We start from the raw sequence: 288,358 nt of genomic DNA, 5'->3' as shown, positions 1-288,358 counted from the left end.
TATTCTCCAGACACAATATAATCATGCTAATAATTGATTGTAGTGAAGGTAGTCACTTGTATCCCACACAATTCTCAGCCATGAACTTTGTCCTCTGTAGTTTATTATGCACAGAGAAACATCTTGATGTTATAATCTATCTTCCTCACAAATTTACATCAAAGGGCAACAAGCTACATATTGCTCCTTCAAAACATACCACTTGTATGATGCTGTGAAAGCACCTGCTTTTTCTGAAAAGCATATTATTAGTAAATGTGAAATTAAAAAAAACACTGAGTGAAAGCCTTCCTCATAAAGACTGTGTGTGTATGGAGAGAGAAAGAATACATAGGATTTTTCTTTGGAAATAAAACCTGTTAAATTATAGTGGAAAGCCTTTTGTGTCACAAGCAAAAGCAATATATTGATAGCAGGTTGACTAAGAGAAGCTGCCCGTAGAAGAGAAAGCTACAATACTTACGTGATAGATACCTTGGGTAAAATGCCTGCTTTCCTTGTTGACTGGACCAATTTAAAATCATTTCACGTTCTTAAATCATTTATTAGTTGTACTGTTTTTATCTCTCCCTTCATAGACATGTCTAGTGCAATATATAGAAGGTGAGACTTTGAAGTTTTCAGGATGTTTATTTATAAAAGTTTTAAATCTGATTTTGCCACACAAATTCACTAATCCTAAATATAGTTCTTCAAAGGTGCAAATGGAAAAAGGACAAAAAGAAGTCACTGAAATATTTATAAAGATGAGGAGAAAAAAAAATAATCAGTGGTAAACAGCAACTAATTGTAACCCCGTTCCCATACTCTCCTGCCAGCCTTAAGCCCAAAACCAGCCTGATATTTCACCTCTGGAAGCTAATATGGGAATATTCTGTACATATTTGATATATTAGACTTATGTACAGAACTCTTATGACAACAGTGATTAGGCATGTTATTTATATATAATAAATCAATATCTTAAAAATCTGGGGAGCTTACTGTCATCTGTACTATGCAGGTACATTTTTCAAAAACTTTCAGTAAGAAAAGGGGCTGCCCTTTTTCTGAAACAATGCACAAAAGTAAAACGATACTTACCCAATCCTTTAAGGGTATAAGACACAACATATCAAACACTGAATTGTTTAGAATCATTTGTGTGTGCGTTTTTAATAAAAAGCCTCCAAAACCAAATACCATCCCAAAGAGCTTTTGGCAGTGTTTTGGGGCCCAAGTAGCATCATCTTACACAGGCAGTATAATATAGTCTTATGAATGGAAAACCTTGCAGTCGTGGTGACAGAAGGTGACTAGTTTTCACACACTCATCACAAATTAAATCCGGAGTGGAAGGTCTTCAAGTTGTGTGTTTGACTTTGTGTTTGGTTTTTTTTTGGTTTCTCTTTTTCTAGTTGTAGAATGATTTGAAGTGAGGCGGCCCCAGCTTATATGTCATTACTGTCTATACAGGACTTAAAATGGATAAACCAAGAAGTGAGGCTACAGAGCAGTGGATGTGCAGTCACTACCATTTTACAGTCACTACCACTTTACAGAAAATCACCTCATCCAGCCAGTTACCAATGATTCACATTCCATGATATCTAGTGGAGTCATAACTACATGTCTTTATCCAAATACCGTATCACTTGAGGATATGGACAAGTATAAGATTAAAATCCACATCTTGCATAAGATAAAGTGGAGGACCAACTATTAGTTGCTTAACCCAGTTAGCCACCAGTCTGTGAGTCTGCCAGCCCCTATGAATAGCTTAACATAAAAGTTAGACAACATAATTGACTGGATTGGAAAGATCTCAGAGAGAAGAACTAGATACTTGGAAATTAATCCAGTTCTTTCATTATCAGAAGAATGCATAAGCTCTATGAAACTCTTCTTCAGCAATCACTTGTGTCACATGATGACAAAAGCTACAGGTAGAACAAAGAGGAGCTAATCAGTCACTGTGGCCAGTTCCATCTAATTCTGATCCCAGGGACCCACTATAATGTGCTGGACATTGAAGTATGAAAGCTGGGATAGCCATGGTTGAGCCATGATCATGAGATGAACACCTTTCCTAAAAAATAAGGCTGAAGACAGGAAAATTGGTGAAGTTTTTTCTAACAGAATGGAAGAGAATGCAAAATACTGATATGATCAAAAGTATTCATTTACTATGTGTATCATATTGCATCCTTAACTGGTTATTCGAAGATCACTCCAGCTTTTGCACATGCACAAAGCCTTAACAAGTTTACAAGCTGTATAATTTCTGTCTTCTAAAGTAATCACTAAACACTCTTAATGCAGAAATGATTGTTTTCTCCTTTCTATTTTTTGAAGTTGTCATTCAAACCAGATGTCATTCAAATAAGTCTAATCAATGCTACTTATAATCTATTTTTCCAATAGTAGTGACTAGATTTCTTTTTACTTTCTTCTTGAGGAAGGAGAAATGTTTCTAATAGCTCAATATTACAGAGAGTAATATGTCTTTAAAAGAGAAGTGGGAAGTCTAGTGAACTCAGTGAGTTGTAACATTCTTTTTTACTGTAGTTTTTGTGGTTGAAGGAGAGCATATGTCTTCCTATTAGTAAAATATATACAAAGAAATGGTATGAAGTAGGTAAGTACTTTGCAGATAAAGTAACATTGTGCCTACTATGGGGTTAGTTTGTAGAATGGATCCTAAAACATCAGGGTTAATATTTTGTCTGAGGCGTTCTGAAGTTTTTTAGTATTTTTCTGCTCTAGTAAAATTTTTGGAAATGTGATCAACCAACATTGTGCAAGAGCCTGGTATGCATCTCTATTTTATTAGCTCTTACTCAGCTAGAAGGAACCTTTGACAGTTCTTTAGTCCTTGATCAAGACAGAGTCAATTTTCTAGACCTAACACTAGAACTAACTTCTAAATCTTCTTCGATGCCCTTAGTCTCTTCTCTCTTGTGGGAAAGTATGTTTCCAAATTGCATTTCAAGGAGCTGTTTCAGTTCTTTTTCAGTAAACTTGTCAGCTTCACCAATTCACTGATCTATGCTTCTCATGCAAACCTAGAAAATGCATGCAGCACATTATATGTTCCCATATGTGACAATGGTTGGGCTTTGTTAACTTCTAAGTCAGTTATAATTTAGATCTGATGAATGATTAAGCGTTTTGTAACAATATAAGAAATTTGGCCTGTGTGGTCCAGCTGCTAGCTGCATTCAATTGCTTCTACTTCAGCTTAGTACATGGAATATTTAGTAGTCTTCAGCACAAAAAACTTTGTTCAGCCACGAAATGTAAATATATCTTTATGAGAGGAAAACGTCAAATTTTCTAAATTGCCCATATCACATTTTTCAATTTTAGAAATTTATCAAAACCTCACATTTTTCTATAAAAGGAGTATTCATTTATCCACAATAAATATACTTAGTAAGTGACTGTCTAGCATAATAATCCTCTTGCTTTTTACTTTTGTCACAGTGTATACTGTTTCACAGTGTGAACAGCAATAATGATCGTGTGTTCATATGAGTAGATTCATTTTGGCAAGTCTTGTTAGTTGACAGGTATGTAATACACTTGCCTTGCGGCTTTGGGACCAGGTTTCAAATACAGCCTTCACTGAAGTGACTGAAAATCATTCAGATCTCATAACTGTATCAAGTGACAAGTAACATGAATTCAGTTAGTATGTGTATGGGACCTGATGTACACTAGCCAGTCAGAAATGCTTCCCTTTATGCAGTTGCACTGCTATCTCTGACCATCAGAAAGAAGACACTTAAGGCAAGGGATTAAGGCCAGCAACACAAATCTATCTTTCTAAATATATTCTTATCTTTCCAACAAGACATTTATGTGCCCAGCAGCTTGTTTCTTTGGCTTTTGTACTCTGTGTCCACTAAAGGAACTCAAGTCCTTCACATATACAATAAGGGCACTGTACTAATTGTCAACATTAACTGCCAAAAGCAGCAATTCTATCAAGTCAATGTTGACTCAGACATGAACTTGTCCTGATTGGGCTACTCTTTAACGCTGCTGGACACCTCTCACAGATAATGTTTTCACTGCTTACCAAAGAGTGCCAAATGTTGGCATCTCATTCATGCTTGTCATTGCCATGATATCACACATTATCCTACAAGAGGAATCAAGATTTCACCAATAGTCCTTATTATTTCACATACGAAGAACATGTCAGTCAGTCATGAAGTCATGGTCAGAGAAGGAAAATGGAAATTATGTCCAACAGCTAATGGTTCTGATGGCTCTAGGTAAGCTATTTAATTCCTTTTTTTGTCCCTGTTTTATCCAATATAAAATAACCTTAATAATAATAATATTTAAATGCTTGCTGGATACTTTGAGAGACATAGAATGCTTTTATCTATGGGCACAATGTACAGCATATGCAAGTATAAAATTATTAGCAATTATATTTATTTTATTATAAGTAGCTCAAAACCCACTGTAATAGGTCTGCCTGAGATGCAGCCCTCACCGTGCTGTGCAGTGGTAGCCAGATAACACACCAGTGTTTTGACTACGGCTGAGTAGGGCTCACACAGCATCAAGGCTGTTTCCCCAACATTTCCCCAGTAGGCTGGGGGTGGGTAAAAATTGGGAGGGGATATAGCCAGGACAGCTGACCCAAACTGACCAAAGGGATATTCCATACCGCATGACATCTGCTCAGCAATATAAGCTGGGGAAAACAGGAAGAAGTGGAGGACATTTGTTTCACGTTTATCATCCAGAGCAACCGCCACGCGTACTGGAGCCCTACCTCCCAGAAAGTGGCTGGACATCGCCTGCTGATGGGAAGTAGAGAATAAGATCTTTTGTTTTGCTTTTGCTTCCGCATGCGACTATTTACTTCATTAAACTGTCTTTATCTGACCCATGTGCCTGTTGTTATATTTTCTCTCCCCTGTCCAGTTGAGGGGGTGAGAGTGATAGAGTTTCTTTGGTGGACGCCTGGCACCTGGCCAGGGCCAAACCACCACATCCACTTTCTTCCCCAAAATGTTTTCATGTAAGTAAGAAAGTATCATATAGATGGAGGGTCTTAGAAAAGAAGTTAATTGAATTTTCACTTCCTAGCATAGTTAGGATGCATGGTTATTAGCATGGCTGGGGCATATTGCTCCTACTTGTAACATGGCTATGCCAAAAGTGTCAGAGGAGACTGAAATGCATGGAGCGAGAGCTCTCATTACACCAGCAAAGAAGAAGGAAGCTGTGGACAGGGAAGAAGGGAGCATTAGTCTGTTCCCAGACTTGTATTCTCCTCTCCTCCACTCCTTACTTTAAAGCTTCCTTACTCAAATGGTATAGCCCTTTTTTTTAACTCAGCTCTCACCTCTGAGGTTTTCAAGCCTTTCTCAGTCCTGCCATTTCTGTCCCCTTGCTATTTATCACACACATTGCTGCTTTTTTTTTTTTTTTCCACCCATGTATTAGTTTGCGTATTCATGAACTAAATCCTTCAAGGTGTTTTCTTCCGTTCCTCCACCCCAACTGTCTATGAGTTCACTGAATCCCAAGGAAACATGGCTGAAGGACCTCATGAGATCAGGCACTCTATCATTCCGCCCCAAGGCTTTCTACTTTATCTCATGTTATCTTGGTGTTCTCTGTGCTGTTTGCAGTTCCCCCCAGCTCATTTTTATATGCTAATGGGTGTTAGTTACACACTGGAAGTAGCCACAACATTTGAGGAGATGCTATTTTTATTCCCTCTTACCTTTTAGGCAGTCTCCTTGACATTCAAAATCACAATTCCATCTATTCCTTGGCACATGTAGCAAAGTTTCTTAATAAACTATATAATCTGTTTATATGGTATGTCATCTAGTGCGATTACACTTGAAGATTACTAAGTTGTTTAGCTTGGTATAATGGACGTCATTGTTAGGAATATGACTACCACATCCTTTGGAATAATTCTAGATAAACCAGATTTTCTTCAGAGCAAACTACACAGAAGAGGAAAAAACATTACTATTAAGCAAAAATACACTGTAGCACAGTCACTCACTTTCCATGCCATGTCGTCAAGCTGCAATTTTAGGAAACTGTAGGGTCTATTCCTCGTGTTGATAGCTTGCACGTAAGCACATGAGAATTGTGTGTTCATTGCTACCTGTAAAAATCTTTTTTAATCACTTCTAATAATCCTGTGCCTTTTTTTTTTTTTTTACTCTAAAATCACTGCAATAAGAACTACAGAATCATCCTATGCTTCCACAAGAGTCAGTAATGTTAATGCATGCCTGCAAAACACTTCAGTCCAGAACCTCAACCAGCATAAGTCAGGGGAGCTCACTGAAAGCCAGTGGCATTATTTAAAACAGCTGAAGATTTGGGGTTTTGCGCCAGCGTAATGATCTTGTTCTTTAAAGCCAACTATCATATGAACAAACACAATGAATATGATTTATATTCGTAGCAGTATGAAGGGGAACATGCCATAATTTTTAATGTTGATTTATAATTGAGTAGGCAGATAGATAGAAAATATTAGGTATTCATGTGTCTCAGGTAAGCTGTGTAGAGGTTTTGATCCACGTTTAAACTGTGAATACCAATCTCTAATTGGTATTATTTCTATTGTATGCAGAACTGAATTCATACTGTTGGTGGCATCTGCCTTGAAGCTTCTTTATCAGATTTGCTCTGTAGAGCAGCTTGCTTGTAAAAGATTGTCTACTTACAAGTTTGATCTCTACAACTCTAATTCATAATTTGAAAACTACTTTGTAAAGCAGTTAATTTGGCTAAATGTCTTGTAAGCTACCTTTAAAAGTTCAACATACATTCAAACGTTGTTCTATCTGCAACTTATAGTGGCACCTGCTTTAGTAAACAAGGTGTTCAAGAGGGGCCTTTGACTCTGGTGGTGGGTAGAATCTAGGAAAAGGTGCAAAGAATATGTAACTTGGGGCATTTTCTTTGTTCTTTATCTTTTGCAGATTTTACACCTCTGATACGATAAATCAATAGTTAGAATAATTGTACACCTCAAGTGTAGATTTATACATGAAAGTTTCCCAAAGATTTAATGTCCGTTTTTTTATTACCAGAAGTCCATTTCAATAACAGGCCACTTACTTAAAAAAAATGGCTGCCACTTAAATCAAGAATCAATAAGAAACATTAGTAAAAAAAAAGCCCTGTTAACTTCCATTAGACCCTAAATGAGTTTTTTAATCTCCATTAACCATTGAGTTGTTAATCATTGTTTTTATCAAGATTTCAAAAAACAGGGATGTTCATTTCTCTCAAATAAATTAAAATTTCCCTTTGTAACAAACTACAAGCAAAACTGACCTTCCAAATGAGGAAGGGAATGGAATTCACGTGTTCAATCACTTCTTGTTGATGAACTGAGGGAAACACTGGTGCAAACCACAGTAAGTTAATTAGTTATCAGTGTAACATCATCTTCTGTGATGAAGACTCAAATCACAAAGGTATTCAAAAAGTCCTGACTCAGGATTGGGGCCTAAAGAATGTAGACAATCACTCTACTGTTTTGTAGGAATATTTTTATTTTTCATAAGAGATAGTTAAAGCACTGGGAAGTGCATGGTGCCTTCCTGATTCTTCCCTGTACTCTCTTGAAATAATGGATCTGTAAACTCCTCAGAGGCAACTTGCACTGACTGTTGTACACTGATCACTGCCCACAGACCTCAAAAGTGGGGAGAAGGTTGTTGGATTTTTAGGCGGGTTAAGAAACCCTCCCAAAATCTTCCTCTTCTGGGACTGATATCACCTATCCTAATGCTATTTTCTTTTAAGAGTTCCTATTTATGGTTGGCATTATTTGCATAAAAAAAATAGAAAGCTGGGATGGGTATAGCAGGCAAGGAATTAAACCTTTTTAAACATTTCCTGTATTCCTTTTCTCTCTCTGTGATAGAAGATCTGTATCACCCACTGTGACACTGGCAGGCTGAGAAGTAAGTAGGTGGGAATGAAAAAACCTTGCAGAATTTGTGGGCTTCGGCAGCACAAAGGGTCATAGTGCTGCTCTGTGTTAAGATTCAAGGCAGAAAACAATTCAAATTTCATCTTAATGTCCAATTTTTTTACAATAGTTACCCAAGCCTGGTCTTTAAGACTCCCTCATCCCTAATTACTGCCTGCAGCAGGTTCACAATAAAATAACTATTTAACCCAGATGTTAAAATTTCCACTTTAAAAAGCAGAGGTGGAAAATGTGACCTTCCCTCTGGATCAAATGTTCATACCCTCATGAAAACATCAGGTGTTTTCTTCTTGCTTAGCTTACAAATATTCTCTCATACATGCACAAAAGAACGGGTACCTTGCACAAGTGCATTGTAGGGAGCCTGGGGGCAGCAGTGCCATGCAATCAAGAATTACCTAGGGGCTCTTCAAGACAGGCCACTGGAGGCGGAGGTGACACAATGAATTCAGAGAAAGTGGAGGAGTGCTGGCTGAATTGATTCTTATGCATTCTCTGTATTTAGTAATACCCACATATTGTCATTGACATGAGTTTCAGAGGCAGAAGGGTTGAGATGCAACATGACATTCATAACGAGGGCTGATAGAAGCAAAATGGGAATGATACTAAATGGGACATCACTAAATATTACTATGCAATAAAGTTAAACTTGCTTAAGAAGAAAAAGTCTCCTAAGACCTACATTTCAAAGACTGACTTTTCATTGCTTGGCACATTCCAGCAATGACTGAGAATTGAACGAAGACAGTGCAGTCAAAGAAGACCAGGTAGCAGAATATTACACTTCACTTTTTAAAGCGTGAATGAATTTAGTGTATGCTGAAGGTAGGTGCTGATAAAGCAAGCAGGTGCTATGCAAACTTCAGTCAAACACACTCTCGTTCTGAACCGTCAGAGCCCTTCTCAGATGCTTGCAGTCTTTTCGGCAAAGAAGGTGGATATTTGTAGCTGTGTGCAGGAAGGACCAGCTCATTTCTCTGTGGTGTTTACTCTAGACAAAACAGAGATCTTCACCTAAGAAATGAAAGCTAAACACCAATGACCTGAGCCATCTAGACTTTATTGTAATTTTTAATTTTTTTATGAGCTCATAAAAGACTTTCAGGCTTAATCTTTCAGGGATGGTGAAGACTGGGGGGCAAGGGAGGACATCGTGTTAAATATAACAAAACAAATAGAGTTTCACTCTCCTGGAGGGAAAAGGAAATGATGAAAATCCCTGCAATGTCTCCATATTCTCCACAGGGTATGCAACACAGCAGTTTTTAGAATGCAGACATGTTTGTAGAACTATTGCTACTGCTTTTTCATAGAAGAATTGCTTAGTAAGTACTAAGCCATTCAGTGACTAAACCCAAACCTGGAGCTAATTTGCCAAAAAACACCAGAGCTACCCACTGCTGATGCTTACTCAAATGCAGTCTATTTGAACTCCAAAGCCTTCCTTAACTTTCCTCCCATTTCTTACTTCTGCAAAGTCAATCACCATCTAATACCTGAATCCCTGTTATAACATTTAGTTAAGTTTTCCTGGGTGCAGGCAGTTTGTCTCTCAGCCTTCCTTGTTCACACAAGGTTTCAAATAGCTGCTTTGTCTCAAGGTAGAGAGTGTGTCTATGCACATGGTATTCTCAAAATATTGTTCAAGGCTTTGCTAAGATAGTAGTGGTCTTTCCTTAAGGTGTACTGTGCTTTAGTAATAGTAAGGCCCTCTTAACTTAATCCAGCTTGATGCAGCATTTTGTGGTTCAGGTTTAGCTCCTGCTAGGAAACAGCTAATAAGAAGCCCCCTTCAGTAACCTGAAGGATGGAAAAAGCACTTACATATTACCACTTCTTTTAAATATGCCTTGTTGGGGTTACTTGCCACACACTACTATGTTGCAATGTTCTGTTTTGATTGTTTGGCTTCTCCAAGCTGGGTGTTATCAAGTATGTTCAGTGTTCCCTGTCCTAACTGAGTTTATTGTGATCTAAACACTAATATAAAGAGTTCTGTATGAAACAGAGGTTGCCTGGTACCTGGGCAAACCTGCTTGAGCAAGGCACTAGGGTCTCTCCTTCCCTCGTATCTGCCTTTCATTAGCCTAAACAGAAGCAAGCTTTATGCTACTTGTTTTCAGTAGTAGGGCTACCTACTTAGTCTCCTACTGAGGAAAACTGAGAATTGTCAGCTGTTTGCTGACTGTCCATTAATATTCAGGAGATATCATCCTCTCTCTCAGAGACATTGGCAGTTTGGAATAGGACACTGTTCAGTCTAATTTGGTAGAAGTTTTCTGTGCTCTTTTCTTCAAAGCGGTTCAGTTCACTATTACCTTGCACTCAACTGCAGCTATTTCTACTTGTGCAAAAAATGGGTGGGGGCAAAATGTTGCCAGATTGGGATGATACAAATTCATATGAACTTTCTGCTGAGGTAAACAAACGTGCAAGCTAGGAGGCAAAAATAAATAGATCCTTTACACCTTTGTAGATAAAGACCCTGGGAAACTAAAACCGGAGGAGCTGCATAGAGAAAGGTATTGGCCCTGAGAAAGGCTGGTATTGAGTTTTTCAGCTCTGTCTCCAGAAATCCTTTGGAAACAATATCTGAAAATGAGGCTGTTCACATAAAATTTCAGAGAATCAGAGTTACAATGTTGTGGAAATAAAATAGTCTTTGCTGCAGACCTCTGTTCTTGATGCAATAGTGCCAAGAAAATAACTACTCATATAGGTCCAATTGAAATGTTTTCTTTTTACACTTTTGTTCTGTACCTTACGCAACTCAGTCTTCTATGACTTTCTACAATTCATCTGAAATACATCTTTTAGTTTTCCTGTTAGTTAGCTTATCTGTGTCTTTCAATATGTGCAGTATTTGCACTGACTGCAGTATGCATCCAGCTTGGGTGAACAGTCCTTTTGGAGATGCAAACTCCCTGCTGTCCAAATAGGCAACTGCATCCAAAAGCTGCATACCAAATAAAGCCTAACATAAAAAGGCAATCATTCCCAGTTTTTTAATACCCTGATTTTGTGGTGCCAAAAGTAATGCAGTGGTGCACCTCAGCTGGCTGGTTTTGGTGCTGAAGGTCTTGTAGTTGGAAAGTACCAACTTTTCAGAGTCTCCTTATGAATAGTGTTTCCCAGCTATTTACCTGCCATGACAGCTGCATGAAAAGTTAGATTCAATTTTTTCTTCAATGAAAGATAAACTCTTCCATAGATTTTTTCACTCCATATTTTCCTCTTTTTTTTAAGAAAAAAATCTCAAATCTAAGTAAATTATTTTCTTTTTTATTTAAAACAAAATACAAAAATATGTCCTTCCCTGCCCACTGTCTCTTCTCTCTGCCATTCCCTTGGGAGAAAACAAGAGAAAAGACAGAAGAAAATAGTGTCTAAAAAGGGAGACACAGTTGAAAAGCCACTTTAAGAAACAATCTTTACCTGTTTGCAAAGGATCATTATTGATAAACTGCATACTTTTTAGAAGGAGACTCTGGTGACCACTTATTTTTTCCCTATGAAACGAAAGAAAACAGATTTACCTCCAGTTCCAGCACTAGACTGCGCCAAAACTTTTTAGCCCACTAACAGCTTCAGTAATTCAACATGAGTTTTCTCTTTGCTGAGGGGAATTTTCTTTCTCATTCATCAATTATTGCCTATTTTCCTGCTGAAATAAAAAAAAAGTCAAATGTATTTTAAAACAAAAACGTCAGACATTCTTGCTTAGATTGACCTTTGACAAGCAATATGCTTGTTCTGTTTTTTGTGAGACAAAGTTAGAGAGAAGTGGGTACTTGACTAGGGTTTATGTAAATGTCTGGTGAAGTCAAACAGCAGTGTTCTAGCACACTTGCACTTAACCAAGCCTCTTCTGCTCTGCAAAATAAAAATACACATAGTGAAAACCAATCTTAATATACAAAAGGAAGAATTCACTTTCTATGCTCAAGATACATTGAAATGATGAGAAAGACACCTCCAGACACCTTCCTAACCTTTCATACCTGCCCTTCTGAAACAGCCTTTACTGAATCAATGGTCTCTACATGGCTGCTGCATGCTTTGAATGGCAGAAGTACAATGTCTTATAAAGTTATAATCAGGCTAGATCTCACTAATCTGGGTTATAGCTCAACTGTGAAGGCTCTTTTGAGTAAAATCATTTCTTTATTAATGAGATTCAGTCCAATCTCACTGATAAAAATTACTTTAAAAGATGTCCCTTTGCTGCTATTCAAATGAATGGGAGAAAACGGTGGGTGTTTTAAGAGCTGTCTTCCTGTCATATCAGGATGGATCTCATTAGTGAAGGGAATGATTTTACCAGGAAAAAGCTTCTACAATGAGAAAACATAACCTACCATAGATGAGCAAAATCCAAGTCAATTAGGCTAACCAAAAAAAAAAAATTAAAAAAATCATCTCACTGCTCTCATTCATTTTAATAACAGCAGAAAGGACATCTCCCTCTCAAAAATTTCTTTTTTTTTTTCAAGTTGAACTGGACTGGATCTCATTAATATAGGAACGATTTTACTTAAAAGAACTTCCAGTATTAATCTACTGTTCCACCTAGGTTAATAAAATCAAACATGACGGGGGGTGGGGGGAACTCAAGAGTATTTTATCTGTTTCTAAAGCATCACATTTGACTTAAGAAATAGACATGAGGGGATTATAATCCACAGATACTTTTAAAGTAGCTGGGATACATTTGTGCAGGTAAACTTATAAACCAACGCTCGGAACCTCAGCTAGAAGCAGTCAACCACAAGTGACTGACAAAAAGTCAGTTCAAACAGTTTACATGCACTAAGTGCCCCCAAAGGTTCTACAATAGCCTCATTGTAACTAGCCCTCATCGTTTTCCTCAGATGATTTGCAGGGAGGGCTACAAGAGCCACAGACTCTTTAGCCATTCTTTTTTCCTGCTACTATTAAAAGAAAGACAGTTTCAGCTGTGTCCTGGATCAGACTCAATGTGGAAGACTGTGCTTTTTCTCTTTCACTGTCACCCTTTATGGGTTGAGAGACTCTTAACAGCTAAAATCTTGTAATCAGATCTCATAATTAGTATTGCTTTGAATGCCAAAGACAGTGTTGGTAAGGCAAGTGTTGATATGGTGAAGGAGTGCACATGGTGATCTTCATCTGTAAAGCGCTCCCAGAAAACAGGAGGTTGAGAGGCTGTGACACAGGTGCACAGTTGAGAGACCTAGCTGGACAGAAGCAGGAGCCTGAAGAAAACCTCACACCCAGCCCATGGAATTACCCAAGCCTGGTAATATGTATTTGAACAGAAACTAAGCCTAAGAGTCTGTGTGTCTTTCAGGGACAGTGGTTGTTACTGCAATACTAAAAAAACCAACAACAGTGACTGTAATATCACAACTATAGACTTGTACAATGCCTCTGGTTTCCTACTACAGGGGTTTTCTAATATTTGGATGCCTTTATTCTTCTTTCACAGCACTCCTCCATGAAGTAATATAGCCAGCTGCAGATACTTACACAAGCTGCAAACACAAACCTAGACAGGAATCAGCTTTTGATTTAAATAAGCCTAAATTAATTTGAATCACTGTAAGACTACACACACTTGTGCCTATGGATGCCTTTTGCTGTGTTCTGGCCCTGGAACTTTTGCAGTAATTTCTCAATAATGCAGTATAGCAGCAGCTGCAAACAGAGATCTGGAAAGCTCAGTATGTGAGTGTGACCAAAATCCATCTTGGGAGAGAAGGTGGTTTAGGATTCATTTTCCCACTATCACCACATAGCAAAGATTAATGTAATAAACACTCCTGTTATTTTTAGCATGCTTAAAATAACTCTTGATCAGCAGATTACTGAACATACTTGGAATTTAGTACAAGATAATTGCAAGGAAAAAAAGAAAGTGGAAAAAACAGATTTTATGTAAGGCATGTTTTAATTTTTTCCATTCAAAAAGACTGCCAGATTCTTTGACATATCCAGAGGCTAGAATATCAGGACACTTTAGCGTATATACACTGCTCATGGATTTACAATTGCAAATGACCTCTGTAACGTATTTTGCAATAGTTAAGGTTATATTTATTACCTCTCTTTCACACAGAAACATACATGCAAGCACACACAAACACACCTGCTCACACACACAAAAACAGTGTTTTGGGTTTTTTTTTTTGTTAAAACACTTAAAGATGGGATGGCCTTCTGTCATTCACATTCTTATATTTTCTGAATATGTTAAAACAGATCTGTCCGTGTCAAAGAAGTGTATGCCATGGACTTTCTTTCCAGATGAGAAAGCTGCTCTGAGGACTGATTGCAGCTATCCAAAATAAAAACACTGTAGGTGTATCCCACATTAAATGTTCAGCTTGAAGCTAGCAGTTAAGCATGTCACATTATTACGTGCATAATAATATGAGCCGAAATGACAGAATGCCAGCTTCCCACCAAAATTAAAGCAACAACTAATTTCTTCCAAGGACAGCAACTATCACTTTCCACAGTGGCTTTGGGAAGTAAAGCATGTGGTACACTGGCAAAATGACATACCAATGAAAATATATGAGAACCCAGCTGGCTGGGGAATGGAGCTCTCCCTGGTCTTCCCAAGTGCTACCAGAACAAGTAAATATCTGAAATACCACATCATGGTTAAGTAATATACAAAGTTTTAAATAATGCAGCATGTATAAAGTGTAAGTAAGAATGTGAAAGTCTGTTTAAAAAAGTTAGTTTCAGCTCCATTCAGTGAAATAAAATTTGATGTATGCTTGACTGGGACTTGATATTTACTAAAGAACAGCCAGATATGTTTGATGCATTAGAAGATAAGCATTTTGGGAGTCTTAGCATCCATTTCTTTCATGAAAGATTTTGAACTTTTTTGCACTCACATGTAAGACCTCACAAGGTTCATCAAGATTAAAAAAGATGCACTTTAATTAGGTTAATATTTTATTTATGTTACAACTTCCCCCTGGTCATGTGTAACAGAGGTTCTATTTACAACCTTGCCAAATACCAAAGAACAAATCAACAGAACATCTTTTTTCAAAAAGATGTTACTTGGATAAAATTTACATTTGAAAGTCTAAATTCGCAATTCACTCTATCCTTCCAAACATCAGCTTATTAAAAAAAAAAGTAATTTCCAGATCTTTTGGAAGCAAAACTTTCCATTTTGTTTCATTTTCAGAGTGTTTTAAAAACTCTTGAATGTGTATATTTTGTATTATTTTGCTGCCACCATCCTAATTTTTGTTATTATAGGACTGCAAATGAATAAGTTTTTTTCTCCTGAAGTAGCAGCGGATCATTGTTTGTAAACAAGAAATCCCACAAAGGAAACACATTCTTACTAAAAGCATAAAACAGCCAGATCTCATAAAAAACATTAATCACGTATCAGGAGTCTTTCTACATCACGTACATGAGTGTTACTTGGATAAAATGGACAAAAAAATCATCATAAACCTGCTCTAGTAGACAGTTGCAGTATTAATTTCAGGGGTGAATTTCAGACATTATAGTCCTGTCACATACCTCTTTGGACTTCATCCTGTGGCTACTAGAGATAATACTTTCAGGAAAGGATCTGCTTTCCAGAAAAGGATAGAGAATACTCCAGGGCCATTGAAATCAAAGTAAAAGAGGGTAGCAAAATATTTTTTCTATTCCTAAGAAACTTCTGACACACATTTGCTTCTGAGGTGGTGTTCCACGTCTATGCAACTCCATCACTTGTGCAAGTAATTAGGTATCTATTGTTATAAAATAATGTATCATATAATGTTTTGGCACTTTATAGATCAAACAGAAATGAGAAAACACTCCTGTATTTTGCTTATTAGTGTTTTATTTTACTCAGAGAAAACTCGAAACACCCAAATTGCATTCTATGTCTTGTGTTTTTGCAACAACCAAAACACACCGTAACAAAAATTCAACCTGAAGATCAAGCAGACAGTCCACATGCTACTTTGTTGCTCTGAGAATAGTGCTCTTCCACATGCCAAACTGCTTTGCTCTCTGCTGCAGCCCCCTAGGTCACCAGGATCCCATTTCATCTCACGCATACCTGATTTAAAGCATCAAAAAACTGATATGTCTGGTTTCTGGCAAACCAGAGGGAAAAGAAAATTCCAAACTCAAGCATTTCCTTGGAAAATACGATGCCAAAAATCAGTCTCTGACAGGAGCAGCACTGCAGCTTTCACCATTTTTTCCCTGGCAGAGGAGCGTTGTCATGTAGCAGAATTCTGCACTATTTAGAAAGTTCTGCACAACAGTGCTCACCCTGGCTGTATTTATATTGCTGTTGGGTCATTCACAGATGTTGCCCAACTGAACGCACCCCAGCCTGGGGCGTTGTCTGTACACCTACTGCACAACTAAGATACTCTAGAGGTAAGCACAGTGCAAAGCAGTACACAATACCACTTTTTAAGTCCTGGCAATGTTCCTCTACCACTCCTTCTTGTGACACTATTGTGTTCTCCTCTTTCTCCTTTTCTTTCAGAAGACAGTCACGAACAGCCACAGTGACCATGGAGGCTTCTCTGCCAAGTCCGTTCTTGAACATTTGATGCCTTAGGACAGGAATTGCTTTCCTTCCCTAAGGGGAAGAGTTGTTGTGAACACTTTGGTAGTCTTGGTCCACGCTAGACAGGGTGTGTCAGAGCACAGTTTATCCAGAATGCACCTCACAGCAACACAGACACCAGTGCAAGGCTAGGAGCTTCTAGTATTCTCCTCCTCCCTGTTGTTGTTGGGGATACTCCAGAGGGATTGCCATGGGGAAAAGAGTTGGACTGTTTGGTAAGCTGGTCTCAAGGCTGCTGACAGAGGAACTGTAACGAGATAAATGGGCGGACCCATTTTGTCCTCACTGGCTCATACTTCGATTTGTGGCTTCACAAATGGGTTGGTATATTCTGCACTAGTTTTCAAGTTCTAGGAGCTGTCTTGATACAGCTTAATACACACCTCTTTGAGTAGCCTCATTTTTAATGTAATCAGAGCAAGGGTAACTGCAGGGAAGTTTACATATAACAAAGCCCGCACCTACACTAAATGCAAGTCAAAAAAATATTTTGACAGGAGCTGCGATCCAAACCAGCAATAGCTGCCCATGCTCAAGCAAGGCTTGCAAATCAGGAACATTTGCTCTCATTTCAGCCTTGTTGTATCTGAAAATATAAATTATTCTTTGTCTTTCTGCATCAGGCTCAGTCTGAGATTTCTGCCTGGACTGTTCTTTCTTGAAGTTCTGCAGGTGGTTTGTAAACCATGCTGACCTGCAGGGCTGAAGATAGGTAAAATCCAACCACATATGTCTTTCTCTGTATGTAAATAAGCCAGGACATACACTTTACCTTCTTCCTGCTATTCGTACTCCTTTGCAATGTCTGGTGCCTTCATTAAATATGTCATCATTTCCATACAGATGACATGACACAGAACTGAGTTCAGTACTGAAAAATTAAACTCTCACAGAGAAAAGACAAAATTGTGAGAGAAGATGAAAAAACCCCCAAACTTAGGTCTATAAATTGTGATGGTCTCTGGTCTCAAGCATAGCGATAAAAGGGTAACTTCTTTCCGCTTCCTCAGGATATGAGAACATTACTTCCATTCAAGTATTCAGCACATGTAGCAATCCAAACGATGGTGCTGGCCAGGTGATTCCTGCCCTCACTGACTCCAACATAAATCTGGATTTGCATCCTGGAAGGGACTGCTATGAGTTTGTGCTGGGAAAATTAAAAATAGAGTTTGAACCACTGCCATAAGAAGCAGAAAAGAACCAAACAGAACATTATTAAAATGTCAGAGTTTGTTTGCAGTCTCGATAGCTATGTACAACATCCCTGCTCCTTCACAAAAAGGAGCTGGAAGGTCACTGTCATTTCTGGTCTTGAAGACATGTGTCATTCATTTCCAGCCTCTTCTGATATTTGACAGTATGGACCTGCCTGGAGCACAGCAAGAATAAAGGATGACACAGCTCACTGAGCAAAATTTCATTAACAATTTTCCTCCTACTCAAATAAGAGCTCACCCCTGACCTTAAAATGTAGAGTTTTTTACAGAAGAGGCACTTGTGAGGGCTTCACTTAATGCAATCCAGCCTTTGACAAAGTCAGGTCTCTGTCTTGGAGGAATGCTTGAACTTATAACAATCTTTGAAAAAAATCTGGATAATCTGTAAGAGAGAAATAGGCCGCTTCAGCAGAGGAGGTCATGTTTTTCAGTCTAGTCCGATCTGAGTTTATTGCACCAAGTGAAACTAAAAACAAGGATTCTCAGTGAAAACCACTGCACATCTATCAGCTGTATTTAGGTGTTCGTACTTATGTGATAATTAATAGCTTACTCATAATTTGCAGATTAGATGCTATATTTCACTTTGGTAAAACAAGAAATTCCATTAACAGTTTAATTGCTAGCTTGCCCAGAATATTCTGTGTCGCAGTAAAACACCAATACCTTTATTTTTGATAATGGTGACCTCTTCAAATGTTACAGTTAGAATCTGAATTAACACAATACAGATTTTGCCTCATGACAAGCAAAGTTGTTCAGGTCAAGGGGCTTCTAGATTCACCAAAATGTTTTCTATTTTAATAATGACTATATAGGACTCTATGTATAGTCTGATGCATTATTATTGTAACACATAATATGATAATTAAGGTTTTACATTTTTATTAAAGACATAACATGAAGTTTCAATTGAAATCATGCCACTTGCCCAAAAACATTAAAATGAACTTACAAACAAATCTCCCAACCTTAATATTCCCATATTTAGGGGAATTTGGGAGTTGAACTTGGTGGATTAAACCAGCATCTGATATTGAATGCCACTAGTTGCAAAAGTAATGTCTTCTAATCCGCTTGCCCAGGCACAAATTAAGGTGATCTTAAAACAATGATGTGACAGAGTATTGTACCAGCAGACACTGCTCTTCTGTAAAGAATGTTCGGAAGAGAGTCCTGTCACAATAACTTTAGTTTCCACTCTGGTCTGTAAAAAAGATTTATCTTCTGTGTTGCTCTACCTTGTCCTATAGAAACACTTCTGGCAGGAAAGGGTGATATCAACCATTTGTAGAGACAAAAAGGAAGAGAAAGCTTAATATTACTTTAATATTTGGTCTAAATTTAAAATACAGTCTGAAGACAGTTGTGGTGTGTGTAGGAGTGTGGTCATTTCAAGCAAGCAGTGTCTTATGTTGTCTCATTTGTATTTTTCCTAGTAAATGAAAGAGTTGTGACTGATAAATAATCACTATCTACAAGACCATATAAATAAAGCAGAATAGAGATGAACTCAAAAATCAAAAGAGATTTTGAGACAATTCCCAAACTATTAGATATTTCTTTTGTTGACAGACTTTTTAAAAAATCTATCATCCTCTTTCTAAGCAATACTTACTTATTAAGAACTGCTCCAGTAGCAAGCAACTGAAAGAATCTGACAAAAGTTTTAGTTTTTCTTATTATTATTTCTGAATATTAGAGAGTAGAGATATTCATTTAATTTTAAATTTTTATCCTTCCAGTGAAGAATATATTAATGCAGACAGCTGCATCAGAGTCTTAAAGTATGAGATAAGGCTTTACGGGGGAGACCTGTTCAATGTGGGCGACCTGTCTCCCAAATTCAGTTTTCATACTTCATCTTTTAATTTATTCACAACGCCTTTGCAATTCACACCCTCTGATCTTCTCTTGTATAAATCATATTGGTCCTGCTTATTCCTCTGCTAGCTTCATACTGGTACCTGCTATGAGGTACCCAGAAGTGAGACAACTCTGCATCTTCACATTTTATCAACCTTGACACACCACGCAAGATTTGCACTTTGGTTAAAACAGCTTTATAAGTGCAAAAGGCAACAGATTAGGGCCTTACCCCCAGTAAATAAGGCTTAGGAAAGCTTTGAACTCCACAGAGACAGACAAAGAATGTAAAGGAACACTTCACATTATGTCGGTTCTCTTTTTTTTCCTTAAATGATATTTTATAGAGAATATAGAATTCTTGATTTTTAGCTAAAATGGTTACAGTGGTAAAAAAAAAAAAAAAAAAAAAAAAGTCAAATATTTCCAATATCAGGCTTACTTTTTTATTTAAAGATAGAAAGGGAGTATTTATAATTTCTTTAACTTAGTCTAAAAAGTTAAATCTGCACCTCTGAATGTGGCTAAAATTCTTGACAATTTCCAAGGTAATTGCAGTTGTGTTCCTCTGGCTGCTGGTCACTTACTCTTTGTTTCTGACCAGAAGGCTCATGATCAACTTCTCAGAGTTTGTCTACAGCTTCCAGTAGAGATTTACTGCTCCATTACATCCTGTAACTTCAATACCCATAGCATTGGGTGAGGTTGCTAAACATTAGAACCAGCCCCTAATTGTGTTAGCCAGCAAATGAGAGATCTTTGGAAGAGTGACTTAGAAAATGCACCAACTAAGAAAGAATTTAGATCCAGAACAATCTTATAGGACTCCATGACTCCCATATTGTCCTCTGTGTTTTTTCGTCTATTTACTGTGCTTTAAGCTTATTGTTTACCTGGGAAGAAAATTCAGTCAGAACCATGAAATACAAATAGTCATCAATGTTTGCCAATAACCAAAGGGTAGTAAATAAGGTATTAGCCACAGAACATCAGCTACTAAATGCCTGGACAGTAGCCAATCTGGCTGGAAATATGTATTCCTTTTTCCCCCTGCTGTCATTTATGTCAGTCTTGAATAGATTCTGTTTCACTATGCAGTGGATTACACCCAGAGCTTATGGATATGAATATGGGTTGCTTGCTTTGCTCTCTCTGATCATGCTCCAGTGGTATTAACACTTGGGGTCAATCTGGATTATCCCATGTTTAAAAGATGGCAATTAAACACTTCAGTTCTTAATTTCTGAGAATTTCTTCTTGCTTATAAGAAGAGCTAAAGCAATTGCTCACACAGACTTACTTTGCCAATTTCTTGCTGCTGGTGGTCTGGGTAGTGGTAAGGGAAAAAAGACATGACTGTTGCACAAGTATCCTCTCTTGGATGGGGCAACTGATCCGAACAAATTGCAAGGGACTTATAGATTGAATGGGCTATTTGACTCTTCAGAGACATTTTCTCCTTCTATGTTGAGACTCAGTAGTCAAAATTAGCTGAGAAGCATCCTTAAGGCAAAGTCTGGAGTTCAAATTTTACCAGTTGTGTGTTCAGGAAAGAGTCTGGTTTGTCATCGCGGGAGGTAAGGGTGGCTGCATGTGAGACCGTCTGGGATACGACCAAGTGAGAAGGAACTTGGGACCCATTTCCAAGCTGGAAGAAAACCACAAAGAAAAGCAGAAGGCTATCTTTAGCGTGCCAAGTACATTAGAGGGAAAGATGAGATCATCCTATAGGTAAAGGAGATTTTCCTCTAAAATATATGTCTCTGATGTCATGAAGTAGCTGGTGTGAAAACTTGCTCGATATGTAGTAGCTCAGATATTTTAACTCACTGTTTATTTTTATCCTCAGTATGTTAACTAGGAAGACAGTGTCAGAGCTACACGAAATGAATACACTTTGAGTAAGAAAAAAAGTTTTGAACAAGTTCAGAAATTATTAGGAGGAAGATCTTACTTAAAGTATTGCTAAATCTTTCTTTCAAACTGCTCTAATCAGGACTGAACAGGTAGTTTCAAGGGCCCTGAAATTGAGCAAAGGGCAAATGAAAGCAAGATGTTTGCCTAGACTCTCTGTGATATTTTCTGGGGCTGGGCTATGAATTCAATGCTTGACCATAGTTATCCGTCTGCTTTTGTGAAAGTAGGGATTTTTATTTATAGAAAGGACTTCACAATATAACTATGTGATATAGAGTACATATTATCTCTATATTAAGACCAGCATAAATCAATGATTTTGATTTTTAAGATAATGTTTTTCCTTTCTCTTGTGGAAAAATATTTGACTGCATGACCAGATAGCAGGTACATGTCAGTACCAATGTTAAATTTAGGTTTCCAAAATTTATTTCCCATGTTCTCTGACAGCATGCAAGGAACATGAACTACCCAAGGTTTAAAATAGCCCACATAATCATATGTTTCCAAGAGACCAGAGAACCTACAAGTACCCTTAGCCATGAAGGTGTTGATCAGTGTATATACTGTCTCATCTGCATCTAAGAAGCCCTGCAATTAAAATTAGAACTTTTATGCCTGGTGCCCAGCTTGCTGCTATTCTTCTGTCTGCGTACACCGGGGATGGAAAAGGCCTCTTGAAAGTAAATAATTGAAAAAAAAATTAGAGGGATTTTTGAAGATTGCAGAGCTTCCCTTTAGGACCAGTCCAGGAGACCTGTCCTTCTGTCAAAATACAAATTACTCCAGTATGGTGATGTCCGTTCTCTCAACTGCAATTTATTCATTATGCAGAGTGCCGAATACCAAATGGTGAAAGCACAGCAGCAGAACAATGAAACAGGCTTAGGAAGCTAATAAATGTCCAATCAATGAGAACCTAATGAACTATAACATGTAATACTTTATAAGGCATTCAAATTAAAAGGGAAAAAAACCAACAACAATGCAATATCAACTTACTTATTCCAAGTCTAATCAAATGAAATAAGCATCATCCTCCAAAAATACAGCCATAACTGACATTTGTGAAGGGGGGATGAGTGGAAGGTAGGATCAATGCAAAATTCTTTTAAGTACGTAATTACATACTAACCACCTGTCCTTAAGTTCTTTGTACCAAACTCCTTCAATGAGGTAGTGAAAGAGGAGTGTTTTTCCAGCATCAGTGCTTTGGAAGAGAGAGGTAGTATAAACCTGTAGTATATGTGAATATAATAAGGGTATCTGATATCTTTATCAAGAACTCATAGGTGTATTTCATCAAATACAGCACCTTTACCTTCCAAGTGAAGGCAAAAATTTATTTTTTATCTGCCCACAACCTTTTGTTCTCTATCCCAAGAAACTCCTGGATCTCATTCTGTAGAAATAATAATAATTAATAAATCTCAGGTAATCTCTGGGAGGTGTTCTGTCCTTTCTAAGCAGGAATATGCAGAATATCTTCTGGATAGAGCTGTTTTCAATGAAATGCTGGCAAGGAAATTATTAACTCCTTCCCCAAGATGAGGAAGTGACAGCAGAGATCCAGGTACCCTGCCTGACAGAGTACTCTGTTGGCTTTCTGGTCTGCTGGGCTGCACAGTCAAGAATTGCTGTCCTTTAGTCTTCGTCCACGGAGACACCCGTCTTTAAACGAGAAATTTCAATTAATGTGCCTCTGAGTTATTGTCTCTGCATAGTTTTTTTTTAAAAAAGCTTTTTTTGGATTTTTGTGAGGGGTTTTTGTGGTGGTTGTTAGTTGGGAGCTTATTTGTAATTTAAGTCCCCTTAATCCATTTTATATTGGCTTCTATTGCCTTCCCTGACAGAAAAGGTGCCAACAAGATGGTTCATTCTCGTCTCAGCCAGCTACACATATTAGCAATTCTCACAGCAGTTGCCAAGTATAGCTGTACATCCTCCTCTTCAAGAGTGGCTGTAGTTTTCTTTTTCCACAGCAGTTGACATTAAGTGTCTTCTGTGTTTCCTGCTGCTCCTGTTCGCCTGTGATAGTAGTTAGTGTCAGCTTCACTATCTCTCCATTTCTTCTTCTGTGTGTGTCTCTTTCATCTCAAAGCTTTCTCCATTAAAAGTAATAAAATAAATCTCTGTTTTCATTTTTAATTCTATGCTTAAATTTGATGAAAGGCATTTTGGACTCTGGTCTTCTGCTGCCAGCTCTGGCACTGACATTGTGGCCTTTTGCACCAGTCACATGAAGTCTTTGGGTTACACTTCAGAAGCCTTGTCTGTAGCATCATGCTGTTTATGAAAGCAGAAACCTGAATTATGTGTGCCTTCAGACACATGGTCATAAAAAGTTTTAATGCTATGACTCCCCAGATGGGCAAACAAGCACTATTCTTAATAGTCATGCATTTCTTAGAGCTTTCTCAGCCTGTGTTATTACAAAACCAATAGCAAAGGAACCCTACAAAGTAGTAAGAGTTGCAAAGTGTCTGTGTTGTTTCCTGCAGGGCGCTGGTGTACAGCCACTGGAGTAGATGACTTCTGGGAACTAGAAGGAACCCTATATAATGTAGGACAAATCTCACTTTTCCGTCAGTGATAGGAGGCAATAAATGGATATTGTGCGCATTTGTCTGGATAGCTGTTTCAATAGATGGGCCTTAAGAAAGGTGCTCAGCATTTTACGAACACTGGACACATGTGGGATGTTTGAATTACTTAAAAGTCTGGCTAAAGAGCCCACATCAGTGAGATTTCCACTAGACAAGAAAAATTCTTGAAAAATCTAATCAAGTCTTTCCCAGTCAGTCTCATATTCATACAGCAGTAAGACAAAAGGATGCAAATGCATCAAACTCTGCTTTGGAGTCCGACTGCAAGAAATGAGTTATTATTCTTCTGATTTTTATTCTTTTTTTTACAGTTCTGTGTTATTTGTTGGCTCACAGACCTTTCTTTTTCCTTCTCACACCTCACACTTTAGCATGACAGCCTCAAAGCAATTGCTACCAAGATTACATTAACAAAACTCACTCAGCAATGCAGGTGCAGTAAAACAAAAATGAAAATGAAACCTACAAAAACCAGGAGAAAAAAACATGACAGAACTGCTTTGTTTCCCAAATTATCATCATGCAGTCCAGACATGGAAAAGCAGTGAACAGCTATTGCACTGTGGATAATACAGAAAAGATCTTCTTAGAACAATGGAGGCAGCCTCCTGTATTCAGAACGTGAGCTGTCAATGGGAATTAATGTCCATCAGATCTTCCTCATTGCCTGGTGTTTCACTACTGGGCTGACCGAGAAGGTGTGTCCACAGGGTCAAGGGGGAAGGCAAAGCACAGAAAATAGTAATGCATTCAGTTTAAAGACAGTATTATGAAACTAAGTCGTCATTTTTAACCACCCTTCAGGGACTGTAGTGGAATCTCTGTCCATTTTTAACGAATGAAAGTTTCGCCTGCAACCCTAAAAGCAGAATAAATACTTTTAACAGATCAACTTCATGCATTTTTTTTTTTAAATTATTATTACTGTTTTAAAGCCAAACACAGCATATAGGGTTAAAGATGTAAAATCTCTGCATGGTGCAATAAAACTGATACTGAAATAGTGTCCCCCTACTGTAGGAGGAATCTGCAATCAGGACTTCCAAGCACATGCAAAAAATAACTCTTGGATCAATCTACTTGTCTTCCAGTAGATTTGGCAAGAAAGACAAGCCATATGTGAAACCAGCCATATATCAGTTATGTGGTCTTAGATATTTGCAATAAAACAAAGGACTTTGCTGTCAGCCCTCCTAATTTCATGAAGCCTTTACAGCTCATAGCAATGTCCCTTTATCAAAAGCCACAAAGTTATCCTTAGACATGTGCATTTCTTAGGGAAAATATTCTCTGAAATAGCTATTTATGATTAAATCCATCAGAGAAAGGGGAAGACTTGAAAGGACCTAATACAGTCAGTTTCAGCCATGATGAATGCATCTAGATATAGCAAATGGGTGTAAAAACAATTAAAAAGAAAAGTAATACTGGGGGGCTGGGGGAGGGTGGAAGAATTAAAATACAGATACACAAGACAGTAAGATGAAGAAGAAAATTTTTGTGACAGTGATGTGGATGCCCTGGTAAATTAAGTGGAACTAAGACTTCATCCCTGAATTTCTCCTGGCCATTTATTTAGACATTATTAGCTGGCAGTTTCGTGCAGGGATTGTGTTAGGAGTGGGTTCAGAGGAAGATTTTTATAACAGAGCTTTTCCCAGCTAATTCTGGGTGGACAGCCTGCACACAAGCAACCAAAAGGAAGGCTGGGGAATAGTTCAGGGTGAGCCACGGAGTGAGGTCAGGAGCTAATGAATAGCTGACACCCCAGGCTTGCAAAACCATGTGGATGTGAACGGCCCTGTGTGTATGATTACTCACATATGTGAAGTTCAATGTGAGCTCAAGCTCATGATAAGAACTAGTTGTTTTATTTGATGTAGTGGTAAAAGGAGTCAGGGAAGGGATTTAAAAAGTGATGTTATGTGATTATTGCAGGTTTTTTCCGAATTGGCCTTACAGAAAAAGCTTAAGAGAATGGAATTGTTAGAAAGCTAGTAGGGTTTATTATAGAACAGCAGTAATGACTTTGGCAAAGAGTTTGTGTGAATTTGAAGACAATAATGACAAATGCTGATTTTTTAACCAAGTATTATTAATTACTGCATTATAAAAACCAGTAAAACCCTGATGGACAAATTAGCATTCCTGTTCACTTTGAAACACTTTTTATAGTGTTCTTTTTGGACTGACCCTAAGTTTTTAAAGTGTTTGATCTTTCTAGGTCCAATTCAGTGAGGTGGTTCAGCTAACTTTAAATACGTGATTTGTCTCACTGGAATTAGTGGCTTACAAATTTATATGTGCTTAAGGACCTTGCAATGTCATCCAGGTTGTTGGTTGGTTTTTTTTTTTTTACTTTGTAAAAATTAAGAAGAAAAAACCCTAAAATTGACTCCCCTCCAACATTTTTTTTTAATCCCTCTATAGGAAATCTTTGCAAATAATCTTTTTTATCAGTTTATGGATTCAGATACCAATGAAATACTTGGTTTAGAGTGAGTATCTCTTACTAACGTCCTGCTCGATATCATGTTGTTTCTGAGGACTCGGTACATAAAGCCTAAGGGCTCTTATTCAGGGATACTGCTATAGCTAAGTTTATAATTTATAACTCTAGACAGGGCAACAAATTCTATTATACAAATATGTGAAGCTATCACAAGGACAGGAATACTATAAAATAATCCTTCACTCAGAAGTTGCACTTACAGCTCTTCTCAGTTACTTTTCATTATTTCACCACAGGGGAACAGTTTCAAGGAATTATTATACTAACCATTATATTAAAAATGAGCCCTAGAACTCCACCCCCACCCCAATAAATATCATTTAACATTCATTGTTGTGGAAATATATAAAAGACAAGTCAAGAGGTTTTTTCTCTTTTTCCTTCTCACAAAAGTATGAAAATATTAGCAAATACTCAGATCGCCACTACTCAAAATATTATGGGTCAGATCCAAGCAGAGTGGAGAGGTCAGTGCTCCATCATCACAGCTTTATATCATTATGGGCTTTAGGGCATAATAGCCTGTGAGGAAGCTTGGTTAAAAGATGGGAAGAAAACCTGAAAAAGGTTAATTATGGCACACACAGCACTTGACAGTTCCTTTTCAATCTGATTCAGCTCAGCTGTGAATGCAGTTGTGTCCTCGGCACAAAGATCCTGCTCGCTGCCATGCTACTTTCTGTCACCCCAAGGCTGTGGCATGGTTTGCCTGTGAGAATGGATCCCAAACTCAAATGCTGTGTTTTTTCCAAAGGGTGCACCTGCTTTGCTGTGGATCTGGTGCTTAGAGCTTGCTGTCTGAAACCTTAACACCCAGAAACTTGTTTTGACAGTTTGGGTTATGTTCGTTAGGGAGTTCAAGGATTGACTATTTCTTACGGGGTTGGGGAGGAGAGGGGAAGAAGCACAAACAAAACAAAAACTTAAGCCTGTGACTAATTGGCTGAAAGGATGTGAGCAATTCGGCTCCACTTAATTGAATGTGGGCTCAAATTAAAAAGAAAGAGTAATTGCCTTCAAAACTTTGCATTGCAGATTGCTGGCCTCTTCTATACATTAAGTGAAAGCCTTCGAGCACATGTGTCAGTGGTGCTGCTGACAGGAACCCAAATATCCTGTTATATGCATCTGCATTCAGAGGACTTCATTCTACAAGGGATTAGCCTGCATTATATTGATGGTTTTATTTACAAGAGGAATTTTCATGAAAAAGGTGTCCTGATTTTGGCTGGAAATTTCAAATCATGACTATGCCTTCTAACTGCTGGCTGCTTTCCAAAAAAGTCATGATCAGAAGATCTGCAAATAGTACTTTATTTTTCAACATAAAAATATACACTTTTTGCATTTTGAGCCAAGCCTGTATATTTTTACACAAATTTTCCATTGATTTTAAAAAGAACTTCAGTTGAGCAAAGCCATACCTGAGTTAAGCATGAATAACCAAGGAGTAGAGTCAAGGAATTCACCCACGAAAGTACAAAGCTCAGTTATGAGGCCTTTTTGAATAAAAATCATGAATTCAATTGTTTTGTCTGCACACTGACATTGCCATTTATTCTTTATATCAAAGCAGCATCCACAACTTCTAGCCCTATTGTGCTATGCACAAAAACACAGAACAAAAGAAATGTCCTACCTCTCAAAATACTTCGCTGCAAGAGCAACAAAGACCCTTTGTTTGCTATTTCAACAAGATTGGTGGACATCATCTCTAAGCAGAAGCTCTGAGAATCAGCCTTTTCCATCTCCTTCCAAGCATGCATGTGCACATTTTTCACACGAGTCTGCTACAGTAAAAGGATTCCTAAAGAAAAGAATTGAGCAGAGCAAAAGGAAAATATTACTTTATATTAATAACAAATGGAGTGCACAATGTATTCCCCATACAAAGGTTACCCATTTATGGAGCTGGAAGCCAAGGGCATTTTAAAACTTAAAGATCCCTTAAATAAACATATTGGTTTAAGTAGGAAGCAAATATTCTTAGCTCAGCAGGTAGTTGGTATCTAAATCACATTCAGACTTCACATAAATACACATGTCAAAGCATTTATCTAGTAATAAAAAAACAGCTCTTAAGGAATGCAGTTCAGATAGGGAAGTGTCAGTTATTTTGCACATTTCCTATTTCCAGCTCATTAGTTTCAGCTTTTGACAGGGGTGGAGCTGAAAAAGAGGGTCAGAAATCCTGTGGAGGTTTTTCTCTCCTCCCAATTTCACATGAATAAACAGAGGGAGGGAGTCCCCTGCCTGTCTGCCAGGCTCTTATCTATCATATTTAGATGGTAGATGCTGTCAGATATTAGATAGCGATGCCTGTAGGTATTGCCAGTTACTGGGAAATTAAACCTGGGATAGAAGATACTCCTTTCCTTTCCCAAACTGACTTTTCTTTAGTAGTATGTTTGGATGTCCTTCAAAACATGTGGATGTCCAGACAAAGGTGACAGGATTATATTTCTGTCATTCATTATTTGCACCTGATTTTTTTTTCTCACTCTGTCCACGGTCTCTTAGCAGCACCCCATCACTTTCGCCTACATTCTTACATCCCTCTTAAATCCAGATCTTCCCACTCCAGAAGTGATAGATTTAGACTTACACTGCTGATTTTTGCTTAAACTCTACTCATGTGAGAAACCTCCTTGAATATTAGAAATTATTAGAAATTCAGTGTTTTCAAAATTAGAGCAAATAAAAATAACCAATTTTCCTTGATTCCCCCCCCCCAAAAAAAAAATTCAGAAAATGAAGATGTTCCTCTAGAGAAAAGAGGTAGTGAACGTAAGAGGAGTTTCTCTTTAATTCTTGGAAAATGTCCCTATGATCGCTAACAATCAAGTTATCAATTACCACTGTTGTGCTGGAAGTTACACCCCTGTAAGCTGAAATAAGATAACCACATGGGCACATTTTTCTCTCCCAGAAGTAAAGCAAACCAAGCCATCTTAAATGAAAGCAAGTGTGCAGTCAGGTACTGTGTTTCAGCTGAAGGCTGGTAACTTCCAGCTGGTGGAAGGTAACTCCTTAAGACAGTCTGACTGCCATTACCCCAGCACACAGTCTAAACACTTTGGAGTAGTGCTTTAAGTGGTGTAGCTTGACGTCATTCCCACCTGGCTTAGTCCTTCTTTCATAATCTTACCTGCATTGGCACTGTCCTGGTTTGGTTTTAGTAGGATCCATTAAAAAACCCCTAAAACTAGAATAAAATGTAAGTGCGCATTTATGTGTGCATGTCTTCAAGTGGGTATGTACAGGTATGCAGCTGTGCATTTAGTTCACAGAGGGTAAAGACAAAAATATATCATGTCCCTTTGAATCAGAGAGATCTCGAATGATACTTTGCACATGTGGGATCGTCCACATCTTTGGAGCATCCTTTGAAAAATCTTGATGTGGATGGACCTTGAGGAGCTTTTACTGTACTATGCATGAAAAAATACAGTAAAATACCTGGCTTTGATTTGATGGTCAGGTAGAGTTTCAGTTTGGTTCCTATTGCCTTCCAGGCTTCCTCACATAATTCTGCTCCTAAAGTCTGTATGTTTTCAAAAAGAAGAATTATGACTTCTTTTAAAACCTTTGTCCACGTAGACATATAGGTGAAACATTTGTCCCATAACATCTATTGCTAGTTGGTAAGATTACAGTTTATTAGATTCTTCAGTCTACATTAACCTGTAAGCTAGCTGCAGTAACTGTACTTACTGGGTTTGTGTGGCAAGGTTTTGGTAGGGGGGGGGGGGGGTTGTCTACAGTGGCGGCTTCTTTGAGAAGCTGCTAGAAGCTTCCCCTATGTCCAATAGACCCAACACCAGCCAGACCCGCCTCTGGCCAAGGCCAAGCCAAACAGTGACAGTAGTAGCACCTTTGTGATAATGTATTTTAAAAGGTGAAAAAATTGCTGTGCAACAGCAATTGCAGCCAAAGAGAGGAGTGAGAATGTGTGAGAGAAACATTTCTGCAGACACCAAGGTCAGTGATGAAGGAGGGGAGGAAGTGCTCCAGGCGCTGGAGCAGCGATTCCCCTGCAGCCTGTGGTGAAGACTGTGGTGAGGCAGGCTGGCCCCCTGCAGCCCATGGAGGTCTGTGGTGGAGCAGATATCCACCTGCAGCTGATGGAGGACCCCATGCCAGAGCAGGTTGATGTTTGAAAGAGGCTGTGACCACACGGGAAGTCTGTGCCAGAGCAGGCTTCTGGCAGGACATCCAGATCTGTGGAGAAAGAAGCCCACACTGGAGCAGGTTTACTGGTAGGTCTTGTGGCTTCACGGGGGACCCACACTGGAGCAGTCTGTTCCTGAAGGACTGCACTCCATGGAAGGGACCCACGCTGGAGCAGTTAATGAAGAACTGCAGCCCATGGGAAATACTCATGTTGGAGAAGTTGATGGAGGACTGTCTTCTGTGGGAGGGACCCCACGCTGGAGCAGGGGAAGAGTTTGAGGAGTCCTCCCTGTGAGGAGGAAGGAGCAGCAGAAACAACGTGTGATGAAGTGACAATACCCTCATTTCCCATCCCTCTGCACCACTGGGAAGAAAGAGGTAGAGAAAACCAGGAGTAAAGTCAAGCCTGGGAAGAAAAGAGGGGTGGGGGGAAGGTGTTTTTAAGACTTGGTTTTATTTCTCATTATCCTGCTCTGATTAAACTATATTTCCCCTAGTCAAGTCTGTTTTTCCTGTGTGAGTAGTTGCTGAGTGATCTCCCCATCCTTATCTCAACCCTCAAGCTTTTCATTATATTTTCTCTCCCCTATTCAGCTGAGCAGGGGGGTGATAAAGTGGCTTTGGTGGGCATCTGGCATCCAGCTATGGCCAACCAACCACAGCAACAAAGGCCACAGCCTCTGTAATTCTTCTTTTGGGTTCAAATCTCAAATTTGTTGTGTGACACCACCATAAAGCTGGTGCAACTTCCCCCCTGGATTTTGAGCAATTACTAAATATGGCAGCACTGGAGATCTGGAGATGACATATGACTTTTCTCTTTCACATATCCAGGAGATCAGGAGTCTACCCGTTGTGGCTGGTGAGGTATTTATTGTCTATGAAAGCAGAAATAGACTGAAAAGCAGATTTATCCTTAAGGAAGAAAAGTTTTGGTGATGTAAATTTCTCTTTATTTGAGACCAAAGCATAGACAGCCACTTATCAGTCATACAAGGTTATAATTAGGAAAGAAACAAAAAAAGGCAAATAGGTACCCCACTTATTAAATTAAGAGAAAACACCAAAGCAAAGCTGGACACAAAAATTATTTTGTGGCTTGCTTGTTTTGAGTTTTCAACTGTCCTATTCAGGCTGGGAAGCTAACAGTAGCTAATAAGAGACCAAGTGAACCAACCATGAAAAACATTTAGTTTAGAGCCCATCAGATGACAAGATGAGCCAAGTCTCATAGGTGTTGTGGATACTGAGTTCAGTGGAGCTGATGCTGACCTAACAGTAACAGAAATATAATCTTGCCACTGTTGATCATTTTTCACAAATTCCCAGTTGGTTGTTTGGTATGCAACTCCAAAAAGTTATTGATTTTCCCCATATTTTTTTCTTCTATTAGCCAATAAAGTGAAACCATAATATCAGTGCTGTTTGAAAACATATTTATATTTGTTTTCCCTATAAAAAGAGATAATAATGTTATGTTCCAATAATATTAAGTTGCAATGTTATTTGCAAGATTGCAGAGCTTTTAATTTTCTGATTATTTCCACAGTGGGAGTTTCAGCTCAATTTCTACCAAGACACTTCTATCTGTTTCGGTTATTTTTTTATTACAGCTAGAAGCAACAATAATTGCCTTTAGTGATGAAAACATGACTGAGGATACAATTGTTGTCCCTAAAGACTAAAATCATCAGCATATATTTTTGATGTAAAATTTTTGTAAATTAATTGCAAGGTCCTATAAATATTATATTTACTAAAATTTTGTTGTCTGCTGTCTTCAAAGAAACAATCTTTTTTTTTTTTTTTTTTAAACTATGTTTCATACACAATACATTTCCCGAGGCAGAAAACAAAAACATGGAACAAAATATTAGCCTTCTACTTTTGTAATTTTACATTCTACTACTTTTCTTTCCCAGCACTGGGGTTTCTTTTTAATATAATTCTGGAAGGATACAGAAAAAAATCAGTGATAGTCTCTGTTAAAAAGTCCCATTTACAGTTTTTCATTATTCAGCTGATTAAAAAATTAAATTTCCTTCCCAAATGATAAGGCAGTGTTTTTACATTTGATTTGGTCACAAATCAAGAAAATAATACAAAATGTGTGATATTTTGTGGAACATTTCTTCCATAATTTCTATTCAGAAATGATAAAATGAAATCTTTCAGATATCTTCTAATGAAAACATTTCAACTTCAAGCGTTCCAATGAACAGTTACATTTTGGAAAAAATTACCTATCAAGACTTAAAGGATTTATCCTCTACAGCCCCCCATAGAGGAACCTGACAGACTGTCTAGGACCTGGAATTGCAGTTGCCAAAGGTCTCTGAAATAACTTAGGTAGATACCAAGATTAATAAGCCTAATTAAATTTACATTATTTTTTTTCCATTTTTCCTGGTAGAAAAATAAACCACAGTCAGATTTTTACTGTGAAAAAAACAAAAAACCAAAAATCAACCGACCAAAAACAACCCTGGAATTTGACTTTTAAAAAACTTTAACCGGAATCTATCTTCTATTCAGCTGTGTTAGCTCTCCGTCCAATGTGTCCTGTGTAACTTAGATGCACAGAAATTTCACATCATTTATGGATACATGGCAAAGCACTCAAGACACACAGATTATGTCCTTTCATTCCACTGCATTTGACCACAAGAGCTTGTCCTGGGTTACAGTGTAAAATGTGCCAAAAGGGAAAAAAAAATATTCTATTACCATCTTCAGGAGCTGTTGAGACCAGGTGGGGCGGTGCTCCCTGCCTCCCCCCTCTGGACTATCTCCTGTTACTGGGCACAACAATGCCTTATCGCCTGACCCATCGGTAACTCGCTCCTGGGCTATCTCCTGTTAATGGCCCATCAAGGAACTGCCTCACGACTCCCCATCCCATTGTGAGATGCTCCGCCCGGGGAGGGGGGGGAAGGAGCCAAGCAGTCCATGCCAAATAAAAACGGAGATTTTGAACACCCTAGCAGCCTTTCTTCCACTGGATTCCCAGAGGAGCTTTTCCCCCCCACTGGAGTTCCAGAGGACAAGAGCTACCTGCCGACCACTGGACCTTCGGAGGAAGACCAGACTCTTTTACCTGATTGCTGCTTCCACAGAACTACATCCATCGCTTCAGGAGGACTGCAGCCAGCATCTTATCGGACTGCTACTGCCACCCTAACAGGGTGTCAGGTTGTATTCCTGACTCTGTCAGTGTAAACCAGTGGGTTGTTTGTTTTTTCCCTGCCTTGTGTTATATATATATATATTAGTAAAGAACTGTTATTCCTATTCCCCATATCTTTGCCTGAAGGCCCGTTAATTTCAAAATTATAATAATTTGGAGGGAAGGGGGTTGCACTTTCCATTTCAAGGGAGGCTCCTGCCTTCCTCCACAGTCACCTGTCTTTTCAAACCAAGACAGAGCTACAAAATATTTTGGATATATAAGCTCACAGGCTTTTTTGAAGGAGATGGACAGCGTTACAGCCAAAATCAAGAACAGGGATTAGTTCCAACAGATATTTCAGTAGATTTACTCCAGTCAGGATAGGGGTCCTTGCTTTCAAGCAGGCAGCATGTTACGAATACGTCAACTACTGTTAGCCAATTTGCTTCTAGAAGAACAGTAGAAAACGTAGGAAAAATCATCACTCAGAAATCACACTTTAGTAAAAAGATTTGATCTCCAGAGAGCATCAGGGACTAGATTGTACAAACAATGAGAAATATCTGAGGACACAACTTGATACGTCATTGACAACTTCAGAAAGGGTCAGCCTGTGGTTATTTACTTATTTATTTGTTTTTGAAGTCACAGTACCAGAAGGTCAGTTTTCGAGGTAGTGATAGCAACATATTTTTTCACGTACCGGTGGGGACTGGTATGGTAGAAGAGCTGTAGCTCACCTGCCAGCACCATCAGGAAGGTGAGTGTCCTCTGGGGCATGGGAATGCATCTCCAGGTAATACAAATGAGTAATAGTTCTCTTCCCTGCCATAATACCATTGCGACCAAGCTCTCGATATGATTTACAAACTCTATCGGATTAACCAATGATATGCTGAGTAGTTAATAACTATTGAATTATCTTTCACTTCAGAAAAGGACCATTGTATCTGACTTGGAAAATATTGTACTGCTGGCTTCAAACCACTACCACTAAACAAAGCACTGCATTTCAGTGCCGATAAATGCTGTATGGTATTAGCCCAAGAAGAAGTTTATATCTGTATCTATGAAAATAACTAGGAACAGAAATAATAATTGAAACCTAAGTGATTGTGTGTCATCTCTCTGCGTTCATATTTCAGCATTTAAACATATTTCGCCGCCTAGGAATACAAAAGGGTTAATCTAGAGCAGATTTGCTCTGCTAGATAACTTAATGAAAAACATTCAGGGTGCTTTTTAAGAACAACAGATTCATATCATTGGATGGTAAACTTTGGTATATATGTTCTTCACAGGGAAAATGTAGGCAAGGCAGACTTGCTATAATTCTTCCCAATTGCTCTAATGCACTTCATTTTATTTTAGTGTTTTCAGTTTATAAAAAGTTAGCATCAGTTTGTTTCCAGTTTTAATGGAGATAAACTCCTTCTTTTCCCCCTGAAAAACTTCACAATATGGTTGGAAATGTCAGCAATAATTAGACAAAATGCTTGTGAAAACATAAAATAGAAACAATGCATCTTTTTATAATGGAATCAGTTTGTCTGATTATCTCAAACAATGTACATTTCCAACTGCCCAGGAGGGTCATTAGAGCTTATGAAAATCAAACTCTGTTTTTTCTGCTTCATACATCATGGACAACAATATTGTCTCCAGGATCATTATATATTGTCTGGCTCTATAAATACACGTTAGATTTTCCTGAGCTACAGTGAACCTAGAGCATGAAATACATTCAAAAATAAAAACAGAAAAAAAAAAAACCCAACACAAAAGAAAATCGTGTTATTAACTAAATAACTGTTACATAGAAATTATAGATGGAAAGACAACCTCACTGAATACAGTACTCAAGGGACCTTGGTTCAATTCTGTCTTCAGTCACAGATTTCCACTATAACCTCAAGAAAGTCATTTATATCCTATGCACAATGAGGGCTATTTGTCTCTTAAAGAGACGATTGTGACAGTGCTCCCTTCTGAGTTCCTGTCTAGGTGTGAAGTCTAATTCAGAAGTTTCTGTTATTCCTTTGAGATACACTCAGAGAATAAACAAGAGTATCACTTCTACATTTTTTCCCATTTGTAGAAATGGGGCTAATATTCCCCTGCCCTCACTGGAGAGCTTATGGATGCAATCCATTAGTGTGTGAGAGGCATTCAGATACCAGGATGACAAGGGCCATTTAGCGAGTAAATATCTGGATGGAGTAGGATGAATTCAGGTAACTGTAGCTGATTTTCTCCTATTCCCTCCAGTTACCACTTTATATCAAAAACATTTTAATGCAAAAAGACAAACAAGGGGAGTCTGATAGGTTTATCATATGATCAATTATTATCCTGCACTCTAGGAAGCCGGAAAGCTATTTCAAAGACGACTTTTCCACCTGTTTAGTTTGTTTTCCTATAAGTGCTGCAATACGTTTGCTCTGCTCTGTGGTTTAAGCACCTTGTTCTTTCTCAGTGATCATGGGTTTTCAGCCTTCACTTGTGTCTTTCAGATTTAGTGACAGTGTCACCCAGCAGGATGGAGTTCTAGGACTGCTGCTTCATTTTGAACAGGGTCCCGTTATATAAGCTGCCGAAGTACTCAAGGAAAAACTGAAACTTACAGAAAAAGTATAAAACAGGCAACAATTTCATTGAAAATGATATGTTCTAAACCTTTTACAAATGTAAAAATCAGTTGAACATCCTAAGCTGAGTCTGGAAAACGTGAATAAAAAAAAAACATTACAAAAGTAAGCTTCTATAACCAAAGCAGGTATTTCTCTTTTGTATTACTAGTGTACATACACTCTTATTAATACAAACAAATGCTTACCAATAGTGAATTCTCTCTATTGGTTGCAATGTTCTAGCCCAAAGTAGACATGATGCTAAAAACTATTTGTAAAACATATGAAGTAATTAATAAACAAAATCCTTCTGCTACTTGAAATTTGCAGTGAAGCAATTCCTTTCAGCCAAGCCTTCAATATACTGGAGCACACTTTCACAGCTGGTGAATGCAGCATATTTTCCCTGGCTCTCCATGTATTCTAACACTATTGAGGGTTAGACCTACACTACCAGAACAGATTTATTTGAAGGAGGAGGAGGAGGGTTAAGGGACCAAGTCCTTTCCACCCTGCTCACACTGCCTAATGTTTAAGCCTCCCATGGCATGAGGAGGGAGAAGTTGCCCAGCTTCCCAGTCGCAATATGGTTAGATATGTTCCACAATTAAATGCTAAAAGCTCCACTATCAATCTCAGACAAGGGCTTTGCTCTTAATTAGCAGAAACCAATACAATGAAACATTACCAACATATTTTGGGTTGTTTTGTTTTGTTTCTTTTGTATGTTGTTCTGTTTCTCCAGAAGTTGCCAAGCATTTCTGTTTAGTCCGGTAATTCCTCAGCTAGTGACACAGGGCAGTCAGGGTCACAGACCCAAACTTTATTCCACCTCTGTGCTCATATATTTATTGACCAGTGAAATGTGGATTCATCATCAGAATAAGCACAGATTTTGCAGATTGGAACAGCAGAGGAGTCACACTTCTCTCTCTTGTGTCTCCTATAACACAACGTAGAACAGAAAGGAAAGCCTAGGGGGAAAAAAAAAAAAAAAAAAAAAAAGACAACAGACTGAGACCTCAAGATTCTGTAGACAGTTTTCAGACTTCATGATTGCAATAAAGATTTGAGAAATCACCAATCAACAGCTCAAATCCACGAGAAGCAAAAGGCCAAATTTGGGCCAAAACGCAGATTCACATATGAGGTTTCTGCATGGCAAACAGCCAACGTTTGCAAAGGCACATAAGAGAAATTGTTGGAAGAAACACCAGCTGGGAAGGCAGGCCAGTTGTCTTTGCTCTCCAGGGCAGACCGAGACAATAACAAATGACACAGAGGAATGGGAGATGAGTTTTTACCTTGTGTACCAGTAGTGCAATGAAAGGATATAATACGATCTCCTGACAAGCCAATTGTCCTCATGCCACCATCTGAAGTCTGTGACTATGTCAGGACTCGATTGCAGGCTCATATTCTCTGACATAAACACCAGCATGATGCGGTTCACCAGCCCAACTCGGTTCACCAGCCCACCGCTCTGCAAGCTTTATTGTTTGAGAGAGGGAACCTCAAGAAGCTCAGTTGTAGTTTTTTCCCTTCACCCTCATTTTTCCATGTCATATACTCATTTCTGATATTTTCCCACTTGTGTTATTTGCTTGCCGAAGCTGCTCTATTCATGGAGTTCAATAAATGGTGTTTGCCATCAGAACAATTTGATTCTAGTTCTAATTATAACAACAAGCTGCTTTCTTGAAACATATTATGGGTGTTTCATTATTTTAAATTGTTATCTTCCATATTAAATACAGAAACAGTTGATCTTTTCTGAGAAGCCAGCAGCTGCAAATTCCCCCTTTTTTAAATGTCTCATTTTAATAGGTGAAACATCAGGTAAAAATCAAATCGAGTTGTAATATAATTCTCCAGAAGAAGATATGTAAGTTACAACACATTGTCTCCAGATTCCATAGGGTTACACTATTCAGTTGTACTCAACCCTATCCCTTAGTATAGATCATAGCAAGCTGCATGCTGCACAACTCAATTGCAAACACAAAGCCCCTAAATAAATCACACAGCAATGGCAACATTGCTAATAGGACTATCAGAATCAAAGGAAGCAGGGTGATGTATCTGAGAAGAGCCTACATCATTATTCTGCATGATTTGTTTATGGTATTGTTGGAGAGATTGTTTCTCCCCCCTCCTTTCCCTAGTCCCTCTAGGTTAAGAATGGGAGCCAAAACAGGAACAAAACTCCAGGAACAGCCTGTACAATGTGGTCCTACAATCACAAGGACCAGTGGTCTGGTATTTATTGCAAGGCACTTTACTAAAATAACTCCACCACAATTCAACAGTTGGACTTCTGTCGGTTTTCTGCTGTCACATATTTCTAGTCACTGTTCACAGTGATCCCTGAATGGAGCAAAGCACAGCACACTGAGCAGTTACTAAGGCTGCTGACACTAGCATCAGACTTTTGGCCGTATTTACTCAAAGACCTCTGCCTTTTTTAAGCAGGGATAGAAAATTTGTAAAATACACAGTAGTGAGAATTTCCAATGGGAGGGCTGGACTTTTCCTCCCCACTAGAACAGTTGTTAAGACTCAGAGAGGAAAGATTTATGCTGGAGGTGAAAAATATGGTACCAACAACGGTAAGTTCCTTAGTATTTCTATCATATTTAAAATATTTTTATATCATTTGGAGAAAACATTAGGCTTTAATTTATCTATTTATCTATTTTTTTTCTTTATTTGGAAACAGTTCTCCAAGGATAGGAGACAAGTTGTATGACCTTGTGGATCTTTTCTGGCCTAAATCACTGATATTGTGTCAGATCCATTCCACCATAAGGTAGCTGGGACGCATTTACATTGTTTAAGCATGGAGTTACTTTGCAGTGGTTAGGATTTGGCCAAATACAAATATGCTTTGGAAGATAGAGACTCAGCTTCTGAAATAAAGTATTGACTGCTTTTATCAAGCATTTTTTTTTCTTTAAATGGCACAAATAAAAGCTAGATAACATTGAAATACTTTTGAATAGGAGCTTTCAAAACCGCTTCATTGATCACATCAGACAAACAAGACAGGGGAAAAAAGAAAAATATAACAAAAAAGAAGAAAGAAAAAGAAAAGAAAGAGCTAAAAATAAGAGTGAGAGGAAAAAAAACCAAACAAACAAACAAAAAAAAAAACCCAACAACCAAAAACCTAGAACTCAACCAATCAATTCAACATTCTCCCTCAGGAACCAATGAACCAAGAGTAGTATAAATCAAGAGTTTATAATAAAAAACTAATGATCCTTTTCCCAAAAAATCAATAGCACTCCCAAACATGTTTCAACCAATGAAGTAAGATTTTGCAATGATGAGTAGTCCAAAATAATACTCAGTTCAACCAGACAGTTACAACTGCGGTTTTCTGTACTCCCTTTTCATTTTCCCTTTCTTACATGTCCCTCCCGCTTTGCATCAGACCAATTAATATCTTTCCTTCCCTAACAGCTCTCTAGATAATTCACAGAAGCATTTGTCTGTGTGGCCTAGCATTAAACAGAAACTATTAAACAGTCAACTTGTATCTCTTCTATAGAATTAATGTCATGTTAACTCCTACCATGCCTTGCTGTTATGTGTTATGCAAATGACGTATTTTAAAGAAGTGTTTCTCTCACACCCTCAGCTCAGTCTCCTGATTTAATCCAGGATGCAGTAAGTCTGTTTTAGTTACAATATGGGAGCTCTTAATTGGTGATTTTAGCCTTACTACTCTAAGTAGAAATCCAATCCTTTTTATAATACAGAAACTGAGTTGAATTTTTGTTGGGTTTGATACATGCACATCAGTTCATGATGTTATTAAAACATATGTGAAAGTGACCTGAGGAAAAGTTGACTGGGGGAAGGAGAAGAAGGGGATCAAGCTGTGTGACTGAGGCTTATGAACACACTTCAGAGTAATTTCATACTCCATCCCATCACTTTTACTAGAACAATGTGCTCTTATTCTTGGAGGCCTAAGCACATGAGCACTTACTCATCTGTATAAGTAACAGTATTCAGGATCCCATTGTATTCCATTATGATGATTAACAGCCTCCAGTGAATTTGTACTAAAATGGTATGATGCATTGGGAACCCTCTGATCATCACCAACATATGGCTCTTCTTCTGTGGTCTCATTAATGACATGACTCCAGCCACCATGCAAAACTGCAGTGCTTGGTAAGTGCAGGTGTGGTCAGATCCTCTTTCGTCTCAGGGGCTCCACTTTTTTCCTAAAACACAGAGGAGACATCAGAAATATGTCTTTTGATGTTGCTTTATCAGCCAGAGTGAATCTGCTAAAAGGGCCAGGTATGTTGCACCTCCTGGAGTAGCCAGCAAGCAGCGACCCATGTAAATGTCTGCTGCAACTACATCCATACTCAGAAACAAGATGTCTTGGCACCTCGACAGCGCAAAATATGGGACAATGTTTAATTTGATTCTGTTCTAACCAAATTTCAAAGAACCATGAGATGTTAGTACTAAATCCATAGGCTCAGGAGCTGGGTGCCACATCACTTGTACAAGTATCTATGCCTTAACCCTAATATGGCTTCTCTTTTCCATCCCGAGATACTAGGCTTTGCACAGCTCCCTTCTGTAAGTGCTTATGAGTTCCTGCTCACTTGCAGGCAATCAAACGAATAAATGTGTTGTGTGCACAAGAGTATGCTTTCCTCTTTATGGACTACACTGCTTTTCCAGAGCTTACTTCATTCAGCTTGCTAAAGCATTTTTCACCTCACTTCCCAAGACAGACATCATCTGTGCGGCCTGTGGTGACCACATAGGAGGGTGCAGTGCAGGCAGGACAGAGGAGTGTGGGGTTGCCAAGGAGGAAGATTCCCTCTAACTCACTTAGTCATATCCGACTAACACTGTGGGTATGATACAAGGTCATTAGGGCATTTATGATCCTCCTGCTTTATGAGGAGAAAGTCTGAGGTCCTTGTGCATGAGTAATCTTTATAAAAAAAGAAGTCAGGAGATAACTATCCAAAGAACTTGCTGATCCAGAGGATACTAACCTTCAGCTGACAACTAACTTGGAGAACTGTACAGCTTTCACATTAACTAATTCATTATCAAAGTCTTCCTTGTAACAGAATCCAAAATTAGCATCGCTGTTCCACAGATAGTAAATCAGGACAGGAAAATAAAGCAAGTTGACTGAGACCAACAAGGGCATCACTTTCAGAGTCCAGATGAGAATGAGTCACTTTTTTGGTTCATAGTTTATTCCAACCCTTAATGCACTCATTATGTACACCCTGGAATAATTGAGCTGCAGGCAGTCAGACCAATAGAAAGCAGTAGCAGCAACCATGCATTTAGTTCTATGGAAACAAGTTTCTGCCTTTTAAAGGCCAGACTTTGGTACATGTAGACAGTAACATGTACTGTTGCAGAGAGCACAGAGAGCCAACAGCAGCCATAGCGCCTTTTACTCTTGGTAATAAATGAGCAAAACCAGCCATGTAGAATTTATCTGTTAGCACTGACAGTTGTTAAAGACCATGTAACAGTCTGTAATGTATATAAAATTATTGACATCATATGTGTTTATATTTAGGTTAAACAACTATATTGTTTTTATAAGAGATAACTGTTTCTGGAAACAATAGGCCAAATTGCTTTTTCTTGCTGAGAACAATGATGCAATGCTGCCAGTACCAACAATTTTTATTACAGAATCAGCTAACTGAAAACACAAGGCTTTTTAATGACATGTATCTTGCAAAGCTCTCCAATGTATGCTGATGCCGTTTTGCTTTGTTTCCTAGTCAAGATGGATAAAAGCAATATGTATTTTGCACTTTGCTCATTATTGCACTTTTCCTGTGTGTACTTCCTCCTGCTTTCCTTTCTCTTTCATGAGAGGAAGTATACAAAGCACCAGTTTTGAATTTTTCACAATCAGAACTAGTTGATGAAATCAGAGTCAGATGAAGGGAGGAAGGCAAGTCCTTCTGGGATGTGCAAGAGGCCAGAAGGAAAAGAGTAGGGAACTGAGATGGAAAATACACTCTTGTCAACAGAAATAAGCAAGGCTTCCCGAAATTTGGAGATTAAGCAGTCATGGTCACCACAGTAAACATATTCCGAACAATGTCTTGGACCATCCCATTAAAAATTTTTTTAAATATACAACTGTAGCACAGTTTGCAACAGGGCTGCATATTTGAGATGTGTTTCAATAGCTAACATTATGACGAGCACAATCAATTCAGATACGCTGAAACTGGGATTGTAAAATAGAACAAGAGCAAGGAGCCTTACCATTTGCCATTTAGAGGCAGTTTAACACAAACAAAGTCTTTGGCTTTTCACCATAGCTGACAGGTTAGAAATTCATCAGATGTGGAGAAGATGCAGCATACTGAAGATGCGGCGTACTGAAAGCATAACTTGATTTTATATTTAGGTTTAAAATGGTTCTCATTGCTGCTGAACTGTTAATCACTCAACAGGAAAAACACTGAATTTTACAAATGCAAAAATTAGGCTCTCGTGCTTGCCACAATAATGAAATATACAACATTCCTTGTTGTCCTTACCTTTGAACTGCAGGTAACTGTACAGCAATGTTACAGGACAGAGATACACTTGTGAAATATTCACGAGTTGATGTCTTTGCAGCCCCATGGGACCTGTGAAGAGCTCTTTTTTTTCCCCCCACATCTCTCTCTCAGACTTTAAATAATGAGGAGCAGAAAAGGTATGAGACAACATGTCTGTGTGTCTCCTTTGAAATCTTTTCTTACATTACCTTGTTATCTGTGCTCAAGAGCAGCAGGTATTCCAGCAGTTCAGAGTGTATCCACAGCAAAAACACCCAGCAAAGCAGAGTGCCAGTAGACACAGCTTTCAGTTCCAGATCTAGTCAGCAAAACACAAAACCAGTACGTGGAGGGAGTGGTGGCACAGCTGAGTGTTTGGGGGGATGTGTGTGTGAAGGGGTGCGAAATCAGAATTTTTGCTAGAGCAGTTAGTTAGGAAAATAGGTATTTATTATCCACCCTGGAAAATTGCCACTGTTTCCTAATCTGTGCTCACAAAATGCCTTTGTACAGAAAGTTATCAGACTTCCCTAGTATTACAGCCTGGATCAAAGCCTGACCACCCCAGACAGATGAGAGGGCTGGTCCCTCCACTAGTGACAAGGATTTGGATCATTCTTTTCAGTTTAGCCCTTAGTAATAATGGCTGAGAAACACCGATCCAGATCCAAATTTGGAGGTTTTTCTATGGTGCTATACTGTGTATCAGGAATGACCGATCCGAACCTCGTATGAGATGTGAGTTGAGTGGGATTCCACTTGTTTCCACACATCTGAGTGTCGAGTATGGACAAAGCTAAAGTCAGACAAGATTAATCAAATTAATCCACCCTGGCATTCATCAAAGCAGATATAGTCCTTTTTCAGAGGAGGCATCACATATTTAATTTCCCGTGCTCCAAGTCTTCTAACCATTTTTTTATTCAGTCTGCATTTTAAAGATGCTTGTATAATAGGTACTTTCCCACACTGGCCTTAAAAGCCCTTATTCCCTTTCTTTCATTATTTCAACAGACTAATAGTCATTGCAACACAGGTGACAGTAAATCAAATCAAGTTGAAATGTGGGCCTGACTCATTCTCAGACCATATATGATTTGTTTGCATTACACTATCTTGGAAACCCATAAGCAATGTGCACTAGCTACATGTCCGCACATGGCAAGAAGATAAACGCTCTTAGTCAGTAATATAAAATCTAAATAAAATTACAATTGGGTTTGGATATTAGGATAGCTTTGCAACACCCTTGGGGCATTACTCTTATCGCTAGAATTATTTGCATTAGAGTAGTGTCCAGAGATCCTGACTATGATCAGGTTCAAATTGTGCTAGGCTCTGAAAAATGTGGGAAGAGACAAAAGTTTTGAGTGCTACACAGATAATTACAGGCAAAGGGTAAGAGAAATAAAGGATTCTTATAATCATTTTGTAGAGAACTGAGGTGTGGAAACTACATTTTTGTCATATTCTAGGCACAGGCACAAAGCAATGCTGGAGTACAAATTCACACTGCATCCAAAGAGTTTGCACACAAGCCTGTGTTTAGGCTCCCACTGGCTTCACAAGAGTGCTGATAACAGTGGGAGAGATAGCTTGTGTGCCTTTGCCCAGCTACGTACCTAGCTGCAGCATGGGCAGCTGGGAACAAGGGTGACTTGTCTTACTCGACCTGAGGCAACCACCACATATACTGTCATGCTGTCCTGTGACACCATCTTCTCAGTGCGATAAGATAGATTTGCCTGAGTCCTTGCTGTAAAGGCTTATAGTCCTGCAAGGTAGGATGGATGGGCAGGTGAGTTACAGGAATAGCAGGCTCAGTGTCAGACACCTGAAAGAGTGCTCAGACAACACGGGTGGTTTTTTTGGTGGGTTGTTCTGTTTGTTTTTTTTTTCCTCTCTGGGGAAGACTGTATGTCTCCCTTAAGGTAGCCAGAAAATGGAGCTAAAAACCAGACACCCAACTCCGGTTCAGCATCCGAAGTTCGTCATTCATCTCTAAAGTGACAGTTACTGGAATTACAGTAGTAACATGTTAGAAAAATAGGACAAGTGATCTTTCAATGAGTTGGAAGGACTCTATTGAACTCAAAGGAAGTTTCTTTTCAACTAACATTTCAAGGTGTTCGCGATACATGCCTACAAAATTTTTACAACAATGACACAAAAAAACATCACAATGCTAGGCTGATGAAAGAGGAGGTGGATGTTTATATGCTGCTGTTTCACCCCATGTTGGCATGGGTAAGAAAATTACAAAGTGATAAGGAGAGATGCAAGAGGGAGGAGCAGGCATGAGTGCTTGATTATGTGCTTAACTAAACAATGCTGGCCACATCAAATTGTAATGGGGTGTGTGTACATTTGTAGCACATTTTTAGTCCCAGGCAAAACATTGGCTACCTGTCTCTGAATGGACAGTGAGAGGGAGACATTTTTCAAAGGCAGAAATGTTGCCCATCCAAGAGAGCTGGATGGTGACCTATATTTTTATCTTTGAAGACTGTGTATTATCAGTTTAAATCATGATCTCACCAAGTGATCCAGTCACTCACAGAAGTAATTGTACTTATGTAAATGAGACAACATGCAGGAGCAAGGCTTGCAAACTTATACCTAAAACAAAAACTCTAGCACTCCAGGATAGGAAGTTATTTCTTCCTGTTTAAGTTCCTTTAATAAGAATGCATTTTTTTTTCGTAAATGTAGTCATTATTTTTCAATACTAATATTATTTTTTTCCTATAACTTCTGTTGTTCAGTAATTCTAGGAGCCCATGTCTAATCCCATATGTAACTTGTTTATTAGATGTAATATTTTATCTCTTGGATTCGGTGTCTCAAACTATCATTCTATTCTTATTTCAATAAAAGTGTTTTCCCTCCTCCTCACCTTGTCAGAATCTAATGGTTTTCTTTATCACAATAGAATGTTAGAAAGGTTCCCCCCTAGAAGACACAAATGTTCTGCAAGTATGGGCACCTTAATTCAATTTGTATCATAAAATCCAGACCAAATAAAGTAACTTTATAATATTAGATACTGCCAGAATTGAGCTGGGATTTTTTTGTTTGTTGCTTGTTTTTAATATATGGGCATCTTGTCTCAGTAAATCTGTAGCTCATTGGCTTCATTACCTGTATCCTTGTGAACACAGAATGAAACAGTATCAAATGCTCATGTGATTTCTGGTTTTCTTTGGGAATTCACTATCTGTGTGCTTTAATCAAATGATAATACATAGGAACCTTTCCAGCTTTCAGCTGACAAAAGCACAATATTAGTTGTTTGATGAGAACTCCTCTATGGATACAAATTCCATGTGGATTTTCCCAGGCTTTGTAAATTTATTAAAAAATAATATATTCTATACACAATTAGACCATGAATGTTAAAAGAATTAGTAAAGTAATTTATTGGGACTGTGAAACCGTCTCGAAAATAAAGACATTTTCATGTAATTTTAACTATCGTATAATAATTTGTAAGCACAGAAGGCATCTGAAACCTTTGGTATCCAGACCCAGAAAAGGTTCCCATTAGAAAAGTGTTCCTTGCAGACCATCCTCTGGAATAAAAAACCTCTTTATCTCCTTTATCATATCTATGTAGTTTTTGCTAAACAGACAGTCAGAGGCCATTACTGAATATAGAGGTTGGAAAACACTCATCTGCTTTCATATTCATTTTCCATACCTTGTCAACATCTGCATAGCTCACCAGTGAAGCTGCTTTTCATGCAATGCACCCAAAGGTTACAACTTATAGGTCAGGGATGGGAATTTTTACTTTGAAATCACTGGGCAGCTGAGACTACATACATTACTGAGGTGACAGTTATACTACACAATGATGAACTTTCTGTCAGTCAGAGAGAGGTCACATTGGTATCAGTTGCCAACATGTCTCTCTCCCAGCTTTGAAAAAAAAAAAAGAGAATTTTTAAAAGTCTACATTTTTTTTCTTCTTGTGGAAAATGGAAACTGAGTTGATGGTGTTCACTAATGTCAAGTGGCAGAAGATTTAGGGCCCCAGAGCTCAGGAGGTCTCCTTTAACTGTGTTGGCTGTACTCTCAGCACCAACATAAATTGCTGCCTGAACTGAGCCCCTCAGAAGCTATTCCAGAAGCAACGATGACAGCCACATTAACGTGTACTGTATTGGAAACAATCAGCTCCAGCTCAGTGTCAGGGAAGCCAAAATAAGAGCACAGCATTCTCCTGTTTCATAGCTATTTTTTTTTTCCATAATTAGCATCATTTCACAAAACCTGTAAAATAGGGTTAGTTTAAAAATGATCACATAAACAGACTGAAAGATTTGTAGTTTTGATAAAGAGATGGCTGACTTTCACATCCAGGAGCAAGTTGTAACATGAATAAAAGGAAGTGAATAACTGTAGTTTGCTAAAGGTTCTACAGTCCTATAACTTTAGCACTATCATGAGCAGATCAGAATACCAAATCTATGATCGGTACTCATATCTCATTGTACTGTCTTTGTCTACTGTGTTAAAGAATTGCCAGAGTACATCAAATAACAAAAGAATATTAATATTGCAAAGATTAAAGGATCATGCTGTCTGTAGCTAGCTTAAAACATTTTGGCCAGTTGCTGTAAAATATTGTTTCAAGGTCCCCAGAGGTTAATATGATCACTGATCTTCACAGTCTTTTTATGACACCCCAGAAGAATCTTCCTGTGTTCTTGCATTTTCCTAATCTACTGAGATGCTTGAATGTCCTGTGTATTTGCTCTGCACAGACAAATGCTGGCATTTCTAAACAAAGTGGTTTGGATGACACATTTTTTGTCAAAATGAAATCCTTCTCCTGAAAAAAAAAAAAAAAAAAAACCAACAACCAAAAAAAACCCGCTAGCATAAAGCAGTGTTAATACACATGAAATAAATTGATTTTGCCAAGGTTAAATTTGTCTACTGAAGCCTATACTGGAGCCTATACTTGAGATCATTCAAGTGCTCTCTTGAGTTATCTCATTGTATCAGTGTTTGCAGGACAGGGCCTTGAATTTGTTTCTGCCACACAAAGTTGATATATAAAAAGACAAGATTTAATTGAAACATCTCTGAGGAGTCTTCAATAAGTCCTGTATTTCTTTATCACAATAAACTTTTTATAAAAGAAGAATCAAAGAGTATAAGGAGCCTTTAGTAGAGATCTTTGTATGAAATGCAACTAAAACCTGTAATAAATGTGACCATAGTCTATAATAAATACTTTTCTATTTTTATATGGGAAGCTTTTTGAAGGGGAAGGTTTTACTCATTAAAAATATTTTTTATTTTACATTCCGTATTGGATTTTAGAAATCCATTCATACCATGAATTTGATGCAGACAAGCCATAAGTTTATGCAAAGTCTTTAGCTTCAGAAGACCCTGACCTTACAGAGGATCAACTTTTCCAGAGTGCTATCACCAAGCAAATTAATACTTTTGCATAAATAACATAGTGCATAGGAACGCAAACAATGGAGATCTGTCTAAGGTTGTTAACCTTTTCTGTATGTCCCCATCTCTCCTCCCAACAAATATGCAGCTGTCCCAGTATTTTAGCACAACAGGGATTAACCCAAAGCTTCCATATAGCAGAGACTGATGCTTAGGTTCTTCCCACCTAAGCTGTTTATAAACAGGGCTATTCATGCTTTTGTAGAGAGAGACCTATTTTTTTCAAGAAGGGAGGATTTCGGAAATTCTAAGTGGCTGAGACTGGCTTGGGGGGGGGGGTTGGTGGCATTGGCTTTGAATACCATCATTCTTTTACTTCTGCAAGGTTTGGTTTTCTTGCCCTGTAATGATTTACCAGGAATATCATTTTACAGAGGCGAAGAATCATTTCCCATACTCATTCACAGACACCAATATGAGTGCATGATATGAATGCTCTGTTGTCCTTTCCGGCCCCAAGCACCATGTTAGCGTAAAAGTTGTCTTTTAGCTTCCTATAGTGGGAAGTACTAATAGCCAAGGTACTTGGGGATTTCACTGATGGGGAATCATTGGGTAAGGGTGCGAGAAATTCATCCCAAAAGGCTAGTGAAAGTAACAACAAATAGGTCATCCAGGTCCCCATTTCAGTGGTCTTTTTCTGTATCTTAACGTTTTCTTTTACTGTGGGAAGGTTACTTTATCACCCTTGTCATACACAAGGGTGATAGACGAGGGTGTACACAAGGGTGTAACTGTCAATACCAGTTATAGTGATTTACATCAAGAGCAACTCCAGTAAAGTCAAAGGGATACAGATGTATAAAACAGAGAACAAGCCTGTAGTTTGGTCTCGATAGGTAAGATTGCAGGAATAAATAATGTTTTCAGATAGCAAATTCATCTATCATGTGACAGTAAAAAATAAATTTAGAAAATATGAAACGTTTCCTTTGTTCCTTTTTCAGGAAATGTAACTCAAGAGGCAAAAGCTTTACTTTTTTTTTTTTTTTTTTTAAGCTTAGTGTCCAGTCCTATCTTGCAGATTTAGCCATGATTACATGTGAATAAAGTCCACCACATCGTTAGAATTTAGCTTTATTAGACTGACTTTCTCCCCATCTCTGCATCCATTAAATTATTGCTCTTCTCCTCCTCCTCAGTTCCCCCAAAGATACTATTCATTAAAATGTAGAGAATAAAATCTCTGTATGTGCATTTTTGCTTATTAGCTGCTCTCGGTGCCTCATCATTTGCCAAATTCATATTCCTTGAACAAGGAGGGCAGAAACAATGTGAAATCAATCTTTTTTGCTTGGCCAGATAAACATAAGACACAATGAGAGAAAGGAAGGCACAGAGAGAGTGAGATAGGGAGAAAGAAAATACAGCAGGAAAACAGCAAAACCATCCCAATGGTGATGGATAACTGAAGTGAATGTGTCAGGATGGTATTATGTAAATTACCAAAGCAGCTGAGCAGTGCACTGATGATTACAGAGGATGTGAACAATGTTGTGGTCCCCAGGTGCCACCATGTCTTGTTATTTTTCTTCCCTCCAACTACCCTTGGGGTAGATTCTTCCCGACCTGAGTCCTTGAAAAAAATCATCCAAGAAATACATTCTTAAAAAAAAAAGGTTAGAGGACATCTATGACATTTCTCTAAAGCAATAACTGTACCCTGTGTGTTGCCAGTTTAACATTCTAAAAAGTACTCTTTACCTACACCTTTGAAGGATTTGACTTATCAAATATCTTGATTATAGAACAGGCTCAAGGTCAACATGGTTTTAAACAGAAAAGGAAAACTGAAGGATGAGGGTAGAATTCGACATGATTAAACTGTATTTTAAAGTTACTCTACATTATTAGGAAGAAACTTTTCTCCCTCTCATTAGGTATTCTGTGTATCTGTGTTTGAATTTCTGTTTGTGTTTGTGTCTATGTTCACTGGTGTCTATGCATTTTGTTTCTGCTTTTGGGGAGGGTTCTTGTTAATAACTGTTGAGAAAGATTGCGAAGTGATAATTTGCTAATTAGCCCTCATTTGAACTGAGTCTTTATTTGAGCTGACTGTGGACCCAAAACCCAAAGTCCCATAGTCAATGGATATCCTCCTAAATTATCAAGACAAGCATCCAGACCCTCTGGAAGATTCTCAGGATTGGATCTTAGAAAATAACAATCTTTCATCAGCTTAGGTTGTGCAAAACAACTCTTGAACATGTCAAGGATTTCACCCAAACACTTGCTGGCAAACAACATTAGAAATCGTACAAAGCCTAAGAAAAATGGAGAGGTATTTTCGACAAGATTCTTAGGGGGTTTGAATTAAATTATTTTGACCAGGCTTCTATTAATTTGCATTCTCTTTTCACAAATGGATGGAATTATATTATTTTATTAACAAGGTGCTTAAAACATTATTCTACTTGGTCTAGTTTGATCTATATTGATTTCATAAAGTGCTGATTACAATAATCAAAATTTCATGGAGTTCAGGAAAACCTAAACTAGCTCTTCCTGTAGGTCCTACCCATAGAAGAATGATACAGCAGAGTGGGATTTGTTGCTTTGCAGGCCAGTCTAGATGACAAAAGTTGTTCCATCTTTTGTTAAAATTTGGCAGAGACATGAAGCCCTTGAAGTCCTTTATTTTGGCACAGCATCTATTAATTCAGGCCAAATCTCATGTCTCAGTTCACCGGACTCTGCAATGTCAATAACAAATAACAATCATTAGTGTTTATTCTTTTAATAGGAGTTTCTTGGAGTAAGTAATGTAATGTCTGCACAGTAGTGCACTTTCCAGCAGTGCTGTGGGCAGCCTTATGGGACTAACAGGGGAGCTTAATAACTGACACTTGTACAGGTTTAAATTTGAAATTGCATTTAATTTGTATGTCATTATGTAATTGAGGACATGAACCTTTAAGGCAAATATAGCAGGAAATGGGCATTCTGCTAAAAAATATTTTCAATACAATAATTTAATGGGTTTCAGATCTCTGGAGATTATCACAAGGGCTTTTTGTGGTGGATTGCATTTGCCCTGTTTGTGTGTGTAAGGGGGGAGAACTTAGTGGGTGAGGGTACACTTGAGCTGGTGGAAGTCCGGAAACATTCACTTCAGGAGTGACAATTCCTTTTCATGGAACAGGGGCAGCATGAGCAAGTGAAGTGTTCCTCTTGCGTTCAGTGCTGCTTGTAGCTCTTTCCCAGGTGGAATTTATCGGCAGGGTCAGTATGACTTCTTTGAGATCCTTTCTTGACCACTTTTGCTGAAGTCTCTGTAATTGGCACTGAACATGTCTCTTTGTTTAAATTCATTACAAGATTAAAAAAAAAAAAAAACAAAACTTGGAGAAAAACCAAACTGAACTGGTCATGTAGAGAAATTTTATCGTGCCAACCTTACCTCTGCTTTTGATGTTAACATACAGTGGTTTGCTATCCCAACACATCTTAAAAACACTGGGACATAGGAATATATTTTTAACAGAAAAAATTGCTTGTGAAGTTTCTATCAGTTTGGATTTGGTCAGATTGCCCAGCCTGCTGTCTGGCTAGGCTTTTTCTACATTCCTGAACTCAATGATGAATAGCAATATAAGCTATGATGTAACAACTGTTTCTTTCTTGGTTCTCTATTATATTTAATTCAGGATTTTTTTCATATGACTTTAGAAATAGCTCCTATAGAAAGGGTATGGAAACTGAAATCTTCCTGTGACTTTCTCAGTGCTGCATGGTGTAAGATCTCCAAAACCCTTAAGAGCACAAGTTCTGCTAATTGTTATTTGGGACATTCAATGAGACTTGAGCACCCACTTCACTTAATTGCTTTTGAGCAGCCAACACAGCTCTAGGAAGTGGCAGACATTTCTGACCAGATTTACTTCTATATCCTGGGTCCAATTTGTCAAGAGCAAAAGCATCGCTCACAAAATGCCACTGACCTTCCATTGTTCAGATATTTTGCAGAACTTGGACTACCTATTGCTGGAGGTTTTTTTTTGTTCTACTTGACTTTTCTTTACAGAAATAGATATAGTATTTTTATAGATTAATGTTCTATTTCTTTCACTTTAAAGTATTTATTTTAATATAATTTTTCACTGACAAAAAATGGTACTTCTGGCAGTGTAAAAATAACTTGCATTTGTGTTGTACTTTTCGTCTCAAGTGATCCCAAAGCACTTTACCAACTTAACAAGCTGAAACACACTATATTAAATACTACACATAGGGATCACTTCACCCACCACTAAAACAATCACTTACGTGGTGAAATGAGCCAACTGTTTAAGGGCTCAGTTCTGCAAGGTGTTGAGCTCTATTAGCCTGATACAATGCCCACTGAAGTCAATATAATGACTCCTAAAGATTTCATCGGGCTCTGGATTAGGATTTATTACAATCTTCCATCAAAGCATTTAGGAACATGCTTAACTTAAGCACTTGAGCAGTTCCATTGACATTAATAGAGCTTGAAGTTGCTTAAAGTTGAGCTTGTGAGCTTTTGAAGTAGGGGCAGGTGTCTTAGTGCTCTGCAGTACAGATCATAGCAAGTGCATTGACACACCATAGAGAAGCAGAAACCAAGAACTGAAGAACACCGTAACTCATCAAATCCACTGCCAAAATTAGGTAACACAATTTAAACACCCTTACCAAGGATGATCAAGACAATATGACAGAAAAATTGTTAGTCCACTCCTTGAACCATTTATGTATTCACTACATGCCAGTAAGTTTATGTTATTACCTCTGTTTTATTACCAGTGATTTATTATTTGAAGACTATAAAATTATGAATCTTTTTGTGTTTGCAAATCATAGATTCCTCTTAATGTAATCCAGTAATTCATTACTTTTCTTCCTGCACTGGTAGTTGGATTAATAAGCATCTCCTACATTAATTTATTAATTAAAAAATGGTAGGAAAGAATCGGCCTATAAGCTGGAGCAAAGCGACTAGAAAGAACTGTAGCAAAGCAACTGGAAGAAAAAAATTGTGGCTGCTCTGTTTAGTATTAGGCAGTTTCAAGGATGCCACTTCTCAGTCCCAAAGACAGTAAGGTTTTGTGATACTAGAAAAGATAGTAAGTCCAGGTCAGAGCTGGGACAGTAATAACCCTTCTTCATAACCTGACTACACCCTTCCATGTTAACATACTGTGAACTGAGCACAAGTGACAAAACCAATCCATCACTGCGCCGCCAACACAAAGAAGAATAGAGAGGTTAACAGAAATTGATGACATCCCCGCTTGAATTTTACACTGATTCGGCCAGCTTTACGATTGAAACAGACAAAGATTTATAGTCCGAGCTAGGACGCTGGCTTTCCTTGATTGCCTTGATTTTTTTTTTTATGCGCTTCTGCATATTTATTTCCAAGCTCATCACAAGCTTGTATCATTAGAATGCTGATTTGATTTTACATTCCAAGAGGAGTAGACATTATGCAGCCATTTGCATGATGTGAGAGAAATCACCATAACGGTTTGTGATATCGGCGACTAAAATGATCGCTAATGTTCACCTGCATAAGCAGGATTTTGTAATATTTTTTTGAAATTCAGATTTTTTCCTTTTGCTTCTCTCTCTCTGTGAAAAAAAAAAATAAAAAGAGGGAATTATGCTATATCCTGTGGATGAGAAATTGTGTTTTGTCATGCCTCCGAGGGCTACAGTGGTATTGAGCTTTTATGAATTCGTTTGATATCAGGGCTGAGCGTTACGAGTTCCAACACAAATTTTTTTCCCCATGACATTATTACTGAAAGCTTTTATCAGTTCATTGTGACAAAAAATTGATTATTATCCTTGACATTTGATGGATAGCTTTCATAAAAGTACATTTTTGTTTTGTTTTTTTTTTTTTTGTGTGTGTAAGTCTGTAAAGTTTTCTTAGAGAGGTTCTATTTTCTGGAGAGGAAAAAAAAATCAAGTAACAATCATATACTCCATGGAGTATTCTTGTATCATTGCTACCTGTGAAAAGGCTGGAAGTGAAGTGACAATCCTGCTTCCTTACAGCGTCTTCCACTTAAACACTAGGAAAAGGTACATTCACACAGCTTAGAGGTAAATTTGGATTAGTAATAAAACTGTTCCATAGATACCTGAAAAGGGGATTTTGAAGTGATTGATACAGAGACATTGATAGCCACTCTGTATTTAAGGTTAATTAGACCTTTGTCTTTGCCAGATTCTAATACCTCTTTGGAGTTGTTATATTTTAAACAAATATTCAGCAGGTGTCTGACAGAAGAACAAAGCTGCCTTTAAATAGTTTAACTCTTGTTTATTGCATTCTAGCAACAAGAAGCAATAGGACTTGACTCATTCTGAACAACGCCAGGAGCTGAAGCTAATGGTGATTCAATTACAGTCCCTCACAAATGGGAATATTCACCTCTGTGTGTGCATTAGTGTTGATGGGAGCTCTGTGCTTGCCTTGGGAGGAGAATATACTTTAAGAGAATGTGGCAGAACTGTTTTCTTCTGGAGGAGCAGGAAATGGCTGCTTTCCCTGGTTGCCATTCTCAATGATGTATTCATAGAGGTCTTCTCAGGGACCCTCGCTGAAATGAAAGGTGGGAAGATAGTGAATTTTAGACAAATTTGTGAAGACAAAAAGTCAGCCAGTGGCCAGACCAGACATTCACAAGAGAAAAGGGACTTTAGAGAAGATAAGATTAGTTATAGCAACAGATTTTAACCTTTTGAAGCAAATGCTGTTAAGCGTCAAATCAATTAAGGAAAATAAAAGTAAAAGAGTTTTATGAACTGTGTGCCAGTTTCAGACGTTTGGATCTTGAGATCAGGGAAGTCAGCAGTGAACAGAAAAAAGATAATTTATCCTTGCTGTTACTATTGTATAGATGCCAAAGTGACTCCTGATGATGGACTGATGCAGGGGCAGTTGCAATATGAGTCTGAAAGAGAGGAGGGAGGATGTGACAAACAAACCTTGGTCCATCGTATAACCTGCCATATGTGTCCTGTGATAAGAGAAGTGATTAAATGGTTGCAGTCTTCTTAATTCCCTTCCCAGGACTTTCCACCTCTCTCCACTCTCAACAAGTTTGTCCTGGGGGCAGTTTCTGGGGCAAGATTACCAAATAGGGACAACAGAAATGTCAGTAATGCTGTAGGAAAGGAAGAATTCTCCAGTGTATACTTTGCATCTGTTCGTAGAAAGAAGGCTGATGTTTACAACAACGATGAAAGGAGTTTTGTTCCAGCAGTCTGAGAGGAAAGGAAGAAAATAACAGTTTTAAGAAAAAAAAAACTTAACTATGATGAAATACTTCATACGTGATAAGTTGCAGAAATGTTCAAAGGAATGTCAGGTTAATGGATAAATCTTGGAAGAGTGAAAAAACTCTGGGGATCTAGAAAAAACTGGTTGTTGGGCCACTGTTTAAGAAGGACAAACACTTCAGTAAACTGTCGGCCACTTAAATAGATATAGAGCAAATAAGTCAAGGGAATGTGAGATGAAATCAATGAAGAATTAAAATAACGACAATATACATGCTGTCAATCAACACAGCTTGATGAAAAAAATTGTGAAATAAACTTGCTCTTTTTGATTGAGTTTATGATTTTATTGGCAAAGGTTTCTGTAAGGCATTTGATTCCATTATGATTTAAAAATACTACAGATGATAGTGAATTCATTAAAACCTTTCTAACTGATAGCTTTTAAAAAGGAATTCTAGTGAAAAAATAATCCATCTGCTTTTCTCTGTTGATTTCCTTCTGACTTGATTCAAGTCACGACCTGACCAGTGATGTGCAAAATGACATAAAATCAGCCTTGTTAAGATGTACACGCACAAAACCAATAGTATGGTAAATATTGAGCAGATAGATCTTATGAACAGCACTTGCCTGAGTAAAGATTATTTTAACTTTTCCAAGAGCAATATTACATATCTAGAAATATGGACTGCAAGTCACAATTTCTTTCTGAAGGAGAAACTCATTTTGAAAAGGAGTATCATAAGAAGTTGGAAATTTCAAGAGAGTCATATGATGTGGCAAAACATGATCAGGAAGCTACAATCTGTGGCCGGAAAGAGTAAGGAGTTGATGATTAGCCAGTGTAATAGTTTATTTAAGGATCTCATGGCTTCTTCAGCTCTTGGTGTTTAACTCGAAATTAAAAGCTTTGAAGAGATATGTACTGCCTTATCAGCAGGCCTGATGCAAGAAACAGATAGGGTCATAACTGTTGCCTCCACTGTTGAGTTTAAATTATCTCTAAACTGTCAGCTTCATCAAAAGAAAATTAAAAATATGTAACTGCCTGTGAGTTTCATAAACAAAAAGGGTTGCATAAATTGAGATGCTCAAATTAGGCACTGAAGGCACACAAAAGGTATTATTAGAGTATTTAAATGCCACTTTCAGGGCCAAAGGCGAATGTCTTTGCAAGGTCTTCTGAGCATCCTTGTGTGAAATGTTGTCACTCACCTGTTGTATTTTAAAGATTTTTTGGTTGTTTTCTTCTTTCTCCTGGTAGCCTTGGCTCCATTTGTATATGCACTTGCTACAGATGACTTTTTTCAGTGACTGAATCGTATATAACTGGTGGGTTAGCCTTGGCAAACAGCCAGGCTCCCACCCAGCCACTCCCTTCCTCCCTCTGCTTAGCAGGACAGGGGGAAAAAATAGGATAAGAAACTTTGTGGGTTGAGATTACGGCAGTGAGAATTCTTATCAGTTACTGACACTGGCAAAACAGACTCAACGTCAGGAAAATTAATTTACTTTTTTTGCCAATTATAATAGAGTCGGTTAGTAAGAAACAAAAGACGACATTAAACCAGCATCATTCCTCTCCCACCTCCACCCACTGAAGCCACCCCTGTAGTGCCCCTACATCCAAAGCCATGACACAGACACCCAATACAAAATAATATAAAAAATACTAGTCTTACAAGTGGTTTGAAATAGTAAAAGGACAACATTTAAATTGCATGTTGCTGTTGCTTTTAGATTTTCTGTTAATTTGTAGGAATTACCCTGGCTAATTTTCTGCAGAAGAATGCTCTTTTAACCAAACTTGACGGGCATGATTCTCCCTCTTCTATATATATATATATATAATTGAAACCTTAATTTAAAAAGGCTGATTTTAGTTTTAAAAAATCCAAAATTTGTTTGGATTGTTCTTTTGGTTTATTTTAACCCTCTCGCAATACAATGAAAGATCTGGGGTTTATTTAATTTCTATCAGAATGACTGCATTTGCAGTGAAACTGATAAAACCAAAAAAAAGAAACAAACCTGTTTTGGTTCTAGATAAAGTTTTATTTAAACTGCTAAATCTTTGCTATGTATATTCAGGTGAATATTGTAGAGCATAATATTAGATTCTTGGCTGGATCTTCCTCTCAGCAACCCATTAGTTGTAATGGATCTAGTAAGAAACTAATGTACTGTCCATATTAGAAAAGTGCAGAGGCTGGAATATCTGTGTTTTAAAGGCTTTTTGGGAATTTTAATATTTGTCTGCCAGCAGGAGGGAATTCACAGAAAAGAAAATGTTGGTAGAGCAAAGAGGGGATCTTTGGGTCATTCAGATACCTTGCTTCAGAAAATTAGAAGGATTTGTTTTGATTTCAATGTTTGAGTCTTTGTTATATTAGAGCACTTGTCATTCTGTTGTGATTATAATTTGACAAATCATTCCTAATTAAAAAGTCAATTTCCATGAAAAAATTAAATGTCTAAAATAGTGTAAAAAACAGTCATTTCAAAACTGTCAGAAATTTTCCTTACTTTTTGCAAATGAAATCCTAGAAGTATCAATCCCATTTCACAAAGCATTTCTGTTTTGATAGCAATATTTTCCAGTAAATTGTAAATCCATCCACATTTCTCTAAGTGCCTCTAGTCTTACTCTCACAAATTTCCGTATTCTTCATTGTCAGTTGCCAGTTTGGTTCATTTTGCACACAAGCTTAATAAGTAGGTTTTAGAATTAGGCCTAAACGTAGAAGGAAACAGAATACTTTAATTATTTCTAAATTAAATCTGATTCTTAAGTTGGAAGACAGTTTGACAAGGATTTCAGGGTAAATTAGCTAGTACGATGAATTTAAGAAAGACATGCATTGATAAAATGTCATTACTTTAGACTTAGCTTGATTTCTGTGCAGATCAAAAAGAGGCATAGGTGGGAAGATACCAACAGCCTGAAATATTTTTAGTACTTTCTGTGAGATGAATAACGAATTTATTCTCACAAATAAAAGTAAATCAAGTTTAAACTGTGAAGTTGTAGGCTATCCTGAGACAATGAATAATAAACTAAAAATAAATTGTTCTCCATTGTTGTGAGTGAATTATGCACATTACTCCAAACAGATTTTGTTGACGTGATTTAGCCATAATCCACTTGTTTTGTGCTTGTATGCCTAAATTTTATGTATCATATGGACAAAGACAGATAAAAGACTACTTCTGAGATATAAATATGCATATGCAAAGCCAAGTACAGTAAGATTGAACCATCTCCATATATTCTGTAACAGGAAAATAAAAAGATGACAGGCTACATCAAATTAACTTATTTTACTATCTGTTCCCTCAAACACATTCTAAAAAGCACAAAGCAATGTAATTTGTTGTGGCATGCTGCTCCCTGTGTTGCTATTAAGCTATCCAGGTGACGCTCTCTTGGGAATCCACTCTGAACAGAGGCCTAATTCAAGACTGGATCACAACATCTGCACCAGATAGAATTTGTCATCCTCTGTCTTCAAGACCATTGGCTGTTGCTTAGCAACTGGTCAATCTCACAGAGTATTTGCCATGACAAATTAGTAGCGTTGTTACCATGACAACCAGCTTTGTTACTTAATTAAATTGATTTGAATCAGAATTGGCTTTCGGGGAAACAAGTGTGTTGTGTGAAGTAGTAAACACAAGCTTGCAGCTAACCATTCATACTTTGATGTAGTAGTCCCTAAAATCTACACCATCAGAATGAAATCCACAATCAAGTCCTGAAATCACTGTGGAAGATTTTCTCAAGATTTTAATTTATTTTTCCAGATTTTTAGAGCACTCTGCATACATTTAGCAATGGTCCAAAAAGAAAAAAAGATAGACATCACTCAGGAAAAAAACAAGACAAAACAAAACAAAACAATCCCAAAACCCAGGCTGCTCCAATTTCTTGATTAATGGTTTGATAGTACAAGTAGGGAATGTACTGCTCTTAAGCAACCGATTGTGGAACCGTGTTGCAGTGTCACTGGAAATTGCACAGCTTCACACAAAAAAAATGAAAAGAAAAAAGATTATGTGGGGTAAAGAGCTAGGAATGGAATTTCTTGACATTTTTTCTATTTCTACTCGAGTTACTTTTTGACTGCTACCTTGGGAGTCTTGGTGTTCGCTATAATATACGTCTCTGCCTGGCTTGCAGAAGTGAGGGAAATCCCTTCTTTTGATACTTAGAGCCCAGGCACCACCAAATTAAAATAAGGCAAGCTAGAAATTCAGATTTCACACTACTGGCAAATTTCTTTTAACAGAAACACCTACACACTTTTTAATTATGTTTTCCACCCTTCTTATCCTCTTCACAGACTGACAGAGACACAAGATTAACATATTTATATCTTACATATATTTAATGAATGAAACCTACACATTAAGTATGAGTACAGCTGTTGCAGACTTCAGATATGCAATCTCACAGTTCTTCAGTTTATCTCTATTTTATCACTGGTAATATATGTGTGGCTGCTCTTGCTGTCCTGCCTGATCTTCTTGTAAATTTAACTGCACAATTCAAGTTGTATTTTCCTTATAAAATATTAAATGAATTGCTTGGAATGATTTGAGATTTCTCATTATGTGTGACTGATTTAAAGCTCGAATGTGCTGTTTTGCATGGATGTTCCAAAGCTTAAGCCTATGTAAACAATAAATGGGAAACATAAACCAAGTGGTGACTCACATGGGAAACTGCAAAATGTTGACAAATTCTAAATTGCAAGGTGCAGTGTGGCCTTGCTACATTGCTTGTGTGCTGTCTGTAATTCACACTGCTGTCATTAGAATACGCAGACAGCCTACTGAATCTCTCTGAAGTAGATTTTTATTTCTTTAGACTTTATTAGTAGACTTTCACTTTTTTAATGCACTTGTTTTGAAAGTTTGTCCTTGTTCAGAAGCTTCTGGAAAAATTTAAAAAAGAGAAGAAACATTTACTTATGTACCACCAGCAAAAACAGCTAAGACTGTCTTTCATGCCTCTGAATGAATTAATATAAAACGTTTTTCTCTTTAAATCATTTTCACAGAACTTAGTAATTGTGAAACCTCTTTTACAGCACTGCACATAAAAGTTCCAAATACTTCGATGTCTTCTCCTGGTTAACACTATGCATTATATGTATTACCCTGATACACTGATTTCATCTTCAAAAATCCTGTAGAAATGTCATATTGTCCTTCTCATTGCTAGAGCAGAATTAATAATAGAAACTGACATCTTTATTATACAGAGAGGGAAACTGCGGAGAAAAAATAAGTCATTGTCAAAAGTTCAGAACTCAAAATGACTGCTCACACGTCTACTACACATGTGGCAGGCTTCAATTCTTTGTCCCACAATGTGAGACTTCAAATTTGACCAACAAAAAATGCCATACAAGAAAATATTTCTAAAAGCTGTTTTTCAATTATTTTTTCACTAAAAACTCCTTTGTATTTTTTGTGGGGACGTAACTGGATGAAAAAGTAGACCATTGGGAGAAAAAGAAATTCTGATGAATGTTTGTCTCTTGATATATTTCTCTTGTATTTTTCTAAGTCTGACATTAAAACAATACACTGTCAGAAATAAGTTGTTTTCTGAAAAAATATCTATCATTATTAATAATAGGAAAGTCTAAAGAATTAAAATGGAGAGAAAGTGTGGAGTAAAAGTATATTCAAGGGATACATGTAAGTTTGAAACAAGGTGATGTTTCAGATTATCCAGAAGTTGGACACGTAATTGTGAGAAGCTGAAAAACCGTGCATAAGAAGTGAGAAACAGAATGGTTTGGGAAAAAAAATAAAAGTATTATCTGTTTTCATACATCAGTGAAGTGAGCAGAGGGGCAATACCTCACCTGCTGCATGGCTTACTACTTATTTCAGTCACCAACAGCAATCAGCATCATCCAGTTAAGGTATAGTTTTGAGAAAAGGTAGTAATTTCTCTCCAAATGAGAAGAACAGACACATCAGCAGATTTTAGCCATTTAAAAGGAAAAGCTAGCAATACTGTAGATACTTGGATTCCTTACTAAGAGTATTTGGCCTTCAGAGATTGTGAACTAGACCAAATATTAAAGGATTAACAAAGACACAAATTCAGTAGTTGAGGAACCTTACAGATATCATTCACCACTCTGTGGGGATTCTGGGTGCAGGTATAGAGTGGAGAATGACTTTGGGTTTAAACATACAGTTTCATTACTGTGTCATCTCCTACAATAAAAACAGGAGTATTTGCACCATGGTCCTGTTGAATTCAGTAACAGAGTCCGTAGCTTCTGTGGCCACTTCAAAACACGAGCAGTTAGGTCAGTCCAAGGGTGACTCAGGCAGACAAACCATCTGACCACCCAGCCTGATTAATTATGCTACTTGCCCTTGGGCAAAGCGGGCAGATAGTTACTAGACACTGTCTGTTCCTATTTTAGTAAGTTTGTTAAACAGTCAGTAAAAATACTCTAACTTGGCTTAGCCACAGCTAATGGATGTCAGGGATTTATAATATTCTACTCTCTGTTGAAGTGTTTCAGTGCTAAATTAAAGCAGGAATTTATAAGTATGGCACACTGTTTTCAGTAGATTATTATTGCTTATTACCCTTCTTAGTCCCTCCAAAGGAATAAAAGGATGGGGGCATATTTTTCTCTTCAAGGTTAGTGAGTGTTATTACATTGAAGATGAATGTTTCAATGTTCATTCTGTAACGATTAATCTTGTATTCCAATCAAGAAACTTTTCTCTTTTGGAAATATGTTGGTATTCTTCTGTAGCTGACTATCCTTTTCTGATTCACAGTAGGAAATGATGGGTTACTGATATTTTACCTACCCACGCCTTAAGATTAAAGGTACAATTGAGCAATCGAAAGTATGTCCCTTCTCCATGAACAGTGACAGATCTGAACCACAGGAATATAAACAAATGCAGCAGGACTAATTGTGATCTTTCTTAAAGCCAGGTGGCTCTGGTATATTTTCAGGGAATTAGCACAATGAAGTGTCAAGATTCTTATCGTGAACACAAACTGCTATTGTACTGGGTATTGTACAAACACAGAGTGAAATATTGTACAGAATTACAAGTCAAAGATAAGGATATTGGTCACATAAGTAAGGGAAAAACAAGAAAACAATGAGACATTAGTAGTCAATGTGCTATGCTTGAGTCATTGCACATCACAAGACTAATGTTTGAAAAGTAGCAATCATAAAGGCTGGTAAATGTCATCAACTGTAAATGAGAGATAAGAAATAGTAGGAATAAGTTTGCAGGTACAGACATCATGGTTTAAGTTATGGGCTATAAAAATGCACATTTAACAAATTGTAGAATCCCAGTTGTAGAAATTAGGGTTAGATGTAATGAAAGCTGACAATAGTTTTAACTGTGGATAGATAAGAAAGGTTGTCTCAGAGAAATTATGTAGAGAGAATTTGGATGTGAGGGCTAAGGATCTGTTAAAGATGAGTCAGGTTACAAGCCTGAATGACCTGCAAGCTGATGATGAATTTGATCAGATAGAAGAAAGAATAAAAAATTTCTTTCTTTTAGGATTATGAAGACAAGCAAACACGAGGTGATAGTTGCACCAGTCTAACTGAATGAGGTGATCTGTGATTTAGATGAAAACAAGAATATCAAAGAGCAAAACAAGTGGTACCACCATAATAAGCTGATAGCGAGCCTGAAACAATGGATTAGAGAAGAAATGAAAGGGATGATTAGAGGAAACAGTAAGAAAAAAGTCATGGAAGGCCGGGGAAGACAAGATTTCAAGCGTGGAACTGTTTATGCTGATGAGATGAGCATGATTTTAAATTCTGATCTTTAACTAAGAATCCTTAAAATCTTTGGTGACAATTGTTTCAGCTGAGAGGAAGGTTTTCCAGTGACGGCAGAGGTAGGAATAAGTATAGAGAAATCCCAGACACCTGCTGTGGTAGGTTCCTTAAAAATCTGAGAAGAAAAAAAAAGAAATTAACACCCACAGCATTACTGGGAAAGAAAAAGGCATCACTGACGGATTTTGTAAGTTGAGAAAAACAAAGTAATGTTTATATACTAAGAGAAAAAACATAAAGAGGAGTGACAGAAAGTCAGGGAGAATCTGATGAAGAAGATGAGGAGATTCTCTAGGGAAAAATAATCAGTAGAAACTCATGGGAGAAGGAAGAAAAAGATCAATATGGGAAAATCATAGAGTCATTCCAGTATTAAATCAGAACATAATGGAAATATTATTGCCTGATAAAGACCTTGGATGGGATTTTTAATTGCCTTTCCGTTTTCTAGATTGTACATGGAAGATGATGCCAGCTTCATAAATACCTGGGTGCCTAGGAAGAGCTTGCTAGAAATTTTTAGTTGTATAAGTCAGATGATAATTGACCAGGTATTTATTAGAACAAGTTTATGAAGATATAACAGTGTAAAAGAAAGCTCAGCCTAGCACAGAACCACAGACTCACAGAATCACAGAATGGTAGGGGTCAGAAGGGACCTCTGGAGATCATCTAGTCCAACCCGTCTGCTAAAGCAAGTTCACCTAGAGCAGGTTACACAGTACTGCATCCAGGCGGGTTTTGAATATCTCCAGGGAAGGAGACTCCACAACCTCCCTGGGCAGCCTGTTCCAGTGCTCTGCCACCCTCAGAGTCAAGAAGTTTTTCCTCATGTTCAGGCAGAACTTTCTGTGCTCCAGTTTGTGCCCGTTGCCCCTTGTCCTGTCATTGGGCACCACTGAAAAGAGCTTGGCCCCATCCTCTTGACACCCGCCCTTTAGATATTTATAAGCATTGATAAGATCCCCTCTCAGCCTCCTCTTGTCCAGGCTTAAAAGCCCCAGGCCTCTCAGCCTTTCCCCATAGGAGAGATATTTCAGTCCCCTAATCACCTTCATAGCCCTCCGCTGTACTCTCTCCAGTAGTTCCCTGTCACTCTTGAACTGGAGGGCCCAGAACTGGACACAGTACTTAAGATGTGGCCTCACCAGGGCAGAGTAGTAGAGGGGGAGAATAACCTCCCTCAGCCTTCTGGCCACACTCTTCTTAATGGACCCCAGGAGACCATTGGCCTTCTAGGCCACAAGGGCACATTGCCGTCCACCCGAACTCCCAGGTCCTTCTTTGCAGAGCTGCTCTCCAGCAGATCAACCGCTAACCTGTACTGGTGCATGGGGTTATTCCTCCCTAGGAGCAGGACGGGTGTTGAGCATATAGATTTCACTCTCGAGGGGTGGCAGGCCTTTTTCTTCTCAGAAATACTAGTAGGCTGCCTCACAAGTACTAAGCTACTACCCCCAGGTGCCTCTCTGGCAGGCCCAGATACATCCCCATCTGCCTTCAAATCTAGTCTAAAGCTTTGTCAATGAGCCCTGCTAACTATTATCCTAGGACTCTCTTCCCCCTATAAGATAAGCTTTTCCCATCTGTTGACAGCAGGCCTGATGTCTTGAAGATCAGTCCATGATCAAAGAATCCAAAGTCCTGCCCATGGCACCAGGTCTAGTCTTAACTGGAGAATCAGCAAGAACCTGAAAAAGTGACTATCCTTCTTGTAAACCTTCAGCAATTAAGGATTTTATTTAATTTTACTGATCCTCCTACTATCCTCTAACATTAAAAAAAAATTGTGCCCATATCAAAATGACACGTTGCTAGGTTACAAATTCCATTTCCTGCTCCCATTTCTTATTTGTCATATAACCTCACAGTGATACACAGACACACATATATATGTAAATACATATGCATGTATATGTACACACATGACACTATAAAGATACCTTGCAAGATCTACAAATAGATATCATATTTACTAAGGAAGTAAATATAACTGAGAAGACCTATCACCCCATTTTTATTTATTAATTTTAGCTTTTCTCTCCATCATGCAATACGACTGTAGGGAAGTTAGTAATTTCTTAATGAACCTTAAAACCGTATGTCTTTTTCTCATTCTTTACAAAGCGCTTAATAAATATTACATTACACCAAGACAATACATCTGAGGGTGTACTTTCTTAATAGAGCAAAACAAAGGACAAAGTTAAGGTTGAATGCATGACACTGAAAGGAAATGGTGTTGAGTGATGACAGATTATATTGCAGTTAGGAGAGGATGCATGTTTTCATTCACAGAATCACAAGGCTGAAAATGACCTCGAGAGGTCAGCTAGTCTGTCCCTCTGCCCTAAGGCAAAACCAACTATACCTATGTCATTCCTGACAGTTGCTTGTCTAATCTGTTCTTAAAGATGCCTAATGATGGAGATTCCACAGCTCCCAGACATTTTTTTCCCAGTGCTTCCCTAGGCTTTCTGTTACAAGCAATTTTGTAATGTCTGACCGGTTTTTTTGCACCAATTAAGCCTGTTGCATCTTTGTCTACTCAGAGAGTGATTTACTCATTTCCACAGGTTTTTAAAATTTTTCTGCTTTAGGAATATTTTTTTAAGAATAAATTTGATATGAGGTATTAATTTTTTGCCAGGGATGGACAGAAGAGATCTGTTAAAACATTTTGTGTCTTTACAGTTATTTTAAGAATTTATTTGGAGGTGGGAGCCTAAAGGTGAAGGAAGGATGATAGACTGATTTACAGCACAATATTTTTCTTCCCTTATGTTCAATGAAGTAAACTTCTGATGAGTTATAGGAACGTAATTAGTGCACATTCAGAAGAGAAACAGTGAAGAGAGTACACTTTTATATGAAATGTAACAGAGGACTTCATTTTACGCTAAGATCTGTATCCATGTATCAGATGATAAAGATCACTGCCCACTAGCAACCACAGAGAGCAAAGAGTAAAGAGCATCCTGAGGAAGCATTACACTTCACTGTCGTGGTCAACCAAAAGTCTAGCAGTGGTGACCTCACACTTGACTTTTTAGGTTCCTGTGACTATAATTAACATCACAGAGCCTTTCAGGTTGCACAGTGCTTCTAAGCAGTGGCTTGGGAAACACTGATATAAAGCATAATGACTTTGTAAATAGCTACTCTAAATATGGAGGCAGTGAGACGGCCTAAATATATTTAATTTCCTTTAGTTTTTGTTTTTTTTTTGTCTTGAGTCCAGCATCAATCTAAGTCTTCATCTGATTCTTGACAACTCATTGATGATATGAAAAATGAGGTCAAGGAGCTTCAGAAGTCACATCATTAATAAGAAATTACAGAACATGTGACTGGACAAGCAATAGCAACTAACAATAATAAAAATGTAAAAAGCAAAACTATTTCTAGCAAACCCTTCCCTCCGCCATTAAGACAAGAAAAAGCAAATCATTCTCCAAAGAAAAAGACTTTTGGCAACTTCTAATTAAAATATTGGGAGGAAGTTCTTATTGTACCCATTCTCTTTTGAACTGGCTGACCTGAGCCTGGCCGAAGATTTTCAGTAGGTTTCTGTAAAATTCTTGTATGTTTATTTGCTTTGATCCTTTTTCTGTTCAGCCTTGCCTAGATGCAAACGTCTGTCTATTCTATGCACTTACAGGTTTGCCCCATTTATCAAGAAGGTTGCAAAAGCTGATTATTTTCCAGATGAACACTGCTTTTGGGGCATTTTCTCTGGTTACTTTGTACCCTAAATTCTTCTCATCTATATGAAAATAATGTAAATACAGTGAATCCTTACAAAAATTTTTCATTTAATGAAAATTAGGGTACAGCTTCAATTTGATGATCTCTCATTTACAAAGAATCAGACTGTAGAACCCCTGTGTTAGTAGGAGATGAAGGGAAAGGAGCAATCTGAGAAAATTGGAACGTGTCTGGGGAGTGGGATACTTTAGCTAGTGCCACTAACATTCATTCTCCAAACAAGCTGGGGCATTACTGAGCCTAGACAGAGCATTGAAGGCAGTTTTCTCATAGCCCAAAGGGTCCACAAACTAGCCTGATTCTTTTCTTCCCTGCACAATCTATATACCAAAATCTAGTCTAGTATAGCCAACAAGATTTACTGTCATGTTTAGAATGTGTTTTAAATAGTGATTTACCATCTCTTAAAATAAATGTAATTTGTAGAAGACAGTCTCTGGTTTAGTTTTGTTTTCCCTATCTGCCATGAGGATCTCATTTTCCCTTTAGTATTCTGACAACACTACTTCGTTAAGGCTGGTTGGTTCCATTTGCATTGGACATCTCTTCTGCATATAGATTGATGAGTTTAATCAGCGAATCAGGAGAAAGACTTGGACATCAATCAGTGTCAGTTTTCTTTCTTTCTAATTTCTGATTCGCTACTTCTAGTTATCAATGCAATAAAATGATGCCAATTTAAGATAAAATCTTTGAAATAATGCAAAGTTAGTGTAAATTGTCAACAGGCCCAGGAGATCTACTGCGTTATGATCGCTGATATGTTGAAAAAGATATACTATATTTAAAAACCAGGACCAGTGATGAATCCATTGCGCAGAGTTCAGTAAAGAAAACATTTAGTAGTGTATTGATTAAAACCATATCATGGTCTCCGTCTTATTAGTAAAACAAAAATGTTCTTATGCATTTCCATGGACTCCTAATGAACAGAAAGGACAATTTGTGCTTCAAAAAACAGCCTCTTCTATCTTTATAGGTAATATACTCAGTTTCATATTGCCAGTGTACCTGGGACATCCCAAAGTATTGTCTCATGTATCTATTTTCACAACAAACTCAGGGAGCAAAAATTCTTTTTCTTCATTTCATGGACAAAGTGGTCAAGTAAGGCATAGTGAGACTGAAGTCTAGACCCTCAAGATCTGCATGCTCATATCATACTTTTGGAAGCTTGTCAAGTTAAATAGGAATAAGGTTCCCAAATTCCCCTAAGTATCTGGATCTAACTGACTTGCTCAAGATCCTGTGAAGGCAATGAATCAAACTAGACCCCCAGGCTAATTCCAAGCATTGCACTATTCTTCCTCATGGAAAATATCATCCAGTTTATAGACCTTTGCCAGTAACAGATTATTTTCCTGACTCTGGAGGGAACAGAGCTAGTATTTCCTTATTGCTAGACCACCTTTATTGTCACACTCTGGGATAAGGAGAAATGTATAGAGTACTCCTCCCATACCTACAGCTCAAAGATGGAAGGATAAGGGAACTGGGAGAGAGATCACTCCTCCTCATGCCCTAGCATGGCCATGTAGTTTTGGTCCACAATGTGGGCCTAATTAAGGAATTAGACTAGCATCCTTTTTTTTTACAGGGCTGTATACTGAAAAACACTGCAGCTAGACCAATTAAGCCTATACCTCTTAATATGGTAAAAAAAAATCAGCCTAAAAGCCAGCCACCCAAGAAAATAAAATGTCTCTCATAATTACACCTCTTTAAGTAAGTTTCTGCTTTTATAAATGCTACTACATGTTAATGGAGATTCTTCTTTAGTTTACGTGCTAGAAATCTGTGGTTTTGAAGCAGTAAGTCCTGAGATTCCTCCTTCAGCACTGAATGTTTCTGATTTAGTTATTTACAACATTTTCATTATAAGTGGCAATTGCACACATATTTGTAACGTCAAGTCTATTTTATGTTTGCTTTTGAATCTATGGCCAAACAATGTTGCCAGAAATAGCTGAGGAAATATCCATTTGATTTAATATATATGCAGACAATCACAGAATCACAGAATAAAATCACAGAATCCTGTGGTCAGATACACTTAAAATGGAAACTATTTGCCTCACATTTTAATTCATACTGCAGTGTGCAATGTGGCACGGACTGAACATGTACCATGGCTTTTTTCCTCACACTTTGTAGAATAATTTTTCGAAATTTACATTCTTTTTTTTAAAAAAAAATTCTGACTGTTACATCCATTGAGAACAGCAAAGACAATGATTATGGAATAATGATGTTCATGAAATGATATGAGTATCTGCACAAATCCAGATGTACTAATTTGTAGATTTCTTATATATACATATACATTTATGTATATATACATACATACAACTATGAATAGGTAGATGTATGTATATGTATTCATATGTGCATATAAAAAATGCATATATGTATAAGTATGTACATAAGTCTATACAAAACAGTCTTAGTACTACATGTGTTTCAACATGCGCATTTTGTAGAAGGAGTGGGAGAAGATCCAACTGAGTCTTATTTAAGAGTTACGTGATCATCCTAGTCTGGAAAGAAAATTGTATGATTTTATAAACCAAAGAAGCAATAACGGAAGAACAAAGCAACCCATCTCAACTGACAGAAAGTAAGCTGTTTACCCACAGTGATAATGGTGAGTGGAGGAATCCCTACCTATCCAAATGGCAGTAGCTAGATTTTGTTATAACAATGCCTGGTATATATAGATGGCCTGTAATCAGGATTCAGAGCCTTCCATACTCTTTCTTCTCTTTTGAGAAGAGGCTCAAAAATATGCTAAGATGCAGGTCTATAGGACTGATGCTGTCTAGACTGGAAGATTTCCAAGAGTATCCACTGCATTCCATTTATTTACCACCTCTGTAGCCACAGAGGAGTAAAATTGGATGTCATGAATGCAAAATGATTTGACAGTGATTGCAAGATATATTCAATGGGACAGTACCACACCACATAACAGAGCAATAGGTCTCCAGGTGCTCTGAATTCTACCTCCCAGCAGCCATCAAGGTTGCTTGATGGATTTCAAGCCACAAATTTTATCTCATATATTCAGGCTGTGCTTTGCTATCTTCTCCTCCTCCTTTTCTCTTAGAAACAAAGCAAGATAGATGCTTAGGGCTCACTTCTACAGGCACTGAGCATCACAAAGGCACTTAGTGTCATTTGAGATGCCCTAGAACATTCCTGTCCAGGCTCAGCTGCCACTTCAGAAAGACATAGGTCTCCCGTAGGTGCAGCATCATATCTGACAGCCGTATGTGGATGCCTTAGGGTGTGTCAAGGAATACTTGATGCCGATGCATATAAAACGGAATCAAACCCTCCCAGAGATAGGCTGCAATAACAAGTCCTGCCACCCCAGGCAGGTACCTCATCAGCTGAATCCAAAAAGTTGCCCCTAGAGAGGTGGGACAGGCACTGCTGGCTCCTGCAGAGGTTGTGCTGCTGAGGCTTTTATCACCACGCAGGGGGCTGGTGGGTGGGAAGTAGATGAAGGCAGGCTGCCTGGATCTGCCATTACTGTATTGAGCCCTCAGACTGCCACTACAAGCCTTGTGTTGCAGTAGCCTTTTCTGAATGTCTTTGCAGTCAATCCACTACTCAAGGGAAAGATTTTCCTTTTTCCCTTATAGCCTGCTGTGGAGACACTTATCACCCAGGCTATTCAAATTGGCTCAGGGGTCCTGTTTAAAAACATTCAGCTGCATAACATATGGGGCAGGTTGCACTTGTACCAATATCTAACTTTAAAATGGAAAGAGGCAGAGATTTCAGAGGAGGCTACTCTTTTATTTTAGGGCGAGCTCATATTGAGCAAGCAGGATCCAAACTCCTTGGCTTGCATGGTCTTATTTACAATTAGCTGTAATAACTGAGAAGAGACAGTTGTCCTGGAACTGACTATGCAGGAACACCTGATCATGAGAACACAGAAGCTGAAGAAACCTCTAGGGACCCACACATGGTTTTCACACCTCCCCGATCAGTGACTGGAGCCAGGCTCTTTTGCTTGTGATAGATTAATCAAACCTTCTCCCAGCCTCTAATTGGATGACAATCAGGATCTCAGGGTATGCTGAATGGGGGAAAAGATTCTCCTTCCCTTATATTTTATTTACTTCATTTCTGGCCTAGCTGCCTTTTTTTTCTTTTTTCTTTTTTTTTTTTTTTAACCTTTTTTATGTGATTCATTTACTTTGTTACAGTTTCTCCTCCTTTAAATGAGCTGCATATTTTCACCCAGGATTACTAACTTCCATCAGTTTTCCACCGAAGACACAACCTTTTCTTCTTATAACAGCACAGCTTGCAAAGCGATAGCTAGGAATCAGTTTGTGTCAGCACTCCCATTACAACCCCCATTTTCAGGGAGTCATTTTTAGTGTGGCCACAGAAATATACTCAGGACTTACCACTGCTATCTAGGTCTTTGTCAAAGAGTGAATTTCCTTTTCCTCCACACAGCTGAAAAAGAAAATATTTGACTACTTTAAACTCCAGGAATATAAACAAACCAGCAGAGAGGAGAATGTGACAGATTTATGAAGCTAAAGTTATGTCAGTGCTTGTCTGGCCAACCCCTTTTCTGCCCCAGTACTTGCTAATATTAGGGACCTTATCCTCCTCGTAGTGAACATGTGTCTAGTCAAGGAACTGCATAACATTCTGTATGAATGAAAGTGCAAGGAACCTCTGAAATCAATTTCCTCGACAGAAGAATTTAAGCTTTTGAATATTTATCCAAACTTTCTAGAGATCTCCATTTAGCTTTTCCTCCTAGTTCACTAATGTCAGCTGAAGATGAATGGATCCTTAAATTCTATTTCCTGAACTTTGTTCATTGATTTAACTTTAATGTTGGGGTTGAGTTTTTCTTGTTCGGTTGGTTGGTTTGGGGTTGTTTTGTTTTTTTTTTTTCCCATTGACTGTTGATGAATTGGATCTGACTTGATATTATTACCTGAATTCAAGGAAAATAATTTTTTTAGTTACCTTCAATAATTTTTTATAAACCCTCAAAGGATACACCTCCCTCATTAACTGATTTTTTACAAATATCAGCACTCTTGATTCAAGAGGAAACAAGGTGAAGGTATTCCCAGAACTATTTTTACTGTTTTAGAATCAGTAGTAACTACACTGAACAAATTTGCTGACTGAATTCTGATTTCACAGTCATGCAAGATCACTTCTACCCACTTTCACATTCTATTACAGCTGAGCAAACAGTATGAAGAGAAAGTGCCTCTAATTGCATACGTGTTACTTATTTTGTCCTAATCTATCCTAGGAGAACTGAGGCATGTAAACCATGGTACCCCTGACCATTGAGGTCTGTCTGTACAGAATCTATCTGTAATATACTGTTCCAGGTCACATGCTAAGCTCTAGGAATTTTCTCTGTCCAATGAGCTAACACTTCATTCAGTGGAAGCCCCTTATACCAACTCCTGACTCCCCCACATGTGAAGCCCTAATACCATGCTCACACTGTCACTCTGATCTAGAGGTCTACCTAGTTCAACTCCATCCTGTAAAACAAATTCTATTTTCTCTACAACACCACTTTAAATACAAACATCAAGTCCTTGTCTTTAAGGCTTCACCTAACCATGCTGCTCTATTTTTTTGACCAGCCTTTTTAGGTTATTTTTATACTGATGATTTAATTATACATGGTTCTGCGCAATTACAAAGGAAAATCAAGCACCTTTTTTCCCACTTTGAACTCTTGTTCAGTTACATAACTCTGAACAGATTCTTGCTAGAATGTCCCAGCTAACACATAGACTACAGCAACCAGTTGACTCCTGATTACCTCCCACAATTCCCCCCATAAACATATGAACCTTCCCATAAGCTGTCTGTCAAAGAACCCTGGTGTGCCATTATGAATGTTATAAGGAAGACCAAATTCTTCACCCTATTTTTCTGTTCCACTTACACATTTCACCAATGAATTAAATTATTTTTTTGACTTGATCTGTAACACAGTTTCGACTGTGTGTATTCAAATCCATGTGAGAACCCATTTCTTTTTTGCTACCTACAAGCACTAGCTAACAGTTACTTGTGTGGAGATCCTCCTGCACGAAAACAGATTAACAAACTGATTGTATTATTAAAACTTATAACTTAACAGGTACAATAATTATCTTGACCACTATGGTTGTCTGTTGCACTCATCCAGATCTGTTTAATTGAGACTGTTGCTTCTATGAGATAAGGATCTTTCTTTTGGATGTGGTGAGAATATACCCAGAAGGCTGTAACCCATGGTTTACAAAACCTTAATTATGATAGCTCTTCTTGGTAATAAAAGGGAAATTGTCCTAAACTATGTCCAAATGTCACGGTAAGCCTCTTTCTTGGCTTCATGTCTGGTACTTGTCACTTTAGAAATCTCGTCTAAAACAAACCAATACAAATTAATTTGTATTTTCCAATTTTTAATTTTCCAGTTAAGCTTAGCTTTTAAATGTCTTAAATATAACATGGTTTGCTGTTTTCAGCCTAATACCTAAATACATCTGGAATTATTACTGTCATTCTTTATAGTATTTTTGAAGTGCCTTTAGCAATTGTTGTTGTTTTGTTGTCTGTGGATAAGGCTCTTCATTTTAAACCAAAATTTAAAGTCTGCTGTCAGACCTACTTTTTGAGATTGTTCAACTGCAGAGAGATGGAAAAGTTGAGTGACAGAAAGATAAATGCACAAATGTAAATTTAGGCTTCTTTGGGTCGCAAATATTTCACAGAGAATCCAGTGTGTTTCTACAGCTTTACTGCAGAATGCATGAGAACAGATTTAAGAGGTCATGCTGATGAATTTTTTGACCATGATATAAAATCTGAGACTACCAAGCAAATAAGCATGTAACTGAATTTTTAAAGTCTTGGTTCTTCTGTGATAGGGGCTATTGGAGAGAAAAGTGGCAGTTTCCAGAAAGGAAAAGATGACCACTGAGAAGCTGTTCATTGAGATGATCCATATTAGAGTGGTCAGAGAAACCTTTTACATATGGATGGTTAACTGAAGAATAAATGACCAGTTTCTGGCTTCCTGAGATGCCACAGGTCATCTTCCTCTGCTGTTATATTTGCATAATACCATCTTTGACTTAGAATTATCTAAAGGCAAAATTTGACTTCATACACCCACATTCCCAGGTGTAGCCTTCATGGTATTTGCCATAGGTTATCCTCATTTTATATTCCTTTGCTTCTGAATTTGACCTTTTAGTCAATTTTTACTCCATCTTCCTTAGCAGCTTTGCACATCTGTAACACCTTTCCTCCAAAGGTCTCAAAGTGCATTATAGCCATCAATAAAATAAAGGCGAGATTTTCAAGGGCGTGAAGGGCACATACAATCACTCCTCCACCTGGTTTTCAATGAGACCTGAACATTTATCTTTCACTTTTAGATCTTTGAATATTTCTCTTTAACACTCCTCACAAGGATGTGAAGAGGTTAAGTGTTGTTATTCCCGTTTTACAAAAGGGAAACTGAGGTGCAATTGCAGATAACAGGCTAGGTGAAGTTCACAGCTGCACTTTCCTGGAATGGCTTCTAAGGGAGTCAAGTCCCAGGTCACTATCTTAATTATTAGAGTATCGTTCCAGAAAAACATTCCCATTCATTTCTGTTACCTCAGTTAAGATTATGTCCATGACCTGAAAAGGAAGGACCCTTCGTTAAAACTGTTCCACCTTCTTCAAGTCCATTCTAGGCTTTTAGATCTATTTTAAAAGCAAACACCATGGAATGTAGCCCCGGAGCCTGGAGCAAGTTTTTTTCAGCTGTTCTGGTCTATTGGGTTCATATGTATTCAGGGCTTCAGGCATTTTATGTAGCCAGTTGATTAAATATATATTTAGAATTTTTTAATATGCATATTAATTACCCAATAGACTAGAATGACTCTTTAGGAGCAATTTCAGCCTATTGTGTAAAAGCATTATAAAAATCCTTATGAAAAATTGTGACTGCACATGCTTAAATGATTCTCTTCTCCCCATGCTGGCCCCCTCCCCTGCTCCCTAACATATCAAAAACAAGTTGTATCATATCCTGGATTAATTGCTGGATGAATTTCTATTATTGTATTACATGGATGCAAAATCTCATCTTAAATTGGAATTTTTTCCCCTTAGACCACAAACCAGCAAACCTCCTCAAATGAAGATTGCTACAGGATCAGGACCCTTACAAAGCAGCAGACAGCAAATCCCTCATTATCGTTGTTGTTGTGTTAATATTTAATAAAATAAAGAAAAATGGTGGGGATGGAGGGTGCTGAGCACATTTTCCTACAGTGTATTTCAGTTCAATTATATTTTGTCCTCCCTTATTCACAGATGGAGGTGACAGGGAATAGGGAGTTACAGAACTGGACTAGAGGTACTGATAAGACCCTGGGTATATTCAGATGAGAATAGCCAGGCAGCGTGGGGGCGGGCGGGGTGGTATCCTGTCTGGGGAGCTGGAGAAGAGACTAAGAAAAATTTTGTGCTGTCTTCTTTCCCCAGCCCTCTCACTTTCCTGAAAGCTCTGGACTCCATGGTCCATGTTCCCACATCACCTGCATGTATATGACTGTATGTGAAGCCCTTTCTGTCTAACTCCAGGAATACTCTTCTTCTGCATCCTTCCTTCCTTACTTATTATACCTTCTGAAATCCTCTTTCTCACACTCTGGGCAGCCCTCTAAGTATGTGTTTGAAGATGGTGCTGATGTTTTGGAGACAGTGTTTTACAGACTGAGAACCACAAAATGAAGAAAGGAAGCTGCTTGCAGAAAAGCAACATAGAATTTCCTAGACCCTTGCAGACACCCTTCTGTTCTGTAAAATTGCTGAAAACCCAAGAATGAACAAGATCACCTCATCCAAGTCTCCCTCTGCCCACTTAAATACCACCACATGGGGACCGTAATGCAGCATGGACGATTCAAGACTTATCCCATTTGCTGTTAGGTTACATAGGAAGATCCCAGCACTTTATAATAGTTCTTTTGGTTTAGGTTCCTAATCTCACTTCTCCAACTATATTTATGCGTACAAAAAGGAATTACTTGGATGAGATGTGAATGACACTGAGCCACTTGAAGCTATAAAATGAGGTGCAGCATAGCTCCTTTTGGAAATCTAGTGAAGCATGCTGGGTTTTGGTCTCAAACCAGGCTCTTGACATTCAATAGTTAAGTCCTGCCTGCTGGTTTACACAAGGTTACAGCAATTCTTCAACTGACAGATCTGTTGGAAAAGCTTCAAAATGAATCCTGTGTTGTTTTAAAGCCGCCCTGTCTCTTTCCTGAGGGCAGTGGGCAGAGCAGCACACCGTTCCCTAATACTGGCTGTAAAAGCTGCACGCCAGCAAGTCAAGTATCAAGGAAGATAAATGCTCTGTTAACCTGCTCTGCTGTTATTAAAGGAACGCAGCTGAAGTGTGCACTGATGGACCATGAAACCTGAGGAGAGCCACAAGCCACTCAAGGTGAGAAATATGTGCTGGGAGGTCACATAGTATCTTTGATGTTCCTGTGAAATTATCACACCATAAACTGACAGACTAAAATATTAGATTTTGACCTTTTAAGTCAATCATATCACTTTTTATCTTGAAGATCTTTCATTTGCAACTTGGTCACATATCAGAAAGTTTAACGTCCTTTTCGTGGTAAAAAACAGGTGCAAGCAAACTCTCTGGGAAAGGGTGAGTTATGAAAGCCATTCGTAATCTTGTACTCTTGCCACACTATCTCTCTTCAAATGTGGTATATATGTGTTAAGTCAAAGCATAAATAATACCACTTGCACATCTGCCTGAAAAACTCAGAGAAGATAGTATGCACTGTGTTTTTCACAAGCATGTTCATGTTTGAAGTGCAAACTGAAGCCCACAATGAAAGAGGCTGAATCCTCAATAAACAATTGCCAACACAAACTCTTAAGTAAATATGAAATCCAGTAAGCCCCTAATAAGAGTAGGCAAGCACCCTGTCTTTTATTTGCCTGGACTCCAGTTATTTATTACCATTTATTTTCCTGGACACTCACTGGTCTGAAAATACTGGAAATTCTGATTAACTCTTCAATTTTTCCTTGACTAAACGAAAGATTGTTAAGCATCTCTTCCTATGTACTTAAAGGAGAATATGTAAAAAGTGTCTTCAGCATGAAAAATTCAGATCTGTAGTACTAGTATCATTGTCAACACAATGGTCTAAGATGATAAAAAAAATTAAAAATATCTGTACTGTAAAATCACATCTTTCACAGGAGAAAGGAATTAGCTCATTGTATAGGTTAGATAAAGATACTAGACTTACTGAAAATAAGGGTTGTTGAATAGAAATTCCTTTAGGGAAAATGAGTGTTCACCGTTATTTCGGTGTCTTACAAGAAGTGGCCAGTTTCTGTTCCCATGCATACCCAGGAGAATGAAGATGATCAGCAGGTGGTGAAAAGCATATGAGAATGATACCCCTGTATGATCATCACCTCAGCCACTGATCTGCTCCATAACTCTTACCAGCTTTTTTCCCTGCTCCTTGACAGAGTAAAGTTGTAAGGCTTCAATTGCTGTAAGATGGAAATTCTTTGATCTTGAAAGCAGCCAGAGCTCAGTGGCTTAGAATTCACTTATTCTATGATGAGTCAGTGACTCCACAGACAAGGAACATTTATCTCCGAACAAACTCCATATTCAGAATCTGTGTCATAATGCTATGATATGATGTCCAGGTAAGAAGAATGATGCTACATATGTTGTCATTTTTCTCAGATACTGTAGCATTTTAAGGACCCTATAGCCTCTGAATTACATGTGAAATTACACAATTTCAGACTTGGAATAAAATCTTGAGTTTGGAGTGAGATAAAAGAAAATTATTTTGTGTTGATTGTTTTGAATAACTAAAAATGAAAAATTTATAATACAATTTTCATTTATAGCATGGATTTGACAGTTAAGGTATAATTAAAAATACTAAAAGGTCAAGAGAAGACTGGAGTGAGTAGAAGCAAAGTAAAGCAAAGAGAAGAGACTTTATGAAATCTAACATAGCCCTGAAAAATTTTTCTAGCTGGTGTTTTTCTGATGAATACTATGACTAAGGGAAAACTTCTGGTCAGCTCTACTGAAGATGATGAAAATATTTTTTTTTACTTTTGTTTTTAAAAAAGAAGAGCCATTCTAGATGTTACCTTTTATTCAAGTGTGGGAAGAAATGATCAATGTGTCAAAACTTCCATCAGTCTCTGTGTCAGGTAGGGTGGCATATGGGAACCACAGAAAGTAATATTCAGTGGACACCAACTTTCACTGCGTTGTGCCCTCCTGTAGGAGTTAGAAGTGTGTATTACTGTTGGGAATTCTACAGCACAACCCAAAACTACTAATAAGCCCAGGATCCATAATGAGGTACTTTGGTTTGGTTTGATGTTATCATCAATGTATATACTGTTTAAGCCTGTGAGCTAATTAGTTGTGCCCATGTTATTTTAAAATGGTTTGAACTGCCATTCTTTTATCAGCTACTCAATAGCCACTGTTCATTCTTTATTCCTTTCTCCAGTTTGTCTTCTCCACTTTCTGTGGCTTGTGGGCTGAAAAAAACCCACCATGTTATTTAGACAAATATCTGCTTTTCATAAGTTGCACAATAAGGTCACTTCCCATCCTCATTTGAATTTACCTTCATGTCTAACAGTATTAAATGCCTTCTCACACATACATGAGTCATAGCTGCCCATAGGATAGTCCTGAGCTTTCATAACTTCCACTGAATGATTGCCAGTGTCCTGGGATTGTGTGACAACATGAAGTGGTAGATTGTCCTTTCCCAACAGGTCTGCAGCTCCCCCTCAGCAGCAGCACTTCTCTTGGTCACAGCGGGGACAAGTGAAAGTTAGCTGCTGCTGAGAAAAAGGCAGCTGGACTGCAGGGAAGTGCGCTGTCGGGATGAGTACACTGGCAGGCAAAGTGTTTACATGGCTTATGGAAAATGCAGAGAATCAAGTGGGGGCAGCACCAAAAAATGGAGAATTCATGGAAGGAGATGTTGAGGGACCAAGTTAGACACAGGAAAAAAAATAACCAGCCAGGAAAGGAAATAACTAGAATGCAGGAAGGTGGAAGAGAAGAGATGAAGGAGGGAAGGGGGATTGCAGCCCTCAGATATCTTAGGCCATTTAAAGAAACTGACAGATAGATGACCAAAATGTTTGTTGGCTTACGTTTTTAGGCCAAATAAAACTTGGGGTACACTTGCTGTCTTGTAAGTTCAGAACACGTTCATTATGGAATAGTTCCCCTTTAAGGCAAATGAAGTTGGCTATGCAAATATTAAATAAGGCGCTCACAAGCATCAGGTACTTTTGAGAACTGTGACCTGTCAAGTCACTAGTGTGTCCTATCAGGCTTGACATTGAGGCAAGGCCCATAGGAAGGTAGGCAGCTATGCTGCCCTATGCGTAGAGCATGCACGGACTTGTCAGTCTGACTCAGAACAGGATGAGTGTTGTCACAAGTGAATAGTGTTGGATCTTCTTCTCACATGCACAAGTCCCAGTGTGAAATGAATAATACCTCTTTCTCACTTTGAAGCAGCAGGTTTAGGCCTCTAATGTGGCCCAGCTATGTTGGCCACAAAAATGTTTATACAGACCTTGCTTTTAAAAAAAAAAAAGTAAACTCAGAGAATTAAAAAGCCTTCACTAACAATTTCCTTCCAATAGTGGACAAGAAAATTCATTTTCCCTCCCAACCGACAGGCATTGTGTGGCTGGAAGTAAAGACTTTAATGGTTGCGTTGTCCACCTGATGTGAGCTCAGGGACAGGAAAAGCAAGTGTGAGGCCTTTTTATTTTGAGTTTGCTTTTACATCTCGAGAATATGATCTGAGGTGCTGCAGTCATAGATCTTGGGAAATAAAGCAGTGATGAAGAAACCTGAAAGCCCATCTGTTACATACAGATGTCACATATTGTACAGAGATGAGAGGCTTTGCAGGGTGTACGTTTTTTCCTTTAAACTAGCGGGAGGAGTTTCTTATAATTGAGAACAGATGGGAAAAAGAAGGGAAAAGCACCCAAATCATCCTCCTTACTGTCATTCTTCAAGAAACATGGTTTGTTGTTTGTATGTTATTCGTGTACCTGGGTCTCTACCTGACAGTATGTTGTCCACTGTTTAATAACATTAGATTTTTACATAAACTCCCTATTTTAAGAGACATGAGAAACTACAAATACACTCTCTAAGGTGCGTAAGTGTGGTTGCACAGGAAGTGAACTCTAGCACAAACTAGGAAGTAACTGATCCACCTGAAGCAGACAAAACTTACAAATTATTCTTGTGTTTCCTTAAGCAAAACTATATGGGCTAACCTTAGCCCCTCGAAAGTGACCTTAGCTTGGTGCAGAGGACAATAGAATCAAGTTTAATAGAGAATATCTTGGGTTTTCAATCTGTTTCCTGGTGGACTTCTGTCCCCATTGTAAAACCGCAAAAGCCACAATCTCATTTAACAATACCGTGCAAATAATTGTCATTGCACCTGTGTCTGGTTTCTCAGAGATTATTGCAGAGACAGAAAAGCAGCTTCTGACTGTAATCTCAGACATTCCTTCTGTTCAAACATTTGCGTTTCAGCAAAACTACCCCAACTTGTCTTGTGCTACATCAGGCCCAAGAGCTGTCATTTTGGACTGCTGGAACAGATATCTATGTTAACAGAAAATTGCATCAAGCTGAAAGGCTGGGTTAATAGATGAGTGAGGTAGTAGGTGTGCAGTAATTCAGGAACGTGCAAACTTGAAACAATTCTTGCTCCCTCTTTATCTCTCTCTGTCTCAGCATAGTTTCTTGCCCTTTTTAGTGTAAAATAGTCACAGAAAATCTATGCTGTTCAAGTAAAATCCACATGTGAAAACCAGACAGTTAAGTAGCTTTCTAACAGATCAACTGGGTGTCCACACACAAAAAAATATTACAGGCTCATGACTATATCGTGCAGTTAGCTGATGGAAGGTGGGACATGGGAATGAGCTATTGTTATCTCCTCTGCCATCAGTTCCATCTTCTCTAGCTGCACTGGGGGCTAAAATACACACGGGTCCTCATGTTTCGAGACATCCTGGCATGCATTAGTAAGCATAGAAAGCACCCCATCGCAGCCATACCACAAGGAGCCGTGCTAGACTTGCTGCTGGATGTTCCCCTTTGCACCACTTGCATCAGCTGAAAATAATCGTACTTAATCCAAACAGGAAATGGTTTGCTCACACCACCACAGCCAGTATGCAGGGCAGGGCGTTCCTGTTAGAACGGAGCTCAACAACAAGGTTCAAAATACAGATAGAGGAAAAGATACGGTGCATCACCTCAGGTGCAAATATATGTGTCAAAAGAAAGCAAATGATGAGACTAGTTAATAAGAAAGTCTGTTACTTGTGCAAATGTGGCTGTACCTACTTCATGCTATTTTTGTTCACCTGTTTTAAACTAGGTTTGCAGCTTTCCAGCCAGTGTCCTCTGCTTCTGCAGTAGTGGCCAGTCTATTGCAATATGAATTGGGAGGCAAATACCATGGCGTAAGATCAGTAAGTGACCATTTGCAAGGCAATCAAGTCCTGATTCCTATCAAATGACCCTTAAACAGTGTATCTGGGAGCGGAGATGGATCCAGAAATTTCCAATGCTTACCTGAGTTTCCCAAATAGCCTTCAAGAGTCACCAACTGCGGCCATTTTGCAGGATGCCTACTGCACACTCTACTAAACCTGCCTTATACAGATATGTCCCTGTCATGACTGGGCTGGGCTATCTGGGAAGATGACGGTCCTAACTCTCAGTTCATTCTCATTCAGAGTGATTAGGTGCTCTGTTATTCCAGGGCTATATGTAATGGTTTAAACACTCTAGTAATAAGCAGAATAAAGTAATACTTTTTTTGAGAAACTGAGACACTTAAGCGTCTGTGCAGGTACATGCCTATGGAAATTGCTGGTATGAGCTTTAGGATCTTTAACTACTTTTCTACTTTGCAAATCCTACTGAACACCCTCTGCGTCTTTTAACACAGAATATTTAAACATCTCTAAGCTACTTCAGAATGTAGAATATCATAACCCCCTGAATGTACAAACTCACAAACTCTTAGCTGTTCATGAAATTGTACCCCCTCTCAAAACTATGGCTGTTCTGATACTCTAAAGGACAAACATCTCTGCTTTCCACTGGGCAAAACCAAAATAGTTAAGGTTCCTGCCTAAGAAATTCTTCTTCCATAAAGAACTGACTCAAAGCTTCTCTATGTCATGCTGTCTGACCACATTGTCAGCTATATTCCTGGAAGAAAGTGATCTTCAACTTCACATTTAATGTGGAGAGCACAACTGCAGTAACTCACTGCATCACCAGAAGACTTCAGCAAGCTTTAAAGACAAACTAGGCTATAGATCTTTGTTTTCGTACAGTAAATTAGAGATACCCGTTTTTGTCATCTTCACTAATTCAGTATTAAACATGTCAAAGCATTTCCTAATTTTATAGGAAATGTTAGTGTCCATATGTTATTGGGTTCTAACTTATTTTGTCAATTTTTATTGTAGAATTTGAGTCTTCTTTATCTCAGGAAAGATTGATAAAAATGGTCTGGAGCTAAATTTTGATAGCAAATGGATCTAGATTTTCCCTTCCAGACCTAATGTTTATATTCATAGAGGATGAGAGGGAAAACTCTCCTTACATGGCAATTCTGGCATTCATGTCTTCTTTTTTCCCTATAAGATTTTGTTTTGTCAAAGTTGCTCAAAAATATTTCTTCTCTAACTAGGAAGAATTTGCAGATTTTTGTGATCTTTGAGAAAGAGAATAAAGTAAAAATACTGAGAGGTTACTGAATAAAACTCAAATTATGCAGAGAACAACTAATTGCTTGATTTCCAGCATTCACATGAAATAATTTTTATTTCAGTTTTACAGTCTGGCTTGAAATTCTGCGGTCTTTGGAAGTAATATATTTGTATGTTTCTCTTGTCTATGCTTCAAGGGAATTCTATTTCTCAAAATTTTAATCCTCCACTAATAATTCACCGTTTTCTATACCCCAGATAAAGTGCCCCCTGAAACCATTGAATGCCTGGATGAGTAATGGCGAACATGAACCAAGTTGCAAAATACAATTTCTATTTGCAGTGGTAACTTTTAGATAGTTGGACTTTTTTTTTTTTTTTTTTTTACTTTATAGGCTTCCTCACTGAATAGTTTGATCTAATTGAATTGCTGATTTGTTTAATTATCAGTTGTATGGGGTTTGGTTCTAATGGGAAATTTAATACTAGTTTACTCATGTTTTATGATGAAATGTGGATATCTGGATGGCAATGTTGACGGAAGTACGTTTGTTAAATGTCAGTGGGGCCTAATTATGACTATTATAACTGAATGATTTGGCAATATGAAAATGATTTTTCCTTAATTCTGTTTTAAAGGTAGAAACAACAATTTTTAATGTTTGCTGGTTTTTTTAACATACGTATCTCTTGTGAATACTATAGAAATATTAAGCTTAAATTATTTTTGTATTTTAAATGGAATTTTAGATATACAAAAGCAGTAACACAGTTGCAGAGGTGGCTGAAAATAGCAAATTTTTTTTAATTTTTACAAAAATTCATCTCATACTTTCCATCTGCGTTGACATTCCAATAACACTTTCAGAATATTTTCAAATTTCAGAAAACTTCAATGAGCTTTTGTATTAGGTGACATTTAAAAATGTGAGTTAAATTTTGCTAGTTTTTGATTCCATGCCACTACATTGTACATATATATGTAAAAGATATACATATTTTAAATAGAACTTAGAGTAACCACCTTTTTAATCCAGTATTTAGAAACTTCTACCTATTCTGTCTAGTAACAGTGCATGTCTCAGAAGGCGTGATTTTTTGAGGTATATCCAGAACCATAAGGTCCCTATTTGAGAAATCCAAAACTATGAGACATTTGGGCAAATCTTAGCCGAGCCACTAACCTCTTTCAAGTCAAGAAAGAAACATTCTGTAGCTACATCACTTGTCATATTTTTTCTGAACTCAGTGAATAACATTTTACACATCTTGCTGCAGACTATTCACCCAGTAAATATCTTTGTCAGAATATCCTCTTCTGTGTAGGCACACAGATTTTCTCAGAGCTGACTATTGTTTAAGTGTGCAACACCAAATGCAGCATAATTTAGAGCCCAGAAAGATGTTGAACAGAATAAGACTGGGCATTTTATAACGCATTAAGCAGAGGCATCAAAACAATATATTACGTGTAAGCTTTAGACATTGGCAAAACTGTTGCTTTTTCACTTCGCATACAGGAAGAGCCTGAGGTTGCCTCTGCTGGAGCACCATTGCACCATCCCTACGGCTCTCTGCTCAGAGGCTGCTGGATGGTGGAGACCAGGGGGCAGGCAGAGTGGTGTTTCTGGTTGGAAGAGGTGCAAATAAATGACAAGTAAGGAGGAGATTGATGTTGGAGGGAATGCTTGCAGAGCAGCAGAGGTACATAGCTGTGACGGGTGAATAGGGGAAGGGAAAACAAAGGAAGCAGGATCACATGCTCTGAAAGGTGGGTGGGCTGCTAGGAGAGGTAAACCTGAAGGAGGTGAAAAGAGAGAAGGAGATAGACCCTTGCTGGCACAGACACACCTCCAGAACTTCAATAGCTCTCTACAATCTGTTGACCCGTTTTAACCATTGCTAAAACTACACTCAGGTACCACAACAGAATTAATTTTGCAGTCTAAACAGGAAGAAAACACGTGCTCTTTTGTCTCAGCCTTGGGTACAATAGATCACAATGTACCCTGCATTGCGAGAACCCTGGGAATGGCTCACTGCAGTTCAATACTTCTTTTCTCAGCCTATTCTTGGAGCACTCATGGAAGCAAAACATTACATACTGAGCAAGGAAAAGTTCAGGAAGAAAAATCACTAGTAGATGACTTTGAGAGTGAATAATCTGCAGTCCTCCGGCAGTTGGATTTGTTGTTTGATTTTTAGGCTGGGAACACAGTTTCGCCTAAATTGCCTATATTCCCATCCTACTTCCCAAGATCTGACCTATGGATTTTAAGACATAGGTGTTTACACACCAAGCTGACCAAAAAGGAATTTTCTCTGACGCAACGATAGATCCAATAGTAGTTTCAGAGCCCTGTTTTATAACACTGCATTCACTGATAGATGAGACAATGAAGTATTGAAAAAGACAATCAAATAATTAAAGAAGTCCACATGGATTGAGACTAAGTAAAAACAGAGGATAGTAATTTGAGATTCCTGTTTTCCATCTGCTCATACCAGAAGGATAAAAAGAATAAGGTAGGGATTATGTGAACTAAACGGCCAAGCAAAGGCTCAGCTTACTCATATTAAAGCATCTGTGATTTAAAAAAAAAAGGGGGGGCAGGGGGAAAGCCTATTTACTAGTAAATTGCATTGTAATTACTTTAATTTCTGTATGGTTATCTTTCTTTGTTTTCATAATCAAAAAGGTATGCCTATTTGGATAAATTATGCAAGTAAAATTCTGCTATGTTTTTGTTTATTGAATCAAATGTTTTTTTGCAAAAACATATCCAATAACAATTTAAAAAGAAGGCTTTTAGCCTAAAATTAATATTTTTACCCAGAACTTTCAATGTAGTTTATCAAAGCATCTTACAAGTGTGAGAACAGTTTCTTGGTCAGGGACCTTAACTATTTTGGTTTTGCTTAGTGGAAAGCAGAGATATTTGTCCTTTAGAGTACCAGAACAGCCATAGTTTTGAAAGGGAGTACAATTTTATGAATAGCTAAGAGTTTGGGCGTTTGTACTTTCAGGGGGTTATGATATTCTAAATTCTGAAGTAGCTTAGAGGGTTTTTTTTTTTAATAGAGCATATGTGAATGGAAAATAAAAGTAATATGGAGATTAGGGATATAGACATGGCTTTAAAACAAATCAATTGTTCACCTTGATTGATTTTTTTACATTAAGTCTGAACAATGAAAACAATGAGCATCCATTCTGGTAAAAACTACATGAAGCTGAAGTCAAAACTGAGGCTCTTTCTCATATGCACTGAATTTAGCTGGGATAAGCAGTGTGTTGTCACCAGTATGGCTAACATGATTTAAAAGAGGAAAATGTGAAAGGACCTAATTTTGCCACTCCTTAACTTAACAGTGATGCACAGCTTAGCTCTGTCAGCTGAAGAAGATATTCCAATAAAACAGGATTAGTGAAAAGAAATTAGCATTTTCTTTTTCTAATAACAGATTGCATTTTGGGTTAGACCCAAATAAACAACAGACCTCTTTCCTAGTTGTACACGTTTGATGTTCATGGTTTTGAAATCAGACATAGCAATTTTAAAATTCCACATACAATCTCACTGTATCAAGTATATCCATAAACTGAACAGATCTGTGAGAAAGAAAGGCCAACCTAAATAGCATAAAACTTTTCCAGCAGCCTGAGGTCAAGAAGACAACGGACAAAGTAAGTCGATAAAGTAGCTTGATTTCTCTCTTTTAGATGACTGTTATCAGATATGGGTCTGATAATAATGATAAGATTTATCAAAGAGCAGATTGACATCCTAACAGTCATTATTTTCATTTCATGTCCAGCTGGAAGCCTCTGGAATACATATTGTTAATGTTTTTTCCCATTATTTCTCTCAAGTCCATCCTCAAATTATTCAGACCCTATGTATGCTTTTGTGGGAAAATCTTAACTTCATCTGTATGACAGATGACACAGACAATTCTTTTGTGCTCTTTTTTTTTAACTGCTTTTAATCCAAACAAATCCCAATATTATTACCTATCATCAGCAGTTGGGTTAGTAGCTCAGAAAACAGAGGTATACTGTAGTTTCTGTTACTTTGCAGAAGTTGGGCAATGATGTAAAGTTCACCTGCTCATGGTAAAAATTAATGTATTCTTTCTCTTCTGCGTAACAGTAAACACTGCCTCTTCCTGAAATACTGCAAAACATAACACCGAGTGTGGGCTTGACAGAAACTCTACAACTTTTCTCATGAGCCTCAGGTGGTTGAAATGAGTTTGGATTGCTCACAGAATATAGTATTTTTATAGTTACAGGAACATCTCCGTTCTCAAGTACATCACTGGTGTTGGTTGGAAGGCAGTCTGGATTGTCTCTCCCTCTGCTATATTTTTCATTAGTACTAGGTTTTACAGATGGTCCTACATGGTCCATAGTAAAAAATATTTATTGATATAAGCCTCAGGTACCTACTACAAGCTAACAGGTCCTTATTTTCTCAAAAATGACCATTATTTTCTCTATCATACTGATTTTACCTTAAGACTGGGTTAAAAAAAAAACAACGTGATACTATTTGCAACAGGGCAGGAGTTTTTGCATTTAGAACAAAAGAGTGTTTTAGGCTTAAAATCTTCCTGCCTAAAAGGCTTGGGGTCTTTCTGCTTCTGTAAAATAAATTTTATATCAGATAAAAAGTGTGGGTTAAGTTGATTGCTTTAGAATTTAAATTAGGAGTTGTTGTGAAGCCTGGGACTTGGTTTTATGAGTGTTCACTGAGGTTTACAAACCCATTCAGCAAAAGTCATGGCTGGTGAGTGAAACTGTGCCCCTCAGAGCTTCAACCCACTGCTGAGACATGAAAATCTCTGTGAGGCACACAGAAGCATTTAGTAGAAATGTTGCTGGTATTAATTACTACAAGAAAACCAACTTGCATTTTTTAGGTTAGATCGTAAACCCTCCAGCTGCTGAACACATCTATAGGTATCTTCCTGCTGCATTTATTTGCCTCCTAAAGTAGCACAATGCTGAGAAAACGGCAAGAATTAAAATGAACTGAAGTAATTTCTTGCATCTGGATGGCAACGGAGAGTCCAGATAAATAAAGTCGTGAGGAGTTTTTTAAAGATTTAGCTTCTGCGGTTGTTTATTCAGCAGCAGTTTAGGCACCAGGCAAACTAATTGTTTCTCTCTAATGCCTTAAATTAAACTACAGACATCACTGACCTCAGGGTAAGGAAGAGACTTTTACCAAACTCACAGGCTCCAGAAGTGAAAAGAATTCCTTACTGCTGCTGTGAAGGAAGTTTTATGCCAGAGTGACACGCTCAACAGGAGTTTCATGAGCAAACGAAAAAGAAAAAAAACTAGAACCGCATTGCTTCTAATTAGGGATTAATTCTGGTTTATTAGAAGTAGGTTCAAGCCAAAAAGAAAAGGAGGGGGGGAAAAGAAGATTAAAAAGGTAAAAAGAGAATGAGCTGTTCAAGGACCCCAAGCTCATAAGAGAACCAGATCTGTACTTTGACCCTCCCTGCACTGTTTCAGCTTTTTCCATCCAACCTTTAAAGCAATACAAATGAAAAATCTCTATATTTCCACAAAGCAAAGCTGTCTTCTAGTATCCCCCAGTTACAGCTGATATATGTACTAAATGACACCAGAAATCCTGCTACTCAGTGAGAGGGTAGAGTTTCTTGGACTCCCCAGTGTGTCCCCATCCTCCTCCGATGAAAATCCAAGAGCGGCTGAGTGGGATCTGCTGCCTTTGTGTGAGTGAAGCCGAACATCTGCTTCGACCAGGCAGTTTCCTGTGCAGTCCTGCAAGAGGTCTGTAAAACAAGCCCCTAGAAAGGGAAACGGGCCAGAACTTTTAATTTCTGTAGATGCAAGAAAAGGTGCTTAGATAAGAGCATAACCTCCTCATTTCTGCTGCCCACTTGGTGATCTTACATAAGGCTGGTCTTCTCACTTAAAAGTGATGAAAATTTCATCAACAAAATTTGCTTTTGCTCTGCCAAGTCATGACAACCTCAATTAGAGCTGAGCTGGAGAGGCATTTGGGTGATTACATCAGTCCAACTGGATGTCCTGTTCTCCCTGTGATGGCTCTTTCTATGCCATTCTCTGGATACTTGATCTTCCTATCCGGATTTAGGCAGCTGAGAAGTGAGATGAAATAAAGAGTAACTAAAACATTTTGGAAGAATCTGCCCACAATCATGATTTTCATTCTTCATTCATTTTTTAAAGCCGTAAGTAAAACATGCTCTAAACCACATGGCAGTCAGATCCAATTTTGCTAGGTCTTTGCTGAAGGCTTAATAATTCTGATGGATGCAACAAAGAAAATACATCATATAAAACCTACCTTCCTCAGAAAGGTCTGCATTGATAGTCAAGTGATCTTATTTTTCTTTTCTCAAATATACTATCAACAACACTTTCTTAATCTTTTTTAGTGCTTAGAGGTTATGTCTTGGTAGTTCATTTTGGAACTTCCATTCAACCAAGCATTTAACAATACAGAATATTTAGCTTTTAATGAACGGTGTATACTACTGTCTAGTGAAATACTGACACCTGGAACAGAAAGTAACAGAAGGATTTGACCCATTTAGATTTCTTTCTTATAAACAAGCCAGAGAAATAATGTGCTTTGTGATGAAAGTTGTATGAAGTGCTAGTCACCAGTTAACATATACAAAAATTGCAATTTCACGTTCATCTTAAAAATTATAATTATATTAAAACTGAGTGAACCTCAAACTCAAGGAAAGGTGTAAGTCGTAAATAAGAGAAAGTAAAAGAGAGAAACTGAAGGGATTTGCTTCAGGTTTCCTTGCATTATTCTTTCTTTATTTCTCCTTTTAGGCCTGCTTTCTAAAGGAAATGTGACCAGTATGACCAGCCTGCCTGTCAGCTCCTGCACAATAACTTATGTTTAATCCATAGAGAATTCCAAACAAATTTGAAAAAGGAGGTAAAACTTGAAGGGTAATTAAGTTTCTACAACTTTTGTGAGAGTTGGTGAAAAGCTAGGGGAAACACACAAAGAGAAATGCCTCCACTGAGAAAAAGATGGGCAGAACTCAGCTATTACACCTTGTGTCAACAATAGTCAGACAGCCAAGGAAGAAGTAAAAACCAGCTAGTCCACCAGGGCATGAAAAGTTCATACTGTTGTATATATTTCATTGTTACAACAATACACAGCTGCATTTATTGCAGCTAGGACTAGAGAAATTTTTAGAGGGCAGAGGACATGAATTTATAGGAAAACAGGTTTCACTAGCTCAGATGCTCGCAAAGTTAGTTTTCTGTATTCCCAGCAGTGCATCTGAATATTCTTCTATGTTGACAGAAATTGGGTTTTTCTTTTACCCTAGTACTTAGGTTTTCATTTGAGCGTCTGTGAGGACAAGACCCATTTGCAAACTTGCATCCCCAAATCTGGGTTTCTATCCCTTTTGGGACTTGTCTTTCTCCTGGGTTTGACTGTGATGTTTGAGTAGCTCTTATAAGGAAATTAAAAAGCCAAATTAATAAGTGCTGTGTCTTACAAATCATTTGTCATTGTGGACATCAGGATGGGGAAAAGAAAATCTAATTCTATAACCACATTTTCAGAAAATATTTTCCTCAGGCAACTCTTTTTGGATCTGGAGCTCAGATCTGTAAAAATCACATGAAGTACAGTAGAAACTTGTAACCACTCTTGTTCTGAAGCTTGATGGGCTTATATCTAGTTATCTTGCATAGTTTCTTGAAATAGCCTTTGACTGGGCTAGATGACTAATTAGGTTCATTTTAAATAAGCTGGAGAGTCTCAGTGTAAAGCTGAAGTGATGGTTAAAGTGTTCAAGAATAGGTCTCTCAGTGAAAGGTTCGAGAAGCTCAGTCTGTTCCATTTAGAAAAGGTTAAAGGGCCTTTTGTTCACCATCAGTCATTCCCTCACACGGGAAAAAATAATAACAAATTTATCTAAAAAAAAACCCAAAAGATAGAAAATTATATAAAGGTTGGTGTAGTTAGGTTATTAAGGCCAGAAATAAAACACGTTTTTGAAACTCTGAGATAGTCACTTCATCAAAGATTACCACTGAGGCACCAAATTCTGACCTGTACACAAACTAACAGAACTGCCTGTTAGTCAGCTCGGCTAAACTCATGCAATAAAACACTAAAGGTTTAACATCACTTTATCAACAAGCACAGGAATATTGTAAGGCCTGAATTTAACATTGCCACTCTCTTCACAAGCTGTCCACAGGAATCTTCTTCTTATGTTCACTTCACATCCACTCCTTACAAAAAATAGTCACTAATTTATTTCCCCCACTAATTTTCCAGGCTTTTGTCCTAGCAGTAGTAGAAGATCATTGCAGTAGACTAGGAACTTCATGCTTATGTGCATCCTTTGTAGGTGATCTGTTGCTATTGAAATTTAGTTTCCCGTCTTCATGAACAAAAGGTGTAACAGTCTTAAGGACACTAGTTGGCTGAGACATAAAACCCCAAAAGTGTGTCCACCTTATAATGCGTTCAATGCTTTTTTCAGGCAGTGAGGACCCTGGATCAGACAATGAAAAAAACCAAAAAGCAATCTGCTATTGCCTCTGCAAATTCACCTCTATGAGGCAAAATAAAAATTGGAATTAATGTTTTTGTTGCCTACACACCTGGTCTCCTCTGAAAAGGCCTTTGGGTTGATTAGTCATCCTTTCCAGACAAAATGTTTTCCTCTCATCCTAACCCCTGAGATAGTCCATTCTTTAGGAATAAACGCTGCTTGGTGAAGCATAGGTCCTGCATAGAAACAAAGCAAAAAAAGGACAGAAGCACCTCCCTATCTTCCTGAAGGCAAAAGAAGTCTAAACAGCAGACTTCAAGGGCGAAGAACAGGCCATAGCTAATGTTGCTAGTGGCTTCTCCTAGTCAAAACAAGTTTGTTAGGCGAGTGAGATCCTAGTTATAGGAAGCGGTCCCTAAATTTTTAGACAGCATATATTTATTTTGCCATCATTAAGTATCCTTTTCATACCCACTTCTGCCCATACCTGCAAGAGACGTGTATCTGCAAGAACAATTCTGCTTCAGGTATAAACATTTTGGCCTGCAATCCCTTAAGCTTTTAGCACATACTACCATTCCCTGAGATAATGCAGAACAGCATTGCAGTTTTCCTCCTGACACAAGCAAGATTAGGAGCAGGACACAATTTTTCCCTAAAGGTTAATAATCATCCTATAGCATGGTTTATTTTTTCCTTCTCTGAAGCTGCCATCACTAGATAAGCAGAAGAAGCAGCTTCTGCTTTTCCATAGTTTTACTGTAGCAAAAGGAATTGAAAGGTTGTGCAAGGACTGGTGTAAGTGTGGCCATCTTCCTTCACCTCTCTTCAAACATAATCTTCCCTTTTTCCTCATTGAGGGAAACCTGTGTCCTGGAGACAACATAAGCTACAAAGCAGCTTACTTTCAGATTTGAAATCCAGAAGGTAAAACCATGACCAGTTCTCATTTTCAGTGTCTCTGACAAGCAGAAACATTATACTAAACTGGAGAGTTGCACCATTTTGTTGAGTCATTGTGAGTGCCATTATTACTGCCATAGTATTGGGGCATCCTAATGTTGTTACAAGAGCTCCTGCAGAAAAAGCAGCAGATCTCTGGCTATCCTCTACTTGTTAAGCCATCTACTTCCTCTGATGAAAACTAATCCACTTCATAATGCCTAATCAGTTCTGACCCCAGATTTGATTGGGGTCTGCAGATTAAAGGTCCTATACCTCTAAAATGTGCTAACCACCACCCTTCCTGATAAGAGTCCCCAACCAGATGTTTGCCAGATGTCAGGCTCTCTGTACAATAAAAAGAACCCTGACTTACTCTGCTTTCATTCTTTTTCATGAGCAAGCAGCCACAAAGAAATTTTTTTTTATAGGTATGGAAGTCCAGCTGCGAGGAAGCGACTCTCAGACTCCCACAATACTGTTCAAGTGGAAAGACCAGCTTTCCCATACTACCAGTATAAGGAGAACTGGCTAAGTGGAGAAATATTTCTAGACAGTAGTGCTGGAGAATGTGATGAGACAGCACAGAAGGAGAATGGCACTCCCAGACACCCAGAAAGGATACAGGTGCTCATTAACACACAGGAGCTGTCTCTACAAATTTTAGTCTTGCAATTAGAAATTAGTCCCTATGGAAATATTTCAAAATAGAACTGAAACTGGTTTTAGAACTATAAATAACATGCGTCTTGGCAGGCCCCTGAAGAAAGATTTCTCCATTTGTTTTTCTTCTTCTTAACCTAAAGCTACAAGCATAGATATATTCTTTCCTGTTTTATGCTCCCTGAAGATGTCAAGAGACCTAATTTAAACCCTAGACTGTGTTATAGATCCCTCTATGGCCTAGGACTTGGGAGGGTTTGACCCCAAAATGTTCCAAAGCATTCTTTTTGCTCCCTCATGAAGTCTCACTAAAGCTGCTCTGGTTGCACAAGTAATGTCACACTCGAATTTTAAGGACGTTTGATACTTTTTCCCAATGGTAAGTAAGTATGCATGTTGTACTATGGATCCTAGCAGTAAGCTATATGTTGTGTCATCTTGTTTAATCAACAGCTCTTTAAGGTCAGATTTTTCTTTTGTTATAGGTATCTCAAAGGCTATAACAAGAAAGTCTGCATCTCATTTGAGACAAACCTGCCTTCCCATATCATGAGCAGATCATGGAATCATAGAATCATGGAATCATGGAATCATAGAATCATACAATGGTTTCAGTTGGAAGGAGCCTTAAAGATCATCTAGTTCCAGACTCCTTGCCAGATGAGGATAAATTTCTTACTAAACAAAATGTCATTGTGTTCACGTTTTCAACACTAATACTGATGACATTCTTCAGACCATCATATTAATTGTAAAAGACAGCAGATATTGAAACTCCCCTTTTATAATCTGTCTGTTAGCTTCAGAAAATCACATTGTATAAAAAAGAATAGGTTCATTTCTTATCAGTTGTGCACCTATTTAGAAAAGACTGACATCTGAGTTTCTGGATGATTAGAAGAATGATTGTTAAATGAATTAATAAAGTAATTTCAAAAGCATAGGCTTGATAAAGTGTCTTCCATTTAAAATACATCTGTACCCCATGGTAAACACAGAACAGGGAAGGATTCTTTATTTGTCGTTTTCTCACAAACACAACTAAGACTAATGTACCACTATAAAGCTTAGAAAAGACTTAATGGTGTTATGGATTTACTGCTCTTCTTAAGGTCTGGCTTCAGCCACATATCCTTCTTCAAGGTCTTCTTCCACAAGCATTAGTACAAAGAGCAGACAGGCTCTGTTCAATTCAAGCAGGGCTTCTGCAGAGATAAAACTACCATTAGACATCCTAATGCACATAGTTTAAATCACACAACCAAAAAACACAGTTCAGCACAATTGTGTAAACTGATGGCCTTTATTAAAATACAGACATGGGAGGACTCTCGAATGGGTGAAGACTGAATTATTCTTCTCACCAGATGAGCGATCCTTTCAAGTCTAGGTTTAAGTTCACTGGTGCAGCAATGGGAGAGAGCCATGCCTGTACAGTACCTCATCTAAAGACAGATAAATCTTCAGAGCTCTGCAGGGAGCCCAGGTGCCGTGGTATATTTTATCATCACTCTATAAACCATGCTCTGCATCCATGCCTTTATAATGAGCACAAGGACATGAAGATGAAGAGCCTTGCTGCATATGCATCATGTAAATCTATCAGTTTCGTTGCTAAATTTAAGTAATTCTGTTAAGGTCAGTCTGTGTAGCAGCGTCTCTCTCTTTCTTGCTGTTTACAGACATCAAAAATTAGCTTCTTGTTGTCTTTTACGGAACAGAGTATATTCAAATAAGTTTTTATTGTCTACTATACTCTGTTATAGAGAAGCATTCTACACAAGAAGTGGAAGGGAGTTTTCTTTCTTTTCTTTCTTCCTTCTTTTCTCTCTTTCTTTCTTTCTGTCTTTCTGTCTTTCTTTCTCTTCCTTCCTTCCCTCCTTCCTGTCTTCCTTTCCCTCTCTCCCTCTCTCTCTTTCTTTTTTCTCTTTGTCTCTTCCTTCCTTCCTTCCTTCCTTCCTTCCTTCCTTCTGAACATAAAATATCTAAATATCTCCTGAGCCTGAATATCTCCTCAGCCTTGTCTCTCCTTTATATGTCCCATTCCCAAAGGTGATCCAGACCGATCAGAGAGTGAGAAATAGCTTACAAAGCAGAGGCATTAACAGAAAGATACCAGGGAGGATGAGTTAACAAGTCAGCCTAATCTGAGACAGAAAAGTTGTAACGAAAAGATACTGTGCCTCTCTGAAAAGATGTGTCACACAGCCTCTCGCACTGGGGCAGACAGCCTGACGAACTCCGCACCGGGTGCTCTGACACCACCTCCAACTGCCACCGACATCCCTAATGTCAAAACTTTTTTAGACTGCATGTGGAAAGCAGTTGATAACTGGAGTTTCTATGAAACTAAAGCTAAAATAAAAACCACAAAATGTGAAAAACTGCAAGCAATGTTGTCAGGATTTTTGATATCACTTTGTTTTTAAATGATTAATATTCGTGCTATAATTTGCATGAGACACATTACCACAGCTCCCAAAAAGCGTAATTTCATTTCATGGGAGACTAACAGTGAGAGAGAGAGACAGAGTCTCTCTCCCAATTTCTTTTCATTACACATTTGGCAAAAAGTGATGTTTTTCAAAATCTGCCATGAAAATCTGCTCCTGGCTGGAGACCTGCTCCAGGGTTTGCAGTGGCTTTATACACAGCACCATGTGCATGAAGCAGGCTGGGTGCTGAGGCAGGGGCAGAGAGTCGTGGATGTGGCCATGACCCCAACAGCCCAGGCTGGTGCCTTTGCAGCACTTTCATGAGCACCATCAGGTTGGGGTCATCACACAAAGAGCTGTGACATCTCTGCACACAGAATTTAGACATCAGCCCTAGAATCCTAAATCTAACTGAAAATCTCCAATCTAGATACTTTTGAAAATGTATGCTTATTTTTTTAAGGTGAGTGGGGATGTTTCTATCACAGGTTTCATTTAATGAGATAGATGAACACCAGAGGCCTCAGTAGAAACAGCCTCCTTAGGGCAGCAAGAAATCTTACACTGAAGCTACATTGTATTTTATTATCAGACACAGGATTTTAATTTATTTTACTGTTGCTTAAGTGCACAGGGTCCCATTCTCAAGGGATTTACTTATTTATTCTAGTCAAGGATAACTGAATTCTTTGGCGATACCTTTGCCCTGTGACCCCTCAGTTAAATCAAGGTGTTTGCTTTTCCTTGTTTGCTTGTGTATCAGCTGAATACTTTTTAATCTCCATCATCTTAGGTCTTTTTGTCCAAATCTTCCTGAAGTATGACTGTCTTCCTGCTACCTCTGTTAGGAAATAATGGCTACAAGGCCATATGGGGTAGCCATGTTGAGAGACTCAGTAAGTGCCGTGCACTGATACAAGCATAAACTTGGCTGCAGAAAAATCTGAGAACAGGAAAGAAGCAGCTCCTCACCCTGGGTTTAAAGGGCTGAGCCACTCCTGAAGCCCCAGTGGGCAGGGAGCTCATTGCCCTGGCCCCAGCAGTCCAGCTCCTCAGGCAGAGACGGAGCTGGGAAGACAGGATGAAGGAGTCACAGAGATTTTGTGGGTGGAAAAAACAGTGTTTGGATGCCATATGAGAGCTAAGTTGTACCAAAGCACATGACTGGACCCCCTTTGCTTTATCTGAAGTGGCACAATGAGACACAGCCTTGAAAATAAGGAATAGTTTTGAGTAGGTGACAGCCTGAGTTAAGATCCGTTTGTTGATTATAATGAGCCTGTGAAGCACACCTAAAAGAGCCTTGAGTGTACTCCTTAGTTATATTGGCTCTCCGCAGTGATTATCTGTTTGTCATCTGTGTCTATTTTGGAAAATTATATTTTAGTTACTGTGAGTTAGTCAGCAGCTTGCACAATAAACAGCTAGTCACAATGAGAGTGTCAGACTCCTACTGGGTCCAGTTACAGAAACATTTCCACCAACAGGATTTATAAACGAAGTGCACAAAAGCCAGCCTCTTAAACACGGGGCTGTGGTAAGGCTGTTCAGCGCAGTAAGAGTAGGAGCAATTGTTTGGAAAAGGCTAGGCAGAGAGTTGAACCAAACTGGACTTTTCTCAAGACAGTTTGAATTCTTTAAGTTTGGGGTGAGTGGTATCACTGGTTCAGGAACAACAAGGATTAGTTTTACATCACACAGCTTAAGGGAAAGAGCATAGCAAAATATCAGGGAGGTGGCAATTCGACACAGCAGTGTTTCCAGGGAAGGCAAGGTCTGTATTTCTGCTCCATGTGTTCCCAGTACTTAACACCAACTCAGTTTTGATGCATGAATCAGTCTTTTTGGAACTGCTGCAACAAAAGCGAATCATCATAATTCATTCAGGAAAAAGATATCAATAAAATAGCTGTAATATTACAGTTATCTCTTTATTTGGACCAGTCACATATTACATTGACTGATTTGGAAGTGATACATATGCTCCAGAAGCCAGTGCCGCTAGTTTGAGAGAGAAGCTGTTTTCCAAGGGCTGTGGGTTGAAAGGGGAAGGAAGGCTGTGCATGTATAAGGTTGTATCTTCTGGACAGGGGAGAGGAACGCTCCTAAAAATGAGTGATCTGAAGTAATTTTCAGGCAGTCATTTTGTTATTTAACATCCCTCAAAAGTGCAAGGTCTTTCTTATAGATTTCTACTGTGCCACATCCTGTTAATAACACCATCTCATTACCACAATGGTAACAGTCGCTTGATGCTCATTTAACAGAAATCTTTCAAAACAACAGTATTAGATTTTCACGGTTGGCTCCATATGATACAGGTTAGCAGCTTCTTAACTCTGCTTTCTTAGCATAATTATGTAATTTAGAATTAGTCACTCCTGTTGACCTTTAAATAGAATCAAACATTCAATTTAGATGGGTTTTTTGTCATTGGCAAACTGAGCAACATTTCTGCCATTGGCTGACAATGTTGCTTTGAACATGTGCAAGTCCAGGTAAAGTGCAGCATCTGTAATAGTTATGCTTGTCCTTCAAAAAATCTGGAATCTCATCAGTCATCACAATGGTTAAGGTCCAGTCTCACCCTCCTGAAAGAAGTAGCTTTCATCCTTTCATCACAGGCAGACCTAGCATGTTTACAAAAATAATAACTCTGACATACAGCAGATGAAGGGATAAATTCTGCCCTGGAACACTTCTCATCAGTTCTTTCAGCTACAGATTGTACATATGGAGTACAGTAAATCTGAGCTCTGCGTATGAAAGTTCTTTTATCTCAAATGTTTTCCACAGGCAGAAATTACTCTGACCACCAAGAAAGTTGCTCCACATCTGGGATGGTATTCAGCAGCTGTTTGCATTTTTGTGTTTACCTGGCTGCACCCTCTTGGAAATCAAAAAGGTTGTTCTGGGGTAACAGAAAGCAGAATGTTGCCTGTAGCTTTTAGCTGCTCCAATCCTCGTCGCACTATCCCACACACAGCGGTTTGATAAAAACAGGAAGAAGCAAGATAAGCCAGAGCCCCGGTGACTAGAATATATACCTCAGTAAGTCCCTAACTGATATTACCTCTTATCAGATAAACTACCTTAGTATTAATTCCTTTTAATTAAATTAATATTTGATTCTCCAGCGATCTTTGGTGCATAATTATAGGCATTCTTCACTGCAGTATGGTGCTCTCTGAGTTACAGAACTGTCGAGAACATTTAAGTGGGTATTGAAGTATGTGTTACAAAAACAGGAATAAGGGTGTATACTTCTGTTTACAAATACACACACACACACATTTTTGCACATACAAACACATCAGCATCATATGCGGCACATGACTAGACCCTGAGTAGATTTTCTGACCGCTAATTTTACCCTCTCAGGACACTTTCTTCCTCCAGTGTTTAACGTGCTCTTTCAATGGGCGAGGTCAAATTGTATAACAGTCTGCTGATAAATTGTAAGGTGCCCGTGAGGCAGACCATCTTTACTAATGATCTTCAACTTTTGACACACAGCAAACACTAATAAAAGATCACGAGGCTAAGGAATGACATGACAGTGCTGAAAGAGCCATAGGAGACACTAAGACACATACAAATGGTTGAATGCTTTTTCAAAATTTAAGATTTTGTGCAATGAGCTTTTTTAAAGAATTACATGTTTCTTTTTCTTTTCCAGTAAAAATACAACTTTTTACACTGTTCTAAAAGAAAAAAAACGATGGGAAGATACAGGAAAACTGCTGTCCGATATCTGTCTCCAATGGTTCAAAATGTGTTTAATATCTTTCTGTGAATACACTATATATATTTCACACTGTGAAGGAATAACGAATAATTAAAAAGAAAAAAAAGATGCATCCTATCCAAAATAAAACTGTGTAACAGTGCAATAAATGTTTTTGTTTGGTTGCTTTAGAAGATGAGTTACAAAACTGCCATTTTATTCACTCTTGTTTTAGAAAGGTACGGGCTGTTGACTAGATAGACTAACAGTCCTGGCAAACTCCCAGAGAACTATCACTTCTAGCCTTTCTCATTATACCATCTCCTACTACAAGTACAAAAGTCCTGTTTTGTATTATTATAAATAATAGAAAAGTAAAAAATATGTATTCCTGAGCAGCAATACGATAAACTGAGAAATTACAGTTCTAATACCCTCGTCACTGAGTCAGTGTTATGTAGAAAGGTTAATCATGGTTAAGGACTATTATTCTGTGGCCAGAAGACCGTACTTATCCCCATCATTTGTGGCTGGTTTTAAAAGGGACTCTATGATAGGCCTGGCTAAAGCCTTATCATTGTGGTTTGTGGTCAGATGATCCAGCTGAAGCACCAACCAGAATGTATTTACACCAATTTCTGGTGAGATTTCCGCAAAAACAACAGTCAAACCAGCTATTAAAGAAGCAAATGATTCCTAAGATTAAAAACAATATTTGTGAAAATAACACTGTCCTTGTTTGGGGATAGAACAATCTGGATGAAATATGAAAAATATGAAAATATGATCCAACTCCATTATCCCTTAGCACACTGTCAATTCTCTGCAGCAAATGGATAAATTAGAAATAGAAAATTAGAAATATGCAGCCAACCTACAGCCTGTCCTTTAGATTTTTTTTGGACAAAATACTTTTTACTGGTAAATATCAATTTACAAAGCTCTGAAGTTTTCTCAGTAGTTGATTGAGTTCAGTCGATCTTTCACCAAAAAAAAAGGCTTTGCAGGACCAAAAACGAAACTGTAAAATCTGTCCTACAAAAATGTAGGAATTAGATCTTTCACCCTGTGTACTGGAGACATGGTTTTGAACTCCAAATCACACAACACACAAACTTTTCTGATGAGTCTGTCTTGTCTTGAGTGTGTGCCCCATGTGGGGATTCTTCGATAGTACAGCTGGAGACAGAAGGTGAAAATATTGTTTCTGAAAAATCCTATAAATGCTTTAATTTTTCATTCTGATGAATTACAAAATGAAAATAAGTTTTCACAACTTGGGATTCCAGTTTTCTAGTCATCTTTAAGATGTACCTCCCAGTAGAGATTTATCTTAATGTCAAACTAGGGCTTTTGAGGACCCTGCCCACATCCTGAAGAGGAGCTTGCTTTCTCACTTTGCAGGCAGTCAAGTCTGCACCTCAGCACCTGCAATTCAGCTTTCTCCACAAATTTGTCATCTGTGGTAGCTCTTATCAAGCTGGGTGTTTTAATTTAGATGTGAGCTCTTAAATTTGGCTGACTCATATTTTGGTGAATACACATTGCAAAATAAATAAATAAATACATAAATAAATCCTGTCAGCCTGGCTTAGTGTTGTTTAATTTATCAGATGAACTTTCTCTATTGTGTGAATGTCCTAGAGGCCCAGATTTTGGAGAAATCAAGGCAATTTCTACCCATGAGAAAATTAGCTCATCCATTTTAGATACCACTGAGGCTCATTCTGGGGAATTTCTGACATAAATCAAGGATCTTCGTAAGTCCATCAAAACAAACGGAAGCAATAAGCACTGAAGCAGGTCTTTTTGAACACCTATGCTCAACGCTGAGGGCAGTCAAAGTGGTTTCAAGCAGCAGCATATTCCCAGGGGCCGGAGTAGTTAAAAGAAACCAAGCCTTGCTGCCAGCATGCCCCAGTTGGCTGATTAGCAACCACATAGTCTGCTTTTGTGCTTCTATCATTTCATCTTGCAGCATGCTTTCTGAGGGTGCTGGTCAGTGTTTACCTGTACACTGTGACACTTGGAAAGCATTTCTTTTGTGGGGACATAATTGTCTATAAATCCCAACTAAATAGTAGACAAAGAGATTTCTGATAAGCACCTAACAAATTATTTAAGGGATTCCTACAACCACGTTTAAAAATTCAAAGAGTAGTGTCACTATATGTGTTTCACATGGTCAGACACGGTTTGGCATAATAATGCAACTCTGAGAATTTCTTAATCTTTACCTGACAGAATTCAACATGACTCTAAGTATTATGACTATTATTTACAGAACACCATGGGCATTTGTGCTATATTCATATACATCTGTGAACGAGTGCAGCGTGTACATGTCTCATGGAAATTTCGTTCTGTGAAGGAAAGAGAGAGAGAGAGAGAAAGAGAGAGAGGGAGCGCCTTTTGTTTCAGCCTTGTGTAAGGGCTGGCAAGTATCAGCAGTGCTCTAGGAGAAGCCCCGGAGGAATGGTGATGGGACGGTGAGTCAGAGAATTCCCATCTCCTCTCTTGTCTCCTAAGGGAGTCATTTGTTTTAGTTCTTTACTGATTGCAATTAATTTGCCTCCTCCACCCACTTCCCTCCAACCTGCCTGCCCAGTGCACAGATATCAGAGGATTGGGCTCCCAGTCCGTTCCCACTGCCTGCTGCTCACCTGTGGATGTTCTCACATACATACCTGGCATTCCCTATGGGAAATTGTAGCCAAAGATGGTGAAGAGGCTACCAGTGGAACCAGATGAGAAAATGGGAGATACTAATGGCAAGAAAGAACGTATTTTGCATTTAAATAATCAGCAGTCCAAATGCTCATGTCAGCTCAAATAAAATCTCTCACAGGGGTCGTACTTTCATGAAAGGAAAGGAATGTACCTAAATGAGATGTTGTTATACACATTTTGCAGATCATAGAATCATAGAATATCAGGTTGGAAGGGACTTCAAGGATCATCTAGTCCAACCTTTCAAGGTAAAAATATAGTTTAAACGATATGGCCCAGCACCCTGTCAAGCTGAGTCTTAAAACTGTCCAATGTAGGGGAATCCACCACTTCTCTTGGGAGATTATTCCAATGTCTAATTGTCCTCATGGTGAAATGCAGTTCAGTTGCCTGAACTTTCAGGAAGCCTGAGGTTTTATGCAAAAATGCACAGGTAACAGCTTTTCTCATCTTTTCCTTGGTTGGAAATTCAGATACAATGGAGGTGTTGTTGTTCACGTGCTGTCTCATTGTTCTTAATAGGTTCCATCTTGAAAAGCTGCCCAAGGACATAAAAACAAAGTCAAAGATACAGGTAATATTAGGTCCAGGAGTTCCTTGATCAAAATCCCCTTAATATTAACTATTATCTAATACTCCTTCTTGTGTTCATTTGTATGTTGCCTACATGGGTGGGGTGTTCATCCAGAATACCTTTTAAACTTTTGTGTTTTAATAACATCACAGGAGGTCAGTCACTTATTAGATGGAATAAAATGACCCATCCACAAACCCTTTGGTTATCTTTAGAATCATGGGAAATCAGGGCTAGTTCCCTACTCCTGGGCATGGCTAAGAAGACATGCCATACACAATAATGACTCTGAGGTCAATATAGGGATGGTGTCCAAAAAACTGAAAATACAGGAACGATAGCAGAGGAAGAGGATACTGTTTGCAAGACTAAATTTTATTCTCTAAATTAGCATAGTAAAGGCTATAGAAAAGAAAGAGAATCCAGTATTTTAGGAAATTATTTATGAAATGTAGATGGGCCTTCAATTGGGAATAGGGCTGGGCAAAATGTTAGTGGTTCTTTGTTCTTGCAGCTGGCCTGTCGAATTACACAGAGCCAGCACAGTAAATAATACTACTATTGTCTGCCTGTGTCAGAGACAGACAGAAGGTACATTTGGACTTGGTCCAAACACCACAAGGGCCACTCATAGCCACAGTGTCCAATTACTGCTTGCTTGACTATAAAATGCACTTTTTTTGCTGAACTAATTTAAGAATGGCAGCTTTTAATGGGTTTTGTATTAAAAGAAGATTGCTGCTCCAGCTTTTGCCTGGAAAAAAAGTTATACACTGTACAGGAAGCAACAAACACATACACAGTGAAAATAATCAGAGTATGATAACAGCACAGCAATAACAACAGTGATAGCAAAGTCAGTGCTTTGCAAAGGAAAAGAAAAAAAAAAAAAAAAAAGATCAAGCCATTCTTTAAATAGCCCTGTGCAAAACATGCAAAAAACCAACTAGACTACCTTGAACAATGAAACAAGTGCATCTACTTGATCACTACAGGTGTGCACGTATTACATAACTCCTTTCAGTCTTTCAAAGAATCATTGACCGCAGTTTTCCCACTCTTTACACACATATTTTTCTTCAAATTTCAGTTGCACTCATTTTCACTCTCAGTGCCAAATTCTTTGAAGACCAGTAGATTCTACAATCCATTTTGCAAATGGCCAAAATTCATTTGTATTAGAAATAACTTTTTAAAAAATGTATTTATAGAAGATTTTTCATACAGAAAGAAGATCCCATGGGATTAGGGATGCAGAATCCCTCCCCTCTACAGTAAGTGTATATCAGGGCTTTGATTTTCTTTGCCTCTCTATTAGCTAGAGATAAATTTAGGTCTCCTGTTTAGAGCAATCTGCCTACAGTGCACAAGAGATCAGTAGTTGTCAATGATCTATGAAGACTTACTGTGTTTCTCTCCTCTGCCATGCTGACAAGGTGTTAATTTCTTTCTTGGAATAGCAAGCAAAAAAACCCCAGCAAACTGATAAATTTAGGCGAAACTCATGCAAGGACCACATCGTTTTTTAAGGCTTTCTGTTTCCACCATTCCATCATAGAAGTCTTACAAGTCTTGCATAACAACAATCAATTACAGAATGTGCCTATTCTCTAACTTAAAAATCTTGTTCTGTTCTGCAGTTTTTATACGCAGACATGCACATACTATGAGTGTTCGCAAAAGTATTTTCACTCACAGCTGTCAAAAGGTTTTAAAATATGTGCCACAGGTACAGAAACATTATCAATCAAAATGTTAAAGCCTTCATAAGCTCTATGTAGGTGAGTTCATTCTCCTTCTCTTTTATCTTTGGGTGTCTTGCAGAGTGCTTCATTTGGAGAAAGACCTAAAAGCCACATTGGGTAACAAGGAGGGATAAAAGGGTAAACCTGTCTGTTCGTATTTGCCAGTCTTCAACATGGAGAACACAGCAAGCATTCTGTCAAGGAAAATGAGGATATTCTTTTTTGCTTCTTTGAATCCTCAAAAGATGCATCTTTTTTGTAATAGAAAAGAAGTATCTCAATACTTAAGTCAAAATAGCAAACTTTTCAAAGGCAAGAAACTTGGAGCTGGTCATGCGACTTGTGAATTGCATGCTGTAGGATTGTTTGATATAGCATAAAACATAGAGAACCTGAAAAATTTCATCTTCAAAATGATGGATATGGACAGTCCTTTCTCCACAAAGCAACCTTCAATTATTAACAGCAGGACTTGTGCTCACCAGACTAAAAAAATCTTCCCACTATCTAGAGTGAAGCTCACTCCAACAGCCATGGTTGATTCTCTTATCTTATACAGAGACATTAATTCTTCTCCAGCACACATAAAACTATTCACATAGAGGGAACTCTTCACCTACAGAGAAATATTCACATACACACTGTTAAGTCAGGTTAAGGATGTCACTTACCCAGACACACACAAAAAAAGAGAGACATATTCAGTGTTAAAGCACCTGCTTGTTCCTTAATTCATACTTTTGCAGGAAAACATATTGGTCTGTAGGTTACATAAGCTAACATATAACACCAAGACATTTGTGATGCTGTGAATGAGTACAAAGGCTAAGGATAGTATCCTCATAAATGAGGTTAAAGGAATTACTCTCACACAACTAAATGAGAATCCAGCCTTCAGGTTCACATGGGAAGTTAGTTTGTCCTCATATTTCATGTCCTTATGGTCTTAAGAAACAGCAGAGTGCTGTTTGTGCTAATTTTCTTATTTATAACTCAGGTGAAGATCATTTTCTTTTTAGGATATAATATTCCACAATTCCTGTGTATGGACAGTCTGGTAATGTAAATATCACTCAGAATGTACCAAGTCCATGTTCTGTAATGTCAAGGACTATGGTACCACAGGGGGTCCTTAGTATGCAAATTATTGACACAATAGAACACAGCAACTCTTTTGAAATCGTTATGTTTTATTGTTTCAGGGCCTCGTTGAGGACTCTTTAATCTAAGGATTCTTGAGAAGATAAAATCTAATAGTTCCTCTGGAGCTATAAAGGTCTCTGATGTCATAGCCTATTTGGACACTCCTTATTACAGTATGAGGATTATTAATACACTGACTATAATGACTTTGTGACTCCTTTGTGGTCTGTTTTGACTATCTGGAATTTTATAAGGCTAGTCATCACCATGGTATGTGAGTCTCTACCACAAATATAAACTGAAAAATTATCTTCCTTTTTCTTTCTCTCTGTCATCCTCTCTGCAAGGATACACCAAGTTTTTGCTGGTCTTCAGAGAAAAAAAAAAAGACTTAGTGAAGTGTAGAAAGTAGTGTTTTGAAATACTTTGCAAGAATCTGAGTCAGACAGCCTCACTTCGCATTTAGTTTTGAGAGATTGTGGTGGCCGAACATATTTCATATGGTGGTGTCAGTGGAAATTTGCCCAGTATAACACTCTTCACAGGCAAAGCAACTTCACTCCCTAATTCTTTTTATGGAAATTACTTGCAGTATTGTCCGGGTGTCCGTGTCTGTGCATGTCAACATGAATGTTTTACTACTATTAGCTGCAAGTTTCCCTCCAGATCTGACACTGAGAAGAGTAATAACTAAAAAAGGAAAACCAAATACAGCAATTTGCATTTCAGACTGATGATCTGCCTCGAAACCAGAAGCTCTGAACTCTGTTCCATCTCATAAGCTCTAGGAGTCCTTGCTGTGTTTCCCCAGTGAATCTGGAATTTGCATAGCTATGGACTCACAACCCTTGGCTTACCCTATCCTAAATCTCTTTGGGACTGATACTCAGCTGAGAGCCAGGATTACTAGGATTTAAATACATATCAAATGCAAAAGTGGGGAGGTGCAGGAATTTCTACAGCAGCTACACAGGGTGAGCCTTCATGGTGTGTGACAACAGAGCTTCTGCCATTTCTCAGCTGGAGAGATATAGGGCAGGATTTTTTCATTAGTCCATAAGTGGACCCGTATGTTTGTAAAGCTCTTTTTTTTTCTTTTTCATTAGTGTTGTCCCTTACTCAGCATATGCTCTGAATTTATACATTTTTAAAATTTAATTTCTAGAAAATACATTTAAATTTTGTGCTGATTTATTTACTGTTTTACCCAGGACACCACCTGAAACACACAGACATGACTAGATATTATTTACATACTACCAGGCAAGCCCATTGTTCTTTATGCAACATGAGCAGACAATCAAAAAGATAGCCTGAGAGATCAACAAGAACAGGACAAACAGGAGGCAGTACTGGCCAGCAAGACAAGAGATGACCAGAACACATCAGCAGTTTCCTCAGCTGCATGTTTTTGGTAAGCATTATAGAAAATGCCTTTCAAGAAAGAACTTGAAATAAGACAATGTGAACACCTGAAACATATTAACCAGGCAGGAATGGCACCAGGAAGGATTTGTTTTCAAGCTAAAATAGTGACTGATGGATGTGACATTCCAGGCCAGAGATAACATCCCAAAAGGGAAAGTCAGGAGGTAAAGGGAGCTGGGAAGAGCTTTGAAACTTGTGAGAAACACTGAATAGAGAGTAAGCGATTGGCAGGATCCAAAGAAAGAGGGGAGATGGTTGGTACATTAGTCTCAAAAATAATCTCCGAGAGGCATTTTAGCTGGATAGTATCCTTGGCAAGATTTAATCTGTCAAAGACAGAGATATGTATGCTGCATTAAACCAGAATGCAAAACAATAGGAACATGAATGGAAGTTGTACAAAGTGAACAGCAAGGAGAGGTTATAATCTGAGGACATTACGCAACAAATTTTTGCAAGATTTGAAACATGGCAGCTAGAGGAGGTTGTGTTCACTGTTTTCTGTATTAGCCCTTCATGCACTGCAGAAAGATGGGAGAGGGTGCTAAACTGAGCCCTTTTTGCAAAGCCAGCTGTTAAAAACTGCTTAATCCCTTTTGTGTAGTACTGAGAATCCAAGGGCAGAGTTACAGCTTCTTCTCAGGAACTACTCAGCACTGTTGCTTTGGAAAGCTAGGATGCCCATGGTGATTTCAAACTCAAGCCACTTTTCAGCTGATAGCTGAAGTACATCAGCAAACTTCTGTCTCATCAATGCATGGTAGGAACTGTCAATATTTTCTGTAAACATTCCGCAGCATAGCCTCTAAACCACCTCCACTTACATCATATCCACTTAAATGTGCATAGTGCATGCTGAAAAGCATTAGGAATTTAGCATTCAGTCATATAGCAGGTTAAAAAAAGTAATATTTTGAAGAAAATGAGTAAAACCCTTTTAAATATTTTTCAAGCTATTTAGCAGCACTCAAGGTAATATGTATTTGGAAAACTTCCAGAGCAACAGCATGTGGTTTAATGTCCATATAATCCTTATTTCATTTGCAAAGGCCAACAGATAGCTTTATGCTTTTAAGACTCAACATATACTAAATGCATATATATTTATGTTCTTTACATGTCCTGTATGCTTGCTTCAAAGTTGTCTAGTTTTTAGATATTGCCAAATAGATGTTGCATCACTGAAATAAACCGCAGAATCACAGAAACACAGAATGTTAGCAGCTGGAAGGGATCTCAAAAGATCATCTAGTCCAACCCCCCTGCCAGAGCAGGACCACCTGGAGTAGATCACACAGGAACGCATCCAGGCAGGTATTGAATGTCTCCAGAGAAGGAGACTCCATAACCTCTCTGGGCAGCCTGTTCCAGTTGCTCTGTCACCCTCACAGTGAAAAAATGTTTCCTTATGTTAATGTGGAAACTCCTACGCCCCAGCTTGCACTCATTGGCCCCTGTCCTGTCATTGGACATCACTGAGAAGAGCCTGGCTCCATCCTCCTGACATTCACCCTTTAGGTATTTATAAACAGTAATGAGGTCACCCCTCCAGTTTTACCGGTTTTACCTATCCTTTCTTTATCAGAGAACCAACTGTCCTTGTGAGCAGTTCTTTATAAGCTCAAATTCTACCTGTTTGTTTGTAAGGTGCAAGAGCAAATTTCAGAACCAAGACACTTAAAAAAAGTATCCTGCTTTCATGACCAGCTCTGGATAAGAAGATTCATCATGTTCTCAAACTACTTCATTTTAGATTGTGCTGACACTTCGTTAATTTACTTTTTCTTGTTGGAATATGCAAGTTTTTTCAAGATCCGCAGATTCAATGATGATAACCCTACTTTTTCTTACTGTAGCTGAGATTTTTCTTATCCTGTAGTTAAGTGATCAACACCTGCTTCCTCTCAACCTGTGCTTATTTTGATTACAACTATGTTTCAATGGCAGATCAAGAACTAAAACTAAATCTGTGTAACCGTAGAACTCAAGTGGTGCAGAGAAGTGAAACTTGCAGCTTTTTGCCACTGAAATAAGGAAGATTGTCTTTTAGAAGTTTTGGGTTGGGTTGTTTCATTTTCCACTCCAATATTTAATTTCTTTTGTTTAGTCTGTGCATCAGTATAATACATAATCATAGAGCTACCAATCCAGGTAATAACTAAAATGAAGAATGGATGAACCAATCACACCCAAGATAAACCATTCCAGTGCCTGACTTCTTTCTTCCATGCTTATCCTCCTCAGTTTACATGTAAGAAAACAGGACTGGATGAGACTTTCTACATCTTCAGATATGACCCTCTAGAACAATTCTTTCCATTTGTAGTCATATTTTCTTGTTCCTCCAGCAGGAAAAAAAAAAAAAAAAAAAAAAAAAAAAAAAAAAAAACCCATGAAACCAAGGCAAGGTCCAAAGTGTTTCCATGTCAAACAGACAAAAAGAGGACAAAACTAATCTAGACAGTAAAAGAGATTTTTTTTTTCTCCACCACGTCCTTCATTGTAAGTTCCTGTAAGTTCAAGGGTTTTGTGACATTATATCAGATGATGGGTCTGAATCAAGAAAAAGTCTTTGAATTTGGGGATGTATTTGGAAGCCATGGCAAAGAAACATCTTCAGTCAATTCAGCAGTCAGGGAACTTATCTGATTCATCATATATAATATGAATTCCTACAGTGTAATCATTTCTGTCAAGACAGGTGTGTAGACATCCTTCATATTCGACAGAGAAAAATAATTCCTAGGGCACGATTATTTACTTTCTCTTAAAATAATCACTTCAAACAGACCTGAGAAGTGGTCCTCTAAAGATTTGCCTTTCTCTGATACATGTAAAGGACCCTGGAGCAACTAGATCAGATTTGGATACGTACTTTTTAAAGGACTGAAGCAGGTGAAAAACACTGCAGACTTGGTAGGCAAGGTAGATTAAACTCAAACCAAGACATTTCCTTGTGTTTTGCTCCTTCAGTATCTTAATGATGATAGACTGATGGGCCATTTAACTTCAGAACAGTTATGTCTGCTGTTTGCTAACAAATCAGAAAGCAATTTTCTACCCTGACTTATTCCTAGTGACAAATTTTTCTTCCAACGAATTCAGTGGTCTATTCAACAAAACATTTAAAATCAACTTGAAGTGAACCATACCATCTTTTCCTGTTCACACTTGGCATAGAATCATAGAATTACAGAATCATAGAATCATTTAGGTTGGAAAAGACCCTTGATATCATCGAGTTCAACCATAAACCTAACACTGCCAAGTCCACCACTAAACCGTGTCCATAAGCATCACATCTACAGGTCTTTTAAATACCTCCAGGGACAGTGGCTCAACCACTTCCCTGGGCAGCCTGGTCCAACGCTTGATAACCATTTTAGTGAAAAATATTTTTCTAATGTCCAATCTAAACCTCCCCTGGTGCAACTTGAGGACATTTTCCTCTTGTCCTATCACTTGTTACTTGGGAAATGAGACTAACCCTCACCTCGCTACAACCACCTTTCATAGTTGTAGAGAGCAATAACGTCTCCCCTCAGCCTTCTCTTCTCCAGGTTAAACGACCCCAGTTCCCTCAGCTGCTCCTCATAAGACTTGTTCTCTAGACCCTTCTCCAGCTTCATTGCTTGTCTTTGGACATGCTCCAGCACCAAAGTCATGTAGGTGACATTAGGCATGTACTGAGTTCCTCACTGAGTTAGAGTGCAGGCTGCTGGCGTAATAAAAGTCTATTGCAATGTATGTATTTACTGACTTGAAGTTTTCACAAGGTGAACAAGAGATGTCCCTGGTGAAAATCAACCAAGTTATCCACTGTACTTTTGAAATCTCCATGTGGAGTTCCTCTTCCATATAAATGTTCTAATGAGACTCAGCTCAGTCATCGTTAAAAGATTCTTATTAATTTTCATGGAATTGAGATCAGGTCCTTGACTACCAACATCATAAATCAGTTCAAATAATCTTGCAGAAGTTTAATGGCCGGGCCTAGTTGAGAAGAGAGGAGAGGAGAGGAGAGGAGAGGAGAGGAGAGGAGAGGAGAGGAGAGGAGAGGAGAGGAGAGGAGAGGAGAGGAGAGGAGAGGAGAGGAGAGGAGAGGAGAGGAGAGGAGAGGAGAGGAGAGGAGAGGAGAGGAGAGGAGAGGAGAGGAGACATGTCATCATCCAACAGAATGTGCACCCTCTACTACCCCACATATTCGTACACTGCAGGAGATGTGTCATAAACAAAAATGAATCATCAAGAAGCCTTTCTTTTCTGATGATAACACCAAGTGTCCCAGAGCATAGAGAAGACCAACCAGTTAAAAGGCAGCTGAAGAATGTTTAATTGCACGCATTCACCCACATCGTAAAATCAAACTTTTGAAATTAATACACTGATCTATTAATAAAACCCCCAGAATATTCCTTTTTATAATATAAGTTGATTAAATTAATGTTGAATAATGAAATCAGAAGAAAATAATAATCAAAAACATTCAGTGTTAATACATGACAGCACGCTGCCTTTGCACGAACAAAGTCCACTAACAGATACCCTATAAAGTACCTCATAAACATAACACAGCTCTCCTTAACTCACATTTCTTCAAGTCTTTGTTTTGGATGGTAACATAGGTTGCTGAGTCATGACATGACTTTTTTTCCCAAATCTATGAAGTCTGACAACTGCCAACATCAGCTGCCAACTTCCTTTATTCATGTTTAATTTTTCCAAACAATGTGTTGTCTAAAACAGACCGGTTTTCTTCTCTTAAAAATTACTTTTTGCTCTTATAGCATCGCATCTTTAAAACACAGCATATCAGAAACAAACAGAAAAAATACCTCCAAATTTTGACTGAAAATACCACCTGTTGTGGGCTTTTTAGTCAATGAATATAGTTTTACCAGGTAACCCATGAAAACAACAAAAATGTTAACAATTTTCGACTAAATCTGCTTTATTGTTGCAAAGTAAGCCTGTGACAATAACACAATACCAGGTCAATCACATATGTCCTATTTCAGAGATGAAAAATATAAACTTCTGAATCCTTAAAAATCCTCTAAAATATCCCTGAGATTCAGTTCTGCATGTGTTGTGGACTTTGGTTAATCATGTGGCAACACAATAAGCACTCTGTCCCTTCTTCACTGGGTAAGGGAAAGGATATATAAAGATATGATTAAGAGAAAAAAGGCCTTCTGATGTCCTGGGGAAAAAAAAAGCTACAGAAGTGATACAGCAACTTATTCAGTCTCTGAAAGTAAAGAAATATTCTTTCCTTTGCCAACTTTGAATGCAATTATTCCTATTATTTTTACTTCAGCGATGCCTTGAGGCCCCAAATGAGATCAGATCCCTTTTGCAAACACAGTGGGAAAGTTCTTGCCTCAAAGATTTTTCAGTCTATATAAGCTATGCAGACAAAGGATGAAGATGGGAACAGAAGCACTGTGGTGTGCTCAGAGATATACAATAGGCTGCAGCAGATCTGCCAACAGATTTAAGGTTTCTGCCCCTTGTTCGCAACCTTGACCAGGTTGGCTCAAGAATAATGTTCTCTCACAATGAACTGCAAAAATACATCGCGGTGTAATACTGAGATTTAATGTGAACCATGCCTCTGGTGAGAGCCCGTATTCATACATATGAGCAATGTAAGTTTCACATAGTCATTGTGGTTTCAATTTAGGGAAAAAAAAAAGGTACTCTGACTTTATCCTTTTAGCATTCAGCCCTTATAGCTTATTTATAAATGGCTGCTGAACCTCAAAACGACACTTGGAGCTCAGGGTACCAGTAGAAAGCACAGATTTTCTTGCAAATAAAGCAAATCAATTCCTAGGGCACTGTATTCTCTTTGACCGTTGTATAAGTCAGTCTTGTTATGTGGAAAAAACGTTTGCATATGTACTTACAAATGGTTAACTTTGTAAGTCCACACTTGATCAGAGTGCAGTTCCAAGAGATCATAATTTTTTCTGCCCAATATGCAAGTCCTCTTATAAAGACACAACTATATCAGGGGATTTTTTTTGTTCTTCATAAAACATGTGACAATAAGGTATAAGGATGACAGATTTTTCAAATTTTATACTACAATTGCTTTATACAGTATTAAGAACCAAATTGTGATACTTCTCTCACCCTGGGGCCCACTGCCTTACTGCTCAAATCCTCAAGTTAAATTCAGTAGGCTCTTTTTTGAATACAACTTTATATGAAGCAAATGTATTACAACTTAGTCTTAAATTTGCAGTTGTGCTTTACAATTAGTAAAATTCCATTTTAGGAAGACTGGCAAGATGCACTTCTGCAAAGCATTTGTGGTACAAGGAGCCTTAAGAATGAAGCCTATAAATTTCTAAAAAAGAACCAAGGAAAGTATTTGCAGGCTGAGAAAATAACCTTGATTTCACTTGTAGCAAATACTGAGTTGAAGGCTGAAAATGCAAATTAAATAAGGTGACAAACCTCACAAGCAAAGTTTTTTCATTTGTTTCCTTAGATTATTTGGTGTAACAAGGTGCCTTTGTTAGCTAGAAAAATTTAGTAAGAGTTCATTACGGAAGTCCCAAAATAATTCCAAATCCTGAAACAGGGAAAGGCACATTTATCTGCCTGAGCCGTGCACTGTCAGCTCCCACTGGTTCCAGGAGGTGCTCAGAATCAGGAAAATAATCATCACCTTGCACAAATGGGACCTTTTTCACTGGAATGCTGAGGCTGGTTTTCAAGGAGTCAAACTCTCCACCCAGGTTACTCCCTGAATTCAGCCTACAGCTTCACCTAGAACTGGTTATTCCAAACTCAGCACTGGAGGATAAAGCCTCCCTTTTTCTTATTTCCCCTGTTAAGTACTCCTGTGTACTTTTCCCAGACTAAACAAGCAACCTTGACCTGCAGCCATTTACTCTCACACAAACAATTAACTTAAAGCATGTGTCCTAACACGAATTCTGGCTCCACAACAGCCTAGCATTCCTATGGGAAACAGCCCAAATTAATAACAGCCTTCTTTCTACAATACCTGAAGTGCCCTCTCTTAAAAGAGAGAGATAAGAACACTTTTTTTTTTTTTTTTTCCCCTTTGGACTAAACCAATTGATTTTTGGCCTAGAATTGTCTCCCACAGAACACTTATGATACTCACTGTAATGAATACAGTCAACATCTATATTCCTTTATCACATCACTGTTTTCCCTAAGAAAACATGAGAGTTAAAACATTAATCTGATTTCCAATACAATAACCCACTTTCACATGCTCTCACTAGACAGCACTTTCTTTGGACTTTGTCCAAAAGAGATCTAAATATGTTGTGTTTGTTTCCCCCAACTCCTTGAAAGTTCGAATCAAATCCTTTTGCCATTTCAAATCATCAAAATAGAGGGGAAAAAACATGCACTTGTTCCCATAATTTTGAAAAAAAATTCAAAATTATTTTGTTCCTCTAAATAAGTCTTCTGGTCTAATCAGATCAGTGGCCTCTCTCATGACATAAGCAAAAAGCGAGTATCTGCATATCTCTAAACTGCCAGTCTTACTGAGACAAGTCTTCTCTTTCTGAAGCTTTCCTTGGTTGAACTTGAACTCACAGTTCAATTTGAGTCTCAAGAACTTCACAGGGGCATTGGTGTCAGAGAAAGCACATGCTCTCCACCTCCCCACTCTAAGCTATCAACCCTTTTTCTTCTTCATTAAAACACATTAAAAGATATACAGATATGACGGAGTCCTCTGACTTCAGCTGTCTTCAAGTACCTTTGTGCAGCATCAGCACTTTCTTCTTCCATGTTTCCTCCGAAAAACAGAATGTCCTTTGCACTTACCACAGACAAATTTGGATTTGCAACATTCTATCACCTCTCTTAATAAAGCCTAGAAATGGCCCCAGGATAGGGCAATAGGAATGATTAATTTCCCATTTCCTAGTAGAACATGTTCTTCTTGCTCTTTTTGTTCAGCTACCACCAATGAAACTCTTGGGTTTGGTCTGTTGGGGTGAGGAGCACTTAAAAGCTCAGGACACGATTCTCTGAATGTTAGGCTGGATTATTCTTTCTCCTGCTCTAAATCCTGCTGATTTCAGACCCCACAATACGCACATAACATGCATTGCAGTGATCCCCCGTGAATGATGTTCATTCTTATTTGTAAGACAGGTGAAAAGAGATGAAAAATCACCTGGAGTTCCCTGTTAGGTGCTGTGGCACACGCACACGTCTCCTTTCCTGCACAAGGCACCATTTGCCATTCTACCGTGACTCATCCATGGTGTGAAATGATGTCATAAAGAACAATTCTCCCTCATTAGGTAGAGGAGGTCAAGAGCTAGGTGTTGGGGAGGGTATTTGGCAGGACCTCTCACTGCTTGTAGCTGGAACTTTCTCCCAAGTCCACAATCTAACAGGGAAGAGAGTTTGCTTGTGAACCAAGACTTCATTGTTTAGGGGATGCAACACAAGTAACAGAGACTTTAACGGTGTGCATCAAGGTGGTTTAAAATGAGATGGGTTGTGTAACTCAATCACAAAATAAATGGAAAAATTACACTTAATCTTCAGTTCCTTGTTCAGAACTATTCCGGTAAACTCCAGTAAGCATCAGAGGAGCTCTGGGAGGTAAAAATTTCCAATTTGGCCTTTTGTTTTAGATGCTACTGCTACAAAGTTACAACAAAGATGTAAAAACTATGCCTCATTTGGTGATGTTAATTCAGCTGCCTCAACTTCCAGAATATTTTTCCCTCAGTTTCAAACATTCCATTATAAATACTCCACAAAATACAGTGCATTTCTATATGCCAACTAAATACTACTTTGCCAGCCGTTGCTTTTGTGTCTCCTAATGCCTTTAATTTACCTATACAACCTTAAGTTCACATTCCCATATATATTTTTTTTTTTTTTTAATTCAACATATTAAAATCATGCTCCAGGCTTCTCCTGTGATCATCCTCTTCCCATTTATCTTTCAGACGGCAATAAAAATATGTAAATATTAAGCCACAAAAACTGTATTACTGTAATGTTAAGGATGTGACTAACACCCACAAAACGCCAGAGGTTTTAAAGTCAAGGCTGCATGTTGAGCCTGACTCTTTCAACACTCATGTTAAGTAAAATTCAATTAAAAAAGCTCTGATGAGTTGCAGATAAGTTTATTTTACTACCACTACTACTTGTAATAGTTGAATTATGGGAGTGCTTGCAACGTTAGCAGTGTCCATGTACCATGGGCCGGAACTGCAGTTTCAGCTGAAATTAATACGGCTTAGGTTTGGGGGAAATTGAAAATTGAATAAATAGCCATCCATCCCATTGTCTATGATTCCAAGACTGCTGGGCACAAGGTCAGCCACTTGGCATAGCAGAAAACAGCTTAAGGCCACTCAGATTTACACCAGTGGTTAAAAGAACTGGGAAAACAGAAAGATCAGTGGTGGGCAGGTGAAAGATAGCAACATCATTTTACAAATTGAAGCTCTGAACCACTAGGAGCTATTCACAGGACTTGCTAACAGCAACCATTAAATAGACAGGATAGGTTAAAGCCAAACTTCCCCAATATCTGTACTGGAAGAGCTTTAGGTACAGGGAATGAGAAGAGATTAGAAAAGCCTGGACTATTCTGTATGGAAAAGACTTAGAACTTTCACATCTGAGCATTCATTTACATCTATCCAAATTAAGCCGAAATAAAAAGATCACAATGCTAGTAAGTGTGTGATAAAGTGCAATACTCTCTACACAGCTATCTCAAGTGCTTTACAGTATTAACCAATCAAGCCTCCCACAGAACATTTGTAAGTATGTATCACTATCTGTAGTTTACATGTATAGTTTTATAGACTGGTGAAATCAAACGCCCTGTCCCAGGCAGTACACAGCAGTCCCTTGCTGCTTAGAGTAGTTGCAACAGGAAGACAAATTCTGCCATTTGCCTTTGTCCTTTGAAGCCATCTCCAAATATCTGTGTCGAAAACAATAGGATTGCATAAGGAATGATATATAAGGAACTTTCTAGAAGCAAACTAAAGGAGAATCCTGCCAGCATTTGAGGCTAGGTTGATAATTAAAGCCTGACTGTTCAAAAAGTCTTATTGATCTAGTAGCCCTATTGAACTATATTCAGGTTCAAGCAGGTGAGCAACCTTCTTCTCAACAAACATAAGTTTTAATTTTCCTAAGTTTCTTATAGGTAGATTGAAAAACACACTTTCTTCTTCCCTGGAAAGCAACTGTAGTCACCACAGAAAAACTGTTAAAAATATCTGTAGATAATTTAAAACGTACAGCTAGTGAAAATACATTGTTTCATTTATTCTTAAAAGAACTACCAATATAGAGGTTAGCACTTATCTATTGCTTGCAATTTACTACAAACTGCCCTCTTCATTGGAGGGAAAGCGTTGAAGAGTCAAGCTGAAGATAATAATTTATTGCTTTTTATCAGCCATCTTTGAAAATCAGCCCCCAAAGTCTTAATTAACTAACATTAGTGGTTTAGTACCTCTTGAAGCAAACAGTATCAGATCTGAATTACAAATGGGTATATCTCTACTCCCAACCTGTGTTCGATCTCTGATAAAAAGTGCAGTTGTAAAGACAATATTAATTAAAGTAAGGTGCTTGCTTTATATAGTTCTCCTGTTCTACGCATGCTTAGTGAGAAACAGACGTTTTTCTCCAAAGGTCAAAGTAAAGAAATTAGCAAAAAGCACAGAAAAGTGCATTTCAAGTAGGAATACTTATCCTTCTATATTTTCTATGTTACTTTTGTTATTTAGGATATGGAAGAACTTTTAACATAAAGGAAAGCTGAACAATGATATGGGAACGAAATAACCTTCACGTGCAGGTCTGTGTCTAGTGCTTAGCAAATTGTAGGTACTACTTGCTTCTGCTGTCAGATACAGAAAGTTGTGACATGCTCTTGAAAACTGCTTTACCTACAGGAGGAAAAGAGACATCAACACAGGTGGGTCCCCAGATAATGAGTGCTCCTCCATTCGCTGCTACTCCTTTGTTGCCTAAGAAACCCACCATTAGCTGGGCCCAATGGCCTTGCAGGGAAGGGTAGAGAAATTACATACAGGCTCTATTTATCTATTTATAATTTGCTTATTTATTTTTACACTGTCTCATTTTCAGCAGGCAAACTGGCATTCACATTCTCATTTTATAGCAAATTAGCATTTAAATGTGGAGACATAAACGTAGTGGCAACCAGATATGGACCAGTAGCTCTGTAATCACTCATCTCAGCAAAGAAAATTACGAGAGAAGAGCTTCTGCTATCAACACTTAAGATGCTACAGATACAGGCCTGTAAGCTATATCAAACAGACTTACCTCATGAGTTATAAAACAGAGCGCGTTCATTTGCCTTGAAATATAAACAAAATACATGAGAGGGAGGAGTCAGTTTGCAATGACTTTTTTTAAATTCCTTCCCCAACAATCCCACACAATGTACAATTATTGGCATTGTAGTGGTTTAATCTTGTCTGTTCTCAAACCACAATAAATATCTTGGTCACGACCTTAATGAAGTACATAGTTCTGATTTTGATCTTATATTAACTTTTCACAAGTCAGGAGTTCCTCTTGATTTAAGTTAGTATGTAGAGAGATCAGAGTCAGGCGTATATCTAGAAATCTACTATAGATCTCTCTGGGCATAATTCAGCATTGCACAAAGACACACTGGTTGTCTTTTGGTTTGGTTTTGTTTTGTTTTTTTTTCTTCTGGCAACCATTGTGGTCTCCTTCATAAAAGGTTGTGAGAGGACATACATTCAGACATGCTGGAATGTAGTCTAATCTCCTCATTTTGATCTTTAGAAAATAAAGATGTCTTTATTTACTTTTCTTTTTTATACACTTTGTCTTTCAAAATATAAATACTTTAAAAGAAGGAGAGAGAGGTTGGAAATCGACAAAAAAAAGAAGACATTGTTTTAATTGTCTAATCAGCCCAACCTTTGGGAGAACAACCCTAACCTTTGGACAGATGCCAACAACTGCCATTTAGGTATTTACATCTGTTTATCCTTTCAGTCAAATGTCTTTTGTCTTAGGTTTGACATGGGAGTACAAATGTTCTGACCCTTACAAGCGGTTCTCAAACATTGGATAAAAGATTTCTTTTCCCCTTTTCTAAAAGGATGAACACATACTTTTACCCTCCCTTATTCCTCTTTACCAGTTATACGCTTCTGAGGCAGTTGTTGACAAGCCCTGCATAATTCAGTTTATGTGTGTGACTAGAATTTCTCAAAGGCTCTGATGGACTTTGCAGCTAGCCTAAGTTAACCCTCTACAACTCTATTTCAAGTCTTCAGTATTTGATTTACTTTGCAAATCGTACCATCATGGTAACATAGCCACTTATAACATGCAAAACTTTTAGAATTTGGGGGAGGATAGACCGAGAAGTCTATCTGCAGGAAAACTCTATTTAAGTATTCATGCACAGGCTTTATTCTTTAAAAAAACACCACTTTTTTTCATTGTGCATGGTTTTTCACGTCCACATGTAATTCAACAGATAGTAAAGGCCATAAAAAATAATTATCGGAAATGGCAACTTTGCACTCCCTCTCTTCCCTGGCATCAAAACTGTATTCTTCTCAGTAGGTACACCACCTTGCCACTGAAAAAGCCATCATTTAAGTACGTAAATAATAATAGCTCTATTGTGGTTTTAAAGAACTTTGTGAATATCGTGTTTCAGCAATCATTGAATGTTTTCTTCAGGTTTGGTATGAAACACAGCAATAAAGTTGTATCTCAGCTTTATAGAACCCAAACTATTTGATGGTGTCTTTCTAAGATCAAATGGAAATTAAAGTCTGCGGAGGAAGTTCAAATGAAGCTTCCAGCTAGAACTGCAACATAAAAAGCTCCAAGTTAATTGATAAACTCCAGGCAGAGAATGAAGCCTCTAGGCTTGGCTTGGCTGTTCTCTCAATCTACAGCAGACCCAAATATTGCTTGACTTTAATCATGCATGTAGTTGGAAGTAGAACCAGGAGGACTCCCTGAGCTCTGTACCTTTCCTGGCTGCCTGCAGAGCCTGATAAACAGGAGCTTTGGTAAGGTTTTGGGGCTACCCTCCATGGCCAGTAAGCCTCACTTTTCTGTCTAAGGAGGAAAGAAACAAACTTCTCTCACTGGTAAAACCAATCAACTTTTTACAAAGTTTGTCAAACTTTACACCAAAAAAACCCAAAAAACCTGCCTTTATTTGCCACATCATTTTCATAAAGAATCATACTCAGAGCTATGACAATCACAGAAATTTATTCTTGGAGAAGGATTTTTTTAAAATCAGGGGATACTGGAGGATATGGTCCACAGCACAGTAAACCTCCTTTCTCAGAGAACAGGAGCTGCATAAGAATTCATAGTATGAATCTTAGTTGTCAGGCTTCGCTTTTTTCCTGTTCAAATGCTGAAATTGTAGATTTATTACATTTAATTCCAACATTTTCATTCTCTCCTAGGTGCAATATTGATATTTCCCATTATGCTGAAGAAGTTAGGGTCAAGCATTGGCTGACCAAAACTTGGAAAGTTGGTGTTATTGTGGAAACATCATTTCTGAATACAAGATCTTTAGGATAGGACGTGTATTTTTCTGTGTGTCTGAGACAGCACTAGTGTATAAAGCAGTACTGTCACATGTATAAATAACATGGTTGCCATCAGTCTCACTGGTAATATTTTCACTTAGAGAAAATAGAAGGGGCAGTTAGCAGGGTGTTCACCCTAAATGACCCAGTGCCCTAGAATGGTCCAAATTAACACAAAATTTTCATTTTCCTTTTTGAGAGTCATTCTCCTCACCAGGCATTATGAAAAACTAGAGCTCTCAGAAGTCTAGGGCAATGTGCTGGAGGTTTGTTTGTTTTTTCATTTGAAGTTGTTGCCAGGAAAGGCAAGCTAATTGAAATGTGGAGTTGCTTCTGTCATTTAATAATTAGCAAGCACTCAGAAAATATATTATTCATTTTTTAAACATAAATAATTAAGATGTAATAATGACACTTTTATAAATAATATTTCATTCTCTGTGAATACTCTCCAGGATTTCCTTACATCCTAAACCTACATCTTGCTCCCAGCTAGTAAATGCCTATTCTGCAGCATTCACTGAAAGCACACAGGGTAAAAGGATCTCAACTTCCTCCCCATTTAGATATCTGTGGGAACATCTTTAAGAGCTTTCCCCCCCGCCATACCTAGAAAATTAGTCCTTTTTAAGCAGCCAGACTCTTAGGCATTCATATTATGCAACCAGAACGAGTTGCAAACAGAATTCATCTGAAAGTGGGGTGTTTTTTAACATGTAAAAGCGTGTAAACATCAAACACCTATAATTTTGCGAACCCAAATTTTACAGACTAAGGAAATGGGTGAGTACTAAAAGTGACGGGTCTATGTTTCAGTTGAAGATTTTGTAGCTTGTTTGGCTTATTTAGACGTGAATATTATACAAAGATACAGCTAGGCAGAATTCCAGTAAAGCATGTTCTCTTATTTTACGATCAAAGATCCCAGTCCTGCAGACAATAAATGCTGGATATAGTCCCAGCATGCTTCAGTCTCCTCTCTCTTGCACCTATGTAAGGCCATTAGACCTGAAACTATGGCCCGCTTCGCGCTGAACTGGTAGCATAAATATACAGCGTGTCAGAGCAGTATAATAAAGATACAGCACAAACGAAAATAATCCTAACCTCTTTAATGAATTTATTCCTGATTTATACAAGTGTAAATATAAGGAAATCAGGACTAGTTACTTTCTGGGAGTATTTGTGGTTGTAAACCCTTTGGAATTTATTCTCCTCTTTTCTGATAGTATAAAGCTGACTTAAAGCCAATGCAAATGTAATTTACATTAAGAAACTTTCCTCTGTCAGTCTTGTGTAAGCGTGTATTAGCATAGATGGGAAGCACAAAAACTGCAAGTGCAAGCTTTGCCATACTATGTCATGAATCAACGGTATAATTTTGTTACATCCTCTCATTCTTATATTAAAATAACTTTTCAATACCAAAACTGAAACAAGTAAAAGCAGTGGGTAGAATAGAGACTTGCCCACTTACCAAAACCACTTACTCTCCAGGAATTGCTGAAGAACCACACTGGAGATCCATGAAAAAAAACCCATAAAAATGGAAAGATAACAGATTCTGAGTACAGGGGACATTACAGGTCTCCTGCTGCGAGACATAAAGGGGACAGGAAAATTGATAAGAACATGCTCAGGTGGAACCAAGAGCTTTAAGGTTAGCAAGAACCAAAACCAGCAGATCAGATCATCGTGGCTCCCAACCACATTAATGCCTTGCAGAAAACAACAGAGGGAGGCAGTGGAAAAGTTTGCCAATAATCTGGCATATTAACTGAATGATGATTGCAGTCTTGGTGCAGCTCTGTCTAGCCCGACCAAATGGTTTCCTTCATTGATGCCAGCTACATTATCAGATATATCAGTAACCATGTCAGTTGTAACATGAACAGAATTGCTGAGATCAACAGAAAGCCAGAGCTTGGAAAGAGTTAAAACGCATGATTAGACACAGGGCCAAAATCAAAGGGCCTTCACCCATCCTACGGGTGGTGCTATCTCAAAGTATAATCACACCCTGGGGTGGTATAATGCTATTTATCAACTTACTTGCCTATATTTGAGATGGGCAAGACAGAGACTTTTGTTTAGCATGCATTTAAATGCTGCCAAGCAAGAACTGCAGCCGTGACAAACGTCCTGTAAAGCTCTCAAGTGGGAAAAAAAGAAAGGAGTGAATCAATGAATAAAAGGTGCGTGAAAACGTGGATACACAGGATCATAGGCCCTCTCATCATAAAGAAGCACATAACACTGAAGAAAGGTAGAAATAGAGGACAGAAGGAACAAGAAGTGTTGTAGGACTTGTCAACCAAAAACTTTTAGCCACTTTTTTACGTCTGTGTTACTGCCCCAGCAGAAGTCTAAAGACAATCTGAATTAATTGGTCTGCTAGTTAGCAATACAGAAAAATGCCAGCCACCACCAAGGTACAGAAAAGAACATAATTTACTCTCCTTTTATTCTGGTCTGATCTGCAGTGACAAAAGGGAAAGAAAACTGTAAGAACTCCTGTGTCTTTACGTGTTACCACGAGATGTGCCTCTCGCTAGAACATATTGATTTTACAGTCAGGTCCAGCACAGAGCTCTCAGAACATCCCTATTAAGGATGTGCATTGAGAAATATCTAGCAAGACCCCAAAACCCTTAATGACTCCTTCAGAATTTTGCCTGAAAAACAGAATAATTAGAACAGGCAAGGTTGAAAAATTAAGATGTGTGAAGGATATTAGTGAAAACTAGGCCTTCTCTTTCTTTTGCCTCACTCAAAAAAAAAAAAAAAAAGAGGGAGAGAGAAGGAAAAGCTAAGACATATAAAGCTCCTTCCTTTGAAATGAAGGTAATATGCACAGAACCAAAAAAGGACTTGAATTTTCACAGTGCATTGGCATACTGTGCAATTTAATGCCAGAATAGGTCAGTAAGTCAAATACTATAACTGGATTTTTTAAAGGGCTGTATGTTTCATGACAACTAGCAATGTTTGAAGCTATCTGAACTAAGATAATGAGGATAATCAAATCTCATGCTTCACTCTACAAAATGATTACCTATAGGAGTTGAGCAAGGATTTTTCCTCCATGCGCTAAGTGCGTGTTGGTAGGTTGGTTTATTTCCTTGCAAAGAGGAATGTTTCCCTTGCCTCTGCTGCATTGGATATTTCCCTTGCTGAGAAGGGGATACCAGCTCACTGTGCCAGGTATGCCAAAAACTATTTAGAGATCTGGCTTGGAAGGGAAATCCACTGTATGTGAATTTAAGCTAATGCATTTTATCTCACAAATGGGGCAGACGAAGAAAACATACACAGTTGGTTACAGCAAGTCAGCTGACAGGCACTAACTTGTTAAACTGCTGTAATGCAATCATATCCCATACTGTGCCTGTATCCTGAGGAGGACGAATAGCTGAGCACGCTAAGATGCCATGAGGTAAAGTCAGTGTGGGTTTTTTTCCACAGCTTTTTAGATTTTCACAGGCTGCCTACACTGTGCAAGCAAGCATTTGTTTTTTTTTTCAGTACTTTTTAAAAGCAGGCTGCTGTGTAACTTTGGAGTCTTCCTGTTCTTCATCTCTGCTTCTCTCTTCTTATAAACACAAACACACTTTTACAGATATAAATCCTAAATAACCATATTTGTTTCTCAAGGCTGTCTAATGCAGTGAATATTAAAACTCAGATGGAAATTCTCCCTTGAGTGAATGCTCTGAAAGCATTGGAAATTCTTCACACACATGTCCACAACATCCACAGCTCCACAGACAGACACAGGTAGGCTGAAAGAGCAATCAGCATACCATCTGTGTTTGGCAGAAGATTTCTAACCACTTTGCTGCTTTCTCTCTCTCTTCTCTCTTAGTGTGAAGAGACAGAGGAACCCATGGAGATTCGGTGAGAATTTAAACAGAACATATTGAAGGCTGCACTGACAACTGTGGATTCAAAGTAGATGAAAAATGAGTGTTGGAGCAGCAATGGTTCTATGGATTCAGAAGGGATCTCTGAAGTGGCTAGCACAGGCACCAGCTATAAGGGCTCAGCCTGCTCCTCCCTTGTTCCTCCATCCCCAGCTCTGCTTTTGTATGAAAGGTTTTACTGTTCACAGCAGCTGGTTGCTGTTGATACTAACTTGAGCAACTCTCTAAAGTACATGACAAAGCAAATCTTATGTACCTTGAATGAAGACTGTTGAATTCCTCCACTTTCTGAAAATGCACAAATTCTTTATGCGTATTTACCTTTAAAATGGTGCCAGCAAAATTTAGATTTGGGATGATTATTCTTTTTGTTGATGTCTGTCATGTTAGTATCATACCATGTAATCTCCACTTTTCCTGTAGTCCCACAGGATTGATTTTCTTTGCATAACTAGAAAGTGGGCCATGCATTTTTGAGCCTAACATTTTCTTCTGGCCAGACTGAGGGCCTTGGGCTAGGTGGTCACGAATCCACTGTTGTCACTGGAATGACAATCTCTATTACTCCAGATGTGAATGTGATGCTCTGCTATCTATCTACAGATTTATAGGAAAGAGAAGAAGGACAATAAGAGGAAGAACCTTATTTTCTTTGTGACTTTCTACAGATGAACACGTCTGGCAGTCAGGATATAAAAGTGTTAAATTCAAAATAATATTATCCAGCACAAAAGAGGTAAAAGGTGAAACACTCTTATTTTCTTAATAGTAAATTTCTCTTCCAAGTTTCCGCCAGCAGCAGAGTATCACATCATATACAAGTTAACATTATTGCATTATTTAACAAATGTGTGCAAGTAACTGGTCTGCATGGTCTTTTGCCCAGGCTTTTAGGCCTCAAGACCAGAAATTTAAACAAAATGTCCTGCAACCCAAGTGGGTCATGGTTACAGAGAGAGTCTTGAGTTTTTGGATATGATTCAATTTGCCATTTTGTTGAGAAATGCATAGGGTTTGTGTGATTATGGATAGAAATGTCATTCAGCAAAAGGAGCCAGAAAACAGTAAGATCAAGCCAGATCTTGTTTTGCCTCCTCAGCAAAAATGTCAAACAAATTCTGATTGCAAAATTTTTTAATGGGCAATGTTTTCTTATTTATTTATTAAAATATATAAGACAAGTTGAGATGGGCTCTAAAAAAGTAGTAAATCACAAAACTGACAATAAAAAATTCATGAAATGTACAAGAGATGTGGCCTTTACAGCCCAGAGTAATACTTTTCTTTCCAAATAATTACTTTAATAACCTGTAATATCAAAACACTTTCCTACCCTTAAGGGAGGAGGAGAAGGAAGAAGACAGACAAGAACAGCTTTATTTTTGAGATACTGACTGACTGCAGAATGGATGATTTGAGAATTTATCAGTTTTCTCACACTCCATAAGTAATCCGGCTGTCTTAGCACTCAGGGTACTGTTAAGTATTTTACAGAGAGCCAAAGAGACACAACCCTGACCCAAAGACCACCATCTCTCCGAAACGAGCCACTTTAATCTGAAAATTATTGAAAGAAATAAGGACCTCCCAAACCTAACATTCAGTGATCTTTTTTTTTTCCTTTTGAGATCAATGAAAACACTAGAGACTGCATCTCTCAAACACATATTAAGCGCAAAATTCCAAGGATGTACCATCCACAAAGTATAACAGGCTTTAAACACCATTACATTTTATTTTATTAGTAGATAGATGGAGGGTTGCTAAAACACGCTATGCTTATTTGAAAAACTGACCCATAATGCTATCATCAGAAACTACAGAGAAGTACCTTTGAAAATCTCCTCTTTGTTTAAGGGCCTACATGGAAGTTGAGCTTGTTAAAAAACATTTTTGTTGCTTAGCAAATGCAAAGGCCAAAACCTTCACTGAGATTTTACAAGATATTCCCTATCAAAATGGTCTGAATCAGTGCCTTTGTGTTTATTTGTTTTAGGAAACCCCTATAAATCTTCCAAAAGAAACGAAAACTGCACTGGGAATTTAAGTTCACATACCACAAGTTGATTTTCCTTAGACTCCTCAGTAGTCCAGAAACCACCAAAAGTATTTGGACATTATATTGAAACAGGTATGAAGAAGAAGTTAGGAGTAAAAGGTCTGTTCTTGTAATGGATGAAGATCACCTGTGAAATTCTGAAAAAAGCAGCGTTGCTCAACACATTCATAGATGACATGGAGTAATGCTGGGGTTATAAAACGTGATATATGTAGATATATATAAAGGGAAGCACATTGGGGAAAACCATCTTACATTCACACCATTACTCAGGTCCATGAAAAATATCAGCTCAGTAGTCATCACAAAAGTAAATTAAGTGTTCAGAATCCTTAAGAAAAGTGTGGAGAAAAAAAAAAACCACTGCATCATACCGCAGTAGAAATCCACGATTAGCCCATTCTATGACTACACAGGGCTCAGATCCCATCTCATAAAAATAGTAGGTTAGAATGGGAAATGACTCAGACACAGGTCAGAAGGATCTCAGCATGGAATACCTTCTCTACAGGAATGACTGAGCAGGCGAGGACTATTTTCCCTGGAAAAGAGACAATGTAGGGAGAATGTGGTAGAGGTATACAAGGTCCCAGGTGGCCTGGAGAGACTAGGTAAGACCCAGCTTTTCTTTATTTTCTTCCAGTTCAAGTACTAAGGGCCTTTAAAGAAACCAGACTCTTAATAAACAAAAGGAGGTGTCTCTTTATGTAGCAGATAGTAGTTCAATGAGAGATTCTTGCCAAAGGAGAAGGATAAGGATCACTTACATGGGCTCCAGAGAACAAAGAAAGATCTGCAGGTTACTAAACAGACAAACAACATCAGGCTGAGAAAGTCCTTTAAGCTGAACATATAATAATGCTTGAAGAGAATGACAGGGAAGTATAATATACATTTACCATGTCTTCTTGTATGTTCTTGCACTTACTCTTGGAGTTACTGTTGAGAAAGGATATTGTGTTGGATGAACCCCTAGACTGACCCAATATTAATGTTTTTTTAGGATCACACCACTACATGACCAGAAATGGCATGTATTCTCAACATAGTTCATTAATTTAGCAATTCTGCACTTAAGACACTCTCGGTGACAAATGACCTGGTTGATTATTTGGTGTATACATGATATCCAGAAGAGTGTTGTAAAACTCCAACTTTTGTTGAAAGTATTGTGACATGACTGCTGTCAGATATCCAAAAGGAAAGCATTGTGATATCAAGCTTTCGTTCAAGTATAATTTCTTTTAACAATAAAATGATGGAAGAGTACAGAAAAGAATGAGGTGTCTATTGTTAATATAAAGTGTGCTTTATTGGAACTCTCGTGGTTAGATATCATAGCAGTACCTTTCATCTCAGAGACTATGATGGAAGGAGCTAATGTGCTATACAGAACAATTAGTGAACCAATCATAAAGTGGTGTATTTAACAATGATTTTGTGCAAAACTTGGAATTTTGCACTTCACGGGGAGAAGAAGAATTTGTCTTTGTATTTCTTGGGTGCATTAAAAAAAACTAAAACATTGAAGTTTTTGTGTCACCAGTACAGTAGGCAATCAGATGGAATACAACAAAAATGTTTCTAAATAATATATTTGTTTCTGAATAATTTCTCCAATTTACCCACTTTTCATGAATTTCAGAATAACTACTAAAGTTGAATAGCTACGGGTTTCATGTCATCCTTGTATTCATGCAATGGCAGCTGCATAATACTGCCTGGTACTGCAACATGTAATTGAAATTAGTTCTTAAGGATTTACTAATACAAGCCTTTGTTTAAGTTCATGGGACAGCTTCACCCCTGATGGAAGCCCAATGAAGGCAGTGAATTTGAATAATATTAACATCATGTGTTGATTTAAAAATGTTGACAGGATAGCATTTCAGACATCAAAATGTCACAGAAGTTGGAGAAAGCTCTGGAAATGTCAAAAATGGAGAACTGCCAGTGTTCATTGGATTAGCAGCATTTGCAAGCCACAATCCGGCCAACAAGAGGCAATATGAAAGAAAACTATGATTAGAAGAAATGTCCTGGCTTAATCAGCTAAAATCCTGTATGGCTAATGACAGAAGTTCTTTTTCATTCACTCAAAAATGCTTGATAGGTCTGTGACTGAAAATAAGTTTAAAGATTATTTGATTTCATTCAGACTGTGACTTGAACAATTTTAAGTTGCAAGCAGGTTCAGGAAAAAATGACAGAGAGAGGCAAGTTTGAATAAGCTTAAACTTGGACATACAAAGAAATAATTGTCTGAGCTAAGGCACCTAAGAAGAGTATGGGAATGTCTTCTGCCTATCCCCTTGCCATCTCAAAAACATGAAGTTCCAGTTTTACAAAGGAACTTGTAGAGTCTGAGATTAAGATTTCAGCTGGCTCTGATGTTGTTTGAGTTCTAAACTGCTGACACTAGTCCCTTGACCTCATCATCCCTCACTGATCTAGATAGCAGGAAAGGTTACATTACCAGACTTGAACATACTGGAAAGGGAATGTGTATTTAAAAATCAAATTTTCTTTGAAAAACAATGGCATAAAGTTAGGGAGTATTTATCTCAAAAAACACAAAATTATAAACGTTACCAAGGTTGCATCGACCTCCAAATACCACGTCATTTTCCCATAAATCATTGAATCTTACTGCATTTCATCATGCTGCTAAAACATGATGAGGTTGGAATTAGTAGTAATATTCCAGTGCCTTGTTTTCTCTGCATTGGTTGCTGGGGAAAAAAAAAAAAAAAAAAAAAAAAAAAAAAATAGTGCTGCAAAGTTGTGTTTTAGCAAAAGAAACAGTAAGAAAGTCATAAAATATATACATATATCTGTTTGAATTGCCTCAGTGAGAAAGCATAACATGGTGTGCAAGGGAAGAGGAAGTGACAAACATGGTGGTTAAACCACACAGTAAGAACACTCTGAGTGTTCTGGTTAATTACAGAGAAGCCAATTGTTTCATGTGAAAGATGGCTCATTATTCAAGTATACTCAGAAAATGGTTAATTAGTTTACTTAACCAACTGTACTTTTACTTCATCTTATTCTTTGTGCTTTGAATGACATTAAATGTATTTTACTCAATCCATGCAATTTGATTCATTTTCCTTTAATTTTTTTACAAAGTATCAATGTGAATTGTTGAATCATCTAACTATATTTCTCTCTTTGGGGTGAAAAATAAGCCAAGGAAAGAAAAGTAATTTCATTTAGCGTTAATAAGCTGCAGACTGATGTTTACAATAAATCAGCCACTATTACCATCCTTAATAGTTGTGAATGAGACAGAGCAGATGTGAATACATCTCTTCTTTTCTTTTCTTTACTCTCTTACGCTCTTCTAAAATGAGCACATGGGTTGTTCGAGTGGATGTATAACGGGACCATTTTATACAATAAGAACCAAGGCCAAGTGTCTTCTAATTCCTCAGGTTTGTTTACTTAAAAAAAATAAAAAAAGGTAGATGTTCAGTTTCCCTGCAACTTTTAAACAGATGTGACAGTCTATAAACAGAGCAAAAAGTGAAGAAAAAGTCCTTACAAATTAAGCGTTTTCATTCAAATTCTTTTTTGTATAGTGTCCTTATGCATTATTCCAGTCCCCTGGAAAAAGAACTGTAGCTATACAAACCCTACAGCTTTCAGTTTACAAATGTATTTTGTGTTCTTGATTTTCCACAGACATTATTAGAGATTAAAACATTGATTTTCTGAAAAATCTTTCCAAGTATGACCATAACAGTTAATGTTCTGGACATATAGCAAATGCTATCTGCATTAGCCACTGTGTCTCTGCTTCAGGCGTCAGTCATGAAAAATACAAGAACCAAGTGAGAAAGAAGACCTTTCTAAAAATTCCTTACTATCACCAGACTCTGAATGTCCAGAATTCACCTTATGTTTCTACAAGATTGCTTCCTAAGTAGCTTCATCTCTGGAATTATACCCAGGATGAGTTACACTCCCAGCATATTTTTAGAAAGTTTATGAGAGCTAAGAAAGGCAGAGAGGAGGAGGAGTACACAGGAAAACCAAAAATATTTTATGCTTTCGCAAGCAATTAATTCCACTGTATAAATGTCTGAAAAGAGAATGGGTGTGAAAGGCAAACCTGCACACCAGTGCATGCCAATATTTAAAAACTACACAGCATTTTTTATCCGAGGATCTTTGAAAAAATGGGTATTTGTTATTCTCCTTTACAGATACTGTGTTTCGTTAAAGGTCACTCAGCAAGCTGAAACATGAGCAGAAGCAAGGTGTTCTGTCTCCTGTGTCTATATCCTATCCACCACAAGACACCATGGTCCTGTTAAGATGAACAGCTATGAAGAGAGGCTTTTGTCTGATTAATCTTTTGTCCTGTCAGGTTCACAACACCCTTTGCAAAATTATAGTTCAAGGTCCTCTGATGTTTACCTTACATATCACCACCTATTTTTCTGAGGTTTTTATAACTCAGGCACAAAAAATTTGCTCCAGGGTGAAAGCTGGCATGAAAGTGTCTCCAGCCAGGAGCACAGCTTTTTTTCTTTATAAAAAAAATAACTTTGGGGAAAGCAAAAAGAAAAAGAAAAAGGAAAAAAAAAAAAGGCTAAAATATTTCCAAGAGCTTGCAAAGCTGGGAACAGCAGCAAGATCATTTACTTGAACCAGTTCACCCAGATCTAACTATAACAAGAATCATACCATGCCTTAACTAAAAGTATCCCAAAGCATTGTTACCCACTTAGTCCTCTTCTCCACCAGAGTTCAGTGGGATTTGAAGGGGTCTTGGGGTTTTGGGGGTTTTTTTTTGAAGTAGTCTACTGTGGTAAAACACTAATAGGAGGAATGTTGTGAGGGCTTAAAGTCACTGGAATTTCCAGCTCATGATGATTTGGCTGAACTACAGATAAGGGGACGCTCATTTCACATTTCTGAAATTAACACTCAAGGTCACCTGTAAGTGGTGGGCACCCTCAATAGCATCAGAGAGCGTACTAAAATTTGCCCTTGCTCCACGTGTTTATACAACTGCTCCAGGCATCCTGGAGCATACAAACTATATGTCTTGGGAAAGCTACTCAGCTCAGCCATGGGCAGTGTGCTTTGCCCAAGGCTGGGACGGAAATAAGTTTTACTTTGATTTAATTTTCTTGTGTGTTTGACTGGGCTGCTGCCCAGACTGCCTCAAATTCACCACCATCATTACAGGTTTCAGATGGTCATTCCATACCCGATATCCCACCTCTGTTGCAGACATGGTGTGAATGATAAGAGACAGGCTTCAGTAATTCCACAGAGGGAAAGGGTCCTTTACTAAAGCTGCTAATATGGAAAATATCCTACACGCTGATGCATCAGATCACAGATTAAAAACGCCCTATGTGATTACTTACCTCACCATGAAAAGTGAAATAGGCACTACCAGATGAAACACATGGTCCCTGTACAGAGAGATGAAACGCTGACCTAACTTAACGTGGAGCGCTGGCAGCACATAACTATCTTTCAGTCCAGATCTCAACAATGCAAGCACGTACTCCCACACCTTTTTAAACACAAAAAGGAGAGTTTTCAATGTAAAAAATGTGTCTTTAATAAGCATCCAGTGGACTTCCAAAACTCAGGACTTCATAAGAGGAAAGCCTGGCTTCAATAATAATAATTTTGGAAGGAATTTTGGGTAATGTAAGGGAATATGGATATTTAGGACTTTGGAAAAAATGGGCTATGTTTCCTCATTTCTAAGATGTTTGTTTACTTTTTCATGTGTTGTCCTGTCTTACTGTTGTACTACTTAAGGTAAATATCAAGTATCAAGGTATTAAGACCCTAAGAAAGTGAATTTATTTTACAAAAACCTCTTAGCCTAAAATGTGGTACAAGATTTGTCACCATTGAACACCATGTGTTGTCAAAGTTAAGAGCTGTCTTTCCTCATAAAAATATCTTTCTGCTCTCACCAAGATATAGGGCAATAATCTCTCTTAATTTCTGTGTTCCCAAATAAGAGCCTAAAGATTTCCCATTCTTTGTCTTTAAGCTACTTTTTGAAAGATCTTGTGGTGACAGGCCACACCAAAGTGCCTACAGGGAAAGCCATATCTTCTTTTTCTTTGCCTGAAGATTGTTTTTCCTCATCTCATCTTTCTTCTTTCAAATGCCGTAGGACATATCCACCCTTACCTTGTCACAATAGCTCTTGCAAGTGTTTCTCAGGACCAGCTATTGCCAAGTTAAAGACTATTTACTTAGTTCTGGAGGAGGTACAGAGAAAAAATTTGGGGTAACTTGATATTTACAGGGCTGGAGCCCCTTCCAGCGACAATTGTTTAAACGTACAGTTACATGGCAGTCTGAAAGAGGAGGAAAATAGTTGATTACAGATAAAACAGCAGAAGTTACATAGTTATAACTTTATAAACGGTTTTAGAGTTACAACACAGTTTCCAACTGTGAAAATTTACCAGGCAGGGAGAATATGGAGACCTACAAGAGAGGAGAAACATGAATTTGTAGGGAGATAGTAAAAGCTTGTGAAGTTATTACATTGCTAATCAGGGACAGATTTAGGGTAGCCAATGGATGTTTTGACACCAGCTTCAGTGAAACAAGGATTCACTTAGGGCCTTACTCATTTCAGCAGGAAGATCTGTAGCTATTCCTGCTTTTACAGATTATGAAAACAAAGCTTTTAATATGTATATTTATAGTCCTCGACATCAAGAACCAACAAGAAAAAAATCTTTGAGATGCTGATGGCTTTGCGGTGTAAGAGCTTACAGGCTTCTTTGTATTTTTCCTGCCTAATAACTTTGGATTACTTCCTGTTTACTGTCAGTGCATCTAATGCGTGTGTCAGCCTGGTGCAGCACTGACATGATATATGCATTAGACCACACATTGATAGCGAAGAGAAAGTTACTTGATTCTGACAGGACAAGAAAATTACCCACAAGCAGTAAAATACAGGGTTGCCACGTGACTATGTTCCGCTTCAAAACCATGTATCACATGTTGATAACACAAGAATTAGGGGAGTGTGAGAGACGCTGGAACTGCAAAGCGAGTTATCTAGTCCCTTTGCCTGTATGTGCCCTGCATTAATATGTGCACCCGCTTTAATCTCCCTTGTGTCCTGATGGGCTGCTGAGCTTTGCTTGGTGTTACTGTGCATTGTTTTCCACCACAGTCAGCCCAATTGCTACACACCTTGTGCATTGCCTTGTTTCCCTTGTGGCACTAAATGACTGCACCTTAGACACAATTCCTTCTGTTTGTAATGATTTTGCTGTTTACCAACCCCACAAACACCCCTTCAGGTCACACTACCTGCACTGCTCTTGATATACATGCCAGACTGGGAGAGTTAAGACAGTCTGGGGGAAAAAGAAAGGGGGCAACAGGCAACTTACTGTCAATATTAATAGTTCAGTGTCCTCTACAGAAAATGCAGGCTTGCAATGAATTAAGGCTCCAATTCCTTTCAATCTTGTTAATATTTTAATTTCAAATCTGGAGAATCCAATTCACCAACTCAGTGAAATCAAGGAAAAAAATGTATTACCTATAGATAAAACAATAAAGTCAAGGTAGCTGAGATCATGTCCATGTGTTTCTTAAGAAAATTCTGGGATTTTATTAAGTTAATGTGAGTTGCTGAAAGGTAAGTCATTGGTTAAAAGTCGTATATGTGTATTTTCACCTTTACTGTGATTTGCATAAATGCCGACTGTGCTACCTGAAAGCGTTCCTGTCCTGATTTATGGGTGTGTTTGTATTGCTCATAACATAAATCTTCTCCTCTAGGACACTTCTGTTCTGGTATTTATTGACCAAAGACAATTTGTGTTAAGAATGTTTTGAGATCTTGCCAGATATGCACTAGGGGATATTTGAGAAAACATTCAGTACTCAAGTGAATGAATCTAAGCAAGTGTATGATCTCACTACTCAGATAAACATTTTGCCATAATATTTTAGTACCCTATTTTATTAAGAGAAACCTATGTCTCCATATGCATCTATTTACCATAGAGTCAATTCATTTAAGCCAAATCAAAATAAGTGCAGTAAGAAGATAATTTAGGCTAGCAGTCTCAGGCTGGTGATTACAGCTCAGTGAACAAATCTTCGGAGTCAGATCTTCTTTTGCTAAATCTAGCTCTAGCTTGAGTACTACCCTGTATTGAAATAAAATGCCCAAACTTGCCTTCTGTACCCTATTTCTAAATTTCCAAGACTTTTGCTTCAAGAAGATTCTTTTTTACTAAATATTGTTATCAAGCCTGAAAATACCTAGAAAGCTTTGATTGAAATAAGCACCTTGCACTGCTGGGAGCTGTGCATCTTCACCATAAAAGAGGTGTCACCAAAATAACAGACTGTACGACCATTGGGAGAAATACATTCAGGAGAAACTGAGGAACAAGTAGATGAAGGGGGGACTGTGCAAGGAAAAATCAGCTCTGCAGCATCTGTTGGCATAAGGGTACACATATTGGTGCTTGTCCTATGACATAGGCTTCATAAGATGTCCCCACCTGTGACTGTAACACTAGGAGTGCAGATCCACCCTCTGTGGGGCTTTCCGTGCCTTGACTGTGGCCAAAGTCAACCTTTCCCCTGGATTAGACAACTCTCCTTTACTGGGCAGAGGGAGAGGGTAGGGATTCCCCACAGTGTTTTCTTTCCCCGCTTGCCCATCCCTGCACAAGGCAGGGTTACAGCACCCATTCTGAGTCTTTGGAGGAGCTCTGCCCACCAGTCAATCCCAGCTGGGAAGCCGTTGCAGGAGCTCTCAGTCTCTCCTGCCAAATCTGTTTCACTTTGCAAGAAACATTTAGAGATGCTTTTGGCCAAAGAGAGAAAGCAAGACCAAGCATGAATCTCTATCCTAGTGGTTAGGGCACTCACCTGGAAGGGAGGAGACCTGTGCTCCAGTCTCTTGTTTCAATGAGTGTTTATGTGGTTTATATTAAACAGCCATTGGATAAAATATTTAAGTAGTCATTAAAGCAGGGACAGCAGCCTGGGTCTGCCCCCTCGCCTTCCAGGTGAGGGCCCCAAACCACCAGAGTCATGCTGGGTCTTGCTGTCTCCCTATCTCCTTATCTCTCTCTAATGAATCTGTAATTATTTGATGCAAAGTGGAATAGCTTCCACAGCAAAGATGGGGAGAGCAAACCTCCCTCACTGCCTTTCCCCTGTTTTTGGAGAGGTGGGTTCAAAGGCTCTTGGGCAGAGCAGGAAACTCAGCCAAGGTCTCCCTGTGTTCGCAGCAGCAGTAGTGGCACTGCTCCTCCAGTGGCTGTGCTCTGAGATCACCTGGCAGACTGAGCCCCTAAGGGGACCACACACAAAATAGTACCTCATCTGTAGATTCCCATCCAGCCAGGCACGAATTAGGTGCTGAGCTACCTGGGGCAAAGAGACACATACTTGGTGGTGTGCCCAGCAGCAGATCTGGAGGCACTGGGGGATCTCCCCGTCCGGATGTGAGGAACATTGGGAAAGTGGCAGGGGAGCAGGGGCTGGAAGGGGGCTCTGACAGGACTCAAGGGCCCCTGTCTTTGCCTGAATCTAGCCCTAGGTCACCTGCCAAAGACCACACAGGGAGCCTGGGGAGGAGCAAGACCTGAATAGTATCTCCTGAGGCACAGCCCCTGACGTGACAGCCAGGCACATTTTTGCTCTTAAGCAGTCCTATATAATTTCTCAAGGAAGAAAAAAATCTGTAGCACGGGTGGACAAGGCAGACTGTTCATCACCCAGAAAGATCACAGCTAACAGCCACTGCCATTTCCAGTGGATATGTGCAATTAGCAAACCATTCAGTAGACAGTCATGAATGAAAAGCACAAACAAAGCTGGTGAGCTCCTGGTGGAACGATTTAGTTATCTTTCCAGAGGAAAGCAGTGTGTCTGTGTGTAACCTTTTAACTCTTTTTCTCTTTCCTCCTCTCACTCTTATACTGGATAATTATTTATTTTGTAGCTTAATTAGCTAATTATGCATGTGTTATGGTGCTTTTAAGCAGGAAGTCACTTTGTTTAGTTGTTGGTGGCATGTGGCTTTTGTTCAGCTTCTGTTATGGTGGTTTATAATATAATCATCTTTACTTGCAGTGGTCTGAGGTGATGAAGTCTGTTCCCGATGCTAATGTTTTAATTATCAGAATAAAGTTTGCAAAAAGGCAGTGACTGACAGGGAACAGCTTCACGTGGGTAGAGGGTAACCAATGACTTTGCACAAGCCCCCACCTGCCTATCTGTGAGGCATGTTCGTGCTCTTTCCCTTTAGAAGATGTTTTGAGGCTTTTCAGTGAGTGTACTAAAAGGCACTAATAAGTATTCACCAAATCCACCCAGGAGTTTCCTTTCTGTCTATCACTGTATTTTCAGAAACATAAAGGGACTTGAACTGGATTCCCTTCCCATCAACTCAACAACAAAGGGATCTAGGTAGAACTGGTGTTTAGAAAGAAAATGCAAACGGGATATATTTCAGCTAACCAAGGTAGGTTATCTTGCTGCCTGATACAGCTTCACATGACAGCACAAGTTCCACCTGCCTGCATAGAAGCGCCAGCTCCCTGTACGTGCAGGCCAAGTGCGCAAGGTCATTGCAAGTTAGCAGCTCCACTTCTTATCAAATGCCCAGCCATGAAAGTAACTACAGCAAGTATCAGTAGTTCTGCCCCACAGCTGTCCAATTCTCTAGTTTGTCTGATTCAGAGATATCCAGCGTGGTGCCCTGTGCCAGCTCCAACTCCTGACAAATATCTCTCATTTGCATTCGGTTGTCAGGCATAATGTATGCAGCCACGGACCTGCCGTAACTTTTATTCCTCCTTCTACTGAAAAGATGACTAAGGCTCTTAGGCTTATTTTCCCAGTGGTAAACTCTAGCTATCTCAGTTAGGAAACTGGTCTCCCTCAATTCCTTATCTAGTCAGCTGAGCTGCTCAAGAGGACTATTCAGAGCATGTGAATTAGTTTCTCCCGAGAATTACCCTTTAAAGAGTCTGTCTCGTGCATGAACACTACAGCTACTAGCTTACAATATCCATAGAAGTGCTTTAAACCCATTTTTATACTCACAGATTAATACTCTACACATTCTTATATGTTCATATATTAAGAAATAAACTTTCCTATGAATCTATTAATTTGTCCACCAGAAACTATGCCTGGAACCTGATGAATGCAGAAGGAAAAAAGTATAGTCTTTGAATAAGTCCCTTAGAAACCATAACATGTACAACAGTTCCTACATGATCAGCTTTGAGACTGAAATGTCGCTCTATGTTTTTAAGCTCACTGACAGTTTTATGATTTAAAGGTATTTTTTCTGCCTCTTTCCCACCTTCCCTTTGACGTATTCTTCACGGTGGTGCCTGTGCAACAACACTCAGTAATAACCCCTTTCCCTAAGGGATCAAGGAAGGAAATTCGACAAGTCACTGCCTCTCCCCCTCCATTTTTTTTTTTTTTTTTGTTTGTTTGGTTTGGATGATCTCTGAAACGGGCTGGAATGCAAATGGAAGATATTTGGCAGGTTGACATTTGTCTGCAAACCTAGGCACTGAGCCAGAAGCATGGAGCAAGCTGGAGTGGGTTTACATAAAGTGGGAGCAATGGTGCCAGAGCACTCCAATACATTTTCCCCTGAGACTCATAGGCAGCCCACTCAATACTTCATTAAGGGTGAAATCCAACACTATTTGAAGAGCCTTAGGAAAGGGCTTGTTCACCAATTAAGTTCTCAAGGCCTCTGGACTGGTCTGAATTCCACCCAAAATAAGAATTGTTAGCTGAGGAAAAGATGTCATTACCCAGATTACAGTCTGCTCATGTGAGGAAAAGAGACTGTTGGCATATGGTTGGGAGCAGTACAGTCCTTCTACACAATCCTTCATAGCTGCATCCTTGCAGCAAGTTCAGTGCAAACAGCCTCTTACAGTGAAAAAGAGTCCAGGCAAGCAAGAGAGCAGGGTCTCTTCAGGAAACACCCCAGAATCTGACCTTTCTCAAAACAGGAATACAGGAGTCACTTCAACACCGCTGGCATGTAACAGGCAGAGTACCCCAGGCTGACTGTGGTGAGGTGGCTCCGAACAACATCTCAGCATCTATTTTTCAGCCATAGGTATTAACTCTGCTGAATCTCTTTCTGTACAAATACAGGATGCACACTGGGATGATGGGCTTGATACAGCATTTACTAGAGACAAGAACTGTCTGCTATCCCTTCAGTAGGCTGGAATATAGTTTTTGCTAGAGAAGTTCTCCTAAATTATTGTCTTATTTATAACTATAAGGAAGGCAGGCGTTTAGTAGCTCTTTAGTGCAGTAGGAAGTTAGTCTTAGAGGATATCTTCCTATTAACAAGGTCAACACCATCATTTTGTATGGGTTGCATGAACACTCATTTGTTTGCATGCAGTGCAGGGAACGCTGCATATTTTAATTTCTAAACAATGGGGTGGCACAATGTCAAACAGACACAGAGGGACAGGGGGAGCATGGGGAATGCTTGTAGTACCCCAGGGCCTTTTCACATCAAACCAATGATAATACCAGCTAATGGTTTCTGTAATATGAACCAGGATAAGGTCAGTTTAAGACTGTTTTTTAACTTCCATCAGAGGGCATCTGCTCCATAAATAAATCTCTTTACATTGTGCATTAGACTGAAATGTAGAGTTAAGTACTGAATGGTGGCAATATGTTTTTCAATTAAAATCCTCTTCACATTACATAGACACCAGAGAAGTTCAGTGTAGGGATAGGGACTTACCAAACAATCTGTGAGATCAAACCACCAATTGAATATTAGTCCCTTGATGCACATGCTTAACTCCCATTAGTGGCACTGGGAGCAACAACGCTGCGCCAATGGAGAGAATCGACCTCATAATCTTTACACAAATGCAGGCGCTTTCCATTGAAATTAAGGTGCTTTTAAGAATGTGGGGTTAACAGAAATACAGTCTACACAATGAAAGTGAATCAAATGTTTACATTATATAATTGCTTTTGCTTGCTTTGACAAGGAAAATTAGCTCTGTAAAGTGCCAGTTCTAAAATGCATACTTGAATACACTTGATGAGCATAAGATCCCTGCACACCTAAGGCTAGATTGATAAAAAAACTCACATACGCAATTCAGTTAATTTTTTTTCCTCTTGCAGTTGCTGTCAGGAGGCTCTGAGTTGAGGCAGTAACTCCGTAATTTACAAAAGTGTCAAATGAAAGCAAATATGCTCTAGCATGTGGGCAGGGTACATCCAGCAAGAGATTGATTGGAGAAGACAACAGAGGAGGTCTTGCTCCAGGTCAGCAGTTGTATGGTCCTCAATCAGGACTCTGGATTTCAAGGTCAGAAAGGACTATTGTGATCATCTAAGATACATTGCAGGACATTGGTCTTTCTCAAATTAAATACTTGAAAAAAAATAAAAAAGGCTTCTTAGATGTAGAATTCACTGCAACACATCGTAATTACTGTTCCTACTCAAATAACAAACAAACAAATATCCCCTCAAAATGTGTCCGTTAAAAGTTTTCATCTGAATTTGTATGGTTTTAAGCATTGTATTTTATTATAACTTGGTCTGCAAAACTGGAGAACTCTCTCATTATGAGAACTGAATGGGAATTTTTTTCACTAATCTCTAGTCAACAGCAGAGGGAGAAAGAGGATACTCATTTGGAAGGTGGGACAACCAAGGTCACATCCCAATTTTCCTGAACTGGAGTGAAGGGATTTGGGCTACATTCCCACCACAATCTGGTGGGTCACACTGGGGGCTGGAGTATCATTCGGCCTGCAATCCAGTGTAACTGTGTCAGCTGATAAAGTCATTTCCCAGCCCAGGGTGGAAGATTTTTGACATGGATGGTCAGGGAAGCTTGCATAAAACTCTGGAGAAAGCATAGGTTAAGTGGACAGTGGTAGAATTGCACTCTCCATCACACAGGGTTTTATAAGCAAGTAAAGATGAGAGGAAGTGGAGTCACGAGCTCTTTAATAGTTTCAGTCCCAAGGCTATGTTTCACAGTGAGGCAGTGGCTTGTATTCTAGGGCTGCCTACAAACACTGACACAAATGGCGCAAATTGCAAACAATGAGTGGGAGAAGTGTATGTACAACCTACTGTATTTTCTTCACAGGTTTTGTGTGCGCCTATTTCCTCTGTGATATTTTGTGAAAGCTCTCTCCAAGGTGCCACAACCTGAATATTATTTGTAGCTTTATTTGTAATGTATTTCCTCAGAAAGTAACAAAATGGGGAGAAAATGACAACAAAATCTAACAGTTCCTAAAACATCAGGAAACTCTATTATTGTTATGAAACAGGCCAGGAGAGAAACCATTCAAATTTGAGGGGCTCACAGAGCCAAATGCTGATCTGTGGCACCTATGAAAACCCATTGCCCTCAGTGGGATCACACAAATATGTGTAGAGAGACACAATCCATAGAGGGCTTATAGAAGCAGATGGCTTAATTTTGGGGGTGTACTGTTTGCCTAGCACATTATAACTCCAGAAAAAGATTCGTGTCACTTTTCTTATCAAGTTATGACCTGTATTTTCAAATGTGGGTGCTTACGGTTAGCAGTTAAATAAGTGCCCTGATTTCCAAAGCCACAGAATATGTAAGGATGCCTCTGTCTAGTTTTGGTTTTGTTTTCATTTTTTGTTCTTTTTGGGTTTTTTTAGAATGCTTAAAATTTCACTTGGTTCTGCAGACATTAGTGAATCATCAGGGATCTCAAAGATCAGTTTCTTGACCAAAACAATCATTGAAGTTCCATGTTCAGAGCTATTATTAGGAGCAGGTGAATGGGCTAACGTCCCCACACAACAGTTAGGTTCATGGGACAATAATGAGCTAATATGCTGGTGGAAAGAGGACTCTCTACACCTTTACAATTGCCTTTGCAGAGTCCCCACTGTATTAACTTCACTTTGATTACATCTCCTGACTTTATTAAAAGGCTTATGGTTCTTACGGTCATAAAGTATAGGACAAAATCCTGAACAGAATCTAATATCAAAGTTATCTCAGCTTTGACAAGAACTTTGAACCAGATAAATTCCAGATGTCCATTCTAATCCACATTATTCTGTGATTCTAGTTAAACCTTATGTAGTAAGGTTATGAAGATGAGCCACCAAGAATCTTAGCAAACCCCAAGCAGACATTTAATTTTAAGGCCAAGAGAGACATTAAAAGCATACTGAAGGCCTCCAGAGAACTCTTATAATAGTTACATAAAAATAATAACTATTTATACAACTATTATAATAGTTATATAACAAATAATAATAAAAAAATGAGACAGAGCAAAACATTCATAGAGGGTGGTGAGTTGGAAAAGAAAACAGGAATAACCTTCCAAGGCATTGCAGTAACAGCAAAAGCTCCTATCAAAGATGACATAATAAATTCATTAGGGCAAAATGTACCAAGGGACAATGAACTGAACTTCAAAAATATCAATTGTAAATATCAAGTTAAATATCAATACCAATACCAAGGTGAAACCTAACTATTGAGATCATTACATTGGTCAGAAATCAAATTGAAAAAACCCCTGAAACAAGACAAGCAGTAAGGAGTGGTGAGCACCAACTCTCCATGTAGAATTTCAAGAAAGTAAAGGTCACTATGCTTCTCCACAAAAGTCTTCAGCGGTACATGAGTTGAGAAGCACCAGCTCTGAAACACAAACCTCCATGTAGGAGAACCAAGGTTGCTAGGTCTGGATGAAGGTCAGTGAAGTATGAGACTGATACAAGTGATCAGAGAGGGTCTTTCTTCTCTTATCCAGAAGTGATGCAGCAATTCAGATTACAAAAGTTACAGAATCAGCATCAAAGCAGGAACCTGTGAAGAGGTATTTGCAATATGTTCATTGCTCCATATGATCCCATGAATTTCAAGCTCCCTGCCACATATTTTACATCACTTAATGTGACATCTTTCATTAATGGAAGGCCAAGTCTCACTCATTTTGCTCATGTGAGTTAGCAGGAACTGTTTTATTTATTGATGCATGAAAAGTTTGGCTTGTAAGTTGGCAGAGAAGAAATCAACAGGTCTGCTTTTTGCCTTCTGCATCTTGTTCTAGAACAACTCCAGCTCCAGGACTGATGGTCATTAGTGATGCAGAAGGTGAATCTCAGTTACATTCCTTCAGAAAGAAAATACAAATGTTTTCTTTTGAAAAAAAAAAAAAAAAAAGTGAATTAGTGACAGAATGCTAGGATTTCTACAATTTTCTATCATGTATTTTACCATTACGATCATGAGCTACGTTAGCTGTATCTAAGTACGGCACATTTTACCTTTTTCATATATTTTTTTTCCATGAAACACCAACATTAATAGAGGTGAAGAGTCTCTCAGATAATCATATGACCGTTAAAACATTACAGATCATTTTTGCACTGTTGAAAGATAGGAACTCAACCTTACATTAACCTAGAGCTTTTACCAAGTCCTAGAAGTCATGGCAGGAATTAGACAGATGTAACCTGACTCCTCTTTACTTAGATTTCCATGGAAACCACTTTTCATTTCTAGACCAGGTGCCAGACTCACTTTCTTTTCCTAAGATACCAAGCTCAAAACACAGTTACTGTTTAATCATCAGCATTGTTTTTATTTTCTAAATAAAACCACAATATTCCCTCTAGTTAAAAGAAGAGAGTGATATGTTGACTAACATATATCTATGAGCATTTAATACCTTCAGATCTAACAAAATAATAATTTCTTTTAAGCAATGTTATGCATGCTAAGTAACATTACTGATCCAGTCCATGTTGAGACAGCTGACATGTCACAATTATTTCTATATCTAAGCATATTTGAAATTTAAACTCAGAAGAATTGGAAATACTAAGCATGCATAATCAAGGTTTAAATGTACCAGGCATAAGTGATGGAGGCATATTTTTCCTCTCCTAGCACTCCTGTAATATTCTTAAATAAATCTTTTACTAGGTATATCTATTCAGTGACATAAAATTGATGAATAAAGTAAAGTCCTGGACACATTTGATTCACAGATACATTTCACCACCTTTCCCCTACAAGTGAGTACTCTTTGCATCCCTCTTTTCAAAAAATACTGGTACAATAAGCATCATTAAGTTCAACATCCCTTTTTTTGTCCTGATTCAAAACCTACTGAGATATGTCTTCAAAAAGAAGTAACTCTGACAAATCTAAATAAATTTTGTCTGTTCTTTTCTGAAGAATCACTTAGAAGTTCAATTAAACATACTGCAATCAGAGAGAGATGTCAGATCTCTTCAAGGACTTGAAGTGGGGATTTTTTGTTTGCTTGTTTTTCTTTTTACTAAGATTCTAATTTTCAGAGGCATCTGATTTTTAAAACAAGACTTTTTCTTTGCCAAATTAAAAAAAAAAAAATATCAGGGAAGGGCAGGATTCTTAATGGGTGCAATTAGCAAAGTTGATTTCAGGTTGATGGAGGAATGTTCGTTTATATCAACTGTGAATCTGACCCAAGCTGTATACCCTTTAGCTGGGAAAGATCATGATTTTACAAATTATTCAGTCTTATATCTAATGTTTTTCATGATTAACAGAGTTGTCTTGTATAGTAGATGCTGCTGTTTCTCTTGTTGAAGAATATGTTCGTTAAAGTCATCACAAAGAAGAAAAAACAATATCTTGATATAAAGGAGTTCACTTTATTTCCTTCATGGCTATTAAAGAATCCAACAGCGATAAGGTGTGGGAAACCACACAGTCCAAATATTATTAATATGCAGAGGTGGGGAATGAACATCAAGTTACTCAAAATCAACACTGTCCAGGCAGAAACTTGCATCTCACAAAATAAATTACTTGTAAAACTGAATGTTATATGAAATATTAAAGTTTAAAACCATTCTGTATTACCCATTTTAAATACAGTCACCCAACTTATGCTGCTTCTTCTCCAACCATATCTGAAAGTGAGCAGGCACACTGCATCAATCAAAAGAAGACTGCAGTGAGAAAAATAATCCCCCATCAAAGCAAAATACATAAATACATAAATAAGGCTACTGTTACATAAAATATCAGCAGTACTGAAAAGTATTTAAATGAATGTTTAAAAACTTAGGGGTATTTTTCTCTCCCTCCTTCTGCCTCCCCCCACCCCCCCAGCCTGGGCTTGTTTTATTTGGCACTTAAAGAGTCTGGTTTATTAGGCAAATATTTATGAACTTGTCTTTAACCAAAATCCTGTTCACAGCTGCACCTGAGAGTTACTCCAGCCTTGGATTGGAGCAACTCTCAGGGATCAGCAAATTGTTTGCACAGCCACGGAGGGGGAATTAAAAATCTTGTTGAATCAGGATTAGCAGTCCACACGAGGAGGAGGAGGAGAGCTCATTTCCATAAGCTCTTCATCTCCCAGGCTGCTTCTCAAGTCTCTGTGGCCTGCAGACATGTGTGACCCAAAAAGGAAAAAAAAAAAAAAAAAAAAAAAAGGGAAAAAAAAAAAAAGAATGTATGTCTAAGAGAGAGGGGAAAAAGAAAATAAAGAAAGAAGGGGCTTTTGCAATGACTGCATCTTTGCTTTTTTTCTGCTGGGCAGGGTCCAAGACAGCCTTTCTGCCCATTCAGATGGACTGGTACAACCTCCCACCCTTGGAAGTGCATAACAGCATCAGGAAAGGTCCCAACAGTATGGCTAAACCTTTGTTCTTGCCTCAAGCAGTATTGCCAAGCAGATTAAACTTCATAGGGCCGTGTTTATTTCTGCTTTCTGATTAATGGTAGATGTGCTGCATATGCCATGTGAAGTCCCACATCTATCACATCTGCTGAGCTGCCTACCTACCTATGCCTCCCAAAGTCTGGGCAAGAGCACATGCTCTGATCATTTGTGATCCGTTAGCTGCTTACTATTTGCATGCTTATCAACAGTGTTAAATCCAAAACAAAACAGTAGCGTGTATGGGTGTCTTCCATGCTAGATGAATGGATAAAGCTGGCTGAGGTTAACAGCAAGGAAATCTTTAAATAACATTAGACTTACTCCAAAACTATGCAGTAACTTACAGCTGCCCTAAATTTGTTGGCTTGTGAACTGTTCTGCATGCCATGAAGAGAGGTTACAAAGCAGCTGCAGCTGAAAGAGATCTACCAGTATAGGGATGTGAACTTCATTTCCTCACTAAGAAAAATGCACATGCTCTCTTACTGAATAGAGAGAAAAATGCACGTGCCCCCAACTCTCAAACAGAGTATTCAGTAAAAACCTGAGGCTGGGATGGTTATGGAGTTTCCATCATCTACTCAAATTCCTTCATGCCCGCAGTCATCACTGGCACAACCTCCTTTACTGAGTGCAACCAGGATAGTGGAAGCATACCAAGTTTATTTTTAAACAAATCAAATCACAGCCAAATGAAAATATACATATTTAACTTCTATTGATTATGAGAAAAAGAGGTACTATGTAGCAAAGATAAGCATAGCAGAATCAGACTCAAAATGACTGTATGTGAGTGAAGCCAGACAAAAGCAAGCCCTGCTTTGTACATTGAGATTTTTCTTCTGTTTATACTTACTGTCCCAGGAGACCCAAGTGAACAACTCTTTCAGCATTAATTGGGGGTTATATAGCTAAACCTCTACTATACTGTATGCCCCAGACCATATCCTTCTCTGTGATAGTTCTTCCAGCAGCAGGTCTTCTAACAGCTGCAATTAAGTAGAATCAAGAGTAGAAATCAATGCGTGAAGTGCTCGAAAGAAGAGAAAAATCACACATGCCCCAGCTACGTGGTCACTTCAATCAACCATCCTTTTGAGAAGCTGCATTAGAGTCTTAAACTAAAGTTTGAACTGCTCAGGTTTGTTGACTTTGGAGTCTTGTTTTTATTCATTAGAGTAGCTTGAAATTTTTGAATGAAAAATGTGTGTGCAAATTTGGCCCTTTTTCAAAACTTTATTGTTTTTAATACCACTAAAGCACATTAATGTACTTACGATTTGAGAGACAACTTTTTTTTTCTTTTTTTTTTTTTTTTTTGTGTATGAAAGCTTTTCTTTCCTCTCTCCTGCCCCAGAGAAGATGCTTTTTCATGTTCCCAAATTGCTCATTTGAGGTGATCTTTTCCATCACACAGCCCCTGCTACCGCCAACACTTCCACATTCAAAGACCGTCAGAAGGTCTTGGGTATGACTCTGTGCCATTTTAAGCACTTCTGCAATCTTCCTGCTCCTACACTGCTTCAGAGGCTGAAGAGACCCTTAAAATCACTTAGGCAACCTTCAGCACCTTCTAAATTGCAACTGTATGTCCTGGCTGCCACACAGGTCACTGTGGGTCTGTTACATTTACCTAAGATACAATCCTCCTAGGAACACATTGAATCTAGGTACTCCTGCATTTGCTATCCCAAATCTGATGGCTCCTACTGGCTGAAGACATTGATATCCTTCCAGAAGGTCTCCAGGCCATTTTTTCCTGCCCAGCACTGATTGCTTTGAGGGTGTTGAACCAGGCATGAAGCTTATGGCCCTTTGTCTACAAAAGAGTGCTAACATGAAGGACACATCCCAGATATCAACACCCAGGATGCTGCTGCCCGTCTTCCCATGTTACACATTGCAGCCCTACTTCTCTTTTCCACCGTTGCAGCATCTGCTATAGCCAAATCCAAAAACGAGTCTTTAAGATTGAGTTCTGGCATTTCTCCAGTAGGAAATTCTGAGGTTTAGTTCTGTTTTACGGCGTTCTGACCTTTTTGTTGATGTTTCCTGAGCAGCATGAGGCAAAGCGGAGCTGGAAACTGAGGTTTCTCAGCAGTGAGTGAGGGGAAAGAGGCAATTTCCATTTCTCTTCTTACTGTGAAGGCCAGATAAAGGACTGAAGGGGTGATGTGGTGGAGGTGGTGCTGGGGAATGTTGCCCACTGTTGGTTAGTAGGTTTGAAAAGGTGAAACTTCTGTAGGAAATTAGAGATTTGGGATGTGAAGGACAGTACAAAAGAGAGGAGAAAATAATCTCTTCTGCAGTCCAGGTATTTTCTGTCAAGAGAAAGGACATAATGAACATCAACAAATGTGGCTTATCCCTTCTCCCAACAGATGTGGCTCATCCCTTCTCCCAACAGATGTGGCTCATCCCATCTCCAGCCTGCACTGTTGCTGTTCTTCTGGCCTCAGCAGACACATAGCAAAGTGACCAAGACTTGCTGTCTATCAGTGACTACACTGAACCCTAAAAGCCAGTGAACCCAAAAGTTTTTCAGACAGTCTGTTTCCTTTTCTTGTCAGTAGCATCAAGGTGACAGGGTAGTTACTCTCACAGTCATACCTAAAATAGATAAATTGATAGACAATGCAGAGTGGGCAACATGCACTTCCCAGAGATGTCTTCAGTACATTTTTGCAGATTTTTTTGCTTTTGTTGTCTTTAGGACTGGTGCAGTGGCACATTACATTAGTGCAAACTGGTGCTGATGCTCAGAGGCTGTGCCCACTCTGTCAGGATTCAAAATATTACCACAATCTGCAAGTAAGCAATAAGATATGACAAGGAGTGTGATACTGTAACATAACAGTGTACCTCGAGGGACACCTGTGAGGGAGGAGGTGAAACTAAGTGTATTCAACTGCCCAAGGTGTGATTTTTATCTCAAACCATAATGTAATAAGATGTGATAATAAAAAGGCACAGGAATGAAACAGACCATGTCTTTTTTAGAATGTCAGCCTGGGTATATGCTATGCTGTAAAAAATGTTATCCAGTTTCCTGCCTTCTAAATAGAATGCTTATAGAATTATCTGGCATAATTTACATCAACACGTTTCTTTTAAATAAAAATCCATTAGCTGTGGTAGCCCTAGATTATAATTTCCTCATGAGGATTCTGCTTCAAGAAACCCTCATGCATACAATACCAGTTTGCCAATATAAAAAAAAAAGGTAGTAGGAACAGACTCAATCTTTTGTCCTATTTTAAATATCCTGGGTTTAGAAGCATCACAAGAGAAGTATTAATACACAACCAGTTCTCTCCATTCGTAACAAGTCCCATCCTTTCCTGATGATATTTCACAAGTGTGTTCCTAACAGATACTACACAAAACTCAAACCCTCTCATACTATAAAAAATTTAAACTCACTTAAGCAAAACTCAGACACAGTAGCTTACAAACTCCTTGGGGATAATTTCAAGGGAAAGCATGCTCTAGAATTTTAAGTTTTTGTGCATCTACAACACAAAAAATAGGTATAAAATAGTTTTCAAATATGGCATACTCAAAATATGCTCTCAGAGGACTTAAAAGTTGGAAAGATCATTCTGACCTGTTGTCAAGTAACCTCAATTCTCAGTGACTTCAACCTCAGAAGAGATATGTTATTACATGGTCAGGTCACTAAAGATGAAATACCTTGAATAGCAGATGATACCTCCTGATATCAGAGCTCTTCCAGCAAATCTCAGACCTCTGTTTATTTTCAAATTCAATTCAAGAGTCCTCCATATAATCCAGTAGTATTTTAGAAAAAAAGTTTTAATCAAATGAATAAACAAGGTATGGACACTGTTGCAAATGTCTCTAGAGAACAAGTGAGCTTTTATGGACATTTTTGTCTAACCTTACAGCCCTTTCTTTCTGTTTGTCCTGATTTGATCTAAAACAGAACTAATTCTTTTTTAGTGATTTTACTTTTCAGTTAAGTCTCTTCTAAGTAACTGCTCTTTCTGAAATCAGCAGCATGATTTTCCAGACAGTGAGTGCTTCTAGTAGTGATAGCACTGGATGTTTATAGTTAATACCAAGGAATGGGATGCAGAGAGGCTCTTGCTTATAATGCTCCTATGGCAACCCATGTGACTGCTAAATCGTGTACTCCATGTTGGGGTGCTGGAAGTGAAAAGGATCACAAACAAGTAAAAAGGTCACACTTGCAGGGAGGAATGAAGAAGACAGGTGACCCAAAACTGACCAACTAAGTATTCCATCCCATATATGTCATATTCAGTATAAAGCTGGGGGATCACAGGGGATTAAGCCCTCTTCTTCCATGGCTGACATCCAAGGAGGATTCAGTCTGTTTTTCTGTCTTCAGTCTCAATCCGTATATTGCTGAATCTTGTTCCCGAATCCAGCTCCTGTATCCAGTTTCCATCTGCTGCTGAGTCCAGCCTGGGACTGCCACAGTGCCAGCCCCGCAGCATCAGTGGTGACCTGTCATCATCAGGGGGATTGGTTTCAGTATTGGTTGGTATATTTGTATATACTTTTATATATTCTATTGTTTTCTTATTTTTATTATTATCTTTTCTTTTATTGTTATTGTTTCATTAAAGCTGTTTCCGTTTTCTTTTCCAACCCATAAGTCCCTCTCCCTTGTTCTCTTTCCCTTCACCTTTTAGGAGAGAAGAGGGGTTAATAGAGAGCGTCTGTCATTTGTAAGTGGCTGGCCGAGCCTCAACCCTTGACAATGTTTTAGCAATACAGCAAGCCTCAGTCTTTGTCTTCTCCAAAACACGCCATTGATTGCATTTCATGAAAAGAGGAGAAAACTCAGTGATTTAGACAAATACAATCCAGTCACCACCAAATGGGGGAAAAAAAGAAAGAAATTAAAAAAGCAAGCAGTCTAATTGTTGTAAAGAAAATGATTACTGTAGGCCTAGTTATGATTATATTCAGTACTTATTTAAGCACTGAGATCCTATTGAGATGAAACATCTCAGCTCCACAAGTATTCTGCTTCTGTTACTGGCCATGCCTGAAGCCATTTATTAAGCATATGCCCATGAACAGCTAAGTCCCATTGACTTCAGTAGGAGTACTCACAATCATAAAGCTCGTGACGGAGTCTTGCCTTGGGGCTGCTGTGATTTCTGCTTGCCAGTATTTTATGATGCTGGCCTGTCTATTTTAGCTTGTGATTGACTCTTCAGCTCAGTGGGAGAGGATCTACTGTCCTTATTTGTGCCCTTCACAAATTTTCCACATGCATTACTCTCCTTGCTTTCTAGCCCAGGTAAGTCTCAGTGTAGCAGTGCAAAGCAAACCTTTATTTCTCTGTTTGTCTTCCCCTTGCAAAGAGTCAGTTACCACGAGTTCAGTGAAGTAGGAGAATATCAGTCCTCAGATGGGAGAGCCACTTAGGGAAAAGCAGCCAGTTTGTGCCTTAGTGAATGGTACTATTACTTCAAGTCAGTAACAAAGCTGTATTTCTGCCAGACATTTGGAGTTGACTGTGTTATAGGAAATATCAAAAGGAAAAATAAAACTAAGTTTTTGGCTATTTGCCTCCATTAAAGACCACGTAGTAATTTTCACAACAGCATCCCCAGTGTTATGTGTGATTTCAAATTGGGATAATTGCATTCTGCCTACCTGAATTTCTGTTCTGGAGTTCAGTTGGATAGACTTACCCGTTTTTGCTGCCAGAATTTAAATGCTGTTTAGGGACACAAGCCGCTTTTAAACAAGTGTTGTTCTGCTCTCCAGAGAGATTCATGGCAATTCAGATACTGCAACGGTTAATATTAGAACAATACATATAAATAAATAAAGGAATTTCAGGAGTGGTTGAAGTGATTCCTATACACATGCACACACAGAAGCACATGACCCTTCAAGATGAGAGACAGTATATGAGACACTACGTTGTTAAGACATTGCAATGTTATTATGCTTTGTCTGAAGGATGCTATATAAAATATTAATGTATTTCATTAAAATGACTCTTAATGTCAATATGTAGTGTGACTGCGCCATGATTTCTTATGTTAGTAGGTGCTTTACTAGAAGTTATAACTTTACATTATTCAACCACAATAGTCTCTGTAGTAAATGTATTGCCTCTGTTATCAACTTACTTATGCCCCATGAAAAACCATTGCTATGGTGATGAGTATTTTATGGTACAGTATTTGCCTAATTATAAAACTGTTCTCTAACAGAGGCGCTAACATTATTTTCAACAGTAAAATCCATTTTCAGAATTAAAATAAATGCAAATAATTGAGCCATAACCCTCAACAGACAGTATTTTTGATTGATAATTGTTTCTGTGTATTAAAAATGTTAGGAGTAAATGTAAAAGTTGTTGCAATGAGTGTTTAAGAGGGCTTCTTTTTATAACGCTGAGGCAATATATACCTTTGTTATTTGCTGATGGACTGTATGCTGTTAAAGTGGAAAAGTTACAATGGAAATAGAATTATTCTATTTGTATATGAAGCATAATATCATGCAAAAGAAAAATGCAAGATGTGGGTTTATTAAGCATTTATTTGTAAATAGCATCATCCCTCGAAAAATGACATATTTAGTTCTCTGACTTTATTGCCACTTCCATGGAGCTCAATGTTTTTCTTCAAATCATTGTGATTATTATACTCAGTCTGAGAATTTGACACCTGCTGTTTCAAAACTTGATCACAAATGTTTCAGGATAGATGTCACATAATACAGAAGAGAGGAAAAAGACTCAGACTACAATAATGTAGGAATATTAACCAAACAGAAAAAAGGTAAAAAAAATGTTCTTCCCAGTACGCAAAATCAGTCGAAACGGTTATCTAGAATCTGGAGAGAACATTAGGTGCATTTAAATTAGTATCTTGAAATTTATACTGGAGTACTAAACAGAAAGAAAAAAAAAAAAAACCTCTACTAGCAGATGAAATAATATTGGTTGAAACCCGTAACAAACTGTCTCTAGGAAAACAACAAGCCTAACAGTGATGCGACCGATAGTGAGATGGTTAAACACACAATACCAGAAATGCTTGAATGAAAAAGAATGGAAGATCATTAGTTGATAATGGGTAAGAACAATGTGTGTAATGTTGTACTTTAATTTTTATTTATTATTTAAGTGGGGAAAAGACAAGGCATTTGCTATAATTTAATATTTACTGTGTTACAATGAACATGATAGTGGTGTTTAGAGTTATATGAAAGTCTATGTTTTGTTCCTCTTCCTCTTCATTTCTTCTTCTTTTTCTGTTTTTTATAAGCGAATGACTTTATATTTGTACCATTAACTTTGTACAGTATTTTTGAGCTGCTTTTTTATAGTGGAGGCTTTAATACATAAATCGAAATAATGGAAAGTATTGTGTTGATGATTAATCAAATAGCATCACCCATTAATAACCTGTACTTCCTGTAGGTTAAGCAGAGTTTCAATTTGATAAAGCATTTAGATGTAATCTTAACTTTAAGCATGCACTGAACTCTGTCTGCAGTCATCTAAATATTTAGGCATATGGTTCGATTGGAATGAAGTGTGTACATAGGGTTAAACAGATGCTTTGCTGAGCCACAGATCTTAAAACTGTGAGCCTGATCCTTGATCTGTCAAAGACTTTCAACTCTGTTGGATGTTAGTTCTTTCATTATGTGTAAACCTGTCTAGGGAGGATGAGATACTGACCCTAAAATGAATAACAGTACATTCAGTCAATGGTTTTGCTCATGTCTGCTTTGAATAGAGATGGAATAAAATTAATGTCTGAAATCTACCACATTTGGGAAAAGAAATAAAGAACGTCAAAACTGGGGGGCCTGCATTTGGATATAGTGCCAGTTTCTGTCTTTTGTCTGAAAGATATTGATGTCAGTTTACTACAGGTAAGAGCTGATTCCAGATTACTTTGTTTTCTATTTACTCAGGGTTTTTTTTTTAAATGTGTTGTATTTCTGCAGCACAAATACTGGTGCTTGCATCATTACTTCGGAAAAACAGAAATAGAAGGAACTCCTGTGTAATCAGGTCCAGTCTACGGCTAATGGAAACATCCAGGTCATACAGTTTTGTTAATAAATTTATCAAACTCTTTGTTTAAACCCATTAGATGTTTTTTCCTTCATCGCTCCTATTTGAAAATTGTTCCAGAACTTCAATCCTCTGCTTATAAATCTTCTCATTTCTGTCCTGGATGTGTTTACAACCAGTTTATATCCATTTGATCTTATGCCAACATTGTCTTGGATTTTAACCCCTCTCTCATTGAAGAAACACAGTAAAAAAAAAAATTTAAAGGAGAAAAGGGGATTACAATGTTGAAAATCTGTTATAATGACACTTAAAGTTTAGAAAATATTCCCACATGTCATTTTTGGGCACATCTAGTTGCTTTCAGTAGGACCCATCAACATCTAAAGTAAACACAGTTTTACTTTTCTCTTAAGAAACAGATTTTTAAGTCTGGATCCTCCTGAATAAGAAAACAATGAAGAATCTACCCCTAGAATTAACCACACCTAAACCAAGAGATAACTTGGTAATCTTCTTTTTAGCCCCGCTTAACAACTATTTTGAAAAGCCCCTGGTCAAATCACCCCTCTCTGGGGGTACACTTTGTTTCTCACAGTCAGAAGTCTCAGGAAACTGGCTTCCAAAATCTTCAAGGTTTCTGGATTGTACTAGTTTAAGGCTATTTACACAAAAGCCATTGTTCTATGAGGGCAAACACTGTTTTCCTCCTATCATTGAACTGGTAATGTAACAGGGTTTTCCCCAGAAAAAGTGAGGTTTGAGGTTTTTTTCAGTTTTTTGGGTATTTTTGTTTTTAAGGAAAGTAGTACAAACATATTCCTCTCCTTGTTATATGTTATATACCATCCATTGGTCCTACCCAAGCCTGTAGAGCTCTTCTGCCATTTACAGACTTGGCAGAAGATTCACAGAAACAAGTACAGCCCCCTGTAGAAGAGGAAATTTTTTCCGAACGGTGTCTGCTTCTTCATTTCAAAGAGATGAAACAGGCTACCACAGTATGATCATCTCTCTTTCGGTTACAGAAACACACCTATATGCTTACAGATACAGATAATTTTCAATGTGTTATATATGTAGTAATCTCAGATTTTTGTTTAAGATGATGAACACACCTAATGAATTTTCAAGGTGTTCAAAGCAATAAAGTGTTGTAGACATCTCCTTTGATTGTAATTCACATTTATATGTTTTGATTTAAAATATATAAATCTTGCAGAAAAAAATTAATTTTGAAAAAATAAATAAATAGAAAGCCTTAAAGAACATGAACATTGAAGGCAAAGAATGATATTAAAACTAGAATATCTGCACTTCACAAGTCCTTTTCTAAAATAAATAAGGTAATGGAAAAAAATAATGTCACAAGGCAGCTTGAGACACACACTAAGAACTTAACTTTCTTGGACCACCAATGCCATTGTTTCCTGTAAGTGAAGATTTCGTTTTGGAAACACTTGTATCCAACTTTGTTGGAGCAAAGACAGTAGGAAAACATAAATATTACAAATGTTTAAAGCCCCTGATAGGACACTGTTAATCTATAAGCATATCTTCAATACAAATAAGCTTGCCACCTTGAACTTTTACCTTTCTTTACAGGCTGGTAAAAAATCCTGTAAAGTTAGTTTTAATTTCAAAGCATAGGGAAGAGAATAAAAATATCCCACAAATAAGAAGAATTAAAAATGCTAGTGCCCAATCCTATTGATTTCACTCAGAGTTGAGGGCACTCAGCACCTTGCAGGAGGCTCTTGCAACATCAGACGATCAGGCCCTTATGCAGAAGAAAATCTTTCATTGATTGCTCTTAACTATAAATGGTGTCATTTCAGAGGAAATAGCACAGAATGTCAAATGTGTTACACTTTAGGCCCACTCTTGCAAACGTTTATGCACAGGAAAGCATTTACACAGGTGAATCGATTTGGTCAGGTCTGCCGGGCACAGGGAGGCAGGAGTCACTCTCCCCTGCCTGCCTATGCAGAACTGTACTACTGACAGGCAGATTTTCTCCACTCCCTTGTTTTCCACCTTGAGCCATTTTGAAGGCACGTGAACTGGGTGCACAGATTTACTCCTTTACTAGCGCTCTCAGAAATGTATCCTCTCCCTCACTTTCTAAGCCATTTCATGCACTTTATTTCCTTTTAGTAGCATGAACTTTCCAGTACGCCCAGCACCTGTCCCTTTAATATAGCACACAGGGTTCTTTCCCTCCATACTGTACATTATCCTCATTAACACATATCAGTCAAAAGCACTGTTAATTAAACTGGCAAGATGATTACACACGCCTCCATGTGCCCCCTCAGAGCATCCGCTTGCCAAGATTTTTTCCTCCCTCTTCTAAAGTGGGTGGAGAAGGCCCTGAGTAAACCAGAATTTAATGCTTAAAAAAATATCCCAGTGCATTGTTCTCTTGAAGTAAAATGGCTCACACATCATCACCACTGTCCCAAATAAATAAATGCAACACTGACACCAGTCTGTAAAACTAACACATGCATATTTGATCTGTACAGACACTGCGTATAATGAAATTCCTTTCAAAGCTCCTCTCCAGATAGAAGACTCACTACACTGACCTTGAAGTCCAGACTAACGAGGACATCATAAAGAATTGATTAAAACTGGGCAAAACCCAACAGGTTAGGGGGACTGGGGTGTTTAATTTTCCTTTTTTTTTTTTTTTTTTGTCTTTGTAAAAATCTGAATGATTTCCCAGATTTTATATTCTCTTCCACTTGTTTGTGACATTTTTCAAGGAAATTCATTAGCTTCCAGCAAACATTTCCACAGCATTTCAAAAGTTATAACCATTTTTGCCACATTGCCACAAAACTCTTAAGAGAGTTTGCAATTCTGTAATGTGCTTTGGATCAAGCTCTCTTCAAGAATACTATTGGAATGACAGGGCTGGAGGGTACAGTAGTGGAGTATAAATAAAGGCAGGCAGTGGTGATCCCTGAAGCAAAGATAATGTACTTTTCTAGTACACATACGCAGGCCTGATAGCTGCTGCATAAGCCATCCAACCATCTTGCTAGCAGAATATGGTTCTAAGAAGCTGTTAGAAAATACTCTCTTGCAAGGAAGGAGATGAATTTGAAGACATCCATCATTGAGACTAAAAATGTTTACTCCATAGCAGAACATGAACATCTAAGCTCCTGGGAAGTGGGACTGGTACTCAGCTGACTGTTAATACCCTATTCTCCAGCACAAGAGATGTCCTTGAATGCAGAAAAGACAAATTAGGTGTAGATCAAGACAGTAAAGCATTTCTCTTATCTCATGGGAATTATTCACCTTTCTTTTTCCCCTTCTGTACCAGAACAAGTCAAAATTTTGAAAATGTTTATGAACTGGTGAAAAATTACAGGAAAGGGAAGCATGAGTGAGAAACCTGGGATTTGCTGAAATTATTTTGCATTGCTTTGTTCCAAACTACCTCTTGGAAGCTGAAAGGTGATTTCAAATGTAAATAAATGCAGTCAGTCAGGAAAAAAAAAAAAAAACAAAAAAACCCCACAACTTTCTTTTTAATTAGGAAATTCACAAAAATTACTAACTTCAATAAATATTTTGTACGAATAGTCCATACTTTCCAGTAGAAATAGTCATAAAAATTCTTGACCTGTTGACGGGAATATTGGTACTTGTTTCAAGATTAGGCCTGCTTTGACAGAAAGGAAAATAGACGCTCCCTATAAAAGCTTTTCATGCTGCCCGTATATAGGTCAGTAAATGCTCACATCTTCTCTTCTAACCTCAGCCATGTTTGGCTGAAGAGAACAAAACTCTCCATGTGTGACTTAAACCAGTTTTCCCATCACTAGTCCAAACATACACAGTGCAGAGGGGTAGAATCCTACATTTGTTGTCTCAAATGTTAATAGAAATACCTTTGTATCTGTTGTATGATGATAGAAGTTCAGCTACTGCAAACAGCTTATTATCAATTAAAAATGGAGAATAGTTATTAAATTGTGAACTTTAATGTCTACATTAACGCATTATTAAAATCTAGTTGTTAATTTATTTTATAAAAAATTGAATTCTGATCATTTAATTTTGGATTTGGTTGCCAACATTATTTGCTAGCTATGTTCCAAGCTCTGGAATTCAGCTACATTTGAGTAAGCCAGTCTAGGAAGGAGAAGAGAGGAACATTATGTGCCTACAAAAACATACACATGCACTCACACACAGGTATTGAAAGGTCTCAACATATGCAAAGAAGATAATATAAAACTTCTCACAAGATAGATTACAGCTTTGCTTCAGTACAAAATTTACAGCTTGATTTTTCTACTGTTTTAAATCTAGATGCCTGACTCAAAGGCTCGGTTGTACTGGGCACACCTTCTCAAAGTGACCTTGGGCTGTTTTTGGAGTGCAGGCGAGTTTGCTAACCATCCCTTCCGGTATTGTCCTTGAAGTCCCGGTCTTGACATTTTCAGACTATTTGCAAGCAGCAAGTACACACTGCAAGCACTGCTGTAACAAATTCTATTCCCTGTGAAATCAACAGTAATTTTGACAATGAGTTCAATGGACACCTATGTCAGAAGGTGGTCTGATATTGCATTTTATTTACTGCTGCCACTTGTTACAGAATCTGGGCTAAAATTCACCAGCTAAACTTCCCTGTTCTCCTGTATGATCCCTCCACATAGTTCTAAAATATTTCAATGTTACGTTTATTACTCTGTGGACCATTGTGGATCTGTACAATTGGCAGGAAAGCATATACATGTCACTAACATCATTTTCTATGACCTACTAGCCATGAAGAAGATAACTTTTTCCTTGGCAAATAGAGAAAGCGATGTGTTAAAAATTTAAAGGCCTATTTTGATGAAGTATCTTTGTGTATCATCAGGCTTGTACAACAGTGACCAATTGTGGCCCTGTATGACAAGTAGAAAATTCATCTCACTGAGGAGAACCTAAAACTTGAAGGAACACGGATAGAAGTGACCCAGCAAATAATGAGAGTAGAGAGGAGCTAATTTCTGCTTCATAAATCCTCCCCAGACTTAATGTCTATGTTATACAAAAAACAGCAGCATAAGAGAGATGTGACAGAGTACTTACAGCATTGGGAGATCCAAGTTCATGCAAACAGATGCACCTCTCATTTCTATGACTTTTTTTTACATTGCATGTGCCAAACATCCCAGCATTAAGTTTCGACCCAAGCATGTAAAAGAAACACCTCTGATTATCACCAGTAGATATTGCTAATGTTTGTAGTGATTACAGTGGTCAGTGGTCTAGTTTGATGTTAATGTGTCACAGTTTCAAAACACATAACATAAGTAGGAAAAACAAGCTAATCTATGATGATAGCCCATGTGAAGTAATGGAAACAGTAGTTTTAATATAAACCTGGATCCCCCTGACAGTGATCTATAGTTCACTGAAGTATGCTGCAGGAGATACGAGTCTTAGCCTGACCAATTATTCTCCCCTCAAAATCTACTAGAAGTATATATTTACATGGTGACAAAAGGCTCTTAATTTTTCTGAATTACAGCTGGAAAAAGTAGGAAAGGGAAATGTAATAATCCAACCCAACAGGAATATTCCAATGACTTCCAAGGGAAAGCACATTGGAAAGTAGTTTTGGAAACACAACTAAGTGATATGAAGGGACTTCAGGCGTATAGGCCATATCTACCATCTGTTAGATTTTCCAATTTTACAGGGCTTGAAAAAGGCACTCGCCCACTTGCAGTAATGAGTGAGAAACAGTCTCTGAGGAGTACAGGCAGCAGCAGGGTGAACTTTATAATACTCTGTCTACTTCCTTGTAATGCTCAGAGGCTACTGCTGCAGAAACAGATCAAGTCTGGGTTGGTGGAAGAGACTTCCCACCACTCTAAGTATGAATACCATGTTACTAGTAGAAAATGACTGTGCAAACAAGCCAACAGATGGAGGTTAACTAAGAATACTCTTTCTTCTTTTTTCTGAAGCGTCTGGTCCCAGGCAACGTTAAAGACAGGACATTAGGCTTGCTCGGTCACTACTCTGAATTATTATGGCAGTCATTTTAGTTGAAATTATTTGAAGACTTGATAATATGACAGTCACTGCAATAACAACTATTTTCAGCTCCTGAGAGAGCCAGCAGCAAACAATTTTTTTCTAGAAACCTAGGGACACAAGGTAAGCTGAATTCCTTCGTAGTCAAAAAGTAATGGGATAGAAGTGCTTTTCTCCCATTGTTAAGCACATGACAAACTCCTGCAATGTTGGTCATTGACGCTAGGCTAGAATTTAGTGACAAAATCATATCACTCAAAGAAAGAAAAATATGTCCACCGTTTGCTTCCTCACCTAATTTTTGTTCGGGCACTGACTAAACAGTGCCAAATTGTTTGATACCTCCCCTACAATAATAGTATAGACAGGGAAGGAAAGTGGAGATGTCAAAAGAACTGGAAACCTGCAACATAGAGTACTAATTTTCTTTGAACTTTATGTTAAGGATCAGCTGATGGTCAGTTGGCTGAATTTAAAATATGAAAGCTGTACACTTCAGGTGTTTATGATCTTTTCAGCCACAGCCAGGCACATGGTTTGAACAGTGAATGTAACTAACCATTGGAAACTGGGAGATGGAGCAGATTTTCCATCACATGAACTTCTTCCATCAGTATAGTCAGTGTTTCCCCTGCCTCCTACTCAGTCAAAAAATAAGGGTTTGATGCAGAATAATCCTTCCAATGAAATTTTCTGGCTTATGTAAGGTCTTAGTGGTTATTCTTGTCTTGCAATCCATTCCTTGTCTTGCATACTGAACTGCTTGCTAGAGGGTACATTGAGGTTTACCAGGCTCTGTATGTAGTACGACTCACACCTTTATCTCCTTTCTTATGGACAATTATTTGCTTCAAAGTACTAGCACGGAAAAGGACCTGTACACAGTCACTCCAGGAGGAATAAGTGAAAACAGAATGGCTGAAAATTCATCAAAAAAGGCTAGTTTTATAAACCACCCCAAATTTTCATTAAAAAAAAAAAAGATTCACAACAACATGTGAGTTTTGACTTCTGCAAGATTTGAAATTGTCACTATTGTTGGTTCTTCTAATGTACATCCTCCATACTGAAGAGACATGGGAAATTATGCAAAACCACCAGGTGGTTCTATAATAAGAAATATTGTCATTTTATGTCAGTCTTCAAGTGAAATGTTTTATTCCCAGTTCTCCTGACTGTCCTTACCATTATTAAAAATAATCAGCATGTGATAAATTTAAATGGCTGAACCATATCTGGTGAATCGGTTAAGCCAAGTCACTCCTTACTGAACCTTACAACTGTTCAATCTTACAACTCTTCTATCTTGTTATGAAGATAGAGGCACCTACAGACACAGGTTTTTTTTTTCCAATATACGCACACAGCCAATTTTACTGTAGAGTGACTAATATCTCTGGATCATTAAAATATTTTTCAGTCAGTATATTCATAACTGTAACAAAATTTGTGCATTAAATTACATTGGGTTGTTACAGAAAGCAGCCTAGCAGTTTTCATGACAGACAGAAATAAAAGGCAATGAAATTATGCTGATTTTTAAACATAATTTTCCAGTAGTTTAAGAAGAATAAGTTTTTCATTTTAAAAAGCCAGCAGGATCAGCAGGCAACTAAGTTCTGTTTTAGTTGAAAATCAGTGGGAGGGAATATAAAGCCTTTTTTTTTTCCTAAACGGAACTGGAGCAGCAGCAAAACTAACAAGTTGTGATCAGCCAAGATTTTTTTTAACATATCGCAAAAAAGGTACTTTTTAAAAATCCATAGCACCCCAGTGCAATATTACAAAGCACATTTTCTTCAAGTAGTTATTCTTGCAGTAGAAAGTACATAGAAAGAAATATCTCAGGGCAGGTAGGAGAGGGGAATGTTGTAGCCATTTATAACTATAATTTAGGTTATTCACTTGTATTTACAAAACTTTCAATAACTAACTGTCTTATGTTGCATTCCTCCCCAAATTTAAGTTAAAAAAAAAGTCCCTCTGATGATAGGTAAAAGACTCATCAGCCTAAAGTCAAGAAATCAGATGAAACGTCCTTCCAGCTCTAAGCTCAGCCTTTCTCAGTAGAGTGGAAACAGTGAAGTGGGTTTTTCAGCTTGCTACAACGGTTAAAAAATCAGATCCATGGTAAACCAACTGTAAGAGAGAGCTCTGGATAAATCATTACTAAAGATTATACTGATAATCTCCCTTCCACAAATGTCTCCATTGACTTTATGGGCTTTGGATCACACCCAGAGTCATTTGTTGCCCACCTTTCTGTCGGCTGAAGAGAGAAAATCTCTCAAATGGGCAAACCCCAGGCCACTAGGGCTTTGAAGACTAATGCAATAAAGTGAACTAGCCAGAAATTTACTGTCTGCCAGGACACAACCACTGAAAAGCCATGTTTAGGTAGATAACAAAAGTTTTTAATGGTCTCTAAGGCCTATATCACTTTCTTTCTTAGAGAAATTAAGAGCTACGATAGCTGGAACAAACATCAGAAAGCAGGAAAGGGTGGTTGGCTCAGAATAAGGGTTCAGGTATTGCAGTTTGTTAAGCTGCACTGCCTTACTAAGGAGGAGAGTTTGGATATGCTGATGGAAAGGTGAAGAATCCTGCAATCACACAAATGAAAACCTCTTCTCAAAATATTTTTTTGCCCCCTCCTATCATAAAGATTTTTAAAGTTTAAAAAAAAAAAAAAAAGAAATGTCAATATAAGAGGAGAGTTATCTGAGAGTTACATAAAATCACAAATCAAATGGCCAGATATTTCTCTGAAAAGATATTGGACTGCAACAAATTGTAGGCTGAAGCCACTTCCTGTGAGCTCTAGGAAGAGGTGGAGCAAGAAAAATGAGACTTATTTAACATTTTAGCAGAAAATTAAAGGGCTACAAATCTCAAATATTAGTAGGAAATTAAGTTACAAGGTAATGAATAGTTGTTTAAGCTCTTGAAAAATTTCTTGGAAAACCAATTTATAAGGTTAACTTCGGATTGTATCACATACTGGTCAGAGCACTCTCTGTGGTAAAAAACGTGGATGATTCCTAAAAGATACTGAATTTATACACAGTGGTACTTTTCATCCATGGTACCAACACACTAAATGGTTGATACACTAACCTTCATTCTACCATCAGCATCTCCAAGCCATCACTGGTCATATTCTGATCAAGACCAAGACTAAAATTTTACTTTTTTTTCAAAAGACTGGGCCATTTGCTTTAAAAAACATCACATGTCAAAACTGAGAATCTCTCTTACTCAGATTAAGAATTTCTGCTCAAATCCATTTTACGTTTAAATTGGTCTCCAACTGTCGGGGATAGCCTGACTGAGGAAGATGAAATTGGCCTCGACAGCATCCCAGTATACCCTTGAGAAGATGAAAGAAGTGGATGAAGAATGTTGTAAACAGGTCTGAGGAAGTGATAAGAGACTGAGCAAGAAGAGACTAAACAAGTGAATACCACAGAGCAGAAATTTGGCAAGAGAACAGTAGATGAAGTGGGAAATACAGTAGGAGCTCCAACAAATCAGTATGTGAATAGAGGCGAATGGACAGAGCTGTTGAGCGAATCATTTTAGCAGCCTTAGTGCATGAACCGGTGGACGGATAAGAAAGGTTATAAAAGGGTATGTTTTTTCTGCTGCGCCATCTCGGCCATCTTGGCTTTTGTAACTTAATAAAGACTGCCTTCTTACATATACTCTTGTCGTGTCCCGTCCCAACCGTGACATGCAACAATGTGACTATGCTTTTTGCTGATCCCAAATTTGTCACTAGCAAAAAAACCACCTGGCTTTTTGAGACACCACCTATAAATGTTAGCACACAGTTTCTTTCACAGGAAAGGCAAGATTATCAAAGATTTCTATTGTTATGTTTCAGTCACAGAGAGGTCAAGAAAAAGACAGTTCACCTCCAGATTCGATATTTAATTGACTGCAGCTGTTCTATAGTCTGGGGAATAATTGGCATGTAAAAGAGCATTAAACTATGGGCACTCTGATTCCCTCAACCTGACAATAGCATTTCACATCATTAAGGTGGAAGACTGACCTGCGTGCCTGACCAAACCAAGCCTCAGGTCGCTTCAATAATTAAAAAGATAGGTAAGATCAATAATAGCAAACAGTAGCACTTTACAGCACAATAACTGGTTACATGTAGTATAACTGGCAGTAACAACCTCGTATTTATTAAGGCTGGGTGAAATTAGAGAGACAAAGAGAAAAAACAAGTGCAATTGTATACATTTGTTTTCTGGTCATCAATATTTAGCTTGTTATGGAATTTCAGTGACTCATTGATTGAATGTGGAGATGTGTAATCAACACATAGATTTTATTTAAGCATTGATCTTTCAGTCAAAAGCCCCATAGACAATCTCGTCAAGAATTTCTGACTTGTCAAGGCCAGGCAGGAAATACCACAACAACTGATACAGACTGTGCTCTGTTCTACACATATATAGAGACATCAAGACATCTTTTCAGGGAAAGCCTCCAAAAGCAAGATGGGGTTCTAGTATTCAAGTAGCAACAGTATGCAAGCCTCTGACTTTGGGGGGAGGAAAATTAAATAAGATCTAAATCATGACAACATTTTTAGACTATTAAAACATTGCACCTCTATTTGTTGTGATCTGTTTCTCCACCAGTAGCATCATGCAGTAACCTGGTCACTGACACAGTGCTGTATTGATGTAAAACTTATCCAAAATGAGCTGATTCTTCTTGATTATGCAAAAATGCAGTCATCCTAATTGGATGGAGGCCACCTCTCATCACATAATTTGGTTTAAAAATAAATCCACATTTAAAATACCTTGGGGAATATTTTTTAATCTTAAAACCAGGTTTCTTAAAAATAAAAAACAAAAGGACTATTTTGATAATGTTTAGAATGTACATGGTTTAAAAAAGCGAATGCTAATTTTACGTACCCAAGAGTCAGCTTTCCTAGGCATGCATCCACTGGCTATGTGCATCATTTCATCTACACCATTTGGCATAGATTCCAATACCGTGACTACCCTGATTTTTACCAGCTGAATCTCTTCTTCCGTGTTTGTAGAATGTATTTTAGTGCACAGTGCCAGGAAACCAGATTCAGTGGAAGACCCAGCAACCTGTTTGTGCTGGGGGAAGAGTTCTAACTTTTACCCTGTTTTCAGAGCCTGTGTTTAACCTGTTGGGGTTGTCATGACAATAACCTTTTGCCATCAATTTAAACTGGGTTTTAAGTTACTTGTTGTTGAGCAAAAAAATCACTGTAGGCCTGTAAATGATACCACTCAGTCTTTAGCCTTTGTTGGCTGACAGACCTCTTGAAACATAGTGCACAGCAGAACTGTATCAAGATTAGAAAGCGTAACTGGTGATAACTTTCAGTGTTATTATCTTAATAAACTTTCTGTACTTGATTAGCCTGGATAAAGAAGATACAGATCAGTCATGATAGCTGGAAAACTACAGATAAGCTGGTCATCCTTTCAAGATAAAAATGCCCATCTGTTCTAAGATAGTAATCAAGAACGCTGTGCTGATATTTAGTCTATTCCTACATGGCCTCTAGCTAATTGAATGCTAAGATGAAAGCCATTGTTAATGCTTTCTCTTTTCGTTTAACTCACTTCATTGTATCTGCTCTGTGCTTTTTCAAAGATCACAGCATACTAGAAAACCTTGTAGAAGGTTACAAAAGACATTTACACCTCATCGTCTCATACAGTTGAAGGGTTCAGGAGCAGTAGGGTTTATAATTCACTGCTCTTCGGTGAGAGCAAGAAATGTGGTTGTACTGCAAATCCAGATTCAGGTAACTCCCTATTTCAAGGGGCTGTAGCTAACATACTTTTTTTTTTTTTTTTTTTTTTTCTTTTGCCAATATTGCTCTTCATATTCCCACTGTGGGTTCTTTTCTGTTTGACTTTGTGGGGTTTTTGGTTTAGAAATTTAGGGGTTGTAGGATTTGTTCATTTATTTGCAAAGTTGAGAAAGAGAGATTACCAACATGTTACTCATCCAGGAGTGTGAATGAATAAGAATTAGGACTGAAAAGGATTATGTGTGAAGGCGATTCTCTGCCAACCTTCTCTACTTTGCAGAAATATATTTGAATGGATTATGGAAAACCAGTAACCTTTCCTAATTAAAGTTGCTGGTAGTACCACTATAGTATTACTTCTCCTCAGTTCTTCTGTCATGGAGATACTTCTGACTGTGTCTGGATATATAATTTTTTACCTGATAATTTTTTTAGAATACAAACCGTCTTCTTGAATATCTTAAGTGACTTCTTAATTTGCAGCACACAAAATTGTTTGCAGCCTATATGCCTCTATCTGATTAACTAGAATCTGTCGTGCTTTGAACTCAGAAATACTGTGAGGTATATCTTTATTATATCAACTGTTATGAAAGTATCCTCTTACAGTCTGTATTCATAAAAGTGCTCTATGTTGACTGTTTAACCATACATTAATAGACCACCTCCAGCCTACTTCTTTAACCTTAAAATGTTTGTTCCACAAGTCATTTCCATGTTCGAATAAACAGATTAAATCCTCATTTTTCTGCAGGAGAAAACTAAAATAAAATGTTGTATTTTATATATCACTTGCACTGTTTAATTGCATTACCACTACTATCTCTGCTATTAATACAGCTCCCTTCCACTGGAATTTGATTATTCTGCATTGTGTTCTACCTCACATTTCTAGGTTATCAGATGACTTTGCTGTGCGATGGTTTTGACAAAGCTGTCCTGAGTGATCAAGGACCCCTGGCATTGCAATGTTCTGCTACTTCTAACCTCTCTGTGTTGACCAAAAGACTCCTTCCCTAAAGATATAATTCCATTAATCTATTTCCTTGAAATTACACTAGGAACTCCAGTGTTTGCTGCACTACGTTTATTCCAACCACTAATGTCATCACAAACTAATTTCATATCCATTTTAGTACCCCTCATTACAGTTGTTTATCAGGTCACACTTTCAAACAGCTGTCTCTACCACGTGTTCCAATGTAACTTCTAACTGTTTTACTACACTATTTCTCTGTTTCTCTCTTTTCAAGTTCCTGTGGCCCTTCTTTATCTTAGCCCCTGCTATGCCAGGTATCCTCTCCACATTAGTTCCAGACCTTCTAGGCATACATGTTTCTGTGTCCCCATCTTCCCTTGGGGAGGAGGAAAAAAAAAAAAAAAAAAGGGAAAAAAACCCAGCAATTTTCATGCAAGCCTTTGTACCCTATTTTATCTTAGCCCTACAGGCAAGCAGACTTCTAACATAGCTTTAGGAGCTTCTTGTATGCACCTTCTTTCTAGAACTTCTCCCGCTTCCTCAGTGGTGAACCTAAGTCTAAGATAAGCATGCCTTCTTTGTTCCTATCCTGATTTCCCCAACTGCACTATTTTCTTTCATGCCTCTTTTCTTCTAGTACCAATTTTCCTTCTAATTTTAATTCACTGTCTCAAACCCACCAACAAATTTCACACAATACTTCAGATTAATTCAATAGCATCTGTGCAAGCATACTAACATAAATTAATCTTAAAACATCAGAACTTTTTATATTATAGAAATATCAGTAATTTCTGAGCTCTAATACAATATTTATTATCAGATTATTCATAAAGTTTATCCTGACAGAAAAAAACTAATGAAGCAATGACCATATATCATTGTAAAGTGCTCTGGTTTGGTAGAGCTAGATTTTATAAGTGTCAAGAAATATACATGGAAACAGAAAATCCAGGCAGAACATAGCAGTGTTTCAAGTACCTAAAGATGATGAGCAAATTGTACTACCAGATGTGTTCACTTGCTACTGAGCAGCTTATTTTATTTCAAGCAATGGGTGTTAGGTCAGATACCAGAGCACTGAAGTCAAATGGGACTTTCTATTGCTATTCTTCTGTATACTCAGCCACTCACGTTTTTCTCCTGGAATCGGTGTAGAAATATCCCTCAACAGACTTTTTTTCTGCAAGGATCAAAAGACATCCCTCCTTTTTAAACATGCTTACATGCAGCTCTCTTCCACTGCCTGACAAAAGCCATCACTGGCACCAGTGTCAAGCATTTGTGAATAATCCTGCCTGCAGATACCCAATGTACAAATTCATACGTCTGCTTTTTATAAACACTGCTTCAGTTACACCATCTGAGCATAAGAAACTAGTTCAATATAACAGTGGGTGTTGTTCAGCTGGACATACATTCACCAAGTCTTTTCAAGATTAGATTTAGCTTCATCTCTACTTTTCTAATGATTTTCTTCAGGAGGGAGGTGGATGGAGGGAATACAGAGCAAGGACAAATTATTCTTACCCTACAATTAGGATCACAGGAAAAAAATAAGCTGTCCTATGTAACTTGATATTTGTTTCCCACAAACAAATTCAAATGCATTGGAAAGATGCAGATGACATGCCACTCGCATTGATCTTAGGGCGTTAGGCCAGCCAACTCCATTCCTGCTGATGAAATTTTTCTCTCATCAACAGCCTCTCTGTCATTCCTTGAATGTCTTGGTCTGATTTAGTTTTGAATGCAGATTCTTGTTGGGTGTTTTTTGTTTGTTTGTGGGCTTTTTTATGACAGCCTACCCTCAGTGTGAGGGTAGCTTCTAGAGAATAACTTCTTCTTGCAGTCTCCATAACTACCTTTTATTTGTAAAGAAAGTCTGAGTGCTTTAAAGTACAGATAAGAAGAAGGACTACAGAAAATGAATCTATATTCCGATACTGTGATTTCTCTCACCTAAGTTTAATTCTCCAATGCTACAGTTTAGTATAGTCTGGCTGTTCAGGCTTCTCTGTAGCTGGAGAGAGAGAGGGACAATTTGTCCTATTGTGAGGTGGTATGTGCAGAGTTTGGTTAAATGAATCATGTTTTGGAGCTGACACAGGCTCTCCACTGACATGGGAGAGAGTCCAGCAGATATCTAACTTTTCACTGCTAAAGTAACACTTTAAGTATATCTTACTTTATGCATGCACATCTGTTCTAGAACTTGCAGAAATCACACAGTTGTCCTGAAACCTCATTCTGTCTATCCACAGTTTCCTAGAATCTTTTTCTGCAAATAGCTTCTAGTTAGAAATAATAGGGAAAAGAACAAACACTCTGACTGCTAGCAACAGCATCTCTCTCAAAAGCTATTTGCATATATAAATTAACAGTGCAAATATTTCTTTCAAGACTTGCACACTAAGAAAAATAACATTATTATTCTTGTTGAAACATGGTGCTGCAGGTTAATATTTTTCATAACCACACATGTTACTTTTTGTTCATGGGGTGCTAAATTGTCATGCCTAGTAATGGGTTGAGTAAGGGGCATTGCAAACCTGTGCTGCTCCTTAGAGAGGTCAGTGAGTTTCCAAGGCAGAAGCAGGACACACCATCTAAATGACCTGATGTCGTGAAGGTCCATCTCCTGCCTGGGTCCTGTGGGCTCTGAGTGAGTGTCTGAGAGTATTCCCACCTACCGCAAACGGGACAGGATCGTGCGCAGGGTATGCAAAGTGGAAGGAACCTCACACCAGAAAGTATGCAAAGTGACCTTTTTAGGGTTTAGAAAAGAAACAGCTTAGCTTTAAAAGATGGAAGAGTAAAATCTTGGTTAACGAGAAAAAAACAGTAATGTTGTGGGAATGGGAATTATAAGGTACAGAGACAATTGGAGAGAATACAAGTGAATGAGGTGTCAGGCCTGGTGTTACTGGGAGAGTACAGAGGGCAGAGAGGTGTGACAATTGACAAGTCTGAGCCATAGGGGTGTTTTCCATATACTAGAATACAGAAGCTAATCAAAGGTTTTTTCATACCAGAGTAGCCTTCAGCCCTGCCTAGTCTATTGTGCTACAGCTGTCAGTGCCCAACTTTAAGATGATTAAGTTCTTTTAAAATATAATTTTTGTGCACTTTTTTTTCTGTGACAAAAGGTAAAATTCCTTCCTGACCATTGCTGGTACTATAATCAGCTTATGTCCTGAAATGTATGATTTGATTATCCTTATTATCTTGGTTTTCATAGCTATAAAAATGTTATTAGTGATCATAAAAGTATCTGCCCCTTTTTACTCAAGTCAAATTGTTTCACTTGGCTACCTCCTGTGGCAATGTACTCAGCAGGTCAAATATATATTGCATATCTGAGCTTGTACAGAACTTTATGGTCCACAAATGAGGTTTAAAATTTTACAAATCTTATGAGAGCAAGGCTTCCCGGTGATTCAATAAGTACTTCCTGCTCACTTGAGGATGATAAGGGTAGTGCAAGGATACTTCATGATGCTATATTTATTTCACTGTGAGTTTTAGGTGAATCCTTGAGATTCTGAGGTCATATATTTATTAAAGCTATTGGAGAGTAAGACCAAAAAAATTAAGTTATCTTCAAGGAACTTCGATATTGCTCTTCATTTTTCAAGTCTGTAGCTATAAAGGCATGTTATACTTGTAGGCAAACATCACTCCTGACACCCTGTAGGGTGAGGTCACCCATTTTCTATGTCAGACTAGACACCCCAAACTTGATTTTCACAAGCATTTGCAGCCCCTCCTGACTTCAGAAATTTCTGCCAAGCCACAAGAACTGCCTCCCATTTTCTCTTGACTGAGAAAAAGCTAAAATCTGGCAGAGTAACAGTAATGTCAAAACAGGACTTCTGTAGGGGTCAATTCAGGAGGAGACGTCCTTCACCAGTGTGCCCAGGCCCCAGCTGAGGCTGTGCAGAGGCTGGCAGGGAAGGGTTAAATTTGGCAACAGAGGAGAATTAATGGTCAGTGTCAGAAACAGCAAAACAGCATCTGAGAGGCCAATACCCCGCTGGGCATAAACTTGACCTCGAACCGACCCTCAGCTGCCAGGCAGCCTGAAAAGCCACGGCCAGGTCAGAGGCGAAGCTGCGGGACCCGGGGGCGCCGAGCTGCCGTGGCAGTGACCTCTGGCTATGATTTATTGACTGGCATCTCTGCATGCTTGACTAGGGCTCTGGTCGCCAGTGAAAGATGTATTGATTACACATTAGTCTGCGAGGATGGGCTGGCATTGCCGGCTCTGGAGAAACGCGGACCAAGTCTCACACGTTATTAGGTTTGGCATAATTCTAAGAGGACACATAGGATGGTTTTATTTTACCTGGCAGCCATGACATTCACTGATATAAAGGATATAATCACAGAAACTGAGTAAGATATTAATGTGGAATTTTGTACAATAACTCTGGGAGCTCCAGGCTGGAAATATATACACTGCCTTCTAACATGTCACCATTTAATTTAGCATCTGAAACACTCTATCCATGCATATTTTCTCAGTTTCTGTCAGCTGAAACTCTGAAACAAGGGCTTTATAAATTCTGGATACAGTGACCAAAAACACCAGAAGGAAGTATGATTCTCTAACTGCTTAGTTAACTTTTCTTTCTGTTTATAAAATTGAAGGGTTTATAAAATAAGACACATGGATGAATGTAGTTTAATTATCCTTAATCTGTAATGTTTATTGTGACTCTAATTTATTTACATATTTCCTTTCAATTGTAAAGTCATTAGTTAAAAAAGACTTGTTAAACATCTACAAAATTGAATGTGGGTGAATGTTAACAATGATAATCTTCTGCAAAGTCGCTGCATTCCAGAAAAAAATGTGGGTTTAGAAATAAAATGTGTGATCTCTGTTCCAAATCACAACTCCGCTGGCATCAATTTAGGTCTTAATATCAGCCTGAACTCCTACATGATTTTAAAGAAAAACCATTTAGGTGAAAAATCATTTAAAAAATTGCTATCATTATTTGAGAATAGCAATAAACATCACTCACGCTGTTTATCACTCAGTTCTCAACACGGTTTTTCAGTGCTGGCCAAGGCAACAAAAACATTTAGTTAAAGAAAGAAGAAAGTCAATTTTTGAAGATTTGTTAACACAAGGAAACAGCACAGATGCTTTTTCAGCTTCCGATCGGGGCTGGCCAAACCATGGCTTTTGCTCTGCACCCATTCCTGAGCTATTCGGATGTGTGCCCCATGCTGGGGCAGAGGTACATGCCTTAGTAACACCTTGCTTGGCAGCCCAACTCTCCAGCTGGGGCAGGGAAAGCACCCACAGGGACCACCAAAGCAAACATGTCTGGAAATTGGCTGTGTGCTCTGCCCTGCCTTACCCTAAAATACCTCTCCATATTTCACAGCTAGTCTCCAAGCTTCCTGAGTCAGGAGGCACAGGCATGACTTCCAGCCATACGAGGACTGCACCCAGTAGGCTCAGATTAGGCCCCCCAAGTAAAGATCCTTATAGAAAACAGACTGAGAAGAGGTATCTTTTATTTTTTTTTTCTTTTTTCTCCTATTTCTCAAGATATAGGATAAGCAGAAACCATTTGGAGGATGGTAAAAAATTACCAGTAAGATTTAAGTAGCCTGATCTAATCTGCCCGACCTAGTAGGAGCTTTCTAGTGATCTAGTGCAAACAGTGGATAAAAAACAAGCTTTGCAGAAAGTTTGAATTATAGCTAATTGTGTTAAGTTGATTTTGGTCTTATTGAGCCCATAACACAATTTATTGATTCTAAACAGATTCAATTTAAAAGCCAAACCATAAAAGCCTCAAGTCCACAGAAAGAAACAGGATATGTATGCTTACTAGCAGCATATCACTCATTCTAATTAAAACAAAAACACTGTGCTAATGGCACAGGGGTCTGAAAAGGTGTTGTTCAGAGACGGTGAGATGTTTGCATTTGACTGAATAACACATCTGAACCACATCATCAGAGAAACCTGGATTTGCTGGAAGCAGCATCCAGTTGTGGCTCGTAAGTATCTGAGCCGTGATAATAATAGCATGAGAAACCACGGTTCTTCTCAGTACAGCAGTTAATACTGCACTACAGTCTGCTTTTCAATGAGAAATCCTGTGACTGACTCAAATTTTCCTACATGTTTCAAGGCAAAAATCCACTCAAAGTTTAATATTTATGCAAAAACCAGTTTTGTTTTGTGCTTAAGACAGAACACTTTAATACAAAAAGGAGACAACTCTTCTCATCATCATTACAATAGTTATTGTAGAGCCTAATTTTGCAGGTACATGTCATTTTCAGTGTGTAACCCAAGCAGCACTGAATCTGATTGTATGGAGTACTCAGAAATGACAATCATATGACTGAGGATGAGCAAATCAGATTCAGACTGCAGCAAATAAACTGGTCTAATGCGCAGCAAAACTGTTCAAGATCTGTTGATAAAATTGCATATGTTACACTGTGTAAAACTACTAAAATGAAAGCAGGAATCACTTTCCCCAGTTCCCACAAAAACTTTTGTTCTTCTAAAACAGACACATAAAAGTGTTATCAACCACTGTCATGTTAGGGCGTTACACAGCATATAAGTGGAATATACATCTAAATTTCAAAAATAATATCAGTGTCTGGAGACACTCTTTTTCAACTAAAAAAAAAGAACTACGGCATACAAGAAAAGGGATTTATGAAAAGATGGAAACTGGCAATGTGTTTTGTATAACATCCGGAATGCACTGAACTTCTGTCTCGTTCCTGTGTTGCAGTGTACCACCTTGCTTCAGACAAATCTCTAAAAATCTCATCTACCAAGGGAAAAGTTCTGTTTCTGAAACAGGAGAAAAGTTCCTCCTCTGAGGTAGAAGACTGTTGTACCATACACACAGCAATGATCTACCCAGGCCATTTTTCTTGCTGGTGGGAAAATGGAACATATTTGTGAAAGCTTTCACTGAAGTAAAACATATTGAAATGATACCGTAATGATCAAGCTAACAGCACAAATTTCAATGAAAGTTTCCCCTTGTAAAGATAGGAAACACATATGAAAGTCATAATATAAATGAGCACCTCCCCCCAGCCTCTAAAAATTAAATAGACTGCAACAACCAATGAGAAACCAAGCTGATGTCTACCCCTGACTTCTACTGGAGCTCTAAAATAGGAAAAAAAATCATAAAATTTCTTCACACAAATCAAAATCATGCTAGAAGTTATTAATGTACACAAAGCAGCAGGCAAGCACTGGCTCCAGTGTTCAGACTGTCCAATGAGAAGGACACAGCTTAAACCTGCACAACAGGGAAATACCCTGGGTAGCATCGGCTGTTATCCCACTCATGAACAGACACATGTAGGGCACCCACCAGAACATAAAAAAAAAGACTATGTCCACAACTTGACCAACGCCTTCAAGCCAGTCTGAGCTCAATGAAAGTGAGGAGAAGACATCTAGGGGGATTTGTATGTCCAACAACCAGATGCACTGATCCAAAAATGAAATTCCCAGTGGAATTCTGCAGAGGGAAGCAAAGTGTGACCCAGCTGCCTCCAGTCAGCAAGCACATCTTTGAACTAAATTGCAGCTGAGTTTGGGTCCTTCTGCTGTCCATATTTTTAAAAAGGCAAACTCTGTGAGGCCCTAGATATCAACAAACTTAGTCCACACATTTAACATGGTTCTTCTAAAATGTCTCTCACACTAGGTTACAACATATGGCATTTAGTCAAAAACGGCTGTAATTAAAATATTTATAAGTATGTACTATATAATAATATATACATAATTTTTATGATGAAAGTGGTGTGACACTGGAACAGGTTGCCCAGAGAAGTTGTGGCTGCCCCCTCCCTGGAGGTGTTCAAGGCCAGGTTGGATGGAGCTTTGAGCAACTGGGTTTAGTACAAGATGTCCCTCAGGGCAGGAAAGGTTGGGGTTGGGAGAGATGACCTTTAACGTTCCCTTCCAACCCAAACCATTCTATGATTCTATGACTCTATGATATATGTATATCCCAAAAATAAAATAAAATGCCCTATGTGCCACAGCTTGTTTCAACATTGCTGCTACATTATGAATTGATTTTAGGTTAGAAATACAAATTATTCAGAAAGTTTTTATTATGCTGTATGTATAAATTTCATCATAACATTGTAGAATTTTTAAACAAGTTTCTAGCCACAGGTGAAATAAAAGCTCTGAGAGACAGAGAGACTTTGGAGGGTGAATAGGTGAATTATGTCTATAGAGGACAGAGGCATACTGCCTTTGGGAATGCTGAGGGAATAGCAGGCAGGAGCATTTTCTGACAAGACCATACTCTCCATGGTACCAGGATGCTAAAAGTGAAATGAAATCAAGGGGGAAAAGAAAGGAAAAAAAAAAAAAAAAAAGAAGAAAAAGAAAAAGGAAAAGGAAAAGGAAAAGAAAAAGGAAAAGAAAAAGAAAAAGAAAAAGAAAAATGAAAAGAAAAAGAAAAAGGAAAAGGAAAAGGAAAAGAAAAAGGAAAAGAAAAAGAAAAAGGAAAAGAAAAAGGAAAAGAAAAAGAAAAAGAAAAGGAAAAAGAAAAAAAGAAAAAGAAAAAGAAAAAAAAGAAAAAGGAAAAGAAAAAGAAAAAGGAAAAAGAAAAAGAAAAAGAAAAAGAAAAAGAAAAAGAAAAAGAAAAAGAAAAAGAAAAAGAAAAGGAAAAAGAAAAAAAGAAAAAGAAAAAGAAAAAAAAGAAAAAGGAAAAGAAAAAGAAAAAGGAAAAAGAAAAAGAAAAAGAAAAAGAAAAAGAAAAAGAAAAAGAAAAAGAAAAAGAAAAAGAAAAAGAAAAAGGAAAAAGAAAAGGAAAAAGAAAAAGAAAAAGAAAAAGAAAAAGGAGAAGAAAAAGAAAAAGAAAAAGAAAAAGAAAAAGAAAAAGAAAAAGAAAAAAGAAAAAGAAAAAAAAGAAAAAGAAAAGGAAAAAGAAAAAAAGAAAAAGAAAAAGAAAAAGAAAAAGAAAAAGAAAAAGAAAAAGAAAAAGAAAAAGAAAATTTGGCATGGGAAATAACTACACAGTGTAATGAAATTTCTCTTTGCAGGTTACAATGCTAAAACTTTTTATTAGAGTGCAACTGGGAGCTCTGTATTTAACTCTTTCAGATGGTAAGTGCTGTTCACATTGTTTAAAATATAAATGTCACTAGATAACCCGAAGTCTTACTGTAAATCAAACCTGCACTGTATAAAAACTGTTATTTGTGTCCTAATGGGTCAAACAGAAGAGATGCCCTCTCTAAAAGAGTTGGATACCAGATTCCCCTTTCATTGATCGAGGTTTCAACTCTGGGTGCTTGAGTTTATGACAAAAGAGTTCACAACACTGCTGGCAGGAAGTCGATAGTTTGATAGATACCCTTTGCAGTTGGTCCTGTCTCTAGCACTTTAACCACGCTTTCACTCTGACAGTTATTACTGCTGCAATAAATTCTTCAGTAAAACAAATAGGCTCCCTGAAAATGTATTAGCCCAGGCACACTATTTTACTTAATATAACTGCAAGTCTTAAACAGGTAACTACGGTGGTAAATAGGCCAATATATTTAGAAAGAATCATGTGTGTGTATGTGTGTTACAGTAAGTTACCTAAAGTTCCCTTCAGATCAGGTTGCATAGTGTTTATTACACCTTCAGGTTATACTTTTAAAATTCTCAAAGTAACTGACAGTAGCAAAGGCTTTAAAAAATCTATTTTATATAAGGCTGTAAAAATTCTCCCACAGTTTTCAAAATTGCCTGGATGAGTTTGCAGCCTAAATCCTTATAGTGACCCCTAGACTCTCTGGTGCTGTTGAAAAACTGTACCCACTTTACTCATATTTGACCTTAATTGCTGTTTAAGTTCCGTGAAATCTCAGTGCTGTTGTCTTTCTTATAGGATGCTTAATAATGATTCCAAGAGGTCCTAACTGGATTTGGGAGGGACAGTGATGGTATCCAGAAGGCCTCACTGGGGTCCATAAGCAGCAGCAATTCACTCACTCTCCCTCTCCCCTAGGCCATCTCTTTCAGGAGTGTTAATCCCAAAGGAAATTTCTGTAAATTTTGAGTTCTAAGTTATCATCAGCTGTATTGCATGGCTTAATCAAAATAGTTTCTAAGCAAATCTGCAAACATTTGTGCATTGCCATCAATAATTACAGGCAAAATGAGAAAAGGGAATTTTCTTTACCATGTTGCTGATATTCTTCAACATTGTCGGATTTCACCTTTTTCCATGTGCCTTCATTAGCCTTTTCCATTAGACATAAGGACTAGATTAATATTAAAGCTAATTTATTAGCAGCTTTCCACATTCTTTCCACTTACCTCACTTTCAGAAACTGTCTACATACAGAACCCTTCAGCGCTCCTTCCTACATCCAGGGACTTTGTGTCACTTAGGGGGGGATGTCTTGAGACATCTATCCTTCAAGATTAAATGCATCCCTTCTGAGTGGCAGTTGCCACAATTGAAGTAAGCATTTACTGCTAGTGCTCAGCCATGCAGCTAACTGCTCTGTAGCTGGCTGTGGCCTCTCAAGGTGTAGGACATTCATGGGGGAACACTGGTAATTTTGTTTTACCCTGCAGGCATGCAGTTTCTGGCTACATTGTAAGGAAATATTGTTGAGTCCATGCTGAGATTGCTGTGCCTGCTGCTCAGAGCTCTCATGAAAGGAACTAAAAGGATAAGAGCTCTCTTGACCTTTAAAGTCCACTTATTTGGGGTGATGGATCTCCCAGACATTTGAAAAAAAAAAAAAAAAAAAAAAAAAAAAAAGAAAGTCCCAAGCCTATTAGAAAACAAGTGAGGGTAGGATGAAAAGAGTGATCAAAATTCAGTCTGTTAGGAAAAAGACAAAATCTGGTTTTAGCAAAAGTAGAAGTGGATTGGTAAATAAAGTTCATTTCCACAACTTTATCAATAAAGGCTCTTAAGGGTCTCCTGTTTCTACCCATTCTATTCCTGCCACAACAAAAAGATGTATTCTTTTCATTTCTTTGATTCCCATTATGTTTTTTCAAAACTAACCTGTCCTCCTTACCAGGGATCAAGTCAGCCAAAACATTGGATTGTGCAGTGCAAGCAAGTGAAAAGATGAAGAAAAAACAGATTCAGTCAAGCTCAGATATAATTCCTGGGACAATCTTTATGACCAGAAATCAAAGCAAAATATTATCAGGGCAAAAAAGAGAAAGAAAATTAACAAAACTCTTGTCCAGGGTTCAATCTGGTAATCAGAGCCAGGTTGGCTAGATGGTTTCCTAAAACCAAGGTTAATTTCCCAAACATTGTCTCCCTCTGTCTCACAGAGACTTTTTTTATCATTTCCCCACATCTCTCATCTGTTCAAGGAGAAGCAAGATCCACCTTCCATGCAGTTAACTCCTTATTCACCAAAGTAGAATGTCTTCAGTCAGTATGCCATTCTACTACACACCAACAATCATGTGAATATACTGTTTGATATTATTGAGGTATTTGCCAGTTTAACCATTCCTGCATCTGTGCCCTGACTCTAACTCTGAATTGTTTTGTGGAAGGTTTTGAAGGAGCTGTGACTGTTAGAAGTTCTACAAGAATACAACACAACACTGGTCGAGCATCTTGTTGTTTTTCACAGAGATTCACAGCAAGAACAAAAGTCATATGGCCCTAAAGGGAATAGGAATAGCAAATTCTTTTGTTAATATATTGATCAAACAGAAGAAAATAACAGCAGCATTTTCAGTTACTGTATTTCACAACTGAAAGTCCATTTGGATTTAACAAGGTAGGATTCAGCTCTTTCAGTCTTGCATAGGATAGTACAGGCCTGAACAGAAGCCAAAATCCTTTGCCCCCTTTTGTGTTTTTGGAAATAACATTATCATTTCCACTAGCCCATAACACTTACACTGCCGTGTATGTCCCAGACAGAAGGAAGACGGAAGGCACAATAGAAAATAATAAACAAATTGTGGCAGGGATAACAAAGCATGAAGGAAATAATCATGCTGGGTAGGACCACAGACCTATCAGGCAGTGCAGCCCATAGAGGAGTTGACCGTTCCAGTGGCACAAGTCTTCTTTAAATCATCAGAGGCCTTCTCCCCCATGCCCAGCTCTGAATTAATTGAAAGGATGACAGAATGACACATAGCAGAACCTGGTCAAAAAAAAAAAAAAAAAAGGTTATAAGATGTATATACCAGATAAGAAGAAAGCAAAAAAAAAAAGACTGATAGCACTGACCTAGGAACAAGGGTCTTCCCTGGTAAAGCACAAGGTTGAGAGCTGTAGGAGAGGTTGGGCATCCTCCAGCACTGGTGAATCTCAAATCTGTGATAGAATCAGAGGAAGACTGAGACAATCTCCCCCACCTTCAAGACAGTATTTATGAAGAATAAGTTCCTGTGCAACCTGTGTTGCTGTTTTCTGGTGTGAAAAATGGGTATCTAGAATAATATCAAAAGCATCTCTTTTATGGCAAGAGAAAGAATGTGACTTCATCTGTAACAAAAAGCAAAGGGAGTCTGAATCACCCCACAACCTCAACTTGAAAAAAAACTTTTAAAAAGTCTCGTCATTACCAGATGGCTAAGAAGGATGAAGAGTAGGGCAAACAAGGATACAGGATACTTCCAGCTAATAGTTTTCCAGACCCCAACTGTTTTCAGTAAGGGGACTTCCAGAGCTGGATGTGGTTTCTACATATTTGTCTTCAAAGGATTTCTCTTTCATAAACTTGTTCAGTCTCTCTTGAACCCATCTCAGCATTTGCCATTCAGGAAAAGAAACAGGGAACAAAGGACACTTGATCATGTACCTAATAAAGGGACAAGGAAGATGTGAATTTGACTTCAGATTCTTCTTTTGCTTTATCTGTAGTTTAGTCATTGAGATCCAAATTCATCTCACCTATATAAGCACTGCAGTAACCTTATGCGTGGTGGAGAGGGAAAACTACTGTCAAAACTGGTTTGGACCTTGAAGAAGATGAATACATGCCACAACCTGCCACATAACTCTTAGAAGAACGCCCAGATGTTCTCTCCCAGCTCTCTACACTTAACTACCTATCAAACAGACATCTATAAAGAACCCAAATATTTCTTGCCTTTGTCCTCCATGCTGAAATTACGGTGCCAGCATACTGTGGCAAGCCATGATTCAGGGGGTTCAGAAAAAGTGACTAGGAAAGCAGAAAACCTCAGAAGAACTCTAGGTAAGGGCAAAAGATGAACCTCCCAATCTGGGTGAACAGCAATGACACATACATCAGGGCTGAGGACAGATTATATTATGGCAGTCCCAGACACATCTCAGCCCCTCTCCAGTGCACCAGTATGTGCTCCCACACTCCTTTCCCCAGGGAAGAAGGTACTACTTAGTACCCTCAACCGCAATAGACAGACTGGATAACTGGAATTAGAACTGAAAAGATGCAGCAATGAGACTGTGTGCTTTACTTCTCTACAGGTAAAAATGGAAGATCAAGTCTCCAGTAACATTGCCACTGTTTACCTTGTGTATTTAGATGTATGATCTGCCAAGACTTAGATATAGCTCTAGTTTTGCATGTTGATACAAAGTTCCTTTGAAGGCAACTCCTTGTGTAGAAGAAAGCATGAGTAGCCTTATGTTTCCAAAAATTGAACACAAGATCTGTACTTTAGACTATCAGCCCTTTTGGACCAAGTCTAACATTTGTTTTTATGTATGTGTTTTGCATGAAACAATGGATTTTTACTGTCTGTTGGGGTTGCTAAAATATGTCAAAAAGAAGATACTGGGTCCAAGAGACTGGTAGCTGCAGAGTAATAGTGGTGGAAATTCAATCAAATCATATGAATGGATACATTCTTCACACAATGGCCATGGTTTCCTTAACTATCCAAAAAACCTCTCACTTCATAACAAAAAGCAATACTTGGAATTGCCTTTCTTTTCATAATAATTTCTCTGCTTAGTGCACGAACTTGAAGCTGTTTCTGATAGATTCATTTTTGAGGACTTGATATATGGATTTGGTATTTTTCCTCATTCAATTCTATTTATTCACACGTGCAGAGTCAAGTTGGAAGAAACCAAGAGGACAATTACTGAACAGATTTTCCTCAGTCAGTAATATTTCCTCTTGTTTTTTCCTTGCCTTGTCATTCTTGCAGAAGGGCCATGCTCCCCTTCATGCACTTGCCCAGCCTTCACAGAAGGAGACAAACTTTGCTGTTCACATCAAACATCAGCTTATTGATTTTTCTTCCATTTCTGTGGAGATTTCTACATTCTGTCATTTTGCTGCAGAAAACCGGACCTTGGCTTTTTCCCTAGCCACACTGGACACATATTTGCTGACATGTCGTTTCAATTAGATTACTCTAGAGCTGCACAGAAACAGGAAACCGCTCTCAACCTCAAACCAATCCAGACACCGGAAACCAGGGGTAGACAGAAGAGAGCTACAGCTTCATTAACAACAGTCAGAGCAGCAAAAAGCAGTACTTACAGAAGGACAACAGACCTTCTGTTGAGATACACTGTCCTGAAAGACATTAGTCAAACCCATTAGTTACCCTGCCCACTTTGCTGTCCCAGAGCTAATTCAACTCATGCAGGTAGCACTACCCATCAGTGAGCTACGAGTTTGTCTTCACTGAAGTCACACACAGTAACAAGCTTACTTCAATGAAAGGACATGCAAACCCCTTCAGGTCCTCCTGGCAGTGTACCCAGGACATTAAGGAGCTCAGTGTGGAAAAAACTTATCCAGCCACTGAGGAAAATACAGCTGTGGTTAGGCAGCTATCTAGCGAACGAGAATGTCTCATGCCTAAGTTAGCTTAAAAGTAACAGGACTGCTTCATTACACTGCCTCCTGGTATGTAGATATACTCTGCGAGATGAACAGAAATACTTGGGTGGAAGTCTTTATCATTCTCACGTAATCATCTCTAACGGGTTCTTCAATCCAGAAACTAAACTGGGTATGGTAACATTTCAAGATACTTTATTTTTCAAAATAGTCAGCTTTCAACCTAAGAAACCACCTCACTGAAATCTTTGCCAAAAATCACCAGACTGCTAATTCTTTGCTGAACCAACATTTTTAGGGAAAATATATATATAAATTCTAACTGGTGTTTCTGGTGGACTGCAGGTCTGGCAAGACTGTGTTGCAACCTAAAAAGAACAGATGTCAGTGATGATACCACAAGTAGCAGAGCATGGGAGGCAAGTTTTTAAGCACTGCTTAAAACAATCAAAAACTGTGTAATGGGAGTAATGTCATCATTAACAACATCCTTCCACTTGACAGTTTTCACACCCACTGCAAACAAGTGTGATCTACCAAGATATCAGGAGTGGCACAGCACAGTTACCCCCTGTCCCCGGCTTTGGACTTTGGAATTCTGGTCCCTGGTTGCCTTTCTATCCATGCTGTTCTGAAAGAAAAAAAAAAACAGCTATTCTCTTACTCACAGACATCCAGTCAAACCACAAATGCTTTTTCTGCTCTTAAGGTAATGAATGTTGTTCTTTGCTTGCTAATAGGTGCTTTTCAGTAATATAATGCAACCCTGACACCCAAAGCAGAGAAGGGTGGAGGAATATCCTCTTCTTGACTGGCAGCCATAAGTTCTATGATATACTCTTGCAAAGCACCCCAAAAGCAACACATATCTCCCAGAAGCCTCCACTATTCTGCAATAAAGATTACTCTGTCATTAGCAGCTATGGGGAGCTTCAGCTGCACAGTAGGACCTGGATTCAGGCCTAATTCCACAGTTTGGATCAAGATCCAACAGGTATTAAAGATTAGAGATCATTCACAAAGACCACATTTTTTCTGAGATGTGTAGTCAGACTGGCATCTAGTGGGATTTTGAAATGTGCCTAGGAGCCTAGACGGATTTCTGAACACCCCCCTTCAGCATCGATCAACAGTTTTTGGTGGCTAAAAACTTCCAGGCTGGCACGTGGTTTTGATTTGTAGTCAATCTTTTTCTAGCAGAGCAATTCAAATCTAAAGATTCAGTTCTTGTTTCTCTCTTGACTTGGTTTTTATTTGGAAAAAAAAAGGCTGTTTTGCTCTTGGACAGAGCTAGGAGTGGCAGCTGAATGTGGTAAACAGGAGAAAAATGCATCAGCTAACAGGGGTTTTTTTTAGAAACTTCAAGTATCACTTGAGAGAAGATTTGGCACAACATGTTTTTATACAGTTACCACGTGTTGGATAGTTTGGTATGAATATCTTCTCAGCAGACACAGAGTGAGAATACATGCTTTACGTCTTGTTTCACTGGGAAAGTAGCCCCCCAGACGACAAGACGGCAGTGATGTTGTTGATGATCTGACACCAGAATGATAATTTCCAGAGACTTTTATTGAGCTGACCTGCATCAGAGAATGACGTTTAAGCCTATTGGTTATCACAGTTTCAGTGAAGAGACTTAGCCTGCAGGTGTGTCAGGTTTATTGAGTTTAGGTAAAAATATTGAGTATTTTGATGATGGTTCAACTTCACATGCAGAAAAGATGAAAGATGTTCATAACTAGAAGCACAGTTAGAAAAGAACATGGTTCTTTGGTACGTATACAGATAGCATCCATTTGTAGACTACATATTTCTTCTAAGCCCTTTATTCAATTAAACATCCTTCAATTGCCAAGAGACAGTCTTCATAAGATTCTTATGCTGAGAAATAAAAGCAGTTAAACAGTTTTAATTTTATTTTTATTCATAACATTTTAAGTTGCTTTTGACTAGGAAAAATTTCATTCAATGGCTTTTTTTTTTTAAATATCAGTTTGTATTTGCATCTCTTGATGTGGGATGTTATATTAAATTATTCATTTTTACAGAATGGAAATTAATTATTGTGTATGAAATCCCAAACACATATGGTCACAGTGCTGGTTAGATCTGCCTCCTGCTATGCTTTAGAGATTCAAATTTGGAGGTAGCATGTTATTTTCCATGCCAAGACCACCTATGGTTTTCAAGATATAAGTATCTGAAAATTAGCATTTTCACACTGAGCACTTGTTCCAGCTTTAGTATACATTGACGACTACCATCTTGTAACTACATGTACTGGAAAGGATGTCAGCAATCTATAAATGTAATTCAAGTTGTTCTGAAAGTCACTGACTGACTGCATTTTCTACATATACCTTTAGCACTATGTAACATCAATCTCTTCTTTTGAAATCCCTCAGAATGTCTCTTGACTGATAGCAGTGATTGGCATTAATTAATTTCAAGGGTCAGTTGTGAATGATTGGTTTGTCATGGTCAAGGACTGAATTATATACGATCAGGAGAGCGTGCTGAAATGGTCAGTCATTCAGTGAAAATCAAAGAACATAAGTTCAGATGGAAAAGAATTCACGGCTCTGTTTATGAATGCAGCCAAGCCATTTTACATCTGAAATTAAGGGGGTTTGGTCATGAATCTACTCTTAAGGAAATAGACCGATCTCTAACTGTATTTTTTGCTAAAAAATGTATAAAGAAAAGAATTCTAATTATATTTCTTTCTGCAAATGTCAAGGAAAGTCCTACTCAAAAGATTCAGAAAATCTGTTATTTATTATATGTTTATAAAAGAAAATCAGAGTAATTCCTGTTATTATATAACAAACATTTCTTTCTCAACTCTTCATTAATGCATCTACATTATATGCTATAAAAAATTTAGGAGAGAGATTCCAACCAGCAACAAAAGGTAGTGATCACTACTGGTTTGGGTTCTTTTACACTTACCATTACATTGATTCAACTGCAGATTCTGTTTTGTTTACTCTACACTTGTAACTAAAAGGGAAGTGAAAAGAAAATAACACGCTCGAAGGAACAATACGATTTTCCAAAAAAGGAATCACACATTATTTTTTTGTTAACTTACATGTTGATAAAGATTAATATTGAAAGTATTTTAATCAATCAAACACATTTATTGGAATGATCATTACATGAAGCTTTTATAATAGTACAGTAAATATCTAAATTCATAAGTCAGCATCTAAGGGAACATATGGAGTAGCCATATTGGGGAATGTCTTTGTAGATAAGTATTTAGAAACCTGTTAGATATCGATGGCCAAAACGGTAACCCAATACTCACTCTAACATCTGAATTGGTGGTGGTGCAGGTTAACAAGTATTTAGTAACAACATAAATAATTTTTTGAAAAATGTATTTATGCATTTTTCCTATTTCATGTACCTTAACAAGTTTTCCAGACATAGAAAGATACATTTATCAGTCTATACAAACACTTGATTCACCATCACCAAGTATCCAGCATTTAGTGGAATACATTTTCATGCATACCAATTATACATGGACCATGTACAAGAGGAAAAATCTAATCGTGTGAAATTTACTTCTTTGCAACTCTCTTACATTCAAAACTGGAATCATTTTTCTAAGAAAAATGAATCACAGAATTAGAGAATCACAGAATGGTAGGGGTTGGAACGGACCTCTGGAGATCATCTAGTCCAAACCACCTGCTAAAGCAGCTTCACCTACAGCAGGTTGCACAGGACTGCATCCAGGTTGGTTTTGAATATCTCCAGGGAAGGAGACTCCACAACCTCCCTGGGCAGCCTGTTTCAGTGCTCTGCCACCCTCAACATAAAGAAGTTTTTCCTCATGTTCAGGTGGAACTTCCTGTGCTCTGATTTGTGCCCGTTGCCCCTTGTCCCGTCACTGGGCACCACTGAAAAAAACCTGGTCCCGTCCTCATGACACCCACCCTTTAGATATTTATAAGCATTGATAAGGTCCCCTCTCAGTCTTCTCTCCTCCTGGCTAAAAAGCCCCGGGTCTCTCAGCCTTTCCGCACAGGAGAGGTGTTTCAGACCCCTAATCATCTTAGTAGCCCTCCGCTGGACTCCCTTCAGTAGTTCCCTGTCCCTCTTGAACTGGGGGGCCCACAACTGGACACAGTACTCCAGATGTGGCCTCACCAGGGCAGAGTAGAGGGGGAGAATAACCTCCCTCAGCCTTCTGGCCACACTCTTCTTAATGGACCCCAGGAGACCATTGGCCTTCTTGGCCACAAGGGCACATTGCTGTCCACCCGAACTCCCAGGTCCTTCTCCGCAGAGCTGCTCTCCAGCAGGTCAACCCCCAGCCTGTACTGGTGCCTGGGGTTATTCCTCCCTAGGAGCAGGACCCTGCACTTGCCCTTATTGAACCTCATTAGGTTCCTCTCAGCCCAACTCTCCAGCCTGTCCAGGTCTTGCTGAATGGCAGCACAGTCCTCTGGCATGTCAGGCACTCCTCCCAGTTTCTATCATCAGCAAACTTGCTGAGGGTGAACTCTGTCCCTTCATCCAGGTCGTTGATGCGTATATTGAATAAGTCTGGACCCAGTACTGACCCCTGGGGAACACCCCTAGTTACAGGCCTCCATCTAGAGACAGCACCACTGATTACAACCCTCTGAGCTCTATACTTCAGCCAGTTCTCAATCCACCTCATTGTCCCCTTATCCATCTCACACTTCCTAAGCTTACCTATGAATATGTGGTGGAAGACAGTGTCAAAAGCCTTGCTACAGTCAAGGTAGACAACATCTACTGTTCTCCCCTCATCTACCCAGTTAGTCATGCCATCATATTGGTCAAGCCATGAAGGCTATCAAATTGAAGGTCAGTAGGCTATACACAGTAGGACAAAAATTTAATTTATAGGATGAAACTAAACCTTTGGGCAGACAATAAGGTACTGATGGCTAGAATAGACTTTGGGCTAGACATCTTTGCTGATTATTTTGGGGCTTTCAGATCAATAGCCCATTGAACTGGAAAGGTCAGTTTAAGTGATTAGGGATTTAATAGTAAACCAAGGTGTAATAGGTACATCTGTTTTTTCCAACCAATCCATTGGAAACGTTAGTAAGAAGTTAGGAATGAAAAGACAGAATGTAGCTGTGGTGCAAGAACACACAAACCATAGCTATGAACAGTCCCATTAAATATACTCCTAGTTCTACCCATGCAAGTTAGCACACTCTTCATCTCTAAGGATTCATCGGCAGGACTGCAAAAGCAGGACTAGCTGACGAAAGAGTAATGATTTTCATCAAATGCAATATTCTGTCATACATGAGCTCATGAAAGCTTACGGGAGAGAAGAAAAGGAAGAAATCTAGTGTGACTATTCTGCTCAAAATCTAAGAAGCTACCTTGTACCTGATACATGTCACCTAATTGAGCAAGTAGATAGAGCCACAGTATTGGCCAAGTATCACCGGCAGGAAGCACCACTGCTTTTGGCATTGCACTGTGACCATATGAACTTTGTTGTCAGCACATCCCAGGATCCAGGGCTCAGTCCTGCTGTTGCAAGTCCAAGGAACATATTATGGTAGCAGCAAGGTCTTCAGCATCAGGAACCAGAGAACCTGCCTCTGTAAAGTGTGGACATCAGAAAGCAGCACGACTTTTGTCTCCTCTGTAATCAACACGAGTAACTTATCAGGTAAATATGCTCCAGAACCATTAACCAAAGCACGCCAGAGAAACAGATCCTAATTATAAAGCTAGGAATCTTGGCTCAAGCAAAACCACCTTCAAAATTTTCTTTGACTTCAAAAGGGATTGTGTCCAGGATATTATAAAAACTTTTTCATGATCATGCAAGATGTGACTATGGATCTACTAAGGTAAAGTGATTTTTCACAGTCTGTTACTAACACTGAAGTCATCACTACTAGTTCTCATTATTTTATTCAAGCCTTATGTTGTTAGTCCTTTCTTTTCAGTCATAAATGACAAATTCAAGAGGATTCTAACATATACATTTCATTAAATGTTATTTAAATGGTCTTTGTTTTTTTAATGGCAATTCTAGCTTTCATTGTTGCTGAAAAACTCTGAATATGTGGTCTAAATGAAATCTAAGGGCTAAAACCACACCAGAAGCGCACAAAATAAACAGTTTTCTAGTGCATCTTGTGGATTATAAGACAGTCCTATGAGCTGGGAACTTTGGGGGATAGTAATGTCGTCATTAACTTGCCACAGAAATGAGAATAGTCCACTGAAGTGCAAAATTTCACAATATTTCACTCTCAAGAAGCAGTAAGAATGGGGCCTGTGACAGTGAGTGGCACATCAGTGTTCTTGAGAATGTCACGGTACACGTATCTAGCATTGTTTGTAATAAAAAATTGTAAGTATGATAAATGCCAGCTCTTCCCATCTGCTCCTCAAATCTAAACAGATCCAATTTCTTAAAGGTGTTGAGCCAAAAGTGGACCTTCTGTATTTGTAAACTAAACTGGATATTCATGGATTTAAATTTATTAAGTTACAGTTTTATATTAGATCCTTTTTAGTTTTAAAATCCTAGGGAACACTGTCATCATAATAGTGTCATAATACACGTGCATTTCATAATACAGGTACATGGCTTTCATTAACAACAAAGATGGGAGTGGGTGTTGTTTATTAATCCAATAGCACCTGAAGTCCCAGCCATGCTAGGTTCTCAAACAGACTAGGATCTGTACAAATATAGTACTTCCAATCTGTGTATGGAAACCATGCCATCAATAATCCCACACATTTAGAATATTCAGTAAATATCAAACTTCTGTTACAGAATCAAAGATGGACAGCAATGCTAACAAATATGGAATGAAGAGAAGAATCAGGATTGCAAATCATCATGGCCACCAGTGGTAAACCAAGTGAAGAAAAAATAAATGAGCAGTGTTTTGTCCACAGTAAAGTTCATAGCAAAACCACTCTTCCTTTCAAAGAATTTGGGATATCGTTCACAGTTTATGGGATCACATCAGGCAATTTTATTCTTGATACTTCTTAAATACAACCAAAATAGTTAAAACTGACAGTAAAGTCACTACATGGTCTAACAAAGCAATCCAATATCATTTAAAATGTACAGAAAAGCTTCCACTGCCTTCAATGGGGAACTGAAAGCAAGGAAGATTTAATCAAAATGCAGGGATGTTAAAAGCTAGGTTTGCTAAACGGTTAAGGGGTGAGATCCTAGTATGAGAAACCGTGGTGATGGACATATTAAAAATACCTGAGACAAGCAGAGACAGAAATAGGTTGATAGATTAGTAACAAGGTCACATGACATCAGTCCATAGGTGACACATTTTAGGAGACAGCTGGTGTCTGGAAGCATGCAGTATATTGTAAGGGGTTTTTTTCAGGAAAGTTGGTGTATTTCCAAACATTGGTGGAAAGCAGAAACAGTGAGAGTGGGCCAGCCTCCCACAGTTCACATCTGATCCATTGAGAGTAGGATTAAATATGATTGCCATAAACACTCATTTTGTCTATTAACATGTAAACTGATGGCAATATGTATAAACAGAAGTAGCTGTGTGTCAGTCATTTCATCAGGTATCGCAACTTTATTAATTTGGTATGTACACAGGACAGAAGTTTACCAAGGAAAGTACAATTTCTGCTAGGGTAGGTGTATCCCTGATATTTTGTCTTTTCTCAAGAGAAAACAACCCAGCTTTAGAGACTCACAATACTAGTGAAGCAGTTTAATAAAACAGCAAGCGCTGCAGGAAGAATGATCGGGCATTAGGTAGTGATCAAACTAATGATCAGGCAATGTAGGTAAGTGGAGAACTATCAGTACACAGCTGACACAAGAGTTGCAAAGAGCCTACCCATCCACTTTCACCCTATTTATTTAAAAAACTCTAACAGAGACAGTGCAAACCAGTGCCATCATATCAGCAAACTTAGGGGGTGACAGCCCATGTTGAAAAGTGAAATAACCTACAATTTGCTCTGTTAGTACTTTGTCAGCCAAATAGAGAGCAGACCGTGCAGACAGTTTCTAATTCCAATACCAGCAGGTTATGGCTAGCAATCAGACAGGAAAAGACAAGGGTTGAGATTCTACCTGCAGTTACCCAGACTGCTACACTTCCAGGACAGGGGAATATGAACTGGTAACAGAAGCTATTTGCCTGGACTTTTTTTCATTAACTGTATTCTTATACTGATTGTGCTATCTTGAATATAATAGTCTGTTTATTATCAAGTTCACTAAAACAAGGACTTCTCCTAATACACAATGTAGTGGTGTTGGACCCTTAATACATTTTTACTATGATTTCTAAATGATTACTGCATCCTTCTTTCAGTGTGCTGTGCATCAAAAGTCTTTTTTTAAATCAAGACTGATTGACATTCATGTTCTCATTAGGAGAGCTTTAAAAGTTGGGGAGGAGGAAGTTGTTATTTAAAAACCTTCAATGGTCATACTATACTATATACCTAAAATGAGAAATCTCTCTTGCAAATCTTAAGGGGGATCATATCTTGTCTATGTTCTAGAAATGATGCAAAGTACTTACATGGATACTGACTGCATATTCTAACAGATAACAACAATAACTAAGCTGCGTGGGTGCATCCTTCATACATACACTGCCAATACGACACAGGAGAGGTTTCATTATTATGGTCCATCAGTGCTACTGCTGGGATTCTGCACAGTCATTTGGATGTCAAAATGTGTTGCTTGTTGAAAGTTGGTGCTCATAATAGAAATAGATAAAAATCTCTGTTTGTTGAACTGAGAATGGATCATAGTTCTAGCTGTGCTGGTTCCCTGCCATTTGAAAAATACCAACATTTTAAAGTTCTATAAGGAGCCAGGAAAAATTGGAGAAACAAAGCAAGATCAATGGATCATTTTAAGTCTTTAATGAGAATGAGGGTACATCTTGGACACAGGTCATAAAACTGGCTCAAGACTGACAACAATGCATAATGACTGTGCAAAGGAATCCCCATTATCAACTTAATAGTCAGGAAAAGATAGATTAGGATGGCACAGTGTTCATATGTGGCCTCTTGGGGATCATTTCTTAAATGAATTCTTAACACACAATGCTGTAAAAAGATGATTTGTTGAGACTTGAGGACAATTTCTTTCCCAGATATTTCAATGGTTTTAGCATAGCTGATGACATATTTCCTCCTTAGGTTGTGTACCCAGGAAAGAGATAGGAATATATTAAATGGCACAAAAGTATGGTTTAACAAACTGAGCATCTTGCACTGTATTCATCAGGCTTCATATACTGCAGGGCAAAAATACACATTGCACTAAAGCTTCAAGAGACACACAGAGAAGTGCTGAATATAGGTTTTCCCTGCTAGGTCTGCTGAATTTATAAGAATCAGAGTCAGAAAATTCATCTGTGACCCATGGCTGGAGAGAGTTTTCATTAATCTCAATGGCTGTCATCAATCATTTGAAAATCCTTAGTGCACTTTGTCCCGGTTAAAACATGAAGTTTTTATATGGAGAACTGATGACATAGGCACTGCAGACAGGGAACAGCCTATGATGTTAAGTTACAGACTCCACTGGAAACAGTTTTCCATGTACTAAAAAAAAAGAAATCTTCCTGTCCATTCTAAGGTGATATTTGCCAAAAAAGCACCAAAAGACAGCACATCATATCTAACTCTCTGAGGGCTTTTCATAAAGAGAACACAAAGACATTGACTTCACACCACCTTTCCTGAAGCAGGATGGCATAGCAGGACTACAAATTGCTTCATGTGGATTAACAAAGGACAAAAAAAAAAAACCAAACAAACAAACAAAAAAAAACCCAAACCAAACCAAAAACCAAAAGCCAACCAAACAAAAAAAGTTATTTTGTATTCATTCTGTCATGAAAGGGCTAATAATTACCTGGCCCACAGCTGGCATAGAGATTTAAAATATTTAGCAGAAATCAAGCTTATGCAATCGTATCGCTTATTTACCACCTGTTTCTCCTCCTCATAACGACTTTGAGTCTAGTGATCAATTTCCTTGTCCACATCACCCACTGACTTTGAGCCTTCTTCCCAGTTTGACATAATTGTTTCATCCCAGTTCAGGTTAGAAGTCCCAAAATTAATTAGGTTTCATAATTTTTTTGAAAATCAGCATCTGAACAGAGGAGAAAGACCATATCAGTTCTCCATGGAGAGAATTCCTTCTGTAACTTGGCACTACTTATAATACATTGCAGTCCTCTGGTCATCAAACAGGTCAAAAAAAGATCAATAGTGAACCAAAGAAGTGATATAGACCTTATGCAAACTAAAGATACTGCTGCAGGAGGTGTTATAGAGGGACCAAAGGGTATCTGAAGATTTGCAGCGGGTAAAGCAGGTAGCACTATGACACAGCATATACATCTGTAAGAAACCAGGATCCTTTAACTATGCTGCTAGCAGAACATTCACTTTTCTTTTCTTAAACACCAGGAGCAGCCTTTTATATACCTAAGTAAGGATGTGGAGAGACCTCCAAAACTTTAGTTTTCCACATATAAAAGAACATGAAACCCATATGACTTGTCACTTGGCTGAACTGGGATGCACTATATAGAAGACCAGAGTTTGGTGTGGTTCATATGATGCTTTGAGTCAAAGTCAGCTAATGTCAGTGGGGCCCCATCTGCTGCCTTCAGCAGACTTTGGATCAGGTTCATTGCATACTGATAAAGATAAAGCAGAAGGGGGCCTTGAATTCTCATTCTGATTTATGCTGAGTAATTGAATACAAATATAAAGACAATATAAATAACTTCAGAAAGGTCACTTGGCTAGTCAGGGTAGGAAATAAATTTAGAAACCTTAGGTAAATGCTTAGACTACCAAGAGAAAACACTTAATTTGAAGGCATCAGGCAATTGTTTTATCATTATGTTTTTTAAGAATACCAGTCATCATTCAAAATCTACATTTTTTTTGCATTCCTAATGTAGTAAACAATCAATAGGGCTTTTCAGATCTTTTCTTATGGCCTAATCCTCCTATTGATCTCAGCTCAAAGTTCCCACTTCAGTGAAGTATCACATATATAAGGACAGACAGACTCAGCCATAATGAGTTTCTGTATCAGCATCATCTATGATATATGCAAGATTATATATAAATCTGGGAATGGTATCTGTCAGTCACGTGCTGCTGCATAAGAGTGGATGGAGACAACACTCAGCTTACCAGTGTGACCCATTAAATACCCTTTGGCAGTAACAACCCATCTGTTAAGTGGTCCAAGGAATAGGATGACAACCTCTGGATGTCATTTCCAGAAGGAAGAAAGAGAGGTATAAATAAATGTGTGTTTCCTTTCTTTTTTGACTTAGCTGTTTGTCTTCTAAGAGTCATGAGATCTTTTTCCAAGCTGAACAGTTAATTCAGTTCATTCTTGTGTATGTTTGAAGATGACCTGTTCCCCAGCTGTTACACCCAAATCCTACAAAGGTGATAATGAAGCCAATTTTGTACTTCCTGACCTGAGATGAAGCAAGCTTTAGGGGAAACCATTCTCAGGGTCCTGAATGGTTTAGGTAAACAATAGGTTGTATGAAAAGATATTCAAAGGCAGGAGCGTCTGTAATTTCAAGGTTAAAGCTAAGAACATGTTTGTTTATTTACTTTTGACTTTGCAACTAATACGTACCTACAAAGTCCAAGAGCCAGACCATCATTCCTTCTATTTCATCTACACAGAGAACTTTTCCTACATGTCTAACTGCATCTGTTCCTTGATTGATACAATATATTAAATCACTAATTAATACAAAAACTTCAGTGCAGCCATTGAATACTCTTGAAAAATATAAAAGGAAGGAATGTAGTTTTTCACTCCCATCAAATTCATTTCACCTTAGACTATGTTCCTGGGCACCTGACAATTGGCTGCAAGGAACTGTGTATGTCTGTCTTTAGACACAGGTGTGCACACAGTGCATTGTAGAAAGCAGCATTGTTTTGCTTAATTGCACTTTCTATGCCGTGCACAGAAAGGTCATAGCACATCCAAGACCAGTGAGAAAGGTAAAAGAGGGAAGGATGAGAGAAGTGACCATAGGAATCTGGTATTTTACTTTTACTGCCCCTTAAGAAATAATATTGTTGGGTTTAGGAAAATGTGGAAGTATCTAGAGCTGCACAGAAAGGAGAAACTGCCTGGGGCCAAATGAAAGCAGCAGAGAGCAAAGAGCTGGTGTTTGGGGATGGACAGGAAACGGAAGGAATCCAAGATACTTAGTCAGGATCCAGCCTTTGGCAGAAAAAAAATGGTTTATTGCTGCTTTATGTTCTTTAATTAAAATGGATAGGGAAAACCAGAAAAAACTCTATAGTTTAAAGAGGCTTTCAGTTCACTTGATTCACGCTACCATTTGTGGCACAGAAATTTGGCAAATTTGAAGGCAAAGAAAATGTTGCAGACTCATTTTATACCAAATCATCCCCTTTTAATTGTCTATGATGGATGTAAAAAGAACAGTATTCAGGCTGTGAAGAAAGTGACTGCCGCAATAAGTTGGGCTAGTGTTTCATCCTATCTACAAACCCAAACAACCCAACTATCCAAGTCTTTTTAAGACACTGTATTTCACCTGTGTGGAAAGGAAGGTAGATAGAAAAATTACCCAGACCCCTCAGGGAATACAGCTCATTCTGCTTTGACTTATAAAAATAACATTGTTAGCATAACTCATAATTCATATATTACAGCACTTCACAAATATGAACATATTTACCTCCTTAACAGGTCTGTGATATAGGCAGTGTGGGTCAAGTTCAACACCCCCCTCAGTACATATATGCAGGAGGATTTTGATCATTTCCCTCCATCTCACAAGTGGGAAAAATGAAAAAGTATCAGAGCACACTGGAAGGAAAGCTGCAGCCAAACTAGTACAAAGTAATCATTCCACTTTCTCTCTTCTTTACAATGAGCTTCTTTCTGTTCATTCCTGCTTTGTTAGAGCAATATTAAAGGTTTAATTCCATAACCCTGGCTCATATAAGCAGTCTCCTTGCAAGCAGAAGTGTCCCATTAGTTTAGTGAAATTAGTGCTGCTATATGATGGGATTTTGAAAGGGGCCCCAGGGGAAGTCATTGCTGGTGGAAGTTGGTCTAGTGCCACTGAAGGAAACTGTTTGTACCATTTTCCTTGTTACTGAAAACCACCCATGAAATTAAGATGTGGTTACCTGGAACCCACAGCAGTGTGTTATAGGTTGTAGATTGTAGATTAAAAGCCCTACAGTCTCCATTTTATATTAAACGGGCTAAAAACACTATGCCTTGATCCTTACCTACGGTGGGACAGTCACCACTTTCTGCAACATGCAACCAAAATCTTCTGCTCTGCTCTTTGGGGTCATGCTGCAGCATGGCTGGGACAGGGAACTTCAGGAACATTTCCATGTATACATTTCAGTAAAACCATCCTACCTCTCTAAATGAAGAGTCCTCGTTTTATAACTGATAGATGTGCAGGCATGCCTCACTAACAATTACTGAGGGTCACAGGCAAACAATTTCTACACCTACTGTACATAATAATTGTCATGAGAAATTATCTTCACAGCCTTCTAAGCTTCCCGTCTGCAAACAATGATCTGTATGATAATAATATCTCTATAGCGTACAATGCATACACATTAGCCTGGTGTATACACAGCACAACTTTCCGATAGAAGTCAGCATTGATCATCAAAAGTTTATTCCATACTTCGTAGCTGGGAATAAAATGTTTGGCGTGTTTTTATCAACAGAATTGTCATTTTCAGTGCCTCTGGCTGCATATTATTCCTGACTAAATGGACATGCTACAAACCTCCTACATTACAGCATATGGTTTTCTTGCATGCTTCAGAAAGAGAAATTAAGCAGTCATAAGCATTAATAGTCTCTATAGTGCTAAATCAAGAAGATTTTGTAGTATTATATCTCATAATACGGTTGCTTCAAGAGACATCTCTTTAAAAACCAGAATATTTTTACATTCAGAATTAAGTATTATTTTCTCCCCATTTCTCATAATCCTTTAATATGGCAGACGTGCACCTGATCATGCTGTTTCCCATCCAGCAAAGTATGTTTGTGTGCTGTTAAGTACTAATGCACTTCATGTATATGATACCTGTTCTGCCAAATTACCCCTCTTTCTCTGTACATGCTGCAAGAACATTTTAAATGAAATGTTAACAACACTTTCAAATGTGTATGCTATCCATAAGAAAAAAAAAAACATATTTTTCTTTGGATTAAATTCAGTTTTAAATAACAAACTGCTTTATTAAACGGACCACCCTCCCAAGGCAGAGGCACATGCCTGCATCTATACACATACATAGACACACAGGCATGCATGCACGCACACACACACAGCAGAGCAGTGCCTTTTCCTATGAGTATCCTGAGTCCCCTGTAGTCCTTTAATGCTTAAGGCTAAAATGCTAAAATACTGAAAACAGGTGTACCTTGACCCTCTGAAGATCTGATAAGATCCGACTGGATCAAAGGCCAAGGTCACTTGAGTCATGAGATTGGCTGAGTGATATTATTTTTGTCATGGTTCCAAACTGTTGAGAGGTAGGACTCTGATTCTGGCACATGAGAATCAAATGATATGATAGTCTAGTTATTAAATATGACAGATAGAAAAAGCTGTATGTTGCACAGCTACTCTGTGATTAGTACCCTATATTTTACAATGTCACTGCTCCGAATGCTGTAATACTTCCAAGACTCTTTCAAGAACTAAGGCTTTTGAATTTAAAAAGAACAATAAAAGAAGATACAGATGAAATCTGGTAACAGCTCTGTCAGATTTCACAGCTTATTTTCCCAAACAGCATTCTACTTCAATAATTCAACTGTAAAACTAGTTCTCTACATCTGTTATTTCCTTAGGACCATCTTTAAATCTTTTATTTTATTTTATTTTAATCAGATAGATGAATAAACTTCTATGGAGAGTTAGAAGAAAGCAAAACAAGAAAAGTTAGCTCTATCGCCTCATTTTCATGTTATGCTTGCATATAGATGCAGCATTTTAAATCCAGGTCTATTCCCCTAGAGGTAATCTGTCCCAAGGATTAGGGAGGAACCTCACCAACAATAAAAATGCCCATCTCACTCATATATCTCAAACACTATCTTTTTAATGTAACCAAAATTAGAGTAGTTTGATGTTTGGCGTGGCATATCTGTAACATACACAATCTATCAGTTCATGCATCTGTAAACTGGATATACATTTCTGTCTCCCTGATGCTTTGCAAATGTTTTTAAAATGTTTTGAAATCCACTGATGAAAGACATTTTAGCAGCATGCAGTATCACTGACATGGGTGTCTTGAGTGTCTACTTATGTTTTGAAAATGCAGCTTTTTGTCTTCAGAAGGCAGCCTAAAACCCTAATTAAATTGGAAGATTTTTGTGGGCTGAGGGATTGTACAGTATTAGATAAGTTAGCAACAAACTCATCAAGTAGTCTAGGGGGAAAAAAATAAAATGCAATCAGGTAATCTTACAATCAGCAGATAAAAGCTAAATAGAAACATATTACATAGCCTGCAACTATTATAGGCTAACACTGCATTATTTCCAAGACATAACTGCTCCATACAATCAGAAAGAAAGCGAAGAACCATGAAATGCACAGTGAAAACGGGGTAGGAAATCAGAACTTGTGTTCAAAACTTGGGATTTTCTGTTGTTTCTCCCCAGAGAAGGGATGATTGCTTGTTACAGATAATAAAAATGATGATATTAAGACATGTCTGAACAGGCAACAGTGCTACTGTGCTTAAGACCAGAGCTGGAAGGAATGACTGTTTCTGTTTTGAGTAGAAGTGGGTCCCCTGGTCTCTAAGAATGTGAGCGCGATGTATAATAGATACCTGTCTGATATAATTAATTATATTTTTCCTAAATTTAACATTGCCTGAAGGGTAAAATCATTTTGCTTGGTGAAATCCCTCATGCCACACAAAGTCTGTGTGCAAGCCAGATTTAATTGCTGTGATAAAACCACAAGAAAGACCAGGTTTGCATTAAATCTATAACCACATCTAGTGAAGAATAGCTTTAATCACCTTTGAAATGGTGACCACAAGATAATTAAAGGGAAAGTGTTCTCATTAGTAATTATCCAGGAATATCAAATCTCAGTTTATCATGAAGTCAAATTTAAAATGGCTTGGCACGGTTTTAATTTTTTCCTCTATTTCTGAGGTTATGAATCTCCTAGAATTTCTTCTATAAGGGTGGGAGAAAATTCAAGTTTGCCCTGTGTAATTTCACAATCTGCTATCATGCTTCATTTCCTGGGTCAGTGCTAGTCAGAGTGAAGATACCAGGTAACAGCAATGACTTCTCATTGACACCTTCGCCATTTTCACATTCAGGAAAAACTAAAGTTTTTCATTCTCATTAAAGACAGCAATACTAGTGTTGCTACAAGACAATGTATCTTCTTGCTCCTATCACTAAATCCTCTTCAGTGTAGTTTCTCTGCTCATGGTAATAAATACTTGGTGTCTTGCAGATATGCTTGCAGTGGAAAAGGGAAGCAGAATCTAACTTGGATCTAAGAAATAGCTTGCTTTAATTTGCACATGTAAATCGGCACTGCATTCAAACAGTATGCAAGACCACCCCTATTCTCAAGAATCAAAGCATAGCACTGACTCCAGGCTTTGACTAGAGTCACCTGTGTTATGAACTGACCCTAATCAAAGACCGGGGCAGAGAACAAATTCTCCTGCTGTTCACAGTTTCCTCCGTCTGACCTGTTCAACAAACCTAATAATACACACCACATCTCATTAAGCTAGGCATTTGCTTGCCTGTAAAGAAAAGGAATTTGGAAGACTATATTTAAGAACATCAGATAGTGATAAGAGCACAACATGGCATGTGTAGTAGGGTAAACTTGATTCTTTTACAGGAACTTATTTCTCTCTGCATACTTTCTCTGTTTTCCTCCTCCTTTCCTCTTTATACACCTTAGCAAATATGCCAGGAGGGGAGATTCTGGTCTGGTCTGAACTGCTGCCTATGAAATTTCAGACAGCTTGATTTTTGGCTTGGCAAACTTTGGTGGGGGTCGCTTTCAATATTAGGCTTATAATGAAAGGCTTGTTGTAACCTTATCTATGTTATGTGGAAGAGATCAGCATCACTCAATCATTAAAAAAAAGCAAAAGGCTTCTTTTCTTTCTTTAAATGTAATTTAGTTTTCCTTTCCCCTAAGTCTCATTGCGGGTTCATTGAGCTATGCTCTCCTTCAGGCAGAAATGGAAACCAGAGGAGTTGCATTCCTTCAGTCTGTTTCTGACAGTGAGTGTGGCTGCATCAAGCTTAGCAGCTAAAGCCTCGCCCATTACTCTGTAGTGCAGCTGTGCAGAACTTGGCTGTTTCGGATCACAGTGCATTTATAGAGACTTTCCTGAAGATTTCACTTGGTTTGTTGCTGCTGAATTGCACTTTGAGACAGACCAGAAAAATCAGGAGAAAAAAAAAAGATATCAAAACACTCAGTGAAAAGCCTTGCATTTCATCAGGTTTTGTGTTAAAATTTCATGGTGCTATGAAGTTTGCATGATACAGAGGAATAAAAAAATTATGTGAACCTATGCTCAAGTTTGCTTTGAAATGTTCATGAACCATAGCAAAACTTTCAACTGATATAAAGTGAGATTCAAGTTTGTAATGAAACAAGGCCATTTTACGTGGATTCAGGTTTCATAATGCAGGTCTCTTACAGCTGTACTCTCAAAGGAACATATTCCTATCTCAAGATGGGATTTACATACTGTATGTAACTCCCCACATATCCCAGCAAGATTATTACTTTCTTATACAGCTGTAAATCCTAGAGCTTTATGTTATGTCAAGGGAACGGATAATCCGCTCACTAAGGGCCAAATCCTACCCCCTGAACAGGCATGTCAAGGCCCAAGAGGTAAAAGAACCCCTATTCTTTGAGGAGATAGATTAGTGAGGCACATCCTCCACAGCAGCACAGGAGACGCTCAGTTCGCACCGGTGTACTGGGGTCTCTGAGCAAGGATGCAGTCAGCCCCAGTGACCGGGTACAGGAGTCCGCAGCCCCGCACAAAACAGATCAGGCGCTAGGTAGGTCATGTCAATCAGGTCCTGACACACATTATACTTTTCCCTTGTAATGGGTCTGCCTGAGATGCAGCCCTCACCGTGCTGTGCGGTGGTAGCCAGATAACACACCAGTGTTTTTACTACGGCTGAGTAGGGCTCACACAGCATCAAGGCTGTTTCCCCAACATTTCCCCAGTAGGCTGGGGGTGGGTAAAAACTTGGGAGGGGATATAGCCAGGACAGCTGACCCAAACTGACCAAAGGGATATTCCATACCGCATGACGTCTGCTCAGCAATATAAGCTGGGGAAAACAGGAAGAAGGGGGGAACATTCGTTTCATGTTTGTCTTCCGGAGCAACCGCTACACGTACCGGAGCCCTACCTCCCAGAAAGTGGCTGGACATCGCCTGATGATGGGAAGTAGAGAATAAGATCTTTTGTTTTGCTTTTGCTTCCGCGCTTGACTATTTGCTTCATTAAACTGTCTTTATCTGACCCATGTGCCTGTTGTTATATTTTCTCTCCCCTGTCCAGCTGAGGGGGTGAGAGTGATAGAGTGGCTTTGGTGGGCACCTGGCATCTGGCCAGGGCCAAACCACCACATCCTCAGAAGCATTACTGCAACTTAAATTCAGAGAATATTGGCTAGCTAACATGAGCAATGTTAAACTAAAGAGAAGATAAACAGAAAGGATCAGAAGCACTGGACTCCAGTGCTTCTCCCTAGCACTAAGTAGGGGGGGTGGGGGGAGTGAAAGCAAAATAAAAAAATATAGCTCTGAAACATATTTGATTTTAAGGAAACTACAGTGTTTTTTTCAGAATCTAAATATTCTTTACTGCAATTTTCCTAATAGCAACAGACAGTCAGTTCTCTGTATATATACCCAGTTCTCTGTATGCATACCACCAGCCCTCCCCACTGCCTGCTGAATTCCCATAATTTATGATCCCTCCTTCCCTGGCTGCACGTGGGTGCCCTGAAGTGCACCTTTGTGCATAACATGATGTAGTGACACACCAACAAAAAGAGGTACCACAGAATCACAGCATTTCATCAGGAATATCACTCTGGAAAGTGAAATCAGCCAGGAAAAATATCCTGCTTCAAGCGCCAAGAGCAAACAAGAAATTCTCCTACTCAGCAGCCTTCATGTAAGGATAGCTTGCTTGTACTCAGCCTAAGCACTGCCCACATCAGGCAAGCACGGACATTGCCTTGCTCAGATCTGCTCCCTAACACCAGACTCAGCTTCCTTCCTCTCATTCTCGCTGCCAAGCCAGTGCCCTTCCAACACACCCCTTTTATGCTGTGCGTGGAGGGGTGTGTACAGGAAGCAATTAACTCCACACAACTGGCCTAATTCCTACAGGATGGAGAGACAACTGTGGTCCTTTTAGTAGCCAGCTTAAGGATTAACCTCTTCTTCCCCAGTGTCTCAAGGTGCATGTACCCTTATATACAGTGTGTTAGTGTACAGCTCTGAACGTATTTGACAGCTGAGTCTCAGCAGCAGTCCAACATCTGAGTGACAAAGCACTACCTGTCTTTAAACAAGATATAATATCAGTAACAGATTAAAAACAAAGATCTGTGTTTAGATTCATTATTATAGATCTGGTTCATGCAAATATAATCATGTCCTATAGAGATTAACCAAAAGCATAGCAAAGGAAGCCGGAACCATACAGTAAAATCTTATTTCATTCATGCAAGTGATTAATATATAATTGAATTATAATATTACAAATAATAATACATGGCATTTATATAACACCTGCCATCTAAGGATCTCAGCACTTTGCAAACAGCTACAAAATCTCACACATGCTAACAACATGGCTTATGATCTTTTCAGCACAACCTTTCAAAACTTTACATGCCATATGAGCGTGTTAAAACCAGGAAATGAATATGCCTGTGACTTCACAGAATTAGACATGCTTTTAGGTCTAAATCTGGTGCAAATATGTGCCCACCCCACGTGAATCTGGCCCCAGAGTGGCTACAGTTAAGATATTATTGGAGTGATGTGTACATGTGTGTGTGTGCGCGTACATATTTAATTACTATCTGAGTTTTCATTCATTTAGGGTGTGCCTTGGTTCAAGGAAAGGGAAAGATCTTGTAGTGCCAGAAGTCATCTTTACGTTACGCTGCTGAGACAGAAAAAGAGGCAGTACAGCTCTCAAAATGGAGTACCTGAGACACACACACACACAAAAAAAAAAGTTTGGCCAGGTTACACAGAAGATTCATTAATGTGGCCTTGCAGTCTCTATCACAGGTGCTCACGTAAAGCCCAGCCATATGGAAAATCTAGATCAGAAGTTAAATTTCCTCCTGCGGGTATGTTGGCAAAGGCACTTGATGCGGAGCTCCACACATGTGCACCTGATTGGTGACTGTGAGGAGTGGTGGGTGAATGAGGTAGGTACATAAAATAAAGATTAACAGATTCAACCCGTGTGCTTGGCAGATATATTAAAGTGTGCAGATTGTCATTATGTGCAGGGTTTGGAGAATGCAACAGCAATTCCTGTCAAGAGGCATCAAGAACTGAATGGGCCAGACTTGGTGCCCAGCTTCTCATATGACCTTAAGAACGTGTACTGATTGAGCAGGGACGGTGGTGGTTTATGGATATGGCATGAGCTTAGGAACCTGGAAGGCTGGGATCTATCTGCAGTATGGCTGGTGATCAGCTGTGTCACCTCAGTTAAATAATTTCTCTCCATATTTCTGCTTTCTTTCCACTTCAGGATAAACTCTCTCTTCTTTTTAAAATCAAGTAGGATTTTTAAAGTAATATTTAGTTCCATTAAGAGGCAGTTTCTAATGGTCTAGTAAGTAGTCTGTGTGATACAACAAGACCCAGGTATGTGAGCACAGCAACTCTCCATTAATCTCTTGTTCTTGGCAAAGCCAGTATTATTGATTGGGTATCAGACCAGATGAGGTCTCACAAAACTACTGTAATTTTAATATACCTTAATTTGAATAATACGAATACTGAGCACATTAACCCATTAATTGAAGCTTTTTGTTTTCAGATATATGTATCTATCTCAACACAAAGTTCTTTTAAGAATAAGAGTAGACACATTTTCCCTCCTTCCCCCTCCTCCTTCCTTCCTTCCTTCCTTCCTTCTTTCCTTCCTCCCTCCCTCCCTCCCTCCCTCCCTCCTCAGAACCATTCTTTCCCATCTTTATTCTAGAGACATTTAAGCCTCTTCACACTAAACTCTCGAAAGTCCATCTAAAGCACCTGTTTCTCGAAGTCAGCCTATCCAGTCAGGGACCAGAAATAAAACCAGGTGAACAGTCACACAGAAGGAATAATTTAGAGTAAATAATCGTAGTGTTCAGATTACAGATAATTCATAGGGTACAGTTTGCTCACAAAAATAATTCAGCAGACAATTACAAATAATGAACTAATTTGGGAAAATCGCAATCAGCTTGTATGCATTACATTTGCAGAAGAGCTGAATTTGCTGGATGAATTATTTGTTGTGAAGAGTTCAACTAGCTCCACTATTTACTTCACAGAGTAGCTAAATCCAAAGAGCACACAGTGGAAACCACTGCAGAATGGAAATATTTACATATTATCTATGTTCGAAGTGTGCAGTGAAATTTGGAGAGAATACGCAGCTAAAAAGGCATGCTAATCACCCTGGAAATCATAATGTAAAATTGTCATGCAGTAGATGTCAAATGGCAAGCAAATAAATGCAGATATGTGACCAAACTGGACCAGAAGTTTCCAGATCAGTATCATGCTTCCTCACTTACAGCATTTATCTCATTGGTAGGGGAAAAGAACGAGGTTGTTACTATTGTTGCAGGGCACAGACCAAAATTTCAAACTCATTTGACTTACAAGCACACACAAGCTTCCTAATTTCTGCCCCATAGAGACTAACTGATGTTACCAGGTTCATATTAGAATCTGACCGAGTGCGAGGTGTTTCGAGCTGATTATACAAAAATCTGTGGGTTGTCTTGAAATTTTGAGCCCAAATTAGAAAACTGGAATATTTCACAGTAATTCCATTTAGTCTTGGTTCTTCCTGAAGACAAGACAAGAAGTGAAGCAGGATAAAGAGACACTGGAAGGAACTTGGATTTAATCCTCTGTTCTGGGCTAATCTCTCCTTGATACATTTTGGGATCTTTCTTTGCAGGAGCTTGTCCTGTCTCGTCTTAGCTATGGGCTTTGAAAGAACACCTTCCACATAAGAACATTCAGCTCTGACTCTGCTTGGGCCAAGTTTTAGACCAGAGGGTATTTATTAGACAGCTTCATTGTTCTAAACACATCTACACTGTTCAATAGTTTTAAATAAGGAATTTCTCATGAACAATATCTTCTCTCAGTTTCACAGTCCCCATTATAGACCTATTTATAATCCCTTGTGGAAAATATTGTTAAGACAACATTGAAGAAGGGAGCTTAAAACGAACATATGTTATTTCAGTAAAGTTAATAAATTATAGCCTTTCTTTTTCTCCATTTCTCCCCTTTTTTGTTTCCCCTGTTTTGGATCAGACCACGTCCAAGTAAAACTGAATAAGAATTTAGGAGTCGGTTTGGGATCAATCCCTTTTTAACAGTGCTGTTCTTACCACATCAGAATATTATGTAGTTTTGCTTTTTTCTCATTTTGAATGTTGGCCATCATTTCAGCCTGCGTGCTCTGCTGCTCAGAATTCGATATGCAAGTTGCAGAAGTGTCTCAGATTTGGCTTTGACCAAAAAAGTGAGTTTCCTAAGCACCACATATCCCCAGCATTTCTAAGCACTTGAATTCCCTACTACACCATATGGCACTGGAATACTCAGTGGGAGTTGAGGCGGTAGAAAAATCCTGGGTGAGGCTACATGAAGCTACAAACACCATCTGAAAACTGAAGTTGTCTCGCCACTCTGACCAGAAAGTCTCCACAAACCACTAATAAATGTACTCCAGACCACAGCTGGGGAAAGGCTGAGATAGACAAATCATTTAATAACAAGAAGATGCTCTTCATTCACAGTGCTTTCTTTAGAGGGGAATGAAAAAGAGGCACAGTGTTTGACAAAGCATTTCCTTTAGAGAATACAATACTTACTTTTAATTTATAATCCAGTTTACTTGGCCAAAATGACTTTTCCTTCTCATTTTGCTTCTATGTACTTTGCTGGGAACCAGCTGGTCACCACTTTCTGCCCTAGAGGTAGCTGCTTGTCACTGGTGCTTTATATTGTTGTGAAGTGCTTAGGGATTTACAAGATGGAAGACACTATAAATGTGAGAAATTGTGGAGCTCATTAAAGTTATTACGAAACTTCCACTTTGTATTAGTCAGATCTTTTCACAGCCACTTTACCACTGCAGTCATCAAAATGTCATCCATTCTTTCAACTAGGAGAGAGGGCTCACCAGACTCATTTAAATGGCAATACACATCCCAAAATTCTGTACAATTTGGGTTACTAAGACCTGAACCCAGTTAATACCCAGTTTTGCAAAAACAAAGCTGTCTCACACTCTTGCTAATTTCAAACTATCTGGAATTTGAACTCTTCCTATATGCAGTGTTTGTTAAACGTAGACAAATGTAACATCCCACCTCCAAAAAAACAGGTTGTTCAGACAAATCCGTATCTTAATTACCCTCTACTTCTCTGTAGTTCTTGCATGTGGCAGATCATGAACGAAAAGGAGATTTGGTTTACAGCTCAGGACACCATAGACAAAAACAATCATTACAGCATGTGCACGTACACAAAATCTTCATCAGCTTAAGTTAGCCAAATGGTCCGGCAAGGAAACAAAGAATTAACTAATTCATTGTGCGAGCAGCCTGGTCATTAGCAGCTCTACAGAAAGAGATGGCAGCTTAACTAAAACATTATTGTTGAAGTAAAAAAAAATAAATCCACAATTATGACATTCAGTTATTCTATTAAGTGAAATTAACTATTCTTCTAGTTCTTTGAAAAGAGCAAGATAAAGCACAGGATCCAAATAATTAGGTCAGCAGCAATGAATTCCGAAGAAAAGCTGTTTAGACTTCTATTTTCATTTTCAAATTTGAGTGGTTGGGTTTTGTGTGCTCCTTTGAATTCCCAGGGTGGTCACATTAATAAGTTTGCCCCGGCAGGTAGAGTGAAGCCTGGATCAAGGTGTGGCATTCTCTCTTTGATGTCAGCTGTCACGCTCAGCTGCCTCTCGATCTCTTTGGCTGCCACCAAGTCTGTTGTCGTGGGAGACCAGGTAAACCAGGGCTGTTCTGCTGTTCGGCACAACTCAAAGGAGGGTCAGTTCCTATATGCTGTGAGGGGTTCTGATCCTCACCCACTAGATATACAAGGAGAACATGACTCATAACAAGCTTTTAAAGAAAAAGGCATTGATTCTCCGTGGACTTCTAGCAGAGACCACGGTATGTTAGTGCAATAGCAATTACTAAGGTCTGTTTGTAAAAGGCCCTGCAAAAGGGGAAGGAAATGGTGGACCAAGGTAAATAGTGAATTGGCAGGTATTTATGGAACTAGAAGCACAATTCACAAAATCCTTATAGAGGAAAGGTGGGGGGAAGGGGTGGAATAACGCTTTCTTCAACTGGGAATTCACTGGACATCTAGTAAAAAGAAACAGAACACTTAAAAAGCAGTATTTTCCCACCTCTTCAATTGCTACAAACACTAGTAACTAGTAGCAGCTGTCTGCAAAGAAAAATGCAAAACCAAATGAACAATTTAAAAGGAAGAATCCAACACCAGCTTTTCTTTGAGCATAGGGAAGTCTGTTTCAAAGGGGAGCTCAGTATGTACAGTCTATTATTTATTAGTGTGACTAACAAGAGGAACTCCCATGGTTCACACAGGGAAGATCTTCCCTGCTTATCTCAACATTCTGTAGCATAAAACCTTTCATGACCATTGTCCTCAAATGTCAAAAATGTTTTCATCTGAAAAATAGGGTGGAAACAAAGTGGACTCATCCCAGAAGGTGAATGAATCATCGCACTGTATTTCTGAGATGATGCTATAATGTAAACTAACTTCTCTCAGCAGCACTGAACAATGAAGATTTTAAAAATTAAATATTTTAATAGAAATATGAAAGCTTCTGTTTACCAAAGACTCTATTTCTTGATCTTATTTTCTAGTTTTTACCCAGGTTGGTAAACAGTCTGAAACCCATGGAAATTTTGACATGACAACTGAATGAGTATGGGGCCTCTGGATTCGGTTCATATAATCTGAAACAAAGTAAGAGTATGAAAATGGAAACCAAATCATTACCCTTAAGCTTTTCTAAAGCTAAATACCAGAGCAACACTTATGCATTCTGTCTATTCTTTCAAAGTTGTCACCTTGAGACAAACATACAGCTAGGGTCAAAAATAGCCTTTCAAGGCCACATTAAACTGAAGCTAGCATATTAATCTAATGCCAATAACTTGCAAGGATTTGTGAAGGAGTATGAACAGCCACATACAATCCAAACAAGCTGGACTGCTGGAAGTCATCTTACTGCATGGCTTTTTGACAGCATAATGAACAATACCACTGTCGTCGCAATAAACCCTACAATTTGAAAACAAGGCTGAAAACATGGCAAACACCAGTGAATTTATTAATAACTTCTGAAGCTAAACGTGTGAAACTGGTCCACTGCCTAACCTCAAAGTCCTGCTTATGGACTTCCCTCTTTTCACAGTTGCCTCACACTCCTCCTTGTGGCACCTACATTGCTGCCTTCTGCTTCATGGCCCGTGCAGCTCAGACTGACATTTACTCTTTTTACATTTAGTCATTTTATGTTTACTTTTCTACAAAGTCAAGTGACTACCTGGGACTGGACTAGTGGGACATCACTTGGCATGAGAGAGGCTGTGCTATACAACATGTGGGACTGCACCAGCTGGTGAAGCCCTGACATGGTGTAGCAAAAAATAGGTTTCCAGACCTTAGAGAGGTACAAACCAAGAAACTTCATCAGTTTCTCAAAGAAGGTAATGGGGGAGGGGGGAAGGGGGGGGGGGGGGAGTGGCTCATCAGGAACAGCCTCAAAACACACTGTTCAAAAGAAAATTCACATTTCAAGGTGCGGGCAATCCATATCTAACACTACGTAGACAGAATAAGACAGACCATTGACTTAGGAACTGCCTGTCCAGCAGCAGAGGCTTGCAGGAAATGATCCCAAGATTCAGTGTGAGATGAGAAGATGTTACAGAGCATCATATATTAGTGCAGCACCAGTTTAGTCATTTGTTATTTGATGCATATTTGGAGTAAACTGGCAGGAGCTCTAGGCAAGTTTCAGCCACAAGATCTGTGCAGTTATTGTTGTGGTCAGTTCAGTTCCTGAAGTCCGTAACTAATCTTATTTTTACTTTTTCTTTTTTTTTTTTCCACTTGTGGACTGTAAGTGTTCATTATTTTATCAATATTAACAATGGAATAGATGAGTAAAACTTCCAGAGGCATCTAAATGACTTAAGGACAATAAATCCCATTGGCTTTGGATTTTAAGTCAATTAGATGCATTTGAAAATTTTACCTTTTATCTGCATGCTTCATTAGTCAGATTTATTAACCAATCATTTAGGAAGGAAAGGGCCAGAGCAAAAGGATCCCCAAAGTGTAAAATTTACAACATTGCTATCTATCCTCACCAATTGCCCAAGTTTAATTCTCTAATTTAATTCATTAATTAAAGAATATGCTAATTGACTGAAAAACTCAGGCAGAGGTTTCTCTCTGAGCTCTTTCCCGTTGAGAAAAACGGATCCCAGTTCCTAACAAAGTACACATATCAAGCATAAAGCCATTGAAATTCTTTTCAGATCTGAGCTCCTGTTTAGCACAGAAGTACCTTTCCCTGTTGAATATAATATTTCACCTAAACTTTCCCAAGAAATGGGATTTTTCATAGTTTGCATTTCTCATCAGTTCTCCAGCCCATTGCATTCCATTGCCAGCAAGTTCATTCTAAATATTCCATCCTATGTTATTTTCCACTCATTTAATTTACTGATTTCACTTGATCTCTATGCCCTAGTCCTACCTAAAATAATTCTTCAATGTTTTTGCCAAGACTAAGCCAAATAGACAAAAAGCCTAAAGGACTTAGAAAAGCAACTCTGCAGAGCAGCATGTTTGTGCTTCGCTGTAATTCCTTTTTTCCATACTGCTGACATCTCTGCAGGTAGCTTTTTTGCCTCTGGGCAATAGGGTCATAGGTTCATACTACAGCAAAAGGGGAAGGCTGAAGAACTTCCTTTCCTCTTGGCCCAATATGGCATGTGTGCTACACACTGTATTTCTCCAGTGTTCCCATCTGCTACATAAACATTTAATAGCCCACAACTGTGTTGAAAAGCTGATAAATTCTGACACATTGGCCCATTTTCTCACTTAAGCCTACAGTATGAAATAATATATGGCCTTCCCAGCAGGAGAACGCATTCAGGACCCATCCCTATTTTTTCAATATGTTTTGAATACAAGCTCTTTCAGATTCAGAGACAAATATCTTACAGCAACTATTGACCTCACACTTACGATAAAAAAGAAATCAAAACCCCAAACAGCACTGGGATTATTGGCCTGTGAATATTTCTGTCTATTTACAGTAGATCAGAATTAGTGAGAGAGATAGAATGGAGGTTTTATATCATCAATTTAACATTAATTACCTAAATCTCTTTGAGGACGTGTAACAAAAAACCCCCGACATTTGTGTCACAAAGATTATTATAACATATTGCCAAGTCATAGCATTGCTGCACTGGTAGATAGAATTCAAATTCAAATCCAGGCTAAAGATGCTACAGCTGTCACCCTTGCCCAGCAAAGCCCTCTTAGGTTCAAAAGTTAGCTGTCCTCCTGCCTGCTTCCACCAAATCAGCTCCTGATCCCTGGAGATTACTAATCCTGACTTCTCTGCACATAGTTGACAGGAAGAATAAAGCTATTGTGCCTTCCTAATAATTCAGGCTAATCACATATTTATAAAAGAAAATTAAGAAGAAGTGATTAACTCCTTCCAGTTCAGCTATTGATAGTATAGAGTTAATAAAGAGGTAACTGGAATAGCTTTAAAATGTGTTTAAATTTTAACACACTCTTATAAAATAATAAATGTTTAAATAACTATGTTTTGGATTAGCCTAGTTGCCCAATATTGCACCACTGTCACCAAGGAAACATGGAAAGGCAAGTTGACAGAAGCTTTCATTTTGGACACATGTATTCAACCTGAAAATGCATCTATAACACATAGCAGGTCCAGTTCAGGTGTCTGCCCTTCCAAATGAAAAGGGTGCAATAACCATTTGAAATAGAAAATGCACATATTCAGGATATGACTGGAATCCCTGCAAGTTAGGAAGGACTTCCATCCTTATTTTTGTGTGTATTATAGTGCTACAAATTCTAGAGTAATTCTGCACCCGGTGCAACACAAAACAAAGAGATGGCTACTACTCTTTGGTGTTTGCAGTCCCTAGCAGTTCGATATTAAAAGAGTACTGGTAGACCTAAAACCAACAAACCAGAAAAGCCTCAAAAAAACCCAGAACCCAGGCAGTCATCCCACCTCATCATGGATTTAGGCAGGAGCTGTTTGCCCATCCCTGTGATTCTGGTATTTCCTGTGTCTCCCACGGAAGTATTGACTCACTCCTGACTTTCTTGAGTTCCCATTTGAGGAGAAGCTGAGCAGTGCTCAGTGCCGTTGAAGTGTAACAAAGTCACAGGCACACAGCACCTTTCAAGAAAAAAGTCAGTATACCAGCAATTTGGGCCTATGGCACATAAGGTCCTCCAGGAACAGAGCAGGAAATGGTATATATAAAGAGAGCAATATGCTGAAAGAAAATTAATTACTGAATCCACCCTCACATTGTCCTGTCCCCAACAGCAAGCAATTTAAAACAGTGTCTTCTCTGCAGTAGCACCTTTAAAAATAAAGTGATATACATATTTTTGTTGTTGCAAATCTTTACTTTTATCAGGCACCAGACACCATGAATATTGTCCAAAACTAACTTTTGGATTCTTCTCCATATACTGACAATCTGTTCAGGCATCCAGGAAAGCAATGGTGAAAACTTTACTAATGCTTTTAATATTAAGCTTTAAGCTTAGTCAAAAATGGAACACAATATTTCTATGGAAATCCAGATATGTTTCAGGCACTTCCTTCCCTTTGACCAAACTCCATTTTTACTTCAGCTTCAAAACTGTTATTTAGTAAAGGGAAAAGGCAGGACAGGTAGACAGCCAAAAAGGACAAATAGCAGGATATCAAAGACCCCAATCCTATTCAGTATTTGTGCTGGTAACAGGGGAGAGCTGAGGCTGGGCATGCAAGCGGGGGGACCTATTGGCAAGGGCAGGATGTTTGTATGGGATGAAGGAACTGCAGGTTCAAATCTTTGCTCTGCTTGACTTTGTCTTTCGCAATGAATATTTAATAAATCTCAGTTCAAACCGATTCAGAGGAGGGACCTGAACATAATCTTCCACATCCAACAAAATTTTCAAAATGTTTCTACTTCACACTAGGTGAGCAGAAATGTGTTGATATCTTAGAAAATGTACTGAAAATTCTGGTTTTCAGACAGTCTCCTTTCAGAACAAGATTTGCAGCATTCTATTTCATTTTTCCCATTTTATCACTGACCAAACTTTTAGAACTTCTCCAGTAGTGATTAAAAGAGAAACAGGGAGGTCTGAGACCCTACAGCTGAATCAGGATATTTTTTATCTGGGAAAACCAATGTATTCCTAACGAATGCTAAAATCAGAGTGAAGATAAAGAGGTACAACTCTAATGCATTTTAGGCAGCTGAAGTAAATCTCATTTGTTTATCCTGACCAGTTAATGGGTTAAAAAATGATTCAGCACTGTATTTACCTCTCATTCTGACATTGTCTGAAGAATTAATTGTTTCTTTCGTTTTTTTCTTTTTCAGTCATCTCAGAAGACTGTGAATTCGTGTGTGAATGTTTTCCTTCTTGTCCTTCTCTCTCTTCTTTTATATGATTCATGCTGAATGCTTGTCAGCCATCCATGAGTTCTTTGGTCATGGACATTCCCAAAGAAAATAAAAGAGATTCCAAAATCAAATACTAAAACCAGAAGCTTACAATGACCTCTTAGTATGAATGAGCAGGAGAAGAAAATGAATGTTGATGGGAAAATATCTTGTTTACAAACATTTATCTTCAATTATTAACTATTTATGGAGGAAAATAGCCGCAGATACATGATTGGCAAATTGGCTTATGTTTAAATAATGTGTCGAAAGTTTGACTGAGCACAGAAGTTCATCTTTAAATAAACAAATGGTACCATAATGTTATAGTCATTAAATATAAACAAGCAGCGGTCATGGTACCTGCCTGCCACACTAAAGTTGTGCAGAAGCATCCGAGCTTCCTTAAGCTCTTTCAGCGAACTGTGAAGAGGTTCGTGTCAAGGAAAGTCACTGAAATGTGTTACGCTCACAGTTTTTCCTTTCATTGCATCTCAGTAGGCAAGTCTGCTGGTGAACTGAGGTCGCTGGGAATGGAAGTAAAGGAGCATTTCCTAATGTTGCCAGCACAAATAGGTAACTTGAGCTCTCTCTTCAAATACTTCAGCTATTCAGCACTTGTTGTAGAATCATATTTAACGTACCTCAAATGCAATACCCTGTTCGAGATATAGGAGACAGTGGCAGAAACAAGCAGGTGAGCACAGAGTTTTGCTGGCTTTGTCTCTGCTGCTGACAGTGTGAACTGCTGGCAACTATCTGTCTGGTCCCCATTCCTCATAGTAGTGCAGTTGCACTGCCAACCATCTCATCCCTGTTTTGCTGTTACGAGGACTGACAGTTTCTCATTCTCACAAGAGTTTTTTCTATTTGTTTTGGGGGGAAGTCAAGTTAGAAAGGTGGTGCAACCAAACTGAAAAGATGGGAAGGATTTAGTAACTGCAATAAGAAAAACACTCTAGAAAAAATAGATTAATGAATGCCTGTTAGCCCAGGACCAGATTTCTGTGACCAAAATGCTGTTAGGGAAAGCTGCAGACGTTCTCTAAAGACTAAATATTACTTGCACTTTCAGAAATTCAGGACTTGGGAAAGAAATTGAGACTGCTGCTTCACATGTTCCCCTGCCCCAACCTGTGTCTCTCCTAAATCTTGCTCCTGTGGCAGATAGGTTTAGCCTTTCTGAAGGGCACAGCTGCAACTGGTTGCAGCTAGAGGAGCTGCCTGAAAGCCACTGTAGTCCATAGAGAACTCACTAGGGTAAGACTGTGACCCTGAACCCAGTATTTAAATCAGACATAAAGCAGACTCCAGAGCACTGGTCTTAGTGTCTCCCTCTTGCCAGTCTCACTGAACACTAGGTTTGTGTTCTCAATAAGTTGGATCTCTCCAACCATACTTTTATTTATAATTTAAAGAATACATGTAATGAAGAAGCAGTTCCTTTCTCAGTTTTCCCTTTTTCAATCCATACTTGCGTGAAATGCATATTTACCATTTTAGGAAAACTACATTAAAAAGTACATTTGAAAAAGCAAGAGAAATTCTACCAAAGGCGATGGAAATGAAGAGACATTCTCCACCAGGGCAAGCAAGGTACCATAAGTAGCTTCTTCCCACCCGTCCATGCTTGAATAACCTACCCATGCTTCCAGTTCACAGTATGCAACAGGTCTGCCCCATCATTCTTTTGTACCTAGTGAAGTTATTTCCACAGTTATGAACTGGGAGTGAAATGCTACCAACTCAGTATTACCTACCTGTTTATATCCATGGCAGTCCATTACTTTGTTCTGGGCAATGGTAAATTATTTGAAAAGGGTCAAGAACAGAATGAATGAGATCTTAAATATTTTAAAAACTTAGCAGATCACATTGCAAACAACGAAGTGTGCTATGGAAAGAATTTTTAGCTTGGGTAATGCAGATGAGAAAACACAGAGATCGAGCAATTAAAAGCCTTGATTTCCCCCTCCCACCTCCAGCATATGGCAGGAAGTTGGACCCAAATCAAGTGATGTCTCTCCTTGGTGGATTCTGCCTTCTGACCCCTAAGACAATGGAGTCACAAGCTATCCTGAGGCTTGATTGAGAAGCCACTTCAACATTTCCATAAGTCATTCTGCCATTGCAGATCTGTCACAATTTTGTCATAAAGTTTGCAGAATTCTGTTGACATTGTGTCATCTCAATAAATGCAAAGGGAAAAAAAATGAGTCGGGGCAGGTGCGAGCACAGATTTCAAGTCTAATGCGTGGGCTGCTGCATGTCTTCTGACATAATCTAGGCTCTCATACTTGATGTTTTTCTGGAGCCGTGGTGAACTCTTCCATCCTTTAAAGCGATCAACCTCATTTGACTAATTTGAGAAAAAAAAAAAAAAAAAAGAAAGAAAAACACTTCACTTCCCCTCTCAAAGCATCCTCGGCCAACTTGGATCTTTAAAAAAAGTAACTTAACAATTTGGGGCCTGGTTGTCATTTACATGAAGGTCGCTTCACACTGATCTGGCTGTGTAAATGGGCCATAAGTTACTTCTACACCCACTTGAAAGACCTCTTACGCTTGCCAGAAAGATGTAAAATGGCCTCAATGTAAGTGAGAATTCAGGCTCTTATTTTTAAAGCACTACCCCTTTACGGAGATGCATCAGTCAAGCACATTATATTCCACTCATTATTTTAATGGAAGCCTGCAGCTTGCAGAAGGCAGACAAAATGTCCACTGACAGCATTATAGCAACAACACCCAGGACAGACATGCTGCACAGCAGAAGGTCCCACAGCCTCCAAAACACCTGAATAATTCCCTAAATTTTAACATCTGACTAGCTCTGCTGACCAGTCAAATGCCTGAATATATAGGTACACTGGTAATTTAAGGCCTTTTAACACCAGAAGGTGCAACCCACCAAGATGTGAGACGTCTGTTGGTCCTAAGCATGGCTAGATATTTCCACTGCTGCAGACTTAGTGACTGCTCTTTTCATGTGCTTGGTCCAGCTGTGATAGGGTGATATTTGTGCAACTAAACCTGCTTGCATGTGAGTTAATAACTGCAGCTGAGGGTCTACAAGTGAGAGGGTGGTCATGCTTTTCTGTATGCCAGCAGCTTAGTGCTGTGTGGCTTAGTTCGCCACAAGTGAGGACTTGTCAACTGTGATGGTGGCTATTGATTGTGTTTAATAAGAACCAGGTTGAAATGACTTGTATCAAATTGACTAATAAATAAGCAACAAAGAGGAAGAATTGGTGGGATTTCACACCAGCGTCAATGAGTTTAATAGTTTTTTACCTTATCCTTCAGTCATCCGTCTGGCTGTATTTGAAGAGAGTTTTAATATTCTTTGTAGAAGTTGCATTTGTGACCTGGCTGCTTTGTGCGAGAAACGGGATGAGGTAACTTAGGAGTGAGATACAAATGGCAAGAACTGAGAAGATAAATTGTTTAAGTAGAGTTTGGTGGCTTTATTGCATTTAAATTCACTCTAAACCCCAAAGAGACCTCAAGGGGGTTAGGATCACAGAGCTCAAACTGGTAGAAAGAATTGTGTGAAACATGATTTGAGCCCAGTCCAGACTTCAGTTTTATGGGCCCTGGGAGAGCTAACACATTCAGATCCCCAGGCAGATGCCTCCCAAATCTCCATCACTAATCCCCTAGAAGCCTTCTGTCATTCTCTCATCTCCATCAGGCTGAAACAAATCTTCTCACCTTTATGTAGCTCCCAAAGCAGGCAAACTCAAATTGTCTCTTAACTTTTGGAAGGAGATGGCAAAAACAAAATCTTCATTAACCAGTTTTGATCAGTGCCTACTACTCTCACTTGTGCATAATTTCAGTCACTGATTTGATATTTAATAAAAATATTCAAATTCACACTACCATACTATGGCTTTTAAAACTAAATATTTTTATAAAAAGATGCAGCCAAAAAGCCAGTTTATCCTCACATACTTCTCAATCATTATGCATTTGACCTTTATTCCCCTCATTCTTAATTTAAGGTCTCTTATTTATCTCCCTAACCAGTGGGCTTGTATAAATCAGATCTAATTCCCTTCAAAGTAATTATCAACCAGGGAGTTGTTAATTTCATTTTGGATCTATTTATGTGCAAAACACGAAAAACAAAAGGCCCACATGTTACTGCACCTCCAAAGTGCGAGCATTAATACCTTGGAAAATGTACTGATACTTCTTTAAGACAAGATGGGGAGCTGCCTGGCAACAGGGAATTTTCAAGTGCCAGTTTTGCATCCTGTGGATCTTGAGGTTCCAGGTTTCTCTTTCATGGTCATGAGCCAAATGGGGCTAGCAGGCGGCTACTGGGAAAACTGAGGGAGGAGACAGCCCAGGGGCTCCTGCTGGAGCTTTCCCAGCCCTGCTCCCCAGTGCAGCAGTGGACTATATCAGCTTCATGTGCAACCTCCGGCATCTCCCATCAGCCCTGCTCTCTGAGCCATGTGGTACTCACCTCACGGCTCTCAGCTTAGAGATATGGCTTGTAAGATGCAGGTAGTAGGGTAAGGAAGTTTAAAGAACTGTGTCCTCAGCCTGCCACAGAACCACTCTTTGTGCAATCTTCTTCACAATGCTGTAGAATGTCATGTCCAGAAATTACAATCGTGAAAGTCTAGCAGCCAAACAGCAATAGCAAGGCATGAATTGTCATAAATTACATTACTACAGCACACATCCAAGTCCCAATACCAATGCCTGAGGAATGCCACTTATCACTGCTGTCCACTTGGACATCAAGCCATTGGCCATGACTCTGAGTGTGACCATCCAGCCAACTCCTTATCCACCAAGGAGTCCATCCATCAAATCCATGTCTCTCCAGTTTAGAGACAAGGATATCATGCAGCACAATGTCGAATACTATGCACAAGTCCAGGTAGAGGACGTCAGTTGCTATTGCCTTATTCACCAATGCTGTAATCTCATTGTATAAATCTGGGACTCCAAATCATCTTATTCCAAGGAAATGGAGGTCTGATTTTACTGTCAGTTTTCTCTTGCTCAATTTACCCACTGCTGCTGTCTGTTACTATATCTTTTGCTGTTATTCCATCAACTAACCAAAACAGCCACCCTCCCAAGAACACACCACTCCAGATTCATTATTGTCATGACTCAATAATCTCCAGCTCCAAAAGTTGTTTTCCTCGTGATCTTTTTTGAATCAAATAAGTGTCTTCCTTCCTGCTAGTACTGGTACGATTTGTAACTTCACCTGTCATAGTTCAGACTAAGGGGAATTTATCTCTGTACAAAGAGAAGCCTAGGCCAAAAAGACAGATTCCAGCCCTCTGCTACTCATGTAGCTTCTAGAACCATCACCCAGCCAGGAATTAGCAGCAGACCACACAAAGCAGCATGAAATAAAGTTAGTGCTGATCATAGCAAATTCCAATGCCAACAAGAAAGAATGAACAAGGTATACCCTCATAATTTCCTGACTATTTAGTGTAACTACCACTAAGATCTCACTGGAGGACACCACACCCTATTTTGCTCCTTCTTCCATGCTTCCTGCACACTGTTCCTTCATTCCTCCTTTCAGATAGGATAAGATAGGGCAGAAAAGGACAGGACAGGACAGGACAGGTCTGGTAGGTGATTAAACCCAGATATTGCTGCTACAATGCCCATGACCTTGGCAATCCTTCTGCTAGTAATTAGACAAGTTGTAAAATTACTTCTTTCTTTCATAAAGGTTAGCCATAGGTGGACAAAAGTGAGTTAATTCTAATATTGGCAGCTGAGTTACACATGCTATGTGGAGACACATGCACAAAAAAGCCTCGTTATTAAATCACAAAGCAATTAAAAAATTAAAAATTTCATAAGACCCCACATAAAAGAAATACAAGTGTTTAATGATGGATTATAAAGTGAAAGTGAGAAAAAAGTAAAAGCTCAGCTGTCTCAGGGGCTTCCCTTGCAGCCTGTGATACTGATTTCTGTCTTCACCCTCACACAAGCCGCAAGAGCTAATAAATTCCTGGCTCCCCTGCCTGGGAGCCAAGGCCGATTAATATCTGCCTACCTTGTTACCTAATTCATTATGGAATAGCAGTTAATTTGATTTGATATTATTTTAATAAAATTCTGTAATATATTAGATTGTTTCAGGCTATCAAAATAATTTTCCAATTATTACGGTTACTCAAGCAAGTCTTTTTTTCCCTTCATGAGCGGCAGTTGGTCTGACTCAGAATACATTAGCTCCTACAGCTTCATCCTGGCCAGAGGAATACGAAGTATATGCATGATTACACCAGAAATGTTATTGCCAGTAATGTGAGCCTGCAGATCAAGGCACAGAGTTCAGATTGATGTGCAATTTACAGGCCCCCATGACGTCATGACATCGCGGATTACCCTTCATCTACAAATGAGTTAATGCATTAATACACATATATGCATATACACATACACACATGTGCAAGCATGCATGCATACAGTATCTGTTATTTTCTGTATGCTGATAGTAGTGTTTGAGGGACATCAGTACACGAAGGCAACGCGGGATAGATGCTGCATCTCACAGGAACTTGTGTTACCTGCTCCTGGCATGGGCAGTGCCAGTCTGGCCAGCAAGAGAGGGTGGATAAGTTTTGCAAGCAGTGGGAGTTGGCTTTTTTTGCTGTCACCACTTTTGGCCACTTCAACAAATAGCGACTTGTATCCCTGCTTAGGAACTGTCAGGCTGCTCTTTTCTCTTGGTTATAGCAAATGTCTAAGAGCCAGAGAAAAGAGAGGACATGGGTGGAACATGATTGAAATAGGAAAAGGCAGCCTAGACAAAAGAGCAGGTGCAAACACAGCCATTCCATTTGCAGATGCACCAAATGTCATAACATTTCTGCCTGGCTACGTGAGAGCATCTTCGTCATATGCTTCTGGGGTTGAGAGAGTGGCACACCAAACACTGTCATGGCTTGATCCTAGTCCTACTGGACTGGGAGAGTTTGCCATCATCTTCATTAGGGGCAGAACTGGGTCTGCATTACTGCATACAACACAAATAAAATTGATTAGCAGCTATGTCTCACCCTTTCTACAATACTTCCTCAAAGGGCTTCTGTTCACATGAATATATAAAATATCTGTACTGCCATGTTGTGAGTCAGGAGAGAATCCTGAATTTTAAATGCTAGAAGATGTTGTTTGGTCCTCAATAGTAAGAACTGATGGGACCACTTGCTCTCTCTCAGATCTTCATTCTAGTGAATAACCTGACACCTTCCCTGCAGTCCTGAAGTAGTCTCTACCCTGTTGGTGCCCATCCCATGACAATGTTCAAGTTCATGGAGGATTGCCATTTTGTTGTTCTGTTCTACAATTTCCTCTCCTGAATTGAAAAAAAGAAGTGCAAGCACCTGAGTTTAAGCTGCTGATCATTTTTAAGTGATGGTTTTCTGCCTTATACAGTACATCACAGTTCCTTTTTCATATTTTGCCTCCGAAAGTGGTTATTCCCATTCTATTCAGCTGTCTTAGAAGACTGGTGGCTGACCCATGGGATGTATGTCAAATATGATTTACAACCTTTTTCATGCTTCAGCAGAACTCAGCAGAAGCATAAATGGATCAGAACATACCCTACATATGTGAGGAAATACAACTTCTTTTTGGTTTAGTATTTGTAAATTGCCTTATTTTTTCCATTGCTTAGCTATCATTAAGTGCATGAAATAGTACTGTTAATAGCAGAGTGTTGCAACACCACTTATTGTGCAAAGAGTTTATTACTATGAGTAAACTGTATGCAACCTGCCACGTGGAAGCACTATCATATCAAATGTAGAGGTCAGTGTAATTTTTCCTTCTGTGCATCAATGTTTCTTAACTTACATTCACATTTGGGTGGGTTTAAATTGTTGAGACAAAAATTACATTGTCTACCAAAAGAATATTAGTGAAAGATGGGGGGATGGTGCAGATGCCTAACATGAGGCTGTTTGTCGCTCTAATCCTTGACAGTAAGAATGTTTCTAAGTTTGGGGTTTTTTTTAAATAGTTGCATTTTTCTACAAACTGCATTTTTGCTAACCCTTACAGGATAAAATATAACAAAATTGTTGGCTTGTCACAAAATTCACATACACAAAAGACTGCTGGAAACATTCAGAGTCTTAAATACACCCATTTCCAAAAGGAAGCCTCATATACAACAATGACTAGAAAGCTTGGCTTAAAATCTGTCTCTCGCCAGTTTTTAGTTTTTGAATATGCATGGTTTTTTGCATGGCTGATATTTTTAAAGATGTTTTAAATGGAACTATCACATTTTAAACAGGCAAAAAGACTTACAATGAATCCTGACTTTATCTTTTGAAAAAAGTCCCAGCGTCATTAATCATAACTGAAGTTTTTCAGTCACTCAGTATTAGTGATGCTGAAGGGAATTAACTAAAAGGCTTTCATGCTTCTTGATCTTAGATCCCACACCTGAAACCCTCATTCATTCAAATCTTCCTTACCTGTGTAAGTTGTCCTGTTGAAGTCAATATACCTCAGCATGTGAGTGGGGTTTGAAGACAGGACTTTGGTATATAAAAGCGGGAAACAAAGTTGGTTCTCATGATTCTTGCACAGAAACTGGTAGGTTTACATTCTTTTCAACATCTCTAATGCATAATCAGCTGAAATCATTTTAGATCCTAGAAATTGCTACAAGATGGTTATAAATTCTTTGTGTGGACGACTTTTCCATTTGGTGGTAAAACTGGAAGGCCTTATCACTCCTTTATAACTTTCTATATAATTTTTATGAACGCAAACATAAGGCATCAAAGGCTACAGGCTGAAAACTTCTCTGTGATCCAAACCAAGTGGCAAAATTAAGTCCTGAAAAAGTTAAGAATCACATCTGGTTTATGGTCTGCTTAGACTGCTTGGCCTGAGAACATAGCACAGGAGTAGCTTGATGCAGAATAAGGCTCAAATTTAATAATCAAGCTTGGTTACTGAATACAACTATAAAGATGGGTGAAATGAAAAGTTTGTATTACATGTCTCCACTCATCACGTAACAAAAGAACATAAAATAAGGAGATGTTTTAAAACTAAAAGGTCTGTGCTGAAAAGGCATCAGATGTAAACAATATGGGTTAAGACTTTATTACAAACAATACCCAAGAAAGAACGTTACGTCCATTGCCTGATATTAGGAGAGGGACCTGAGAACCTTAGGCCCAAGCTGCTGTCACTCTGCATGTGCTTCTCTTTATGCAAGCAGCAGAAGGTCACAATATCCTTTGTTATTTGGCTGCCAACGGAGGGCTCTGCAAGCATATTACCATTGCAGAATCTCTGTTCTCACCCTTCTTCCCCTTCCCTTCACTCTACCCCTCTTCCCCCTGGGTAGCCATTCTCTTGGCTGGCTAGCAGAGATATTTTGGTAACTCCGTATTCTTCTCATCCTCCTCTGGTCACAAGTCCCTCCATACAGGCCGTCTTGGATGACATACAGTAGAAGAGAACATTTAATTGAAAACTTACATTCTGTGCTATTATAATAGCTATTACTGTACACATTGTTTGGCTACTCATCCACACCTTCTGCAAGTCACAGGACTGCAAATCCAAGACCTGCAACTCCAAGGCCCATCAATGTCTCTGAGGCCCTCAAAGGTTCTCCCAAATGTAGCTTTAGTTACAGGAGCTGCAATATGGGCCTGATAGAAAGGAAAATCGTGGAAGGGATACAGCCGCGGGGAGGTGTTCTCCCAATAACTGATGACAACCCAGACAGAGATTTAATGTGCTTTTGTTCCATGGTTGGACTTTCTGAATTGCCCTGTGAAAAACTATGGCCACACTCAAGATTTATCTTTCTAGATATTCATCTTAAGTACACGCACGACCCCCCACTTCATGCCTCAGTCTCTTGCTTTGACATGCTAACCTCCCAGCATCCCCTTGGAACTGCTGGTCCCATCTAACAGCTGAGGAGCTGAGACACAGCTGATCAGACTTGTGCAAGGCCTGTGAGTGTCCTGACTTTTCAAACATCTTTCCATACGAACTGCTAAGTAAATATATTCAAAGGATATTCCCTTACTAATGTGTTCCTTTGCACTTCAGTTGCTATTGTATTTAGTGAAACAAATACATGCTCTATAGCTCAGGCTACTCAGAACTAAGTCCTCTTTGTCATATGTAATGACATGGAGAAATGTTTTAGATGGTGTTACGCTGTATTTCTGCTAAATAAATGCCACAGTATTTCCCTGGGGTTTTTTATGTGCATATCACAGTCATTTTCTTTAACTTCATTTAATATATTTTGAGGGTACACAGAGTGAGTTTCTCCATTTCTGTTCTGGTGCTTTTTTAAGACTGCAAATAAACACCCATGTACAGGAGGAAAAAAGCTCTGATGATGTCAGTCTGTATGGAGAAAGTCTCCTGCAGTATAGTGACGAATGTCTACTTTTCTATGTAACAACAGATATAATCAGCATCCCAATAAGGAAAAAGGTCAAATAAAGGGCAGCTCAGAACACATCCACATGGAGGGAAGAGCAGAGTATATATTAATCAGTGCATGAATGTTACCAGACTTCTGAAAAACAGAAACATTCTCTGGGTTCAGGGGCCTCAGCATCCTCAGTCAACAGCTACACAAGCAGGGAAAATTTTCTATGGAGATAAATGGTACATTTTCTTCTTCCATGTACTGGGGCATAAATCATGGGCATTGGCTGAGCATGCTAGATGAAAAAAAGTATAAAACTATTATAAAAACAGAATCAGATTTTCTTTCATGTTAAATTTTTTATTCTTAGATATAGATTCTTAAATAACTAATTATATCTGGTTCTCTAAGTACATCAAAACTTCAGACTGAGGTCTCAGGAACATGTGCATGAGTATAGAAGGTATATACGTAACGGACTTCAGAGAAAACTGTAACAGAAGCTGTTTTAGTGATTCAGAGAGAAAGGATGAATGAGGGTTGGTGGCACTGTTGTAGATTTCCAGAAATGAAACAGAGTACGTGCTCTGCCCTAGTCTTTCTGTATAACTTTTGGCAAGTCATTTAATGTTCAAGTTTCCCAGCTGTAACACGGGAGCAATACCATTTCCCATCTTCACAGACATTCTCAGAGAATTGACATGTTGAGATAATGACCTGCTCAGACCCAGCTGGAAGGGGCCTGCAGGTTCAGTCATACATTCAGCATTTTTCAGATTGTGTTAGGGATCTCTTAGCTGGACTGGACACTCACAAATCCAGGGGCCCCAATGAGATGCACTTGAGAACGTTGAGGGAGCTGGCAGATGTTATTGATAAGCAGCTCTCCATCATCTTTGACAGGTCATGGAGGACAGGAGAGGTGCCTGAGGACTGAAGGAAAGCCACTGTCACTTCAATCTTCAAAAAGGGCAAGAAGGAGGATGAGGGAAACTGCAGGCCAGGCAGCCTCACCCCCATCCCTGGAAAGCTGATGGAACAGCTCATTCTGGCTGTTATCTCTAAACAGGTAGAGGAAAAGAAGATTATCAGGTGTCAGCATGGATTCATCAAGGGGAAATCATGCCTGAACAACCTGATAGCCATCTATGAGGGCATGACTGGCTGAGTGGATGAGAGCAAAGCAGTGGATGTTGTCTCAACTTCAGCAAAGCTTTTGAGACTCTCTCCAATCACATAGGTAAACTTAGGAATTGTGGGACAGACAAGTGGACAGTGAGGTGGATTGAGAACTGCCTGAAGGACGTTTTTCAGAGAGTTGTCATCAGTGGTGCTGAGTCTAGTTGGAAGCCTGTAACTAGGGGTGTTCCCCAGGGGTCAGTACTGGGCCCAGACTTATTCAATATACGCATCAACGACCTGGATGAAGGGACAGAGTGCACCCTCAGCAAGTTTACTGTTGATACAAGCTGGGAGGAGTGCCTGACATGCCAGAGGACTGTGCTGCCATTCAGCAAGATCTGGACAGGCTGGAGAGTTGGGCTGAGAGGAACCTAATGAGGTTCAATAAGGGCAAGTGCAGGGTCCTGCTCCTAGGGAGGAATAACCCCATGCACCAGTACAGGCTGGGGGTCGACCTGCTGGAAAGCAGCTCTGAGAAGAAGGACCTGTGACTTGTGGTAGACAGCAAGTTGACCACGAGCCAGCAACGTGCCCTTGTGGACAAGAAGGTCTCCTGGGGTCCATTAAGAAGAGTGTGGCCAGCAGGTGGAGGGAGGTTATTCTCCCCCTCTACTCTGCCCTGGTGAGGCCACATCTGGAGTACTGTGTCCAGTTGTGGGCCCCCCAGTTCAAGAGGGACAGGGAACTACTGAAGGGAGTCCAGCGGAGGGCTACTAAGATAATTAGGGGACTGGAACACCTCTCCTATGGGGAAAGGCTGAGAGACCCGGGGCTTTTTAGCCAGGAGGAGAGAAGACTGAGAGGGGACCTTATCAATGCTTATAAATATCTAAAGGGTGGGTGTGGTGGGTTGACCCTGACCAAAATGCCAGGTGCCCACCAAAGCCACTCTATCACTCCCCCTCCTTAACTGGACAGGAGAGAGAAGAGGAAAAAAATAACAACAGGCTTGTGGGGTTGAGATAAGAACAGGGAGATCACTCAGCATTTACCATCACGGGCAAAACAGACTCCATTAAAGGAAAAATGTAATTTATTGCCAATTAACTCAGAGAGGAGTAATGAGAAATAAAAACAAATCTTAAAACACCTTCCCCCCACCCCTCCCTCCTTTCCCGGGCATAACTTTGATCCCGATTTTCCTCCCTTCTCCCCCCAGCAGCACAGAGGGAAATCAGGGAATGGGGGTTGGGGTCAGTTCATCACACTGTTGTTTTCTGCCGCTCCTTCCTCCTCAAGGGGAGGACTCCTCACATGTTTCCCCTGCTCCAATGTGGGGTCCCTCTCACGGGAGAAAGTCCTCCATGACTTCTCCAACGTGAGTCTTCCCACGGGTTCAGTTCTTCCTGAACTGCTCCAGCGTGGGTCTCCTTCATCGTGTGCAGTCCTTCAGGAACAAACTGCTCCAACGTGAGCACCCCCTCACAGGGTCTCTGGCAGCCAGCCTGCTCCAGCGTGGGCTTCTCTCTCTCCACGGGCCACAGGTCCTGCCAGGAGTCTGCTCTGGTGCAGGCTTCCCACGGGGTCACAGCTTCCCTCAGGTATCCACCTACTCTGGTGTGGGGGCCCTCCACGGGATGTAGACAGTCATCTGCTGCACCGCCCATGGGCTGCAGGGGCACAGCCTGCTTCACCATGGTCTTCACCACAGGCCGCAGGGGAATCCCTGCTCCGGCGCCTGGAGCATCTCCTCCACCTCCTTCTTCACTGACCTTGGTGTCTGCGGGATGTTTCTCTCCCATATTCTCACTCCTCTCACTCGCTGCAATTACTGCTGCCCAACAACTTTTTCACACTCTTAAATACGTTATCACAGAGGCGAAAAACACTGTCGCTGATTGGCTCGGCCTTGGCCAGCGGCGGGTCCATCTTAAAGCCGGCTGGCATTGGCTGGATCTGACACAGGGGAAACTTCTAGCAACTTCGTACAGAAGCCACCCCTGTAATCCCCCCACTACCAAAACCTTGCCACGCAGACCCATTACAGGTGGGTGTCAAAAGGACGGGGCCAGGTTCTTTTCAGTGGTGCCTAGTGACAGGACAAGAGGCAATGGGCACAAACTGGAGCACAGGAAGTTCTGCTTGAACATGAGGAAGAACTTTTTTACTCTGAGGGTGACAGAGCACTGGAACAGGCTGCCCAGGGAGGTTGTGGATTCTCTTTCCCTGGAGATGTTCAAAACCTGCCTGGATGTGATCCTGTGCGATCTGCTGTAGGTGAACCTGCTTTAGCAGGGGGTTGGACTAGATGACCTCCAGAGGTCCCTTCCAACCCCTACCATTCTTTGATTCTGTGAGTCTATGATTTCTCCCTCCTACTCAGCAGAAAAGGAGAGGCAATGATCCTAGAGGTGAGCACTTGCACAAGAGACATAAAAGTAAGGTAATTAAAAATCATTGGGTAGAACGGTGATGAAGTTTGAGTAATTGCATTCTCCCTACTTAAAAAAAATATCTCCCTGAAGCTTCAATTGGAACTAGGATTTTTTTTTTCATTTGAAGACAGCAGGTGTTGTGCTATATTGCTGTGCATTGTTAAGTAGTTGAGATGTTTCTCCTTAGCAGTGGATTGGCAAAGTGGTTCCCTTTAGTATGTAAAACACTTTGTGTCTCTCTGAGGTGAAAAATTTTATAGGTGTAAAATCAGCCATACCTGGCAAGGCCCGATTTCTTAGGAGCATATAGCAGGGTTTCAGTGATTAGATCAGGCTTCTGTGGAAGGGAGAAGCAGGACCTGGTTTCTCACGGTCAGTCTCAAGCCCAGCAGTGTAACCACACTCATCAGCTGCCAGTGTCTGTCCCCACCATTTCCTTGGTGGAACCATCAAGCAGGTGTGTCAGCACCCAAATCTGTGAGTTTGGCTCAAGCAGTAGTGTAGGTTAGAACAGTTGTTTTCACCTTCAGGTCAGTGAGGTCTTTTCCATAGTTTTTTCTACCAGCCCTGTCCCATGAGAAGTAAGGTCTTGAGAGGAGCAATAACAAATCATCTGGAGACAATACAGGAAGAAAATCTTGAACCCATTTCAGCCATTCGTAAAGTAACTGTGTATCTAAACTGTGACCTTTCTCAAGACCCTCACAAGCTCTGTTTCTCTCTTACCAAACTCCATGCATATGGGGAATCCTGTAATGCTAGTGTAAAGAGTTACTGGTTTTATTCTGAACTTCTTCTAGTGGTAATGCTCTATTCCAGTACACAGCTCCATGAATGAAATACTCTGCTTACCTTTGGGGCATAGATTGAGATGCAGCTGATTCTTAGCTTCCTACTGGGTAGGAGGAACTCAGCAGAGAGTAAAGAGCAGTACTGCCAAACCTAACAAGGAGCTCCTTCAACAGGCTGTCACCATCAAATAGTTAGATGGGAAGACAACACTGAAGGAGTGGATAATATTAAAAAATTTATTTCTTCTTAAAACCTCCAGAAAATGTTAGGAACGAATCTTCTTGCACAACCAAGATATGCTGTTCTGGTTTTTCAGATGAGAATCCGCTTTGGTGAAAACTTGATGTAAATCATATTTTCAGTTTCCTGTAAATCCTTTTTGCCATTCAACAAACGTGTTAAAGTCCCTTCACCCCTCTGTGAAGGTTATGGCTGTTAAAAGAGGATGGACTAAAACCAGGTTCTTCATTTTCACATTAAACACAAATCACAAATTAGGAAAAGCAGACCATGAAGGAAAGAAGAAAAAGTCCTGGCAAACCTATAGTCTTCAAAAATTAGATTTCTTGCCAGTCTGTTCTAGTCTCTAGTTCCTAAACCCACTTGCCAGTATAATATTTGAACACCATATGATAACAAATCTGTCCTGGATTGCTTTCTCAATTTTGGGCCATTCTGGGAGAAAATGGGTTGGTATATATCCACATGTAAGGAAGCAAGTCCCAGAAAATCTGTATAGATAAAAGAGGAGGTATCAGAATTGGTGATGGTCCTTCATTCCCAAGAGTTTATTCTGCAAATTTGGAACGAAACTCTCACAACACATGAAAAGACATTATCTTTCACATAAGATGTTCACATTACTTCAGGTAGTCATTTACCAACAGAGATTTGAAGAACTGAATAATCATCAAATACGGCAGAAAAGAAGAAAAATAGCCCCTCCACTTAAACTTCCCATATGACTTCTTTTTAAAAGGGGGTCAAGAGAATGCTCTTTCTTTTGTTTTGCACTCTCAAAAGACAGTGCATAACAAAAACACAAGAGTGTTTTGAGATTTGAATTTTAAGCACCATAATGTTAGATTGTGAGCTTAGTTATAGCAGAGTAAATCGAGAGATATCAAATCAAAACCAGAGTCACTGAAGTCAGTTACTCCGGATTTAGAGTGCCATGACTGAGATTAGAATTTGTCCTATGCTGTTTAGATAAGATCAATGTATATAAATGAAAATAGAAACCAAGACAGCAGAGTGCAGAGAAACGGCTGATAAACAGAATGGAAGAGTTTACATACGACGAGAGAATTACTCAGTCTTGGAAGAATAATAAAGATGATTAAGAGGTGACAAGACTAAGGTATTTAAACGAGCTGAAGATTATTATAAAATTAAGCTTGATGATTTATTTGAGTTTGTTGAAGAGACCAGAACTAGAGGATTTATGTTTAAGTAGGAATATATATAAGAGGAATATAAGGAAGTACTATTTTAGAGGGACTGATAAAAAGATGGAAGGTACTTCAAATTCAATGTTAGAGACATGCTGCATTAATATTCAAACAAATACAGTAAGACTATCTGCAACCCAATATAGTTAAGTGGTATCAGTCGGTTTTCTACTTGGAAATAATCAATCATTTTTACAGAGAGCTGATTTCCACTGATTTTTTTCTTACCGTGAATATCTAGATCAAAGATAGATAACATAAAGCTGCACAGGTTTTTGGAGCAATGTCAATTTTCACTAGGTGCAGATCTAGTCTTGTGCTCTTCTTTCACTTGCCAAGACTGGCAGACTCTCTCTCAGGCCTCGGGAGCTTGGTTGCACGCACCGGCAGGGTGGCATGAGGAAGTTCACACTTCTGTTGTCCACACATAACCTGTTTGGTGGATAATTAAAGGATTTTAATCTCCAGCACAGTCAATCTGGCACCTTTCAACAACTCAAACTGACAGGAGCAGAAGACAAAAAAGAAAGGATGCTCTTTATTCTCATTGAAAGAGGAAAAATAATGATTACGTGGAAAAGATAAATAAGACTTATGAACAGTGTATCATTGTTTTTTGTATCTCTGAACCACTATTGAAGAAGACAAAGCTCATTCTAATGCCCTACCTCCAAACACCTTTATGTATATAATCTTCTGCCTTCCATGATACATGCAGCTATATTATTACTCTGCATCTCAAGTACATTTTTCGTGAGGGTAAATGACGCATGAGTCTAATCAGTGTTGCGCATCCCTGCAAATCAAACAATAAATCTGGAAAAGATCAAATAAAAAAATAACTCAAAGGTTTACTTCCATAGTCCCACCATACATTTTGATCTCCTCCCACGCTTTCCCAACCCTACAAGCCTTACAAGTGGGATTAATCAAAAGAAAGTTTTAAGTCCCTTTAAAGAACGGCAATACAAGAGAACGTTAATATTTTATCTTTTTTTCTCTCATATCAGATTATGTTATAAGACTCAGAGGAACTATTATGTTAGGCAAGGCAGTTCAGTTCCTTAAGGATCACCTTTTAACTCAGACTGCAGGGCTCCAATATGCCTCATACACCACGTTGGGAAAGTTTTGTCAAGAGGACTTCACAAAGGCATGCTTTTTTGGTCAGGAAGCCATTCAGATTGGAGGTTTGAGGCTGAATTTCCTCAGGACAGAAACACTGTAGAGTCTATTGCTCACCAGCAGTTACTCTAACCCTTTTAAGTTATCACCCCTCAAAAATTGGTTTGAAAAGATGATAGCAAACCTGTCATTCACAAAGAAGGGGAGGGCAGGAAAGAGCACTGCTCCATGAATCCAAGCCTCAAGGAGGTGGGAATTGCAAAGTGGGCAAAAAAAATTGAGGAGACAGGTGGGATTTCCGATGATTTTCCACAACTTTTTCCTTTGTGAATCTATGTTGTTGGCTATTTTCTCTTGCCCCATTCAGGCCTGGCTCCACCTTATTTTATTTAAACAATTAACTGAATTTCAGAAGCAAAGTCACTCTAGATTTCTTACATAACTGATGAAGAAAGCTTGCTGTCTTCATAGGTAAATTCAGCTTTCAATCAACCGCAAGGTAAATTGTCTTTTACACCTGTACCTGTCTTTCCCTTGACCATTTAGGAAGACTACAGTGGCTGCACTTCTAAATCAAATATCTCAGTTACATTTCTAGTTAGACCCCTTAATGTGTAAGTGATTGTGAAGTCTTTTAAAGAGTTGTGTAGTGCAGGTTTGTGAATTTTGACTCCTGGAACCTGACACCAAAAGTTATGTGAAAAATACCTTGCTAAGTACCTTTATAAGTACTTTGCCACGGCAACACCTTTCCTTTTTATTAGTCTTGTTTCCTTGAAGAAAGAAGACTGATATGACTGATATGAGAGGGCTGGCTGGCTGTCCCCACCCTTGAATAGCTTTTTTCCTGAATAAATCGATTGACCAATTTCAGTCACATGTAAGATCATAAAAATGCTTAAGGTCCAATGTAGTCACGAAAATCAGTAGATAGAGGAAACCAAAACTGATGCCTCCAGTGAAGAAAAAAGAGATAAAAATAGTCCATTGTCCACTCTGGCAATGACCAGTTGTTGATCAAACACAGCTCATGAGGTTTTTTGCTCAACAGCGATAAAATAAAGAGGGAGGGTTAAGGGAGAATCTATTACAGTATGCCAAGCAAGGGGAAGTTTAGGGGACAGAAAGCTTTTATCTTCCTACATATTGAAAGACAGACTGAATTTGTTCCATTACTTATGGAAGAACTTTTCAATGTGAAGGTGGCAGGTATGATTGTTTCCCTTATCATTTATTCACTAGCATCTAGTAGGTAAATATAAGAAGAAGCTATAATTGCCTACATAAACATAATTACCTTTTTTTATTATTTTGCTTAGTTGAGATTATTTTGGGGTTTTCACTTAATTACAAGGCACCAAATGCACATTTCTTTGTGTGCAGCTCCACTTCTGCATACACAAGTTACAAAGGGAAAAGTCTATTTCTTTGTAAACTGTGGTTGGGAAGATGGCAAAAACAGTTTTAGGGGCATACTTAATAGATCAAAAATGCTATTGCCACTTCAGGCAAAATGCAGAACTAGTACAAACTCATTTGGCCGATTCACACTTGTTTGGTATATTTCAAAAACATAATTTTATGCTGGATCAGCTATCATCTGTCTTCCTGCAGCCGTCATCAGGCCAGCATAAACACTATATTGTATGCTCTGATTGATTTGACATAAATAATGTCAAGTTCTCATACCTGAGCCAGATCACATTTTGTATAGAGGTTGATCCAGTTGTGCACAGATCTGGTATTACTGAGCACAGAACCAAGGTTTAAACCACAGCTTCCCTCTCTGTGTCAGTAATAAATGGTAGCCAAGTGCAAGTTACTGGTTAGTCTCCTCTGATGCTGGCCAGTTTTCCACATTCAGTCCAAGTACATGAGCATTTTAGCACTATATCCATATGAATCTCACCTTCCATTATGTTATCCCAAATATTGCACTGAGCCTGCTTTACTCCCAGATGATTATACATAATGGGTAATGTCTGGATGGAAGTGTGCTGCAGGGATTGTGAGCAAATGAGATGTCTCAAACTTACAATGTGGGACTGCTCTACCGTTAACAGAATCTTCTGACATTATTTCAAGCAGTGAGATTATTAAGTGTCATATGGCTAAATAGGAGAGGTCATTCAATGGAAATATCAGCAAACTCAGTCATATAAAAAACATAGTACCAAGTGCTCTATGTGACATTAACCCATCTCTGGCATAAATCTATAGAAGATCTATTTCAAACTGGCATGTAAAATAATATAATTTTATGTGTGGCATGGTAAAACTATGCCACCTCTCTGCATAACAGCTTTTTCATGCAGTGAAAAAGTCCTCATGCTTGGGCCCTTGGCTTGCTACAAGAAAGAGGGAAGAAGGTATTTTAATAATGTAAATAAAAAGTGAACTAGATAGTTTAAAGGAAATATGGTTACTATACAGCTGGCAAGACATAGGTTTTAAGAGTATTCATATTAAACAGCTGATCATGGAGAAGGTTAGCCCATTTTTCTAGGTCTGTTCAAATGGCCTCAAATTATGTGTATATATAAATATGTAATGGAAACAATTTTATGGAAGGCAGAAGACACTATAATCCCAAAATCTCAAACCTGATACCTAATCTCTTCTCCCTGGTCTTCAAAGAGACAGCTTCAGCTTTTGGTAAAGCCTGATCTCAATTTACGGAATAGGCATTGTGCTTGAGGGAATGGGAACAAGAAATACGCTGAGATTAATTTAACCCAGCTGGATCATGTTGGATAAGAAACAACACTAACTAGACAAAATTCTGTCTCCATCTCAAGAAGAGTGCAGCCCTTTCAGTCTGTCCACTCAGTGAAGGAGTAAGAAAAGCAGAGAAGACCAACACAAAGTGAAATACGATCTTGTGGACAAAATACTGGATTATAACTCAGAGACACTCGAACTACTTCTGTCCCTATCACCAGCCTGCTGTGTGAATCTGTTGCTTTACACTTGGCTTGCCATGCCATACCCTTCTTCTCCCATTCATTTGTACAGTTTCTAGTACAATGGAGCCTACACTCGTTGCTGTAATCAAGTAATAACAACAGTGGCGTGGGATATCGTAAGATCAGAAGTGTGTGCAGCAGGAAAGAAAACGTTGTGTTCTGTGATAGTCTGCTCCTCAATGAGACAGTGTTCCATGAAATTAAACTCATTAGGCATTAGGAAGGCTGGAAAGAAGATAAAACTATTGTCAGTGTTGACACAAATAGTTCAAGAAGATTCTTTTTATCTGGAACAAAATGGCTAATTCCTGCGCACCCAACCCCACCTGTAAACAACTACTACTGTGAGATGTGCTGGGGAATTGAAAGCATTGCATCTTTTAACCCAGTCACGAGGTTCTACCATTAAAAGGATGTAACAGAGCTGGATCTTATTTGTCAGTACTGCTTTGGAAACTGACATGAAAGAAAGGATGCCTTTGTGGTGAAGGGAAAGAATTATTCCTACAATGCAGGAAGTTCAGTTCCAGCCTAGTTCACCGATGCCCATGTGACCCTGTGCACCTTTAAGGTCAGCTTCTCAGCAGAGGTGACGAAGTTCACCTACGGAAGGTGCCAAGGCCAGAGGTGTATTATGAGTCCAGAGAGGGCTTAGACTCATGCAGAGAGGCTATCCTTTAAACATCACAATCTGAATGACCTGGGGGTTTTCAAACCTCATCAAATCTCAGTACAGAAACTGAAAGGATGTACCAAGAAAGATCTCTTCATAGTTGCTCTTTTTCCTATGCGCTCCTATGCTTTTATTACTGCCCCTGCCAGAGACAGGATACTTGAAAGGTTGTTCTTCTGCTGAAGAATGGTTGCTCTTCTGTTACAGCTATGTTTTGATATAAATGATTCAGTGCGGGCCTCAGATTCAGATCTCTGCAGGTCTCAGTTTCTCTTGTCCACCCTTTGTCTGTCTTGACTAATTTGGCTGTAAGTTTGAATCCCAGCCCCACTGGTTTATGGGAGTTTTGCCATTAGCTTCACTGAGCAAAGATTTTCGCTTACGTTCTTTAAGCCCAGGACTGTCTCTTATTATGTGTGTGCCGTGTCTAGCTCACTGGGGTGCTGAAGTCAGTTGAGACTGCCAGATGCTACTGTAACGTGAATAAATGTTAGTACACATGGAGGAAGAAGAGAGATCATATAGGTTTTCTTTTAACCATTATATAAAAATCCTCTCAAACTTGAAGGACTTCATGATATTACATTAAAACCAGCATTTTTATTATTTTTTGCAGGATCTCCAGCATTTTTCATGTGCAGACTGAGGGCTAACAGCTCTTCATGGTATTTACAAGAAAAATGCATAGTGCTAAATAATCGCCACATGCCGTGGGAGGAACTTCTGTTTTTAATAAAACCAGTCTGGTCTGGATCAATGATAAGGGGGCATAATTTCTTCAAATGGGAAGCCAGCTCTTTGAAAGGAATCTTATAGTCTACATTAATCTCAGATCAGGGTCTGCAGGGTAAGCAGAAATCAGAGGCCAGGCTGTTTTTATGAATAAAGAGTATTGTCCTTGTCTGAGGGGAAATTCTGGCAAAGAGATTTTACTGGGAGAAAGAAGGTTTTGGCTCACAGGACAAAGTGCTCTGGAGTTCGTGGGGCTAACTGCTGCTCTCCCTTTCTTTAGGTGCACAAGTACTTATTCAAGAACCTATTTACTGGATTATTAGCTCTTGCATTAGGACTCCCCTTTTTCAGGAATGAATCCGTCTGGTTGCAAGGCAGGGAGCAATAGCTGAGCAGAATTGCTGCCCACATCATGATTGCCTTTAGCACTGTCAACCCATATATCATACATTATCACCTCTATTCACTGCTGGCAGCCCCTCTCTCTGGTTTGCATCTGTGTGGGTGGCCCAACGCAGTTGAGTCAAGCCTCACTAATATTGGAGGGGGGGGGGTTGTTTGCACACCGTGATCCATCGTACTGCGAGGACCGAGTAGCAGGACTGAGGTCTTGTTATCTTCTCCCCTCTGCTACATATCTATCATGCTGCTGGATCAGTTCTCCAGTCTCTCCTCTACTGTTGCTGCAGATACAGCATCAGTGTTCTCCACACAGTCAATCTAATCTTACTGTCCATTGTTTTTGTAATTAATGCATTGGTGCATGACAAATTGCTAAACAGAGGAAAAACAGAGGATTGTCTTTGGATTGTATGGATCCCAAACAGAAACTGCAGGGAGGAGAAGAAAAAGACAGCAGGTGTCCATGCAAACCAATTGTTGTCACTGGACTTGAGGACAACATTCACAGGGTAGTCACCAAGAGCAGATCATTTGAAGCAGCTGTCCAGTCGGACAGATACATTTGCTGCAAAGTGGCTAGTTGCGTCTAGAAATACATTCACTTGAAGTACACTTTTCCAAACATTACAGGTGAAACAAATCCCATGAATTTTCCTCTTTTACTATAAACAATAACAATAAGGACATATGTAGTGCCTTCATCCCACTGATCTTAAGGTGTTCTATAAACTCTAAGCATCGTTTTTTTTACAGCCCAGGAAGAGCAGAGAAGTGATTTCTTCAAGGTCATAATGTAAATCAGTAAACTGAAGAACAGAGCATAGGTGTCCAGACTTCAGCTCTACATTCATACCAATAGATCTCAGTTGTACCTCTGGGAGGACGGAAGGCAGAACAGGCGCTTATCAGCTGATTTCATTTTGTGTAAAATGAATGTGCCCAGAAACTTAGAATACAAACCCCCAATTTTGCTTTAATTATACAACTGCTTTGGCTAGGTTTTTTGCAGATTTAAATGCATATACTGTGAATGCTTCCTTAGTTGTGTATTATTACATGTTTCAAGCAGCAAATTGTTTAAAAGGATCCAAGATTTTTCCAGTTTCGGCTATGGATGTGACCACCAGGAAGCTTAAAATTTCCACAGTGTTGGAAAAACAGGCAAACAAGACATATAGCCAACCATAATAATTACTTTTTGGCAAAGTGCTTAGTGGAAAATTTCCCATTGTCATTGTACAAACAATGCACGTTCTCCCATGAAACAGTGTCAGAGTGTTTCTCATAAACATATGCACCACTTCCTCTTCAGAAAGGTCAAGTAAAATAGCATCTATCAAGAGGAGCATTTAGAAACAACCCACCTGTTATTGCCAGCCAACAGCAACTCAGAGAAATGATGCTAGTGTATCTTGGGGAAACACAACTGGGTCTCTGTCTGCAATGGATTTTTACAGCTTAAAAGAAGAACACACTGGTTGAAATTCACAATCCATTACTTTAAACTAGCTTTGTGAGGCCCATTAAAGTCAGTAAAGATAAATCATTGAGGTTTGGATTAGATGCCTCAATGGGAGTGTTGTAAAGATATGTGCTAGTGTATCAATGGAAGAAGTCAAAAGAGAATTCCACTTAGGGGGCTCACTTTTGAAACAGGAGTTATTACAATCAGCAGATATCTTTCTAAAAAGTACAGTCCATCTCAGCCAATAGTTGTATGTTTGAAGCAGAAACGGCTGGACAAAATTCTTCAGTCTCTGTTATGCAGGACAACAGACAATATTGTCAGAATTATCCTTTTTGGACTTTATTAACCACAAATCTATGCTGCACCTTACAGCCCATGATCTGTGTGCATCCTTCATGATCCATAAATGAGATCCACAGATATGGGAAAGATAATGGCAAAAAGCAAGTTAATTTTCACTCTACAGCACACCATTGTTGGACACTTTCTAAAGGAGAGAGGGGTACATCACCAGGAGAAGATATTTATGGGTCTACCAATAATGAGAGACTGGCTACTGAGAAGCTGCAAATAATCACTCCCAGGTAAACAAAACTTTGCTTTTTCAATCGGTTGTGATCTTGGCATTAAAAAAAAAAAATAAAAAAAACCAAACCAAAGTATCTTCCAGGAAAATGAGTCTCTCAGCTTTCCTTCCAATTTTCAGTCTCCCTCCACTGCTCTGAACCACCTCTCCAATGTGGGAACTCTAAACATATTTATGTATATGTATTTTTATACGTATGTATATAGATCCTTTGAAGAAGAATCCTAGAGATATCCTTTAGAAATCTTCAGTCAAAGACACCGGATTATTCAGAGGAGAGCCATGTCAGGGTGTGCACTGAACAAACAGTACTGAAAGGTTTCTGAGTGACTGTAACGTATATGACAAATGGAAAGGGCCACTGAAATCTGAAGTCTTACAGAAGAGAAGTTTAATATGCAGGTCATCAGGGAGAGGAGGAAGAATTGGACAACTTGAAGGGCAAATCATGCTAGAATTCTGTGCAAGCCACTGAGCACAAATGACAAATACACCCAGAGACAACACTCATGTGCACAAATACACCGTATAATCCCAGACACTGTAAGAAACATGTAAACATTCGAGCTTGCATTTGCATACATTCTGAAAATGCTAGAGGACGTTTTTGCAAGCTATTATTTAATTTATTCACAAGGTCGATTTGGAAACAGTGTTCAAATGTTTTGGAAATACGTCAAGAACATCGTTTTATTTCATGGTATTGTGGTAGCATCTCATTATATTAGGCTAATATGAATGCAGCACAATGAAAAAGCTATTGTGATGGTATTGTAGTAGGCTAAATAGATAGAATGTTATTACAGTACTGTAAAAAGAAAGATTTATAGGTTAGCATTTGCATTTATGAGTAAGAACAGCACATGCAGCCACATACTTGGCTATTTGGACTCCCAAGGAAACAAAACCTTTTGTTATATTCAGAGTAATCAGACACTTGAGTAGTGAACGACCCTGCTATTGCTGAAAAAAAGCAGCAGCAAGGGAGAATAGGTGTGTTGACTCTGCTTCTGGAACGGCTTCTTCTGCTGCACTCCCCAGAGGTTTTATCCCCCTTTCAACAAGAACATCATGATCCCTGACAGAATAGGATCCAATTGCACATCAAAGAAGCCTTTTTTTTTCAGGATGGACAACTAAGGGGCACAATTTTAATTTCTACAGAAATGCAGCCAGCAAGGAAACAAAACTACCTTATATGAGCTGAGGAATGTCTTTCCCTTCTCCAGGGTATTTTCCACTGCGATTAGAGGCAGAGGTGATGGAGGAGAGCTGAGGGAATTTCTCTGTTTCCTTGCTAAAAAACATTTTGCCAACTATGAGATGTTTCCAGGAGCGCATCCCTTCATCCCCTTCTCTCCCTTGCTGAGTTTGGATTGATGAGATCTGTGAGGCTTCTATTTAAAGGAGAAAATCCCTGTTTGCTTTCAACTTAGGTGAATAAATATGATCTGGAGAGGAAAAAAAATCCTGAGCACCAGATCCTCAGTGTTGTAATCATCACAGTTGTGCTGACTGGAATGAAACTATGCTGATTTGTATCAGCCAAGGCTCTGGCCCGATACTGTGAACACACCTTTCTAAGACATTTTGGTTAAACATCCCCCAGTGCTATGACTGTTGCTGCTGTCTCTTGAAAGAACAGACATTTTAGTGACAACTGCTTCCAAGAGGAAATCTAATATAATAATAAGAAGTCTTAAAAACAGGAAATAGCACTCAGCTGTGGAATAAGGGCTTGATGCAAAGCCTGTGGAAACCAGTGGGGATCATAGCATGACTTCTCATAGGTTTTGAATTATTCCTAAAAAAGAACATTAAAAAGTGTCTGAAGGAAACAGGTGCTTTATTCTCAGTAAACACTGCTGTAAAGGGAGATGTTGGTTCTCTTAGGCCCTACTGAAAATCCCAAATAAGATCACAAATGTGGAAGACTTTCACATGTTAAGTGAATTCTAGAGAGAGATTTTTACTGTGAAATCTGCAACTGAGCTGGACCAATCCTGAGTGCTTTCAAGAATCACATCCTCATGTTCACTTTGGCAACACATGCATCAATAGGACGTCAGCCTGGAAGAATGGCTTTTCAATCTTAATTTATGGAGCAGATATCTTTGTTTAATGAGGGATACCAGCCTGTGAAGTGCTGGATGCTTTCTGCCAGATGCTGAATGTCTTCATCACTGCTGAAAGTACTCCACATCCTGCCAAAGTTAGTCAGCAAGGCAGGAGGACAGTGTTTGGAGAAAGCACTCGCCTGCCCTCACAAAGGAGGGGTTGTCAGTCCATGGTCCACCACATCAACAGCAAGTTCATAAATGCACTGGCCCATGCTACTAAAGAAAGCACTAAAATCAATTAATAACTTTTAATGAGATTTACAGTTATTTTCCATCTCTTCCATTTTCCAGTGATGGAAATAACTTGCATGAGACTTCTCTGTGCAAGCCAGCACACTTCCTCCATTCATGCCATCCCACCTGCACCCCATTCCGGCCCCTCTGAGAAGAGAGAAGAACCAGCAGTCCCATTGCTGTTCAGTCTCAGAAAATGCCCTGTGATGGGTGCTAACACTACGCTCACATACTCTTGGCTTAATTCCTTCCATGGAGTCTGAGTCCATCCTTATTTGCTTGCCATCTTACATGCCACAGAAACATAATAAAAGGAATAAATTGAATTTTTTTTAAGGAATTTTGAAGAAGGGGAGACCGGCCAAGCTGCTGGCACGAGCAGTCTGGGGAGCACTGTATCATAAACTTCTCTGCAGAAATTAAATCTCTTAAGTCTTGAATCATTGGTATCAATGTCAAGACATGTTCTGTTACACTGCAAGTGTTTTCTCCCAGGTACCTTAGAAAATTGTATTGAACTTGTTCAGAAATAAAATCTTCTCAGGAATCCATGATACAGTAATAAAATAATAACTAGATCTAACAAAAAAAAAATTTAAAGATTTGACCCACAAAATCTTTTTTCTAAAAAAAAGCAGAAGAGCTGAAGTCTTTAGGATGCTTATTAGAAATTTTATCTAATCTTTTGTTTTTAAGTAGAGAACATTCATGTTATGAGAAGTAAAAATATATAACTGTTAAATAGATGGAAAGATAGACAGGCAGACACATTTATTGATTAAAAACAATAACATAAAACTTTACGTATCTGAGAAAGGCCTTTTCCCTTCTCCAAAAAATATATGTGTATAAAGAACAATCTTTGAGATACTGGATCTTATGGGATGCATGAGGAGTTCTCTGTTTTTAGCAACATTAAAATATCAATGAGCAAATGAGTTATCTCAAAGAAATAGTTCCTATTATAGTCAGAAAATAATGTGACTGAGCTGCCTCTGCTTATATGAAAATACTGCTGGGTCAGGGCAATTCCAAGCACAAATACAGGCTGGGCAATGAGTGGATCGAGAGCAGCCCTGCAGAGGAGGACTTGGGGGTGCTGGTGGATGAAAAACTGAACACAAGCCAGCAATGTGTGCTCGCAGCCCAGAAAGCCAATTGCGTCGTGGGCTGCATCAAAAGAAGTGCAGCCAGCAGGTCGAGGGAGGGAATTTTCCCCCTCTGCTCTGCTCTGGTGAGACCCGATCTGCTGTACTGTGTCCAGCTCCGGGGCTCCCAGCACAAGTATATGGATTTGTTGGAGTGAATCCAGAGGAGGGCCACGAAGATGATCAGGGGGCTGCAGCATATCACCTAGGAGGGACTCTATGAGGGAGTGTAGTGACAGAATGAGAGGTAATGGTTTTAAACTGTAAAAGGGTAGATATAGATTAGATATAAGGAAGAAATTCTTTACTGTGAGGGTGGTCAGACACTGGAACAGGTTGCCCAGAGAAGCTGTGGCTGCCCCCTCCCTGGCAGTGTTCAAGGCCAGGTTGGATGGGGTTTTGAGCAACATGGTCTGATGGGAGATGTCCCTGCCCATGGCAGGGGGGGTTGGACTAAATGATCTTCAAGGTCCCTTCCAACCCAAGCCATTCAATGATTTTATGACCTTCTAATGAAAAAAGCCATCCTCCGTTCAGAAAACAGCAGAAAATTAGAAACTGCACTGACTGTTGTTTGGTACTGGCTAGACTTCCGTGGTTCTTTCCTCAGCATCACAAATTTTTGGCTCATATTCTGGATGCAGATTTTTCTCATTGACCATACAGGGACACTGAACGGATAATTTTTGTCCTATAAATCACCTGCTAAGGTCAGGTAGCTAATTTTTTTCTTAGTGGCTGTGTGAAAATGATTTATACATAATCTTACTTTCACATGTAGAAATAAGTCCACTGATTTAAAAAAAACCATATATGCTTAAAGCTAGGTATCTTGTTAAAGGTCTTGATGATTGAGTACCTTTATGCCAAAGTAGAAAACAATCAACTTTTCTGTTTTATACTACCATCTCCTAGCTGAATTCAACTTCTAGAAGCTGATCACAAGTACCATGACATTTTCATTTGATTCTTCTCAGCAGGTCATGTCTTCAAAGAACAATCATGCCACACATTTGCAAATAGGAGTATTTGTTAAAGCCAATGTTCATCCCAAAGGGTTCTCTCCTTATGAGTGTACCGCTGGATTTTTGCAGTTTACAGGAATGTACAAGAGGAAGTGGTTTATTGTTCAGTACAGAGCCTGCAACAGACTTCTAACTGGAAAATTGGAGACCATGAAACATGAAATGATCATATCTTTTAGTCCTACTATCATGCCTGAAAGAAAATTACTTGGTTCATTAAGCATTCCACAGGTTAAAACCACATTCTCTCCATTTGTATTTAATTGATCTAGAGAGCTATTGAGCTCACAAACCTCTTCTGGACTATTAAAACCACACAGCACCTATTTTAGGAGTGATCAGGAGGCAGCTTACAAGAAAGTAACACCCAAAACCGGGGACAGACTTTCAGAGAGCTCAACCTCCGATGCATTGAGTTTATTTTGGGGCACCAACAGGAACAAAGTTCCTTCTGAAAATCTGTGCTTCATTATGAATTCTGAGTATTATTAAAAATCTGGCACTCATTGAAGGTGCTGAGTACTTGAAAACTCAGTGTTAGTTTTTCTTGAATTTCCTGTTGGAAAGTTGTTTGTATGCCAGACAAGGTTTTTGGATTATAAATGTGTTTTAAAGGAATTTCAATATACATATGCAGCTACAGGAATACCTTTTTAAATCACTGGTGTAAGAAAAAAGGGGTGACTTGGTTGTGTGGTGACATCATTACATATCACACACCCAGTGGCATCATAGAGCCAGAGAAATAAAAACATGAGCAAGTTTCTAATAGAGTTGAAAACAAAGAATATATTTTTAATCCAATTGTTAATAATTAGAGTATTCTGAAAACAGAAGACAACTTAGGGCTGTTTCAGTTGACTAAGGTAGCTGGATTAATTACTGACATGAAATAAAGTAGAATTTGGGAAGGAAAGACTCAAATCTAGGGACTTTACACTTTAAAGTTACTGATATGAAGGTTTTTTACAAAGTCCAAACAAAGGCAGTTCAAACAAGCTTTTAGGCCTGGGAAAATTACTTGAACAGGACACAGCTGTTCAATACTGACTATTTGGCATTATTTTTCCCCTCTCGTCCACACCATTGTTCTGCCATTTTGAATAAAAGAAAAAGTAAAAAAAAAAAAAAGGATATTATTTTATTATTTTTAGGTCTTGCATACTTGTACTCTCCCCTTAGTTCTCCACAGGAAACAGAACTATGATGAGACAAACTAGACATTGCCTGTATGAAATAATGCCAGAAAAGACAAATTCTAATGGGCAAAATACTGTGATAAAGATTAGACACTCTTGGGCTTTTGGTTATTCATCTTCAAATGTTCAAATGTCTAATGCCTTGGTTTTTAAGAGGCATTTGGAAAATGTCCTTAATAATACGCTTTAACTTTTGATCAGCCCTGAAGTGGCCAGACAGCTGGACTATGTGATCGTTGTAGGTCCCTTCCAACTGGTGGGCTTGGAGTGTTAGAATAATGGTTGGACTTGATGATCTTAAAGTTTTTTTCAAACCAAAATGATTCTATGCGTCTACGATTCCACAACATTATTGATTTGATTCGATTCAATTTGATTCTAAATTGTGTTCTTCCGTGGGCGCTGATGAGGTCAGTGGAAACGTAAAAAATACTTGACTTTTTCTCTTTTGGGAGAACACTCCTGGGATTCACCAGAAAGAATCTGGCTACACAAAGTTATACATAAATATGCAGCTAAATCAAGGTGTAATATAAGCCAAATATCTTTTAAAGAACAAGAAGAGGGAGTGTTTCACATTTAATTCTCAGGTAGTCTGCAATGTCCTGTCTGCACTGTAATCTGTGGAACATCTGGGGCTGATCTGAGACTGATATTCCACCAGATGTGCTAGATAATTTGTCCCTTATCAGGTGCAGAGATGTGGACACTGCCTGCATAATGAGCCCATAAACTTCCATCTCAGATGCTCATTGTAGGGAAGGCTCTGATTCCTCCTCTTTTGTATAATTTCTCATTGTTTTATTTCCCTTCTCTGCCTTTGGTGCAAGTTAAAAAGATCTGAGCTTTTGAGGGAATTTCAGTGGAGACAAGCAGTGCCATGTCCACTTCCTCCTGGTGGCGACTGTTGGTGGATGAGAGCTTCAGGGACAGTCCTGTCCTGGCCCAGCTTCTGGAAGGTGTCTATGCAAGGTGAGAATAGCTCTAGCTGGAAAATTTCTCCATCTGCCCCCTAAGAGCAAATAATGTCCATCTGCAGCATGTTAATGCAGGGTAACAGGGAGGTAAGACCGTTGTGTAAAACAATCTCTGTTTCATTTCATCCGATTCAGCCCAATGAAAAATTAGTCCTACAGCCACCAAAGCCCTTAAAGGGATATCCTCCTTTTAATGTGTGAGATGAAGAACAGGGGGAGGACAAGAGATGAAAAAGAACTGTGATAACTGAGGGACCTAGGAGCTATAGTGTGCTCAATTAATTAGAAACTTCACTTCTTTTAAAAAATGGTCTCTCTGTGCACATATTTAAAAACTGGTAATAAAATATCACTACTGTACCACTATGGAGTCTCTTTGAGATGCTCAATGAAATACTAGAATTACAAAGTAACAATTTCTATTGTTAGGAGTTGCTGCTATTATCTTTTTATTGATGTCATAAAGTAGGTATTTATGAGATGAGGTTATTAAGATCAATAGTATAAATGGAACACCTAATTCTCTCTTTTTCAGGCCAGCACAAAGCATTCCTCCAGTGGAATCTGTGAGAATAAAAGGTGACTGGATACTGTCAGTTAACCCTAATCCAAATGCAAAGAGCTCACCCTATTAACAATGAGTCATTTTTTACATGTTTCTTAGATCTAAAACTATCTTGTCCCTAAGTAGCCTTTATGAAATGTACAGATTTGAATACATTGCAGGACTGGATTTGCCACATTTACCACTAACACTGAAATTCTATTTTTGCCTTTTTTAAAATAAGAAAGAGATGATGGAACAATTTATTTTAAAATCCATTTAGTGGTGTGTTTTTAATAAACACAATCCTTCTTTTGAAAAAAGTCCCTTTGCAAAGACCAAAAGCCTCAGATTATAGGGCTGATATTCAGTCTTCCCATCTACTGAATAATGAGCTGCAAAGAAACTATGGTATGGACTAGATTAAATCTATATACTAATGAAGAACTGAATTTCTAGTTATACAGTTTCACTACTCAGCCCAAGTTGCAAAAGACAATGTTTTTAAGCCAAATGCAGTCACCAAACTCTCAATTATTTCTAGTGATCTGACTCATTTGCCATTTTCCTTTTTCACTTGTAATCAGCAGCATCATCAGTCACCGCTAATTTAAGCTCATGATTAAATAATATCAGCTTAGTTTAGTGGTCATCATTAAGGGAAAAGATTTGCCAACAGACGATCATGTTGTTGTTCCTAATGACTCTGCTCCTAGAACTCCATTCTAAAAGCACTTGCTAATTTCAATAAGATTTACTCATGGGAGCAAGGGGTTTAAAAGTTTTTTAATCATGAGCTGCTACAGAAGAGTAGCATCAATGGAGTGCTCTCCATTTTTAAAAGAAGAAAAATTTTACAGAATAATTTTTTCTCAGTTTTATGTTAAATGAAATATTTAGAAAATTTGGGTTAACTTCGGTAACAGAAAAAAAAATAAAACAAAATTTAAAAATAATAGAAGCGTATTATCATTCTAATATTACTCAGAACCCTGCATTATTCATATATTTTTAAAAGATGTGGTATTCAAAAATGCACTGCAAAAACTGCTATTGTACTTAGAAACCTCAAAAAGCACACAAAAAATCTTTAACATCTTATTTCACATTGAAAGAGTTTCATTATCAGCTATCTTAATTGTTTTATTTGTAGTATTGTACAATTAGTTATTTGAAACTGTTATCAAACTGAGACATGAGTTTCCACTATAGCTCTTCCCAGTGAAACTGTTGAATGAGAAAAAGTTCTTCAACACATCACACAGTTTTCCTATGTGGCTGTGCATAAGAACTTTGTACCCATCGAAGTGACTGTTATCAGATAGAGCAAATTTGTTATAAAAATTCAGGTACCTAACCCATTGCATCCCAACACTAACAGTAGTAATTGACTGGTAAAGTCTCTTCCACCCTGATATTCATCTCTGAGGGTTGCAAAAATCATAGACAAGATATCTATGGGTTTTGCACTGTCAGCTACTGCATATTAGTATGTCTGGTCACAAGGAAGGGTGTACAAAGCAGTGCTGGGACAGGCGAAGAGATATGGTGAAACTCAGCTCCGCTGTGGGTCCCCAGGTGCAGCCCCACACGTGCACAGAGCTCCTGCTGTCCTGGGGCGCGTTCCTCCCGGGTGTGCAACCAGGTGCTGCAAAACCTTTACAGGGCTAATACAAAGCTAACATTTGTGTCATGCTGAAAAGTGTTTGAGGAGGAAAAGACCCCTGCTTGTCTGCCAGACTGTCTGTTCCCCATATTCTACTCAAAGCCTCTTTACTGTTATGCCGCAAAGTGTGAATCAGAGGGAATAGTGAACAAAACAGTTCTAGATGGCAAATCTGAGTAACACTGTGAAAGCTACGGACTGTGCAATGCCATTATCAACTTCAAGTCTTTTGTTCTAGAGAACGTTATATACCTATTACATGCTTAAATACAAGCATTGCTATAGCATAATTAAAATCTTTGTGATTACAGAAATAAAAGGAGAAGTTAAAAAGCAACACTGTATTACCTCTATAGGACTGCTAAACCTTGGCTGTAGGCACAGAAAGAAAAGCCACCAGCATGAGGCAAGGAGTGTACAGGCCTTTGGCTCCATCTCAAAAACCAAGCTGATAGGTAGAAGGGTAATTCTCTGTTGGTATATAGCTGTAGAAAAGCACTTTCTCTTGGTTCTGCAAATGTGGTTCCTTAAGCAGTGTTTCCATACGTGAAATGCTCCTGTGGACATGCCACAGGGCACTGGCTTTAGTGGGACCTCTGCTATTCTATGGTAATACTTGTTAACCTGTGTTAGTACTTACTGTAGGTTCTTTTCCTCTGTCGAAAAAACTGTACATTTTGCCAAAAGAAAAAAAAAAACCCTACTACTGAAATACTTCTAATTTTAGTTTAAGATTTTGGGTTCTCAAATTATTTTTTTTTTTTTTCCAGGAAAACAGACGCTAATATCCATTTACCAAAAAAGAGCGTGTTTCCCACAAGGAAATATTTAAGTAAGCACTTGTAATCAGTTTTATTCATAACTTTGCAGATAAATTGCTGCAAACACTACACATTTTTATGTTTTGTGCGGTTTAATAATTCTAGTGAAGTCCGCAAGTGGGATTGTCGTCATGATTGGGAATCCTTGATTTAGCTGGCAAAGACTTACCTACAATGTCCTAAGGATGTAGAATTAAAAGAGGACTTTGTCCTTCTTTTTCGGTCTAATCCCGAAAGGTGCTTGGGCTAGATTATCTTCTATAGTGTGTCTTGCCACCATCTCTAGAGAGGACCACCTCCTTAAAAGCACAGCATAGTAATCTAATAAAAATCCAATCTATGGAGATCCATTACTGTGCAACTGGAAAAACCAAACAAGATACTAATATAAAAACCTCAGGGAATTCCTTGGTGTATTATATGTGCTACAGTGTTTACAAATGACCACATGGATCATGTAATATCATCTACTGTAGAGAGTTTCTTTTATAGGTCCCTGTGGGCTGAAATGTTTAGACACAACAGAGCTGAGCAGAGGGGCCAGTTGTAGATTTAACTGGGAATTCTTCTGTTTTTATGGGCTTGTATCTCAGCCATATCATTGCTTTAAAAAACGCTTTTGTACTTAGTAGTACGAAAGCTTGACCTGAACATAGTAACAACACATGTATCCCTTTAACTAAGCTCTGCATAGGACTGCAAATTGAAATGTAGAGATATATTAGCTCTGTAAGTTGTCATTAGCTGCCCAGGAAGGGTAGCTTTGTCAATTTTCGTTAACACACTTTTTATGCTGGTACTTTAGAGATCAGAAGTGTTAACCCGGAAATAGCATTCTGATTTAAATCTGTTTAACGTTTGGAAGAGTTAGCCATTTCTTTATACCCATTGCTCTTTAAGGAGAGCCCTTCCTTTGTTCAGCATCTGTAAATTGCCTGTATGTGGATCTCACTTGAGAAAGGAGAAAAGGATCCTTTCAATTGTTTCTTGAGTTATTCAGCAGATCTCACATAAAACTGTCGCTTTGGATTATTGCTTAAATGTTGGCTGCAGGCTGAAAAGAGTACATCCATGCAAAACTCACTCAGTTCGGGTGGGGTCTATAAAAGGGAAATTGTTGCTCTGCAGGGAGATACCTGTTAACCTCACCCATTTGTAAAACTGGTTACATATTTTGGCACTGGCTTGTGCAGTTTGACACTGACAAAGCTTTTGACAAGATGAAGTAGGTACACAATATTTATGTAAGGTTCTCAGAAAGTGCACATTCAGAGCAAACTTTATTAACTAGACCTGAGCTCTTCCTGTGTCAACTAGTAGCTCTTTGTGGGAAAGAGCTCAGATCTTCTGCCCTTTGCCCTTTAACAAGATACAAAGCTGGGATACAGGTGATACGGGACTCAAAACTAGCAGTTCCAGCTTTACATCCATTCCTCTGTTCTGTTGTTCAGATGTTCTTCACCAGGCTACAAGTTATGTGGGACAGAAGATGAGAAGTGAGAAGCTCTTCTTGAGACATGTTTAGCAGCTCCAGCTCCTATAAACACCAGTTCCCAGAGCAATGAAGGATTCACTCAGTACCTTACTGGACTAGGTTCTGTATGACTGTGTGCATTGTGCCTTGTAGTGAAGTAATAACCTGTAAATAATGTCGAACTGAATTTAAGAACATTGTAAATATGCCTACATGCGTACATAACTTAGAATTTTTTTATTAATATGCCTTATATTCATATCTAATTGTATTTAATCTGGAAGATATTTTTCTACAGTTAGCATTTTAGTCTCACCGTATCAGGAAGTTCAGTGAGAAAAACAGCAAAATACAAGAATTAGGTTGACTAAAGTGTATTCATTTTGTATTCATTATGTAGATATGATTGTTACAAAGGATCTGTTTTTGTATTGAAAAATTTCTGATTTCTGACAAAATCTTTGCACAGATCCCTCATATGGTAGGATTCTGGCACATGTTTGGAAGAAAAGATTGAAAACTAAATGAGAGATTTTATCACGACCAAAATCTTCCATCAAGAGAAAGAGTTCCTTTACCTGATCTGTGTAGCTGCCTAGCTAAGGTACAAGAAAGAGACTGTAAGCAGGAGAAGTGTGGAAATATAAGACCAGGCGATGGAGGTAGGCAGCCATTGGTCTTAAGGTGATCTGAGACATCGTCTATCTCCAGAACGTATTTGAGAAAACTCCATCTGAACTTTCTGAGGACTGAGATTGTCAGCAATTTCTAACATCAGACAGCCCAATAAGAAAGTTTTATATCACTGACATTCAGTACCAAATACCATACGATGTGTTTGGCTCACCTTTGCAGTGTTTGAGCAATTACTCTAGTGTCTAGGACTTGTTGCATCTACTGCACATGTGGTTCACAGCGAGGTTGCGGACATGCTTGAATCTAACAATCCATTCCTGGTGCTGACTAATGCTAACATGGAGGGTATCAAGAAGAGGGAATAAACCACAAAATGAAGCAGTAATAAGGATTTCTGTGATTTTGTTGTGGAAGCAGATTTTGCCAGTTTAAAATGGTTTAAGGTATACTGTTGCAGGCAGATAATTTCTCCCAATTTTTGTACAGGACTAAAGTATCCACTCCAACTCAAAACTGTCTCATGGTAATCTGTTATTCTACAACAGTTCCACCATGGTTATCCTCCTCACCGTATCATCATGTATTTCCTTTGCAGGCATGGAATATTGCACGCTCCCTTTCTTGGGCAAAAGGGGAAAATATTGCATAGTTTCAGCTTGTTGGCTTGTCTACGGATTTCTGTCAGGACGAACACGGAAAAAGACATATCCTCAACTTAGTCTAACCACTGAACCTATCCCTTTACCTCCAGACTACCCATATTTTCTGTTCTACCTTCCAAATCTACTGTGACACAGAAAGACACTTGGATTTTTCCCCTGATTACATACAAGCTTTGCAATATAACTGCTGTATTGCAGGCTGAGATTTCACATATTGTAATCAAGTATGATCAGTTCACTGCAGGTGCTATGGCAGATAGAGAATGATGCAGTCCCTGTTTTCTAAGTGCTCCCAACCCAACCTCTAAACGTGGCTGCCAGTAGGGGTGATTGGTAGTGTCTTCTGTACTGCAAGGAGATAATTGTGGTGCTATGGTGTGAGCAAGTGAGACTCATTCTGTATTTTTGCTATCGTGAAAAATAATTCTGATAAAAGCCATATGCGGTAAAAGACTATGGTTACAGCAATACGATTGAAGGTTTGTTTTATCCAAGCATAGATGTGACTGAGACAAGTGGATTTTTCTGCCATATATGTATGCAGACAAAAAATCCAGAAGACTCTAGACTATATTTCTAACTCAACTTACTGTGACCACTGAAGAACAGGAGAATTTTCAATGAGGAATTAATGTTATGAAGAGATTTAATATTATATTGCTCATGGCAGACCAAAGATCCTTAGCTCTTAGCTCATGATAATCCGGATAGAATTTAACCTACAAAACTTAAAAGGTGAGTCTGCATTACTTTTAAGTAGAGAAAAAAATCTGGTTTATACTGTCATTCAGGTCCAATACAAAGCTCTTAAAGTTAACCGGTCTCCCTCCCTCAATTTCAGAAGGCTTTGGATCAGGTCCTGATAGTCACAACTCCAAACTGTGTGATATGTAAAAGTGTCTTTTTAAGTGCTCCTTGCAATCAGATAAAACTCTTTCCTAAATAGCATCATTCAATATACAGATTGTAGCAGGTAATTGTAATTGTAAATTACTCTAGCAAGCTTAGAATCAACTATTTAAGTACTCACCTGGCAAAACTGCAAAACCTAACTTTTTTCCTCCTTACTTTCCAGTATATATTTCATTTTTCATGGCTCCTTAACTCAGATATTGCAGTGGGCAAATTGGATTGAAACTTGGCATAGAAGTTGTCAGCCTCCAAGCAAATATTTGTCATTTAAAAATCATGTGGCTGTTGAGTAAAACTTGGCAAACTGTTCTAAAACCGTATATATGACAACTATATTTGCAAAGTATTAATGCACATGGTACGCATACTTTCTGGCAAAGCACACTCTCATGCTCGTGTGTGCAAACACACAAAATACACAAATATAATTGCCTTGCACATCAGGACTCTTCATGATGTCCTGCTGATGATTGTGTCTCAGAGATCTAAGTGTGAACATAATTTTGAATGTGCCTTTCATAAGAAGGACCACTTGGTATTTTACATTCACTGGCATAATAGAGTCTAATCCCTCCAAAAGGGGCCTTAATGACTAATACACACAGAGGCACGTATTTTGAAAGCACACACTTCAAAAATATGGAAATAGAAGCATTAAAGGTAAATTTATAATTTCACGCATAGTATAAACTTGTAGAATATCAGGCTTTTACAAATGTCTCAACACGGGGAAAAAGGAAGGAAAGGACAGAGGCATTTCAAGAGACTCCATAACACCTAACAATTATCTAACTGTAATTAACAATTTATAGCTTCATCTTGCCAACTGCAGAAGCACAGAGAAGCCCTCTCTTTGTTGGATTTAATGAGAGTTGAGGCTGACCAGCAGCTAGCATCTAGCAGAACTTCTCAAAACTTGTAGGACTGAGCTCTTTGAAAACATGCTCTTGGTGCTTCATGATCAGCAAATGAGACACCACAATGGATGGGAGGAACTTGCAGCCAGAAATTCACTGCCTATGTTGAGGAAGGAATTAGGGATGAGAATAATAATGAAAGGTGCCATTCATGCCAAACCAAACACAAGGGGATTAAAGCCAGCATGCTACCAGAAAGAATGACCTAAAAAGATCATAGGTCTACTCTCTGCCAGTGCAAAGATATTTTATCAGCTTTCTTCTTCAGTGACTGTGACTCAATATATTAACACATATGGCAGACACTACACTACAATAAAAAGTAACCACTTGAATTTGGGGCAGATCGGAAGCATTAATTTAAAAATGTCCATGCTTGTCAATTCAATTAGATGAGAATTTACTGGCAAGACAAACTAAGTAAGTCTTGCCAAAATATAAGTAAAAGACAGACTCATCAGATAGCTGTCTGAGGCAGGTACAACCCACTAGGCTAGGTATTTCCCTGTTTCCCTCTGTGTAGTTTCCTCCACTGCATCCATATGTCAGTATTGTCCCATCCCTGAACTGGGAACAGGTTCTGCCATTGCAAGCTGCCTATTTTGCCATCTTGCTCCTCTTTCGCTCTGTGTCAGTCTGTCCTTCCTTTTTTATCCTGATGTGACAGAGGGATGCAGTGAGGTGTTCATATCTGCCCATCTCTAGCTGCCTACCCAACTCACCTATGACCTAATCACCGTGTTTTCCAACAGCCATATCCAACAGATATTCCACAGCTGTGGGAGGACAGACCACTGCTACCGGTGGTCTCTCCTAAAGTTCTTACGGTTAATAGCACTGGGTTGGGTTTTTGCTTTGGGGTTTTTTTTTTGAAACTTTATACATGAAAAAAATTTGAGCCGTGATTATGTGATATGCACCTAATTAAAATGTACTATAATTGTTGAAGTATTTTACTGAAGTAATTTTCTTTTTCAAGTGACAGGTTTACCAGATGATAAAACTTGTCTTGTGGTTTCTCTGCCTTTGCCAAGAAGCTCAGAGCTAAGTACAGAGGGTGGGGTCGATCCTGGACATCACACACACACCCCACCCCCCATGAATGACAGCATTTTTCACTAAGCTCTCATGCTCAAGGCTTAAGTCGGGCTTTTTGCCAAACACTCAAGTCCAAGACAAATAGCCTATGTGGGTGTTTTGTGCACAAAGATGACTGAGGTTCATTTTAGCTAGATGGATAAACGTTTTGAAATCTGGCTTGTTAGAACTGACTATATTATAGATTAGAGTTAGCTGTTTATTGAAAAGTGGTATGAAAAGAATGTAAATTACCTATGAATCAGAACGACCTGGGAGTGAATGTGTTGTCACCTATTCTCACAAACAATGTAACCATTTATGTACAGTAGATTCTTTTTTTTTTTAAATGACCATGTTCCAGTTCTGTCTTTTCAAGTTTTCCCTTGTTCTACAGAAGAATTATATACAGATGTATGGAATTTTCAAGAAAAAAAATTCAAAACTCCTTAAATCTCCTGATTTTTTAAAAAATAATTTTATTTAATATACCTCTTTTCCATAAGGGCTATTTTCTTTTTGTGGCAGGGCTGAAATTTCCTCATTGGTGAAAAAACTAAGTGATTCTAAGCTGCCTGTAGTGCACTGCCCTAGTGCTCTGTGGGGCCCAGAATAGCTTTAGGTACCAGAGGAGGGGTTTTCATTCTTTTTTTTTTTAATGTCAGCAACTGAATCTCTTGTTTATTAAATGTCGTACTGCCTCAAATCCTCCACAGGTTGCCACCGAAACACAGAGTATTCCTGACTTGCCTTGTGCCTACTAGTTCCTTTGCCCTTTCATGTCTCTTCTAACTTGTTTCTCATCATTTTTCCACTCCAGCAGAAAAAAAAAAAAAAAAAGGTGCGCAATCTTTCATAACTGCCCAAAACTTTGGAACCCAGGAAGTACAGTCTGATATGATAATTCAGGGGAAGGGAAAGTATCAGCAAAATACAGTGTCTCTCACATCAAAGGCATTTCCCTAAGGTCCTGGACTACAATTAAAAGTTTTATCTTCCCTATCAGGAGTCAGTATTTACCCTTTCCTTTCTCTTGCCTGGGAGAATGGCTCTGTTTTCATTCTGAAGGTCGTCTCCTACTCAGTTAGCAACAAAACCAAAAGAAGATGTGTTATTGAAATGTACCACAGTCTACCATGGTCTACAAGCAGGATGAAAGTACAGCCTGGAGAACAACACTACTGCGTTGTGTGAGGACTGTCAGCATCTGCTCAGCCATTCTTCCTTACTGAGATCGCCAGTCAAGTTGTTAGTCAATACATGTCATTTAACACAAGGCAATGTCATGGAGGGACACTCAAGTGACTTGAGTCAGGGTCACAGCCAGAGCTATCAGGGTAGAACACAAATCCACTAAGCTGATCTATCCTGTTCCTCAGCATTTAATTTGATCAGACTTAACCTGACTGTGATAACATGGGTATTCTTTTGCTACCATGCAGTAACTCTGCATTGCACCTATCATGCAGTGGATACATACTTCTAAAGCCAAAGCAATAGGACTCTGGGATGTGAACATGCATAGCCTAGAACATAGGCTGAAAAGCACCACGTAACTTCACATTAGAACTCAAGGAAACCAGAAGACTGTAAAAAGTTCTGTTTACTGATAACCCAGGCTGCATTTGACCCGACAGTGATGAAAATAAAACCTGGCAAAATTTGGTCTTTGCTGATTAATGTGGTGTTGACAGCACCCTAATGGATGCTATTAGAAGCATGACAATTATTATGGCGTTTATGGTTCACCTCTATGGGATTTGCAGCATTACACATTCTGCACACACCCTAATTACATAAACATTCAGAAAATACCTTAACAAAATGAAAAAACACTTGCAGGTAAAATTGGCAAGTTTTCGTAAGTGTAAATGCAGCTGTAATACATCCTATTGATTAAAGTACATTAAAATTGCACAGACCAAATAGTGGAAACAAAAAAAACCTGTGGAATAGCAACTTATTCAATAAACATCACTCATCCTGTGTTCAGAATAAACCCCGGGTCTTATACGAAAACTAAAAGGCAAGTATATAACTAATATTAATATAAACCATATGCATAAGTGGGTTAATTTAAAGCTGAATGATCAACTTTAGTTCTGGCATTACCTAAATCTGATTGCTTTGCTTTGCAATTATTAAATACTGTTTTAACAATGATATTGCAAGTTAGTTTAATTTTATTTGTTATAACAGTATCTAGAGGATACTTTTGTGCAGCAGTGACCATCAAAATGGTGCTCCCAGAATAGCTAGAGTAACTATTAGGGTTTGTATTCATTGTAAAGTAAATATTTCCAAACAATCAACAGCAACTATATCAAGATACACATTGCATGCTGCAAAACAGACATGAATTTGGCATGTGTTTTCCTTGCCCACCCATGAAAAACAAGCAGTGCAGCACATGGCTCATGTCACCCGATGTGCTGTTCCTGTCCCCCCACCATCAAGGTGGCTTTCAGCCCTGTAAGTACCAGTTGCTAATAGGTCTGTTTCACAACTTTTTCTTCAAAAGCTCCTTTCTGTTACACTCCTGGCATCTGTTTCTTCCCCCTTAGGAGCTACTTAACCTAGGTGCATAACACTGTTTTATAGAGAATGCAAGGCCTGATCCAGCATCCATTGAAGTCATTTTTAATACAGTTCAGTGGGGCTAGACAAGCCAAAGTAAAAGCTATAGAGAAGACAGACAGGTCATACTGACAGATTTGTCTAGAGACTCTCAGAGGTGCATGAAGAGGCACAGTGATACAAGGACCATGGTTATCGGTCATGTAAATCCACGTGCCTGTTTGTCGTTAGTTTGCATCGTAGCTAGCAGCAGGTTGTTACAGCCTCTGCGGTTTCTCTCCTTTTTGCCATCACTAAGCACATTATTCCCTTGCTCTCAGAGAGAAATCTTGCTTGAGCCAAATGTTTTTCTGGAGGCACGACTTGCAAGATTTCCCCCTGGCATTACTGGACAGTGGATCAGGCTCTTACACAGACAAGAAGCAGCTGAGCCAAGTGAGCTTTACACACAAATTTTGACCCATTTCTATATAACCTGGGATCTATTTCCCAAATATGAATGTTAAATTGTTTTTGGGCTGTGTAACAGGTCTCCTAGCACTTACAGCTACACAGTGAGAAATGAACCTTCATTCTTGGATTTGACACCTGATTCAGTCAGCTTTCTATACAACCTCTCTTTGTTTATGGTTGTAAAGCTGGAATTGCTACCTCATTTCAAGTCTCATAATCAGAAGCTGTACAAGATTTAGGGTCTGAGCAGGCCAACCACAAGCAGCTGAGGTACAGCCCTCAGCTGAGACTTGATAACTGCATGTATACATGCTTGTAGCCTGTTGCAAATAAGAAACGAAACTAATTGCCTGAAACCAAAGTCAGAGTGGATTTAAGTCACTTCCTGCGTAACTTGAGCTTGTTTGGTTTTCACATGCATCAGATCTATGCAGACATGTCTCAGCAGAGGGGCGGTAAATTTAAAGGATTCAAGCTGTCAGTCTATGCAAATCGCTAGTCAGGCCTCTGGTTTGTGAGCTGTTTGGGACAGGACCAGTTTTTGGTTTGGTATTTAAGAAAATGTGCAATGAGTCTTGGTCCATTATGAAACTTACAAGGCATGAAATTGGTAAACATAACAAAGTATATGAACATTAGTATTTTGGTGTTGTGGATATTATGGTACAAAACCTTTTTTACTGTGAAGGTTGATCCATTAAGGCCTGAAAAACATTTGGAGGTCCCTGTAAGAAAGGAGTTAAATAATTGCAAAAGTGTTGCTTTGGTACTGTGTTATTTACCAGCTGTCTGGTTAGCATTTGTGCTCCGTCCGCAGGTTTCACATGTAAATCAAATGCAATGAGTCTATGACGTCTCACAAGATTTACACAGATGGGACCTGACCAGCCCTCTCTGAAGCCACCAGAGGTGGTCTTGTTTCCCTAATGATTGCAAATAGGAGGCACAAACATAAATATAATTTACTTTTATAAAACTATTAATTAGGTTAATAAAATATCTCTGCATAAAAGCCTATAGCTCATAAAATCTCAGACCTTTTGCATACCAGAGCTGGTGTGGATCAGGATAATAGACACAAAGAATTGTATTACCATGCTAATACAATAGGGAAGTCTCCTGTCTCTTTTTTGAATAACTTCTCATGCAAATTTCAGATGTTGACCATGACACCAGACCTTCTTAGGGCACTGAGTTGTGTTTCCCTGTGCTTACAATATATTTGATTTCAATACAAAACTGCAGACTCATCAAAACCCCACCTTTCTGCCAGCATTCGATTATTTAAATACTATACAATGTGGGGGGTGTTGCCCCTGAATCTTGCATAAAGTACTTCAGGCAAGCTCACAAATCATATAACATGAAAAAGACAAAAATTCAAGTGGGAAGAAATTTTAATGAACAGGATCCTATTTAGCTGTTAGTTTGCACCCTTGACCGGTTGTTTAAAATGTTCATTCCAAAACACACTCACGCATACAACAAACATGTATATCCAAATTGTCTCCACAATAATGATTCTGTAATCTTCTTGAAGCCAAAAGTGCATTTATTTGTAATTGGGGTCATTATCTGCCCACATGCTAAATTGTTTGACCACATGCAAAACATTTGACCTATGCAAAGGTTCATTATTGTTATCCAATAACAATATATTTAGTTTCTCATGCACATCAAGATGGAATAGTTATAAATATACAGGTACTTCCTGGTACTTATGAAATGTTACCAACAAAATCAAAGACTGATACATATATGAGGATAGTCCATATACACATGCACATACACATTCATATACATATTCACGCTGTTAACAAAGTATTTTTGATTTCATGTGCCATAATTCTGGCCTCAGTTCCTTGAGATCACAATGCCAAGGAAGTGGTAAAAAACATAAAGGTTGGTTTCAATCAGCTTCTAACAGACAAAAGTTTGTTTGTCTTGTACAAAGGGACTTGTGCTAATCATATGGAACTATTTTACATTTCTTAGGGAGTAAGCAAAATCAGAATTCTTCCTTTATGCGTTACTAGAAAAATGTCCAAAACATAGTATTTACAGAAGAAATACATCCCATTTTGTGTTCAAAACTGCGATATAGGAAAACTAAGAGTCAACTTGTTTTTCAAAATACTTATATGCTGTCATAACCATATACGAGTTTTCTTGTCTAAAATCCAAAACTTTGTAGTTTACCCTCAGCACCATTAGCATCTGTCTCTGTTCAGACCCAAACAGAATGGTTCCGAAGGACTAAGAGTAGCTGCCATCCAAACTGTGACTGCAACGCGCTCCTGATTGCCACAGCCCAGCATGCCAGGACAAGGGAACCTCCTGACACCAGCTGGCTGCAAGGTGCAAAGGCTTGCCATGAGTCACCAAGGGCGCTATGTGCTAGTTCTGCATGTCCACCCAGACTGCAGCTCAGGAGGATGTCTAATGGCTTCAGGGTATTTCTCCCCTAGGCTAAAACACTTCCTGCTTTGACAGGTGTGAGACACATCCTCCTGGGAGTGGGATTCCACACCTCCACTGATAATCTCCGGCACTCAGTTCCAGTCTGTTCCCCATGCCTGGCGGTAGTCAGGACACCCAGCTCTCTTCCCCCTCCATGTCCCGAGGAGGAGCAGCATAGAGGACCCAAAGCCAGCCATGTTTGAATGAACCATACTGCCCACTTTCCTTGAACTGGATGCTGTACCCTGTACTGCAGTCAGCTCTGGGGCCCTCAACATGAGAAGGACATGGACCTGTTGGATCCAGTACAGAGGAGGGCCACAAAGATGATCAGGGGCTGGAGCACCTCCCCTATGAAGACAGACTGAGAAATCTGGGATTGTTCAGCCTGGAGAAGAGAAGGCTCAAGGGACGCCTTACAGCAACCTTCCAGTACCCAAAGGGGGCCTACAAGAAAGCTGGAGAGGGACTTTTTAAAAGGGCCTGCAGTGATAGGACAAGGCATAATGGCTTTAAACTGAAAGAAGGTACACTTAGCTTGGATGTAAGGAAGAAGTTCTTCATTGTGAGGGTGATGAGACACCAGAATAGGTTGCCCAAAGAAGCTGTGGCTGCCGCCTTCCTGGCAGTGTTCAAGGCCAGGTTGGATGGGGTTTTGAGCAACCTGGTCTAGTGGAAGGTGTATCTGCCCATGTCAGGGGGGTTGGAACTAGATGATCTTTAAGTTCCCTACCAACACAAACCATTCTATGATTCCATCTACGATTCTGTAATTCAGAGTCCTCTTAGAGCTGGTTGAAGAAAAGGGATAATCTCTCCCAAATTCAGTGGGTTTGGGCTCAGATTCCCAATCCCAGACAAATTTTGCTTCAGAGGAGCTTGGAGTCTAGAATATAAATATGTGTCTTTGTTGCAGGCTTAAATGTAATTTGATTATAGTAGTCATGAATAGGACATAAAAAATGTGGAAATATCTGTACATGTTCACTGCTCAAACAGCAGATGCCATTAGAAAGCATAATAGTGTTCCGGGTTATTGATTTTACCACACTGTTTCCTTGCTTAGAGTGTTTTCCACTATGAGATATTTGTACCATGCCATGGTAAATGTTATTTTTAACAGAGCTTACTGAAGTCTTCTTTGAGAAACTATGTGAACAATGTTAAGTTCTCTTGCAATGCTAAGTTACTCAGCTGGGCTGTCTGATGTCCTATTTGAAAAAATAGGTATGAAGAGCCAAACGGAACACAAAGCTGAAATGAGATAAAAGGCAGATACTAAAGATACTAAACAGTGAACCCCCATGAAGTAGCTTAGGTACTAATGATACTAAATAGGGGAATACATTCATAGGTAGAGTTTAGATTTTGATTATATTTGCCTGGAACAGAAACAGACACCCAAACTAGACATCATTTACATTCTAAAACAAGTACAGTTTAAGTCATATAAGATAGGTTCTTTTTTATATCACTTACTTTTCAGTTATTCTGTTATTTTGCTAAGAAATTCGCTTGTTCCACTGTAGGCTAATAGGGGAAAAGAAGGGGGGTGGGAGTGAAGGGCAGGAGAAAAGGAATACTTATAAACCAATAAACAATCTGAATATGCTTCTAAGTTACAACCAAAACAATTAAATGTAGATCAGCGCATTTGTCCTAATGAGGTCTAAGCTTCATTTAATTGAAATTGGTTTAATTTTTGTCCTTGGTTTAAGGTGGAGCAAAATTAAGTTTAGTGTTGATGTGAATTGACACACCTCCTTTTTTCTGGATCCAAGTTCTTAACTTCATAACTTGCAACATCTAAGATTTTACCAAATACTTACAGCATGTGATGGAAAGCAGGCAAATAAAATATTAGTGAAACTTAACTAAGGTATATTTAGTGATTTCTTCTTATCCTGGATGGATCCATTTAGTGTTTCATGTGGGTCTGTCCTATGTTTGGCATTAATTTGTATCTCATTAATGACTTGAGAATTAAATAAAGTGTACTTGTAGCAAATATACAGATGACATGCAGGTAAAACACACTTCAGGCACTTTGGATTAGACTTCAAAATTAGTTGGATGTAATGGTCTTTAAAAGTAAGATACAGCTTAGTAAGGACAAGCGTAAAGTTTTATACTCACTTACGAATACTTACCATGAGTAAGGTATGTCATATTGTGGCAAAGAAAAGTAAATAATATGCATAAAAATTGTCTTCTAAAAGGCACCTGGATAGTGTGTCCTCACCTCTGAGCTGCGAAAACCACGAATGGAAAACTGTGTACAGCTGTGGCCCCATACTTGAAGACAGATGTAAGATCATTGAAGAAACTGTGGGACAGGGCAGTAAAAAACAGTAGAGATCCAGACAAGGACATTACAAAACAAAATGAAATCATTTGTTCTCTACACTACAAGGGAATAATGAATCAGAAAAAAAAGTTATTAACTGTAAGTTTTGGAGTACATGGTTTAAAGAGATCATGGAATCTAGATTGTTAGAAATTCTTAAGAGCGGGTTAGATAAAGATGACAAGACTGGTTTAGGCATAGCTCATTCTCCCCTGGGAGACAAGGATAGATCTGGGTTTTTTGATTCTATTTCAAACTTTTTTCATATTACTGTATGTTAAAATTCCATTACAGTTGTGATAGAAAGAGATTAAATGGGATCATCCTCACATCTACATGGATACTCACAGGAATCCTGTGATAGGACTATTTTCATGGATACCCCTGAAAAACAAGACCCTGTCTCTTTTCTGAAAAGTAAAATCCCTCTTACATTCGCCAGAAAACAAAGAACTGGACTATTCAGAAGCCAATATAACTGGAAAAGGAATAGCCAGACTGTTGAAGAAAATTATCTTCAGGCATACATTTTCACTAAGTCTGCGGAAAGTTGTCTCTGAGAGTTTTATCATCCTAAATTACCATTGGATCTACATAGGAAATAAATCTTCACAGATATGCACTTGGAACAAGAAAAGGAAAAAAAAAAAAAAAAAAAAAAAGATGAAAAGTTAGCTTTCCTGTTCCAGGATGTATTTTGGCATATTTTTTTACAGACCTCAGTAAAGGTTTTGCTTGCAATGGGCTATTGATGACAGCAGATACTTTTACTCTTTGGTTTGGTTTCGTTTTTGGGGTGGGGGCAGTGTGCAAGGGCAAAAAAGTCAAAACCTCAGTATTTTTCCTTGAAATTCAACCATTTACAAATATTGAACCATAAATGCCACTATGATGCTCTAAAAGAACTATAATTCAGCTATCCTTTCTCCCCCATTTATTTTTCTTAATATTGAACTTCCTAGCAGGACTGTAATTCCTGGAGTGTCTCCTTTCTTCTTGTGTCGTCTCAGTGCACCATAGGAATCACACAGTTACAGGGCATCATTAAAGTGGTGTTCCAATGAAGGAACTTGTCTCAAAAGCAAACAGAACGAAGTAATACCTGAAATAAAATTCCCACGAGGTACCACAACCGTACTTCAAGTCAAAATATTTTCAGATTTCAGGCATTAGATTTTTTTGTCCTACACTGAAATTGTCTGCAAAAACTGTCCATCTTTAAATGGGTTCATCAAAAAAATCTAATCTCCATTGTAAACATTTGCTCAAATTAAGCTAATTTAGCATGATTCCAGAGTATGATACTCTTGAATCCATTGCAGCACCATGGTTTCTTGACATTTATAAGTTATAGGAATTGAGTATGTGTTGGACTTAACTATGTCAACAGTCACTAATCCTTTAGAGAGTGCATAAAAATAAGCATGAAAATTCTCTACTTATAATGAATTATAAATTTATTAATAATTTTATTTGGCTTTCAGATTAACTGAATTTCAATGAAGAATCATCAACTACATTTCATACCAAGAATCTATCTGAAAACTGCTTGATTTCTGCTCTGTTTAATCTAGAGATTTGGTGAAAGAGACTATATCAGAGTAGTTGTCATTGGGGAGTTACCATTTCCTCCTCTTTTATATGTGCCACAAAGTTAATGGCTGCTTGAATTACCAGGCATTTCCCATGTTCCTCAGTTTTCTTGTAGCTGGAGAGCTGTTGTTTAAATATGAAAGGAGACTAGTCCTCACTTCAGTGATTTTCCAAAGCTAAACAGAAGTTCCCTCTTAACAGACACTTCTGATTTGGAAGAAAGATGTAGACTGGTTGAAGAAATTCTAGATTAGGGTAGTAAGGACTACCTAAGAACTTGAAAGGATTTCTTAAAGCAGAATGGAAATCCTGATCATGTCCGGTGATACTGAAGAGGACAAGCTGACAAGCTTGCTATTGCTAAGGGATTTGAGGTTGGTGAAAGAACAGAAGAGGAATACTCTGCAGAGTTCAATGACTGCCCTCACAAGGCATGTTTAGAGGAAACAGCTGGGTCTGCAGGGAAGTTTTAATATATCCTGCTTTGAACATGTATTTGTAAGAAGAAAAAGTGTATTATAAAGAAAGAGGAGTGAAAGCTAAGAACGGTTTAAGAGAAAAATTAAAGTGGAAAAGAAAAGATGAAGGGGAAGAATTTCAGAATGTTTCTCTGATTGCAGCAGTAGCAGCATGGGTCTGTATTTGATTTTAAGGTAATGTCTAAGATAGTCAAGAGATCTCTACCGATCAACTACTGTAATGAGACCAATTATGCATTTATTTAGAAGCTCCAGCAAATGTACATTCCAACTACTTGCCACTATGGTGACATATTCTGCTATTGCAGAATAGCTGGGTTTAAAATCTTCCCCCTCACCACCCCATTCACTTCCAGCTGCACTTCAGTCTGCTGCAGTTCAAGATGTCTTTAAGACACGCTTCAAAAGGAACCTCACCAAATGACATGTCATCTTCTTTTCTGTATAACAGTTGGTGGACAGGACCTGACTTGGAAACTCTTAATCTCAGTTCACAAGAATGATTTCTAAGGGACCTATGGCAGGTCATTCTGAAGGCCAGTTCTCAAATTTCGGGTTCTGATTCTTCCACAGTTCAGGTCAGGTCACAATGTTTTTTAGCTTCTTTCATATCTTTTAAGGTTACCTCTTGTTTCTGGACAAATGAATTCCTAGCATGTCTATGAGGTTCCCAATGCTCAGGAACCTGAGAGTAGATCAATTGAGAGAAATGTCAAAATCTCCCAACCGGGTTTGAAATTCAAAGATGTAAGTCTCAGAAAAGTGTTCTAATTACGATGAAATCTGCAACACTTGACCAATATTTCCCAGTTACAACAACTTTTTTAAATCTCATAAAAATTTTAAGTGATTTTGCCTACTCCATGGGTATTGATGCAATGTTTTTCAAGGTTAGCAATAAACTTCTGTTTAACTGCTAAGTGACAGCATCTCTATAAATTAATCCAATAAGCAATTAAACATTGTCCTTATCTGTAACTTCAGCAGTGTCCATTAACTGCCACCAAACAAGGACATAGTCTGCCGACATGTAACCCATCTGCTCTCCTACACTAACATCCGACAGTAGAGCTATATTTCATACAGGAAAATCAAAATCAACTTACATGAATGTTTGAAGCAAAAGTCATGCATAAGCCACTAAAGCAAAATGAATATCAGAGTCAGTGGGTTCCAAAAAGAAGAAAGGAAAAAGTAGCTATAAACTCCACAGAAAGTGGAAATACAGGCATTGTTACACAGACCTCTAATCTCTTGTGCAGTGCTATATGTGGAGAGGAAAAAATGCCTTCCTGACCTCTCCAGGTGATCAATTTACACTCTGAAGCCTGAGAGCTGATCTGTATCTATTCCAAATTAACTGGAATAGAAAGAGGCATGAGGCTAAAACATAAAGAAATAACACTGTAGAAAGCAGAATGTACCTTATTCATCAGTACAAGTCGGGATGTCGTCTGCTAGCAAAGGAGGTATCTTCCTTTCATAAATATGCCTGTGCAGATTTTAATATCAAAAGTACCTCAGAACTCTCAGTGAAAATAATCTCTGCAGGTACTGGTCCAAAGCCTACTGAGATCAATAGGAATACCTCCCTCCAGTTCAGTAGACTCTGGATCAGGCCCTTTCTTTATAACAAAGGTTCCCTCCATCACAGGGCTGCAATGTCCCCTCCTTCCTACGCCCACACGGTACACTCAACTTCTGTTTTGAAGCTGACAGAAAAACAACAAACAAGCCAGATGAACCTAACTGGAAATGTCCTTTCAAATGGGAAAAATACATGAAATCTCATCAGCTTTACCCAATGTTAAGATAAGATATTATGTGACCTACAATCCAATGCACTGTATTGTATGTGATCATCATGCAATATAATTTATAGCGCTTTTTTTTTTTCCCCAGGTCTACTGAACTTCTGTTATTTCCAAAGTGTTAAAAATACTCCGTTTGCTCATATAAATGGTTATAATTGACAGTACATTGTCAATCTATTACAAAGCTGATTTAATTAAGAATGCCAAGGGGCATCATTTGGGGCCAGGTATCTAAGCTGCAAATTTTTTTTTTGATCTCAACCTCTCCCTATAGGACCGTCCACACTGGCACCAAAGGCTGGAGGGCAAGAGAACAAAGGGAATTTTATGTGTCTGAATTCAAATTCTTTTCCTTTGAAATGAAGCGTCCAGAATGGGCAATAAAACTGTGAAAATGGATTTCTGGCCGCATTTGATGTTAAGCCTTTAGTGTCAAGAGCCAGGTCTTTTTTTCTCTCTCTTTCTTTTAGGGTTTGGGTTTTTTTTTCCTTTCCCTGAACGGTCTTGTGGGGAATTTGTCCTATAAATTATTTCTTACAGCTTATATGCGTACAGTATGGCCTTGTCTCATAGTTAGAGCTCAAAAGTAGGCTATTTCTTGTGTGTGTTTTAATTAACTTGTGTTTTCAGCAAAATTGTAATGGAAAACATTGTTTTAAAGAAGCTTATTTCATGTGGCTTTTTTCCTATCAGCCTGCATGTGAAACCTTAATGTTTATTAAGCACTTCTGTGGAAAGAGTAACTTTCACTCTGGTCTTCCTTTTTCATACTCAGTAGTCATAATCCTTTGTGTCATCTCTTCCATTCCCATAGTAGCATATTGCAACGCAATAACAAAAGCAGAGGATTAGGCCCACTTAGAATGATCATGCAGTGGTATCTATTATAATAATGATTACAACCATTTTATCTTTAATAGCTAGCCACTGATGGAAGGGCAAGGGGGAGAAAAGAGAGACAGCTAGAAATGAAAGGAACCTCGGCATATTGAAATTATTTTATTCCTAAGCTTTGATTGTATATGAAAATTGATCTTTAAATATTTATTGGTAACAAAAGCAGTTGGCAATACCTTATTAAACATGACTAAATTAATTTAAATTTTTACACACCATTTAGGCAGTATATTCTTGCTGTCTGAAGAAAAAATTTGTGTATATGCATGTGTGTGCGTGTGTGCCCGCCTGCAGTTTAATTACAAAACAAACTTTTTTTTTTATCTAAAACTAGTAACACTTCACTATCCATTTCTCTGCAGACCATGTTTTCATGAAGAAGGATTACAATCATTAACAATTCTTTTTCTTCCCAAGCAAGTCAAGGTGCTGAAAGCAAAATTTAGTTCCACAAGTATATGGAGACTCTTTTACCAGGAGCCAGACTCCTAGGTTTCCAAACAGAGAATAACAAATGTTTAAAAACATACTTTTTGCCCCTGTTAAGTAAAGTAAAAAAAAAAACAAAAAACAAACCCAGACCCAAAAACCAAAATAAAAATCTTCTCTTTGGTGTTTTCATGGATTTCATCGTCTCTAGTCCTACATTTCTCTTCCTTCAGCCCCTCTTTTTTTTTTCTGATATCCTTTTCTTGTAGCTTTCTTTCTCCAGGCCTCCCTCAGGCTTCCTGCCGTCTATCTAGACTTATTCTCTTTTCCATTGACTCTGGTTCATTCTGATCTTTTTTCTTTTGTTTTATGTACCACAGTTAGTTCGCTTCTTCCTCCTTTCTCACATACATTTTTTCCTTGCCTTTTCTGTTCTATTTCTCTGTCCTTGTCTATGTTCCTAATTCTCTGTTTTCTGTATTTTTAAGCAAGCTTTTCAGGCTCTTATATATATATATATGTACACCTGTGCAAATAGAGGAGCAAAATTGCAATCAAAGGAATTCAAGATTTAGTCAGCCTTCATTTCAACCCGCATTTGAAGCCGAGAGATTTACACTAATGAACTGATATACTGGTGCTTATCATACCAGAATTGGGGCCAGAATGCTTTAAATGAAAACAGTAAAAAGTTGATAAGATAGGAAATTATCTTCTCCAGCATTGCTTTACAGGAACTCTCACTTACCAGCAAGTTAGTCACAGTGCTGAGCATTCTTACTGACCTCTCCTAACCTGAACTCCATCACAAATTTTTTGTGGCAGCCACACCATGACCCTATGGGAAACAGTTTACCCCAGCACAAAAAGAAGAAAGAGTGCCAATATGATTTTCAGGCAAACTAGATTTTCTCTGGCCTATTTAGTTCTCAAATGAATGCTTCTATAGGTACTTGTGTAACTCCAGTAGTGCCCTAAAAACCATGATTTTGTTTGATTTCAAGACACCACGTTCAAAAAACACAAGGAGGTGTTTGATAGGTTATATTATAAATACATATAAATATGTATTTATATGAATACAAACTTACATTGCTTCTCTTTGGCCACCGCCTTCACCCTCATCTCTGAGTAACAAAAGATTATAGGACTGAGTCAGCTACCAATTCACTTGACTGAGTTCACCCACAAATTTAGTGAAATATATAAATGCTACAATTTCAATCCAGTGACCAGATTCTACAGGCTTAAAATTAAACATCTGCTAAAATGCTTTGCTGAAACATCATTTTTACAAAACAATGAAATTTATACTGAGACAAGTAAATAGACAGAGGGATCAAAAATGGAAGGAGCTCTACTTTTTATCTGTATATACAGGTTGGTAGATTCAGACTTGCTAAAATATAAGCTGGTACATTTGTATGTTCATCCACACAAAGACCAAATGTCTTCTATTTAATTCAGCTGTGTAAGTAAAATACTGATTTACATGTAATATAAAAATCCCAGTTAGACAAAAACCTGAAAATTTGGAATAGGACTTAGGAATTCTCATCTCCCTTGCTGCTTCTAGGACAGACATACCAACTGTTATGAACACTCAAATTGATTTAAACATTTTTTAGACACCAAAAAAAAAAAAAACCCACAGCAAAACCTTTCATACAAAATATTCCAGTTTCGCAGACACTTTATGAAATATAAAACAGGAACACATAAGATATTACACATGGTTGCACCAAAACCGCAGCCAACATTCATGTATTACATCTGTTAGCCAGGCAATGCTCTGTCCTCTTCAAGATGTGGTCAGCTTTTGAATTAAGATTTGCTGAAACCATTTTCCCAGGATCCACTGCAGCCTTACAGCCTCAGGCTGTGATAATGTGAGATTTTGGAAACTAAATAGGATAGGGCTTGGCCAGCAAGTGGAGAGGAGAGTCAGAGGAAAAGCCAAGGCACTGCAAAATATTTGGCTGCTTTTCAGTTCACGGTGGTTTGTACCTTCTTGCTGAGATGGGCAAGATGTTTCTCTAAGGGCCCTGGCATTGTGTCCATTGTCTGTGGTTCCTCTGTCCTGGCCACGGTGGGGCATCGGAGATTCTACATTGCTGGTTTACACTTCAAAGTTTTCTAACCCCACCCGGCCTTGCAGCAAAATCACAATGGGAAATGAGTGCACAAATATCAAACTATTTAATCTGGGTACATCCTTTACAGCTTCCTGCCCTTAATGCAAGAATTTGCAGCTCAGCAACCACCATCCTCCTGTCCAGCTTCACCTACATTTCAGTGACAGGTAGGATTTTTAATTAGTGCCTCTTAGGAATCACAAAATTATTATTTGTCACTAAAATATGTTTTTCCTTATGAATATTATGTGTATGCTTTCTGCTTACAATTGGCTCCACCATGAATTCTCAGAAATAAACGTTTTTATTTTGTTCCTCCCATTTATGACAAAGGTCATCTTAAAGTACTTCTATATCAAAGAAGGAGCATGCACACTAAAACTGACTTTCTTGAAATTATTTCTTTGAACTTTGTGAAGCACAGAGTAATTTCCACAACTCCCCTGAACCCCCTCATGTTTCCCACACACGCTCAAGCTATACTTTCACATTACAAGGTCTGCAACATCGATGTATAGATGTTTTCCTTGGGATTTTAGCTCGTTAATTCAAGACACTATGTGAGAATCTAAGTTTTCATTATTTTAAAAAGTTGAAAATATGTCCCACTTACAGTGCAAAATTCAGAAGCAACAAGGTAACAAGCTATAAATAAATAAATAAATAAATTACTGTTAATTCTTGTTATTTTTAAAACCATTTTGGGGGTTTGACTTTCACGTGGTTTATTTTGAGGAAAACAAAGTGAGCACCAGCAGGGAATAAACAACATTCTTAAACGCACGTAACTGATGTGTATGACCTCTGTTCAGTCACTCAGCTGCTGTAACAAAAATGTAGATTCTAGCAGAAAATGCATTACATCATATATATTCTTCTCTTCTCTTGGTACCAAGGTTTTCACCAGCTCACAACTCACTCAACCCTAATGCTCTAAGCCCAGAAGCTGAGCTCTTGCTGTCACAGATGCACACTCACACACATACACAACCCTGTAATTGTGTGGACTGCTTGTGCAGGACACCACACACCAAGAGCTCGACAAGAGAAAGCTGTAACACAGTCGAAGTGTTCTGTCTTCCAGTAACATACAGCAAAATCTCTTTATCAATTTGAAACTCTATAGGGCTTTAATCAGAAACACAAATCTTAAGGCCTGAAAAGATTTCAGGCAGCAATGCTCTCAGCCAGGAATACCTTCGCTCAGCCCCAGGTCTTGTACTCACAAGTCAGGCTACCAAGTGACCAGCTGACCACTAGAAGAGAAACAGAGAGCAGTGAACTTGCACAAAGGAGCCCGATCGAAAACGAACCACACGTGCAAAGCCAGCATGTACACTAAGCTAGTGCTGACATGCTGCAGCTGGTTTCAGGCACACAAATAGACGAAGTCTACTCGGATGTGGTCAACATAGTAGTAAGCTACACAGAATATGTTTTTTCCCCAGAGGCCTTTGCAGCAAACCCACAAGTTTTTTGGAGGTAACTTCACCACACAGCTTTCAACTTGCCAGATAAATTGTAATAGTTATTCACTGCTGGTACTGCAACAGTAGCTATTTCCATCCTTGAGCTCATTTCATTTATTTTCTTTCTTTCTTTCTTTCATAAATGGCTGAAAGTGGAAAATAATATCTGATGATTAGTTAGCTACCTTTTGGGTATAAAACTTCAAACAAGGGAGAGTAATGATGAAAACATAATAATCAGAGTTTCCACTTAGATTTATTACATATTATTGCTATGAATATTTTTCAATTTTTAGAATGCATGCCATAAAGAAAATGCATGTGAAGCTTTCAGTTTTTAGCATTCTATTTATTAACAATAGTTCCATTCAGTGTTCATAAACAGCAGATGCAATTTTAGTGAAATCCATAAGCAATAAAGCTACTCATATTCTAATTCAGGTATCTTGACCCACTATTATCAATTCTGATTCTTGTGATTATTTAGTTCCATTACAACAGTAAGTGCTAAGTGCTTTCTAAATTAAGATTCATGATAGTCATTCCTGTCATGTTAAGAAAAAACAGTTTTAACCTGGTTATCTAAATATCTTACATGAAGCACCAAAAAAATTGAATACATCTTTGATAATTCCAGTAAGAGTTTTCTCAACAATTTGACATGATATTCAAATGAAACTTAGATTTTATACATGCACAGAATTTATTGATTAGTAAACTTCAGAAAGTGCAGCTAAGCTTATTGCTTATTTATCATTCAAATGTGTCCTAGGAGACTTCAAAATTATTAAAAACAAAGTTTCCCTTTTGAATTATGACCTAATGACCAAATCCCAAATCCAAGGAAGCTATCCATCATGCCCTTTCATGGAGACCACTTTCTGTTCTAGACACACTGCAAATTCCAGGAGGGTGTAAATGACTAAATAAGCATAGTCACATCCATTGTGATCTTTGTTCTTTCTCCTTAATTCTGACAAATATTTGCTTATTACCCTCTCTGCTCTCTGATTAAATTCTATCAAAAAATAGGCATGTGTATAGGCAGAGTCATGTCTGCCTTGCAAAGTCTTGCATGGTTGACTGTCATCTGCAATTGAGCACATGCCATACATACCTCTCATTAAAATCAGCATAGAACACCTGATAAGAGTTGGTTTGCATTCAATTGTAATATTGCTACACTTTTACCTGTTTGTGCTACAAGTTCGTTGGGCACAGGCAATTTATGGGAAAACTTCAGTTCAATGGTTCAGTTGCATTTGAGAGCAAGACTCTTGGAGAACTTCACGAGTCATCTGCTCTGAAGCTTTTCCTTCCAAAAGTCAAGCCTCCTTTTTAGAGAAGGGAGGAAGGGACTACAAGTTTGGCTCAGTAGTGGCATTTTTATGGATGGTTTCATTAAAGGTTGATTGTGTCAGAGAACTGATGAGCTTTTGTAAAAATAGACAATATTTTGATTCAAATATTTGTGACAGATATTTACTGCATCACAATGCATTGTTTTTCTAGCCAGGACTTCTTCAGCTGAATGAGTGTTCAGAATGGAGTCAATCTATCTAAATTCAGTGACTTCCTTCTGTGAGCTGCAGAACACATGTCTCCAAATCTGTAGCTAGATCTGGAGATCCAGTGTGACTCTCTGAGGTCAATCAGTGGTTGATCCACACAGTAGGTCTTACCTCAGTGGGGCTCAAGAATGTTAGTAACTTCTTTCTACCCTGCACAGTTGTCAACTTTCACAAAAGCTACAAGAACTTGTTATATTTGAGATCTTTGCCTCTCAAATTTGCTTGAGTTTAGCCAAATGTTCTAAAACATACACATAGTGTAATCATTATTACTTCCCTTGCTCAGCAAACCAGGCTAAAACCCATAGAAGGTGAGCCTCTAAGACTCTTCCAGAGCTCCAGCATTAAGTGCAGCTTTGCCTCGTAGTGTACACAACTCCCATTGTTTTGTCCAGGCCACTTCTAAATTACATCATTGATTTGTGAGAAGAGTATCTAGTAATTAGTTGGGGTTTTTAACGGTCATGTCATTTGACATATTAAATGTTGTGCATTACTTAAAGAATAGGGTAGAAATATCAATAGTCTGGTGCCACTGTGTATGGCTCCTTTCCATTAGAGTGCATATATGTGTGAGGTTGTGAATGGTGAGTAATAGGGGACTGTTTCTCTATGATGTATCTGGTGAAGTCAGCATTAACTTCTTGTACAGTAGCTCTTTGGGAGTAGAAAAAAATTACTAGGATTTTATTTATCTTTCTGGGGCTTGATTAGAGGATTATTTTCAGGTTTATTATGAAATTTAGCTGAATTTCACCCTGACAAATACCTTTATCTGGACCTCCCCTACCATTTGTCTCACTGACAACAGGCTCGGTAGCTGTTTTCTTCACTTAGGACTCTCTGTAATGCTATTGACAAGGGTTATTTTGGATCTCTTTTGCTACTGTTTTCTCTTTTCTTCTCCCAGTGCTGTTGTTTAGCCTGGAGAAAAGATGATGTAAGGGGGAACAAATCCCACTGTGAAGCTTATTGGAAGACAGAGCCAGACTCTCAACAGCAGGACATAGTAGGATGAACAAGAGTCTACAAAGAGATTGAAACACAACTCCATCCCTTGAGGTTTTCATGAATCAGCTGGACAAAGTCCTGAGAAACCTGTTCTAAATAAAGTGGTCCTGCAGGACATGGGTCTAAAGACCCTTCCAACCTGAATTATTCAATCGTGTTATGATTCTATGATTGTATTTTGAATTCGCCTTCCATACAAAGACATACCAGAAGGCATTGCCTTGCCATAAGGTGTCGTTCTACTGAAAGATCCACAGCAGCCATTACAAAACTTACCTTTAATTGATATTGCTGTAATACAGATTTGAGTCTGAAAGACGTCAGTCAGATAGTTGCTGTGAAATGCAATGTCCTATGTAAAAACACAGTCTTCTTAGTCACTCACTGACTTTTGGTCTGTAACTAACTTAATAAACTACACTGGACTCTGATCCCTAGAGTCCCTAAAGCTGTTGCTAGATTTTCATGGTTCCTTAGGCCATGAAACCTGTAAGTTTTAAATTCTACTGTAACTTTATATGAGTGAAAAAGAAATGAACAGTGCACATTTCAACCCCATAAGTTCTCTAGATCATACATTTACTTGAGGAGTAGAAATGTTTTATACTGATGGTCATTGGATGCATCTAGACCTCACCTGACTTTAGGTGAGATCTTTAAAAATATCACATTACTGAGAGAACTTGTCTTCAATAAGGTTTTTGTATTATAGGGAAAAGTTATTTACAACCTTGGTGGGTTCCCCTTTGAAGTCATTTGTCTTATTGAGAGGGGAAGTGGAGCTGGCCTTTGAAGAGTCTCATTTCATCTTGGATGTCTCCCTTTGAAGTACACTTTACCCCGTGGGCATTCCCTGTGGAAAATCTCTCATTGTTCATGGGTCTCCTAAGAAAATACTCCCCAGAGGCATGCTTCCCTGAAGAATAATAATTTACCTTGGAGATACAAACAGTGATGTATTTTTCATCCTTGCCAACAGCAGGCAAAGTCTAGTTACACCAACTGCACAAATTATTTTATAACGAAAATATAGATGATACTAGTTTAATATGTAGACAGCCGTTGTATAACATATAGAGTGTCCAAATCTTGATAACTCAGCTTCTTTAATGTTATTGAAAAATTGTAAGATATTTCAGTAGCATTACTCTGCCTTCAGACAGCCCTAATTTTTTTGAGTCTTTGATGCTGAAATCTTCTCTTTTTTATTTTCTTCCAGGAAATATTCGCTGAAAGTCTGAAGAAAATCCTGACAGCCATTTGCAGGCCTGATGGTGTTCAAAGATAGCCATTCTGAGTGTGATAAAAACAGAGAAGAGAAGGTACTTTTTCTATTTAAAGAATTTTCACTTATTTTTTTGTTATAGAACTTCAACAAACAGAAAAGTAAACCTTTCTTTATGGCTCAGTGCTCATTGAGGTCTAGTACCTCAGTGAGGTTGCAAACTACAAATTAGGAACATAAACACAAACAAACAGCCACACCTATGGTCCATAAAAGCTTTTCAACCATTAAAGCAGTGCTACTCCTTCAATATCCTACCATTGCCTAATTTCAAAGGCATAATAAAGGTTAATTGCTATGCATACAGGATCAGCTCTAGGCATAACCAAAACAAGCAACTAACTTGGACAGCAAATTTCCAGAAACAAAAAACAGCCATGGCATTGCTCCCTATTTTGCTTATACCACAGCCTTAGAAAGCCAGACTGACTGCTGCAGCTGCATCGATGTGCGCAGCACACAGGTGATGAGGGCAAGTGGGAGCCCTCCCAGAGACAGAAATCATTGCCCCAAGCCTTCTCATCCCCCTAGCAGGAGAAAGAGCAGTGAATCTGACCTTGTATGACTACTTTTAGTGCCTCATTTCTCTCCTTCTTCTTCATTGCAAGAGTGACCTATTTTTGGTCATGTCCCACAACTTACTCTGAAGGGGTGCCGCGCTGGAAGCCTAGCAGCTCAGTACACTACAGATATTTTTAAGCACTGACTTAATTTAGTCTTTGCTAGCAACAAACCTACCGTTTTACAGAGTGCTTAAGTCACTCAGGAAACCTATGGTAGATTTAGGATTGTTGCAAAAGTGTCAGATTAAATTCTCACATTTCATTCTAAATGTGAAGAGGAAGATTCGGTGGATAGCAGTGGATATTATAGCATGCACAGTTTGTAGTTTGTTTATATACATATAAACATATATTTATAAGACTTCAATTACCGCTGAAAATAGAGGGTTCTGACAGGAGATAAGAGCTCAGCTGAGTTGAGTGCTTCCTTTTAAAATTATGTAACGGATTTGAGTAAAGATAGTATGATATTTCCCATTGCACTATATTTAAGTATTAATGGATTTTTCCTATGAAATCTCTATCTCTCTTCTGCAAGGCAACCTTTGGCCATCTTACTTGTTTGATATTATGGTCCTTTCCATGGCAACAGATTGTGATGTCATGCATGGACAGATTATGAGGTCAAAAAGTGCCCAAGAAGGAGTTGGAGGAAGAAGTAGGAAAGATTCTGAAACTGCATAAACACTTTTCAAAGTTTTCAAAAGAAATTGAAAACATACTTAGAGTAAGTGCAATAATTATTGACTTAACTTGTCGAGGAGGCTTTGTGGTTAAATCAACCCTAATTTTAGTAATAATAATAATAATAATAATGAAACATTTTCAAAGACCATAGCACTGTCAAACAACAAAGTGGTTTATATCAGTTATATACATAATACTAACTCCATTGTATCATAAGCTATGTAGAAAGATAAAAAATTCTACTTTATCAACAATGACATTTGAACTAAGGTAAGCAATGGGTATACACATGAAAAATAAAGGCATGGATTTGACTTTTTTCCTCCTGAAAAGTTTACATACATTCAGACCTGAGGTTTCAGTTCAGCTTTGTTTGGAGAATGGTTTTGTCCACACATGGGTTAAAGTGATCCTAGCAGTATGTTCACATGCAGGATTTATATCCTAGTTCAACAGCGCGTGTTGTCTGTAGAAGTTCTCAACAAATACATTTCTCCTGCAGGCTGATATTTTCCATACATGTCTATTCTCTTACCATTTGATGAAATTTACTAAGTTACAAGGGATCATTGCTTTTAACATTCCCCATAGTTGGTCTGATTTCTTCAGGAATAGCACCCTCTGAAATCCACTTGCTGATAAAAGCAACCTGACTCAAGGTATACATTATAATTTACACAGAACAAGCTTGTTTTTGCAAAGTCTGGGTAAGACACCCCACATACCCTGTAGGGAGAAACTGAATGCCACAGAATTTTCCAGCAGCCACACACCTTTCTTAAAACCAGTTCAGATGTCTCTGCAACACAGAAACTTGAAGGCTGCAATACAATTCCTTATGTCAAATTTATAAATATATATAAAATATATCCCCCCATAAAATGGGGATAATCCCACATTCCGACAAAGTGCTAGAATAAAAACAACATAGTCTGGACAGGTAGCTAAAATGGTAGTCACAGATCTCCATTGTTGTTTATTAGAAATATAAAATTCTACCTGGAAATCCTGCTCAAAATTATACTTGTGTCTTTCTTTTTATGGAAGTAACAAAATCATCAAAATACCAGGAAGACACACTATGGTAAATAAGAATAAAAATGGTGAAATCAAGACAACGGTTATTTTTTTCTACTTTTTCCAGGAAACTGTTGTCAGCAATGAAAACAGAATCCTCCAAGTTCACAGCAAAGACCTTTCCCAGCAAATCAGATTTTGTCTTACCTCTTTACAGTAGGAGATAGAAGAGCACAAGATAGGTGAACATAAGTGTAATGGGCATTTTGATTGTGAAAAGCCTATGGAATTGCATTCTAAAACTTAGTTTGTGATTGATGATTCAAAAGGGAGCTGTAGTCAACCCTCTGCTCAATCTCCATCCCTTCCAGACACATTCTGCTTTGTTTCACACATTTGTGTCTACGGGCTTATGTCTTACCTATACAATGGTGTACATAGATGTAAAGAAACTTTCTCTGCCTTATTTCTTTGCGTGGACATGCTGTACCAATGGTTAATATGGTCTGATTTTGTTGGATTCCTTTAACATACTGAGCCCCATTTAAGAAGAGGATTCCCTTCTAAAACACAATTTCAGTATATTATGGATCCTCTCAAAATTAGCATAGAAATGGAGGACAGAGGGAGAGAATTATTCAATGAGCAGCAACGTGTTGTAACAGAATACAAATTTAACTCTGGAACTAACTTCTGTAGGACGTGTGAGGTCCAGAAGGGTAAATATGTCCAGAAAGGATGATGCAATTGTGGATTTTTAAAAACAAATCTAGTCACAATCTCCAGTTCAAGAAGTAACAAAATTGCTAGTTGCATGAACCTGGGAGGATAGACTGGAAAAAAAATCAGTCTACATTTACCTGTTTTCTTACATTTTTCCTCTGGACATATACTATTGACTCCTGTTGGAGAGAGAATGCTGGGCTTGCCGAGCACTAGTCTGCTTGAGGATGTAAACTCTTGTGTTTACCCTGCTGTGGTAAACACTGAAAAGCCTGAAATCAAATGGGTAGTACTACAGCTTGATTGTGCTTTCATAATAAAGTCCATCCTTGCTAAATAAAGAGATCACCAAGTTCCAATGAATTCAAATTTAAACTGTGTGTATAAACATAACATTGTTTACATCTTTCATTTATGATGATATTTCAGCTAAGTTGTTCTAAAATTGCTCTCCTCTTGCACTATGTCATAAAATGGAAGCATATATTACATTAAGCAGTAAGGAGCTGTATCTCATTTAAAACACATAACCACATAATTTCATAGATATATATCTATATATAGATATATATCTATGAACAATGAAATTGCCCCAAAATTAAAACCCTCCTGGCAGTGTATTTGTAAACACAATCAGCCCATAATCCAATAAAGAGACTCTGCTTTGAATTAATGTGAATTGCTTCTCTATTCTGCCTTTACAAATATAACTTTTCATCTGAACTTCCTCACTCCCTCTCTTTGTTTCACTAAAAATAATTGTAGTGATTTTCTTCCTCACTTGTAAACAGCAGAGGAAACATTTGAAAAACAGAATAAAATGGAGTTAAAAAAAATAAATAAATGAAAGAAGCAGATATCATTCCTTTTATACCTGCAAATGGAAAAAGCAAATCTAATTTCTCAGAACTTCTGGCATGAAACACTTTGCATTTTAAAAAGAAACCATCACTTCAATCATTTTTTATGATTCTGATAATGAAAATGAAAGCTAGATTGTTAAATGTAAAGTGCAATAATTTTATATACACATAAAAAAGAAACCATTTATTTAATTTTGATAATTTAAAACAAAATTTTCCAAATTACAACCTTTTAGTTATAATTCATTAACCTTCCATGCAACAATATTTGGTATAAAAGCAAATATTAAGACATACGAGTACAAATGAAATATTTAGAGGTTAATCCTTGAACAAGACAGGAATTCAAGGGGAGATGTGTGGCTTGTAATATTTACTGAACTGAGTTAAAAAAATGAAAGAAAGAAAGATCTTATTCTAAATACAACGTACACAGAATTTGTAAGGTAAATTGAAGACTGATATACCTGAAATATTCAACTAAAAGGTTTTCTTTTCACTTAGTATGTGCTTTTCTGTAAGTTTCCAGAAATTTAGTGAAACTGAAAACAATTTGGGGAAACTATGTGGAAAATTTTACTTATTTGTAAGGATTTTTATTTTTATATCAGGAAGCTGAAGAAACATTCTTTAGTAAATTCTTAGTCAGATATTATACTTTGTCTGCTGGACATGATAACTATATAGACCAGATGGTATCAATTCCAGCTTCCTGACTGGTGCTTGCACAATTTTTACTTATTTTCTCAGCAGAATGTTATTTATCTGCTCTTCTTAAGCTGGTGGGTTTAGAAATAAAAGACTGCTTAAGTGGATACAGGATCAGTATTACTCCCTCACACTGCAAGGAAATCACATCAAGAATACTTGTTCTCCTATCTCATACCTTGCAAAGGTAAATATAATCTCTTTTCAGTGCTCCTTGTCCTAGAACATGACACCTTGTCATTTTCTGGTCCCATAGAAGTCAGTGGCCAAGTCCCACTGATTTCCATAGGGCTGTAATACTGAGATATCAAAGCAGAAAACCTATTTAAGACCGCAAAGAGTGAGGATGGGAGGATGTGTGAGGACTGGAGTTGCATACTCTACTGGGTGCTCTCAATTCTTTCTCCATCATGCTGTAGAGAATGTCTTAGACGATAAGACGGGAAGACAGCAGTCAAAGTGTCAGACAAACGCAAATGGCAAAGGTTGTGGGAAGTGAGGACTCAAAGACTGCAGGTACAAAACCCCCAGAATTTAGGAAAGAACTGGAGAATTTAGGAGACCCTCATGTCTCTGTCCTGTTAAGTGGCTCTGAACATGAAACTACCGCAGCTCCTCCCAAAATATGCAAAGCTTACACAAGAGTGGCAGGATTTGCTGACAGGTCTACTAGGTGAATTGCACTTTTAGCACTGTATAAGAAAATAAATGCACATCGTCTATCATGCAGCATATTTACTGTCATCAAGGAAGTCTAAATTTTGAAAATGGTTTCCTAAGTCAAGCCTTGCTCCTAGTGAAAGCCCACAGGGCCAAAGCAAGAAGCAACGGAAACGCTGGTTACGCTCAGGGCAGGCTGTGAGGCCGAAGGCCTGAGAAGGGAGGTTGGCCGTGTAGTTTCTGCGCATGGAGGGACCCACAGAAGCAAGTGCAGCACAGGGTGAACAGGCACAGCCTGCAGTAAGTCAGCACCACTCAGGACAGCACCGCCCTTTTCAATCTACCCCTTGGTTTGCACACTTAGCACTGCCCACACAGACCATGCAGCAGTCCTTGCACACCCTCCTGCACCTCACACCACATCAGGTGGGAGCAGTCCCCTTCCCTGCAGACTGCCCATGTCCCATCAGACCACAAAGAAGCCATTTTGCATCCCATGAGCCTCAGCCAGCCTCACGCTCATGGCAGACCGGCCAGAGGCTCTCCCAGGCTCTCCTTCCCCAGCATCAGGGCAATCAGGACCCAGTGGAAGACCCCCCTTCTCCACTCTCCTGCTTCGCCTTCCAGACCTACTGGACCTTCCTTCTCCCCTGGTGTCTTCAGATCAGAGATGGACTGTTTCTTTAAATCCTCCAGCTTAGATTGGTTGCAGGCCTCTGGGAGTCTGTGGCCAAAACTAAAGCCAGGGACAATTCCTGAACAAGTAAGCTCACAATGCCCTGTTTATTTATACAGAACAAATGATTGAAATCATTATGCCCCAGACTAGCAGGACCTATTTATAAACAGCATCTTAAGATGAGCAATATAGCAGGACTCTCCACTGCTTCACAACAAGCGCCAGCCCCATCCCCCCATCCCCACTATAAAGCTTCGAGGCCCTTCTGACTTGCCACATGAAAGATGCATTCCTCGCCTGTTAAATTAAAATCTAATCATATTCTGCAGTAAACAAGGCACAAAGAACACTCTCGAAATTATGGGATGAAAACCAGCAACACTAAGGGCCAAACTCTCCCCTCAGATCTATCCTACAGCTCTTTGACAAGTGCAATCAGTTAAACATTTGAGCGCTTGACAACAGCCACCCCACCAGACGTTTGATCTGCCTGGTATTCCACCCTCTTCCATAAATTATGGATCTTCAGATCTGCATGTCCTCCATGTTTGTAATGGCTGGTCTCCAACAGAGAGGAGGCTTGGGAAGAAGTGGATATTTCTCTCAAAACACTTAAATTACTCCTATGTTTCTGTCTATACAAAGCAGATCTGGAACTACTTAAGTGGGCATCAGTTGCATTTGGAGGATGGAAGGAATAACTTTTGTTTTTCATCCTCCTCAGACAATCATCCAACCTAAACAAAATGTGAGATCTAAACAGCAGCCTCACACTTCAGTGCCATCTGGATGTTTGACTCACAGAAGCACCCTTTGACTCTCACAATGCTCACGCTACAGCCTAGCAACCCATGTATAAGGGGATGGGAGCACGGCTGAAGTTGTGAGATGGTGGTAAATCACACAGGGAGCCATGGGCTGGCTTTTCAACCTGTCTCGCGTCGACTTTGGGTCAATGTGGATGACAGGTCCCTTACAGATTCTATGAATCAAAAGTGTTGGATGATTATTTGGGCTGTATACTTTTTATAATCTTACCAGTTTACTTAAGTGTGGTAATCATGATGAGTCCTTGACATGATTAGAATTTAAGAATTAGTAAGGCTTAACACCTCCACGGTGCTTTGCATTTTTCTCTTCAGAGTAGAGAACAAGCAATAACTAATTACTCTTCAGAAAAACACTTTTAATAGCACAATTTTATGAGGTGGAAACTAGGAGGTTAAGTAACTTGCCTGAAGTCATTCAATAAGTTGCACTAGGATTAAAATTTAGGAGTTGCTGGCTGACAGCCCTACTTTTCGACCACTGGATCACTCTGCCTCTTATTATAAGAATGTAATTTACTTGGCAGAGAATGCATCTTTCATGTGGTAAGCAATATATTGCCATTCTAATGGAGTTGAACAAAGGTGAGAAGGCCAGCAGATCTCATTGTGAACAGATGAAGAGTCACATCATGGTGATTCTGTTTAAAAATCTTTATCTAATAGGAGATCGCCTCTACTTTTTAAAAAAGGAGGCCTGTTTCAAAACATGGATGCTCACAGGAAACCATCTAAATTTCTATTGAGCTACCTAGAAAAATAAACCGAAATCTAAGAAGATTGTGACAATTAAAGTCTCTCTTGTGCTTTGAGGTCTATTTCCTACATATTTAATCAAAACTCAGGGAAAGTTTTGACATTTAAAGACCAGAATGCATCAATTCTTCACCCAGTCTTCTGCTCTTAGTTTGAGTCCTTGCCTATGTTTTTTCCTGTGATACTCTTCTTTTGAAACTACTCATTTCCTTTAGTGTAGACTTTTAAAAAGCTGAAGATCCAATATAGACAAGGGTGCATGCGTGTGTGTGTGTATGCGCATGATGGCAGAAACTATACAGTTACAAATACATTTTCATGTATCTGGTTTTCACAGGCTAAGCTAATATATTAAGAAGGAAAGTTCTGCAAGTACTGAAAATCAGTGAATCAGTGGTCACCATCTGGACGTGACAACAGCAACAAATCTCTGTATATATGTCTTTGTATGTACACATGTGAGAAAAAGAGAGCTCACATTTTGGACAATCACATCTCCACATATATCCATTCCTCCTGTATTAGAGACTCCAATAAAAAGTATCCTCATGAAGAATTCATATGCAGTCAGATGAGCTTTGTCAACATTGCATTCGAACTCCAAGGTGGAACTGTGCAGGTGTATCATAAATTCATCACTAAATAAAGATGCTGTCTTTTATTTTCCTGTGGAATAATTGTTAAAATATAGAGCCACAAAGGCAAAGAAAGAAGTGCCAAAAGGACATGGTAACGACCATTATGAAATGTCTTGAGACCTGAAGAAACAACAAAATCTTCATCTGAACACAGACTGGTTCCTGCAATAGAAAATGAACAGTGGCTGTACATAAATCTAAGAAAAGAAAGACCATTGCCATTAGTGACAGAAAACCCTTGATGACAAAAAACATTTTAAAAATAGTGAGGAAAAAGCATGAGTACTTGATAATATGAATGAAATCTTATGCCAGAGGTTTAAGTTTGCAAGACTGAGGAAAACAGTCATTACTGAAAATGTATTCTGACATGTAAAATTCACTGCTAAGATCACCTAAGAAATAAAAAAAAGCACATACAGCAATATATTTTAATTATTTTTGTGTATAGCTGATACACATACATTTGTCAAAAGCACAGTAAAAGTGATTTGTTTAAACTCCAGAAAAATTTACTGACACTTCACTTCATTTAACCCATTTGTTTTCTTTAAACATGAGTTGCTTGATTTACACAAGTCTTTGTCATTGTGGCTTAGCACTGCAGTAGTTACCTAGACAGCACAAAACTCTGTCCACTCCCCTACATCTCTTCTACTTTATGTTCACAAGTATGGATATGAAACCTACTTTCCGAACCACTTTGTTAGCAATGGGCAGGTGGGCTTCTGTCGGGAATGTATGCCATTTTCAACAAATTGGTAGTCAATGCAGAGGAAATAGTGGAAATACGTCCACAATGCCCATTTGGCCCACACTTTACACCCAAGGAGCCTCTTAGTCCAGGTAACTCAAATTACTGCTGATAAGTTGAAAGACCTAGTGATATTCAGCAGATTCCCCAGTGATCCAATGATTTTCATTGGCTGTAACTGGGATAGGATTTTGCTAAAATCTAGGATTGGTTTCCTCCATACTCAAAATACTCATTCCCAAAGTATAAAGAGTCCTACCAGGTTTCTAGGAAGATCTGTGGAATGGAATGACATAAAAGAAAAATTAGCTATCTTTCTCTTGACAGGGATCAAAGGTTCCTGAAAATCAGCAATGTTCTCCCAAATCATGTGAAGCTAAGAGCAACCTGGACTCTACTGGTGACATTTTAACAGGAAAGCATTTCTTATTGGGACAGTAATCAACACTGTCAGTAAACCACAGGGTGGAGGGAGAGGGCCAGTGATGTTCCGACTCTTTGAACACTTTTTCTCCCCACCTTTTTTTCTTTTTCTTTTTTGAAAAAGACTATTACTTCTCTTCTCTTACCCAATAGCTAATCTTTGCGTTCCCAGAAGGGGTTGGCCACTTCTTTCTTCTTAATTTCTACTCCATCTCCTCCAATATTTTTATCCGCTCCACAGGATCAAGCATGATTCTGAATGAAGAGATCATGCAAGTTAGAGGCTGGTGATTCCACCATGCGATTTCTCAAATTCCCTGTAGCAGAAACACTTCCTACTGCTGCACACTTTCTCCTGGGAATGACATTGCCTCTGCTCAGTCTTGTGAGACGATGTTAATCCTGTCACCTGTAAAGGTGGAGAAGAGTCTAATCTCTGTGGGTTTGTAGCATCTGTTTCCACCTCTGGTCTTTCTCCAGTGTTTCCCTGTCTCCAAAACTGTTCCTGTGGCAGAAAATTCTGATGGTAGTCCCAGTCATCTTCATACTCCCTTACATGTTTGATGCAAATGAGAAGATGAGCTGGTGCCTTTACCACAGGGATCTTGAATTCGGCTGACACAAGGTCAGATGAGGTCTGTAAGCACCCTGATCTAAACGCAAGTTCAGGCTTCCTACAGGGCCCATATGGAAGAGTAGAGCCGGAACTGGGATTGTATTGACACAGCATTTCCTTTTTCTCCATATTGGATGATAAGACATTTAATACTCCTAACTTGCCATTCTTGCCAGGAAATTTAAAGCCAAACTGTGCTTTCAGCTATACATGTAAATCATTGTGAGGTTATGTGCATGAAAACAAGAGCAAAACTTACACCACAGATTTTCCAGGGAAAAACAAGTGCTGCATTTCAGGCAATTAGGAGCAGTAAAGTAAACATTTAGTCACCATTGACTCATGAGCCGAAAAACACAGTAGTCAATTACAGCTTTCGGCAGCAATAATTAATGTGGTGTTGATGAAAACTGTGTTTTTAACTCAACATACAAAGCTATTCCAGGTAATTAAATGTAACCTCATCTATATGTGATTTGTCTTTAATCTGCACATGGTACAGTATTTCAACCTCATATCCTGTACTCTGGAAGGAAAATGTAGGAACATTACCTGAAGCATATACCAAACAACCCTAACATGATTTGTTTACATTTAAAACTGTATCACACTTTATGATTAAATATTTGACTATGAAAAAGTTTATAATTTAGTAATTTGCACAATCTTTCTTACATTAGTGTTTCTGTCTGATTTATGGAGATAAAGTAAGAGATCAATATTAACTATGTATACCACATATGCATTTATTTCTTTGTATGTTTTACATCCTAGGGCTTTTCCAGAGACATTAAATAGAAAGAAAATAAATACTTACAGAAAAGATCAGTCTTGCTGTTTCTGATGAAGGACTTATGGTATTGTGAAGCTTCTGAATACAGAAAAAGGTGTTACGTGCAAAGTAGCCTTTAGTATACTGTATTGACCTGATTTTCCAAATTGCAGATTATCTACATTTCTCACTAAAGATAATGGAACTTGAAATGCACCTTTGAAAATTAATGTATATCACTGAGTCACTGTTTATAAACCCAAGTAATTTGAAGTCCATATTTCCAGCTTGACTGCCCAACTATTTCCAGCTGTAGTCATACAGCAGGAAAAATTGAGAGAAAAATTATCTTTTATCTCAAGAAGCTTCAATTTATTGTTTTTTAATTTTGCACGACTTTCTTCACATGCTAAGCTTTAAGGTATTCCTGCACAAACTGGTTGCCAGTTGAAGCATCAGTTTCATGTGATTGTTACGAAGTGTACTCTTACTAGACCAGTTTAAATCCGCAGTGTCGTTACTACATAGCTAATACACCTGATATTTTTACACCTGAGCTGCAGATTAGTTACCCCATTAGGTTCTTAAAATAAGCCTCCAGAAAGGATAAAATTTTATACATTACAAAATTAAGAAGAGTTGATATTACCTTTAGCAAATACTATGTACCTTGTCTTCTTCCTGAAACAATGATTTTGCCATCTTTGTTAGCAAGAGATCTTGTTTCATAACACTATCATAGCTTACAGTTTCTAAATAAAAAGGACTCTTATTGTACAACAAAACATCAAGTTACTGCGCCTTTAGTTCTCTTAACATTTCTGATAATTAGTTTATCTTAATTCAGAAATATTAGCATTATCCATTCTCCCGAATTAAATAACCTGAAAACATGACTTAATTTCCCAACCAATACATTTTTCTGCTAGTGGCATACCAAAATATTCTGTATTGGTTACTATCTTTTTGGTTGACCTAAACGTTTACTACAAGGCTGAATTTTCAGAAGCAGTTACAATGTCTTTGAGCAAAATTCAGGAAGGATGTGTGGTCCATTCAGGTGGATTTTTGGTCCATGAAATGTATTTAACGTAAAATTGTAAGGTTCTTTGATACCAAGGAAATTCCCTGGCTTTGTCATCAAACAACCTCTTTCTCTGAGCATGAGCAAGAAAAGTCTTTAACAATTCCAGAGGGGGCACGAGCCAAAACAAATGGAACAATAAACCAATAAATGAAAAGCGCAACACAGTGCCCTACATGGGTGTAATAAGTAAGCCTATTTGCGTTATTTATTTGAAGGAACAAAGAGGCTTTTCCAGAAACCATCTGTACATTGTTAAAGAGGGGTGAATTACCTATAGCCTTCAAAGGAAAAGAGTGCTCTTAAAATAAACTTGGCGGTTGGAAGGAATTTGGTTACTGAATGTGGGCCTGAGTTAGAAGACTTCTAACTGGGTTTTGTCTCACTGGTTGCACAAAAACCAAGTACACAGGGATGTAGGGTTTCAGCAGAGAGACGTTGTGACAGCTGTCAGATCTGGATCCAGTCTTACTGATACCCAAACCTAGTGTTTTGCTTTGAAGTTGTCTTCTGAAGTACCATAACAATAAGAGGGGGAAAAATACCTTCATGTCCTCTGGCTAGAACGTAGAATTACAGATGGTGGGCTAGATTTCATGCTCAAAAACTGTTAGCTAAGACCCTAAAATTATGAGTTTAAACAATAAAGTGCATGCTGGAGTCTCTAGAGTCACCTTTGGTTTTGAACTGTTGGTGCACTTGGGCACATGTTCAAGCTTTTTGCCACAACCACAGGGACTGAAAACTTCTGCTCTCTTTTAAATGAAAGATGAGATTCTCACATGTTCACTTCATTTCAGGAATGGAGGCTTTAAAGAAAACACCAGTTAGGGCAAGTTTCATGACAAAATGGTGAAAATTGGCAACACTATGGGCCTTTTCAAAATTCAGGAACCTCAAAAGAAGCCAGGCAAAATCCGCTTGGTTTCAGGTTTCACAGAAGCTGGCAGCTCAGCTCCAGTTTGTCCCAAAGTTCACTAAAGTTCAGTCTTTCAAGTTGTTCTGATTCGATTTCTGGGTTTTTTTTTTCCTAAACCATATAAAACTTGGGGTATTACATGGATTTGACATGAGCCAGGTGGAACTCAGTACGTCCAACGGTGTCTTGATTTGAAATTTTGAGTCTGTTCAAATACAAAGCAGAAAACAAAATTCCATCTTCTTCTGAAGCCAGAGAAAAGTTTCATGTGATCCTCTGTGAGCCAAATTCACTTCCTGCAGAGTTCTTGGGACTCACAGAAGTCCACGTCTGCATAACTGTGTAGTAAGGCTAGTCTATGGTGTCCTAGCACAATGCCTACAAGGAAAGCCAGGAATCTGGAAGCACAGCAAAGGGTAGGGTGTGGTTGTGCCTTGCTGCAGAGAGAGTATTTACCTCTCCCAAGGATGCAGAGGACCACAGTCTATCCTCACTAGAAGATCTCCTAGTTCCTGAGGCTCAGTTTTCTAAAAGATATGGTAGACAAGCGCAGCTTTGCACAGAGTACATTTACAGTGTTTGCTCCTTGGTGCTGCGAGGCTCTTTCTTTCTTTCCAACACAGCTAATAGAGGCAGAGGAAACAGAGTATAGTTCTTGATTCATTTTCTAGTTTTCAAACAACTTTCCCTTCCTCATTTGTATAAGAGTTGAACCCCAGAAACTCTTCCTGAACCAACAATTCCAAGAAGTTCAGGTCAAGCCAGCTAAAAGCAACCACTCCAATAATATCAAAGTAGTTAGGGTACATTTTAACCATCCGCTACAAAGCTATTGCCAATCTGATTTAGAAATGTTTTCTAGGATTTTTTTATTAATATATAAAAAGTCACATACTTTAAAACTGTGTTTTGTAGAGTGATTAATGATTTTTTTGCCTACAGCAGTCTGTGGAGCTATTCACGATACAGTCGTTGCCATCACTTTTCTTGTCTAGAGCTTTAATGCCCAAAAGTCACATTTGAAAATAGCATTTTTCTCTTTTATTTTACTTCTAATTTTTGTGGTGCAATTCTTACTCTAGTTAAGAAAGCATGGCCGGTTGTCATCCATTATGACAGAATTTTGAGTAATGAGACTGGGCTAAAGTGAAAATTGCACTATTTTAACACCTTTGTTTCTCCAGTGTGCAAACTCAATTAATATAAAGCGAAGCTCTGAAGGATGTATTAAATTATTACCATTATTTACTGGTTTAGTAAGAAAGCAGAAGATACGTATCTTTTGTGTTTATCCACATCATTCTTAGACAGTTATTAAACTTCCTCCAAAATATTGTTTTAATAATCTTTAATTAACATGCAATAAATAACCTATTAAATTGAACTCTTTGGTTGGGAAAGTAATTATTAATTTGAGACACATAATTTGAAGGGTTACCACAGATCCTTATCTCTGTAAGTTACATTACAATACTTCCCATTAGGAATTTTATAGGAAGTTCATTTCAGGGTGAAAATCATGCTTGGGCACTTCAAAGGCACTTCGAGCCCAAATTTAATCCAAGTAACATTAGGCCCCTCTACTAGGTATGTAATCTGTGCAAACCATTGCCCTATGCTCCCTTATACAATTAGTGGAGACATCTCATTTTCTGTGTTAATTGTACAACGATTTCAGGTAATAGTGCTTCTATGTTCTGTCCCTAGATAAATGCCTTAGTTTAGGAGCAACAAATATATAAGTCAGATGTCAAGCACATATCTTTCACAAAACCTTAGTTTTCTCTGAAAACTCTAGCCTTCATCCATTTTTCAAGATGGAGAGGAAACAGTAACAGCATTAATTCATTCATTTTTTCCTATTAAGGAAATACGCAATCTTTGTAATCCATGGTTATTTTAAACCGTAAATCTGAAGCTCAGGAAGTATCTGCAATCTCTATGGAGTTACTTGTCAATCTGGCCACTGAAGACTTTAAGGTCCATTCTGGAGCAGGATAGAAGTAATCTCCATGTGGTCAACCCTCCACTACTGAAAGCTGATTATAGAAAATTACCTTTTTCTTACATACTTTGTCTACTAAGCTATTTTCTATGGAGTGGTTGTTCAAACACTCCATATTATTTATGCCTTCCTGTGAATGCATGCATCCATCCATCCATCCATTCCTTTTTAATATATTTCTACATATTAGTGCAAAAGGAGCCATTTTGAGCCCTCTATGGCCAACAGTTTGATCAGCAACTGAGTGCCTACTGCAGATTAATGCATTTGTGAATCAGTTGTTCTGATTATAAGCAAAAACATGTAACTGAGTGAAATACTGTAGTTGTGTGTAAAGTCATAGTAACCTTACATGCATGAGTCCTGGAATTCTGGCCTCCTCTTTTAGCTTAGCTCTCCCTTGAGCATTTATTCATTTGTTTGCCCTTGCCAAAAAAATTATTCACCTAAACACAGTCCCCTCATGATGTCAATGGAAGTCTGCGCAACCTACGGCAGAGAACGTTCAAAGCTTATATTGCTACAAAACAATGTTGTCTTCTGTTTTGTTTTATTTTCTTGGATATCCTGTTCTGCGAGAAGAGTAATCCTGTAACCAAGACTGACTTGTGATTTTTCACAGTATAACAAAGTACAACAAAAATGTCTCTATTTCACCTTTTAATGATTAAATCTCTCTGATGCCTTGAGCCTCGGACATGCAGGCACTCAAGTAATTTTATGCACATGAGCAATCCCACTGAACTCCCTGGGTTTGCACACGTGTAGCATTGCACATATTCATATCAGCAAGACCAAGAACTGGTTTTGTCAAGAACATCTGTGGCAAAGAAATCTTTCTGCAAATAAACAGTGTCTACATTAGCAAACCTCATAGCTTTGCTTCAGTGCTCAGTCACCCACGAAAGTCACTTACTGCCTTGCATAGCACTTGCTTTAAGCAATATTCCTTAAGTAATTTGCTTTAAATTCTTTAAATGTTATGATAGTGTAGTTTACTGAAGCTTTCAGAAAATTAAAAAAAAAAAAAGGTTATAACCACTTACTGTAGGTAGTTACAAGTCATTGCAAATGGTGTATTTGAAAATCAGAGTTAACAACTTGCCAATTGATATTTCATTCTGCATTGCTTAGTGGTCAGGATAATGGCTTCCTGTCTTCATACAATTTTTTTCACCTGATAATGTTGAATTTTTTGAGCAACAGTGTGAGCACAAGAACAGTTTGTGTAAGTAAATGAACCATGTCAGCAACTGTAATTCAGGCAGCATTGAAAACATGATCAAAATGTATTAAATTATTTGTGATAGTTTCTCTCTGCAAGAAGGCAAATCTGTTTGAACAAAAGAAATTAACTAGCATATGAAACTGCAATAATAAAAATGTCATGTCCCTTTAAATAGTATATGAGTGCTCAGATATTCTGCATCTTAAATGGTATTTCATTCTAAAGGAACTAAGAAAAGTAATTTCTGGTTAAATGTACAGCATTTCAAAAGGATTGCTCTACAGGTAGATTAAACAAAGAAGCCCAAAAAAGTCCATCTATATAACCATTCTCAAACAGGCAATACATTTTCTACAACATAAAACATAAGCTGTAGTGTTATACAACAACTGAAAACTCTTGTATTGATTCCCAAAAATATTGACTTAATTTTATCAAAATGTATTTATTCATCACTGCTGCATCAATGATCTTCTGTATTTTACATGTAAATAATCTATTCTATTCCCTTGATCATGTTAATCTTACTAATGACAAATTACCATTCTCCACGTACAGTTCCTAGATTTACAAATT

The sequence above is a fragment of the Leptosomus discolor genome, chromosome 3 (assembly GCF_034619465.1).
Source record: "Leptosomus discolor isolate bLepDis1 chromosome 3, bLepDis1.hap2, whole genome shotgun sequence".
In the NCBI taxonomy this organism is placed as follows: Eukaryota; Metazoa; Chordata; class Aves; order Leptosomiformes; family Leptosomidae; genus Leptosomus; species Leptosomus discolor.
The sequence above is the reverse complement of the archived record's forward strand: the minus strand, read 5'-3'. Positions refer to the sequence as shown.